This window comes from Rhipicephalus microplus, chromosome 5, assembly GCF_043290135.1.
Source record: "Rhipicephalus microplus isolate Deutch F79 chromosome 5, USDA_Rmic, whole genome shotgun sequence".
NCBI lineage: Eukaryota > Metazoa > Arthropoda > Arachnida > Ixodida > Ixodidae > Rhipicephalus > Rhipicephalus microplus.
The window spans coordinates 6487170-6750545 of record NC_134704.1 but is presented as its reverse complement, the minus strand read 5'-3'; the positions used below and the strand labels follow the sequence as shown (position 1 = coordinate 6750545).

Sequence of the window (263376 nt, the reverse complement as noted above, 5' to 3'; positions counted from 1 at the left end):
GACAAATTCCAACCACGCTTCATCGGCCCATACATTGTTTTAGAACAGACGTCTCCAGTTAATTATCGTGTGACACCGCTCGTCGCCCCAACAGACCGCCGCTACCGCAGCACAGAGATTGTCCACGTTTGTCGCATGAAACCTTTCACGCGACGTTCCCCGTCACTTTGACTTACGGCGGCCAGGATGTCCGCTTCCAAGTGGGGGGAATTAGTGTGGGCATTTGTTACTTGCATTGTCCTCATCCCTGCATGATCGCAATCACCATCATCCGCTTGTCTCTTTGTCCTCATTGCCACTCTGGTTCATCATCATCGTCATCGTCTGTGTACTGGCTCTGCCCGTTCGTTTTGCGAGGTCTTTCCTCAATTAAACGCTGTCGCAACCCAGACTACCAAGACTTCATACGATATATATATATATATATATATATATATATATATATATATATATATTATACACAAAACAGTTTTCCTTGTATAATATGGTACTGCAGAGTACTGCAATCTACCTGCCATACGAGATTAGCGCCGGCAATAGCCGGCGCTAATCTCGTATGGCAGGTAGATTTCGCCCACTCGTTCCCATGGTGTCTTTGCAAGGCACGCCTGCGCGACAATTTATTTCTGAATGTAATATTCGCAGAAAATTCATGCGTAAGCTTTTTTTAGTGTGGAATACACACGTACCAACGATAAAATGGTTTTCACACATTCTGGCTTCAAAGTTCCGTACTCAAAGGCTACCTGTCGCTGTGGCTCTCTTCACAGTAGCGGCCCACCTCATTTTTGTCTTCATTTTATGGCAATTGATACCTGCGTTTGCCTTGCAAGCTCGAGTTGGAGCAGCCAACGGGTGCACAACCGACCGTGGTTTATCAGGACGACGATCCACGGGCGACTGAACGCGCGAATCCCGAATTATGTGAGGCTTGCGGCGAAGTGGTTTGCGTCGTCTGCTCTTCTCGAACCGGAAGCCGGTAGCAGACGGTGCATCCCACAATTCCTCGTTCTTTTGGAACATGGTCGCGGAGCTCGGGGGCAGTAGTGTAGCGCTTTTCCGTGGTCATCAATTTCTTGAAGAAACGAGGCGGCGGCGATGAGCCCGTGCGAAGGTTTGAGATACTGCATATGATACCTTTAGTAGTCCACCCGGTAGCCACCCGGTAGCCCACAAACGCTCAGTGATTCGGTCTTTAGTTCAACGAGCGATTCGCACTTGTTCCGATGAAGGAAGCCTGCAGGAGGAGCTCCGGACCATTGAAGATGACCTGATCAGGAATGGATACCCCAAGATTTTTATTAGAAAAACAACTAAATCCGTCATGCATAAACTGCAGTCAACTAGTCAAGCCATGCACAACACATCGTCTACAAAAAAGCGTGCATCGATTCCTTATATTCGAAATATAAGCGAAGCCCTAGCCCGTCTATTCAGAAAACGTGGTGTGCACATCGCGTATGTTCCAGCAAGCAAGCTTAAAGCTGGGTTGCTAAATGTGAAGGATCCTCTCCCTCGGCAACACTTTCCTGGTGTAGTCTACAAGATACCATGCGCCGATTGCGAATCGGTGTACATTGGCACAAGTGGAAATTACTGCAGACGTCTGATGCAACACAAGAATGACGTCGCCAAGGGCCACACAGTGACAAATGCACTCGCAGAGCATGCCGAGAAGACGGGCCACGAGATAAGCTGGGACAACGCACGCATCATGGCCACGGAGAAGAATTTTACAACCAGACTGAACCTCGAATCACTAATCATTCAGACGACAAGTAACACAATCAATAGATCATCTGGCACACTAAACCACGTGTACTCCCGGACTTTGCGTCATGCGCTCAACGTTACATAAGAACCTGTTGCTTAGCCGTCATCCCATTGTGAACAAGGGATCCGTACGGATCCCGAAACGTCTTTGTTTTTATTTGACATTGGTCAGTGACCTGTTTTTTCAACATCAACCATGATACCTTTAGGTAGCAGAGTTGCGCATACCTTTTCCTTCCAACGCTCGCGCCGCTATTTGGCGAGCGCTGTCACGTGATGCAAAGTGACGTCAAATGTTTCAATTTACGCAGCGAAGCCAACTTTAAGTGCACGATGACGCGGCGCCCACGCTTTCTTTGCCCGCACAGACTTCAGCCTCATCGCGACTGCCATTGGGAGTTTTATCTTGTATGTCTACGATTGGCGTTACCATGTTACCGGATAGAGTCTGCGCATGCGCGGGTCTTTACAGAACGTAAATATTTACAGAACGTAAATTACCCGCCGGGTAAGCTTCACGTTTACGGCGCTGTTTCAGAAACCCGCCTTTGTTCGCAAAAACTCGCGATATCCGCATTGCGGAGACCCCCGGCATCGTGTCGAAATAAGCCGAAGTGCGAGCGCAAATAGCGATTACATTGTTTCAGGCGGATTAACAAAACTAATATGGCTAGAACATGAAAGCCGTAAACGTGTGAGCCCCTAACAGACTGGATAGGCGGCGTCATCTAGCGGTCTCAAAAGAAACCAGGAAATCACAAAATTGTTTTTTGCAGAAACATTGTGCATTGTACGTCTGGAGTATAAACCGCGCTGCGGCGTTATCACGAATGAGTTACGCTTGTTAATCATTTTCAGTTCACTCGTTTAATTGTTGAGTTTGACTTCCTGAAACCACCAAATTTTAAAAGAAGTCATCGTAGTGTATACGGCTCCGGAAATTTCGACCACCTGGGATTCATTATCATGCACCTAAATCTAAGCACACGGGCCTCAACTATTTTCGCTACCATACTCACTAACATTTTCGCTAACATACCGCCTCATTGCAACCATGCAATATTGTTCAGCGCGTTCGAATAAGCCTGAGGCACGCCGCCCACGCCAGACCATCGCGCCGCATTTTTTTTTTTCTGCGTGTGGCTTCACTGCACAGCCGTAGAACGCGGACCTATGCGTAACTCTGTTCCCGTAGGGAGCGGTGGGGCTCGCGTTTGCGTGCGCACCGCGGTATGGGTTGGGTACGCAACGCCGCCCGCCCCCAAGCCCACGGCGCCCCAAGAATTTGCGTACCCAGCACTCAAACTCTCTAGTAGCTTTAGCCGAGGTCACAGCTTTTATTTGGGACGCAGGCGTAGGCGCCGCTGCAGCGTCCAGCCAGGCTAGCCATTCTATAGGTGCCACGAGCTACCGGCGCTCGTCTTCTTTTAAAGACGAGTCTTTCTTGGGGACCTTTGACGCAAAAACTTTGGTCTGTCTGTCTGTACATTTGTCTGTTTGTCCACCCTTAACGGTACCGGGTATTCGAAGGGCAGTATCGCGATAGTATTTCAGAGATACTTTTGAGTATTACTGTATCGAGATACTTTTCAAAAATGTATTGGTATCTCAGTAATGAAACACCTTTACCATGTATCTGTATCATGTGCCCGTATTGTCTCATGTATGTATCCGTACCATATGTCCGTATCATGTGCCGTACCTTTACCATGTGCCCGTATCGCGATACTATCTAGAACAAGGGTATCTCGTTACATTTTTTTTTTGAAACAAGCTGAGACGTGTTTACAATGAAAAAAAAAATTTGCTGTGACCTTGGCAGTCTGCGGCGAGATATGCACCCACTGAGGGCGAAACTGACTCCTACCTTCTTAAAAGTGAGCTACTCGCTTTGCTACCTGTATCCCATTGTGTACCTTCAGACATAACTGAAATGCGTTTGAATGATTGCCTGCTTGAGCTTGCCAATAATGTTATACTGCAATTTTGAATTCCAGCAGTAATATTTTCATTGTGAGAAGCATTGTATACTGCACAGTGGGTGTCAAACAACAGCGTCGTTTTTAAAATGTGTTCCTTCAGTTTGAAAAACCGGAGCTTATCATGGAAGCCACAAACCACCCAAGGAATTTGGTGAGTGGTGCCATGAACTATCAACAATACTTCCTTCTCCAAAGCATTTCTGGAAGACGCCAGCGTGGCCACACGTGGTGATTGGAAGGTCTTTTTGTGTTTCCTTTCACATTCCTTGTTTTGTTCGTTCTTCTTTCTGCTTTTTCTATGTTTCTAGGAAATGCTAAACCTTCAACTGGAAGTAAGCGCTCGTCTTCATTGTTTATGCGTTCCACTCCTGCTTCGTGGTAGGCCACTTTAGCAAAACTGGAAACCAACTAGCCTGAACCGCTATAGTCTACTAAGTAGAAGGTAGTTGGAAGTAAGCACCACCATCACAGCAGCCGCAAGGAATTCAGGAGCGTTACTTTCTTTGTTCAGTCAGACACATGCTGACCATCGTAAAAAAAAAAAAGCCTACCTTTTCTCAATCCGTTCGTTTATGGTTCCAGCACTTCGCTTGAACTACGCTACTTCTAGCATGTATCACTGTTGCCGCCAAGTATCCCGAATTTGGTCTACAATGCGTGTGACTCTTGCTTTCATACAGCATAGTTTTTTATTGCAACAGCTATCAGTAAATATGTCGTTATTAACAATTATGTGAAGTGTAAGCCTCCTTTGTAATGCCCAATGACACTCAGAGTACGGTGATATAATAATGAATCAATTTAATTGCAATTTTCAATGCGCTGCACATTTTAAATATGATGCTGCACATAACAAATGTCTGTACGGAGCATGACTATCCCCGACAATTCAGTATCTGTATTGCGGAATACTTTTTACGTCTTTCTGCAAAAGTATCTCTGAAATATCTCGTTACGTAAATTGCAAATGTATCCTAGTATCTGTATTTTAGGCTTCCAAAGCATGTATTTCGGTATGTGTATTCCGAAATACTTTTCCGGGTATCTCTGCCCAGGCCCATACTTCATCGGTCGTCGAAGAAGCACTACAACGTCAAAAAGAGAGCGAGCGAGACAAAAGCGGGTCTTTATTGCGAACACACGCAACAAAACGCGTGTAGATTATCGCGACCAACAATCCTCCGGATATATTGCACGCTGTCAGCGGGCAGAGTTTTCTCGACGCTTGCGAGTGGCCCGCGCTGGCGAGCGAGTTTGTCACTGCAGGCGACGTTTGGGCCTGACACTTGACGCGGAGGGGAGCTCATCCGAGCGTGTCGAGGGTTGGCAGCTGCTGTTGCCACGCACCGACGCGCTTCGGCAGGGGAGACGACGACAGCTTGTGCCGACTGAGACGGATGGATGGCTCCGTCCCTCTTTGCGCATACAACGGAGGCAAAAATTAGTTTCTTCTCAGGTGTCCTCCTCTCGGCGAAGTCAACAGAGCGAGAGATTGAAACAACGCCTGGCCCTCAAACTTAATATCTGGCAATCGCGGCTGAAAAGAAACAACAACCGTGTATTCGTTACAAGAGGCAAAACCGCTTTGAGGAGGACGAGACTGCGGGTTCCGCCATTTCGCGGCAGCCACGTGACAGAGATTGTACACATTGTGCTTTGCACTCATCCGAGTACAGCAGACGACTTTGGCGCTCCCTTTAGCGTGGTGTCGCGATGAGTTGGTTTCTTCACGACCGTGCTGCCAGGACTTCTGAATGATTTCTTTATTGAGCATGCAACGGGTACGTCACAAATTAGGACAGGAATAGAATATACTTTTACAGCGCAAACATAAAACGATCCACAAAGAAAGCGACGACACACACCAGCGCTGACTAACAACTGACTTTATTTCGGGATATGTCAATGCATAAATACCTCCTGGGCAACCTCACCGCACATGCGCCACACATCTCGACAGATAACAGACACTCAGAGGAACAATCAGAGTTGACAAAAGAAATGAAACCGTGTATTACATACGTGATGAAATGAACTGAAACTCAGATGGGAGCAGCGTCAGAGACGTGTCGCTTATACAAAGCTGAGCCCTTTTTCTGATATGATAGGCTTCCAAAGCCAGCAGCGCATGTTCATTGTTACTCCTGCCAAGGATCGACGTCCCTTCAAAACGTGGCTCACAATTGCAGCAAGAATTAATATGAGCCACAAGATGGGCTCCTTTATCTTCGTTCTTGTTAACTTTTTGAGCGTGTTCCCTGGGCCGCTCGTTGATACATCTTCCAGTTTTTCCGACGTAGAACTTGCCACACGAGAGCGGGATGGCATAAACCACGCCGACGGCACACGGGACATAAGTCACACCGTGTCGGATTTTGCAACCTCCTCTGTTCATACCGCAAGTGCGGGAGCACAGCTTGGAAAGCTTGTTCGGGGCAGACAGCGCCAAAGCGACCCCATGTCTGCCTGCCACTTTCTTGAGCTGATGGGATATCCCATGCATATACGGGACCACCACAGGCCTCGCTTTGTCCTGTACGGCGTCCGCCCGCTTGGCAGTTTTCTTTTTCTGGAAGAGCGTTTCCGCCACTGCAATCAAAAGCGACCTTGGGAACCCCGCAGCCAAAAGTCGGCTGATCTGATTTGCGAAACTATCGTGCATCTTGTGAGTGCATGATTTTCTAAGCGCCGCTTCCATGGCCCCCATCGCAATACCTCTTTTCACAATTTTCGAATGCGCCGACTTAAAAGGTAACAAGTCCTTAGTTGCGCGTGGATGATAGGACCAACACACATGACGTTCACAAAACTCGAGCCTTAATTCTAAAAACTGTAAAACACCATTCTGTGGGAGCTCAAAAGTAAACACCAGACCTCGTCCTTCTCTGTTAAAATCACCTAAAATCTTAGTCACCGAGTCCTGGTAGGAGGAGTCTATAGATAATAAAACCAAAAAATCATCGACGTACCTAAAAACCTTTACAATCTTTCTCGCGCTAAAACCTATGCTTAAAGAGCAATCCACATTTGCTAAAAAAATATCTACAAGCAGAGGCGCCAGACAGGAACCAATACATATGCCATTACGCTGCAAATATGGCTGGTCATTAAAAACGATAAAAGTGACCTTAAGATAAAACTCTAAAAGGCTCAAGAAATTGCTCAAAGAAACACCGGCAAAATTCTGAAAAGGCACAGCCCCATAGGCCTCAATGCACGCTTGCACAGAAGACATAAGCTCATGCTGGGGTACAGAATAAAACAAATCTTCTATGTCAACTGAGAATCCATAACCCACATTGGTATTCCTACTCAAGAAGTGCACTACATCATCTGCATTTTTTGTACGAAAGGGATCATTGTACACCAGTGACTTCAATTTTTCCTGCAAAAACAGGCTGACATTGTGTTGCCAGCACCCCTTTTCACTGACGATGGTTCTAAAGGGTACCTCTGCCTTATGAGTCTTCGCCGTGAAAAACACAGTCAAAGAGTTCCCTCTGCTATTCTGGATGCTCTTCGCAAGCAATGTTAATTCCAGTTTCTTACAAAACTCCACGAATTTTGTTTTCACACGCACCTCCCGCTTCCCAACAGGAGCAAAGATTTTTGACACAGCCTGCAGCGCTTTTTCGCTAAAAATGCCTTTTTCCACAACAACAAAACCACCCTCTTTATCCGCCTGCATGAGGCAAAGGTCGTTAGCCCTCAGAAAGGACACCGCGCGTCGGACACAACGATCTGAATGCCGGGGTGGGCCTTTTGGCACCGACTTTTCTAAACTTACTACGCCCTCAAGTAGGCATTGATCGCGGGAATCTTGCTTCGCGGACTTTGAAAGTTGTAGAAGATTTGTTTTATTCTGTACCCCAGCATGAGCTTATGTCTTCTGTGCAAGCGTGCATTGAGGCCTATGGGGCTGTGCCTTTTCAGAATTTTGCCGGTGTTTCTTTGAGCAATTTCTTGAGCCTTTTAGAGTTTTATCTTAAGGTCACTTTTATCGTTTTTAATGACCAGCCATATTTGCAGCGTAATGGCATATGTATTGGTTCCTGTCTGGCGCCTCTGCTTGTAGATATTTTTTTAGCAAATGTGGATTGCTCTTTAAGCATAGGTTTTAGCGCGAGAAAGATTGTAAAGGTTTTTAGGTACGTCGATGATTTTTTGGTTTTATTATCTATAGACTCCTCCTACCAGGACTCGGTGACTAGGATTTAAGGTGATTTTAACAGAGAAGGACGAGGTCTGGTGTTTACTTTTGAGCTCCCACAGAATGGTGTTTTACAGTTTTTAGAATTAAGGCTCGAGTTTTGTGAACGTCATGTGTGTTGGTCCTATCATCCACGCGCAACTAAGGACTTGTTACCTTTTAAGTCGGCGCATTCGAAAATTGTGAAAAGAGGTATTGCGATGGGGGCCATGGAAGCGGCGCTTAGAAAATCATGCACTCACAAGATGCACGATAGTTTCGCAAATCAGATCAGCCGACTTTTGGCTGCGGGGTTCCCAAGGTCGCTTTTGATTGCAGTGGCGGAAACGCTCTTCCAGAAAAAGAAAACTGCCAAGCGGGCGGACGCCGTACAGGACAAAGCGAGGCCTGTGGTGGTCCCGTATATGCATGGGATATCCCATCAGCTCAAGAAAGTGGCAGGCAGACATGGGGTCGCTTTGGCGCTGTCTGCCCCGAACAAGCTTTCCAAGCTGTGCTCCCGCACTTGCGGTATGAACAGAGGAGGTTGCAAAATCCGACACGGTGTGACTTATGTCCCGTGTGCCGTCGGCGTGGTTTATGCCATCCCGCTCTCGTGTGGCAAGTTCTACGTCGGAAAAACTGGAAGATGTATCAACGAGCGGCTCAGGGAACACGCTCAAAAAGTTAACAAGAACGAAGATAAAGGAGCCCATCTTGTGGCTCATATTAATTCTTGCTGCAATTGTGAGCCACGTTTTGAAGGGACGTCGATCCTTGGCAGGAGTAACAATGAACATGCGCTGCTGGCTTTGGAAGCCTATCATATCAGAAAAAGGGCTCAGCTTTGTATAAGCGACACGTCTCTGACGCTGCTCCCATCTGAGTTTCAGTTCATTTCATCACGTATGTAATACACGGTTTCATTTCTTTTGTCAACTCTGATTGTTCCTCTGAGTGTCTGTTATCTGTCGAGATGTGTGGCGCATGTGCGGTGAGGTTGCCCAGGAGGTATTTATGCATTGACATATCCCGAAATAAAGTCAGTTGTTAGTCAGCGCTGGTGTGTGTCGTCGCTTTCTTTGTGGATCGTTTTATGTTTGCGCTGTAAAAGTATATTCTATGGCTATGAACCAACTAGGCCCAAAAGAAGTTTTACTTAGGACAGGAAGATCGGAACATTTTGTCCATACAACAGTGATGTACATACCCACTGTTTGAAACGGAGATAGAGACATCACTGATAAGGAAGCGTTCGCTATCGTCGGATACAACTTAGCAAGCCCGGAGAGCGCAGAAGACCTAAGAGTGGCAGCCGAATAATCCCGCCTTTCATGGACTTTCCGATATTCCCCGAAAGCGAGGTTCATGATGTCAGTCAGGAGTCTCGGGTGCATTCATCCACCGCGGACTTTGAAAGTTGTATCCGACTACAGACAAGCAAATAACAAAGCATGTGTGGCCATTGGTGTCATTCTAAATCATGTCCAGCTCCTCCAACTATAAGACCTGAGGAAGTGCGTAGCATATGGACGTATCTCGTTCGTATTGTCCACTGCACGATTCACCAGACCGCCGATGACGTCAAGGTCTGGCGTGAGCATGCACGCCACGAGTAGATCTTGTTAGGAAGATAAGCAAACTCGGTGTGCACTTCATTAGCTGCGCTCTATCGACTTTCTGCCGGCAACTGAGGTCGTGTGCAATGAGCTTCCCCCAGGAAACACTCGGCGAGCCTCTCTCTTGCGCGTCGCGGGTGTTAGCCGCAAGTTTACAGTGGGCTTTTAGCAATTTCAAGTTGAGTATTGCGATTACATTTTGGTTATTTTCTCTGTTAATATCGGTTCATTAATTTTATCCCGGCTTTGAGCATCGCCAGCCTTGTATTAGGTCATTTTATTACGAGCGTGGCATCTACGGACGACTAGCCGCTCTCAAATAGCACTCCCCAAACAGATTAACCACCATAGCCAGGTTTCTCATACAGAATGCTTATGAGATAACATTTTCAGCAAGCTGTTTTCTACGTATGCAGAGTGCGTATAAGCTCAAGTCACATCAGCCCACTGACTGTAATGCACCTTAATTTTACGTATTCAGTCAAGCATGTCGAAGGAAGTGAATCATATATACACATCCCTTGCATCGTGGGAATAGTCGGCTAAGCAGCCAGCCAGTCTGTTTATTTTTGCCTTGAGCAAAGCGTTACGAGATGGATCGACGTGCTTTTGTGAGTGCATCGCATAGGGGGCTTACCGGGCACAACCTCAGTTCTTTTGAAACGACGCAGTGAGACGGTGCGAATGCCATACGTAACATTCGCTAGCGTATTCCTCCAGGGTCAAGCAACGCTTGTATGTATAACTTGCTGAGCACTACATGTGTAATGAGCGTATGGTTATAAAAGCCTAGCCGCATCTTGCATGTTCACCGTTACATGGCGCATACGGACGTGTGCCGCACGTGAGTGGTACGCCACAGTGATGTTCGTCATGCCCTCGTACGCCGGCTTGTACCAAGAAGGCGAGCAGCGGCTAAATAGATGCCCGTGCTGACCGTAACCTGTCAGCGGCACGAGTAGAGGCGAACTTTGCTCTCGCACGTGTCGCACGTCACGTAGCAGCACCAGTGGAAGCGGCATCGGCAGCGCTGCAGTCGCCGCAGCGTGCGCGTCTCGAATCCTCGGCCGCAGCAGATGCGGCCGCACGACGTCGGCTCGGCGCACGGCCGTCCCTGGCTGCCGGGCACGCCGGGCTCCGGGCGGCAGAAGTCCGGCGACGGCCGCACGTGCACCAGGTCCGAGGGCCGCGCGCGAGGGTCTCCCGGCCGCCGCAGCCGCACCGAACGCCGGTAGCGGCTGCGCAGAAGGCGCCCCACCGACGCCAGCGGCGACAGCGTGCGCCAGCACGACCGCAGGCCGCACGAGCCCGACACGCCGTGGCTGCATGCGGTGCAAGGACATCCGATATAGAGCAGATCATCGCATCTAGGCCCGGAAATGCACAAAACTCAAGAGTGATTTTCCGCGTTATTTGTGGCAGCAGACATTACGTCGTCTAGTTTGGCATCGTAATTTTCCGCCAGCAAGATATATGGGGAGCGGTGAAACAGAGATTGTAATAAAACATACCTCGATTGAGTTTCGTGCATCCTAGCGAGGTGTGTAAGCACCAGTCGACGCCAAGCAATCAACTGACGTTTCGGTACAATTGAGCACACGCAGTGCGGCAACAGTGGCTTGTGAGTAAAAAAAAATCCCGCGGCGTGAACACGAATCGACGGGTGCCCATGTCAGAGCCTGCGCGTTTAGTCGACAGCGACCGGTATTCGTCCATCTGCGAGAGCTAATCGAAACAGGCGACGACGGCCGCTGCGACGACTTTTGCACTGAGAAGTGCTCCTTGGACTGTTTAAAAAGAAACTCGGTGCGCACTCACCGAAGCATGCCTTCCTCAAGAACGGATATTCATTGGCCATGGTTTTGTCACGTAACACTCCTGCAAATGTTATTAACGATGTGATTATTGCATATGTGTATTTTTATTGTATACCAATTATCAAGTGCCAGAAATCTTGTTGACCCCAAGACTCTTTTTGAATGAAGAACTAGGCGAACGAAAAACGCTATGCAAGGGAGGCACCCAAGGGAGGTCGGAACAGACTCCGCGCGACTGCAAAGCACTTCGCGAGACTTGGTGGCTGAAAACAAAAGAACACTCACCATGATTCCATCGATACTTCTAAACGCGGGTAGTGCACCAATAATGTTCTAAATTCTCAAGGACCTAAGTGAAAATTAATGAGGTTGGGCACTTACATATTTCCACTTCTATGTAGGGGCTTCACTTTTGCTGTTACCCAGTCATCCGGAACTTGACCGCAAAGATTTAGAAAAAAAAATAATTTCTAGATACGTTAACACCACAAAGCGCGTTCAGTGCCGAGCTATAAATAGTTAGCTCTCGTCCTGTGTGTGTTGTTTTCGTGCGTCATTTGTGCGTGAGCAGCGCGCTGCACGTTTCGATCCGTTCTCAGCGTTACATTCCAAGTTGCTGCTATCGCATTCATTGCTTCGCCCTTGCGGCGAAACTGTGAAAATCCTGCTCCAGGCACGCACTACTAACGCGCCGGCCACGGGCACTTGTTGCACCATAGCCACGAGGCGCTGCTGTCTGCTCAACGTTGCACGCCTGCTGTCCCAAACTGAAACGTGGGGAGGGCCCAATCATCTATACAGAGAGCACACCTGCTAACAAAACATTGGCTTCTGCAGGCTCGTGTTCACGTATACTTGCTTTTATAAAAGCAAGTTTCTGGAAGGGACATTGAAAAACAGGTACAGGCTGGTGTCCGGGAGGCTCGGAGGCAAACAAGAGTGCGAATGCCCTTCCTGGAGGGCTCGCGAACATTCCCCGAACATTCCAGGAGGAGGACAACGAACCATTCTTGATAGTGACGCCTGCGTGAAATTATTGCTCACCAGCGAAGCACGAGACAAAAATGCAGCCCCCCACCTCCCCTCCACCCACATATCATTAGAATGGGAGGACGCCGTATCCCTTTACCTAGATTTTAACGTGGGGTCTGTCCAAACTAACAAAAATCAAATGAAAATTTTGCAACTCTGCGCGTGCCCGCCTGTCCTTGGTGTCGCTCAATGACATTTCGTGGAGATGCCGAAACCAAATTCAAATTTTTCTTTTGGTCAGTGTAATCCGTCTTTCGAGCAATGGAAGGCACAGCTCGGCCGCCAATTCCGACACTGTGGTTGCGCTCTGGGGTCATCATCATGACAGGCGGCAATGGCCAACCAAGCACTGGACTTGTTTTGTTAATGGGGATTACCTGAGTTTGATAATCGTTGTGTACATAAATAGGTGAGGCTCCATGATGTAGGAATGCAGAGCGAGAGTGTTGTTCAGAGGCGGGGGAGCGAACCGGAGGCGCAGCTTGATATTTCAGCTCGAAGTTGACAGAGGAGAAGATAAACACTGGAGGAAGCGGAGAATCCCGAAGCAGCGTGCGACTTGCAGGCGATGGTTGAGCCATCTCTAGATCTTTTCTGTAACAGGACTTGTGATGTGGGCGTCACTTCGGAAAGTATTAAATGATAAAGAGCAGTGGTTCTTGCGCTGCCAACGTTCACGAAGCCATCCTAGGTTGAGCAACCTCCTCCTATCTTTAAAAAAAAAAATGCAGTGTTTACCAAGCTGTACTTGGGGTCTCCCCTCCCTGAACGTGTGTGTGCCACATAGATTGATCTACTGGTTTACTAAAAATCCCGGCAAACACCAATTTCTGCACAAGCGTTATAAACCACAACTACCCGACAAAACCTTGCCTCACGAAATAGCTTTTGGAGACAGAAGTAAATGCCTTAACTTCCCTTTGAAGAGATTAATGCGATAGCGATATCCTGTGCGCACTAAGCGCATACTTTTTATTGTAGGGTGTTAATCGAAAAGTTTAAATTGTGGATTACAGCAATCTACTCGATCAAGTTCAAAGTGTCAGTGACGCTTTCTAATATGATTGCATTCTGCGTAATGGGTAGCATGTTTTAAACTACGAGCAATCATGCGAATGAATGTGTTGAAACTTCATTGCTGTGCACCCACTATGTAGTTTTGAGGAAATGGGCGCAGTAACGTGTCGGTCTTTTGTAACGTGTCAACAGTTTTAAACTACCAAGTCGTTATGATATTCCCAAGTTCTGACGATCGATCGCTTGTACCACGCAATGCTACAGCGATAACACATGTTGTACTGCGAAGCCTGTATCCAGGACGCGTGCAAATCACTGCATTTGCAAGCACAGCAAGTGACAATATTTTCAAGAGGAGCTGCGTGGTGAAACACCTGCTTGCCGCGCAAACATCTCTGAGTTGGAAATATTTCTTATTTTTTCACCTGTATAGATTTTTCGCTCACAACCAGCGACGCCATGATTTGTGTGAAAACGAGCTCGTTCAAGCTGTGGCATACCAGCGGCAACGCAGGCGCACTCTGGAGGCCAGCGCGATCCTCCCAGCCCGCAGGTTGTGCAGGTTGGCCGCCTGCCGCAGGGGCTCGCTGCTCCTCGAGGAACGCTCGGCTGCTCGGCCCAGCTGGCGTGACACGCGCAGGCCCGCCTGGGAAAAAAGAAGTTGCGACGTTTATTAGCTAGACCTGGCACAGGCAGTGTGCGCACACTCACAATGACACACGGTGGCGATGAGAACAGATAGACAAACGTATAATGATAATGCATAGGCCATGAAGAAGTACACAACCAATGTTCACACTAAACACCCCCCTCCCCCGTGGGAGCGGACATCCTGGCCCCCGTAAGTCAAAGTGACGAGGAACTTAGAAGTGTGGCAGCTTGGGCTAGTTGGTATGACATAACGATACGTATACCGTGAGAACAGAACGACGACACAGAGACAAGTGTCCTTCGTGTCCTTCTTGTCTCTGTGTAGTCGTTCTGTTCTCGCGCTATAACTATCGTCATAACCAGGAACGTCGCGTGAAGAGTTTTATACGAGAAACGTGGACTGACTCGGTGCTGCGGTAGCGGTGGTCTGTTGAGACGACAAGTGGTGTCACACCATAATTAACTGTCCAAGTCTGTTCCAAAACTATGTATGCCCCAATGAAGCGTGGCTGAAACTTGTCACAGAGACCAGGGTGGCAGATAGGGGTCAATAGCAGCATCTAGTCACGAGGTCGGAAAAATAGAACGCGATGGCATGCGTCATAAATGATCTTCCGCTCTTGTTGTCTCGCTTCAGTGTTTATGCGAGACTGGGACAGTCAGCAAATGTGCTCTTCGCCGGATGAATTAACATCGCTGTTAAAGGAGGATCGTCGAAATAGTAGGGAGAGACGTCCGCGAACGAGGTATACACAGAACGGCGAGTAGCCAGTTGTGCGCTGTAGGCTAACGGGGGGCATTCCAGTGCCTCGTTGGACGGCTATCCTGTGAGCAAGAGTACAAAGAAATCTCTCGGTCATTGTTCTGAACTGTCGGCCGTTACTCTGAACGAGACAGAATTCACTTCGATGGGAGGCTAGGTCATGAGGGTGGACATGAAGAGGTTGGGCTGGTGACTTGCAGGATGCGCAGTATCATTTTTTGGGGAGGAGGGGGGGGGGCACGCGGGCCCTTTGGGGCCCAGGATAGCTAGTAACGAGGAAAACAACCAGGGGGACTCTTTGGCAGGTGGTATAGCCAGATGAGATCCCAAAGTGACACCAATATCTAAGACACGTAGAGTCCGGGGAAGAAATCGACGTAGGCACTAGGGCAGAGCAAATTTAGACCTATAGGGTATATTAACATGCAGGTTGACAGGAATAGGCTGAAGTGGGAAGAGATAGAAGAACAGCTAAGGGAAGAGAGACCGATGGTATATGGTTTCGTAGAAATTGTAGAAATACATCTTAGGGACATGGAACAACCGCCTAACAATCCGGACAATGCTTGGGAATATTGTAATAGAACAGAAGGCAGCAGAAAGGGGGGTGGTATTGGTCATTCATTCATAAAAGTAGACTGGAAAAGGGTCAAGCAGGCATGCATGGAACATTTATGGCTAAAAGAGAAAGTGGCAGGGTAAATGACGCTCCTGGGTTTTGCATACTTGTGAACAGGGGCAAAAGCCAGAGAGGAAAACCAACAAAAAAATGCAACGCATATAAAATGGCATTGACGAACTAGGAGAAGAGCGCGAGGTAATTATATTAGGAGATATGAATGCGCACATAGAAGATATGATTGCATATACTGACCCAACAGGCAGAATGCTAATGGATATTTGTGAAAGGCATGATCTAATCATTTCCAACAGCACCGATAAATGTGAAGGGCAGATAGGTGGGAAGACTGCAGTCGACGATAGATTACGCAATAATGTCACATAGGATGTACGATCGGCTAACGGTGATGAACATATATGAATATGGGCCCAGAAGCTTAAGTAGTGATCACAAACGTATCAAGCTGAGTTTTGGAAGAGAAATGAAATTGGAAAGGTGACATTACGAGCAAGCACACGGTAATAATTATTCTGAAAGGCAAATAGAAATAGCAACTAAAGATATTGAGAAAATAATCACCGAGGATACTAAAACAGAGTGGACGTACCCAAATCTAACTTGATTGTTTGAGTTATAACTTGCTAAGGTACGGGTCAAATGAACCAGGAAAAGCAGACACAAAGCCAAGAGCGGGAGGGATAAGGAAGTTAAGACAGTCATAGTAAGATGTCAGGAAGCCTCCAGCGAACACAGGTATGCTAAACAGAGGGGTGAACCGGAAGAGGATGTCGAAAGAAAATGGGATAACTTTTCGAGCTGCATAAGGGAAGCGTCCGATTCGATCAGTGACAAGATTAGGAGAAAGGGGGCCCAATGGATGGCGGAAGTAAACAAAAAGGATAGAAAGGCAGCCACAAAGTTTTGCAACCATCTCAATTCTCTGAGTAAAGACAAGCATGAAACAGAGGTTTGTAACTATAGTTCAAGGAGTCGGACTAGAAAGGGATGAGGCAATGAAATATTTAAAAACAATGATGACAGAAAAATTTAAACACCAAAAAAACGCTGCGTGCACCATGCCTGATGAGGATGGACCAATTACCTCAGTGGCTCCACTGGGATTATGAGAGTGGGAAAGGGCTTAGAAAAGTGTTCCTAATAGCACATCAACAGGCCCTGACGGCATCCCAATCATGCTAATAAAGGAACTAAGACCAAGCTCTAAGCAAACATTAAGAGAGGCAGTGAGCAAAGAAATAATGAATGGTGAAGCTCCCAACGGGTGGAAACTAAGCAGGATTGGCATGATCTTTAAAGGAAAGGGGGATAAAGCTGATATAAACAACTACCATCCTATAACAGTGGCATCAGTAGTTTACAGGCTGGTGATGCAGATAGTAAAAGAAATACTACAGACATAGGTTGGAAAATGAGGGGGTGCTGGGATAACGACAAAATGGGTTCCGTAAACGAAGGAGGTTGGAGGACAATCTATTTTCATTGATTCAGTATATTGAAATAGTGGAAAAAGATCACAGGCCCCTGTGGCTGGCATTTCTAGATATCAAGGTAGCTTTCGATAGTGTGATTCAAGAAGACTTGTGGGGAATACTGAACACACTAGATGTGGAAGATCGAATAACTAATCGTCTAAAGGATATCTATAAAAGTAACAAGGTCGATACCAGATGGGAAGAATGGGTATCTGAACCTATAGCAATACAACGCGGGTTTCGACAGGGATGTCCCTTGTCGCCTTTGTTATTTATGCTGTATCTCCAAGGACTAGAAGCCAAATTATAGGGTAGTCGACTCGGCTTCAGCTTCTCTTTTGCCAAGCAAGGAAAACACAATGAACAGTCATTACCAGCATTGATGTATGCAGATGATATAGTATTAATAACCGACAACAAGGAAGATCTGCAAGGATTGATAGACATCTGTGGTAATGAGAGGGATAGGTTAAATTTGAAGTTCAGTGGGGAAAAGTCGGCAATCATGATTTTCAATGATAACAAAGGCAGTGAGCATAAGATACAGTAAGTCACGCCAGAAATAGCCGATGAATACAAATACTTGAGCGTATCGATAAATAACGGGGCTGAGTATCTAAGGAAGCACGAATGATACGTAATGACTAAGGGCACCAGGAATGCAGCTGCAATGAAAAATACGGCACTGTGGAACTACAATAGGTATGACGTTGCGAGAGGGATATCGAAAGGTGTAATGGTCCCGAGTTAGACGTTCGGCAATGCGGTCTTGTGCATGAAATAAGTTCAAGCAAGATTGGAAATTAAATGACGTGGAATAGGTAGACTTTCTTTGGGAGCACACGGGAATAGCCCAAATCAGGGGGGTACGGGGTGACATGGGATGGACATAGTTTGAGTGCAAGGAAGCTAGCAGCAAGATGGAATTTGAGGAGCGATTGAGAAAAATGGACGAGGAGCGTTGGGATAAGAAAGTTTTCAGTTACTTGTAAATGATGAATGTCGCTACTAAATGGAGGAAACAAACTCGAAAACTGTCAAGCAAGTATTTAGGAAACAGCAGAATACCAAGCCAAAAGAAAACGTCGGTTAAGAAGAAGGTGAAGGAAACAGGGAGGGACATATGTGGAAGATGGGAATGCTTACGAAATCACCACTGGAGACTTACCGAACTTTTAAGCAGGAAATTGCAAAGGAAAAAATCTACGATGATTCTCGGGGTAGTTCTCTGCTCTTCGAGGCTAGAACGGGAGTATCGCGGACCAAGACGTACCGAGCAAAATACGAATGCACAGACACGATATGTAGTGCATGTGTAGAGGAGGAGGAAACAGCTGTGGTTTAGGGACAGTGAAGGCAAAACAGACTTTAAACGGGCAGAAATAACCAAGCGGAGGCTAACTGATTGGTGGCTACAATCGAGGCGCGAGTGAAAGTGAATCCTTAAACACACAGTGATAGCACTTGACTTTATGGCTATGTGGTGTGAACCCCCACCCGGTCTAAAGGGCACAGCCGGATACATCCATCCATCCATCCATTGGCCGCCATTCTAGTAAAAGCCGGTCACTTGGTACCCCGCTCCTGCCTTCTGCCCGCGCTGTAATCTGATCGCCCTGCCCTTGCAGCGTCACCTCTGACTTGCTCCGAAGGTTTAAAACGAGTGTAAAAGCGTATTCACGGTATGAATCTTATCAGAAGCAAGAGCGATTCATTGACAACATTTGCAGGTCCAAGCAAGTCAAACCGACGTCTTTGAGCGAGTGCTATGTGCATGCCGATGGTGAACAGCCGCCATTCTATGACATTAAAAGTGATGTGCCCACGTGAATTTCACCGGTAAAACGCGCGTTTTCTGCGGCATTTGTGCCTTCCTGGAGCTGTCGGCAAACCGCCACCACGCTTTCCCGTGCGTTTGTATATAGCGTTCGAATTTCTATTACTTGAATGTCAAGTTTGTCACGCAGCTCTAAATGTATGAGGAGGTCAGTGTGAATAGACTAAACTTACGTGTGATCATTTCGATGTGGAGTGTTCCGTTTCATAAGAGTTTCACTTTTGCTGACGTTTTCATCGCATGTTAACAAGGTTGTATCGTGAGTTCAATTACACCTATTTTCTCCAGGTCATTTGAAAGTATAAAAATGCACACAAAAAAGCATTTTATGTCCACTTCGACCATGCATGTTTCCTGCTGTGCATGTTATATTTTCAGATTAATATCCATGCCTGGTCACGCAGCGTGTTCTCTGATTCAAATGTCGATTTGGTTGTTTTGACCACTGACTTGGTATTCGTCATAATATACAATATTCACTAGGATCAAGCATGTTTTTAATTACGCTGAGGTTAGCCCCTGTACCCACGTCTAATTTCGCGAAACTATCGAAAATTTTATATCTGCTTTGGTTCTTTGTTCAACTCGTTTTTATGGCGGCAGCTGTATATCCCTCGCGGCTTGAGCGCATGCAAGGGCGTAAAATATTTTACGTGCCAAAACCATCATATCATTAGGAGGCACGCTGTGGTATGAGACTTCAGATTGATTCCGGCCCCCTGAGTTTTTTTTTAATGTGCACCTAAATATACAGGCGCGACGACAACAGACAGAGGGTATACATACACCAAGGGTCACTTCTGTTTACATTGGGCGTCGTACCACCATACACGTCAAATATGCAACACCAACACGACCTGTCTTTCATTCTTGCACCAAAATCTGAGCGCATTGTTGCCGTGTTTTGCTCCCGTGGAAATGCAGCTGGCGTATGCGAGAATCGAACTCATGTCTTCGATCCTACCATCGCAACCCCTCATCATGCTAACTTATCGGTGAGTGATGCTTGCAAGGCCTACGTTAAACGCTCAGCGCGAACCCACCGCATAAATTTGTTTACACTGAGTGGCGACGAGAGGTCGACAGCCATCAGCTAGATAAAACACTTGCAGGGCTCACAGGATGGTATTTTAACAGTGGTGTATTAAGCTAGCAAGCTCCGCCGCTTTCGCACTACCAATGGTTGTCTCGGAAAGCCAGAGCCCAATTACGTAATATACAGCGGTTACTTGCTGCAGTTTCGGTTTGCTAACGTGCTTTCTTTTAATATGAGTCCGGCCATCGCATGTCCTTCAGTCAATAGTTCGTAGTACTGTGCACGACAAAAATCTTTCAAAGTAACGAGACCGCGGAATATCGGCGAACTGCCATAATCCACTCTTGACGCCTTTGCTTCTCGCACTGCTTGCATTGGAAATGGCAGGACTTGATGGGCTGTTTTCAGGTGTTTGTCATGTTTAAACTTTTGTAGCAGCTAACAAAGCAGCAGCAGTGCATGCCGGCTTTTCAGGATGACGAAGGAGCGGCGCCCATAGAGTGCAAAATGCGAGATAAGCGGCCCAAGGAACACGTTTTCCGTGCGCGCAATGGGAAAACCCAGCAAGCGCGGCCCGTCGGAGCGACCGGTGCTTTGCCCTCTTTCCGCTAGGGCGGCCAATGGCGCTGCGCAAACTTGAGCCTGTCTTCCTTATGTCACTAGCGCTATCTCGGCAGGCATCATCAAATGGCATTTACCTGCTGTGCCCTTCTAGGCGCTGCGCTTCGTGTTGAGTTGACAAGCTGCACCACAGAACACCTACATACACCTACGAAAACCGGTTCTCTGCCTGAAGCTACGATATCACAATGCTCATAGACTATCGCGCCATCTAGCGGAATTCAGGAGCGTCCTCTCAAGGATTATCAGTAGGCAGACGCTCCCTTGTTCGGCGGTGCTAGCCGCAGTGTTAACGCGTTAGAAAAAAACGAAAAGCACTTTGTATGTTTCGTGAATTAGTGAATATACCGGACCAATACTGACACGATAAATCTTATTCGTTCTTGCGAAACGCGAACTTTTCGTGAAAAAACGTGGCAACTTACGCTTTCGATTATAGCCCGCAGAGTACACATACCAGCTTCGCGAGATTTTCTGCAGCCACTTTGGATAGTTAAGTGTTATCGTCTGACCATTCAAGTTAAAACTTGACCTGTTTTACGTGCGTATAGCATTATAGTCAGTTCTTTTGTAGTGCATGAATCTCATAACAATCGTTGTGCGCGAAAAGTAGCGCAGGCTCGCGATTTGCGTTTCTAAACCATGGCCTACGCTGTGCCGCTTGTTTTTTACGTAACTTTTTCTGTAACAATAGTAACAATTTAGTATTTACCATCAACCACTCTTCCACCTATTCAGAAAAGCTTTTTAGTTTGATTTGCGACAAGGCAACGCAGGGAACGCGCTGCCTCAGGGCAAGGCGTTCGAAACGCATTTGGGCTGCCTTGAATGTTTCGATTGTAGTCCAGATCCAAAGTGAAGGTGAGAAAAAAATGCTCATGCGTGAAACAGCAAATGACTTCACACCCTTATCAAACAGAGTTTTCTATGTTGCTGCAAGATAAAAACTGTGTGTATTAAAAAAAAACTTTCATGCACCGGTGGCGTCGGGATATCGTTACCGAACGACGCTTGACTAAAACTGAAAACGTGCGTGTCGCTCCGGTAACGTTCAGCGGAACGGGGAACGGAGCGCAAAATAGGTCAGCTAAAAGTCCCTGTTGGTCGGCAGATAGGGAAAGTGAGTCGGAAAGAAAGAAGCTAAGCTTTGTCATCGGAACGAAACCAAGAGGAGGCAGCGAGCCAAGCGGACACGGATGAAGAACGAGCCTCGAGAAGCGTAATCGTACAGAGCTGAATGATAAGACTAATCGCACCTCTCGCAGCCAGGCGTAACTGAATTAACCAATGGTTTTTGTTACTAATCGCACCTCTCGCAGCCAGGCGTAACTGAATTAACCAATGGTTTTTGTTTTTAAGGGGCGAGGCTCCTTGAGCCAAGGGTCGTGCGTCCGCGATTTATGTCGTCGTAGCAGGGAGCCACCTCCTCCACGGCCGGAGGAGCGGCACACGCGCACTCTTTTGAATTGAGGAGGAGGACCCAGCCACGTTAATTATAAATAAAAATATCGCTGTTTCTCATGAAATAACCTACAGAGACGAGTATCGGTTACTTAATTTCTAATAAAATTTGCCTTGAATTTGATGCTTACTAAAAATGCGGCGATGGCGTAATGGTTAGAGGAAATACGGCGATGGCGAAGTGGTTAGAGCAACCGCCTCGCATGCAAAAGGCCCGTGGTTCAAATCCCGGTGCCGCGCAGTTCCCAACCGGATTTTTAAAAAAAATCCGCGTGGAGATGGAACTGCATTAAGAGGCCTGGGGCGCGGCCTCACCGGTTACCACCGCGGGTAACGCACTCCCTCACCAGAGAAGGATTGGCCACCCTGGTACAGTCTCTCGCCACTACCTCCCACATGCATACGTCATTTGACTCACGGCCCTCAGTCCCCAGCAGCTACGAAGCAACTGACCACGGCGGCGCTCAGATCTGCAACGCAGCAGAGGGTGCTAACAATCTCTGGATCCGGACAGGCCGCCATTGAAACCTGAACTTGGCAACGTTTAATGCTAGAACCTTATCTAGTGAGGTAAGCCTAGCTGTGCTATTCGAAGAGCTAGAGGGTGTTAAATGAGATATAATAGAGCTCAGTGAGTTTAGGAGGACAGATGAGGCCTATACGGTGCTACAGAATGGGCACGTCCTTTGCTATCGGGGCTTGACTGACAGAAGAGAACTGGGAGTGGGGTTCCTAATTCACAGAAACATAGCTGGCAACATAGAGAAATACTATAGCATTAATGAAAGGGTGGTAGGTCTTGTAATTAAACTGAATAAGAGATACAAGATGAAGGTAGTACAGGCTTACGCGCCTACATCCAGCCATGATGACGCTTCAGTTGAAAGCTTCTATGAAGACGTGGAATCGACAATGAGTAAGGTAAAAACACAGTATATTATATTGATGGGATACTTTAATGCAAAAGTATGGAAGAAGCAGGCTGGAGACCAGGCAGTAGGAGATTATGGCAGCGGTACTAGAAACGCCAGAGGAGAGCTACTAGTAGAATTCGCAGAACGCAATAATTTACGGATCTTGAATACCTTCTACCGAAAACGAGGAAACCGCAAGTGGACATGGAGGAGCCCTAATGGCGAAAATAAGAACGAAGAAGACTTTATAATCAGTGCACACACACGCATCGTGCAGGATGTGTAAGTGGTTGGCAAGGTAAGATGCAGTGACCATAGAATGGCACGGTCTCGAATTCGCCTAGACTTGAAGAAGGAACGACAGAAACTGATACACAAGAAGCCAATCAATGAGCTAGCACTGAGAACGAAAGTAGAGGAATTCAGAGTCTCGCTTCAGAACAGGTACTCAGCTCTTAGTAAGGAAACCAACCTTAGCATAGATAAAATGAATGATAATCTGACGAGTATCATTACGGAGTGTGCAGTGAAAGTTGGAGGCAGGGTAGTTAGACAGGACACCGGCAAGCTTTCCCAGGAAATGAAAAATCTCCTTAAGAAGCGTCAAATCATGAAAGTCTCAAGTACAACAGACAAAATAGAACTGGCAGAGCTTTCGAAGTTGATTAATAGGCGTAAGGTGTGCGATGTAAGAAGGTATAATATGGAGAGAATTGAACACGCTCTGAAAAACGGAGGAAGCGTCAAAGCAGTGAAGAGGATACTTGGGATAGGCAAAAATCGGATGTATGCACTAAGGGACAAGAAGGCAAAATAACTACCACTATGGATAGGATAGTTAAAATAGCGGAGGAGTTTTACAGAGATCTGTACAGTAGCTGGGACAACCGCGACCTTAATACTATAAGAACTAGCAGTAACCCAGATGACACACCACCAGTAATAAGAGAAGAAGTCATAAATGCTATGGAGAGCATAAAAAGAGGCAAAGCTGCTGGTGAGGATCAGGTAACATCAGATCTGCTGAAAGGTGGAGGACGGAGTGTGTTAGAAAAACTAGCCACCCTGTTTACGAGGTGTCTCCTGACGGGAAGAGTACCAGAGTCTTGGAAGAATGCTAACATCATTTTAATACATAAGAAAGTAGATGACAAGAACTTGAAGAATTGCCGGCCGATCAGCTTGCTCTCTGTAGTACACAAGCTATTTACAAAGGTAATTGCTAACAGAGTAAAGAAAACATTAGAATTCAATCAACCAAAGCAACAAGCAGGATTTCGAACAGGCTACTCAACAATCCACCACAGTCATACTATCAATCAGGTAAAAGAGAAATGCTCAGAATATAACCTACCACTATACATAGCCTTCATAGATTACGAGAAGGCGTTTGATTCAGTAGAAATATCAACCGTCATGCAGAAACTGCGCAATCAGGGCGTCGATGAAGTATATATAAACATCCTGGAAGAAATCTACAGGGGATCAACTGCTACCATAGTGCTTCATAAAGAAAGCAACAGACTACCAATCAAGAAGGGTGTAAGGCAGGGGGACACAACCTCCTCATTGCTATTTACCGCGTGCTTACAGGAGATTTTCAGAAGCTTAGAATGGGAACAGTTAGGGATAAGAGTTAATGGAGAGTACCTTAGTAACCTGCGCTTCGCCGATGACATTGCATTACTGAGTAACTCAGGGGACGAATTGCAACTCATGATTACGGAGTTAGACAAGGAGAGCAGAAAGGTAGGTCTTAATATTAATCTGCAGAAAATGAAAGTAATGTACAACAATCTCGGAAGAGAGCAGCACTTCGAGATAGGTAAAAGTACACTAGAAGTTGTAAAAAACTAAGTCTATTGAGGACAGGTAATAACCGTGTAGTCGAACCACGATGTTGAAGTAACTGAAAGAGTAAGAATGGGGTGAAACACATTTATCAAGCACTCTCAAATCATGACTGGTAGATTGCCACTATCCCTCAAGAGGAAGGTATATAACAGCTGCAGCTTGCTGGTACTTAGCTACGGAGCAGAAACATGGGGACTTACAAAGAGGGTTCAGCTTAAATTGAGGACGACGCCGCAAGCAATGGAAAGAAAAATGGTAGGCGTAACCTTAAGAGACAAGAAGAGAGCAGAATAGATTAGGGGACAAACGGGAGTTAAGGATATCATAGTTGAAATCAGGAAGAGAAAATGGACATGGGCTGGGCATGTAGCGCGTAGACAGGATAACTGCTGGTCATTCAGGCTAACTAACTGGGTTCCCAGAGAAGGCAAGGGAGTAAGGGGAGACAGAACGTTAAGTGGGCAGATGAGATTAAGAAGTTTGCGGGTATAAATTGGCAGCAGCAAGCACAGGACCAGGTTAACTGGCGGAACATTGGAGAGGCCTTTGTCCTGCAGTGGACGTAGTCAGGCTGATGTTGATGATGATGAAAAAAAAAACTAGAAACAGAAGGACGCACTTTGAGCACTATCTGACCAGAAAAGGTTGCCACGTTAAACTCACTGGGCGTAACCTCCTTGGTTTTGGCAAGATTTAGCGAGGTTGGACCACAGTGCCATGAACTAGTGGCGGTGAAATGTGGGATCTAGACACGATGCGCAGGCCGTAAGAGAGTGCGCACGTGCCGCTCCTCTACTCAGGCCGTACGACCTCTCGTTTAGTCCTTGGAATGTCCACTGGATGGCGGTATTTCTATATGGTGAATATATGATGAAGAGATGCGAGATGTCAGTACTTGAAGTGTTCACTAGATGTACGGACGGACATACATATGCACGGACGGACGGACGGAGGCGTGAACCGACTGATGGATGCTCTGCCCCACTCATAATCATGCACTCCGTGGATATGCTGTCATTTTCTTTTCTTTTTTGCTTCCGTGCTTCCGGTACCTGATCTGTGGAGTCTAGATAAGTCTGATGCGTGATACCGAGTCGTTTCAAACGAAAAGCGTGAACTGAGCAGTCGAAGTGGGTTTATACCGCAGCCACACGGTCACTTTTGATCACGATCGAGCCCGATACGGATCGAATTTCTTGACCACGATTGGTTTTATTCACGCAAGCTTCGGGGGGTTTAGATTTTGGATCCCATTGCAATTTGTGAGTAACACCGGTGTAACTTTGCTCAGCAAAATTATCAACTTACAGCCGCATTCAATAAGGGTGCTGTGCCTCATGCCAGCGTAATCACACTGGTAAGCCTACAACTGTACGCCGCACATGGCTAGAGAAGCTTGACTCCACAGCAGGGGCATAGCCGCGAGCATGGTGTGCCTCCGCCTGGCTACATTCCTGCCCCACAGTCGTGCACCGATGAATACCTAAACTTAAAAAACGTGGTTTATTTTCGCCAAGTATTTTAAATGCAAATGGTTCACAAAAATAAACCTATAGTTGTGACTTCACGCTGTTTCTGTCTTGCGCCACGTCTTTCAAGTAACGATGCATCATCTGGCCCAACATAGCGTACCTGGACGTCGTCGGAGCAGCCGCCCCAGCGCCAGGCACCATGCGAGGCGGCGGGTGCGGTTGACCCGCAGGCACACTCCTTCAGCTGGCCCGTGGCACAGGCGCGGGCCACCGTGTGTGCCACACCAGCGCTATGCAGAGCGTAGAGGAACGCCGTCTCGGGGCTTCCTGCGTGCAAGGTTTGCCATTTGTCAACAGCCGAACACAGGGCAGTGCATCGGGCGGCACTCTCTTCTTCGGATTAACAGTATAATCTCGGTTTGAGCTTTCTTTTGCTTTCGCAGAATGTCTAGACATCAGTATGAACAAACCGGTCCGCAAAGTGGTATTGCTGCGACAAGTTTCAAGTTCCGTGGGCTATTTCCTACCTGGCTGCCTTCTTTCTTTCTGCTTGCCCAGCAACAAGATTTCAACATGGAGCAACTTGTCTGTAAAGAAATATTGCTGCAACAAATTTTGTGAAACCTTCGGGTCAACGGGGACACCTCAAGGGGTGACGATCTCCCCAACGTTTTTCAATGTTTACATGATCAACCTGTGGAGGGTCTTGAACAAGATACTAGACATTGAGCACACGAGTCTACGTGGACGGCAGGGGATAGAAGGGTCGAGAGCGCTCATCGATGTGACTGAGTGCTATCTTATTCCCACCGGCATATACGGTGCTCGCCCACTCATTCTGAGCTCTTACTCTATGAAAGAGGCCCAGAGGTGGTCCTCCTCACCGGTCCTGGAAGCCACATTAGGTTACTCACCGGTAGCGGCTGATTCCAAGAATCCTTGTAGGTTACTCACCCCTCTCAAGTTTATTTCAAGAATCCTTATAGCATGCACCGTGGAATCAGTGAGAAGACTCTGATCTGGATTATCCACGAATTTGTGCAACGCCACCTCGCTTATTCGGCCGCGCCACTGGCTCTTGTCCAAGTGCAACAAGATCAATACCCTAATCCGAAGTCTTCTAGTTGTCCCTTGGCATTCCCGTGTGAACGCACACGGAAGACCTGCTCAAGCTGGGAATGCACAACACATTCGAAGAAATTTTTGAAGCCCAAGACAGTTTGTCAGATGCTGGTACGCGTCGTCATTCCAGATGCTGTCCAATGAGATATGGTCCAGGATTTTAATAAAGTGAATGCCACGCAATATACACCCAACCTACAACGAAGCACGAACACTAGTCAGCTAGTTCTGCCCGCTGCCCCGCCACGGTGGTCTAATGGCTAAGGTACATGACTGCTGACCCGCAGGTCGCGGGATCAAATTCCGGCTGTGGCGGCTGCATTTCCGATGGAGGCGGAAATGTTGTAGGCCCGTGTACCCAGATTTGGGTGCACGTTAAAGAACCCCAGGTGGTCAAAATTTCCGGAGCCCTCCACTACGGCGTCTCTCATAATCATATGGTGGTTTTTGGACGTTAAACCCCACAAATCAATCAATCATTCAGCTAGTTCTGCCCGCTTAGCCAAGAAACAAGCCTGCTTCGTATAGATGCCGCTTCGTATACCGCTTCGTATGCCACTTCCTAGCGTCGTTGGCGGCGATTCGGAAGTAATCAGCTGCGCGACCATCCGCACTTCTAGCTGCAGCGTTGCAGAGCAGGTTTTCATTGCTCTTGCAATAACAGACGGTGTACATGATACAATTTGTTCAGACTCATAGACCACTATCAAGGCATTTCAGATGGGCATGGTGGCTCGCGAAATCCTTCAGATCGTTGAGAAAGCAAAATACCTAAAACATCACCTCCTGCGCACCTTGGAATTATTGCGGGTGCCTCACGAACGAAAACGTGCACTCAGCTACACGACTGACCGTGCAACGCATTATCTCCACCCTAGCATCTGTGCACGTACAGCGAGATATGCAAGTATCATTATCTCTCAAGAAAAAAAAGTGCTGCCCCTAGCACACTCCTCGCTGTATTACTCTCAGACTGCTCTAAACAAGCACCTACTCAAGCCCTGCGGCTCTGCACACAGCATACCCCGAGCAGTTCCTACGCCCCGGACGGCCCACTGTGTGGTGATTATGCCAACTTCCTGTGAAGTTGCGTCCCTGTCCTTTCCAGTGAAAGGAAAGGAAGCTCCAAGATCCAGCCAGGTGACGTCGAGTTATCTCGCGCATACTGTGGACCGAGTAAAGTTGTTTCACTCTGCGGGTGGTGGTAGTGGTGGTGAAGCATTTAATGACCATTAAATGGTTACAGAGAAGTGATTGGGTTGGGGCCTTATTGGCCTCCTACCCTCACAGCACTAGGTGGAACCCCTATTCTGGAGCTCCATTGGCAAGCAACGCCGCCCGTGCCCGTTGAACCAGGGCCTTTTGGGCCTTCAGGTATTGACAGCCGAGCAGGACCGCCTCCCAGTCCTCTCTCGTGGGGTTGGGGTTGGGGGATTGATGGATTAGACTGGCACGCCCAGACGATGTGGAAGGTGTCAGCCACCTCACCACAGAACTGGCATGTGCCATAAAAGGATGAATTGAAATGTTTTGGCACCACCGGGCACAGTACGGTATTGGTAAACAGTTTTAAAAGGAGGCGCTCGTCCGCGCGATCCAGTCCCTTACAAGGGTCTGGATAGCGCCGGTGCTCCTCCTTGTAGTAATTGGTAATATCTTTGAATGAAAGGGCCGAGTTGTCTGAATAGGAGTAGGCTTCCAAAGACAGGGAGATAGCCCGGGAAGGGAGTGCGCGGGTGGCCTGATCGGCCTGTTCGTTACCCCTTAGTCCTTGGTGACCGGGTGCCCAAACCAGATTTCGTGGTTGGATTAACGTATCGGCAGCTAGGTTCCAATATGCGCTAAGCAAGCGGTGAAGCCCACCCTAGCTGATAGTTCTGACAGGCCCCTCGTGAGTCGGTGATGATATGTTCAGAAGAGGGATAGGTGAGAACCAGAGCGATGTCAATCTCCTCCGCATGTGTTGCGCTGTAGGCTTTGAAAGTGAGCCCGTTTACGATGTTTGTGTTGTGTATGACTGCGGCCGTATACCACCCCCCATGGTGCGGGCCAGTAACGTCCACGTAGCACACGTGTTCCTCTTGACCAAAGTGTCGCGGCGACCACTGTGGTTTTCTTTGGACATGTTGAGCGGAAGGGGTTGGACCCGGAGGGCGCGTCTCCAAGGTTCTGGCACTCTCACCCTTTCCTCAATATAGTAATCGTGTTTGATGTGTATTCGGTCCAAGAGGCGGCGACCGGAATGGGTCTGTGCAAGGCGCGTGTATTGGTTAACGAGGTGGGCTTCTCGAAGTTCCCGGTAGGTATTCACCACGCCCGGCTAGAAGTCTCTGGTTGGACGTGGTGATAGGGAGGTCGAGGACCCGCTTGATAACTTCACGGTGGATGACCTCGAGTTGATCATCCTCGTGTTTGCGTAGGTGAAAGTAGGGAGTCGAGTAGGGTATTCTACTCGTTACGAAAGCATGGGCAAGCCGCATTGCATCCCTGCTTCGCAATCCGCCCCGCTTGTTGGAGGCCCGGCGGACAATACAGCCCACCTGGTCTCCCACCGTGCGAAGTTTGGCTATTGTGGTGTCGGCCTTGCGTTGGTGGTGTATGAAGAGGCCAAGGACGCGGATATCCTTGGCCTCACGGATCGGTCCCGAGGGAAGACTGATATGGAGCTGAGTTGTGTCCTGAGGGGAGGGACGTACGTGCACAAATTCTGACTTAGCCGGGGCACACTGGAGTTCGCAGTAGGTTGCGTAGTCGTCGACTACTGTCGCTGCTGCTTGCAGGCACGACTCCATGTGACCCAGGTTACCTCATGTGGCCCAGATCGTGATATCATCCGCGTAAAGAGCGTGATGTATCCCTGGTAGAGAAGTCAATTTGGGGGGAAGATGAAGCATGTCTATATTAAATAGGAGGGGAGAGAGGACCGCGCCTTGAGGAGTTCCCCTCGAGCCGATGACGTAAGACCCATGTTTTTCATCTTGTATGCGTATATAGGCTTGACGATCTGTAAGAAACTGTCTAACATAATTGAATGTTTTATAACCACAGTTGGTCTGACTGAGGTCGTCAAGGATTACCTCATGCTTTACGTTGTCGAATGCCCCTTTAAGATCCAAGGCCAGGACTACCTTGTCACTGTGGGGGCATTCAACAGGATCTAATATGTCATGGTGGCGCTGTAGAAGTATATCCTGGGCTGACTTCTGAGGGCGGAAACCAAAGATGGTGTCCGCAAAAGTGTGCTGTGTTTCTAGAAACTCGGAGAGTCTGTCGCGTACCATCGTTTCCATCAGCTTGCCGACACAAGACGTGAGGGAGATGGGGCGAAGGTTCTCCACGTCAATAGGTTTACCTGCCTTCGGGATGAAGGTCACGAGAGCTGATTTCCATTCAAAAGGGAGAGAAGTTTCTCCGTCCCAAATGCTATTGATGTATTTGAGGAGTGTGGTGTAGGCTGCATCGGGAAGATTGGCCAACAGTTTGACCGTAACCTGGTCACGCCCGGGTGCAGTGCCACGCTTCATCTTGCATAAGGCCGCCTGGAGGTCGTGGAGCTGGAACGGGGTGTCCAATTGCGTGTTATTTTTGCCTGTGTAAGAGTATGCGGCCGTCCGGGGGTCCTTGGTGGTGCACAGGTATCGGTCCCTGAGCATGTGTGCCAGCTGTGCTGTCGTTCCTGTAAAGTTGTGCATGACCTTATGTAAGTGACGTTGAGTTTCCGTGCGTGTTTGCGTTGGATCGATAAGAGCGCGAAACAGGCGCCCCGTGTTGCGACCAGACATCTGGCGTGCAGCCGTGTTGCACCTGTCCACCCAGTTAGTGTCGGCTAGCTGAGCAGCATATTCCACAGCTTGCTCCGTGAGTTCTAGGATGCGTTTCTTGGGGCGTCTGTTATGTTTCTGTTTTTTCCATCGTTTGGTGAGGCTGCAGCGGGCCTGCCAAACATGGAGGAGGTGATTGTCCACGTCCGTTTGAGTTTCCGTGAGCTGTATTAGCAGTTCGTGTTGTTTCAGTGTAGACGTCAGTGATTTAGACCAGGTGTCTTATCCCGACTGGAGAGGGTCTACGATAGGTAGAGAGGTGCGGAAACTTGTCCAGTCTGGGATACGAGCTTGTGTAAGTGGGCGTTTTAAGCGTTTTAAGGGACGCATGTACACGGTTGTGTTTAATACACAATGATCACTACCGAGAGTGTCCTGTGTGTTCAGCCAGTCGGCATGGCGTATGTTGCGTGTAATTGTGAGGTCCGGGCAAGTATCTCGTTGAACAGAGTTGCCTACACGTGTTGGGCTGGCGGGATCAGTGTGGAGTGTGAGTCCAAGTGTAGAAAGAAGTTCCGCAAGCTTCCTTCCACGCGTGCCCTCTCGCGGGTAACCCCATAACCTGCTTGGGGCATTGAAGTCGCCGACGATCAGGAGAGAGTCCCTTCCTGCCACCTGCATAGCTTGTGTAAAAGTTTCGCTGAACGTGACGTTCTTAAGCTTTGGGGAACAGTAAATGTTTAAAATATGAACAGGTGGGTCAGATCGCCTTATGGGCAGCACCGACACCATCGTATATGGGAAAGGTGCTGTTGTGGAGTGTGACTTCCTGGGGTGGTATATTGCTTGTGAACAAGTATACATGTCTCCGGGTTGTGTTGAAATGTAGTGTAATTTGTGAGTTTGGCGTCCGTGCCGGGTTCCTGAAGGGCAACCACGGCAACGAAGAACTCAAAGGTATCAAGATAGAGGCGGAAATGAGCCCACTTCTTGTGGTTCTTGAGACCTCTGCAGTTACTCTGTGTTAGTAACAACGGCTGAGTTGCTCTGGCTTGCGACCTAGGGTTGGGGGCCATGTTCGGAGATGGAGGGTGGGGTTGTGTTGTTAAGATTACTCAGTTCACTAGCACCCTGTGCTGACGTGCTGGAATCTTCAGAAAAGTCAGACTCATTTGGAGTCACTCTGTTAAATTTCGAGGGGCGATTAACGTCCCTAATGGTCCCTACGCGCTTAAGGACGCATTGATTGTCTTGTATCCACTTTTGGATAATGTCAGTTACAGTTTGTGTCACCTGTGCGATGACAGTCTCCATCTGACGTGCGATGGTGTCGTGGATAATTTTGGGGAGGTCAGCCAATTGTGTTTCTATTGCATTCACCTGGGTCTTCAGGGCCGCGACGCGACTGTCTACAGTAGTAGGAATCTCCCTGTCTGTTATAATTTCCTCTTCGTCGCTCAACGAGGGCTGAGTAGTGGGATTGTTTCTGAGCGAGTGAAGTTCGCTGGTTAGTTTTTCGTTCTGAGATCGCAAAAGGGCGAGCTCATGCCTGAGTTTTTGTGTTTCGGTAGTGCTTGTGGGAGAAGAAGGTGGAGGGGAGGGAGAGGAGGCAACCTCCACCCAATTGCCTACCTTGGGTTGGTTGCGTGCAGCGTTGCCAGATGGAGCGCCGAGAGCTGGTGATTCCGCCGCGCCAGGTGGTAGCGTTGCCGTTGCTGCTTTGCCAGGGGTTGGCGCCTTGCCAGTTGACCGGCGCTTCGGTTTTGTTGGGGTCCCCGATGTCCTGGACCCTGGTTGCTGAAGCCTGATGAATTTTTCGGTGCATTTGCGGGAGCTGGTGAAGTGCGGACCCCCGCAAACTATGCACGTTGGGTCGCATTCGTGGGGGCCATCCCCTCAGGACCAGCGCCCACGTTTTGGCCACAAAGACTGCATCTTTCGGTTACCGGGTTGGGACAGATATCCGCCCGGTGCCCCAGTGCGCCACAGCGGTAGCACGCTGGCACTGTCTTCTTGTACTCCCTGACGGGAGTCAGTTCTGCGTTATTCGTGACGGGAGTCAGTTATGCGTGACGGGAGTCGGTTCTGCGTTTCGCGGGAAGGAACGCGGAACGTTCCTTCCCGCGAAAGTCAACACAGCTACGTTGGAGTTCTCCAGCTTGCGCGCGTAGACTAGTTCACCAGCACGCCACTGCACACTATATTTCAGGGACGTACTGGTTTCGAGGTCGTACACAGAAATCACGCCGCGACACACATCACCGGTGAGCTTGAGGTGACCGCGAAGCGGCAGCGGTCCTTTGCTGGTGTTGATTTGAAAGTACGACAGCAGTTTCTGAACCACCTCGTTATTCTGCGTGCCACAGATGATGATGTTTTGCTCCCAATTGGGAGAAAGGGTGATGTCATTTATGTGCTGCCTTCCGATGAGTTGGGAAATGGCAGCGCCGAGCTCACCTTGTTGAAACGCTGTCTTGAGGGCTACTGTGACGCGTGGCTTGAGCAGGATCACGTAGTCGCCAGGATTCATCCTGAACGTTGGTTTCGGCGTCCACTTGGAGACTGGTGAAGTCTTTTGTGGAGCTTTATGCGATGGAGCGCAAGCGTCTCCAGTGGTTGGATTGTTGAGAGGAGTTTTCAGTGCAGACACTCCTTCCCCGCTTCTTCGGCGGCGACGCCGTCCCTCGACGAGTTGAAAAATGTTGGCTTGCTCCGCCGAAATGGTGGATGGGCCATCGTCTGATCGATTTGTCGGGATATATGACTACGACAGAGTCGTAGGGTCGTAGCCACGTTGTTCAGGCAGCGCCATGCTGAGGAGTTGACTGAGGGGCGTCTCCGCATCCAGCAGCGGCGGAGCCGCAGCCGTGAGGCTTAGCTCGTTTGCTACGTCGTGATGCGAAGTTGCTCGAAGTGGCCGAAAATTGGGCGCACCTGGGTAAGATTGGTGTCTCCAGAATCTTGCTGACTTTGCAGATGCAGTCGCACAAGTTTTAGAGCAGCCACATTGAAAGAGCATGGTTCCAGTTGAAAATCGACAGAGCCGGAGCGTCGCGTCCGATCACCGCGTCACGCCGGGCGCGTCTCCCTCACTCCGCGGGCTCTTTTTTACCTGCGCTCTATCCTGTTTCCTTCTGCTTGCGCAGCAAGTATAGATTTCAGCGTGGATCAACCAGTCTGCAAGATATCTTTAGATCTGGAGGATGACCAATATACCTGCACTCTACCCTGTGCTGTCTGTTTATGCAGCAAGTTTTAAATTTCAGCATGGACCAATGCAAAGAAGTGTTGCTGCTAAATATTTCTAGTTCTGTGGGCTCTCTGCTACCTGAGCTCTGTCTCGTCTCCCTTCTTCTTTTCTGCTTGCTCATCAAGTCTAGATTTTAGTGTTTCTTGTAGTAGATGCTTCATGTGTACTGCTCGAAGCAACACTCGAGACACCAAAGCAGCATGCGTCGCAGTGCTCACATTTTTTGCCAATCTCAGGGACACCGTTGCATTTGCTTTTTAGGGGCGAAGCTCCTTAGGGCGTGGTCTGTGCGTCCCCTGTAGCCTGTATGTAGCCACCTCTAGTTTAGTTCTTGCAGTGTTCACTAGATGGCGGTACCGTCCCCTGTATGTAGCCACCTCTAGTTTAGTTCTTGCAGTGTTCACTAGATGGCGGTACCGTCTCCTGTATGTAGCCACCTCTCGTTTAGTTCTTGTAGTGTTTACTAGATGGTGGTACTTGTAGCTGATGATGAAAAGATGCAAGATGTTATAAACTAGAAAGCGGTACTTGTAGTTGATGAAAGACGCGAGATCTTATAAAATAGGAATGATGTCACATATGGCGCGTGTCATTGGTTGAAGGCAATCGTTCGATTTAGTGCGGCGACGTACGCTAGGGGGAGCGATGTAATAAAATCGAGTGGGCAAAATGTACAGAGGATTCATGGTTTACCAGCTTTACCTCCGGAGCTTCGCACACTCATCATCATTCACTTCGTGGATATGGCGGAATTTTTTTTTATTACAGCGACGCGCGTGCACGTGGATCGGTGCGAGCAGATGACTTGATCATCGCCTCGTACGTGTTGCTGCTGAAGAATACAATCGTACTCTAGCAAATTTATCTTTCGGTGCGAGTGTGGACCGAACTGTAGACATTCGTGAATAATGTGCTCGAGAGTAAACCATCGTGCGATTCCCGTGACTAAGCACATGATGAGTAAGTTTCATACTCTCGCAGTCACACCAAGCACTTTGGATCAACGTCAGTTCCGATCGGTGGCAATTTTTATAAAAAGTGACGCAGGCTCAATAATGAGTGTATTGTCGTGATGACACGTGCTGGGAACAAACTACATAAATATGGCCGCGGCTGTGACATGAGACATTATGCAGCTGATCACTTGGAAAGCTTAATGGCACAACTTATGAATCAAGAGCCTTGCCACTGCAGTTTCTGCTTGTCGTGAACCCATTCATCTAGACATCGTTGTAAACACATCTCCCCGCCGCGGCGGTCTATTGGCTAAGGTACTTGGCTGCTGACCCGCAGGTCGAGGGTTCGTATCCCGGCTGCGGCGGCTGCATTTTCGATGGAGGCGGTAATGTTGTAGGCCCGTGTGCTCAGATTTGGGTGCACGTTAAAGAACCCCAGGTGGTCGAAATTTCTGGAGCCCTCCACTACGGCGCCTCTCATAATCATATGGTGGTTTTGGGACGTTAAACCCTACATATCAAAACAGTTCTAAACACATCTGAAGCAACAAACTAAAACCTGAACGCTGCAGGAAAACGCCGCCTGGATTACCGGAAATGCACACCTCAGCTGAGGTCTTCTTTGCCAGTTCGTTTGCCAGTTTGTGTACAACACAACGAAACCATCTATTAGGTCTTTGCGCGCCATACATTGTTGCGGAATGTCATGCCCACCTCTGCGAAGCGTGTGCCCGAAGCTGTGCTGTGAGCAGTTCCACGGTTCGTGGCGGAACAGCCTCTGGCAGTGGGCGAGTGCCAGCCGAGCGCCCACCGCCACCGCTGCCACGGTGCCCGGCTGCTGGCGGCACAGCTGGCGCTGAACGCGCCCTTGCAGCGGAGCCGACTCGCATACCGTGTCCACGCTGCGGCCACCCAGGGTGCCCAGGTACCTGCGAAATGCAATCGCACTTTTCTCAGATATGGCAACCCTTCTGTGCTTATCGAGTTAGTCTCCACCACAGTCATGACATAGAGCTGTTCGTTTGGTCAGTGAAAAACGATACGGTGACATAATGCACTGTATACAGGGTTGATCGGGTGTCGGAGGCGATTGACCATGCCTGCGGCGGTTCTTCAACTACGAACTATAGGCACCCGACAGTGGACCAGGGGACGCGACGAAGCTTTTAGGGCCGCCTCAGAATTTCTGGTACCGACGGCCAGGGATACCAAAGAAATGAATCTCTCGCTGAACACATTGAGACGCTGAAGTGTCAGTGTCCTTTTTGGCGCGTTTTCAAAGAAGGCTTCCTGTGCGCTTACATAATCAGCCATGACCCCCCCCCCCCCTACTCACAACTAGTAGTAGTAGTAGAAAACTTAATTGTATACATAATCCAGACAGGCTTGAACTCCAATGCCCCGAGGAATATACGGGGTGAAGAGCGAAGTCTGTCCAGCAGGGTGGGGCCCCTATTCCAGGGCCCCACTGGCGCGAGCCATCCGTTCAGCTCTGTGGATCAGTCGCCGCTAATCCAATAGGGCTGGGCTAGACAGCAGCGCCTCCCATTCCTCCCATGTGCCAGTGGTGTCGTGTTCTTCGTCGTGCTCTGCACACTCCCACGTGATGTGAAAGAGTGTTGGGGTGGCTCCACACCACGGGCATATATCTCTGTACGCCGTGGGGTATATCAGGTGAAGAGTGTGCAGGGTAAGTGTTGGTCTGTATTCTTCTTAGCGCTGTTGCCTCCGCAGCGCTGAGCTTGCCATGAGGACGTGGATACAGCTGCCTATTTTCCCTGTAGTACTTTAAAAGTGTTGCGAAACAAGGGTCCAGGGGTGTAGGGTCATCACTTGTATTATCTTTAGTGGCTCGGCGATTTGTGAAGCCTCGAGCTGCCTCGTCCGCGCGCAGGTTCCCTGTCACGCCCTCGTGCCCCGGTGCCCAAGTCACAGCCTGTACGTATTTCACTGTGGGGTCCCATCCTGTCCCAACCAATATACGGGGCGCCTGTGCTCCAATTTTGCCTTTAGATAGTTTCTGCAAGCTTTTTGCGAATCTGTAATGATTGTTAATGAAGCGTTTCGCGTCCATTCCTCTTTTATTGCGAGTGCAATGGCAACATCTTCCGCTTGTGTTGTCGACGCCTGATCTATTGAAGCGCAGGCTGTAATTTTCCCTCTATGGTCGGTGATTACACACACATATCTCTTTGCATTGGTCTGATAAGGCGCGGCGTTATTGAATCTGGCCGTGTTTAAAAATTTTGTCATTTTGTCAATGTAGTCAGCCCCTGCCTTTCTTCTTCCAGCATGGAGAGTAGGATCCATGTTGCTTGGTATTGGCAATACGGTGTACCATTCTCTAAGTTCGCTTGGTACTTCCTTAGTTTCTTGGTGTGTTTGTAATAAAGTATCGCGCCCTAGATTTGTTAGGACTGCTCTGCCCGTTGGGGTCTGGAGAAGGCGATTTTCTTGCGCTAGTAACTGGGCCTCGGATAATTCTTCAATTGTGTTATGAAGACCAAGCGCCAGCAGCTTGTCGTTTGAAGTATTCCGCGGTAATCTCAGGGCTGTCTTGTAGGCCATTCTAATTATTTGGTTTGCCTTTTCCTTCTCTTCCCTGTTCATAATTTGATAAGGAAGCGAGTATGTAATGCGACTGATGACGAGACTTTTGACCAATTTTAGGGTATCTTGTTCTCTCATGCCTTTATGGTTGTTTATTATTCGCGAGATCATGCGTGAGATCTGCTGTAGTGATGTTTTGAGTTGATTTAGTGTGTGCAGACATCTCTGATTAGCTTGAAGCCACATTTCTAATATTCGTACGGTAACTTTCTCCGGAATGACATTCCCGTCGAGCTTGACTTCCAGCTTTAGATTCGGGTCGATCCTCCGTGCTTTTCTCTTCGTGAAGCGAATGAGCTCTGACTTTTCGGCTGAGCACTGAAGACCCCGTATCCTTGCGTACTATTTTGTAACCTATCTTCTTTCTCTGCTAGGCTGCCTGTGGTTGTCCATATCGTAATGTCCTCTGCATATATCGCATGTTGTAGACCGGCAATATCTTTGCGATTCCCCGCAAGGCCTGTCATGGCGACATTAAAAAGGTTCGGTGAAATGACCGCTCCTTGGGGTGTTCCTTTGTTTGGAGGTTTGGAGGTTTGTTGGAGGTTTGGAGGTCCAAAAATTTCGACCACCTGGGGTTCTTTAACGTGCACCCAAATCTGAACACGCAGGCCGACAACATTTCCGCCTCCATCGGAAATGCAGCCGCTGCAGCCGGGATTCGATCCCACGACCTGCGGGTCAGCAGCCGAGTACCTTAGCCCTAGACCACCGCGGCGGGGCGACTGGTCACCCACCTATTGAATGGGAGACATCGTAGCCACGTGATGATATCGTTTTTACACTGATAGAATAATCGTGCCGCTCGATGTGAGCACTGCTCCTCGGCAAGGGCGAACGTGGTGGGCGTACCCGATCTTCGCCGCGGGCGTCTGTCAAACTGATTGACGCGTAAACTCAAATACAAACTCATTGATTCTGAGAAGGCCCCAGTTCAAATCGGGACTGTCATGCTGCCGCTGGGACTGTCAAGCGTTCGATGCGGTGAACGCTAATTAGCAGCAGTTCTTTGCATATATAATAATACTTGTGCAAGGCTGGAACCATAAAGGGGAGCTCGTGATAACCACGCTTCTTCCAGCTTTTCAAGTCAGCCGTCTACTCATCTGCTTGGTCAGCTTCGAAGTGAAGACTGGATCAGCTGTCTTAATTTTGAATGTACTAGTTGACTAAGACTTAATTATCATTACACTGAACTATTTTGTCTTCATTCATAAGAGTTTGAATTAAAAGGCAATTATCTCGGGCGCAGTAAACAAGGTCATCATCAGTATGGAGTTATTATACATAATACTGACTATAGCACAATCCTCATTATCATCATAGTAGTACGGGAATTACCATAGCTTTACTTAACGTGCTCATGATTAACGTCGCGTTAATTAGCATGGTTTAGTTATCCCGGTCCAAGCTTTACATGGTCCAAGACGTCGGCCTTACCACGACCTCACGTAAATTGCTTGGTCATAGCATGTCCTGGCCTAACTATAGCCAAGTATACGGCCCAGCCAAATAGCTGATTAGCCGAGTGCACGTGCTCATGTGCTGGCAGACAATGAAAACTATATGAAGAGGGCACGCGCTGGACGAGCAGTGCGCTAGATTGTACAGGCTGACCATGATGGTTAACGCGTGACCTCTGGTTTAGCTGTGGTCGCGATGATGTAAGACGCTCAGCCGGAACTAATCTCAGAAGCTACCGTTCTGTTTATCCTAAAACAGACTTATTGCAGACAATAAAGTCTTTAAAGTAAACTTAGACACCCCGTGCCACTAAAAAAAAAAGCTGCCCGCATCTTCGCACGGGGGGAACTCGAGTTATTGCGTCGCAGAGTGGTGGGGGTATCCGTGAATGTTGCGTAACTAGGGTATGGAAGGTTGTGGATTGGGTATGGCACACGTCAGTCAACGGATGCTCTGAACGGTAGTCGAGGTGAAATGAGCCGCTCTTCCACCGCGCTCATCTCGGGTAGGTATGCGGGTCGAGGCGGGTAACGGTAACCGTAGGTCACGCTCATCGACGGTACGTGCCCACGTACCAACGAGTCCTTACACGATGCGCACACCAAGTACGACTTGAACGCATCCAGCAGTCTCTCGTCGTCATCGTTGTCGCTAACACCGCCGCCCTTCAAATCAACGTTGCCAAACGTTCTCCGAAGAACCCGTAGCACGTTGGTCTGTTTCGCTTTCTTCTTGATGCTCCCGACCAGCGTAAGGTCGTTGTCGAACCACAGTCGGTCGCACACCTTACAGCTGTGTCCGAAGCTGTGGTCTTCGAAGTCGCGTTTGAAACGAGCCGCCGGCTGCGCAAACTGCTTGCTCGTCCCGCCCCTTTCACAGCGCGCTCGCGTTCACGAACATCTTCCGGGGCCACCTCTCGATGACGACATTTGCACGCCGCTTCTCGCTCACGTACCTATATTGCTCACGTGCCCACATTCCCCACTATATGTATAGTGGGGGGTGTGGACGCCGACGACGAGTGACGTGGTGCGACTAAGAATTTCTGACACAGTTTATTGCATAGGTGCACTTTTACACTCAATGGGACGTCAAACAAATGAAATAAGATGTCTGTGGTTTAAAAACACTGCCAAACTTTGTACACTGTCCTTGACGTAATACCGGGTTCCATCGTAATTAACCAATGAAATTCAGTGCGCTCAGGGTTGGATTTCACTTACTCGTACTGTTTGCTCATTCAAAAAAGGGTGTGGCTAGAGCTCGGAACGTTGCCGAGCTGATACCGACTTTCACCAAGCTCGGGCGATCCTGCATAGCGCCCCTGAATTCATCTTCAGTGGCGCTTTTTAACCTTTATTAAAGCTCAAAGAAACACGCCAAAAGTAAAGAAGAAGACAGGCACACGCTAAGACTGCAGCAACAACCTTAATGAAACAACCGCAAATAAAATTTCTAGGAAAGCCAACAACGCATGCATCCCGCAAGAGAAAAAAAAAACATCAAAAAGACGCGCGTGCTTCACAAAGGAGAGAATGACATAAGTAAGCATTTTTTAATGATCTTTCTTGGATAGTGATAACGAAGGTGCATTTGTTGGGACCATGTTTTCGGATTTGATATACGCTTATCACTCACTTTTCGTTTCCTTGCCAATAATTTGCGTACTTCTCAGATCTGGTGAAAAGCCACACACACCCGGCAATGAGCAGGCAGATTTGACCCTCCCCCCACCTGCGACCGCTGATGTTCTTCTTATCCTGCAATCAAACATAAGGCGCGAATTTTGACGAGTTTCTATGAACGTGTCAAATTCGTAATTCAAGCGACTCAAAGAAAATAAACTAATTTTCCACTGTTTTATTGAGTGCGTTTCAATAAATATTTGTCATTAGTACGTTGTTATATAGTTCGTTATCCTGCTGTGAGTGAGGGCTCAGTATGACGTAATAAGAATGAAACCATCAGTTCCGAATGCGTGTGTGCAGTTATTGGCTGCATTCATTTCGAGAAAAGTTAATCCTTTTGAAGTTGTTTCTGGCACGTCCAACAACCCGTAGAACGTATATATGTAACAAAATCATGTTAAATCAAAACGTATTAACGATGCAGAAGGTTATGTTTTGTTACGAGCCACGTATATTGCTCTTTTTTGGTCCCAACTAGTAGAAACGAGGTACTTCCACGTATATTGCTCTCTTTTGGTCCCAACTCACACAAACAAGTTTATTCCACGTATTGGTCCCAATTTGTAGAAACAAGCTACTTCCACGTATATTGCTCTCTTTTGGTCCCGATTAGCAGAAACAAGTTTATTCCACATATAATGCTCACTTTTGGTCCCAATGAGCAACAAGTTATTTCTACGTATATTGCTCTCTTTTGATCCTAAGTAGTAGAAACGAGTTACTTCCACGTATATTGCTCTTTTTTTATTCCAACTAGGAGAAACGAGTTATTTCCACGTATATTGCTCTCTTTTGGTCTCAATTAGCAACAAGTTACTTCCACGTATTTTGCTCACTTTTGGTCCCTGTTAGCAGAAACAAGTTTATTTCATGTATACTGCTCACTTTTGGTCTCAAGTAACAGAAACGAGTTACTTTTATGTATATTGCTTTCTATTGGTCCCAACTAGGAGAAACGAGCTACTTCTACGTATATTGCTCTCTTTTGATCCCAACCAGCAGAAACAAGTTATTTCCACGTATATTGCTCTCTTTTGCTCCCAATTAGCAACAAGTTACTTCCAAGTATATTGCTCTCTTTTGGTCCCAAGTAGCAGAATTGAGTTACTTCCGCGTATATTGCTCTTTTTTGGTTTCAACTAGTAGAAACGAGTTACTTCCACGTATATTGCTCTCTTTTGGTCCCAACTCACACAAACAAGTTTATTCCACGTATTGGTCCCAATTTGTAGAAACAAGCTACTTCCACGTATATTGCTCTCTTTTGGTCCCGATTAGCAGAAACAAGTTTATTCCACATATAATGCTCACTTTTGGTCCCAATGAGCAACAAGTTATTTCTACGTATATTGCTCTCTTTTGATCCTAAGTAGTAGAAACAAGTTACTTCCACGTATATTGCTCTTTTTCTATTCCAACTAGGAGAAACGAGTTATTTCCACGTATATTGCTCTCTTTTGGTCCCAATTGTCAACAACTTACTTCCACGTATTTTGCTCTTTTTAGTCCCAAATAGCAACAAGTTACTTTCCCGTATATTGCTAACTTTTGGTCCCAAGTGGCAGAAACGAGTTACTTCCACGTATATTGCTCTATTTTATCCCAACCAGCAGAAACAAGTTATTTCCACGTGTATTGCTCTCTTTTGGTCCCAATTAGCAACAAGTTCTTTTTACGTACATTGCTCTCTTTTGGTCTGAAGTAGCAGAAACGAGTTACTTCCATGTACATTGCTTTTTTTGGTCCCAACTAGGAGAAACGAGTTACTTCCACGTATATTGCTCTCTTTTGGTCCCAACTAGCACAAACAAGTTTATTCCACGTATATTGCTCTTTTTTGGTCCGAACTGGTAGAAACAAGTTACTTTCACGTAAATTGCTCTATTTAGAACCCAGTTAGCAGAAACAAGTTCATTTCACGTATATTGCTCACTTTTGGTCCCAGGTAGCACAAACGAGTTACTTCCACATATATTGCTCTTTTTTGGTCCCAACTAGCAGAAACAAGTTACTTTCGCGTATATTGCTCTCTTTTGGTCCCAATCGGCAGAAACAAGTTTATTCCACGTACATTGCTCACTTTTGGTCCCAAGTAGCGGAAGCGAGTTACTTCCACGTATATTGCCCTTTTTTATTCCAACTTGCAGAAACGAGTTACTTCCACATATATTGCTCTTTTAATCCCATCTAACAGGAACAAGTTCCTTCCACCATTAAGATAATCATACTGAAGCACTAACCACATCCCGGTCCCGCTCAAAATGTGTCCGCATCAAATGACTCACATCCAGTTGGACGACGCTGGACGAGGCAGGTGAAGCAGCAGCACAGCCAGCACGGCCACCCAGACGTGCACTCCCATCGTGACGACGGCTGAGACTGCGAAACAACGCGCGGGGCAGCCGCGGCTTCTTCCCGAAGCTCCGCCTTCGAGCGTGCTTATTGGAGGTTCCACCAATTTCGACCAAGAGGAGGGGCTTGGGTGCTGGTAACTTATTCGTGGAACAAAAAGGCGTCTCGTATCCTGCTTATTTTTGAGCTGCGCTCTTGAGAGATAAATCATAGGTCATCTCGACTAACAAAGAGAAACACACACGGAGCAGCCACGGCACTAACAAAGAGTTAAATCACAGGTTATCTCAACTTCACTCTTTCATCACCGCGCGAAAACGGTTGTTTTTTATATGTCTCGGGAAGATCGTTTTTCCTAGTTTGAGAAGTACTCCAGAATGCATTTCAGCATACCAAACTTTGCACAGTAAGATGCTCTTTCCAAAAAGATATGTGTTGTAGAGCAACAAAACACTTTAGAATAAATAAACTGTGAAAAATGTGAATTTTTTGGCTGCCGGTTGGTAAAAAGTGCAATAAAAACACTATGTATAAAAAATATTCAAAACAAAGAAATTTCAGAATATACAACATGTAGGTAAATGACCCAGGGACAGTTTAAAATAATGAATGCTGTACGAAATGTTTCTCTTCACATAGACAAAAAATATCATAACTGAGGCGCTGATTCGTTGCTCATGCCATGCGGTGTAGCATTACATGGTTTTCCGTGAGACACAAGTATACTCGTACACATTTCTCCGTAAATTTTTATTGCCTTGCGGTAAGATTCTTCGGGTGTACAAATACAGATATCCGCGACGCAAATACTTCCACTATAACTTAGATGTCCAATGAACTTTGCTATTTAATCTAGCGTCACCCTTTTGCATGAGCCACCTCACGGCGCAGTGGTTGGAGTTCTAATGTATGCATACAAGCATAGCTATTTGCATTTTTCGCATATTATCTTAAAAAAGGATCACGTGCAGTTCTAAAACGTTTTGCACCGCTCCGTAATCGGAGCCAAGATGTGCTCCACGGGCCCTCTTTTCGTTAGGAGAAGCCCTGCAGCCAGCGCCAGCACACCGCGCCCCAGTGAAATGTGGACCTCGCACGTAACCAGAGTGGCTGTAAGATTGTGCTCAAAGGTCTGAAGCTATAAGCTCTTGCGGCGGAGGAAAAAACTTGAGGATGTAGAAAAACAAACCCGTGAACGGCTGCGCATGTCTCAGGCTGACACAAAACATAAAATTTGAAGCTGAGGAGCTGTCATCCTTGAAGCTTGTCCTCACTCAGGTGCAAGAGAGTTTCGAGCAGCGCATGTGTTCAGTAGCGCACCCATGCGCGCATGATGGCAACGTTATGAGAAAAACCAAAGATGCTGGAAACTGTCAGAGGGGGCAACCTCGACACTTTAAACACGCGGCAGACCTTCGTAAATATTTTGTAGAACATGTTTTCCCTGACTCCTAGGAACGTTTTTCTATTCAATAGCGGGCCTAAATATCTGGCAATTATTACGACTCAATATCGTCAAATCGCGAAGCTGACACTTCAATATTTGGTTTGCAAATGTTCTTTTCATTAGAGAACGTCGATGTTACTGTAACATAATCACGGGGGGCACGCACTTCTGTCAAGTTCACCAGCCTAGTGCACTCTTCCAACAATACACGCACATTGGTTCGCCAACCTAAAATCACTATGTTGCCAAAACGGGCAAATTCAAATTGATTCTGAAAGTTGAGTGGCTGTATAATAGCCACTGGAAAATACTGGATGCACGAGAAACAAATTTAACATGCCAAAATAGACGATCCAAAAGCTGCGATCATCGGTGATCGACTTGAATAGTCCTGGTCAGGGACGGATTATCCAAGGTTCAAATGAACCGGACCCTCCGGCTTTAGGAGGCCTCCCAAGGGCCAGAAGAAATGGCCGAATTTGCTGTTTCGTTCTAAAAAGTGCAACACTCCTGCTGGATTCCCCTGATAGAAACAGATTATATGTTTCAATAATCAATATACATGCTTCTAAGAGGTAATAAGGGCAAGCAACGCTACAAGTGGAAGAAACACACACTGTGCTTGGACTGCACTTCTAAGTGTCAGGCATTCCTTCTTTTCGTCTTAACTTCTCGCACAGTTTAGTCTTATTTCAGTATGATCCAACAAACCAGACAAATCTCAATGCTGTCCGTGTGTTTTCGTCTTCTGATATAGGTAACTATTACGATGACAATCTCTCCACATGCTTCGCAAGAAAGAAAATGTCCAGGTGATATTGTACAATACGGAGAGGCTTAGAATAAATATGACTTGTGTTCTTTACAGTTACTTCTAAAAAGTCTCAAGTATGACCAGAAGACAAATCGGGAAAGACAGGCGGCAGAGCGAGGGACCTCTTTATTATTATCATTTTTTTAACCGGGCCCTCCGCACTGTAAACCCGGTCCTGGGCGTGGCAACGAAATAGTTTATATTCACCCTAAAATAATCGCATGGATCACCGGGTTTCTCTCTAGCGAACTCAGTTTACATCTATTAACGATTCTGGCTTATGTGTTGCTGATGTATTTATTGCCTGGAGTTCCTCAGGGCACTGTACTTCGACCTTTACTTTTACCCATTCCCGTGACGTCTCAAATTTGAATATTTGCTAATGATTGTGGGCTTTACCAATGAGTAACATGTCAAAGAGATAGTCAGTTTTTACATACTGATTTAGATTCCATAAAAACATGGTGTTCAGGCTGGTTAATGCCATTGAACATTTCAAAAACTAAGCTGATGTCGTTTATGCAACGCATACCGACCACCTACTTCCTTGATAACAGTACCGTTCAACTTGCCACCAGATACAAATACCTTGACATCAATCTCCAGTCAAACTAATAATGCATCAACCACATTATTATTACCCTAGCATCTGCTGATTGCACACTTGGGCTCCTTAAACATAATTTAAAAGAAACCTCGCTGCATGTTAAAAAACTATAGCGTACACAACGTTGCTTCGTTAGAATGCGCGTCTGTCATCTGGGACCCACAACAAATATATATCATCAATAAGTCCTGCTGAACCGTGCTGTGCGATTATTATTTTTTATTATTCCCATAACAGTAGCGTGACCTCGATAAGAAGAAAGCTGAGTTGGTGAACTTAGCACTTCGCTGAAAAATTCCTTGGTTATCACTGTTCCATAAACTGTATCATTCTCTCCACGATGAATTGTTTCAGTCACCGCTAACTATCTTCCCCCGTCGTGATCATACTTATAAAAACTGCCGCCGACATGAGCTCTCATTGAGTAGTGTCTCGTCCTCGGACTCCTGCGACCGTGTCCATCTTTCCTATCTCCTCTTCCATGTTCGCTGTCCCTGCGCCTCGCTCCCTCCTTCCTCCATCTATTTACCGTTTAACCATATCCCTTTAATCCTTCCTTGCCCCCATCCGTCGTGAGCTACTGTTGAGGTGTCGTACTCTGATGCAGACAGTTACAGCATTTTCTCTTCTTTTTTTCTTTAAAAATAACATAGGACTGCGTCCCGCATGATGAGCTAGTTTCCATACTTGAACATGTCAATGTTGGATCGGTGATTACAGAGGGCATAGTTTTAGCACATAAGAACTGTAAAACGCGACTAATCATTAACAAGATACCGGGGTCTCCCATTAGGCTGGAACGTTCTGTACGCCAGGGCTGTCCGGCAAGCCCACTCTTTTTTGCACTGTACGTAGAAATATTGTGCTTGTCCAAAATAGAAAACGAGAGAGAGAGAGAGAGAGAGAGAGAGAGAGAGAGAGAATAAACTTTTATTATAACAAATGCACACTGAGCCTTCTTTGGGTGGGGCCCTCAGTCCAGGGCTCCATTGCCTTGCGCGACCCTGCGAGCCCGCTGGACCAGCTGCTGCTGTTCCTGTCGGCGTAAGCTGAGCAGTGCAGACTCCCAAGAGGTAGGGGTGGGGTTGGGAATGGGAGGAACGCCCTGTGGGGCAGAGCATTCCCACGTGGAGTGTTGCACAGTCGGTACGGATCCACAGAAGGGGCAGTAGGAGGGGTAGAGAGTCGGATGAAAGCGATTTAGCATATAAAGGCAAGGAAATGAATTGGTCTGTAGTTGCCGCCAAGTGACAGCATCTGCTCTGTTAAGTGAAGGATGAGGGGGGGGGAATACGTATAACGGCTCTGTCGGTAGTACTCCAGCGTAGCGTTGTAGTTTAGTGGTTATGTCGATGCGTCGTCTGGATTGGACAGCTCTTCCAATGGAGCCCGGCCGGTCAGCTCTCGGGCAACCGCATGAACGCGTTCATTACCATGGAAAGAGGCGTGTCTAGGAGTCCAGACGATACGCACAGGACGTAATGCGGACGGTGTGACAGAAGAGAGGATATTGTGTGTATGTGCAGCCACGAGTCCTTGAACGAAAGCACGGCAAGCAGCTTGTGAATCTGTTACAATAGTGACAGGGGGGTCATGTGACGGTGTCGTAGCGTGAACAATTGCCAAAGCAAGAGCTCTCTCCTCTGCCAGACTACTATCTGTAGTGCGAAGTGTGGCAGACGCCACAAGGGCGTCTGTGTCATCTGTCACGGCTAAACACATGGCTGACTTCTCTGGGTAGCGTGCTGCATCAGTGTGAAGAACTTGTAAGTCTGAGGTACCATAACCAAAGACGCGTGTCATAGCCTGAACTCGGGCACGTCGATGATCGGCGTGGCGGGAGGGATTCATATTGCGTGGAATCGGAGGCACTTTGATGAGTGCGCGGACAATAGAAGCAAGTTTATGTCGCTGTACTTGTGCGGGTTTTTTGGGAATCGGGTAGCCAAGACGAGACAGAATGGCGCAGCCCTGACGGGTCTGCCTGAGCCGTTGGAGCTGACTGTTGTGCTGGGCCTCGATGAGTTCGGTTACGATGTTGTGGACTCCTAGTTGAAGGAGACGTTGTGTAGATGCGTGTGCGCAAGCCGAGAGCCGCCTTCACAGCTGTCCGTAGAAGGATGTCCATCTTTTTGATTTGAGCTAGCGTGAGATTGTGAAAAAGAAGATGATAGGTGAGCCGACTAACTATGAGTGCTTATACTAAGCGTAGGACATCCCTCTCACAGAGGCCTCTCCTGCGATTGGTGATGCGTTGGATCATGTGTGTAATTTGAGTTATCTGCTGAGTCAGAAGGTGTGTAGTGTGCGAGGCCTTGCCGTCGGACTGAAGGTAGAGGCCTAAAATGCAAATTCGTGGTACCAGAGGGATGGGACGGCCATCAAGAAACAGCGAAATGTCAGGATAATCAGCGGTTTTGCGGCGCCGCTTGTATACCAATAACAACTCCGGCTTATCCACTGAGCACGTAAGGCTGCCGGCAGCAGCATAGTCTTGTACCACAGACACAGCTTCCTGTAGGGCGTCCTGAATGGTTCCGTCTGATCCTTTCGTTGCCCAAATTGTAATGTCATCTGCATAGATGGCATGCTGGATGTTGGGAACCTGTTGTAATAGGGAAGGGAGTTTAGCCATAGCCACGTTGAACAAAGTGGGCGAGAGAACTGAGCCCTGTGGTGTTCCTCTGCCTGCGAGACGAATGACGTCCGAACGGAGGTCTCCAATCCCAATAGTGACCGTGCGGTCAGAAAGAAAGGACCTGGCGTAATTGTAGATACGGGAGCCACACTGAGATGAAGCGAGATTGTCAAAAGAATAAGGTCGTGGGAGACGTTGTCAAAAGCACCCTTGAGATCCAGGGCCAGAATAGCTCGGACCTGGTTTGAAGTGGGGCTATACAACACGTCCTCCTTAAGCTGTAATAATACGTCCTATGTAGAGATACCAGGACGGCAGCCAAATAGTGTATCAGGAAACAAGTGATTGTCTTCGAGAAATGGTTGTAGTCGAGAGAGGACAACGCGTTCAAAGAGTTTAGCTACACATGAAGTTAAGGATATAGGGCGAAGATTCTGGAGGGATAGCGGCTTGCCAGGCTTTGGAATAAGTATGATTTCTGCGGGTCGCCACTCCTGTGGTAGCATGCCATTGTTTCAAAGTTCGTTGTAAAAAGCGGTTAGATATTCGATGGACTGGTCATCTAAATTGCGCAGAAGTGTGTACGTAACCCCGTCTGTACCGGGTGCTGTGTTACGCTTAAGGCTTTGCAAAGCTGCCCTTACCTCTGCTTCTGTAATGTCCTCATCTCGAGGCGTATCGTGTATGTGTGGATAATCACGGTAGGCGGGACGGGGGCCCGTGGATACATAGTGTTGCTTTAAGGTGTGCAGCAGAGTGGTATCGTCCAGCCCTGATTTGTAGAGAACGGTGCGGATTGCGTTAGCAGTGTGTGATTTTGTCTGCGTGGGATTTAAGAGAGCATGGAGTATACGCCACGTTCGAGGGGTACTTAGTGAGTCGTTGAGTGGATCGCAGAAGTTATGCCAATTGTTGCTAGTAAGGATGTTCGCATAGTCATGTGCCTCATAAGCGAGTTGGGCGATTCGGAGACGAAATTTTCGGTTATGTTTTTGTCGCCGCCACCGCCGTGTCAAGCCTCTGTGGGCATCCCAAAGATGCAGCAGATGCCGGTCCACATCCGGCGTTTCTGTCGTCGCAGCGATGAATTTGGTAGCTCTTTTAAAATCGGACGGAAGTTGTAATATCCAAGCCTCTAGGGAAGGAGAGTCCTGATGGGTAGTTGTACGATTACGCCTAAATGCATCCCAATTTGTTAGTTTTATGATGCGCTCTGGGGCACGCGTGGCTGCTACTTGGAGCTTTGTAGTTAGCATATAGTGATCACTGTCTAGATTCACCATGAGGTTGCACCAGAAATGGTGACTAACCCCCTTGACTATCGTGAGGTCTGGGCATGTGTCCCTGCTCACACTATTACTTAGGCGAGTGGGTTGATCAGGTTCCGTTAGCAGGTTCATGCGATGAATCGCGAGAACCTGTGCGAGTCGTCGACCTTGAGGCGTTCCTTTTGCGTAGCCCCCAGCCGGATGGTCATGCAGCCGGATGGGGGGGGGGGGGGCATTGAAATCTCCTACAATAACTATGTGTTTACCCAGCTTGCATAATTGTGCAAATAGATGTCCGAAGTCATCGTTCCTGGCGCTAGGTGCACTGTAAACGTTAAGCACGTACAGGCTGCTACTGGAACGAGAACACGAGACTAATTCGAGAAGTACGTGTGAGAAGGAGGTGCTTTGAAGGGTGTGTTCTATGACAGTGACATGCTTAGAAACTAATGTAGCTGTGCGATGTGGTGTATTGTTCGTTACGTCCGTGTATGTGGTGTAACCCGGAAGCGTAGGGGTACATTGTACTTCTTGTAACGGTATGACATAGTAATCCGCTGCGTCGCAATGAATTGCATTAGAGCTCCGCGTTTCCTACGATACCCCCTGCAATTCCACTGCCACACACGTAGGAGTTGATGGGTGTCACGCGTTGACCTACGGTTTCTCGCCATGATCATGCAATAGCGGGGCCTCGGTAGTACACGGAGGCATTTCAGACTGTGCTAAATCTTGGTGGAGGGTGGTGGGAAGCGGGACTGCAGCAGCTGCGGCTGTTGGGACGGTTTTTTGAACGGTGATAGGAAACGAGAGGGGCGTATGTAAGGATGCGGTCGCTGTGTTTCAGGTGTCGGAGACGTGGTGCGTTTTGGTGCAGATGGCGCAATATTAAGTTGGCCAAGTGCAGCCGATATCTGCTGTTTAACATCCGTTACAATCTGCTGGACAGCAGGTTGCAGGGCCTGCTGGATCAATTGTTGAAGTGGAGCTGTTAGTTCAGCCATAATTCTATCCTTCATTTTCTGCATTTGTACCTGCATCATAGCTGCGAATTCGATCTTTAAAGAAGTAGCCATTTCGTTCAACGCCTCTCGTGTGCAATAGTCGGATCGTGCCGTAGTTGACGGCATGTCAGGGTGAAGCTGAGTGTCCACTGACATGGGTTGTGATAGTTTAGGTGGCGTTGGTTGTGGTGTTCTTCGCTGCGTTGATGTTTGTGTGAGATAGTGGGACTGGTGTGGAAAAGGAGGAAGAGGAGGGAACTGCCCTGCCCAGCTTACCGTTTGTGCTTTCTTGTGGGAACCGCTTTGCTGGCCATGATGATGCGTTGTCCCGTCCGTGTGCCAGCCTTGAGATCCCTGCTGGCCAGCGAAACCGCTCCGCGATGACGAGTTTCCTCGCTTGGGCCCCGACTTATCCCTTGAACGGCTCCTTCGCCTGGCTGCACTCCCGGACGCACCGCTCTGCCATTCGGGGCTGGGAGATGGTGACTGGGCCTTCCTGGTGGGAGTAGATGACCGGGGTGGTTTGCGTCGGTTGACTGGTGGCAAAAACCGCTTTTGGCATGGTTTGCCAGCCGTCGGGTGGTCGCCACCACAAAGCATGCAAGAATGGCGGCCCTCGAGGTTGTTAGGTGATAGTGAATCCCCACACACTCGACATATCAGTGTGTCAGGAGGCTGTGGGCACACATCCTCGCCGTGTCCTGTTTTGTTGCACATTCTACAGTGGGGAATAGTCCGTTTGTAGAGGTAGCAGCGAAGAGCCTGTCCGTACGCGTTGACGAAGAAAGGGACTCGCTTGCCACAAAATGTGAGCACCATTGCTCCGGAGTCGCCGAGGCTTCCGCACGTAAGGACCTCGTAGCCTGGTACTTCAACTTCTGTAAGGAAGTCGTCTGGTTTGATTTCATGGCCTATTCCGTTGACCACACCTTTGCACGAATTATCAGGCGCAATACCATAAGAGGTGATGTCGTAGGTTGCCGCGTGCACTGTAATTTTTGTTATTTGTCCAAGTGCAGTGGCGATGTGTTCAGATGAGGTGCTTATTGTTAGCACATTTTGATTTTCGTCAACACAAAGCTTGATATCAGGCTTCTCACTGCGTATATTTGCTTCATGAGTTACGGCGAGAAGTAACATCTTGGGGCTAACCTTGCTCAGATTTAATCCACCATGGGGACGGATCGCTAGCTTGTAGTCCTCGGCAGGGAGCGGTGGGAGTCTTGGCAGACGCGTCTTAGGCTGGCTCTGGCGTGGAGCGGGCTCAGACGGCGTGCTGGGCAGCTCTTGAGTCGGTACGGTATGGGGTTGCAGCTGTCGCCGTTTGTTCGCTCTCTTGGTAACAGTGATCCATGGATGTCAGTTGTGCTCATTGCTCGCCTGCGTATCGGCGTCTTGACTGGTCTGTGTATCCATCATGTGGTCCATGGAGCGAGAGGGCAATGAGTGCTTCTCGTCGGCTGCGACGCTCCCAGAGACGCTCGCCATCCGCTGTAGAGCGGGGCGGCGTTCTGTCCAAGCCGCGTCTCCGACTTGTTAGGGTTCGCGAGGTGGACCTCGTTTAAGAACTTTAGAAAGCGTTAAGACGTTTAAAAGCACACTCACAGGTTGAAGTCCGGTATAGGCTTGACAGTGGTGATGCTAGGAACAAGTTCCTATCATTGCAACAGGTCGCCAGGAAGAAATTCTTCTTGAAAATGAACCTGAGCCGGAGCCGATGTGATTCGCGTCCGTCGCATGCTCTCCCCAGCAATTGGCCTCAGAAAACGAGATCATCCGCGGTTTCAGACTGCTTGACACCGAGGTAAAAGTTTTGGCATACGCCGATGATGTAGCAGTGTGTTGTACCATCAAAGAAAGTGTGCAAGAGACAGTTGCCGTTGTCAAAAATTTTGGAGAAATTACAGGAAGTCGGGTGTATTGGGGAAAGCACCTGGGGCTGTGGCGCGGAGGTCGGACAACATCCCCTGATATCTACGCTAACGTTCAATAGCTTGAATCTCCAGTAAAATACCTAGACGTGCCTTTCCAATACTACAAAGGCACTAATGACTACAGGACTGAACAGATAAAAGAAACGCGCGAAAGGACAGCGCAATGAAACGCCAACTGTCTCTCAATGTTTTCCAGAGCCACTGTATGCAACATATTTTTAATGTGTAAATTGTGGCATTTGATGCAGGTTTTGTGTTGCTCGCGAGTGCACGTGCAAAAGCTGCATGAAATATTTGCTGTGTTTGTATTGGGGTCTACTTGGGAAAGATGTAGTAGGACGAATCTGTTCCGAAGAGTTAATTAAACAGGGGGGACTAAGCCTGTCGCATCTGTTCGTGCGACAACTAGTAATCGTTTTATTTTCTTTCGAGATGTTCGACATCCATTCTTGAGAACGGTACGCCAGTTACGCCCTTGTCATGTTTTGCCTAACTTTGTAGTTAGCACCGCAAGCATGCCCGGAGCCACGCGCGGTTTCCTTAAAGGGCCACTCACCAGGCCCCATGCCAAATTTTAGTTAGACAGTGGAAGTTGTTGGGTGTCCGACGAGGAACATTTCGCCACAAAGAGTTTTTGAATCTGTTCATTACGAGTGGAGAAAACTGGTTTTTTGAAGCGGCGCGGAACGAGGATGAGAGTAGGCGAGCTCGAAACCCTTGCTGCTCCTCCGCGTGGCCTTCGCAAGCTAAATCTCTTCCCCACCCTCTCCAGCATCCGACCATGAGGTGACGTGCACATGACGTGCCCGAACAAGTCCAGCCCCCGAGTGCGCGAGCAGCGTTGTTTTGTGGTCTTCTGCCTGTTTCTGCGGGATCGTTTTGAAACGCTGGCTTAGACGCGTTAGAATAGATGAGCACATTAATGAGTGCGCGAACGCGTACGAGCGTTCCACGGCGGTCGTCTGCTCCATGCGCTGACCACGGTGACACGAACGCATTTGAAACACCGACACATTAGCCCCGCATCTCGTTGCAATTCGCGGGAGAAAAATGGAAAAAAGACGCTCACATTCCCTTATTACGTCTCATTATTTACCTATAGTTTTATTGATCTTTTCAAGCAACAAATTACATAAACTACGCATGCCGTGTTAAATAATTTTTGCCACATCACGTGCCACTATCTGCAACGTCAGAGCAGAGTATTCTACGTAGAGGACCAACGTCACTGCATTGCCATGTATGTAGGGCCAATCATACGCGCACGTCATGCCCTCACTCTCTAGGCGTGCGCCGGCAGAGGGGAGGGGGAGCAGCGTTCATCTTGAAATTTGACCAATTTCCGCGGCACGTAGCGTTGCAAATTTTGCCAAACGTGATCATGAACGCCTCGTCTACGCATTGCGCTTGTCAGCTCAAAATTGTCAAACCTGGTGAGTGGCCCTTCAAATTACGCACGGGCACGTTACCGGTTAAGACATTTTTAGAAGATATGCCATGGGGTTCGAACTGTTTGATCTGTCGAAAGCCAGAGACAATAGATCACGTTTTTTTTTGCATTGTTGGGAAGAGGTCTACTTCTGGAATGTTTTACAGAGAACTCTAACAAAGGAACTTTCCTTACATTCACTAGTTATCATGTTTTTAACAGTAGAAAAAGAGGGTGTACTGCCTTTAGATCTTATAATGCTGCTTGGCCTCCATTGTCTATGGCGAGCTAGAATGGCCGGTTTCTACTGTGACCCAGACAGGCGTCCTGCGTGCGTACTTTTCCACGAAAGCATTGCTCTCAATACATTGATATGCTCAAACAACAAGACTTTGTTCCGGAATGGCTCTCTAGGGTTGAACACCTGGCGAACCTAAAGGAATTTTAGCACTGTAACCACTAATAATTCCGCGACTGTCTTGTCATCGCTTCTGGGAGAGAGATGTAGACTTTATTATTTCCGGCAGATTGCTGGGATGGGCTCCCGCCTAGGGGCCAACGGAGAGACCGTGTCTCCCGGCAGCTTGCTTGGCCTGCTGGATCGCCCAAAGTTGCTTGTCCAGGCGGTGAGCTGAGCAGCGCAGTCCCCCAACGCGCCCGAAGGTCTTCATTGGAGGCCGTGACCCCAGAATGTTTTACTAATGCTGGATATTCCCATAGGATATGGTCAAGAGTGGCTCTGGTGGTGCAGTACGGGCACAGATTAGAACTATAGACGTTGGGATATATGTGGTGCATGATGACAGGGTTCGTGTATGTGCGTGTTTGTAGCTGCCACCACTGAACGGACTGGGCCTGATTTAGCTTGGGGTGAGGCGGAGGGTACTCCCGCCTTTGCAGCCGATAGTGTTGAATTATGTCATTAAATTTAGTGAGCTGATCGTCCCATTCCCACACCGGCGCAGAAAGGTCCATTTAGGTGGCCACTTCGTCTAATGTGACACGGAACGTAAGACCTCGAGCCACGTTGTGCGCCACTTCATTCGGACTGTCGTCCGCGTTACCTAGTGGTTTGTGCGCAGGGAACCACAAGGTGTGCACGTATTGGTCCACCTCGTGAATTTTGCCAGTGCTAAGAATCTGCAATGTCTCGGGGGAGATTCTGCCACAGGCGTAGTTTCGAACGGCTGTCTGCGAGTCGCTGATTACACATGAGGCGTTAGTGTGGGCTATGGCCATCGCGATAGTCACTTCATCTGCCGTTTCTACGTTCCGTGTGATGATTGGCGCGCTGCTTTTGCATTGTTGTGTGTGGTCTACGACAGCAGCCACGAAGCGGTGACGTTCCTGATAGCGTGCTGCGTCGATAAAGACTGCCTCATGGTTGCGCCCAAACATCTTTGACATGGCTCTGGCTCTAATGACACGTCTGCTTTTGTTGTGTTCAGGGTGCATTTTTCTTGGTATGGGTGGTACTGTGAGCTTGGCATGGATAGTGGATGGTATGGCGTGTTTGTCTCCGTGTTGAATGTGGTAAAAAATACCGAGATTACATAGAATTTGGCGGCCTGGCTTAGTCTTGGCTAGTCGCTCGAATTGGGAGATTTGTTGCGCTTCAATAAGTTCATCAGGGGTATTGTGTAAACCAAGTTGAAGGTGGAGTTCTGTGCTGTTGTGTATAATATTGTTCACAGCGACCTATATTGATGTTTGTACCACATGCAAAACCAGTAATAAAAAAAGAAAAAAAAACACCGGTGGCTCAGTGATTAACGCCTGGCATTCCCGACGCGGACGTTCCACGTTCGATTCCGCACGCCGGAGTGTTTTCTGTATTTTTTCTTTCTTGCATTTTCATAAATATATAGATACGTATGCATATACAGTGAATGACATTGACGCCCACGTACGCCGGCGGCGAAATCCAGCCGAGAGTGTCGATATAATTGCTATCGCAATAAAATCGGATTCCCCCTTGTAGCGTCTCGTCCAGGGACAGACAGGCCAGGGTTCCAACGAAGAAAACAAAAGCGTTTAGTGCCCGAGCGTACTGGCTGCTGATTACATCACGAATGAGCGGAAAGTGCATTGAGTGTTAACATTTAAGCACTATTGGGCGCATGCGCACTAACGACCGTTTGGTTATCAGGTGTGCTATGGCGAGCACCACACTTCCACCACTTTTATTATGAAGCTAATAGTTCACGTACTTAGTCAGAACTGGTCAGGTGCACGGCGATTCCGTAGTGGGTAGTGACGCTCCTGACTGCCTCGAAAAATGTCTGTAAGTGATGTCGGTGGTGAAGGCGAAACACCCCCTGCAGGCAGTGGAGGTGCTGGCTCCGGTTCATGGTCACTCTGTGGCCACACGGAGAACCCGTCGTCTTGCGCGACGTTTTCGTCAAGTCCTGCCGTGCCTTGAAGTAACTGGTTCTTGTGGCACTGCCACCCGAAGCATCCTGAAGGTTTCGACGCTCATACCCTGAAAGACAGGGGTCCACTTTGGGCAGTCACCACAGCTGGTATCTATTTGGGCATTCCCCGGTAATTTCGTGCAAGTACATGGTCACTAACGCTCACATCGCACACACGACACTGTCGGCTCACTGTCTGTCTGAACTGTTTATAAGCCACCCTTTCCCCCACGGCTGGTTTGAGTAAATCGAGGCGGATGTGCAGACGTCGCCCCAACAAAATTTAGCTGGTGCCACGTGTGTAATGGCATGGGGTGTGTTGCGATAAGCCAGCAGCAACTTGTTAAGCTTTAATTTTATTGGTTGACGCGCGCCATCCTTCTTTAGCGCGTTCTTAAGGGGTTGTACGAAACGCTCTGCGAGTTCATTTGTACTAGGATTTCACGGGGCTGTTTGCTCGTGTCGGCAACTCATCTCCCTGACGAGCTCCTCTGAGGTGAACTAAGGGCCGTTATCAGACACAATTTTTCTCAGGGAACACAAAACGAGAGAACACATCTCGTAAACACTCAATTATTGCATCTGTAGTAGTTGAACACATCACGAAAACTTCTGGCGACTTCGAATGAGCATCGACCACTCTAAGAAACATTGACTGCTGCAATGGTCCCGCAAAATCCATATGTATGCGTTGCCACGGCGCCGAGGGCCACGACCATGAGTGCGACTGAGCTTTATACGGAGCATTGCGCTGTTCTTGGCGAGGTGCATATGGCTGCACTAAGGTCCCCCTTGATGGACGGCCACCAGACGTAACTACACGCGAGCGCGTTTCCTGCGAACTGTACCTGGGTGACCCTCGTGTAACTCATCCAGAACTGCTCTCTGTAGCTTTGCGGGACCCCGCCGCGGTGGTCTAGTGGCTATGGTACTCGGCTGCTGACCCGCAGGTCGCGGGATTGAATCGCTTCTGAGTTATCGGCTGACCTTAAAGAGAAGATCGTATCTGTATGCCGAAAACGTCCCAGCACACCGCTGTAGGCGCGCAGCCGCGATAGGCGGAATACCTGTTGCTGGCACCAAAATTTGCTGTAAATGTTACGGTCAGTTAATAAAGTGAATGCTCGGCCATAAATATTGCAGCGAAACTTATTTATGCCAAATATTATGGTCAAGCTGCCTCTGAAAGCGTGCGCGAAGCAAAAGCAACTGGCCGAGCCTTGCCGTTCTCAAAAACGTGGGAGAGCACAGCACCTACCCCATACTGCGATGTGTCACAGACCAGCTTTGATGGTACTCGCCGCATGTCTTCCCGCACAAACAAAACGGTACCGCTTCGTCTAAATTTGCTCGAAACTTCCGCAGTTCAGCAACATATTCGGGCAGAGACTCGTCTTCATGCTGTGCTCGTTCCCCGATTATGGATGGGTGTGGGGCAAGATGCGCATCTAAGAGGCTCTGCAGTTGCTCAAAACGTTTCTTTTTTTCGACGGCAGTTCCGGTGCAGCCAACAACTTCAACAACCCATGCGTAACGGTCCAATGATGCTGAGGAATGAGTGTACCTTGTCGCTGTCGTGAACCTTGCTGACAATCAAAAAAAGACGTCAATCTCTCTTTGTATGCCGTCCAGTAGCTTGAAGTAACGTCGAATGACTCCATCTGGCCCAGCTGCCCTACAGACTGCATTGTCACCTCTTCACCGACCTGCTCACTACTCTACATTTTTTTTTATCCCATCCTCGTCGCCAGTGTAGCGTCTCGTCCAGGGACAGACAGGCCAGGGTTCCAACGAAGAAAACAAAAGCGTTTTGTGCGCGAGCGTACGGGCTGGTGGTTACATCACGAATGAGCGGACAGTGCATTGAGTGTTGACGTTTAAGCACTATTTGGCGCATGCGCACTAACGGCAGTTTGGTTATCAGGTGTGCTATGGCGAGCACCACACCCTCGGCTCAACAGTTTCTGTGCAACCAAAAGCGATTCCCCGGGCCCTCTTCATACGGAACTTTTTAGGGGCGAAGCTCCTAAAGGTGTAGGCCTGTCCGTTTCTCGTATGTATGTATGTATGTATGTATGTATGTATGTATGTATGTATGTATGTATGTATGTATGTATGTATGTATGTATGTATGTATGTATGTATGTATGTATGTATGTATGTATGTATGTATGTATGTATGTATGTATGTATGTATGTATGTATGTATGTATGTATGTATGTATGTATGTATGTATGTATGTATGTATGTTTAAGGATTGAATTTCACTCGCACCTCGATTGTAGCCACCAATTAGTTAGCCTCCTCCTGGTTATTTCTACCAGTTTAAAGTCTATTTTGCCTTCACTGTCCCTAAACCCTAATGCTTTGAAAAATTCAACGCCATTATCTTCGACTATAGGGTGGAGCCCTTCACAGAACATTATCAAATGTTCAGCTGTTTCCTCCTCCTCTACACACGCACTACATATTGTGTCTGTGCATTCGTATTTTGCTCGGTACGTCTTGGTCCGCAATACTCCCGTTCTAGCCTCTAAGAGCAGAGAACTACCCCGAGAATCATCGTAGATCTTTCCTTTGCAATTTCCTGCTTAAAAGTTCAGTAAGTCTCCAGTGATGATTTCGTAAGCATTCCCATCTTCCACATATGTCCCTCCCTGTTTCCTTCACCTTCTTCTTAACCGACGTTTTCTTTTGGCTTGGTATTCTGCTGTTTCCTAAATACTTGCTTGACAGTTTTCGAGTTCGTTTCCTCCATTTAGTAGCGACATTCATCATTTACAAGTAACTGAAAACTTTCTTATCCCAACGCTCCTCGTACATTTTTCTCAATCGCTCCTCAAATTCCATCTTGCTGCTAGCTTCCTTGCACTCAAACGATGTCCATCCCATGCCTCCCTGTACCCTCTGATTTGGGTATTCCCGTGTGCTCCCAAAACAAGTCTACCTATGCCACATTGTTTAATTTCCAATCTTGCTTGAACTTATGATTTCATGCACAAGACCGCATTGCCGAACGTCTAACTCGGTACCATGACACCTTTCGATATCCCTCTCGCAACGTCATACCTATTGTAGTTCCACAGTGCCGTATTTTTCATTGCAGCTGCATTCCTGGTGCCCTTAGTCATTAAGTATCATTCGTGCTTCCTTACATACTCAGCCCCGTTATTTATCGATACGCTCAAGTATTTGTATTCATCGACTATTTCTAGCGTGACTTACTGTATCTTATGCTCACTGCCTTTGTTATCATTAAAAATCATGATTGCCTACTTTTCTCTTCTGAACTTCAAATTTAACCTATCCCCCTCATTACCACAGGTGTCTATCAATCCTTGCAGATCTTTCTTGTTGTCGGCTATTAATACTATATCATCTGTAAACATCAATGCTGGTAATGACTATTCATTGTGTTTTCCTTGCTTGGCAAAAGAGAAGCTGAAGCCGGGTCGACTACCCCCTAATTTGGCTTCTAGTCCCTGGAGATACAGCATAAATAACAAAGGTGCCAAGGGACACCCCTATCGAAGCCCGCGTTGTATCTCTATAGGTTCAGATACCCATTCTTCCCATCTGGTATCTACCTTGTTACTTTTATAGATATCCTTTAGACGATTAGTTATTCGATCTTCTACATCTAGTGTGTCCAGTATTCCCCACAAGTCTTCTTGAATCACACTATCGAAAGCTACCTTGATATCTAGAAATGCCAGCCACAGGGGCCTGTGTTCTTTTCCCGCTATTTCCAATACACTGCATCAATGAAAACGGATTGTCCGCCAACCTCATTCGTTTACGGAACCCGTTTTGTAGTTCTCCCAGCGCGCCCTCGTTTTGCACCCATGTCTGTAGTACCTTTACTATCTGCATCAACAACCTGTAAACTACTAATTTCACTTTTATAGAATGGTAGTTGTTTATGTCGGCTTTGTCCCCATTTATTTTATAGATCATGCCCCTGCTGCTTAGTTTCCACCCATTGGGGGCCTCACCATTTGTTATTGATTTGCTCGCTGCCTCTCTTAATGTTTGCTTAGAGTTTGATCCTAGTTTCTTTATTAGCATGATTGGGATGCCGTCAGGGCGTGTTGTTGTGCTATTAGGAACTCTTTTCTCTGCCCTTTCCCACTCTCGTCGTCCCAGTGGAGCCACTGAGATAATTGGTTCATCCTCATCTGATACGGTGCATGCAGCGATTTCTTGGTGTTTAAATTTTCTGTCATCATTGTTTTCCTATATTCCATTGTCTCATCCCCTTCTAGTCTGACCCCTTGAACTGTGGTGATAAACACTTGTAGTTATAAACGCTGCGGTGTCCCCGCAGCGATGAAGCAGGTTGAGTACAGCCAGAGGGCGCTAGGGGACGCTGCGAGCCAAAGGAGCACGTGCACGGAGGAAGGAAAAAGGTAAGGAGAGGGCATGCCCAGCCGGCGCAGGGCGTAAAAAATGTGGCGGAAATGACATCATGGCGGCCATATTCAGTAGGCACAATGGCGGCGTTGTTATGGTTACGTGTTGCGCAGTGAAGCTGGTCTAGCAGTGAGCGGCCGCGGCTGGCGGCGGAATGTGTGCCTCCCCAGGTCTCGTGCTGAGCCGTGGCGGACAATATCTGTGCTCTGCGCCGCGTTATTGGTTACGCAGTGTTCGTCTGGCTGTTACATTACTCTTAGCAACGTTTACAAATCTCTTTGTCCATCACGGGGTTTCAACAGTGCGTAGAACAAGTGCATATCCATGTGTCGTGCGGCGGATGACGCGGATCAAGCAGTTAGTGTTCAGCGAAATGGCGTTGGGCACCATGACGAAGCTGAATGACGACGAACGCCTTGCAGGTCAGTGACGGTGGAGCAGTGCTCCTGCTTGTGACAACGGACGACGCTGTTGAGCCCAGCAAGACGCCGTTGAGGACCATGTGCACATACGTAGTTTCGTGTTGTGTGTGTACAGTAACAACTTGCATGTGCGTATTAAAACACCTTTTCTGTTCCGCTTGGTACACTCTTTACCAGCATTGCATGTAATCTCAACGTAACAGCAACCACGTTCAACTGTCACTAGCACCGTGCTCAAAGTCACCACGGTCGCAGAATGCTGACGCAGGTGAGTTTCACGCGGAACACGGACACAGTGGCAGGACGCTGCGTCAGTCGCGTGGCGGAATGCAACCGTAGAAGGCGCACGACCGATCGTGTTGTCTGTACAGTTGCTGAAGTAATGACGTGAAAGCACTCGCCGTTGCCAGTGCATCTAGCGCGCGTTCTTTCGTAGTTGCTTCGTTGTCAGTAAGCTGTTACTCTTTGTTATTACTCGGACGAAGCGATTTCGCTGAAGGTGTCCCGCTGGCTCTGAGTGATGAGCCCAGTTCCATTAGTTTCGGATCGTCACGACACACGCGCTGCGCAGCCCACGTGCTTTCCGAGCCGGAGAGGGAGTCGCGCCTTCTGCTTCGCATTCATATGTAAACAAGAGAGGAGAATTTGCCTACTCAATATGGCCGACTTCTGGCTTCATCGCGGCTTCACAACGAGTGACGTCAGGGCCTCTCCTTACCTTTTCCTTCTCCGTGAGCACGTGTGTCAACGCATGTTGCACTGTCAGTGTGACCGTTAACGCGTGACGAGTTCCTCGTTGGCAGTACTTATCGCATTGAATAACTCTGCTCCTCGCCAGATTGTGCTGTACGTGAGTAAAGTAATTACGGTGGTGTTTTCGATTGTCTACTGGAAGGAGAAAAAAATGGCTGAGAGACGGCGGGACAAGCGAAACGGCTTTACCTTTGTGCCAAACTGTAACACCGACTATACCACTCGTGTTAAGAGGCGCACTCCTTATTTCGGATGCTGTTAAAGCTGGCCGCCGGGAAAAATGGTCGCGTAACATCAAGAGAGATGATCGAGTCCTCAACAAGAGCAGCGCTGTTTGTGAGCGACACTTCGAAGCAAGGTTCATACAGCGAACTTTCAAGACGACTATCAACGTCTTGAACGTGAGATCCCCAGAGACCTACCACTACTTTTAAAAGGTGCCATTCCTACTAATTTCCCTGATGCTGCCAAGTACCTTTCGAAATTGCTGCCAAAAAAACGGAAGGATCGTAACCTTAGCGATCAAGTTCTCCCCAAACCGAAGCGAAGGCGTGTCAGGAGTTGAGTCGAATGACGCGTTGATCAAGACAGCTCAGTCGATGATGTTCCTGAACCGAAATACCAAAGAATGTCGAATGATGTTGGCCGAGGTGGTGCCGCTGATAAAGCTCGTGACCAAGAATTTCAAGGACTGTCATTTTCAAAGCTCACCATTCCAAATGAGTGGTCGGAAATTTTTCTGCCATGTGTAGGGGACTCACGTCTTTATGCCGAGTTGGAAGCCGGTGCAGTTGAACATAGCAAGGTATAGCGTTGCAAAAATTCATTCAGATTAAGAAGCAAGCTGCTGAAAGTTCTGCAACCGCCGAAGTTCTAATAAGAGAAAATAAGTGTAAGAGGAGCTCGTAGCACGGGAAGAAGCGGAGTATATTGCTGATAAACAATATGAGCAAGTTGACTTTGTGTCGCGGCGTGGGAATGGCTGGTAAATGCCCATCGTTTAATGGAGTGTTCTTTTCGAAGAGCTGCACGCTTGTAGTAAATAACCTCAGTGCTTGTGTTCATTGCACATATCAGATAAATCTGATACTCAACCAGCTTTCCAGAAGACTATGTTACAAGATGTGTACGAAACAAAGTCCTCACTATATACGAGATAACCTTCTGAGAACAAAAGCCAAGCTTATCAGCCCAAAAATGAGCTTGACTCAAATGAAAGCAAAAAATAATGAGCATTTATCTGAAGAAACAGTAGCTGAAAGAAATAGAGGCCTTCGATTGAAGCTTCCCGACCGTTTAGTATGCAAAATTGCGAAGCAATATAAATGTTACAAAACACGCATGACCGAACACAGACAACTGTAAGGAAAAAAGAGATATTTAAGATCTATAAGTTACTACGTTGAAATTCACCCAATACTATTTGGAAGTGCATTCTTCAAAAATAAAAAAGCTCGGCTGGCGTAAACGACCGCACCGAATTGTAGTCGGGAGTTTTTGTGTACGCTCGTTACAGCGAGAGAACGGCTAGTGCCTATGCGGAAGGGCTGAATTTCACCATTAGGTGGCATTTATCACATGAAAAGCCGCGACGACAACCCGGAACAATACACAAATTGGCCGCACAGCCCGCTCACAGAGCCATATTTGCAAGATGTTTCAGCGCGCGAACAAAGGAAAAAGGACAGGGTAGACAGAAAGAGCGCTGACTTCCAACTAACTTCATTTCACAGAGTGGCAAGAATATATACTGCTAAAAAGGATGATAACAGAGCATGGAGGTAAAATGCAAGCCTAATCTACACATCAGTAACAAAACACGTGTGACGGGTCCTCTGTTGCCTCAAAGCCCAGCAAGGTAATCACGTTCAGCCTGTGATAAAGCAATCGATGATGTGCTTACACATGTATCTCCTAGCAAGTGTATTTTTTCGGCTTCGATAATTTCTCGGGTGAGCTGGTCCTTGTGCCTTGCCAATATTGAGCACTGATCAAAGAGAGGGGTCCACCCACAATCTCGGCAATGAATGCCAAGATGCCCTTGTACCACATTGTTCACATTGTTTCGGTGTTCTCGGAGGCGGTCATTTATGCACCTGCCGGTTTGCCCGACATAGATGCACCCACACGTCAGTGGAATCAAGTATACGAATCCCACTGCGCATGGGACGTAGCGTGTCCTGTGCGCGACAGAGCACGAGGCAGAATTTGCACGAGGTGCATTGACGCGTTTGCAAAGCCTGTGCAATTTTTTCGATGCAGAAAAAACCACAAGAACGTTGGCGTCTCGAGCAATCTTTTTTAGCCTGTGTGAGACGTCGTGCACGTACGGTAGTACGACAGGCCGGCTCTTTCTGACGCTGTTGCGCTTATCTGGTTTGTTGTCTCGCTTCACGACAGTGACCAGCTTTTCCGCCACTGAAACGAGAACGTGTGCGGGGTAACCGGCTTTGCTGAGGCGCTCCACTTGTAGAGCAAAGCTGCGGTGTACCATGTGGGGGCAAGACTTCTTTAAGGCGTTGACAAGGCAGAGGTTAGCAATGCCCCACTTGACCGATTTAAAGTGAGCTGAGCTGAAAGGCAGAAGTGGCTTGCCGCTTCTTGGTTCATACATGCAGCAAACATGTCGGGATTCTAGCAAAAGCTTCAAATCTAGAAACTTCAGGTTGTTTCAGTGGGTGATTCATGGGTTAGAACTAGTGGTTTCAGGCACTCTCGGAAAACAGTCAACACGTCAGAGGAAATGCTCTGAAAATTTTGACTATCGCATTTCAACAACACTAAATAATCATCAACAAAATGGCAAACTTTAAAAACTACAGAGTCGTCAAGCTTGTTTGACAAGACACGATCATTATGGGCTAGAAATATGTCACTGAGAATGGGTGCCAAACATGAACCAATACATATTCCACTTATTTGTAAGTAGTTTTTGCCTTCCCATGATACAAAAGTGGCCTTCAAATAAAAACTGAGTAATTCTAATAAGCTGCTGTTATGAATTCCAGTACGCGTTTGGAACACTGATGATCCTAACCTAAGTTTTGGAAGAGCAGCGAAAGTGGGAAAGAGACAAGATGAGCAACTACAGGAAAATTTTCATTCAGAAAGGCAAATATAAATCGCTACTAAACAAATTGAGAAAGTAATCACTGATAATCAATAAGAATGTGTGGCCATACACAAATCTAATTAGACTGTTTGGGCTAGAGCTTGCTAAGGCACGTGACAAGTCACCTCGGAAAAGAAGACACAAGCCCAAGAGTTGGTGGGATGAGGAAGTTAAAAGAGCCATAGCAAAACGTCAGGAAGCCTCTAGGGAACACAGACATGCTAAGCAACGGGTTGAACCGACAGATGATGTTGAAAGAAAATGGGAAATCTTTCTAAGCTCTAGAAGGGAAGCATCCCTCCTGATCAATCAAAAGATTAGAAGAAAGAGTGCTCAGTGGCTGACAGAAGTACATAAAAAAGATAGAAAGGCAGCTGAGAAATTTTTGAACCATCTAAACTCCCTAAGAAATGAGACGAGCCAAGAGCAGAGTTTTATAACTACAGCCCAAGGTGCTAGGCTAGAAGGGGACGAAGCTATTGAATATTGCCGCGAACGTAATAACAGACAGCGACGAAACGACGTCTTGCTTGCCCTCAGACCAGGACGCAAAAGCCCTCTTCTTTCTTCACTTCCAAGGGATTCCACCTACAGTTGATGGCTCATACCCATTACCTGTGACATTACTCCCTCTCCTCGAAAAGCATCGGCTCGATGCTGGTAATGAGCGTTGAGAAAAAAAAATGAGAAAGAAAAGATGCTACCATGGAACCCAACAACTCCGTCGTAAGGGAAAAAAATGGGTTGGCGTCATAGAAGTACTCAATAAAGAAAGGAGTAAGTACACAAGACAATAAAAAAACCAAAGTGACAAAGAAATAGTCATTGCATGGTAAGTTAGTCCCCGTTCGATGGATGACGCGAGAAATATGGCTTGAGTCTTGACACGTGCACCACATCACTTTCTGGAAACCGACGGGAACGTCTTGAGGCGCCCTCAGGGAGAACTTCATACGTAACGTCACTGAGTCGGCGCAGAACTTTGTAAGGGCCGAAGTAGCGCCGAAGCAACTTCTCAGAGTGACCACGCTGTCGGATAGGAGTCCACACCCAAACTTCATCGCGTGGTTGGAAGGTAACCTCTCGGTGTGTAAGGTTGTAGCGGTGTGCGTCGGCAGTTTGGCGAGCCTGAATACGGCATCGGGCGAGTTGACGGGCCTCCTCGGCGCGTTGAGTGAACAATGCAGCCTCCGTGTTGAACATGCTCAAGTTGTTGGGAAGGAGCATTGCGTCGAGCATTGTAGTGACCTCTCGGCCATGAACTAAGCGAAATGGGGTGAAACCTGTACTCTCTTGGACTGCTGTATTGTAAGCAAAAGTTACGTAAGGGAGTATATCATCCCAGTTCTTGTGATCAACGGCCACATACATTGACAGCATATCTGCAATGGTCTTGTTCAACCGTTCAATGAGTCCATTTGTTTGGGGTGATAACCCGTGGTTTTCCGATGTTCTGTACCACTTAGTATCAGCACTTCTTGAAGCATGTCTGCGGTGAAAGCTGTACCACGATTAGTAATTATCACAGCTGGCGCTCCGTGACGAAGTACGATGCTGGTGACAAAAAACTGTGCGATTTCGGCAGCGGTAGCTTTGGGCAGGGCCTTTGTTTCGCTGTAACGCGTTAAATAATCGGTGGCAACCACAATCCACCGGTTTCCAGACGAAGAGGTGGGAAATGAGCCGAGCAAGTCTATGCCAATTTGATGGAATGGTGTCTTCGGCGTGGCGATAGGCTGTAGTAGTCCTGCTGGTCGGACAGGTGGAGTCTTACGGCGTTGGCAGTCGCGGCATGTGCGGACGTACTGCTTGACTGTCTTCGCGAGGCGGGGCCAGTAGTATGAGCGGTGAATTCTTTCCAATGTGCGCGTGTAGCCAAGGTGTCCGGATGATGGTTCGTCGTGACAAGCATGTAAAATAACGTCCCGAAGCGAGGTCGGCGCAACCAGTAGGTAAGTAGCCTGGGTATGGTCGAAATTTTTCTTATAGAGGACTCCATCCCTGATGCAGAACGAGGCCAGCGAACGTGCGAAGTTTCGAGGAAGGCTGCGTTTTCGGCCTTCGAGGTAGTCAATCAGCGGGCTTAGCTCCATGTCGTCGCGTTATTGTTGAGCCAGGTCGGTTGCTGATACATAGGAAAGGAATGTATCGTCCTCCAGGAAATTTGTCCCTACTTTTTGCACAACAAATCTGCGTTGACCGAGGTATTGTTCAGCCCAGTAGAAAGCAGGCTTGCCTATTAGTCACGAATTTCAGCGAGGAGTATCGCCATCTTACCAAACACACTGCGATCGCATACCTTGAGGATATTGCCGACGTCCCTGGTCCCTCAACATTATCTGCTCTTTCGTCATGCGACGATTCCGCCATGACATTTGCAAGCACTCTCGACGTAAACCAGGGTCTGCCGTCTGCAATATCCTCAAGGTATGCGATCGCAGTGTGTTTGGTAAGATGGCGATACTCCTCGCTGAAATTCGTGACTAATAGGCAAGCCTGCTTTCTACTGGGCTGAACAATACCTCGGGCAACGCAGATTTGTTGTGCAAAAAGTAGGGACAAATTTCCTTCTGCAATTACAGCATCGGGGACGTCTTGGTCACATTCAACGTTGATAAAAAGGCTGCTGCGGGGATCGAGGCAGAGTAACAGATTCGGAGGATACACGTAGGGCAGCCTTCGATGAGCGAGCGTTTTCCGGTTCAGGATGAAACGGGTCCTCGAACGACACCTGCAAGTCTCGTAGGTCAATAATTGCGCCGTGTTCGCAAAGAAAGTCCAGCCCCAGAATGAGTGGACGGGAGCACACAGGTAATACGAGGAAAGACCCTGTGAACGTCGAAGCACGGACTCGAACACGGGCTGTGCACATTCCAGTCGGCGTGACGAGGTGGCCCCCTGCCGTGCGCAACGGCGGTCCTTGCCAAGGGGTAGTTACCTTCCTCAGTTGGGATGCTAGGGCGCTGCTCATAACTGAATAATCGGCGCCGGTGTCGACGAGGGCAGTGACGACGTGATTATCGACGTGTACGGTGATGTCGGCGGAAACAGTCTTATGACTTTCGGAAACGACTGGAAAGTCAGAACGGTCTTCGTCGGGTCTTTGCGTCGAAGGAGGCTCTTTGACAGTTCGTTGAGACGCGGCTTCACCCCCAGGAGCCGCGGTTTCTAGTTTCCCCTGTGGGGACTCGGTGACCGGCCTCTGAAAGGAGCATAAGATGACGAGGGAATGCTAGGTGACGTGGGGCGGCGAGGTGATGGTGATCGTGATTGGGGGCATTGACCAAGGCGAGGAGCTTGCTGGCCCGTAAGGTACGCTTCGATGTCTCGGGGACGCTCACCGTAACGCGGGCACCGAGCATCAGGGTGAAAGCCACGGAGACCAAATTGGCGGTACTGGCAGTTACGGTAGACGTGACCCGCTTCGCCACAGTAGTAGCAGAGTGGACGGTTATCGGACGTACGCCACACGCTGGCCTTTGTGGCGTTCTGCCGCGATCCAGACGGACGATAAGTTGGTGCACTCGGAAACCTTGAGGCGGGTGGCGGAGTCGAAGAGGTGCCCTGGAATCGATGGCTAGCCTGATCCATTCTCCCCATGATGGGATCAGGGCCATGTGGTGCAGGAGATCGCAGAGCCGCCGCATAAGTCAGCACAGGGGCCTCAGGCCTTGTTGGCGCGAGTGGGGTGACCACCTGTCGGATCTCATTTCGGATTAAGTCTGCGAGAGCACTTACGGGTGGTTGGGGTCCCGCTGCTTGGAGTTGGCGCAGCTCGTCCCGCACGACGCTTCTTATGAACTCAGCGAGGGCATGCCTCTCGCTGTCAGCCCCGATAAAGCATGCAGCAGGGGTCACGTCGTGGCGTTCATACTGTGACGACCTATACTGGAGAGTACCCTCCATTGTGGTTGCCTCATTTATGAACTCTGCCACAGTCGTCGGTGGATTGCACACGAGTCCGGCGAAGAGCTGCTCTTTTACCCCACGCATTAAATGCCGCACCTTCTTTTCCTCGGACATTGCAGGGTCAGCACGCTTGAAGAGTCGAAGCATGTCCTCGACAAACATCGAAACTCTCTCGTCCGCCTGTAGCGGTGTCCTTTGACACGAGCAGTGGCAATCAAACTTTTGCAATATCTCAGCGATAGTCTTACACCTTAGCCCAGCCATATTTTTAGCGAGTGCGGGTGCTATGAACTTCAGTCGCACAGCGCACACTAGGACAACAGGCTACCGGTTCCAAAAAGCAAACACTCTTAGCCAAAAGTGAGTGCAGTGAAATAAATTATAAGATTACAGGGACCATAACGCAAGTGTAGGATACTTGTACCGCATTAGAGCGGTTTTGAAAGCTTAGATGTATTGTCGTGCTTATTCCAAAGCGAGCAGCCGATAATGAAATGAGCGCCGTGTACGCAGCAGATAGAAGGCCGCGGCGGAGGGTCATCTTACTATGAGCCGCAGCGCCACCGCTACGTGTCATGAAACGGCGGATCGCCTTTCGCGCCGCGCTCGCGCCACCTCCCCATCTAGCCACCGTAGCTCCACTGCGCAACACGTAACCATAACAACGCCGCCTTCATGGCCGTCATGATGTCATTTCCTAAACACTTTTCACGTAGCACGCAGGCTGGGCATGCCCTCTCCTACTTTTCCTTCCTCCGTGGTACATATATACTGGAAGTATTACGGCCGCTGCACCTTTTTCCTTCCTCCGTGCGGCCGCTGGATGAAAAAGCGCACGGTACGGCCTGCCGCGTGGAGCAGCTTTGTATGGGAGAGCGCGTGTCAGCAGTAGGGTCTGTTGCGGTCGCTGCAGCGCGACGGGGCGGGGACAGGAAGGACGGGAAAGGGGTGGTGGCGGCTCCCTCGGGGCAGCAGCCGCAGCAAATTAGCTGGTGTTTGTCACAACAGGAACCCACTCAGTTGTTCTAATCAATGTTTTTTTTATCTCATTATCACAGCGATGACATATCGCATATGTAGTAGACTACGAAGCGCCATTTAGTTAAAAAGCCAATTGATTTTTTCTGTGCGTGCCGAGCACCTGACTTTTTTTTTTCAGAACCAGCTTTTTGCTCTGAGGCTGACATAAAAATCCACAATTCATCTAGCTAAATGATATGGCACTGAATGCGTGACAAAGTCATTGTTCTATTTATGACGATGTTGTAAACTAACATATTTTGATTATTGTGACGTTTATTTAGCACTTTCGCGTTTTCTCATCAGCCGGAATGCTTGAAAATTAATTTTTGGACACTTTACAATAAACGTTCACTTTTTTTATAATCTGAAAGCGTATCAAGAAAACATAATTTGAATATGTGTCATGTTATCCGGTACAAAGTAGTATATATATATATATATATATATATATATATATATATATATATATATATATATATATATATATATATATATATATATATATATATATATATAGTGGGAGTAATAATTTAATGGGCCAGTTAGTCTTCGTGAAGGTATGGGATATGGCACAACGGGAGCGTTGTCAACAAGGATAAATATATGTATTTCCCAACAGTTTCGGGAGGGGTCCTCCCCTGGGAGGACCCCTCCCGAAACTGTTGGGAAATAAATATATTTATCCTTGTTGACAACGCTCCCGTTGTGCCATATCCCATACCTTCACTATATATATTGTAACGACGAGAAATAAGAGACAACGCCTTTGCTGCAGGCCGGCTGTTCTTATTCTGACTTCGTCTTCCTCGGCTTCCGTAACCTAGCCTGCGCCCTTGCCTGAGCCCCACTATTTATTATCATTACACTCGGCCCCGACTGCGAGCCTCGTGGGCTACCGACAATGTCTCCGGTGGGCGGCATTGACTATTCCGGGGTGGCCGGGCTCGGCCAAGCTGATATTTCACATGGAAGTTTGTTGAAGGAGATTCCGGAGGACGACACTGGCTGTGACGTGATGGTCGGTGCAGGCGTCGTCCACGATGGGGCCAACGCTGTTGACTTGGACAAGATGCCGCTAGCAGGAGATACAGACTCCTGCAAAGTGGCCGCGTTGGTTTAATCTCGTCGGTTTGAGCATCCTGTCGCAGCCGTGTTACAAATGCTGGAAATAGTCCACGCTGCACCGTCACCTGCTGCACTGAGCGTCGACGCCTGCGTTGCTTGCGGTGTGGCAAGGGGCGTCGGGGTGTCTTTGTAGTCATCTGAGAGCCGAGTTCAGGTTGCAGCTTGAGAGGCAACGCGTGCTCTTGCAGCACTGCCTTTGTCGGACTCATGCTCAAGCTGTTTATTCCTATAGTTTCACGTGCAGTAGAGCCTTCATTGTCAGATGACCTGTCACTAACCGGAAGTATTACCTTCTCTGGTAGGTCTTTGTTGACAGTGACTTTGAAGGAGGCGGCGCTTAGCGTGTGGCAGACGTCCGCACACTCGGCCACAGACTGACGTGATATCAGGAGATGTCGCTTCGAAGTGAGGGTCAACACTGTAGGGTTGTTCGTCCCAGGGTAGGTGGTTAAATTGGCTGTCGGGAAGCTGCAAAATACAGCTGAAGCCGCGAGGGTGGTCTCCTTCTGGGATCTATTCTCGGTAGCGGTCGCGTAAGACTGGGTGGTCGTGGAGAGGTGATGGTGACTCCGTCCAAAAGCAGCTATGAGCTTGTCACTCCAGTCCACCCAGGACGTCTGCCGCACGCCTTCGTATCGATGCCAAGCCGCGGCAGCATTCCGAAGGCGGTCTATGGCCATGCCCCACTTCTTTTGGTCCGTCCACGCTGCGTGATCTCCGACAGCGTTGACGGTTGCCACCCATTCCTTGGCATCGTCCTGGAAGCCGCGAAACTCCGGTAGCTCGAAGGAAATCGGCGATGGCGGGACTGCGGGCAAAACTCCGAGATGTGCCCACGCCAAGCAGTTCACTTGCTCTGATACCTCCGTGAGAGAACGCCCGAGATTGCGACGGTTCTCGGGCGAGCTTACCTCGAAGTTTTGTGAGGCGGCCGCAGCCAACATGGCATTGAGTGCGCACAATGTTGGCAAGATGGCAGGACATAGCTGGGAGCTCGACGCTATGAGGGCGTTGGTCGTGACGCGGAGTTGCGCGATGGTATGCTGCAGCTCCGCTGCGCTGTCGTGTGATCCGCACGAAGAGCCAAGGCCCGCCTCTGCGGAGGATACAGTGACTGCGGTACTCGAGGTGGTACAATTGCTGACCAAGGACGCGTGGACGGCGTCCCTTGGAAATCCAGCTGTGGTAGGAATCGTGGACATGGGTTCCAGGGCGCTGGAAGCGTCAACGACGTTCCCAGGCAAGCGGAACCCGTGTGATGAGTTGTGACCTGGTACTGTGGCGTAGATGAAGCGGTCTTGCGCCGCCGGGTAGGCCTCGACGCCGTACACGGTGGGTGCTTGAAGCGCCGACAGGTTGCCAGGTATGGAGGAGGCATGTACGCCATCCCTAGGTGAGAGAGGCCCGTGCGCATGGTTGCTGCGACGTGTCGCGTCCCAGGACAAGTTTCCCGGAGCCACAACGGAGGCCTGGACGCCATCCGTCGGTGCTGGGATCGATGCTGGCCGCGACGGACGCCTTGCGGGTTCCATCAGCGAAGAAGCGTGACGGCGTTCCTTATCGTGAACTGGTACCGGTAACGGGTGCTGGAGCCGCCGAGGAGGCCTTGACGCCGTCCCCGAACGGTGGTGTCAGTAAACAGCTGCCGAGGAGGCCTTGACGCCGTCCTCAAGCGACGCTTACCGCGGCTGCACGTCGGCGGGCGTTCTGGATGACGAAACCGAGACGTAAGCCGTTTTCTTCGTCGACTGCGCCATTGTAACGACGAGAAATAAGAGACAACGCCTTTGCTGCAGGCCGGCTGTTCTTATTCTGACTTCGTCTTCCTCGGCTTCCGTAACCTAGCCTGCGCCCTTGCCTGAGCCCCACTATTTATTATCATTACACTCGGCCCCGACTGCGAGCCTCGTGGGCTACCGACAATGTCTCCGGTGGGCGGCATTGACTATTCCGGGGTGGCCGGGCTCGGCCAAGCTGATATTTCACATGGAAGTTTGTTGAAGGAGATTCCGGAGGACGACACTGGCTGTGACGTGATGGTCGGTGCAGGCGTCGTCCACGATGGGGCCAACGCTGTTGACTTGGACAAGATGCCGCTAGCAGGAGATACAGACTCCTGCAAAGTGGCCGCGTTGGTTTAATCTCGTCGGTTTGAGCATCCTGTCGCAGCCGTGTTACAAATGCTGGAAATAGTCCACGCTGCAATATATATATATATATATATATATATATATATATATATATATATATATATATATATATATATATATATATATTTATATTGCCGTGAGCAGTTCCTGCTCACGGCAAGTTATTTTTTCACCCAGTTTTCTTTCTTCCTAATTACATTACATTGGTTTTAATAGCTTCCACTATACATTCCTTGGCATTATTGTCTGTTAGATGTTATTATTATTGTGTCAAAACACGGAAAAACGAGCCCTTAGGTATACACTTCTTTCTCTTATATATATATATATATATATATATATATATATATATATATATATATATATATATATATATATATATATATATATATATATATATATATATATATATATATATATATATATATATATATATATATATATATATATATATATATATATATATATATATATATATATATATATATATATATATATATTATAATGAGGCGTTTAAGAGTGGCACTCTTTTATAAAACAGGAGAGCGGTCACGACACGTCAAGTGGTAATGGCGGAACCAGTCTGAGTACCCAGCCAACCAAACGTCATCTTCTTCACCGACTGAGTCATACCCCCTGCCTTTCTGAGTAGCACTCATCTTCTTCACTACATTTTCCTCCCCTCCGGAAAAGAGCCATCCTGGCGACTCATGGGCAGGAGACAATAGAGGGATCATAATACGATTTTAGGCGGTCTATGTGGACGTTCTCCCGTCCACGGCGTCGTTGATCATGGGGCTGCTCTAGCGGCTCGACGATGTAATTGACGGGTGAAGTTTGCTTAACCACACGGTAAGGGCCGTCATACTTGTATGTCAGTTTCGTTGAGAGGCCAGGGCTGCTTGAAGGGATGCGAAGCCAGACAAGGTCATCTGGTGCATAAGAAGCCGGAGGCGTCGGGCTATCGCGGTGGTGTTTCTGTCGTTGCTGTTCAGCACTTGTGAAGGAGCGAACAAGCTGACGACACTCTTCCGCGTATTTAGCAGCTTGTGACATCGTCGTCGACTCAGCAACATCCGGGTGGTAAGGAAGGATGGTGTCTAGCGTGCAAGAGGGCTCGCGACCATAAAGGAGGAAGTATGGAGAGAAACCAGTGGTTGTCTGGACAGCAGTATTATGCGCGTATGTTACAAAAGGGAGAATACTGTCCCAGTTGGTGTGATCGGTTGCGACGTACATTGACAGCATATCTCCTAATGTACGGTTGAATCGTTCTGAAATGCCATTAGTTTGAGGGTGATACGCGGTGGTGGTGCGATGAATGACTTGGCATTGCTTAAGAAGCGATTCAACGGCGTCCGACAAAAACACACGGCCTCGGTCACTCAGGAGTTCACGTGGTGCACCGTGACGTAAAATGATCTGATGCAGTATGAAACGACCGACGTCACTGGCTGATGCAGAAGAGAGTGGCGAAGTTTCTGCATAGCGCGTAAGGTGATCGATAGCGACGATTACCCAGCGATTTCCAGCCGGTGTAATCGGAAGAGGTCCATACAGGTCGATACCAACACGGTCAAACGGTCGGGCAGGACAAGGTAAGGGTTGTAGTGGAGCTGGAGAACTTGGAGTGGGATTCTTCCGGCGTTGGCAAGCGAGACATGAACGTACGTAGCGACGAACGAAGCGATACATTCCACGCCAGTAGTAGTTTTGGGACAGGCGGGTGTAGGTTTTTAACACTCCAGCATGGGCACATTGTGGGTCGGCGTGAAAGGAGGCGCATATGTCTGAGCGGAGACGACTTGGAATGACTAGGAGCCATTGGCGTCTTTCGGAGAGATAATTCCGTCTGTATAACAAACCATCTCTGATAACGAAGTGCTGTATTTGATGGCGCATACCTCTAGGGATATTTTGCGAGGGAGCTCGACTCAGCAAGTTGATAAGTGAAGCGATCCAAGGATCTTTTCGTTGCTCCTGTAGCATGTTGCTGACACTAAGTGCAGATACGTCGGGGGCAGGCGAAGACGGCGACTTGTCACTACATCGTAGAGGTAATCGGGACAAAGCGTCTGCGTAGGAATGTTTTCGGCCAGATCGGTAAACGACGTGAATGTCGTACTCTTGTAGCCGAAGCGCCCAACGGGCGAGCCGGCTGGTGGGATCTTTTAACGAGGAGAGCCAACATAATGCGTGATGATCTGTAACCACGCTGAATGGGCGCCCGTAAAGATAAGGTCGAAACTTGCCTATGGCCCATATGATGGCTAGACACTCTTTTTCGGTGACTGAATAGTTGGCTTCTGCTTTTGTGAGTGCACGGCTGGCGTAAAAGACGACGTACTCATCAAATCCAGGTTTACGCTGGGCGAGCACAGCACCGAGGCCAACTCCGCTAGCATCCGTGTGTATTTCCGTCGGGGCATGAGGATCAAAATGTCGCAGTATACGAGGTGACGTAAGAAAGTGGCGGAGTGTGGCAAATGCATCATCACAAGCTGACGACCAACTAGAAAGGTCGTTGTTGCCGCCAAGAAGGTCAGTCAAGGGCGATATGATGGAGGCGAAGTTGCGAATAAAACGACGAAAATATGAACATAAACCGAGGAAGCTGCGAAGTTCTTTTAAGGTCTTCGGTTTAGGAAATTCGGCAACGGCACGGCGTTTCGTCGGATCCGGAAGAATACCATCTCTAGATACAACATGGCCCAAAATTAGGAGTTTTCGAGCGCTGAAGCAGCACTTCTTCAAGTTGAGCTGTAGACCGGCGGAGGTGAAGCAAGTAAGCACTGTCTCGAGCCGCTGAAGATGCGTTGAAAAGTCGCTTGAAAATATCACGACATCGTCTAAATAACACAGACATGTCTGCCATTTCAGGCCACGGAGGATGTTGTCGATCATGCGCTCGAAAGTGGGAGGCGCATTGCAGAGCCTAAATGGCATGACGTTAAATTCGTATAAGCCATCAGAGGTAACAAAAGCCGTCTTGGGGCGATCAGCCTCAGCCATGGGAACCTGCCAATAACCTGAACGCAGATCTAGTGACGAGAAGAACTCCACGCCTTGTAAGCAGTCAAGGGCATCGTCTATGTGGGGTAGCGGGTAAACATCTTTGCGTGTGATCTTATTCAACCGGCGGTAGTCGACGCAGAATCTTATTGAGCCATCCTTTTTCCTAACTAGAACAACTGGGGATGCCCACGGGCTGTTAGAGGGCTCAATAACACCTCGCTTCAACATGTCATCTTGTTCCGCGATTATGCGACGCTCAGATGCCGATACCCGATACGGACGCTGACATAAAGGAGCGTGAAGGCCAGTGTCGATTTCGTGAGATACTGTGGAAGCACGGCCCAAAGTCAGTTGCTGATGGTCGAAGCTGGCACGGAAGCGCTCGAGGAGGGCGATGATGTCGGTGCGCTGTTGGGCCGTAAGGTCGGTGTCGATGCAGCGCGAAATTGCGTCGGTGAATGATGGGGAAGAGGATGACGCGCAGCAATCAACAGCGTCAATAGGTAGCGTAGTCGAGTGGTCAGGAACTACACGTGCACTCGAGGGATCAATGTCATCGGCAAAGCCCAAGCACTCTCCGTACAGTAACTTGGAAGGCGAGGGAAACGGATTTGAAACACAAATTGCACTTGATGCCTCGTGAACATTCAGAACGGCTAAAGGAATCAGGAAGCACTTACGGCGAACAGCGGTTTCAGATGGCGTAAAAAGAACAGTTGAGCCACTAGAGACATCACAGGAAAGCGAAACTAGGGCGGATGAGAACGGGGGTATCGAAGTGTCAGCGGCAACGAAAACTTTTGCAGGTGGAAGGGACGAGTCGAGTGAAGCAGCGAAGCATAACGGCGCGAATTCCACTTCGGCGCGAGCACAGTCGATGACGGCATGATGAGTGCAGAGAAAGTCCCAGCCTAATATAATGTCATGGGAACACTGCGGGAGCACTACAAACTCGACGACATAAATATCGTCCGCAATAGCGACACGTCCTGTGCATGCAGCAAAAGGGCGAATTCGTTGCTCGCTCGCAGTGCTCAAAACGAAGTCGTGAAGAGGCATTGTGACTTTTTTAGTCGACGGCAAAGTTTTTCAGTCATTACGGACACTGCGGCGCCAGTATCGACCAATGCAAAAACAGGTATACCTTCAACGGAGACAGCAACGACGTTGGACGGCGAAAAACAAGGTCTTGTGGAGTTCGAAAGATCCGCAGTTCTTGCCCCGGAACTGCGGCTCCTAGTTTTCCTCAGGGACAGGGCGAGGTTGACGTAGCATAGGGGAAAGGGAACGGCGTTGAGGTGAAGGTGACCGGTGTCTGTTGAAGTTCCGGCGAGGTGAAAATGTGTCTATGGTCGCAGTCTCGCCAGATACAGCAGGCTCTGGTCGTTGTGGGAACGCATAATTGTTGGGCCTGACGTCGTCACGCAGGAAAAACTCACGCCGTCGACAAAATCGTGCCACGTGCCTCGCAATTCCACAGGTGAAGCATATGGGGCGGTTGTCTTGAGTGCGCCAAGGGTTCTGAAAGTGCGGAGGTGGTGGTCGGGAGAAAGGACGGGCAGCCTGATACATATGCTCAGTCGGTACGACAAAGGGGCGCGAGGACGTAGGCGTTCGTGACAAATAGGCGTGGCCGTTCGCGACAAGTGGACGTCGGGTTCCGTTCAGTGCTTCGGCATAGGTCAATGGAGCAGCCACAGGTGATGCGTGAGCTGCTGGTAGAGCTTCGGACACTTGCTCCTGGACTACTCGCTGTATTGATGGCGCTAAAGTAGATGGGGCACCTTCGGAGGTATAAGGCACGAGGGACAACTGGCGTGCGACCTCCTCTCGTACAAATTGCTTGATCTCGAGAAGCAAAGTGTTGTGGTCTATAGTAGTGCCAGGCGACGTTAAAGCGGAGATTGTTGCACATGGCGCGTTGGCACGACGAGTGGTGTCACGCTGTTTCCAGAGCTCATCATAGCTCTGACAAAGTTGGATCACTTCCGCTACCGTTCGCGGGCTTTTGGCGACAAGCATCTGAAATGCGTCGTCAGTCACGCCTTTCAATATGTGTTTGATCTTCTCGGCTTCTGTCATGGCCGAGTTGACACGCCGGCAAAGGTCGACCACATCTTCGATATAACTGGTGTAATTCTCACCATTCTGCTGAGTCCTAGTACGCAAGCGCTGTTCTGCCCGTAGTTTGCGAAGCGCTGGACGGCCAAACAAGTCCGTGAACGCCGTTCGGAAGGCCGACCAGGTGGGGAGGTCTCTCTCGTGATTGCGGTACCACAGACTGGCTACATCCGTCAAATAAAATTGGACGACGGTAAGCTTGTGCGCATCGTCCCACTTGTTGTGCTTGCTCACCCGGTCGTATTCGTCGAGCCAGTCTTCCACGTCTTTGTCATCGGTTCCACTGAAGGTAGGCGGATCGCGTTGCCGAAAGGAGCCGAGACAGACAGGAGCTGCAGTAGTTGGAGCCGAGGCGGCCGCCTGTTGATAGTCGTTCGTGGACATCGTAGCAACTGGAGGCAACGTACGGTTTCGCAATTCCAGGATTAGGCGTTACCCAGCACTCTCCACCAATTATAATGAGGCGTTTTAGAGTGGCACTCTTTTATAAAACAGGAGAGCGGTCACGACACGTCAAGTGGTAATGGCGGAACCAGTCTGTTTTGTTTTGTTTTGTTTCCCTGGGATGTTGGCTCATACCCACTCAGGGGGATTGGCCAAGAAAGTGTAGTGCAGTTTTTCTGTGATCATTTTAACTATGTGCAATGAATTGGTATTATAATAAGACTAATGTAAAAATAAAAACAACATAAAAAGAGCAAACGAAAAAAAAATCAAGTTGAGCAATTTTGAGATTTGAGGTGTTATGTTTACCACTCAGCTGCGTTTACTTCACTCTGCCCTTGAGAGTAATAATTTTTTTTTGATTGAAGATCACAAAGGTATACGCTTGGTTGCCTGAATATAATCGCAAACGGCATTGAAAGCATCCCTGTGGCAATGTCCCAAAGCTGAGGCGCCAAAGCTTAGCGCCGTTTCCGCCGTCAATCTAAGGCCTATTTTCCGAAATGGCATAACTAGTAACCTTTTTCTAAGTATCTCGTAGCGGCGACAATACAAAAAATAATGATCTAGTGATTCCGTTTCTCCGCAGAATGCGCAGAGGGGTGATGCTGTCTGACCAGCTCTGTGTAGATACAGGTTTAGGGGGGGGGGGGGGGACACGGGATCGAAATTTAGTAATTAAGACTTCGAGCTTTCTGGACTGACTCCAGTGGGGTTGCCATGGAAACATGAGGTGGTTATAGTCTGTCCATGTAATTATTTTTTTTTTCTATCGTATCAGTGGAGATTGCTGATTTTCGATATCTTATAGCCGTGATATATTCTACATCTGGCAGTATGGACAAAACTGGCCCATCAAGTGCGGCTCGTGCTAAGGAATCGGCCAATTCATTTAATCTTAATCCACAGTGACCCGGAACCCATAGTAATCTCAGGAGTCTCAACTGCGGCGGTACTAATGTTTTGAATGTGCTTAGAATTCGAGAGTTCTCTGAAGCTGTCAGAGCTGCACAAACTGAAAGAGAATCCGTCATTATTATTGCATTGTTTTGATTTGATGGAAGTTTTCGAAGAGCTAAAATAATCGCCAAGAGCTCCGCTTCAAAAACTGGAGTAAAATCAGGCAGTCTCACTGAAAAGAACCAGTCAAGCAAATCAGAGGCAATGCCTACACCTGCCTTTTGATTATTTACGGAAGCATCTGTGGCTATTATATTTTTAGTTTTTGCATGCTCCAAGTAATCTAATAATATGTTATATAAAAATTTGAGGGATTGTAATTTGGCGTTTTGGGGGAATATATCATCATACTCAATAATAACATGACAATTCGAGTCATTAGTCTCAATTACATTTCTAATGTTCACATTTATACTTTGTAGATTTTTTGTACAAACATTATCTGAGGTGTGTGAAACCGTGGCCAATGAGCAAGAAAGAAGGCGTCTGGGTTTGCGATAAAAGCATATTGAGATCTTCTTGCCGGTAAGCTATAAAATTTTAAAAATGCTTGTACGGTCAAAATTCGAAATCGACAAAGTAGTGTAGGCAGGCGCGCTTCCTGGTACAGTACGTTGATAGCCACAAATCTAGGGAGTCCCAGACACATTCGCAGTGCTTCTCGCTCCAAGAGAACTAGAGGTTTCGTTTTATAAGCAGGGCCACCCGAGAATAATATGCAGCCGAATTCCATGATGGGGCGCATGTACATCTTGTACAACGTTATCAAGGTGTGCCTCCGTAACCCATATTTCCGGTTACTTAGCTTGTGTAGTAAGCCTGAAGCCCGCTGTGCTTTGGTAGTTATATACGCTATGTGTGGACTCCAGTTAAGTTTGTCATTATAAATGATTCCCAAATATTTTATAGAGTCTACTTGCTGGATGGGTTGAGTACCCAGCCAACCAAACGTCGTCTTCTTCACCGACTGAGTCATACCCCCTGCCTTTCTGAGTAGCACTCATCTTCTTCACTACAATATATATATATATATATATATATATATATATATATATATATATATATATATATATATATATATATATATATATATATATATATATATATATATATATATATATATATATATATATATATATATATATATATATATATATATATATATATATATATATATATATATATATACACACTATGGTTGCACACTCTGTTGCTGTAGGGCAGTCGTCGAGTGCACATGACATGCCTTCGTTTGAGTGAGCACAGGTGCCTATTTGTCGACGATACATAGTAGAACAAATAAACAGTAATGGATGACAGAACCGCAGGACGGAGACTGCCAGAAGACAAGCATGTTGAAGTGTTATCGGGATTCGCCAGTGCCCGTGCAGAGGCTAACATGAAAAAAACCGAACGGATGGTTTATTGTTGATCGACACAGGAGCCAGAAGTTGGGCGCACAAGCTGGAACAATTGTCAAGTCGTTTTATTATGCAAAAGTGTAAAGAAGTAAAAAAATAAAAACGCCAGGATCAGCCCTAAATTGAGAATAAATAAAACATTTTCACACATCTTGTTCCTATGATGTGTTCACTGTTGAATTAGTTGCGTTATCATAAGAAACTCGGGACGGAAAGAGACGGAAACACTCAAAAGCGCAGGAACGCAAGCAGTTGTGTTCACATCTTGCAGCATTTCATCGCTCTTTTCGTCTGATAGTTTTCATATTATTCACTTCATAACTGCTCGCTCAATAGCCACCATTTAAATTACAGTCACTGAAATTTCAGAGGCTCGAGTCCACTGTTATGAGTTCGCACACATGCTGAGGATATTTCGTGGCTGTTGCATCTGATATTGCAGTGTATGAATACTATGGACGTGTTTGGAGGAAGTGAGAAGTCTATCTTAGTTTGTGTTAAAAGAATAGTGGCAACTGCAGTTGCTGAGGTTAAATATTCTAAATGAAGTTATTAAATTTGAAGCAACATTTCCTGAAGCGACATACTCACAGTTACTATATAATTTAGATGCATTAGAAAAGTGTAGCTCTTCCAGATCTATTAGTTGTGATCTTGTAGGATCCGAGTAAAATGTGCTCGCAATTCTCACTTTCGCGAAAACTGATCGGTGTGAAAGTTTCCATCTCGGCTAAGAAATTACCAAAAATTTGCAAGGGCTGCAGGTGTCTAAAAGCAAGGTCGGTAAGTACCTGGTGCGCACATGCCAGACAGAAATTAAACGAAGATTTCGCGGGTCTTACAAAGATACACGCGCTCAATCGTAACTACCGCAAGCGCGCCGCACATGCGATTCAATGGGCACTCGCGAAATCAGTCCCCCTCTGGTGGCGCCGCAGCGGTGGTTCAGGAACTAGACCTGTCACACTGGTTTTGTAACATGCGGTGGGCCGTACCCGTGCGCTCTTTCATCCAGCGGCCGTGGAAGTACACTCTACCAACGCCTCATCTACTTATATGCCTGCCGCGTGAGAATTAGAACAGCTGCCACACCCTTTTCTCCTTCATTTTCAATTGAATAAATGGATAGATTGATGTGGCTGTACCCTTTAAATTTGGCGGTGGCTAACGCTACCTAGCCATGACACTTAGTAAACCAACAATTAGTTTTATCTTTTTTTTCTTTAAATAGTGAAGTATAGAACTGGTAATTTGCAGTGAATGGTTTAATTTTCACTCGTGCCTTGGCTTTAGCCACCAATCAAATAACCTTCTTCTAGTTAAATCTACCCGCTTAAGGTCTATTTTGCCCTCCCTGTCCCTAAACCCCAGTGCTTTGAAAAACTCTACGCCATCATCCTGAACTATAGGGTGAAGCCCTTTACAGAACATTATCAAGTGTTTGGCAGTTTCTTTCTCCTCTCCACATGTACTGCATACCGTGTCTACCCCTTCGTATTTGGCCCGATATCTCTTGTTTCACAATACTCCCGTCCTGGCCTCAAACAGTAAAGAACTACCCCGAGTATTATCATATATCCTTTCCTTGGCAATAGTGTCAGTCTTGAGCGCCACTGCGCGGCGCTTGCTCAAAACTGAAGACAGGACGACTCCGGTGGGTGTTCGTATAGGTGTTCTGTGACTCCGCTGGAAACACGAGCCATTCCTCGGGCATCATAATAAAGAAGGCGTTGACTCTATATATACCATCATTCCCAGCCATGGAGGAAGGACTTCTTCTCAGCCCTCCAACATCGCCCTTTAAGAAAGTTGTATAGATGGTGGCGCCACACATTCCTCTAGGTATTTGTATTGTAAGAAACTCTATGGGTTCGTTAACTTCGTTTCTGCTTCTGTTTGCATGTGCAGTCGCGGTGGTTTCGCCGGCTTGGTTGTACGGCACGGCGACGCTCAACCCATGCATCATTCGTGTGTGCAGAAATGTGTGCGGAATACCTCTGCTAGCCGTCATAAGGCACGTACATGCTGTGACCTCTGTCCCTGCTCTACAAGCGATACTGTTGAGGCCGACGCCGCAGAATTGGGAGCATCAGCATCTAGGGAAATTTCGGTACACCGTCAGGGAAATGCGTTTGCTCCCCGACACTGTGCTGCCGCCATTCTGACCTCCAACGTTGTCCCGACGTCTCTCTTGCAGGTTTGGCGCAATTAAGCCTAGCCATTGTCGGCCAACAGATTGTTAGATCGCCGCATCAGGAATACGGTTTGGGGCGCATACAAACAGAAGGCTGCGTTTCATCGTTTGCGTCCTGCAGGTTTCGCATCCGGCATATCGACGACTCGACGACCATCAGGAAGCGCAGTGGTAGTGTGTATCGTGCTGTTTTGTTTCTACTTTGTTAAGTGAGCTGCTTTTTACACTTGTTCCGAGTGCGTTCAGTGGGCACTGCTGTTTGTTCTCGTTAGATTGTTTGTGTGTGTGTGTGTGTGCGCGTGCTCGCGCGTGTATTCTCGGAAAAACGTGCCGTGGGAAAAATTAGAGGCCGCTTCCGACATTGTGTGCGCGCGCCTGAAGTGCTTGCGCGACAGATGACGCACTGCGTGGCAGCGGAAGCAGCATTAATTGTTACCCAGATGTAATTGGTGTTCGCGTGTCCTACAGCCACGTTCGTTCAAAGCAGTGGTGGTCGTCGCGTTTCAACTGTACTGCTAGGCCTACGCCCTTAAGGTCGCTTCCTGGCATGTGCACGTTACTTGGAATGTGCTGCAGTACTAACAGTGCTTCGTGTCCTAGGGCCCGGTGTACTCGGCCGCTTGGTCATTGGAGTTTGGGTGCCGCCGCCATTGTTGAGTCGGTCAACCAAGATGGCGGTGTCTTGTTGTGTGTTGATTTTGTGCAGTGTCCTGCTGAGACGCGGAGTGAAGTGATCGCAGCGGCCGTGGTGTGTGTGCGTGAGGGATGAAAACGCAAGAAAGCTCACCCAGCAGAGGCAGCAAGCGGTCCATGGCGCGCTACGACGACAGCCCTCGAGGCAACCAAGACCGACGCGACCGGCGCAAGTCGCCCACCGAGCATCGGCGCAGAGTGCGCGACTCGTCGGCCGACCGGGTGCCTCCCTACGACGACTACCGGCGCAGCATGCAATATAAGGTGCTGCTGGCCACGAACTTCAGCAACAAGTACAGCGACACCGAGGTTCGCGACGAGCTGGCCACCGCTTTCCGGCGCTACGGCAACGTCACGATCAAGGTATCTCAGGAGGGCGGCGAGCGCGTCGCCTACCTGCACTTCGCGACGTACGAGGACGCCAAGTCTGCGCTGCACACCAAGAATCGCATGCCCGTCTGCGACCGGCCCCTCCAGCTGGAACCCTTGCCCCGGCACCGGCAGCGCAGCCAGAGCCCGCAGCCCGACTACCACCATCTGTCGCCTCCGGTGCCTCGCCGCATGCGGCTGGAGCACCACCGGTTGCAGCCGCCGCCGCCTCCATTGCCGCCGCCTCCGCCGCCGCCGCCCGTGCAACCGCCGCTCGACATGCGCCCCATCGAGCGGCCTTTTCCGCCCCGCTTCCGGCGGGACGAGACCAAAAAGGAGAAGTTCCCAAACTACCTGCACCACGTGCCCCCAGAGGACGACGACAAGGCGACGCGCACGCTGTTCGTGGGCAACCTCGAGGTGCCCATCACGGAGCCCGACCTGCGTCGCATCTTTTCACGCTACGGGGTTGTCGAGGACATCGACATAAAGCGGCCGCCGCCAGGGCAGGGCAACGCGTATGCGTTCATAAAATTCGTCAACCTCGACATGGCCCACCGCGCCAAGGTGGAGATGTCGGGCCAGTATATCGGCAAGTTCCAGTGCAAGATTGGCTACGGCAAAGCCACGCCGTCGACACGCATTTGGGTGGGCGGTCTGGGCTCCTGGACCTCTATGTCGGTGCTGGAGCGAGAGTTTGACCGATTTGGCCTTATCCGCAAGATTGAGTACGTAAAGGGGGACTCTCATGCCTACATCCAGTTCGACAGCATAGACGCGGCAACGTCCGCCTGTCAGCAGATGCGTGGTGCGCCCCTTGGAGGAGCCGACAAGAGGCTACGGGTGGACTTTGCCCACCCGGACCCAACAGCATATGCGGCCTACCCCGGTGCGGCGGAGCCGTTCCGCGCACCAGCAGACTATGCAGACCCCAATTGGCCGGGTAGGTATGATGACCGGCGCTGGGAGGCATCGTACGTGTCTGTGCCTCCACCTCCAGGGAGCTGGCGGCCCCGAAGCCCACCAAGCCCCTCCTCTGCGTCATCAGTAAAGCGCGAGAACGGCACAGCTCAGAGTGCCACTACATTGCAGGAACTGGCATGTGGGCGCACAGTGTGGCAGGGCCTGCTGGTGCTCAAGAGCAATGCCTTTCCGGCACGCATGGTGCTCTGCACTGCCGAGCCAGCCATCACCATGCTGGGCAGCGACCAGACGCTGCGAATCACACAACGGCTGCGGCTGGATGCTGGCAAACTGGCCGAGGTGGACCGGCGGTTATCGCAGGGCCTGTGCTCCATCCTGGTGGCCCTGGGTCGTGAAAGCCAAGAGGCCAGTCACCCGGTGCTCCAGAACCTGGTCAGCTACCTCAAGCAGAAGAATGCGGCTGGTGTCATTACCGTACCCAAGGGCATTGTGTACGCTTTTCCTCCGTGTGACTTTGCCCTCAAGGTGCTGCACAGGGCTTGTCCAAACATAAAGGGCTTGGATGAGGACCACATCTTGGTGGTTGCTGCACCGAACCCGGACAAGTAGGCCCCTTCTCACCCCTCCCCCATTTTTCTCTGCTAAGCATATAAAATAAACTCGGCCATTTGTGGTGAAAGTGTTGTGTTCTCTGTGCCCCTGCACTTGGCCCCGCAGAGTGTGGTGCCGTGCAACAGTAGTGAAGCATATAAGTAGTGACGTGGTCTTTATTTACAAGAGCAGCGTCACCGGCTTGACGCAAGCACTTGCTGCAAGTCTTCAGGAAGTCCAGATACAATGGCTTGTACGTGCTGCCGAAGCTTGGCCATGGTTTGTGGCGTCACGGGTAGACTTCCCTTCTCGCCGGACACCTGTTGCATGAAAGAAAGCAGCTACAGGGGCTTGTATATATTTTAAATACACAGATCTTGCATGCACCATTCGTACGTAGTGCCACTGGCATGGTTTGCAAAATTCACTTTCACTTCCATTTTATCAATTGGCGTAGCTCTAGTGCTCAAGCAGAATCTGGCTCTTTGTGCAATTCTCATCAAAAGAGGAGTGTACATGTGAACAAGCAAATTTTCACCAATATCAGAGTGAAAAAATAATTGAGAATATCTGAAATGTGAATATTATGGGCAGATACTGTTCGATAATTGAGGTGAATGTGGTGCGTTATTTTCAGCATCGGTGGGACATCCTGGAACAAGCCCGATTATGCAGTAGGACCCTAGTACAATTATTCAGAAGTACTCGAAATGAGCCATGAAAGAACGAACATTTCAGTGCATTACGAGACAATAAAATGCTACTTGTGCATTTGAGTTCGATCCATAAAGAAACTCTTGGGGGGGGGAGAGGAGGTATGTGGCTAGTCCAAAAGTTCCGTTTTGGCTCGGCTGTGCGTGCCATGTTGGCTGTCTGGAAGTAGACGGCAAGCATGGCAAAAGTCCTTAAAGATTGGCGGAGCAAGCTGTGCTAACAATATGTAGAGTGCCCCTAAAAAAAGCTTAATTTTTTTTTTAGCTAAGCATATCATGATACAAAACAAGCACAACATTGTTTCTGCAATGCTCAAGCAACTATTCAATAATAATGCACTCAATCGACAATTTCACAACCAAAGTTGGATTCATGATTCCATGGGCACTGGCCTTGCCAGTTAATGACATAAGCAGTTGCACAATTTTGCAGTACCTTGGTCATGTCTAAGGCAAGTTGGTTGTATGAAAGTTGTTCCTGTCATTACTGGATGAACTGGACACGAAAATAAGCTGCCCAAGCTTTGAGAAACGAAAAAAAAAAAAAAAACACTGCTTAAGGTTGCTTCAGTTGCCTTTTTTATTCTTGCGCAGCACCAGCCATGCTGTCATTTTGGAACAGCATTGAAAATGCTAAAAAGGGTAAGGATGACTACAAGGAAATTCATATGAATTTCTCAATAACAGTGAACGCTTCTTAGTTGTTGAAACATTACGTTTTCATCTGGTGTTTGAACCCAGGACCAACACCTTTTTGCCACCCTGTGGGGTGCCATATAATTGATTTCCAATTATTAAAGTGCAATACTGCACACGGAAACTGCTGGCCAAGCATCAAAGTAGTGCTGACACGGAACTTTACCAAACAACACATATATCAACGGCCATGATACACGCACAACAGCACAAAATCAAGTGCCTTGCGGCAGATATTAATTGGGCGAATAACCACACATGCCTTTGTGTACACACTTATGTGCTCTCAATGACACGCTTTGTGGCCCCGCTTTTCACTAAAATCAAGGCTATGACTAAATGCTATAAAAATATTTAAAAAATAATAGTTGCACAATCAACATCTCCAGTCATTGTAGGTGCTTCAATAGCTTCAAGAAAAATGCAATGTTTGTGTGCCTGAGCTCCCATAAAGCTCCATTCCAGGAACCAGTCGTGATTTTCTTACAACTTGGTTTTCATGGGCCTATTGTGATGCTACTGTGCAGTGGTACTTGCGATAGCAGCAGAACAGATACCACAGTGCTGCAAAAGTGGTCGTGTCAGTACTATTGCGTGAACTCTCTCCCATTTGGATAGCTACAGTTCCAGAATGATATACCTCTTGTCAGTGCTGCACAGGGTTCTAAAGTGGTCTGTAAGGAATTGGTACCTCTGGTAAGGATAAGGTGCACTGTTTAGAGCCTTGCACTTAGGCCTCCTAGTATCCTACCCAACAAGTGATGCATTATAAAGAGGGTTTGGCTTTCCGCAAGCTGCAACAGCATAGCTTAATTGTTGCTGGTCAACAGATGTAGTCTGATAAACGGGCATTACATGCTTAACATGTTAAGGAGACACTTAAGAGCAAAATGATTTTTTGTGTATTAGTAAAGCCAACACCACTCTTGCAGTGACATGATGTTTGGTAAGCGAAAAAAAAAAAAAACGCAGGTGCACACCACCTTGAAGATTTTGAAGCTGTCCTTTGAGTGGCTTCTAATTGATGAAAATGATTGTCATCTGTGGGTGTGTAGACCTAGCATATCAAGTTTCAGAAGCCAATGTCACCAAAAGTACGAAAAATGTACTTTGAAATTCGTTATGTCACATGTAGAGATTTTGGTGTGAAATTTAAAAACTTTGATAAAAGAGTTCTCAGAGTGCACTTGGTCAATCTACATCAAGCCCTTGTTTCTCTCGCAATGTTCAGTTTGAAGCAGAAGAGCAGCGTCGTAAGCTATGTGCAAATACCAATTCTCTAGTGTCTCCCATCAGCTGCCATGCGCAGCCTTGATAAGAGTGCATCACAACACCTCTAAGCACTCGCCTCGGACACTGCAACATTATCCTGGGGAAATCTGAACAGCAGAGAAGATAGCGTGGACCATTTTCATGTTAGCAAGTCAATCCAAGCATGTCCAAAGTTTGCAGAAATGTAATTACACTGCCCCTTTCAAGAGACGCAGCTGACAAAGATATGGGAGTAAGGGAAACACGTGGAGGAAACAGCATTACCAACACTTGATTTAATGGAAGCTTGATGAAGGAAAACATGGCCAGGGAAATGGGATATCAAACATGCCATTTTTAACAATGCACATTTGCTCGGCGACTTCTATAATAGCCTAATACTAAAAGCAAGCATAATTGGATGCCCCGCCGCGGTGGTCTAGTGGCTAAGGTACTCGGCTGCTGACCCGCAGGTTCTGGGATCGAATCTTGGCAGCATTTCCGATGGAGGCAAAAATGCTGTGGGCCGGTGTGCTCAGATTTGGGTGCACATTGAAGAATTCCAGGTGGTCAAAATTTTCGGAGCCCTCCACTACGGCGTATCACATAATGATAGGGTGGTTTCGGGACGTTAAACCCCACATATAAATCAATCAAGAATGGTTGAAGAGGTGCTACTTGGGTTGTGTCTTTCCCTACCGGACCGAAATTGCAGTTTTTCGTAAACAGCTTATTCAGTGCTCACCTAAAAGGACCAGCAACAAAATTTCAAATGATGAGTTCAATGTTCAAATAAAGGTATCCTTAGAATCGGCTGTCCGAACAACAGCGAGGACAGAAATGAGATCAAATTGCTCACCAGTTTATCTTTTAGCCTCAAAACCAGATCAACAACTTCCACTTCCTCCTTGTCTCTTGCCCAGAGAAGCAAATCCTGTGGAGGAATAGCTAGTGAGGTACAAGCCATTGAATGGTGCAAGCACAGCAATGAACCATGCTTTAAAACACGTGTTTTAGTAGAGATGATTGTTAATAGTCAACAAATGTCGCTGCTCTTTAGTTGGCAGAGCAGGAAAATTAAATGAAATGATGCAACTAGCAGCGGCATTATCACTGGTGTAGCCTACACAATCCAACCAACCCAATAATATTTCCACACCCTCCATGGTCTTTGTGCGGCTTGACAAGATGCCTTTGCTCTTTCTAATGGTGGCAGCTGCATATAAGCACTATACCGTTGTCGAAGGTACAAAAAAAAAAAAAACCAAATGCAAAACAATGCTCGTGTCCAAACTTAGATAGCTCCTCTTGCAACTACTTAGTAGTACCTCTCAAGAATGAATTGTTATACAACTCTATCCGTGAATTTTTAGTTTCTTTAGAAACCTGCCCCTCTTGGAGAGAATATGTTTTACCAGTCACCAGTTCCACAAAGCTGACTGTCGTATTAGCCTAATACATCTAGGGATGCTGCATAAAGGTGGTAGGAAGAAAATGAATTATTTTTATGAAGGGATTGCTTTTACAAAAACATATTCTAATACACCTCTGCCTGTTCGTAAACATTGTGACGTCATTGCGAGCACCCCACCCACCATTCCCTCTTGGAGCGGGTGCTGGTTGGCAAGAAAGTTCTACTGGCGGAATATTTTTGCATAGCACTTCATGTGTTTGCATAATTCGGCAGACATTTCTGCGAATTTCCCTAAGATCACAGCTCTTAAAAGGAAGGGTCACTGCCTATAATGCACGATTCTGCTAGGTTAACATGTGGCGATCTGCTCGTCGTAGATGGCAGCCATTAAAAATTCTTTCTCTTCGAAAGTGTGCGTTCTGCATGTTAATGGTGACGAACGCATTGAGAAATAGTTGCATGGCGTGGATGTAAACATACTCAATTTTGTCCCGACATATGCACTGCAGTTTTAAACAAGGTACAGCACTGGCGGCAGCATGGTTTCGAGTTGCAGTGCTACGGATAAGGTTCTCACTCTCCGTGCAAAATTCTAATCGGAGATTAATGAAAAAAAGTGAAAAAGAAACGCACAAGAAAACACTTTTTGCCATGCGTTAGGCTGAGGGTAACAAACCCTCAAGAAAATTAAAGCAAAGTTCTCGCCAACTTGCCTCATAATCCGCTAAAAATTTATGGGAGTGTGAACCCAATAACTTGAAGAGATAGTGACGTGCAATTTTCCACTTAGGTTTTTTTTTCTGCATAAAATGATAGTCCAAGTCCATGAGAGGGAAAAAATAATACCAGTAAGCGTGAGTGCACCCTGAAATATTAATTACAGCATGCTTTTAATAGCTAGTTTCGGTTCATATTGTACCCGACGTCACGATGGATGGATGCTATGAGCGTCCCTTTTTTAACGGGGCGGTCAAACGGGGTTTTTTTTTTGCCACCATGTTGCAAAAAAAAAAAAATAAAACTTTCCTTTCATGTTGGCCTAATGCCTTATCTATTTCGATTAAATCGATCTACTTATAACAAAGAAAATATAAATTTGTGTTTAATCTCTCCACCTCATCAGGCCGAATGACCTCATTTTCCTACTATTTATGTCCTTTATCTTTGCTTTTGTGCCACCAATACTCTAACCGTCTCTTGTATACTTGCTTCTATCGCGGAGGTGTTCAGCTTTTCATGTTTGTCCCTGTAGGCTTGTCCCTGTAGCCATATATTTACTGGTGAGCTTCCTAGTTCGTTTTCTCCACTTTGTGTCCACACTCATTCTATACAAATGCCTGAAGACTTTACCTGCCCATCTACTCTTTTTCATTTTCCTAAGCCTCTCTTCAAATCTTATTTTGCTCTGAGCTTCCCCTACTTCAAAGCCTGTTCATCCCATATCCCTCTTTACAGCCTCAATTGTCATCATCCCGTGAGTTCTCAACACGAGACGTCCCATGGTGGTTTGACTTACATCCTTTCCTGATCGCACCTTTCACCTCGTGCACACCAATGAGTTCCCAAATGTAAGCCCTGGAACCATTACGCCTTTCCACAGATCTCGAAGCATTTCGTACCTATTGTATCCCTATAACGCTCTGTGCTTCATTATTGCAGCATTTGTCTTTCCCTTTACTGCTGACGTTTTTTCCTACACCTCCATATATCAAATCTCCCTTATTTACCCATACTCGGAGGTACTTGTACTCGCTTACCCTCGGTATTTCTTGGCCCTGTATTGAGACCACCTGGTCTTTGTGATCATTGAATACCATCAATCCACATTTGTTTGCGCTAAATCCTAGTCCTAGAGCCTCGCCTTCCTTTCCCCATATATCTGCCAGCTGCTGTATATCGTCGTGACTGTGCGCAGTTAGGACAATGTCGTCTGCATAAAATAGACCTGGAAGCTTCTGCTCAACCATCACGCCAGCCTGTTTGCGAGACAGAATAAACCCAATGTTGCTACCTACTAGCACTTTTGCTATCCTCACCATGTATAGCATGAACAACAGGGGTGAGAAAGGACATCCCTGTCTCAGCTCCTTGTTAATTTTAACGCTTTCATTGCTACTTATTCCTTCCCATTTTATGTGAACTGTGTTTTCTTGGTATATTTCTCCCAAAAGCTGTATACAGTCGTGACCTATGCCCACTTCCTTCAATATGTCCTACAAAATTTCCTGATTAACGTTGTCATATGCCCCAGTAATGTCCAGATAATCCACATATAAGGGCCTGTTTTTTATTTTAGATATTTCTATACACTGAGTAAGAACAAACAGGTTATTATTTACCCGCCTGTCGATTCGGAATCCATTTTGAAGTTCTCCCAAAATGTCATTTACGACGTTGTTTGGACAGCGCCACCACGCAATAGTATACGCATGTGCAAGTTCTCGTGACATATCCTCGTCTGCGCGCCACTTCTTCGATTGTCTGCTTCATCTGCTGCGTGCTGCACGTGTGGCAACTTTCGTGGCAGGGGGCCACAATGTCAATATTCCGAAGCCAGTCTGCAACTGCACGTAGCGCGTGTACATGTGCGGAGTGAAGTGCAGCAAACAGAGTAAGCTCCGCTTGATTGGCATGCAGTCGCCACCTTGGCCGCAGCGCACGAAGTTGACCCACCCTTGTCTCAGCGCTGGATCAGACGGGAATCGGTAGAACTTGCATCTATTGTGTCCGTTTCGCTGTTGTAAAACCTTACAGAGAAAACTATTGGCACCATGACGACAAATTCAAAATCGTACAATTCCTTTGCCCTCTGATAAGCGTACATCTTGTACTCACTCTATTCTAGACTCGAAACTCTGCTAGCTCGCTTCACAGGTGGATGACAGTGAGTGAGCAGACGATCAAGAAGGCGATGTGCAAGCTCCCATTTTTTGTGCAGCATCACAACTAGCCAGACTGCTGCGTGAAGTCACCAGGATTAGTACTGTAGCCTGACGTCAAGTTAATATCTATATCAGTAGGAGCGTCGCGAGAAAATTTACTTTAATATCAAAATAAAATATCTAATCGGTGTTTGCTGAGCATCACACTTGCTCAGAGCAGTCTTTGTATACAGGAGATTTGTATGGCAGAATAAACTTGCCTCCGATAAAGGTGTTGGTATCCCTTTAACAATGTTCACAATCTCTTGCGCAGTTACCCTGCAGCATCTGATGCCTACAATGTATTTGCATGCTTACATTGCTCTACTATATGTGATACACAAACTTGTAATGCTCATTGTGACTTCATAAAGATTGAGCTGTAAAAGTACGAAGCCTACAAGAAACAAGGAAGCCCCGTTATTTACAGTAAGACATATGAGGTCTTTATTGGGCTTGCGTATTCGCTGTGGCGAAGCGTATAAATGCAGATTCTGCAGTGCTAAAACATGCTAATAGCTCATGTGTAGACGTATCTTTCAGCCCAGAGATCATGCACTTTTTCTTTCTGCACACAGCACAAACGCTGAGATACATCCACTCGCAGATGATCACACCAAATGCATTTTTACTTTGACTAAAATTTCGAATCGTGAAGTTCCGTCGACAACCTGTTACTGCCGCCAGCCCACACAATATTCTCAGTTTCACCGCCTGTAATATTGAACCCTTATTGACGATGCCTTTCAACGCATACTGCACGTTTTTGAAGATGATACCGCTGTTCTTGCAGAAGCTTCCACATGTTTTCACTTCTCCAAGCCAGCCAGCGAGGCAAATATTTGCTCACACAGTCTACCACAAACCTCGATTTTCTCTGACTTATGTCACAGTAAGATAAAGTTTAAGCTTTAAGAAGAAAGAAAAAAACTTGCCCTATGCACCGCACGACTGTACAACTCTGAGCCACTAGCGGGGCTGTTTTGCCAACCGCCGCCTAGCACGTGCACTGATGACGTCATGCAAAATGATGAAGCAATGCTCGGCACACATGTCCATCCTTTGTCATTCTTTTTTGGTCTCGCACCCACTCCCTTGAATTCTATGAATGCACTTCATGTCAAAATAAAAATACTAGTCAGCGCTTTTTACCTCTACTGACTCTTCCTTTTCCTAATCGTTCTATAGGCAGTTGAAAGGACACTAAAGCCAAATAACAATTTACGTCAGAGTGAAAGCCCAATGTATGACATCTAAAACGACAATATTATTAACAGTGGTGCCCTACCTACCAAGAAATTAAAATAAATGCACAAGAATACGTGCACCGCAGTTAGACATTCTCAAAATGATACCGATGACGTCAGACAAACCGTCTACAATTAATCACTAGTAATCAATCCAGCTGCAATAAATAAAGACCCTTTGTGCATCAAGAAATGCAATAAAATGGTGCTTGTTTGTTTGTGTTTGATTAATGGAAAAAAGAACTGCCGCACGTTACTATCGGGAATGGCACGAGTGGTTCAAAAGTTCAATTTTCGCGTGGTCATGTCGAGCCATCTAGGGAACCCAATTGAGCCAACACACGTCTGCAATCTCAGAGCCAGTGGCAGGAAATCGATCAATGGTCTTTTTTGTTGCTGTGGCTCTATCTGCTTTACTTCTGTCTACTAGTGTCGGCGACCGTGCAGTAAAGCTGGGCAACGTTGTGCATGGCAACAGTGACGTGAGTCAAACCGGTTCGTGAGGCAGATAATTTGAAAAGCACTTACCCGATGCGGGACATTAAAACTTGATTTTATTCCTAAATAAGCCCTTCCTTGGCTCAAAAGTAACACTACGAGGTTTCTGGACCGCTATTTCAACAACCAACGTCGACTTTATACTTCTCTTTAGTGTCCCTTCAACACTTTTTGAAATGAATTCCCGCCAACTTACCCAAGCGTCAACCCTTTCAGATTCTATATCTACTTGCATAATTAGAACGCACTTTTCTTCTCGAAAAAATCGAAGCACATTTGGGGGTGCGTTTATTACGCAGGGAAAATTTTATAACATTTTCGGGATGAGCAAAAAATGGGTTAATGCCAAAAAAAGTTAGGTCGCTTAGCCTTTCGCAATTGGCATATGCGTACACTGCTTGGAAAAAGCTTTGTTGCACTTCATTCGTCTTCGGTGGTTGGATGGCGCCATCTTTGGCAAGCTGTACCTGCGCAACCCATAAATGCATTTCACGGTTACTGTTCCCACAATCGTTAACCTGCAACAGTTTTATCTGGTGTGATCTTCGGACCACCCAGTGTGCGCGCTACGACGCACTTTGCCAACTTCGTGGCAACCTCGCATGCACAACCGCGATGACACCATTTGACATTGTAGCAAGCAACCACCGAAGCATCAAAACAAACCGTCAATAACAAGATTAACGGCAAAATACAGCCACTACCTTGCTGTCCACAGGAGAAGTGCTTTCCTTGAAGTACAAGTGGATAACAAGCATGAAGAGTAAATTTCAACTGAAGCGAGAATTAGGGGTGCTATCATATTGCGGAAATAGTGACGATCGTTTCTGGGCAATAAGCGATTTTTATCTGGTTTTCCAAAAACCTGCGACGCTAAGGCCACGAATGCCCTTCACGACAGCCATGATGACAACAAATCTTGTCGTCGTCGCTTGAAAATCGCGTGCATGTAGTTGGGCCTTGTTTAATACATGCAGGAAGCAACCCTCGGTTGGCGCGAGCAGTTTCGTGACCTTTACTCTCTGTGTGCTTATCAGCTGCGATGTCACACACTCTTACCGTTTGTGAACCCCACTGTGGCACACACATAATTAATAAAGACCGCGGACGTGCCACGCTGATAGAAAGAAAAACAATACGGCACGCAGCAGCGGGGGAAGGGGGAGAGGGAGCGAGCCGAGCTGGCCAAGGGGGGTCAGCTTAATAATAAAAAACAGAAGAGATCTAATGGGCAGGGAGGTGCAAGGTGTCGATTAGCGGGACTGTAGCAGCTGATGAATGTAGGGAGTGCATTTATTACGTGGGGGGGGGGGATGCAAATTTAGAAGTTGGGGGTGTGTTTATTATGCAAGTTGCAAGTGTTTGTTACGCGAGTAAATATGGCATTGCAGTCATGCACGGCAAGGAAAGTTTGGCAGTAAAGCATGTAGTTGCACTGCAATAAACATTCGTCTCACCTGCAAAGATACCCTGTGCACACCTATCTTGCAGAAGCAAAAACCCTTTCGAGGCTAGTATCCTGCCTGCCCTGTTGTCTTTCTCTGTCTAAATATTTCTTACAAAGTGCATAACTTCTTAGTGTAGCAGCCTTTGTGCTTCACAGATGGTGTGAAGGCATACATTGATAATGAAGTACTTACAGCATCTGAAATGGCCTCAGCATGCAGTGCCTGCAGCTTCTGAGATGCTTCTTTCCGGCGCCCCTGGTACCAGCCTATAAAATTGCAGCTCTTGAAAAACTTCCTGCAAAAAATGTTCACAGAAGGCAGCGAATAAAACCTCACTTAGCCACAAGTTTAGTAAAGAAGTTTTTGATCACAAGAGACAAAAAAATTAAGCAAAAGCTGCACAGAGCTTGCAACATATGTAAGTACCCAAGACACCTTAAAAAACACAGCATACACAGGTCTTGCTTCCTTTGGATCACATGAAGTGTGTCACAACATCAGCAGGAAAATTGCTAGGTGCACAAGCGACCTCTCTAACAGCTTAGAAGAAAATGAAATAGGGTTCCTACAATGACATGGCCCAGCAGATAACGTGCAGCTTTAGGTCTGTTACTGGCCGTTATGCCAGGGATCACTGAGATGGTGTCATATAAATGTGCAGCCTAAATAAAAAGTTGTCCTTTCCCCCTCTCTTTCGTTTCTGCACCTATTCAAGAACGAATTCAAACCAACTCCCACAACTTTCAGCCATACTAAAAATGCACACAACTACGTCAAAGGATGACAGGTGAATGCGGATGCCCTTGCCTGTACAGTGCTGCCCAGTCACCCTTAATGCCAGTTGTCAGCTGAGGACCAGCGGTGTCAAGGCTCCTAAGAAAATCGTCCTGGTTGAAAGGTTTCAGCGATGGTGTGCCCTGAAACAGAGTGTAGAACATTAGTCACCTGTGCAAACTGTGGGGAATGCACACTCTCTGTAAAGTTGTTTGCGCCTCGTGGTGCACATGTCTCGCATAGAAGCCGCATTCAGGGGTCGCAACTATCCCACAGTAGGTGGCATTATGTTTGCGAGCGTAGATCACCGCTATCATCATCATGGTTGGTGTTGAGGAAAGGACGAGTCCTCGCGCCCACGACGAAGCCCACCCGCCGACCTCCTCTTTATTCCGAATGCTGCTCTAATCCCCTAATGATGATAGCGACTATCTTCGTCGTTCACACAATATTTAACATCCGCCGCACCCCCATAATGACGCATGATGACGAAGAACACTAAACGCACACCCAGGTTATTAGTACACAATACTAGTCAGTAGTTAATTGAGTTCCAAGTCAGCCCATATGGGACAATCCAAGTTTTCTCCTGTGCCGGCTCTTCCAGCAGTGTTTCCGATGCTTGTTCCAAATGCGTGCTTTTGAACGTGTTTCCCATGGTGGACTTTCGATGAACACTTTAAGTTCATATGAACAATGAAGATGCAGTCTCTTCCACGATGTTTTACTGTCGCTCGCTTTGGACAGTTTTCTTGATTTTCTCGTCTTGCCTTTGTTTACCTCAGAAGCACCAGACGTCTCTTTCTGCTTTGGTCTGCTCTGTCTTATATTATACACGGCTGTGATGCTATTTCAACATTCTTTGCTGAAATAAGATGGGTCCTCTGTATTACCGTCAACCTTGACGTTTGTAGCTTCCTAAAAGAGGAGAACCTAAATGCAGTACAAGGGACTTGCATCTGTGTTCTCGCGGTATTCTTTGTTTCCACTCGCTTTAAGAAGTGGTCTTGTCTTGCTTCCGCCAGGCGCTTCTAAGCATATTGGTGGTGACATTATTTGGTCTGGAGTTGTCGTCTTCGGCGTGCATTCACCTTTAAGACGTGGCGGTTTACCGTTGTGATCTTCAAAGGCTTTCCAGTTTCCTATCAAAGAAGTGTCTTCCACCATGATCAGCTGAGTTGTTGTAGATAGTCTGTCATTACCTTCGTAGGTACAGTCCGTTGGCGTGAATTCTAAAGTCGTGGAAGGTGTCTTCAGACTTGGAGGTTGTTTTTCGGTGTTGGGTTCTTGGTTTGCCTTTTCTGTCGTGGGAACCCTGGTTTGTATGCTGCTGTTATATTTCCCCTTTTGTCCTGAGGCCGACTCATCTAGCTTCTGTGCAACAATTGCTATTCGGCACGTAATGGCTAGATGGTGGTGACTGAGACGAAGAGAGTATTTTCCTTTCTGCTTCTGCTCTCATCCGTTGTTTTATCGCTTCCATGTGGCTTTGCCTAGCTTTTTGAGCATCTTCAATCTTATACTTTGCTCTCACCCTCACTAGAATAATTTGGCGTTCATAAACTTCGGCTTCTTCCATTTACGCTTCCAAATGATCGATGTCAACTGTGTTTGCAATCTCCTCATCGATTCCTCTGAGAAGCTCGTACTGTTCAGTCAAAATCTGGTGAAACTTCTTCAACTCACATATTGATGGGTAGTTCATATGCCAAAGGTGTCCGATATCTGCGATCACCTGCGTGACGGCCTTGTGTGTTTGACTCCGCCTTTCGTAGAGGGCCTCCATGATCTGGTCCAACGTGATTGATTGATATGTGGGGTTTAACGTCCCAAAACCACCATATGATTATGAGAGACGCCGTAGTGGAGGGCTCCGGAAATTTCGACCACCTGGGGTTCTTTAACGTGCACCCAAATCTGAGCACACGGGCCTACAACATTTCCGCCTCCATCGGAAATGCAGCCGCCGCAGCCGGGATTCGAACCCGCGACCTGCGGGTCAGTAGCCGAGTACCTTAGCCACTAGACCACCGCGGCGGGGCCTGGTCCAACGTGAGAAACAGGAGATATCACTGGCCGGCCGTGTCACGAGGCGAAGTCGGAGTCAACACAGCGTACGTCGCAGAAGGTTCGCACAACTAATATCCGCAAGCTGTCGAGCTGTCGTTCTTCATGACCTTGCGAATATCGAGCCGTGTCATGAAGGGCGAGTTAGGACTGAGCCGAAGAAGACGTGAGGGCTCCCATCTCATGAGCCTCCAGAGGATGCCTGCACTCACGTTGATGCACCTTCAGGATGTACCTAGTCGACCTCCATGGACTGTCTTGCCTTGCGATTATCGGGCCGTCGTCATGAAGGGTGAGTCAGGACGGAGCCGAAGTAAACGTGAGGGCTCCCGTCTCGCGAGCCTCCAGACGATGCCTGCACTCACGTCAGTCCACGGGTTCTCCTAGTAGCCTTAGTGGCAACTAGAGTCGAGCCCCCAGGTCACAGCGGTGATTAGGCATCGCACATCAGCTTTAGCCACGGCGGCTTCAAAAAAGTCCTTGAGGCCGCAACTGCGCTCGAAATTCGTGAAGGCCGCTCCGTCTCACCTCCGAAGGTCCTTCCTCCCAGGTTTCACGGCACCAAAATGTTGAGGAAAGGACGAGTCGCGGCGCCCAAGACAAACTCCACCCGCCGACCTCCTCTTTATTCTGAACGCTACTCTAATCCTCTAATGATGATAGCGACCATCTTCGTCGTTCACACAATATTTAACAGTTGGTAGAGGGGTAGCGCAGGTGGTGACCCCTGGCGGAAGGCAAGCCTTGATGGTGGGTGAGGAAGTTGAGCGAGTCTCTTTTGGCGTGGGGCGGTGGCGCGGGCGGTTGCCTCCAACCGTGGATCTGCCGTGGACGAAACTGCGGGATGTCAGCGGTGGGCCTACGTATTGAGTCAGACGTTAGCGACACCGCCTTGTTTGTCGTGTTGTTTACTATTGTGTAAGAATGTCCTAGCGTGCTGATCACGATTGATGTTATAATAATTCGGCGGTTGATATCGTCATTCTAAAATTAGTTAAATAAACGTATGTTGTTGTTTGGTTTGTGCCGACCGCGTCTGCTGTGTCCGTTCACTCCAAGAGCATAGCCCTTGCCTCTTCGAAACCCCACACTGGCTGCCCAACATGGAGCATCGGATGACAGTTTTCGCGATTCGGTACAAGCTTTTGTTGAGCCAGGGTATAGTAGGCCTCGGGTGACTTCTTTGCTAGCGTTGGCGATGTGCTTTGTTGAGGGCGAGGAGATCGGTATTTGTGACGAGTTTGAACTTGTCGGCACTCGAGCTTTTATATTTTTTTTCTTCGCAAGTGCTTTTGTTGTTGTTGTGGTTGGTTCTTCAAAACGTTGTTCAGTTGAGTACGAGAGCCAAGTGGTCAGCATTTTGGGGTGAGCAAGGCTTGGAGCTTGTGGATTGTAGGCCAAGCCCGAAGCGAGTGAGTACGGAAGCCTTGTAGGTGGTCCGATTTTCCGTAAATAGCTTCTATCTCTTTGGACTCAGGGAGTCGGGCGGCGTTGCTGTCTGGCATTATGGCTCGACGCCAGGGCGTCATGACACCGTCCGAGATGGTGGACGCCGATCGCTCGGTAAGCTGCTGTGTGCGGCGAACGATAGGGCCACCTTACAGAGTGGATGTCTCCTTGAGGTTGCCTCTTCTGCGCCTAGGCTGGGTGCTGGATGAATGCCAGTTGTTGTCAACCGACTCATTAGGTCTAAGGCTCTGCACAGCCGCCTGTCACACGTGGCGCAACTAGGTGGATTGTGGCGTTGAGGCGTTACACTATGCATCACTCTCTTTTTTTGTCTTGTGATGCACGGGTTCGGAAAAGTGATTTTTGTTTTATTTTGATGGGCGTCTCGGCCGCCGCCAATGTAATTATTAGCTAGCAGTACTGACCATCGTACCATGTGGGCGAGGAGCCTGAAGCTCCCTTCCCTTTGCCCTACTGCATTGCTCTTTTGAGTGTTTTGGAACGTACGCAGCGATGGTGATGTAACCCACGGCTGGCTGTCTTCTGCACATCGTCAGCGCCGCTGGCCAGGAATGAGGTCGTGAGATTGGGTGATGGAGATGCCTTGCCTGCAGTCCAGCGCCCTCGTGAGTCCTGGTCGCAACCGGAAGACGTGTCGGCACGAGCGATGGTTCGGCGTGCCGACGGAAACGTTGCTGTTGCGGAGTCGGTACTGAGGTGAAGTCGTCGAGCCGGACAGTGCAGCAGTGTCGACCAGCGGCGGTGTCGTCGTGCACGGACATTATGTAGGGACATGGGTTGTCATGTTTTGTTAGAGCTTGAGTAGCGGATTTCTTCTCTTTTTCGAAGATGGTTTGAATTAAGGTTAGGGAGATGTGGGGGTGCTGACACCCCCTGTAAAGTAGTTTGCGCCTCGTGGCACACATATCTTGCACAGAAGCCGCATTCAGAGGTCGCAACTATCCTGCGGTAGGTGGCGTTGTGTTCGTGAGCGTAGATCTCCACAATCATCATCGTAGTTGGTAGAGTGGCAGCGCCAGAGGTGACCCCTGGTAAAAGGCAAGCTTGGTGGCGGGCAAGAGAGTTGAGCGAGTCTCCTTTAGCGTGCAACATTGGCGCGAACGATTGCCTCCAGCGGTGGGTCTGCCGTGGACGGAACCGCGGGCTGTCTGCGGTGAACCCGCGTAGTGACTTAGGTGTTAGCGACACCGCCTTGTTTGTCATGATGTTGAGTGTTGTTTACTATTGTGTAAGGATGTCCTAGCGTGTTGATCACGATTGATGTTATAATAATTCGGTGGATGATATCATCGTTATAAAAGTAGTTAAATAAATGTATGTTGTTTGGTTTGTACCGACCACGTCTGCTGTGTTTGTTAACTCCAAGAGCGTGGCGCTCGCCTCTTCGAGACCCCGCAAAGCATATGAGACTCGGCACAGTTAGTTTGACACATCTTTTTTTACCGATTCAGCGCATTCTTTACCTAAGCTGAAAACAGTCAGACCTTTGCACACACATGCAAGGAACTCAACATCAATCAATCAATCAATCAATCATTTTATTTCCTTTAGATAAGGTGGAGAACAGGACTAAAAGCTCAAGAGCTTGACAAGGTCCTGACCCCGTTCACATGAGAGGTGCGAGTAAAAAAAAAGGTGAAGCACTGCACATGGAAGCCGCAGCGTTGTGATTTCATGAAAATGGTGAACCTTGAAAGAGTTAAAATGACAAAAAAACTGTACAAAGGCTATTTCTGGCTTCAGGTTTCGAGATCTACACTCTAAAAGACTGTTTAACAAAGGCAAACTGTACGCAAATAAAAATTCACACAACACATATGCCGTTTTACCCTTGCTAGTTCACACATTTTAGACATGCAAATAGTCTAACAACATGCACAAACATTAACCTTGCTTAACTTTAGCCCACTCTGATCCATGGCTCTAGGTTTAGCAGTAACACGGCCGCTGGATGAAAACCAAGGTGCGGTTTGCTGCGTCGCGTCACCATCAATGGCAAAGCGCGCCTGGGCATAGTTGACAGTTTCGCCCGCTTTTTGGGGGAGGGTGCTGATGCTCTGCTTATTAAAGCAGATGGCACTTCATGTTTCAATGTGGTTGCGTGAGGATTTGTGCATGTCCGTGTGCTCTTTCTGGTGCTTTCTCGTGCTTACGGGTGGAGGGCAGTTTGCCTCATGTTTCCTGTAATCGAGTAAGATTCTTTGGTGCACGTGTGGGTGGCAGACAGTTTTTTAGTGACGTGACGCATCGAAGCTGTTGTGTGCCGCTGAGCAGCTAGAACGAGAAAAAAGATGCTACATTTAAACACAATGTATTCCCCTGTGATCCACAATTTCAAGAAGCATATAAGAATGCGTGTTATTCGTAACTGAGCACTTATTTTTGTCACAAACGAGCTCTGAAGCAGACGCGCGCTGCCGCCTCCCAACGACAGCATCAAATTACCCTGTGAAACGTTCTCTTCACGGGCGTGCACAACAAAAAAAGACAACAAGCATAAAAGGCGCCGAGGGCGTGCCCTTACGCTCTGCACCCGCGAAAGCCAACCAGCACAGATGAGCAGAAATCGAGACATCGAAATGGGGCCTCTTCTGGGGGCGATCGTTTTGGCAGACGAACAGGCAAGACAAAACCCTTTTCCCTGGCGGCCGTCCTGGTACATGCTACGCACAGTATAATTACTTGGAATGTTTACGATATCGAGAGGGATCCAAACTAGAGGTGTCGGAGGGTAGGACAGATGGTGAACGTCGGCCAAGAAGTTGTGATGTTTGAGCAGTCTGAGTGAGTCGTGTAGTGCAGTCAGCAGATGTTAAAGAATCGAGTCATGACGCTGCTGAAATACTTTGTAGAAGAGCGTCACCGAGACGACGACCAGTGCTGGAGTTCGTTTCAGTGTTTTCTTAAAGAGCAATTTTTGAGACACAATCGAAGAATCGTGAAATACACACTTAAGGTAAATATTTAGGGCCGCTAAGTGTTCTTGCGCAGTTTATAAAGCGTGAGATTCTATTTGTAGCGTGGTAAGCTTGTTCCCGTTGTTTTAAATACCTTTTAAGTGATTTAGCGAGTTGTAATTGATAGCTGCCGAGAGTGCAAGTTTATGTGGTGCCTTTGCTGAGAATAAATATTTTGTTTGCATCGTAAACTCTTGCTTTTCAACTCTGTCTTTGGAGCGCAACCGGCATCGTTAATGCACTAAAAATAACCAACATTGTGCGTGCTTTTGTGGTGCTTTTCGGTGGGCCGATACGCCTGCCTATGGATTTTGCCCAGCTATTACCTCCCCATGAACGCAATCAGTGACCCTTTCAGGCGAGTCACCGAGCAGCATTCATGGAGAGTGTTGAGGCCTATACTCTACGAATGATTGGCCCTCCTTGGGGAAATTGTTTACATATGTGTAACAGGTACTCCAAATGACGATTCAGAATCGAACCTGTGATGTGCAGCTACAAAACGTGTTATTTTCGGCCTACTGTCCCGCATAGAAATGCGTGTGAAAACTTTCTTCCTGGGAAGAGCGGTGGTGCCAGAGCGGACGCAAGGTAGACTAGGCCTGTCCCGCCGCTTCGCCAGCACGCAACAGGCCGCACCTTGTTTTTTATCTTGCGGTCATGGCAGTACAGACAAGTTTACCAAAAATATTGCAGAGAAATTGCCCATGAGATGTGGCTGGGAAGGCGATAAACATGCTACAAACGTGTAGAATGACTGGTCCTTGCTTCCCGGCAGTGGACACACCAGAAAATAGTGTAAGAAGCATGCACACAAAAACTAAGAGGAGTTATATTTACTGCAAACAAGTACCTTGTATGGGGAGATGTTCCTCTGGAGAGGCATGAGACTCGCCATGTAGCGTTCCTGCAAAAAGTGATGCAGCTCAATGAACTTTTCTTGTGCACCATATGACTATGCACAGAATGCAACTACAGCAAAACTTTCCAGGGAAGGCTAAAGTAAGCTAAATCTGTGCAAAAAAACAAGGACCCTTCTAAACTGAAGCACACCATCACAGTAAACAATTTCAAAGAATGTACCATGGAAGTCTAGCATAGACAAAGAGAGGCTAACATGTCTTTAGAACTTCAATATCATCAAAGGGTATTCGTGGAAGTTGTGTTTTGAATCCTTCGTGAAGTACCACACATTACAGTGACAGCCTGTAAAACACGTCACATTCATGCACAGAACACATCTATAGAGTCAATCATTTGCACACACATCCGGCTGCTGCACTGTTTAATCTCAAAGTATTCAACGTCACTATAATTAAATAGACAACCTAATGTCTCAACCTTTATTAACTTCTACCATAAAATGCCGAGCAAGCACACCCCCTAGTATTTCAGATCTCCCGAAAGAGGAAGGGGGATGCTGGCTCGGGTAAGGGTGCTTGCTAGGCATTTTACGTTAGTTTATAGAGCACAATGTATTTTTTAAGGGGGCCCTGCAACACTTTACGAAGTGTCAAAAGTGATGAACTGTGCAAACAGGACGATGCCTAAAAGAAGAGATGACGACCCATATTGTGCTCTGTGTGTCGTCTCTTCCTTCAGTCACTGTTTTTGTGATTCCACACTTTTCATCATGAACCAACATGCTCAACCATCAGCCATTCTGATTTTCCAAGTAATGATCAAATGGTTTCATCAAAGGCGTTTGTTGCTTCTTGAATCTACTGTCGCAAAAATCCATCAAGTACGAGTGAAACCACAGTGATTTGCAGCGTGCTTTAAACACGCTCCCTTCGAACCAGCAAGCGTGCTCCCTTCATCAGTGCGCGTCATGACCATGAACGCTTCCTTTTTCTACTTTTTTTTTTCTGAATGCACGGCTTACATGCTTGAAACCACGTGCATGGGCACATGGCACCATCTGACGGCAGTCACAGAAATGATGCCCAAATCGGCTGATGGTCATAGACTGACAATATTTGTCGAACAAAGAGAGAGCAATCTTGAAAAATCAATAGTGAATTTTAAGTTGCATGCTGTGCTATAATATTTGGCGCCAATCGACAGCATTTCCGGTCTGCTCAAAAAGTGTTGCAAGGCCCCTTTGACTTGAGCACATTAAAACTTCTTTTTAAGTACAACTAACAACAAGAGTCCCAAACAAAACTGTGGCAATAATACTGCACAAACCAGGATGAAATAATATGTGGCTTTCTGTCTTCAAAATCACATGTTGTGCCACTGCAGTGCTTTTTTCATCAGCAGCAAAAGACAGCTGGCTATAAAGGGGAAACTTGGTCTTTAAAAATTCGGCACATGCTATGAAGTGTCAATGACGATAAACACGTGTACAAATGCTATATGCACAGATGTTGAAAAGTCACATGTGTCAACCAGTTGCTTACAATGATGCTAAGAACAATACGAGTAAAGAAGCGGTAAACTAAACTGTAGCACTTATGCTTGCGAGGATGATAGCCCTGGATAGCGCTACATAGACAAACTTCAGTGACGGAACTTAACCCCTTGTGATGCCTGTATCACTGGAGTACATATGCAATGTTATGCAATGTCTATAAAATTAGGTGGGCAACTACAATGTCACCAACTGTATCAAGACCTGGTGTGGCTCTGTGATATAATACCCGATTGCCACGCAGAATGCTTGGGTTTGACTTCTGCTGGGGTCATAACATATATTTTTTGCATTTGCCAGGTCAACCCTGCCGTTTATGGTCATGCATTTTTGGTCATTTTGAGGTACCATTTTCTCGGTGACTAAAAAAAACATTCACATAATCCATACACCATTTTCTTACAAGTTTTCTGCTTTTTCAACTGAAACAAACTTACTAAAATCCGACTAATATTAGAATTTTCGAAAATTTTTAATCACAATAACGTAAATATTGAGTTAATTTGCACCTAGGAAAATCTGTAACACAAAATGTGCAAGATCCTAATTTCAATTCTGCTTCAGTAGCTGTAGCTGTATCCATTTATGCAGATTACAAGGCAAAATAATCAACTGGTTATCTAGGAATGCATGAGAAATAATTGTACCAAAGTAATGAAAAACATGGTTTTGAGATAATTCAGCTCAAAACTGAAAAACAGTTAAAAAGTTATCACACTTTGTCTCAAACACCTTTCAATTATTTATTTAGTAGCTACAAGCTTGGTTATCATTTCCAAAATTATTTTGCCACTTTGGAACCTCTTGTAATGCTTGCCTTGCTTTTTTTGTGAGCTGTCATGCAACTCTATCCGCAATGTATCGTCAAGTGAGGTAAACGTTTTCCAGCTAATTGACAGTAGTTTGGCCGGGCTTCAATCCTAACTATTTCAGAATTTTGAATTGTGTGATACCACCATCATTAAATACAAGAACAATATCCAATGTCAAAATCCTCCAAGACTTTGAACCTAAACAAAGGCAACAAGTGATGCAATTCCCATTAACTCAACACTTATACATGGCGAATTGCCTCAAAAATGATAATCATGTCCGTTACAGCATACCCGTTGCCATCCTTAATCACCTCGAAAAAGGCTGAGAGGTTCAAATGATGAAGAGCTTACTGGCTGTGCGTTCATCACGTCATTATGTCACTGACATTTATTCACATTTGCAAGAGAACTGTATGGGTCGCCACAAAATTCACACTTGCTTTAACAAAGTGCTTGATTGGGCTGGTTGGTGCTGCATGGTAGACGAAGAAAGTGCTTAATGGCGCAAATGACAGGAGGGGATAGAAGAGACGAAAACAGAGCACTGAACTAAGAACCAAAGTTTATTGCAAGCCAACTGCAATATACAGGAAAACGGAATCGGCGCATAACCATGCAACATAAGCAAAATCGCACATACATGCGCCAAACGGCCTACCTTATCAAGAGCCAGTCATATCAGTGGACCCCAAATAACTAATTTTGCAGTCGTGAAGAAAAATCAAGGGTACGCTAACACAGGAAGCACCGAGTTGTTGAATATGGAAGGCTTCGCTAATCTCGCACTCAGGCTGATATTTACATCGCCCCATGATCACACACTTGTCAAAAATTGGCCGATAACCACACTTTTTACAACAGTCCACCACGTGGCTAGGAACGAAGCCTTTTAGAGAGTAAGCGTGCTCCCTCAACCGATTATTTATGCATCGGCCTGTTTGGCTGATGTAACAGAGCCCACGAGGAGCTTGCCCTAGAATGTGGAAAATACGCACAAAAGGACAAATTTTCCAAATTGCAAAGAAAAAAAAATATATGTATTTTCGAATTGTCTATGTCCGTCGTTGCCATTCTTCGGCAGATATAAACTGTCCAGAGGTGCATACCTATATAACCCTCCATGCTCATTTTGGTTCACCCCAAGTTACGGAGGTAAGGCGTCTGGATGTGATCACCTGCCAAGACATGAAATGATAAACTAAAGGTGTCTGCAGTATGCAAAGAAACGCTTCGTATTTAACAGCATTGGGTGAGGTAAAAGGAAATCCACACATGAAGTGTTTTACCTGCTCTGAAGCACTGCAAATAAAGATGCATACTGAAGGGGAACAGGCTTAAGCAAACAAGGTGATGCACCTTCACTTTTGTGCCTCTATTTGCAGTGCTTTGCTTGTTTCGTCCCCTTGTACTGTTACTTGTTCACTTGCCATGACTGCCAACATGCACTGCCAGATCATGGATGACAAGTGAGGCCCTTTTTGGCAACTAACGGTTAGCGCAGTGACTGTGGAACAATATCATGCTTTCCAGATTCCAGCTGTGCTCACAAACACTAACAGTAGAGCAGTAGATGCATAATTTTTGTTTTTCTTCACTGTACATAAGAAGGCCCCTTAGTCACACTGTAAGCAGCAAATAAGAAGAAGGCTATTATGTAGGAAAAGGGCTGGAGGCAATTATAGGGCATGATTGATGTTCTGAAATTCCAGGTTAAGCTTTGAACTTCAGAATGCTTGGGTTCGAATCTGTGATGATGAGTGGTTGTGCGGGTTCAGATACGCAAGAACAACACAGTACGCCGTGCGGTGGAGACTCAGTGACGACTAGTGTGACTTTTTGAATTTGTGCGCCGTGTGGTGGCAAAGAGGACGGCGATCTGGTGAGTATGGTGGCTCGAGAAAGCGTGCCAGTGCGTGAGCTGTGCCTGTGCTTCAGATGGTTCCAGGGCTGTCTCCTTCGTTTGGCGTCCAGTCCACGGGAGAACCAGCAGGCCTGTCGCCTTGGTGTAATAAAAGCGCTCCCGCCTATTCCACCACGAGAGGAAGATCGAGCCAGGAACCAAGCACGAGGGGGGCCAAGCCTTGCCGCTTTGTAGTGACGGGTGCACTGAGGGTTCGGCCACGAGCACGCGGGGTCGAGTACGTCTTCGTGGAGCACTTTTCATGGGCCCGGAACTGCGGGATCAATGGCCGCACCTCTCTGAGGCCAAGGTGCTCACCAAGCTATGGTATCGAACGCTCGACAACTTCGACTCGGTGATATTGTCGGCTACCTCGTCGACTCTGAACAGTACAAGCATGTTTTCACTCTCGCGCGTAGCAGACAAGATATGAGCTTTAACTGTATTCGTCTACTTTTTCAAGTTGTTCGCTTGTGCCGATATATTCGACGTGCATGCTGCATCGTTCTTTCTGGGGTGAATCCTTGGCCCAAACATAACATCACAGACCCCTGCTGGAATGATACTACACAACATATATTGTACCATTTCAAAAGCTTGCCATAAGGCTTAAAGCATTCCAATATGCTCACACCAACAGTGGATATATTCAAAGTCTTACCAAGGGAATCATGAAGCTGTGTGTGAGTTCAAGTAGGTAGCGCTTGAGCAGGGCACTCTGAACTTCACAAGGTCGCCTGGTCTGCACGCCCTGTGGCAGAGAGGCAGTCAGGGCTTACTGTTTTTGCAGCTGTGACAGCAACAAACTAACCATGTCTTCCGTTTTCTTTTGTAATAATGAAAATAACCTAGACATTGAATTCACAGAGAAAATCAACATTAATGAGTAGTCAATCTCCTCAATAAAGGTTCTAAATATGGCCTTGAGCCTCAGGTTGCAGCACAGGAGCTCCTTGGTGAAATCAGCAAATAGCAAGGAAGGCGCGTCGCGAACGTTGCCTGCTGGAAGATGTTGACAGTCTACACAAGGTTGATAGCGTTGCAACGTGTAGAGGCGATGAACTCAATGCAGCCTGATAAGGAAGGTTGGTTTGGGGCTTTGTCTAGGCACTCATTTACTGAAAGAGCAAGAGAAGCAATCAACAACTACTTCAAGCCTATAAAAGTGAGTCTAATGTTAAGAAAACTGTGGTCTCTTTGTGTGAAGAAATTGGGTGCGAAACTTTAGCTAAACAGATGAGCAGGTGCAAAAAAAGATTCCCTTACTGCTTTCTTTAGTGCCAAGATGCATAAAGCCGACGTACCTTTCCGCACAATCATTAGTTGCAATATCAGGTTAGTGGTTTATTGCTCAAAGCCCTCAAACTTCTTGAATTTCATGACCCTTTCTTGAGAAAAAATCCCCATGAAGTATTTCAGTTTTCCATGATATAGGCTACCTTTCTTGTGTTGATGTAATTGAACTTTTTTACTCGGTTCCACATCCGAAGCTATTTTGAGCGGTTAGACAGTGTATGTGACTACAATGGAGATGTCTGCGAACTTTGTTACCCTCTTAGAAGCCTACCTAAATCACACTTATGTTTCTTCTGAATACGCATGATTTTACAGAGAAAAAGGGCGTTTGCATTGGGTCATGAGTAGCACCCCTTCTATGTGACATCTTTTTATTATCGTTTTTTGACCATGCACTACAAAGTGTTTTTAATTCATTTCATTCGAATGTTTTTAAGATGTTTAGATAAGATATCTTGATTTTTCAGTTGTTATTGACAATAGATGCCCTTTTCCTTGCCCTGTGATAGTTTAGCAGATTATAGATGTTTTTAGAGCAAATTCTAGGGGCTCATGTTCACCAATGAACTACCAAAAGATAGCTCATTGCAGTTTTTGTACCTTAACCTGACGATATTGGGTGGTGATGTATGCTGTGCATACCTCCCATGTAGTAAGAAAGATTTGTGACTGTACAACTCAGCGCATTCAAAGACTGTGAAGCGCGGAACTGCACTGCTTTGCTTGGAGTTAGCTTTATGCCGATCATGTGAGCATGTTATGCAGGCGAGCTTTTTGATTCAGCTTCAAAGGCTTTCCATCATCTTCTCTTAAACAACTGTTGTACAAAATACTTATTCGTTCTAAATTAGAATACGCCCCGTGCATTTGGGATCCTTATTGTAACAATCTCATAAACTCACTTGAAATGGTACTAAACAATTCTGCCCGTTTCATCCTGTCTAACTATAACCGAACTGCCAGCGTAAAAACAATGAAATCTACGCTTAACCTTCAATCCTTAGCAGTTGGACGTAAAATTTCCAGACTTTCGTTGTCCCACAAAATATTTTATCACCAACATCTGCGTGAAGCACTCATTTTGGCTCCATTGTACGTTTCTTCTCGCCTTGATCATGCTCACAAAGTCGGTATTGCATCAACACAACGGCCGCTTTTTCTAAACCATTTATTCCCCGTACGTCATTAGAATGGAATCGCCTTCCCTCTCCTACAGCAACCATTGTAAATCACACGCTTTTCAAAAATGCCATATTCAACATTTTGTAATTCTTGCTTGTTGTGTACAGTTATGCTTGTTTGCTGTGTTTCTTTTTGTTTTGCCTAATTTTGTATAAGATATTTGTGTGATATATTTTTCTCTCGCTGCTTTTTTTGTTGTTGTTCTTATGATTGTACCCACTCCCCTCTATAATGCTATTGGCCCTGAGGGTATTGCTAATAAAAAATAATAACAAAACAATGCAATGCGAATAGCATAATGAGTGGGCCGTCCAATGCTCTGACCCATGACAAAAGCTTGTTCTTGTTCCCCTATTAACTGTGGCGCATACCCACTTCAGCCATAATTCCTTATCGTCCTCAGCCACTGCATGAACAATTGGCACAAACTTCCTTGCAAGTGTTTAGCGGATACCACACTTCTCAGAAGAGTGACGAAAAATAGCCTAGCGAATGCCAGCCTACTACTCAAAAAAATTTATTATTAATGCCCTAGTGAGTATCAAGCAAGTGTGCTTGCAGTAGTTACCCATTGAGTGTTTTGAAAAGGTTCTGAAAGGCTGCTCTTACAGCTTTTGCTGTGATTGTGCTGCGCCTTCCGCGCAGGCCTGGCGTTTTTTTCCTGTGCGCTTTTCAAACCGCCATTAAACGGTTGGTAGCTAGCAGTGTTCTTTCTTCTCTTCTGCTCTCCCCGTCTCACGAAATGTTTTTTGTACCTCAGCCATCTGCACCTCTCTACCTGCACTTATTTATTTATTTATACTGGCATATCATTCGGGGATCTTAACAGCAGCATTTCATTGAAATGCAGCACCTCTAAATATATTTCATTGCTTCGAACCCCAGAACGGCAAATTGTACTGGCTGCGGTTGGGACATAGTTGCCGAGTGGCCTGGCACTCGAAGAACACATAGCCATTACAGAGTTGCTGCTGCAGTACAACACTGCAAATCAACTAACAGGCAGAAGAGAACATGCACACAGCATGTGCTTTAAAATGCAACCAATCCAGTCAGGCATCTTTAACAGGTTCACACAAAATGTCTACTAGGCTCAGTCTTCCTTCCTTTTCAGACCACTTTGTATCATTCATCTCAGTGGCTGCCTGCCCTCCTTTTTTAATACGTTGTGTATTTTTTTTTCTCACAATCACAGCTGCACACAAAGGTTTAATCAAGGAAATTAAGATGCTATTTTTCTAATCAATACCACATCGTGGCCACAACAATCCTGAGGTGCCCACAAGAGCACGTAAGCAAGTGGCATTGTTTAAAAATATTGTTATCACAGAAATTTTTGGTTGCATTAGCAGTTGGTATACATTCCACAGGGTAGGTAGGACCCATGGTAGAAAAGTACTATGTAGTGGTGCGTCTGCGGAACTACAAGTCACCCACCTTTGAGAGCTTCTTGAAGAGAACTTTGTCTCTCTGCAGGAATGGTTTGTGCTGGGTGTAGAGGCCTGCATTGACCAAATGTGACAGAGTCAGTAATATGGCAACAGCAGGAAATCATTGGACAGGGAGAATATCCGAGCACACAGGTGCTTGTGAAAGCACATCCCGAAACAGCATTTGGGTCTTGAATTTAGCAAGCCTGTTAAGTTAAAGAACTTGGAGGACGCTTCAGCTACGTCTTCAGGAGAATAACACAATAGACCGGATGGGCCCTGTTAGCACCGCCTTCCACCGTGCCGCAAGTAGAGGAACATTTGTGCACGTGACATTGGCTGTTTGAAATTACACTAGGATGCGTACAGCAAGCTGGCAGCGCAGGAACACAAAAAAGACACAGAACTTTGCAGCTCTTTCTCGGTCTTTTGTGTGTTCCAGTGCTAACAGTTCTCTTTCCATTTTTTTGCCTACTGCAGGTACAGCTGCCAAGTGCCTACTACGCCATAGTTCTTTTACAAATCAGCAAAGTAACACTACGCACCCATAAGATGCCACGTACACCTACCTACACACATTGTAATGGGTGGGCAGCTTTAGACAACCCACTCATGGCATGTGTTTTGACTTCCAGTGAGATTCTACAGCCATGCCACGCAATATTACACACACCTACACGACATTCCTGTAGCGTATTTTCGAAGAACATGTTTCAGCCCCTGGTAGAACACCTGCTTGCCAAGCAGAAGGCATGGGTTCAGTTTTCATTCAAACTGAACATTTTTATTATTTATTTATCTATCTCGAAACTTTATCGCTATTTTTCACTCAGGACCGATGTTGGTGCCAACACTGCCACTATAATTAAAAAGCTTAAAGAGACCCTGAAACAATTTTCCAAAGTTGTGTCAGCATTTAGACCACAGCATCATCAAACCATTCGCACCACAAATATAGCGACACGCTGTGTACCAAGGCCATTATGGACAATCATATCATACACTCCTTCCCACCTCTACCTTTCCTCCTCAACTCGAGAGACACGCTAGCAAAGTTGGCGATGGCAGAGCTCTCATGAGCCCACAACGGTTTGAGCTTCGCCAGTCTAGACTTCCGAGACAGCTCACTATCAGGCTGTGCAAAGTCTCGGAGGTCATCACACAGTAAACACAGCAGCACACACGCCAAGACCAAGACTGCAGAGTGGTTGGTATCTGCTCCAACAGGTGCCGCCAACCTACCAGTTGATCTTACCTCCTCGCAATCTAGAGCCGATCAAATCAGCAAGCAGCCTTGTTGAAGTGATGTTATCAGAGTGTGTCGTTCTGTGAATGGGCGGGTGAAAATGCGTTTGGCTGAGTTGCAGTGATCTGCAGAGATTCACAGCTCTAAAGCATTGTAATGAATTACACAGTTACAGAGGGCTCAAATCCGCTTGTAAATGACCATTAGGGCTTGGTCTAACGGCACAATGTATTTCTACATACAAAATCGTCAAAACCATATCAAGGCCTCTTTAAAGCAGGAGCGACGGCTCAAAACCAAACTCATCCCAATCTCTAAATAATTGATGGTCTTATAAAAAAATAAAAAAGTGTATAAGCTATCCCACTCTCCCATCACACATATTAGCCCCAGAATTGGTGTGGCGCCACATGACGGAAGGCTTGGGTGACGTCACGGCACGAACTCTTCAGTACCTGCTGCGGCACACCAACATAATAATGCACTCGCTTCATGCGCTGTTCTGCTGTTTGCGTTCACTTTGTGCTTGTTTCAAGCTGCAGCTGAATGTGATCAAAAGAGAATTGGTAATGTTCCTGGTAAAACAATAAAAAGTTTATTTTTGCTTCTGCATAATCACGCGCTCGGTCGTCGGCAATGTGAAAAGGTCTGTGTTGCGCTGCTAACTCCTATGATAAATTCTATCACCGCTCACAGCAGCCGTATTCGAAAGGGTGTGAAAGCAAGAACATGCTTCTGCTTGAATACAACACATTCATTGGCGCATAATCATATTTGCATTATTAGATTGAGTTGTGCATATGTAATTCCTTTAAGAAATATGAGGGTTTCCCCTTCTCCAGTGTTATTTGTATCAGAGGAATTCACCCACCTACAGACAGTGCATTCAAAGGTGTATCAAGCCCCATGCTCGCGTGCAGTATCGAATCTTGCAAAGCATCTTGAATGCACTTGCCTAGAATACAGCCGTTGTGTCTGTTGTTCTTGTGTACTTGCCCACTCAACACGTTGTTTAGTTTCATGTTTCTCTCGCAATAATTTTGAGGCTTCATTTCACCCAAATTATTGAGGTCAAGTTCAGTTGAGGTTGTGTGCGGAAATTCTTCTTGCTGTCAGATTATGTCTTCGTGCACAATCGTAGCAACGGTGCTGTTGCGTTTGTAACTACTACCAGTTTAGATAGCCACCTCATAAATTAATTTTCCTTGCAGTTGATTATGTGGACATGACGTGCGAGACCAGTCGTCGACTCATCAAGGCAAAGGTTGTTTAATTATTACTTGGGTCACGTCACTGAGTGCAGAATTGAAAATGTTCATTGCGACTTTCCGGCGTTTGTGTTCTAATCATATCTATGCGGTGCTTCAATACGGAGTGAACATTATCATTTATGACGCGCTGGTAGATCACTCCAGCATTTCACGTAAATCAGGGTATACGACTACATGATCCCCGGTGACTGTTGAGAAGAAACTTGCACATATGATAAAAAAAGCGAACGTATCTCAACATTTACGAAATGTCTGTGTGTGCGGCAGTATTATTTTGCTAGTTTTGTGAATACGTTAGGTGAGGGCTTATGACAGTCAGATTCGTGTAAAGTCTCCCGTGTAAAGTCTCCTGTTGAACAAAAGGCAATTCTGTCAAATCAATTACAGCAGACTTTCAGTAAACAAAAATCTCTTAAACAGAACTACTGCTTAAATGGAACTGTTGCTTCTGCAATGCTTATTTTCAGGCTTGTATTCTGTACCCATGTTTACTTCTCAGTAAATGGAACTCCTGCTAAATAGAACATACTTTTCCGGTGCCTTCAGATTTCGTTTACTGAGAGTCTACTGTGGATTTTTTCTCAGATGCAAGTGTAACTTGCTTGGAAAGTGCAATGTATTTAGTGAATCAAAAACTTATAATTTCGTTTGTGATACTTCGGTGCAGGTATGGTTTGAACTCTGAGTCTATGCTTAGTTATAGTCTAGTCACGTTAGCAACACTCAGCATAATTTCTTAGCACCAATTCCTTGGTGTACACAACGAAAACGACTGTCTTGTTGTCCTGAAACACCATTTTCACAATAAATCTTCTGATCAGACGGGAGTCTACCTACCCTAAGTTATTATGAAAAGTTTTTATAGCTTCGACAAGTTTCACTAGTTATGAAGCCTTCCACCATGTACATTGAGAGATTTGCGTCACAAAATTGACGAGTAATTGGCGTTTCGCAAAAGAGCGAGTACGCGGCAGGCATAGAAAAAAGAGACAAGCGGCGGCGAAGGTGAGTCCTTCCCGTGACATCAAATCGCCGTGGCTGCACCGACGCCAGTGTTCGTTCTCGGGACTAATACAACATAAACCGATAAAAATATAGCGATAAAGACAGGCCACTTTTCCTAAAAAAAAAAAAACAGCCCAGGACTTCAAGGGCCATTTTGGACATGAGGGCTCAAAAGTTTAACGCAGCCAGTGACTTTAAGTTGGATTGCCTCGTCTAATGACAGCAGGCAATGTGGACTCACATAATCAATGGTAATTACCATCAAATTCACTACCTCTACACCCTTCCAACCCAACAAAAATTTTAAGGGATAAATGTACCTACGCGAACTCCAGTACCAGCTTTCAGTTATTAGCAATCGTAGTCTGCTTTTCTGGCTGCAGTGGCTATGCGATTGCTAGACACAAGTAATGAGCATGAGACCCTATTTGTACATCCTTAATGTTGGTACTAATACACAGAAAACACTCTGGGATTCCAAATTATTGACAGGGTTGCCACTGGTGGCTACTTTTCGCCACATTGGCGAATTTTGAAGGCCCGTGGCCACTTAAAATTGTGGATAGCAACATGGCGAATTTTTGGCTTAGATTTCGACCGACGCTCATTTGTAGGGAAGGCAATAAGCACATTATGCTCATTGTCTTCCCAACAAATTAGCGACATATTTATTGTTTTTCTTAGATTGGGACTCACTGCCGCAAGGTGCAGCTTAAGCGTAATCCAGCACGTCCATCCTGTTTCTCGTGCGTATCGCCTCCTTAATTAATGTAGAGTCTGGAGGTACTGATGCCTCCCCAGCAATCTCCCAGCAAAATGTAAGTCAGCGGACTGCTTGACATGCCGCTAGGCAGTGGTATTAGACCAAGTTCTCTACATGCATTAAGATTTTCTGAACTTCAACTTCTAAAGTGACTGGACGATGGATAGGCCACGTGTTTCGACCATAGGTCCAAGTGTCATGAACAGCCCGGCAACTTCGTCACTGGTGTGATACCTCCTAATTCGGTATACAGAGTTTATTTTTGTTATTACCATACTTTTCGGGTAGACCAAGAAGTCAGCCTCTCTGAACGTATGGGACCGGCACGCATTTTGGGGGGCTGCCAATTAAGGCTGATTGAGGTTTTCGTATCCTCTGTTGCTCAGCGCAGTGGGTGGAGGCTCGAATGAAGTTTTTTGGGTATCCGTTTTTTTTTTTGAGGTCGGCAATTACGCGGGCCTCTTTTTTCTTTTGCTTTGTGTCATTGGAGCATAAGTTCTTAGCTCTCTGGAGTAGCGTGGTCACAACCAAGGCCTTGTGGCAGGCGGGGTGGGAAGAATCAAATTGAAGGTAGCAGCCAGAGTGCGTTGGCTTCCTGTGAACGGAGAACTCCAGTCCATCGCGCTTTCTTGCCACCTGGACATCGAGAAAGGGCAGGCAGCGGTCGCTTGCACATTCGGTCATCAATTGTAAGGCTGGGTGCACGGAATTTAGGTGCTGTCTGAAGTTTTCAACTTCCGATGCTTTCATGATGCAAAAGCAATCGTTCATATAACAGAGAAAAAGCTTGGGTCGTGGCGAGAAGGAGCTGAGTGCTTTCTTTTCTATGTACTCCACGGTCACGTTTGCCATCGTGATGGAGATGGAAGCTCTCATCGTGGTTCCACTGTTCTGCCTAAAAATAGTTACTTTGTAGGAGAAGTACGTACTGGACAGACAGAACTCCAGTAGACGGCCGAGCTCGTCGACCACCAAAGGAGTCTTTTCAGTCAGGCTTGCATCCCCCTCAAGTGCAGAACGGGCAGAAGAGAGAGCTAAGGGCACTGGCACATTGGTGAACAATGAAACGACATCAAATGAGACCAGGCTCTCGTCAACGTCGATGTTCACATCTGACGTTGCTGAAGTCACGGACATGAGTTGGTGTCTTCTGGGTTAAAGGGGCGAAGATTTGGTGTAGAAAATTCGAAAAGGGTCGGCATGGGGAGGAAGTGAAGTCTACAATCGGTCGGAGGGAGACGTCAGGCTTGTGAATTTTTAGTAGTCCATTGAAACTCTGTGCAGATCCTTTATGACAAATTAGTCGCTGGTAAAGTGTTCTGAGATCCAAGTAATGCTTGAAAATTTCCGCGAGTAGCTTGTTTAGCTGTGTTTGGGTTTACTTCGTTGAGTCCTTTACTAGGTACGTGTGTGTGTCCCCTTTTAAATGAGCTAAAATCTTCCGATTGTAGTCCCCGCTGTCCAACACCACCGTCGAATCGCCCTTGTCGGCGGGCAAGATGACAATGCTCCGATCCCGTCGAAGTGCTCGAAGTGCCTGGTTCTCCTCTGTGGTCAAGTTCTTTTTCTTTCGTAACGGTAATTTCTAAAGGATCCCAATTGATTTAAGCCTAATTTCTTCTCTGGCACCCACCCTCATGCTCTGGACAGCTTCCTCTACCGCCGCGACAAGTTTCGGTAGACGAGCCGTCGTTGACATAATATAGCCGTGTCCCTTTGCCAGAACAGAAGTTTCCCGATCAGTGAGTGGACGAGATGAAAGATTGGTGACAAACCTGGAATTTTGGATGCTTTGGGTGGAACTCCGGTCCAACAGGTAGGAGAGTTTCTTATCTTGAGTGGTCCGGTGCTTTTTTGCCGTTGATGCCACAACAGAGTCCGCGAACGCGTCAACCGCAGACATCAACTCAGAAATGCGGCGCTCAAGTTGACGCTTGGCGAAAAACAGGTCTAATTCTTTTTTTCCATAGATAGGCGTTAATTTCAAGAAGGCAGGCATTGATCAGTCGTTGTTTGGTTCTCGTAACGACTTCCAAGCCTACAGGGGTCGAGACAGGTCGTTTTAGGCGCAGGCTTTGAGGAACGACTTTCTTTTCTTTGCAGGTGCGGCTAAAGTCGAGATGAGTCTTGAAGACTAAGATGCCTTCCTTAATACGTATGTTTCCTTAATGCGTATGTCCTTTGGCGGTTGACGAGCTCTGCCGTCTATAGAAGTTCTGCCAGTCTGCCACCGAGCCGCCACCCGCCGCGCTGAGCAACAGAGGATACGAAAACCCCAATCAGCCTTAATTGGCAGCCCCCCAAAAACGCGAGCCGGTTCCATACGTTTAGAAAACCATCGAAATGTTGGCGCGGATCTTCAAGAAGGAAGGGGTTTGCATCGCGCACGTCCCTTCAGGTGCGCTGGGCCGCCTCCTTCCCCACCCGAAAGACCGGCCAACAATGGACAGGACCCCTGGTGTCGATTACAAAATTCCGTGCACCGAGTGCCCTTCTTCGTATATCGGCGAGACGAAAAACCAACCGGAACGTCTGAATCAACACGCCAACAACATGCGGAAGCTCTACAAAGAGCGCAGAGCAGTCGCCGAACATGTCAAGACATTGAATCACCGGACAAATTTCGAAGCAAAGGCCATCCTTCAAAGCGAGCCGAACTGGAGGAGAAGGTTATTACTCGAGTCGCGGCACATACAGAGGACAGCCCATAACATCAACCGCTCTCTCGGAACCGTCCCCCAGTGTATACACATGGACTGCGCTTCTTGGCAAAACGAGAGAGAGGGGGGGTCATTATTCGTCCAGCAGTCACCTCTGAGGAAGGAAGCAAGTCGGTTTCGAAACGTCAGGTTTCTTCAAAACTTTTGGTTGGAGTCTAACTCATCTCCCATGCTTAGTGACCTACAAAAAGACTCCTACCATCGATGGTACACATCTTTTTGTATTTCAGTAAGCATGTTACAGCATGCATCCCTGGAATGGAACACTACAAATATCTGTGTCACAATTCATCAGCGGCTGAGTTTTCTTTATGGCCAGGCTAAGCAGGGCATTTGAAAGCTGCCCACCGAATACAGGCTACACAGCAATTCATCACCACCAGGAGTGCTTGCCTATGTCACCTTTGTTTTTTCCCAAAAATTTTGAGCCAAAACCCAGCCTAGCCACACTTTTTTTTTGTGGCCCTACAAACACGGGCACCATCATAGCTTTGACAGCATAGAACACAATCTTCGCTGACCACAATCTAAGCATGGTCACCGGTGCACTGTGAGTTTAGACCCAACGAATTGTTCCAGTATGTATCAAAATATTCTCTGCAACATACTTCTTGGATCCACTGACATTACGGTGATAGATGTGTGCTGCACCATAAACTACCGTAGTAATTTATACACTCTATACTTTGGGAAAGAGGAGCTTCGGGCGAGCTCTAGGCTTCTCTAGTTCAATGTCCCTCTTTGCTTGGGCAACGCATATGTGAACCCAGAGTGAGACAGTTTCAGAAACTCCACAAGAAAATTATAACAGGAGCACATATTAAAAAAAGTAAGCAAGCATGGGTGGCTTATCCTGAAATTTTGGGTAAGTGCCCCCTCCAATTTCCCTACTAATTTTGAAATTTCTGCGCCGGTCTGAAAAATCATTTCCCTACCCACTAAGAACTCCTCCACGCCCTAAATGCACTATCCGTCCAGGCAGCACTGACCTGCTTAAACCCAACACCATCCTATTCGGCAACATGATCTCAAAGTGCCTGTGCCCTAAATTTGCTATTGAAATTGCATTTGTTCTCCTTTTCCTCATATTGATTGCATTTTGAATTTTGTTCACAACTCCTGTGATGATTTTCAGATTCTTATAAGCAATAGTATGGCCTCAGGGATATGTCTGCTGACCAGAGTTGTGTTGGCTCACCATCAGAAGTTCCATGGCCAAATCACACTGCCTTTGTGAGTCATCGAGAGAAAGTCCACATCAACTCCATCTTTCTAGCCAGCAAACTTTGCTGCTAGAAAATTTTGGAATCACTCTGAACCCCCCACTTTGCCAGGACTTGATGAAAAAGTAATAAGAGACAGTGCCTTTTTCACATATATAGATTTAATTCTCACTGGTCAATCAAATTACTAAGACCTTCCACTGCACAGTATTGTTCTTGCCGAGGCAGATAAACATGACCATACCTGGTTTGCTGTCTAATGTCCGCAACTGGCCTCCTTTCTTGAGCTTCTGAGGTGAATCTGTGAAAAATTTTGGTCTTTTCTGAGATGAAACCACAGAATCCTAGTAATGCACTTAGAAATTTGTATGCACAACTACGCCACCACAGATGAAAAGCCTCAATTCCGAAATTTCACTCAAGATAATTTCACTCTACTGAAAACCCACAGTTACATTTTGCCAACAGGCACAATATTAACAGAATCCATCTTCAAACTGTAAATAAATTCTTCTGAAATATCAGCACCAGACATCATCGCAATTACTTCAAGCTGCCTGTGTATGAACACACGCAGCTCATTGTATGCTCTTCCCCCTCTGTCTACTTCACAAAATTTATTGTCATATTTCAACTCTTCACCAGTCACTTATTTTTCAGCCTTCTCACTTATCAACTAGAATTGACCATCCTAATAAAGTTGGTGTTATGTCATGTCTAACCAAAACATGCAATAATTCATTTATTCCCAGAACATCAGTAGACTAGAACTGCCTTCCCAAATCTATGGCCATCTTGACCGATCATCACGTTTCGTTCTGCACTAGCTAGCTTTGTACAAACGCACACACCTACTTACCTGTTCTCTTTGTACACAATGTTTATATTTTGTTCTCTTTTTTATTATTTAACATTGTATGAGTAAAGAAAATTATGTTTCATCCTCCTCCATAATGCCTTTGGCCCGGAGGGTATTACGAAATAAATAAATAATAAAACACCTTTCAGAGTTTGAAAGCATTTGTGTAAATTAAAGATATGCTGTTCAGATGACACTTTTTAGATGAGCCCAACAGTGCCCTCCCAATTCCCAAAAAGGGGTAGCACAAATATTCATAGAGTGCCCCAGCTTATGCAGGCCAAGCTAATTAAGAAGATTGTGGGGATATGCAAAGATGTAATTATCAACTTCTCTTAGGAGCATACCACTAGTTCTTCATTACTACTTAGTATTTGCCTAAAAAATGTAAGACAGAATATTTGAAATCACATGTAACAAGAAGGCGACCCACATGCTCTCATAATGTGGTCACTCTCATAATGTGGGCACAAAAGTCTTCAGAAAGAGCATATAAAAACATGCCTTGTTCAAGGCTCAGCTCATGCAATACCACCCTTGACATTGCTATAAGGCAATAAAACTTTCTTCAATTGTACGATTGCCTGTGAAACAAAACAAAACTTCCAGAAACTCATTCTTTCATAGGCAAAGTTGTATGTGAATCATTTTTGCAAAATATTACACACTCCAGATCAAAAAAAGAAGCCAGGAAATTCCACATGTACACGCATGTTATCACACAGGGTACTAGATATGGTTTACAGCATTCTATTAAAGTGACTCTAAAGACAATTATTAGGTCCAAGTTGATTGCTGAAATAGCGTCCCAGAAACGTCCTGCTACTTTTGTGCCAAGGAAATGCTTATTTTAAAATAAAATCGTGTATTAATGGTCTGCATCGCGCTTCAAATATTTCGCCTAAAAGCGGACTGTTTGACGCCACAGCTTCCATGCCCAATATCGTCTGCCTTCACTGCGCGGCCACCATAGCATAGTGAAAGTAGCAGGAGTCGCAGCAGCAACAATGGGCATTGAAAAATTTTCTGCTCGCTTGGTTTAAGTTGGCCCTCCTAGATGGCATCACATATCTAGCCTAACCAGGCAAGAACAAAAATTTGAAACCACTCATGTTATTTTCCATAGTAAAGCCAGGCAGTTCCTTTTTCTATGAATCAAACAGAAACAGACAAGCCGTAGTTTATTACATGTTATGCACAAAAGGTTCCTTTTTTTTTGCTGTAGCTGGCTTGATTACCAGTGAGTAACTGGTTGGGCCCTCGGACATCATTGGGATTACTTGAAAAATGTCTCACTCCTGGCACATACGGTGTCATACATTTATCTTAATTTCTTTATTAGTACAGCATTGCTATTGATAATTTTGACATTTTAGACATTCCCAAACATCCCCTTTCACTCTGACGTAAATTGTTATTTGCCTGTAGTGTCCCTTTAAAGCAGTGTTGACACAATTTTGAAAATGGCATTATTCTTTGCAATGATCTCCACGTGGCCCGCTGCGGTGGTCTAGTGGTTATGGTGCTCAGCCCGAAGGCCATGAGATCGGATCCCGGCTGCACTTTTGATGGAGGCGAAAATGCTTTGAGTTGGGCCCACGTGAAGGAATTACAGGTAGTCAAAATTTCGGGAGCCCTCCACAACAGCATCTCTCATAATCATATCATGGTTTTAGAATCTCCACACACTGAAGCCAAACAACACACATAAAATGTTTCAGTGCTTTTCTTCACTCAGCATCTGCAAGCCGCAATGAACATTTTATGGCAAATTCCTGCATGCAGCATAAAAATCACTGTCCTGGACGATGCATTGTTGTTAATGTGAACCATGAGACAGAGCCGGGGCTAGTATTTCACGAGTCGCTCTCTTCCCGTGACATCAAATTTGTGTTGACTGCGAAAAAAAACTAAAAGAGCTTTTTTATTATGGCAATATTAAAGTATATTTGATACATTCCCATGCATGATGACAATGTTTGCAGGGTTTTTGACACCCATGTTTTCATTGCTGAAAATATGTGAATTTTGTGTCAGCTCTCCTTTGACTCTTTTGTTTCCGCGCGAAAATGGCCATTTTTTACACGTCTCGGGAAAATAGTTTTTGTCAGTTTCAAAAGTACTTCAGCCCACTTTGGAGCACACAAAAAGTTTCTCCAAGGAAATGTTCTTTCCAAAAAATATGTGTTTTGAATGAATAAAAATGTGCAAAGTGTGAAATTTTTGGTTCACAGCAGGTAAACAGTGTAAATAAAACACTGTATAAATGCAAAAATATTCAGAAAAGAACATTCACAATATACATTTTAGAAATATTGTCACGTGCATCCTGCAAGAAAGGCGAAGGCGACAGTGCATACGCGCATCTGCATGCTTTTATGCAGAAAGCAACAACGGGAAAGGCGAGGAACTGTCTGGCGCACAGTAAATAAAAAGACCGACCCGCTGCTGCTTTCTCAGCTTCTTCAAATACAACCTCCGTCTTCACGTCCGACAGTGGTGGAGGTGCCGGGGGTCTGCAACCTGATCCAGGAAAGCGTTGTTCAGGACCATACACCCAGTGCGGAGCCTCAACATTTTGTTACGACTCAAGTACACCGATTCAGCCGGCGCCTACTAGGCCTAAGCCTGCAACTATTGACTGCATCTCCTCTTACCAACAAGGCGGCCCCTTCAACGTCTGCGAATGTTCCTCCTGCCCAGACAACTCTTCCTTCCCAGGTAACTTTTGAGCATCCTCGTGTTCCCGAAGTCTTCCGTGGAGAAGCGTATGAGGATGTCAAAGACTAGCTCGACCATTTCGAGCGGACTGCTGTGGTAAATCGCTGAAGCGCACAAGAGAAATTTGGCCATGACTACTTCGCAATAGAAAACAGCGCTCGCACATGGTACGAGAACAGGGGGGAGCCTAGTTTCCGAACCTGGGACAATTTCCGCCAAAAGCTTTTCGAGACGTTCCCGAGTGCAGACCGACGGGATCTCGCACAACAGATGATTGAAGCCTGTGTGCAAAAGCCAAACGAAAGGGTCGCCATATTCGCTGAGGATATAACCCGTCTATTTCGTCGCGCTCACCCTGACATGCCCGAGGCAAGGAAAGTTCGTCACATGATGTGGGGAGTTAAGGAACCGCTTTTCGTCGGCCTTGTACGAAATCTGCCAACAACAGTGGATGAATTTATCAAAGAGGCGACTGTCATAGAGCGGGCGCTCCTGCAATGATGCCGCCACTTTGACCTCCTGCCCGACCAAACGCCTGTTCGTGCCGCCTCTCAAAACGCTGCCATTTTCTAAAGCTCTCTACGGCAAATGATTAGGCAAATCCTGCGGGATGAGCTGCGGACCCTCGGCCTTCCGTCTACCGAGCCTCCAGTTGCTTCTGTTGGGGAAATTGTGCGCCACAAACTACGGCAAGCCATTCCATAACCAGCGCCACCATCTGAACCACGTTCGTTGACCTATGCTGATGCCGTCCGCCGTTATCTGCCTGCCCCATAAGAAGCACCCTTTCAGCAATGGCCCGTTACCTTGCCTTAGTGGCAGCAAGAACCTGTGCGGCGACCGCCAGCACGCCGGACCGACTTGTGGCGCACTGCCAACCGTAGACCCCTTTGTTGTCACTGCGGCGAACCAGGCCACATCGCACGCTACTGCCGTCATCGAGAAGCCCAATTTGGAAACTTTTCTCGTCCCGCTTCATTTTATTTTGAACACCCTCGTGACCATGGTGCTGATCACCTGCCGGCCAACCAAGCTTTTTCACTACGTCGTCGCTGGCGGTCTCCCTCACCTGCACGAGGTCACACTCCCCCGAATCGCCAAAGTTACGCTAACGCCGTCAGAAACTGCTCCCTAAGCCCGTGCCAGGAAAACTAACTGCCGCGACCTCCGGGAGCGGTTGCCAATTGCTGCGACGCCAAAAAGACCCCCTTGCCTCTACAAAAAGACGACATGACGACGGTGATAACGAAGACAACGACAACCACAAGTGCTAATGGCGATGAATTTTTACGTGCCGACCTTAGCGTTGTTTAGACGAACACAACGTAACAGCACTGGTTCACATCGGCGCTGACTTCTCTATTATGGGACAAGAGCTCGCCGACCACCTTAAGAGGGTCGAGACGCCATGGATTGGGCCGAGCATAAGGAGTGCTGGTCGACAGCTAATGACGCCAACCGGTGAATGCACCGCTCGGCTCGTAATCGATGATTCGAGCTTCTATGCCGCTTTTGTCATTTTACCGGACTGTTGTAAAGAGCTGATTTTTGGTATGGATTTTCTGCGAGAGTACTGTGTTGTCATCAGCATTCCAGAACGTATCGTCACCTTTTCCGCCCATCCTTACGTCGACGCCGCGACTGAAGAACAATTGCAACATTTAAGTGTAGCCGATGATGTGATGCTCCCGCCGAAATCTCGCTGCCTTGTGTCGGTGTTATGTGAACGGCCGTGCCCTAACGAGGTGATAGCGGAGCGAATAGGCATGCTATTGCTTACAGAAGGTGTTTCTATAGCGAAAGGCATTCTGCCACTAACTGATGGGCGGGCAGAAGTGCTCCTCACCAACTTCAGCAACGAGCGCTGTCACATCCAGAAGGGCACCGCCATTACCTACTTCGACGATGTGAACCAAGCCAGAGGTTGCATCGCTTTGCAACCGGACACCTTTGTCTGTTGACATTTGCTCTACCCTGTCACCCTCGGATAAACAGCGCCTACTAGAGCTGATACACCCATTCCAAAATTGTTTTTCGTGCATGTCGAAGGTCAAGCAAACACCACTTACCCAGCACCGAATCATTGTTGAAGAAAATACGAGACCGATCTGGCAAAACCCATACCATTCGGCTCCGAAAGAACACGAGAAGGTCCAAAAGCAAGTTCAGAAGATGCTCTAAGATGACGTAATACAGCCTTCCGAAAGTCCCTGGGCATACCCCGTGGTATTGATTAAAAAAAAAAAGACTGCAGCTTGCGTTTATGTATAGATTACAGCAAGTTAAACCAAGTCACGAAGAAAGACGTCTACGCACTGCCACGCATAGATGACTCTCTTGAGCGGCTGCGGCATGCATGCTATTTCTCATCAATGGGCTTGCGAAGTGGCTATTGACAAATAGAGGTCGACGAGAGGGACCGTGAGAAAACTGCCTTCGTGACGCCCGACGGTCTTTATGAATTTAAAGTACTTCTATTCGGTTTATGCTCAACGCCAGTCACTTTTCAACGTTTAATGGACACTGTGCTATCAGAACTGAAGTGGCAGACATACTTAGTCTATCTAGACGATGTTATTGTCTTCTCAGCTACAAGTCGTTTATTCGCAGTTCTACAAGCTATACATTCGGCTGGCTTGACTTTAAAACCAGAGAAGTGCCATTTTGGTTTCAGAGAACTTTGCTTCTTAGGCAACTGAATGAAGCAAAACTGCAAATAATCCCACAGACCACATTTTTTCTGAAGTGATTAACTAGTGGGCAATACGATGGCTGTGAACACATCTTCATGACTGGCTAAGCAACACACACACAAACAATGAAAGAAAAGAACACTACGGGCACAAACCCACAACTGCTTCATTAGAAAATACAACATGCATTTTTACCTTCATTATGACAGGTGAACCCTGGCAATGGATTCAAATACATATGAAAAATAAAGGATATAAACATGCATCATACAAAAAAAGCAGTATCACGTAAACGCAAACAGATCAAAGCTGACGTCGCACTGGGTGTTCTACATTTTCTCCAGAAAAGAAGCTTGTTTGACATCGCGATAGATTCATACGATTCTTTCCCATATTTCTAATGTGGACATCATCGATGAATTCTCAGCTTAATTTATGCCTATTTGCTGCAAGAGTTTTTCCATCTGCAAAGACTAGGGTGCAGCTGCGAATTGTGCCCCCAAATTCAAGAGATGGGGAAATTCTCCAGGACGCAGAGTACGCATATGTGCCATATAAAGCACAACCGTTATGTAAAAGAGAAGTGTTGTACTACATTCCTTTCAGCTGTAGCTGATCTTGTGTTGGGTAATCTGAAAAAATGCATCAACACTAGGCTAGGAGAGCATGACGGCACATTCTGAAGTTCAGCGCATCTGGCAGACAATTTCAGTTTATGTGGCTCCACCCAATTCTTCACAGAAACAAAGATTCTTTCATGAAATGTGCAAAAATTAAGCCTTCTGCATTAGAATATCGGACAGAATTGTGATGAGAAATTGAGCTAGTTAAGCACATATCATGATATCACACAAAAAATTCATATTCTTGTGGAGAAGGTATAGAACTTCCATTACAGGTGTGCGACATCAACCCCAAGATTCATATCAGTTTTCGATCTGTTCGCGTTTTCATAAGGCAGGTTTGTTCAATCGGCTATTATTAGGCTTGTGGGCATACATGAGCACTTCAAACCTTTGAACTCACATCAATTTGAATTTAAATTATTGAAATTTCAAAGCATTCAAAACAAATAGATAAGTGTATACTAATTAGCATGTGCCCACCCTGTAAAAGTGGTCTCACTGCAATAAAAGAGTGCTGTACCGTGAATACACCCATCCAGGGCGAATCCACACTGCCCCACTTCAAGGTTAAATGAACATACTAACCTCACATCAATTCATCACTTCTCAAGTTCAAAAGATTGTTATACCAGCATATATGCTCTATGTATAGCAAATTTTAAAAAGCATATTTTACGGGGTATCACTTGCATTCTACCGAAATCCTCAATGTGGCTTCCACTTCCAAAAAGAATGGCACATTTCAATTTTAATAAGCAGGTTACATCCAATTTTTTTTATGAAACTTTTTTCCATAATATGTGCTATTCGTATTCAATTTGACCAAGTCACTGTACAATTTAAACTTGCTTTGAACCTAGAATTTACCACTCACACAAGCCTAGTTTTTATCTTCGTAGTTGAACCTTAGGGTTCGTTTGCGTTAATGAAGACAAAAAAGCTTTTTGTCATTTCTAATAAGGCAGTTGCAAGTTTGTGCCCAAATTTTCCTTTTCTTCTTTTAATCCGTTGGTTGTGCAACCAGTGGTGGATCAGTACCAACTCACACCATTGTTCGAAAGAGAAATGTGGACAAATCGGTGTGGAATAAAGGTGCAAACTGAAGGGACAAAAGCAAAGGCACAAACAAAGAATGCGCTTATTGCTTGTTAGTGCCCTTGTTCACAGGATAATTCGCTGTGGACGCTGAGTGTGAAGGTTGTCAAGCAAAGCAGATGCACACACCAGGCACAGGGTCATCACCAAGTCGCAGCACGTGAGGCCAGTGCTGGAGCGTCTTGGCAAAGAATGGGTTGGTCACACCTAGAATCACAGAGGGCCTGCAGAATCCAATAAAATCGGCACTAAGCATTAGAAGAGGAAGCATTGTTTTACATGGTTCTGAATCACTGGGTGGTCCAGCAGAGAGAAAAAAAAAACACCCTCTCTCTTTCTCCCCCCCTTTTTTTTAGCAGAAGTAAACGTGGTCAGGAGCAGGTTTGAAGCAGAAAATATTTCACTGCGAAGCATGTATGGAGCAGACAAAATGGGGTCTAAGGTCACTTGGAGTAGTAAAACAGTAAGCCTACAACTCTTCACTGCCTATTCTGATCAATGTGCAAACATGAAATTCTGCTGTAATGTAAACGCGAACAATAATGGTCAGAGATTGGTGATCAATGAATGAGGCATGCAGGCTTCACTGCAAGGCGTGCTGAAGAACTAGAGACAGGGTGAGCATGCCATTTCTATGAGCGACAGATGCCAAAACATCTTTCAAGAAGGGGATGAGAGCCCCTCCCTTCTGGCATTGTCCCCTATTGCTGGAAGGGTGTTCTCAAAATGGCTTCCGCGAAGAAGGTATTTTAGTTCTAGTAGTGCTGAAACTACAGTTGACTCTCGTGAATTCAAACTTTAAGGTACCTCAGAATTTGTTTGAATTATCAAGAAGTTTGAATTGTCAGAAGTTCTCAGATATATGACTGTGGGTGAAGTGACACCACACTTTACGATTAGGCATTGATTTTACTACATTTAAAATGTTTGTAAGCAATTTCAAACCCTAATTGCATGAAATGAACAGAAAGCAGAGCTGTAGGGTCCACAAGTTTATCAGCCATTTACTCCCGATCAGACTTCTTAGAGAAATTGTGAATTTCCAACTGATTCTTTGCTCCATGTGCCTTAAGCACAACGCTCTATATATCAGTTGAGAAGCATCACAGTTTCCCATGCATGTGCTTCGTTTCAAACACTTGTTTACTTGCAGAGCCTTTTTTAGAAGCCCTCAGGTGCTAATTTTTCATTTTTAGACTGTTCGGATTATATAAGCATGCAAATCTTTAAATATTAGTGGGAAAGCAGCAGATATTTTTCGGTATGAAACTGCAAAAAGTATGAATTGACCGAATGATGGAGTTTGAATTAAGAGGCTTTTAAATACATTGAAAAATAGAGGGCCAACCAAAAAATTGAATTTTGTTTGAATTGACCAAAAGTATGAATGATCACGAGTCTACTGTATAATTTTTCTACATGCCATTTCTTTCCCTTTATTTCACAGTCTCATGGAAATAATACTGCACTGCACTTTAGATTGAACAAAGCCACCACAAGCAGAATCTGCACTTGAGTGTTTTGTCAGTAGCGAGCAATTGCACTCAATCACTGTGGACACGCAGTGGCCGCACTCAACAAGTGTAGATTGTAACAATTGCATGGCTTGAAATCGATAGGAAAATTTTGCAGGCCAAAAGCGACTGCTCGGGACTTTCTCAGCAGTTGATAGTAATATTGACAATCAGGAGCGCTGTCAAATCTATTTGTGACTTGAGGTATTTCAGTGGCTCAATTCCTATGTGGGCTGGATTGCCTCCACATTATGTCAGTTTTTCAATGAAGATGCATGACAAACCCTTTTGACATGTCCAACTGGCACAGCCATCACTTTATGCTCAACGCGTACTAGCACATTTAGGCTGCGCTATATAATCAGAATGGCAAAGCACCCACAGCAGTGCGAGGAACCTAGAACACTTGTTATTTTGCAAAATACAGAACTATTGCATGTCCAAATGTCTATTAACGTAAAGATGCCTCAATGTTTTTGCATGGATCACCCCAGAAATCACAATTGCCATGCACATTTTAATATTATTTCATTTTTGCTATATTCAGTTTACGCTAACAAAGACTGTCAGCAATGCTCAGCTCAAAATCGTGCCTCAGTGTTTGAGAAGCCTCGACATTGTAGCAGATTGTTTAAGATTGCGTGCCAACTTGTGCGATGACTGGTGATAAGGCTGGAAAATTTGATGAGTCTTGTGCATAAGATGACATGTTCCAACGATGAGAAGTTTTTTTGACAGCCTCTGTTTGTCGATGTCAGTGTACAGCATGCATTACCTGCTATAGTTTTGAGTTTGTTTGCTAACCATAGGTTCGTCCAAATGAACAGTTTCATCTTAGATATGTCGCCTGCTGCCTTCACTCGCGTCACGACCACGTGACATTAGGTGAAGGTGCTGTTCGTTTATGTACCGAATGCCCCCATCAAGCCATGAACCCAATGTCAGTCGTGAAGAAGACATCTACGCTAACCTCGAGCAGCGAACAAGCCACCGGCAATAAAGTCTACCTCCAGAGTACAAGCCTCTACCCAAAAAGACCCGCCAAAGCAAGACCCCCAACCACGGCAACCGTGACGACCCCTGTGCCACAGATTCTGCTCCGGCAACCCAAGGAGCCATAAACTTCTCGCGGTTTATCACTCAAAAACTTGAAAACCTGGCTTGAAACATATGATTGTGTCGCCACCTTTAACAACTGGAGTACCAAAGACAAGCTGCATCACGTCTACTTCTACCTGAAAAGTGCTACAAAACCTGGTTTGAAAACCGGGAGTCATCGCTTCAAACCTAGGCTCGTTCCCGCAGAGAATTTCTGCACACTTTCGCAAGCGTCGTCCGCAAGAAAGGAGTCGTTCCTTCGCTGGTGAACTAGGTACACTTACCGATCACCACGTTCACGGAAGAGATCACTCAACTTTCCCGGCTGACCGATACTGCTATGTCTGACGACCAAAAAGTTTGTATTGTTAGGGCGTTTATTAGGCAGCACACAGAGAACATACACAATGGCGACACTAACGGCCAAGCACGGACTCCCAGCGCGAGCGGCATTCTTTTTGGGTACACTCACTAGAAAGCACTTGAGAGTTCGACCCATTTCAATGTTCGGAGGCTTCTCTACAATTACCCCGGGGTCAAAGAGGAAGCCGCCTGGCGACTTAACAGCTTGTCACTATGAGCGGGTCATAAAAAGCCTTCAGGCGCTACACGTTAGCTATGTCGCGCCCGCGACGGCGCATGTCCGAAGATTCTTCAATTGGTTCGATCAGATAGTTGACCGGAGATGTGCGCTCGATCACACGGTAGGGACCTTCGTATTTTGGGAGTAGCTTGGAAAAAAGGCCAGCTACAGAGGTCGGGATTGAGAGCCATACAAGGGAACCAGGAAGGAACGTGGGCTCAAGTGGCGGAGCCATCACGAATACTCTTCTGCCCCTCTTGCTCATGCGTCGTAAAAGTCTTGGCAAGCTCGCGACACTCTTCAGCAAGCCTGGCTGTCTCAAAAATAGGTGCACACTCAGATGAATCCGGCATGTACGGGAGTATCGTATCGATGGTGTGTGACGGGTGCCTTCCATACAGCAAGAAGAAAGGTGAAAAACCGGTCGTGCTGTGAGAGGCAGTGTTGTAGGCGTAGGTGACGAAGGGCAGTATGGTATCCCAATTCGTGTGGTTGGCGGCGACGTACATCGAAACCATGTCGCCGAGGGTGTGATTAAAGCGTTCGGTGAGACCATTTGTCTGCGGGTGGTAAGCAGTAGTTTTGCGGTAAACAGAATGGCACTCAATGAGAATGGCTTCGACGACTTACGACAAGAAGACACGGCCTCGATCGCTGAGAAGCTCCTGGGGTGGACCGTGGCGCAGTATGAATCGATGCGGTAGGAAGGATGCAACACCACGTGCAGTAGCCACAGGAAGAGCGGCGGTTTCGGCGTATTGTGTTAAATGATCTACGGCGACGATGGCCCAGCGGTTACCAGCCGACATCAGAGGAAGTGGTCCATACAAATCGATACCTATGCGCCCAAACGGACGGTCAGGGCAAGGTGACGGTTGCAGACTGGCTGGCGACATGTGTTCTGATGGTTTGCGGCGTTGGCAAGTGAGGCAGGAGCGAACAAACTGCTGCACGTAGCGGTACATCCCGCGCCAGAAGTAGCGTTGTCGAATGCGATGGTAGGTTTTGAATACCCCAGAGTGCGCGCATTGCGGATCAGAATGAAAGGAATCACATATCTCCGACCGCAGACTGCGGGGTATCACGAGTAACCACTGCCGGCTATCGGCATCGTAATTGCTTTGGTGTAAAAGGCCGTCACGAATGGCGAAATGGTGAGCTCGACGATACAAGGCACGTGTGAATGGCGTTGCGAATGGATCAGAGAGCAAGTCGATCAGCAATGCGATCCAATTATCCTTTTGCTGTTTGGTAGCAATGATGTCAACATCAATGGCAGAAACAGCAACCAAGGATACTGAGCAGAGCACATCATCTTCATGCAGAGGGGAGTGCGAGAGGGCATCAGCGTCAGCACGCTGGCGTCCATCGCGGTACAGCACGCGGATGTCATAGTCTTGTAAGCGAAGAGCCCAACGGGTGAGACGGCCTGAGGGATCCTTCAATGATGACAGCCAGCATAGTGCATAATGGCTGGTGACGACATTGAATGGACGACCATACAAATAAGGTCGAAACTTTTTAAGGGCCCAGACGATGGCCAGGCACTCTTCCTCCGTGACGGTGTAGTTTGTCTCGGCTCTCCTGAGCGTACGGCTTGCATATGCCACGACATATCCAGATTTGCGCTGCGCCATGACTGCGCCAAGGCCTACACCGCTGGCGTTCGTGTGCACCTCCGTTGGGGCCGTAAGGTCGTAGTGGCATAGAACGGGAGGAGACGTCAACAAATGGCGGAGCTTGCGAAGGCGTCGTCGCACTTGGACGACCACAAATTGAGGGGCCCGTTACTTTCAAGGAGCTTCCTCAGCGGTAATATGATCGTGGCAAAGTTTTGTATGAAGCGTCGGAAGTATGAGCACAGGCCCACAAAACTACGCAGTTCTTTGACGGACGCAGGTTTGGGGAATTCGGCCATGGCCCGAAGCTTGGCTGGGTCAGGAAGAATGCCATCCTTGGACACGACGTACCCTAGGATGGTGAGGTGCCGTGCTGCAAAGCGGCACTTCTTCAGATTTAGTTGCAAGCCGACATTGCTCACACGTGCGAAAACTTCTTTCAGACGTTGGAGATGCGTGGAGAAATCTGGAGCGAAGACAACAACTTCGTCGAGGTAATACAAGCACGTGTGCCATTTCAAGTAGCACAGAACGGTGTCCACTATGCGCTCAAAGGTCGCAGGTGCATTACACAGACCAAACGGCATGACGTTGAATTCGTACAAGCCGTCGGATGTGATGAAGGCAGTCTTCGGTTGAGCATCATCAGCCATGGGTACTTGCCAGTACCCCGAGCTCAGACCGAGAGAAGAAAAAAAAAATTCGGCTCCGTGAAGGCTATCAATTGCGTCATCGATATTTGGCAGGAGGTAAACATCCTTGCGAGTGATCTTATTGAGCTGTCTGTAGTCCACACAGAGCCGCACAGAACCATCTTTCTTCGCAACAAGGACAACAGGAGACACCCATGGACTGTCCGAGGGCCAAATAACGTTGCGTCGGAGCATATCGTCAACCTGCTCTTTAACTTCCAGACATTCAGCAGGCGACACGCGGTATGGACGTTGCCGTAATGGTGGATGGGCACCAGTGTCGATACGATGCGTAACAGTGGACGTGCGACCGAGAGAACTTTGTCCGACATCGAAAGAAGAATGGTATTCTTACAGCAGGTTCAGAAGCTGGGAACGCTGTACCGACGTTTGTCATCAATGTAGGGGCCAAATACATCAGGAGATGATAGATCAGAAGTGGAAACAGCACTGATGGTACGTGAATTGGGACAATGCGAGTGATCAGGTACGTCCAAAACTTGTGTGTCATTGACTGGTTTCACTCTGCCGAGACATTCCCCTCGAACCAAGGTAACAGTGCACGGGGATGGGTTGGTCACAAAAATAGCGGCGTTGCCCTGGGTGATTTGCACGGTCGCGAAAGGTACTAGCAACCTTTTCCTTCTGGAAGCACGGTTGAATGGCGAAACGAGCGCAATTGTGTCGGAGAGACCGGTGCAGTAGACCGATACACCCATCGCCGAGCTTGGAGGCACTATGGTATCTATCGTCTTTTACGAGAATCTTGCTCTGTGTCGAGGGACTGTCTTCTGGCGTCAAATGCGAGAAGGGTGAGAGTTCAATTTCGGCGGTGGCACAATGGATGACGCCGTCGTTGCGGGAGAGAAAATACTATCCCAGGATGACGTCAGGAGAGCATGCAGGAATGATGATGAATTGGGCGACATACAGAACGTCCTGAACGACAACGCGAGCTGTGCACCCTGCTGTAGGATGAATACGATGTGAACTAGCGGTACGAAGGGAGAACCCAGAAATTGGCGTCGTCCCTTTTCAAAGCAAGCAGCAAAGGTTTTCGTCCATAACTGATACGGCAGCTCCAGTGTCAATGAGAGGAAATGCATGAACACCGTCCACAAGCACGTCAATGACATTAGATAGGCAACTTTGAGGGCTTTTACAATGCGATAGCGTTGCAGCCCTTGCCTCGTGGACTGCTACGACTAGTTTTCCTTCTCGTGAGCAGCTGAACTTGGCCGCATGGGGGACGGGGAACGACGTCGTGGAGACGGTAATCTTCGAGGAGATGGAGCTAGGCGAGACTGTGGTGGCATAGACGGCGGTTCGTCGTGATAGGAGCGGCTGATCTGGGCACCAACAAGTGATGAGATATTGGGCGTCTGTAGGCGAGGGCAATAACGTGCTACGTGGCCAGCGTAACCGCAAGCAAAGCAGATGGGCCGGTTGTCGGGTGTGCGCCATCAGTTCGCCGGGGTAGGTCTTGTCCATGTGGCAAAAGCCGGCAGACGGAACGGTGGCTGGAAAGGCTGCAGGGTGGGCTGGAGCCGAGTCTGAGGGGTCGCGTCAACATACGCAGCCGGCATAGACGCTGCAAAGGACGGAGGTCATGCGGCAGCTGCGGCGTAAGTCAATGGGATGGGCGCTTGAACGACTGGAGGCGGCCTGGCGACCACTTAGACGTAACTTGGGGGCCCAGGGGCCGGAAGTTGTTGTGGGTGGTGTGCAGGCATGACCTCCGCTATTTCCTGCTCAATCGCTCAGCGAAAGGGTGGAAGAATGGTAGTGGCTAATTGTTGAACAGCCGGTGGGTGGGCAAAGGGCAGAAGAGAGAAATGACGCGTGATTTCCTCACGTATGAAGGACTTGAGGTCTGCCAGCAGCGCCACCTGATCAAATCTTGCCTCCAAGCCAGCAAGCACTGCATGTCGTGGTGTGGAGTGACGGGTCATCGAACGCTGATGGCAGAGCTCCTCGTAGCTCTGGCACAGCGTGATGACCTCAGCCACTGTGCCTGGGTTTTTGGCAAGCAGCATCGTGAAGGCATCATCATCAATGCCTTTCATGACGTTCTGTATCTTGTCTGATTCAGACATGTTGTTGTTGGATTTCTTGCACAAATCCAGGACATCTTCAATGTAACTGGTGAATGATTCACCGGCCTGCTGAGCGCGTTCGCGTAAGCGCTGCTCAGCTTGCAGCTTACGAACGGCAGGGCGGCCAAAAACGTTGGTGATAGTGGTCTTAAAATCGAACCAGGTTGCGAAATCGGACGCGTGGTTGTTGTACCACAAACTTGCAATGCCCGAAAAGTAGAACACCAAGTTTGCCAACTTGCCGTCCTCGTCCCATTTGTTGAGGACGCTCACGCACTCGTAAATGGCGAGCCAGTCCTCCACGTCAGTGCCATCGGCGCCCATAAAGATGGGTGGATCGGGGATCCTGGTGACACCGGAACAAGGGGGTGGCATAGGAGGAGGCGTTTGCTGAGAGACGTCGTGGGACATGGTAGATGGCAGGGTACGTGATCATAGTTCCAAGGGCATCGAAAGGGATCGTAGCACTCTCCACCAATGCGTTAGGGCATTTATTAGCCGGCACACAGCAAACATACACAATGGCGACAGTAACGCCCAAGCACGGACTCTCAGCGCGAGCGGCGTTCTTTTTGGGTAGAACCACTAGAAAGCACTTGAGAGTTCTACCCATTTCAGTGTTCGGAGGCTTCTCTACAGTATGCTTATGCGGGGTGTTAAACAAGAAATGTTCACAGGGCTCGTCTGCAACCCATCCACGACGGCCAACATATTCCTCGCCGAGGCTGCAACTATTAAAAAGACACTTGACAAGCAAACGAAACAGTACAATCACTTTCCACTGTCCGCGGCCTATTCCATAGTGAACTCCCTGGTCACCGATGATTCACGCGAAACCATTCGAACGATTGTAAGAGAGGAGCTGCGCAGGCTTATCTTCACCGCAGCCTCAAGTGGATTCGATTGCAGACATTGCTTGGAATTCCTGAAGCACCACAGCCCAAGTTGGAAGCTGTATTTCGCTGTACCTCTCGGTGACATCAGGGCACAGCATCACCACAGTTCGACCGCCCGACACTGACACCGCCGACACCCCCACTGACGCCGTACCACCCACCTGCCAGTCAGCGCGACGCTCTGAGGAAGACCACCGTTTACTGCACCCCTGACCACCGTCCACTTTGCTAATACATGGAGAAGCCGGCCACATCTGCTGCTTCCAGTACCGCCAGATGGGACTTCGTGGTTTCCCCATCGACACACCACGTTGTTGCAGCATGACGTGACTTGTTCAAAAGACCAAATATATCACAATATCGCTGTGTATCACGCCAAGCAGCAGATCGATGTTCGCTAGTAAGGGCCGGGGCCAGCAACGTACCCGAGCTTTTCAAAGTAGGACGGTCAAAGCATGTGCGCGTTTTCCTTCGCCCTGTCGCACAGAATAAATCGAACGACGCAGACAAGCTCCGATGTGATGGCAAGCTGCAAGCGGAGCCTGGCTTGATGTTCTTAAATATAGCGGTTGCTCCCTTTGCAAGCAAGAAATGACGTCACGTGCTACCCACATACTGCTCTCTCTATGCGAAAAAGTGAAAGCAACTTGTGTATGCCAGGCCATGCCGGCATTACAGTCTGGTCACTTGTTCACCTAATCTGAAAATGCACATTGCAATGACATGTCCAGATGAGAGCATTCTTCAGAGCTATGGTGGCAACAGCACGCTTGACAAGTAATGAGTAGCCTGACACCAATTCAATGGACTAAACTTTGCTATTCTAATAGGCTGTTTCTGCAAAATTTGTACTGCATTTAAAAATGTTATGGGAGCGTTTCCTCAACAAGCAATGCGCTTGTTAATGCACGAGTGAATAAATGAAGAATGTAAAGATATTAAAGTCTGATGTTTAAATACATTTTGTGCTATTACCAGGATCATAATTTTGTGGGCGATGTCCTATTATTAATTATGCGGTCAAAAAATTTGAGATTTCTGTCTAGTTAGACACAGATAATTGTAGGGAACACTTGAAAGAATAGGATTAACACCAAGAAAAATGTGAGGCTGTGCACTATATTGTTAGGTTTGGTGTTGGTTATTAAGACTGGTACAAACAAATGACAGCTGGGGTTTACTCACAGGCAACGTGAACCTGCTGTATACTCCTTGAACTCACTGTCATGGATGGTGAAAAAAGGCCTGTAGTCAGCACAATACCGCAAAGGCCACACTAGGCCCACCAATGCAAGCACGGTATCCGAGCACACGGCAGGTGACGGAGCCATAACAACTATGGGCTGCAACAACACAAGTGTGTCACAAACACTTTTCTGTTATTACACACAATATTGATAATGCCAAAGACGTCATTAGTAGTAATGTTATTGCTACTGCCAGCTTGTAATACACAGCATTCCACACTTGCCATTATAGCTACTGGCGACGCTCTCCCACATGCCCATACATAATGTTAACGCCGATGGGCACCAGGGTAGCTCAGTTGATAGAGCATTCCCTGCCAGTGGCAAGTAATCTTTTCGTTCAATTTTCTTTCTTTACGTCCACATTACCATTATGTAAACCAAAAAAATGAAGTCTTAAATTTACACTTCTTTCCTACAAACAATTCTTGCATCATCTGCAACATCATGCAAAATTCAAAGAGCATGGTGAATCACATAATTGAAACATTGTTTGATTGCTATGTACCTGAAGAATCTACCATAAACCTGATCCACAGAAAGAAGGACTTCGAAGAGCCCAACTAAAACTGCATTACGGAGGCTGCACAAGTTCAGACTTGATATGCGCTGCAAAAGCAATGATGGTGGTGGTGATAGTCATTTATTTTACTTATTTTCGATACCACCTTTCTGAGACCACAACAGGTGGGCATACAGATGGTACATGCACAACAAACAAAAACAGCATTAATGAAAACTAACAGCCGAGGAAAGTATGGGGGATGTTATTAGTAGTAATAGTAATGTGAGTGTTGTGGAGTCTTGAAATGAGGCACACTCTCAGAACGAACACAGCAGACGCTATTTAACTGCTTTTACATTAACGATGTCATCAGCCAAATCAATACATCACTAGTGATCAACAGGCTAATTACACAATATTCCAAAACACTCAACCCCCGACTCGCCACCAGGGCCCACGGCCCGCTGTCGTCGCCACTAACCCACCACGGGAGATGAGCCAGCCACCCCGCGCCAAAGACACTCGCCGATGTATCGTGTGCCGCCACCCAGACTTGTCGTAAGGTGTCACTGCTGGCATCACCGCACTAACCGTGACGATGATAATGGTGATAAACACTCAGGAGCACAATGCTGCTCAGCGGATGCTAACCCTGACTGCGGCCCACTCGCGAGCCATGTGTGCACCACGAGGCGCAAATGACTTCACAAGGGGTGACAGCAGCCCCACAGTGTGAAGAAAAAAAGTGGATGATAAGATAACATGCTGCCAGCAGGGACTGATCCTGCAGCCTTCAAGCAATGCGTCCGATGCTCTACCAACTGAGCTACAGGGGCAGTCATCCCCTTGTATACTTTATGAAATATATACGTACATTTTAACTTGGAAGTGCAAGTCAGTGTCCCTGAGGGTGAGCATGGAACACTCTTTTTTAGCCTGCCATGTAGCGCATAATTTTTTTTTACAAGCTGGTAGCTGCTAGTCAGGCATTCATGACTACTGACAGCGCTGACTAACACTTGCACATTTAAATGCACATATAAACACCCCATAAAGTGGAAAGGGGTACGACTGCTAATGTGGCTTAGTTGGTAGAGCACCGGACGCGCCATTCAAAGGTCGCAGGTTCGGTCACTGCCATGGAATCATTGTGTATTAGCTCTCATTAATACTAACGCAGCATGAAAGTGTTTCTTGGCAGTTGTTACCCACAAAAGCCATGTCTAGCAAGCACGTGACCTAAACTGATGCAAGAAGTGCCAAGACTGGCGTTGTTTTCATGCTCATTAGCAGCCAGTGCGGCATATCTAACGCAAAAGTTGCCTTGATTGGAAGGGGAAAATTCATAACAGCCTACGGTGTAAGCATGCTGACGTAACATTTACAAATGGGAAACGTCCTTGTCTGCCATATCAGTAGACCTTAACACAACTCAGCAACAACCGATGTGCAGTGCCCCACTAAAGCAACAATTTGTTTAATCATGCTTGTTCGTTGGTATAGCCAACATCAGAAGTGATTCGCTGCATCTTCTGCTGGCCTCCCACAACCCCACTGCATTTCAACCAAACCATTCTTTGATGTTGGTCTAGATATTGTTGGTTTTTTTCCCAGAGTCAAAATATAGCACTGAATCAGCTACCTTAGCTATAGACGAAGGGTTCATAAGGTTCCACCAATGCCTCCTAGAAAAATTATGCCTGGAACGTGAGCCGCGAACGCGCCGCCCTACCCTCGGATTTCACCCTCCTCTTCCGGTACGAAGGCGAACCCCTTTGGCGGTCGCCCCCAGCAAGCACAGCAATGCTTTCATAGTTGCCTCCGAGCAGCTGTGATGTCACGTGAGAGAGCAGTGCGGTAATGTCACGTGACTGAGCGGTACAAAGGCGAGCGGTTCCACGCAGCGGACGGTCGCAACATGCGGCAGGAGGCGTGGTCTCCGAGATTTTGTGCTGGCAGGAAGCTCCCAATTGAAAAAAGAGTGAAGTTCCAGGCATAGTTTTTCTAGGAGGCGTCAGGTTCCACGATACCCCAGGGTCCGGCGAATAACATTTTTAGAGAAAAAGCCACCTACTTCCATTTTACCTTCATTAGCACCTAATTTATTCCCCAAAACAAAGCAATCAACATTGCATTTTGCATTCAGCAAAGCCACTGCATGCCAATCCACACATTAGGAGTTTGTGAGTAGTGAGAGATCCATGATGCACTAAGGACTTCTTGTCAATGTGCATAGTACTATGAAATTTGTGCAATTTGTTAGCACTGGTAATCTATGCTCACGTGTGTAGCTTGTAGCATGTAGGTGGGAATTTATTTGGTAATAGTGTACGTCGAGAGAAGCATGATAGTAGTGGCTATTCAAATGGACGTGCATGTGGGTCGCACTGTTTATGACTCACAGGGCATTGGTGTTCATGTAGCACAGTTATTATAAGCACAAATTTACCACTGCACTGCAATCAAAACGCACAATGAGTGCTTTGATTTGTGCAAAAAGCACTGCTTAAAGTTAGCTGTAGACTAAGTGAGCATTTACGAGCTAAGACCGATGGATCAATGATTCTTTAGCAGTGCAACTTGTTTTTTTTATTGTTGTTGTTTCTTGGCAAAAAAATAAAATGGGCCTTTTCAAAATCTCCCCTTCCCACCACTGCCGAATTTCTATGCACAAAATCTACACGACTGTAAGAACGAAAAGTTGAGGGTTCTGCGGCCCTCTGAAGAGGTCATTGGGTCCCAAAGGCCAGAAATATTGGGAGCCCCCTCTATAAATTATGCAACCAGGTACACAATGAATCATTAACTTCCCACCAACATTGCTACTGCTAGTTTTTTTTTTTTGCGTTATGAAATTATTCTTCCCCATGGTGCCCCTTACCAACTGCTCACAAGCTTCAAATTTCTGCCCCAAGTTATCAACGCCCTTTTCTCCTTTTCCCCAACGTAGCGCAAGCTGCCATTTTGTATAATCCGGTTGTAAGCGATTGTAAGTGCTGCGGCAGCCATATGCCGCGCAGTAACTTGGCAACGCATGTCCACTTCAACCTTGCACAAACACAACTAGTGAATGCCGGATGGCAAAAATCTTTAGTCAGGAGAAGGGAACGGAGCAATGTCAAGAAATCCCTACGAACTGGCAGAACTGATGCTTCACCAGGTAACATATCGCAGCAGAAACAAGGCACAACTGCAAAGTAAACAAGCTGAGATGACTGGCGACGCAGACGGCCTCGCGCTAATTTGCCCACCGGGCGGCGGCTCGACCCTGATGGTGATGTCACCTCCCCACGTGTCTATCTCTACCATGCTCTGCCGCTGCATGCACGCCGGAGGGGGGAGGGGCGTTTCCTCGGTCAAAGTTTGCTCGCTTATAGCACCGTTGTTTAATAGAACCTCACGAAAGAAATCTCCATAGACATGTTTCAAGAGGTCGCGAATACCCAATTCGCAATAAATTGGCGAATTTAAAACCTCTTCAGTGTGCCTTTAAAGGGATACCGAAGGCAAATTTTTTACATCAAAGTGAAAGATCAATGTTTCAGAACATCTAAAACGTCAATATTATTAACATCAGTGTTCTACTAATCGAGAAATTAGGGTAAATGTATTACTTCATATATGTCACGAGTAGGACATCTTGAAATGATCTCAGTGACGTCAACCAGTTGCGATAAAAAAAAGAACCTTCCGTGCATTACAACACATAATAAAATGCTGCTAGTCTGTTTCTGTTTAATTCATGCAAAAAAAGAACTGCTTTGTGTTACTATGGGGAATGGTGCAAGTTTGCGCCTGCTTAGTGTGGACAGATGGTGCCATCTAGTGGGGTCCAGTTGAACCGGGCAAGGTCAAAATTAGTACAGAAATATCATGCAATCAATTTCTGGTGTGCATGCCTTGCAGTGGAGTAATTACGAATGAGTTGCCTTTTAAATCTTTTTTTTTTTTCAAAATTGCCAGGCAAGTACAAACGTGTCTATTGCTAACAAGATGTCGATGCCATCGCCTGGCAACCCTTCATTCCTACATATGTTTGTGTACGCCGAGATACTGTATGCACTAAAAACCTTCCTTATAATTTTGCCGTAGTAATGATTCAATCTTATCTAAATTAAATATAGTTTAAGGGCAGTCATCACCACTGAGTGGTTTGCACAAATGTAATGGTGTATGTTTGGGTACATATGTAGACATTTATGCATGGGGCACCAAAAATTCTAGGCCTGCGTGGAAGGCGCAGCACAGTCGCAATAAAAGCTAAAAGATAGGCCTCTAAGAGCCTTTCCTAAACACTCAATCGGTAACTGCTGCAAGCACACTTGCTGAGTATCAACTATGGCATTAATAATAATAATAATAATAATAATTTCTAGCTAGTAGGCCGGCATTTGCTATGCTATCCTTCGTCAGTCTTCTGAGAAGTGTGGTATCCGCTAAACACATGCAAGGAATTTCGTACCAATTGTTGATGCAGTGGCTGACGACGATGAGGAATTATGCCTGAAGTGGGTATGCGCCACAGTCAATAGGTGATCAAGAACAAGCTTTTGTAATGGGTTGGAGCATCGGGCGAGCCACTCGTTACGCTATTCGCAATGTGTGATGCCTAGTTGTTCTTTTGCAGTTCTAAAGCGCTTTATTACTCATATTAACGTAATTTCTTTCCCAACATCAAGCCTGCCTAAGGCAAGTTTGCAAACAAGTCCCAAGCACTGGCGTGGCCCAGGGGTAGAATACTGGGCTAGCACGCAGCAGACCCAGGTTCAAGCTGTGATGTACACATATCCCGAAGGAGTATGGCCACCAGCGTGGGTCCGGTTTTAGCGAGCCACAGGGCACGCGTTAACCATCGCCGTGGCGAGAACACGATACTGCTCAAAGTCGCAACACTTTATTGTCTGTGGCAACACCAAACGCAGCACAGCCCGTTGCAAAGGCGCGGCGGGAAAGCAAATAGGCTTATCTACGCCACGGGCATAAATGTATTACACAGGGTGCCACGAGCACGTCTCCGCGGTAAAGGTGATCCACGGAGACATCGGGACCAAGGCCTGGTTGCTCGAGCGAGGGCAAAGGCGCTCGCGTTGGCTTCGGAGAGAGACGGGTCGGCATAGCTAGGCCACGCACTAGGACACCGTACCACCCTTCGGCCGTGCGTACGCAGTGGGGCAACAAAGGTGAGCGTTTGCCTCGGGCGCGAGGCACCGTCAGCGAAGTCCGACGAGCCCTGAGCAACGGGAGTCGACGGACGGAAAAAATTGCGTGGCTCACCATTTGCAGTCCCGGAGAGTATCTATCTCCTGTTCCCAACGCAGCGCGCAAAAACTCCTCGGGAGACTCCGGGCGCGGCGCCACAGTCAAAATCCGCTACCGGGTGAGGGGGTTAAACGTCACTCCGCTCTCACAGCGCGGCAGACAACAAAGAAGGGGAGACATGTCGGGACATGAGAACGGCAGCTAGCCTCAATTCCCACAAAGCCCTACTAGTACTCGGCACTAAGTCTTTTTTTTTTTTTTTTTTTTTTGGCTAATTTCGCGTGATGTGGTTACAGACACCTGTGAAGGCGGCGGACTACTACAGCGTCGCGTGCGACCCAAGTTGTGATCTCATAACAGCTTTTGCTGTAAAACAATGCAAACTTGTAATATGATAAACAAACCTTGGTATTCTGGTAAACACGGAAACGATAAAATGTATATTACAAGCTAAAAGCCTTAAATGCTGTGTCCATGTGATGGTGTACACCACTTGAGTTGCAGAAAAGGAACCTACACTGCACCATGCTCAGTACGAACTAGCGCAGCTGAATGCAATAAGCTGTAAATTACAGAGCATTGAAGATTTGTGAAAAGTAAACCCTAATAAACACACAATTTATATTAAGCAACACAACAAAAGACTACAAAAATATGCAGCCGCGACCCAGCATTTCGAATGGACACCTTACCTCCAGACTACTACAGAGCCATCTTGCAAATACGCACATGATGCCATCGCTAGCGACGACCACGCGCACCAGATCACCTGCTCTGGCCTGTCGGCTTTGCAAGCAACCCACAAGAGCCTCTACGACGGCTAGCACCAAGATGTTCACCTCACACCCTGCTCCTCAAGTTCTCCTGTGGAGTCCGAAGCAATAATCTCAAAGCTCAGTGCCTTACCATCTTATCTTTGGTCACGAACTTGTACCAGATCGTGCTTGTCTCTTACACTACACCATCAGCAAATCCTCAAGGTGACAAAGCAGGCCAAAAGCCAACCACCCTCCTTATAAGTGCACCAAGACTGTGCTTCTACTGCCAGAGCTAGAAAGCTAGCACATTGCAAGATCTTGCGATAAGATCATGAAACTGGCACGCATCCTCTTAGTCGTTTCCTGTCTTACAAAGAGGACAGGCTTGTCAGGCGTGCACTTTGCTGTGCACGTTGATAAGCTTGTAAACAGTCACACCCCCATGTCATTTTATGCTATAATCTTGCCAACTAACTTATCAGTATATATTGAGTATGTTGCAATAAAAACTCACCTCTGCCACAAGAACTAGTTCCCACAGGAGCTGTATGTGAGACAGCAATGGCATCAGGCACCTGCACCGACACATGGTTCCTAGTCACCACAGACAGGACCCACTGAGCTGCTAAGGCAAGTCATCAACAGGCCAATTTAGGCAGTCTGCAGAAATTTATCATAAGGTATTAAAGATATGCATCAACACAGTTCACAGACTACCATCACCTGTTTTTTTCAGCTGCCTCAGTATTTCGGACACTGCATTGTCTGGAATTTCATTCATGAACCCAACCCAATCATCATCTTAGCACAAGAACAGCAAGCAGTCTAACGACAAAATCTGGTGCAATAGTTGATTCTGACTAAGGATTGCAGCTCAAATTGTGGAATAGCGCCCGAGTTGGCCTGTTCTGTCAACCAAACAAGCACGGATCGACTGCACCCTGACACATGGCAAAGGTTAGGCAAAAAAAGCGAGGCAAAAAATTACCTTGAAAAGAGGGGAATTGCTAGGCTTGTGCGAATAGTAAATTTTAGGTTCCAAGTGAATTTGAAGCAAATAGTGATTCGGTCAAATAATTTCTAATTGAATTCAAATAGTATATATTAAATATAGTGAATCAAAATAAGCACATTTGACATGATTCACACAACAATACTTCTTAAAATTGAAACAAGGCATGAGCAAATGTCATTCTTTGTGGTTCAAAGACAGTGGAAGCAAGTTTGAATTGTAGCAGGATTTGTCTTTCGGCAAAATGCAAGTGACAACCTGCAGAATACAATGTTTTAAAGTTTATTATACTTAGAAGATATAAGCCAGTATATTAGGCTTTTTTAACTTAAAAAAGTCACAGGTTCACCGAAAGGTAGAAGCAATGAATGCAATAGCAAGAAATTGTCATGTTATACAAAGTGAGGCTGGAGGCTAACTCTTCTGTATCCAATCTTACCAACTCCACAAAATGTTGGTTTAAGAAAATACGGCCGTTCCAGGGCCACTTTTTGCACATTTTCTTTGCGTTGAGAGCAAAGTACATAGAAGGACCAGCTGCTGGCTGCTGCCGAGATAACGATACGACAACGCTCATAGGAGGACCACACAGTTGGGAGGATCTTATCACATGTGCCTCAGGGCGATGGGGATGAGCAGGTTCATTTGATCGTCTTTTACAGTACAAGGAAACTATATCTGCGCATCCGTGAGTGTTGGCTTAATGTATAAATGTGTGTGATCTCGATTCAAATATATCATTTGTTTAAATTAGCACCTGCCTGTTTCTTTGTCATCTTGTCCCGTTTTAAAAAAATCTGCGCTAAATCACTTGAAATGTTTTGTACCAACAAGGCCAATAGCTAGTCCTTGTTATTTACTCTAGTTTCAGCATACCCAAGCAAGTTTAAACTAAACTGCCAAAGAGAGGAAAGGGTAGTATACTGGAAAGATGATGCAAAAGCTTTCCCACCAGGAAAAAAAAAATGTCCTCAAGAGTCTATTGTTCGTGACACAGCATATTTAACGTCAAACAGCTGCATCCATAAACTCTCAAAGGCAATGTGATCCAATCAGCTCATGCCAATAAATACAACAGCGCTGGGCAACCTTATTTGAGCAGGAAGGCAGCTTCATCCCAGTAACCTGAAGGAAGTGCAGAGCCTCTTCTTAAAAATCAAAAGTGCATTGTATTTCTGTCATGGATATGACAGTGTAAAATTAACCCTGCCAAATGAGAAAGAAAAAACATCCAGAAAATGTTTCAACTTCTCAACTCACACCTCTGGCCTGTGACAAAAAGCGCCCGGTGTTCTACCGACAAGGTTCCGACCAAACATGCTTTATATCTCTCACATGGCAGAGCTCCCTGTTGGCGAGGCAGGGTGGTCTGAGAGCGGTGAAGAAAAGTAATGCGGCACGACCCTTGGTAGCGCCAATAAAGAGAGATTCGTCGACAACGCAGTTTAAGCATGACATCAGAAACTGCATGCCAGCAATAAATTTTGGAGGCCATGGTTAGAGCTTTCCGATGGCACTGAAAAACCCTGAGTGCACTGACATCAGAATGTTGCTGCATGTTCTTTGCCTTTTGCTTTGTGTTAGCATGTCACTGCTCATTGTCGGAGTCTTACAGCTTCCACATGCACCAATGGTGTTTTGCCACCAACTACTACAAGTGCGATAGCATCGACTAATAAAACTGCAGCAGTTAGCATTGCAGCAAGGCAGTGCGATATTGATGGGCGTGAAACGCCTCCAAGCTTTCGTGCCCAAGCAACACACAACTGCCTCTTGCGTTGCTGAAGCGCAGTGTAGTGCTGTATGCATAAGCGCACGTTATCTAATTGCTCAAAAGCGTACACTATGCCGTTTCTCTCCTTAACTGACATTTGAAAGATGCACATATTTAGTACCAGTGTTAAGTATGTACTTGCTGATCTCATCTTTTCATGGGATTCCTGATACACTGTCAAACAAAAATAGACATTGTGCAAGCCCCAATATATAACTACGCAATAAGCAATACTTCTATCAAAACACGTTTCAGTTCCGCCTTATACCGATTCCTATGACCAAAGAGATGAGCCATGTTTCTTTTTTTCTTTATATCAATTTACTGTTTCCTTTAATGTTTCCAATTTACTGTTCCTGTTTCCTTATTTATTTGCCTTCCTATTTTTCACCCTTTTTCTTTCTTTTTATTTTTCTTTATATTTTGCACTTGCTTTCTTTTCTTTTTCATCTTATGCATAGTTTTGCCTGCGTTACACCAAGCAATGACAGCATACAGGCTCCCGAAGTGCTTATCATCATCAAGGTGTTCGAAGAGCAGGAGACTTCTCCTTCATGCGAGCACGCACTCAACATACTACAGGTGGCTAAGCTATTCGTGGCTTTGCCCGCATTATGCCAAGTGACGATGACAGCGTACGACGGCCCGGCGCCCTCAAGTGCTTTTTAAGTGCTTGTAAGGGTACACTTATCTTTGACGATTTCCAAATAATGGCACGCTACAGGGAAAAAAGCATAAGAAATACACAAAGCCATTTTGATTCACGAAGCAAGAGTGCCAGTTAACCTATTCAATAATGAAGATCAGTATCTTTTGAGCTGAAGCGTGCTTTTCAACATGTTTGCAAGCAGTTTCGCACATGTGTTTTTTTGCTTTCCACTTCGTGCTTCCTCCCTTTGCCCACGTTATTGTGCCAGCCATCTGAGCAATAAACTTAGTTGCAAGTGTGGGTTTTACACTATCTTTACCTTTCCTCAAACACCCTGTGCACGGAAACACGTTAGTCCTAGTAAAATATGCATTACCAAGCAGGCACCTTCTCACTTTTGCTAACTGCACGTTTTATCGGTACATCCTAGATGCCATCAAAGGCTGTGCTCTAGTTCATGAAAACATGCAAAACGTCATCATCTGTTCTGCAGAAATTGGGGGTTGGGCTCAAGTAGAGCTGTTCCCTCAAAATTTTATTGTACATAATTTCAAAAAGGTGCCTAGTAGACCTTTTGGTAAACCAAGCCAAGACTCCTTCTTATCCAATTCATGAACAGCACCTTAAGTCTGCGCAAGTAAGCAGGCTCACTCTTTTTTTACACCCCGCAAACAAGCTCGCCAACTCGTACAGTAGGCCTCGGTGATCACATTTTCCAAATATTACAGCACTGCACGCAACACAGACCCTCGATTTTGAAAAACAATCGCACGCCTCTTTTCTTCACCTGACCACTCTTCCTCACATGTGCACAGTTATGAAAGCTTGCCCACGGGCAACTTTACGTACCACTGAGCTCTTCGATTGATCATGTGCCCTATAAAACCGCACCTTGGCACTGTGGTGATGCAGTTTCAGCCACGCAGTCCACATTTTTGTTTTCCTGTGTTGCCCTCTGCCATTCCGTAGCACCCGAGACTGCCAGGAGAAGCGGTATTGACAGAACGAAAGCCTCTGAGAGAAGGAGGCGTCTTGTTACTTTACCGCTAGGGGAGGGGCGCTCCTCAAAATGTGTTTCCTCCTTGCGCCACTATGACACGTACTCATGTTTAGGATGCCCTGCTCGGTTGTTGGCTGTGCACTGATGAGGCATCGCTGATGTCATGTCACATTGTCGAAGTGGATGGAGTCATGACGACAAGCTACACGATTCCCCTTCCTAAGGCAGAGAAGGGTGGCGAGGCCATGCGGAAATTAGAAACTCACTGAAACATGTGTTCTAACTCCTGTAACTTCCTTATTATAGCACACATTCACAAATCTTTTGTGACAGCATGTTCACATAACAAAAATGAGCATATTTCTCTTTTTAACAATTTTAGGGCCTCGAGGTTGTTTACTGGCCCTTTGAAGTACATTATTCTGCCTCAACATACAGTGTCCCTTGCAAGTAAAAAAAAATTAGCCGGCTTTTACTTTATGGGCAGTTTATATTCTGCAAGCGAGTCAAGTGAACAGATTCAGACTACTGCTAAATGCCACAGTGGAATTAGATTTACTGATTGTCAGCCACTGAGGCAACAAATCAAAAACCAGATCAAAATGGGACCAAGGAGCAACTTCTAAAATTTTCCAAGGCATGATAATTTTAAGTGGTACAAAGGTGACAGTAATCTGGAGTGCACATTTTGAAACACGTAAGACATATTTATTCCAATTCACGCACCACTTTTAATGCCCTTTAGGTGTGGCATCGCCAAGCGTAAAGGTGCAGTAGCCCCATTTCAATGGTGGCCTAATGCAAGAAAACTTGGATTCAGGTTGCATGGATCGAGCACCTCCTTTGTGCCTAACAAAAAAAGAAGGTAAATCAATAGAGTGGCTCGTTTTTTGTCATACACGATGAGAAGAAGCCACAGAAGACATAGCAGACACTGTAGTAATTAGGACAGAAAAAGATGTGAATTAAAGTGGACAACTAGTTGTTTTGTCTCATGTCATGACCGTGGCAGTTCAGTTAAAATCTACAACTAATGGCGCCTATATCTTCCTTAGCTTACAGCTTCCAAGCAGCACTCTTGTGAACTGCCAATGCACACAGAACATGCCATGAATCATTGAGACTAGCCCTAGTGAGGCGCACCGAAACAGGTCCACCTCGTGCACAGATGGCACTGGGTCTAGGCCGGGCTGAACCGAAGGCGAACCGAGGGTGCTGCCCAGCCCCTGCAGGGGTGGGATTCGAGCCTCCAGGGACACTCCGTGCAGGGGCAGACTCAGGGCGATTCCAGGCAGCGGGGCAGGCCAGCTCTCCAAGTTCCGCAGTGCTGCGTTGTGCATTCAGCATCAGAAAGAAAACTCCCATCGCAATGGCACTCATACGCACCGGCCTCCAGGCTAGGCAGACTTGTGCGAAAGTACTCCCGAGCTACGAGGCAGAGCACACGGCTAAACAGACCAGCCAGCGGCAGTCGTGTGAGCACCACCAGGGACTGAAATCAAATACATCATCTCTTAGGCCGACTGCCTAAAGGTACCTCTAAAGGTAGGCCATGAAGGGACCTTGCCCCACTTTTTGAGCATAGTCAGTCGCTCTTTTTCCATCAAATGATGCCATAATCGAAAATGACCCCATCGTAAGCACAACTATTGGCTTGATATCATGAGCTGCATAGGTACCACAGCCGCCCTTCTTTCAGTGCTGGTACGAAAGGAGAGAAAACGGAGGCCCGCAACTCGGCTCATACTTGAGAAATTCTAAGCATTTTCGCTGCAGTCAACTTCGTTAATAGAATGGCTAGACTGCATCCAGTTTGCTACCCTACACGTGGGAAGAGGGGAATGAGGGAGTGATGCACACGCAGTTCACAGGTGATTTCTCAGTGCCTTGTAGCAGGGCTCGTGTGGAGCCATGCAAACTTTTTTTGCGAAAAAAAAAAAAGAAAAGCATTGTTCGCAGTTTCAGGTTCCTCAATTCTTCAAGATTAAGCCACATTTGATTGGCAGAAAAGCAACATTTTTACTTGTGACAAAAAACTCGGCAGTCCCATATACATTCGCCCATGAAAACTCAAAGACAGCACTTTCAAGGCATGAGTAAGCCAAAAAAATGCGACAAGTGATGATGAGGTTCTCGCACCAACTCTCCATGATGCCACAGATTTTGAGAGCCTACATAATCATTTACGAGTCACAATGTGCTCTAAATAAACTAGATACATGGCATGAAAAGATTAAGAAACTGTAGCCAAAAGATGAAAGGACATTTTGAAATCTTTAACATTTCGCTGAATTGCTGAGATTGACGATGAAAATTCCAAAATGAAATTTTCCCCTGCCTTTTCTTTGCTAGCAATAAAGATATGATGGCAAACTGAATGGCTGTAAATTTCTTGAACAACTTGACCTATCTGTCCAAACACATCAACTGTTGGAAGATAAAAAGATGTTCTCATCAGTGCATGCCAGGCACCAGTAGCTGGTGAGAGTGCGCACACAGACATAGCTTGCCTTCTGAAAATATCCCCTACGCACGTTGGAGTCCTTGACCTGTCGAAAATACACAAAGCCATGGAAATAGGCTGGGTCAGCCTGCAGGGCTGGTGCCACTGCTGCATTGTATGCCTGCAGGGCCGGGCAGAGTGGTCTCTGTGGCAGGGCGCACTGCCGGATGCGGAACTGGAACTGCGTGTCCCCCATGCAACCGGAGTTCGAGTCCGGGAAGGCCAGGTAGCAAATGCTGCTCTTCTGCAAAGAATCCGCTCATCAGCTGCTAAGAAATTGGCACAGATATAAGCAAACAAAGGTTTCTTGCACACAATGCACAGAATGCACACACACAAAGTCCTAATTCTGTTTACTTCGGGTACCATCACGCCTTATGCTTCAAATATGCTAAACCAATTGTTACACCCGAATCTAAGCACACTGGTGTTGCTACACTTCACTCCCATGAAAGTGAGGCTGCCATATGCGGGAATCGAACTCACGACTTCCATCTTATCATCATGACACCTCAGCCTGCTAACTAATCAGTGAGTGTTGCTTGCAAGCATACAAATGCTCAGAAAAAACACGCAGCTTGAATCTGTTTACAATGAGCGGCTACGAGAAGTCTACCAACAAGAAGTTGAATAAAACACTTGCAGAGCTCACGGAATGGTGCTTAAACTGTGGTGCATTAAGCTAACAAGCTCATCCGCTGTCGCATTAAAAGTGGTTGTTTCAGAAAGCCAGCGCGCAATCTCAAAAATTATTGCAGTGGTCTATTTGCTGTAGCTTCACTTTACAAATGCACTTTCTTTTCATACGAGTTCGGCCATTGCATTTCTCCCAATTAATAGTTGGAGCAGAACAAAAAATTCTTCAAAGTGGCAAGATCATGGAAGTATTGGCAAACTGCCATAATACACTCTTAAGGCCTCTGCTCCTCGCACTACATGCATTACAAACTATGAGCTTGACGGGCAGCTCTCAAACCTTTTGTATCAGCTCACAATGCAGCAGGAGTGCGTGCTTGCTTTCCAGGATGAGGATGGAGCAGCTAGCAAAATGCGAGATAAAAGCCCCAAGGAACATGTTTTCCATGCGCACAATAGGAAAACCAAGCAAGCTACAGAGATTTTCCCTCTCTCCGTTAGGGCAGGAAACGCCGCTGCACATGCACGTGCCTGTCTTCCCTATAGGCCGCATTCAGATTGAACAACCACTAAGCGGTAGGTGGTGCAGTGCTCATGCAAGTTCCCCATCATCATCATCATGGTTAGCGTGGTAGCGGTGTCACAGTGGCAAGGCTTGATGAGCACATGAGAAAAAGAGTGGATCTCTCTTTGGTCTTTTGTAGCTGGCATACAGTGTTGCCAAGTTAGTCATTTTCTCGCTAAACCTAGAGGTATTTACTATGTTTAGCGGGTGAAATAGTGGCATAGCGAGGGGGAATTTCTGGTGGTAATGTAGCCCTGCTAGCTTTTTTTCTGGCAACTTTCTTTTTTCTTCCAGAAAACTATCCCTATGCCCACATGACTTCACTGAAGTGAACGTGACTGAAAACAGAAAAGTAAAAAACGTTAAGCCGAGCTCCAACAGAAGGGCAGTCTCATTGCATGCAGATTGCTAGCCAAAAAATTATATGCGAAAGATCCTTCCGTCAACAAAAAAAAAATTCTCAGAAAAAACTGTCAAAAAAGTGTCAACCTGAAAAAAAGTGTCAACCTGCTAATGTGCCCAAAAACAAATATTTCGATTTCTTCGCCAGTCAAGTCGCTAGCAAGATTTTAAAGAAAGAAGGCCATTTCTAACAAACCAACGAATGCCAGAAACTATGCGTATAAAGGATATCCCAATTATTACACAGTGCGATTTAAAAAAAGAATAATGGCATTACGCAAAGCAAGCCTGGTGCATGTTATTCCCACTATACTGTAGGGAGCACTACTACCTTTTCGTTAATGGCAACTAATAGCTAGCCATAATTATAATTGTAACTTTGAAAGCACTCACTCAATTATCGAAATGCCAATGAGGCAGATGTGTGCATGCTGAAACTACATATGTCTGTGCTACTTTCAACAGCATACTTATTGCGAGCTCATTTTTCTCTCAAGATAAGGAAAGCCAACAAAATATGAAAAGTAACGCATGACAGCGCTCCCACCCACAGAAGCAAGCAGCGCCCTAAAATGAGCTTACTACAAGCAACTGCTTTGCCTCTTTTCTGTTTCCAGGGACAGCGTTCCGCACAATGGCAAGGGTACAGGTTGTGCGCCAATAACATGTTACACAATCTCACAGGGATTTCTACCGCTTCATTATACGTCACTATCATTATCCATATCTCATGGCTAACTGCTCTTGTTCACAATGCCGCGGAGAACTGTTCTGATTACAACCCGACTGTTTAACACCACAGTGGTTCACTTCTTCGGCTGGCAGATAGCGTGATTTGTATTTTTTTTTCTTTCATAAATACTAAAAGTGAGCCTGTTAGAGGGCACTGCTTACTCATGCATGCAGAATTCTGTTGACGTGTCATTTTTCATACTTCAAGGGCTTTATTTATTAACCAAAAAAATAAGCATAAAATTACTATGTGGTTAAAAGTAGTACAGACAAATGTCATTACAATATGTGCACATCTGCTTCATTTACATTTTGATGATTAGGGAAGCTTTTTTCAGTTACAAATATAAATATTATTTAATTGTCACTAATGAAAAAAATAGTAGTGGTTACTATAGAATACTGGGGACAATATGAACTAGGTTTGTTTCACGTAATGCCATTCATCTTTTTTTAAATCGTGATAATTGGGACACCCTGTATATATTCGTCAAAAGCCAAGGACCTTGTGCAGTGAGATATGGAGCCCAAGGTGCCTTGTTTTTCTCCTATTCACTGTGGCTAGTACTCACATGGGGGATGTGACGAAGAACTTCACAATCTTGCTTATATGAACAAACAGCTTTGATCTCAGATATCCTCTTATGTTCAACCTATTTTTTAGTTATTTCACTGTATAGATTAGGATAAATCATTTTGTTATATTAGGCCAGGCAAGTTTGAGTCAATTATTTTTATTTCTTACTGAACTTTTTTTTAATTCTGTGCGAGTTGAGCACATATGTTGAATTTAGCAGTTTTTAGCAGGTTTTAAGGGCTCCTGCTGTGGGGAGAGTTATTTTTTACTCGGCAACACTGCGAGAGATAGGACGTGGATACCCTCATGGTGACTTGGTCGGCAGCGGTAACACCTTCGTGGTGTTTGTATGCTATGTTGATTGGGTGTATTGGAATAATGTATAAGATTTTTTTAGCATATCACTAGTGACTTTTCTGGTTTGCCTGATGATACCATCATTTGTAAAAATAGTTGAGCGAGTTTTTGGTTGGCCCAACCTTATCTACTGTATCTGTTCAATCTGAGAGCATGGTGCCTCATCCACAGACCCAACAATGTAAGCCAGCGAATCAACTTAACCTGCTTTGTGTGTGGTGTACTCCAATGCCACATTGATAGTCTGCAAAAATTGCAATGGCCCCCCCCACCAGTGAACGTCTCATGAAATCGCAACACCATTTAACGCCCAGTCAAAACATTACTACAACTGAATTATTATATCACCACATTCGTCAATTTCAAGCTCTAAAAACAAGGCCTGCCAATATTGATACTCAGCTATAATAATTTCATGTTACTTCATACGTTGAAACATTTCTTAACTCCCTCAGCTTGCCTATAGACCATTTCCTCCATCTCATCCTCTCAAGACGTTTTGCCACATTCAGTAACAGAACGTGTACAATATAGCAACCCAGGTTCACAAATTTCTAAACAGTAGAGAAATTCGACTGGACACAACAACCATCTTTTGAGATGACTGTTTTCTAGAATGCATCTTAGCCCCAACATTGGTCACCAAAATCCCCAGTACATTTGTGTGTGTGTGTGTGTGTGTGTGTGTGTGTGTGTGTGTGTGTGTGTGTGTGTGTGTGTGTGTGTGTGTGTGTGTGTGTGTGTGTGTGTGTGTGTGTGTGCGTGCGTGCGTGCGTGTGTGTGTGTGTGTGTGTGTGTGTGTGTGTGTGTGTGTGTGAGACATCACTACAAAATCTCTACGCTATTCTTTTGCAAAAAAAATGGGCAACAGAGGTAATTGGAATAAATTTAACCAGTAACACAACACCTCATCTTACTGAAAAAATTAATGTAAGTAGCTACCATGGAGTAAGATAAGAGAGGAGCACCGTCCCAGCTTCCGCCTAATGTTTTTGTGCTGAACAAATCGTGCAACACAGATGCGACGGTCTAACCGATTCCTTTGCTCTCCTCCTACAGTGCTCTTTCCACTTTTGCACATGCTTTCTCCTCTCTCGGAGCATATCGCAATGCATAGCGCCATTTTACGGCCGCATAGAAACCAATCAACACCTGCACTCATGAGTTCATGCGCACACTGGCGGAAAATGGCAGCGGCAGCAGAGAGCGGCAGGCACGGAGTGTGTCGACTGCTAAAAACTGTTTGCTTGGCTGCCTCAATATCACAAGCAAACGAAACGTATATATGCATAATAATTGATAATTAAACAGAAAATAAAGACATCGTACTGCTTTATTACTCATATTCAAAACACTGTTACAAATTTTTAGAGAAAGCAGACGAAAAATTGTGCTGAAAAAAAAAAACAGCAGAGCAGATGTACACTTGTTTTCCACGCCAGGACCAGGGCTGCCACTGGTGGCTACTTTTTGCGATATTGGCAAATTTGAGAGGCCCGTGGCGAGCTAAAATCATGATTGATGACATAGCGATTTTCTACTTGGGTCTCAACTGAGTTATGCATTCTATTCTCAGTATTTTCAAAATGAACGGACAACAACACTTTTTCTATTATTTTGTAGTTTCAGACTCACCAGTAGGAGGTGCACTTTACGTGCGATTCAGTACATCAATCTTTTTCTCCTCGTGTGTATCTCCTCAATTCACCAAGATCCTGGAGGCACTGGCACACTGGTGCATCCACCAGTGATACAAGCCATGATTACATCAAGGAATGGGCCATAAAGGCGACGAAGATGACAATTGAACAAAATCTCATGTTGTGCTTGCCACTCCGCCATCTTGGTTCAAGGACACTGTGTACTCTGTGTACAATCTGTAAATATATTTCTACGCTCTGCCTACTCTCAGCCCGTGACATTTTGGTGGAGGTGCGGGGTAACAAGACGGAGCTATGCAGGAGCCGACGCTTGGTTTCTTCCACGATGGCACAAGAGGGTCCGGCTACAGCTCCCGCAGCGGCCACCGCAACGACGACAGTTGTTCTGCCTCAGCTGAAAGACCCTGGCACGTTTTGCGAGACCGACAACGTCGACATTAAAGAATGGCTGCCGCTGTACGAGCGAACAAGCAGGAATTATCACTGGGACGAAACGCTCATGCTAGCGAACATCCTAAGTTACCTGAAGGGGACAGCCAAAGTGTGGTTTGAGAACCACGAAGTGGAAATTGGCAGCTGGGATGCGTGCAAAAAAAAAGATGCATCCACTGTTTGGCAAATCAACTGGCAGGAAGACCACAGCCAAGAAGGAGCTGGCATCTTGCGCTCAAACGTCATCGGAGTAGTAGCTGTCTTACATGCAGGATGTGCTCACCCTTTGCCGCAAAACAGATGACGGCATGGAGGAGTCTGAAAAGATAGCGCACATATTAAAAGGCACTGCCGATGACGCGTTCAATTTGCTAATTTGCAAGCACTGTGACACAATAGATGCCATTATCCGATAGTGCCAGTGTTTTGAAGCCGCCAAAAGCCGACGTATTTCCCATCAGTTCGCTTGACTTCCCAACACCGCAGTAACATGGTCGTGCGAAGACACGCCTGTACCACAGGCACCGCTGACTGCAGAGCACGTCACGAAGATCTACAGTCGAGAACTTGAAGCTATGTCTCTCGCTTCAACTTTCTCTTGTGCCTGTGAGTCTAGCTCCCAAATGGTGCCTTTAGTGCATGCCATCGTTCGCCAAGAGCTTTCGAACATTGGCCTGGAATCTGTGTGCACCGCCGCCCCCTCCCGACTGACCGTCGTCCGCCAGTTTCTTACGACCAAGGACAGAGGCTCCCAGTGCGCTCTCGCAATCCCGCTGAATGGAGGACTGCCGATGACCGGCCCATTTGATTTAACTGCCACCGTATTGTTCACGTGGCCCGCTACTGCAATAGCAGGTGGTATTACCGTCAGCCTTCTTATGGCTACAACCGTCGCGCAGAGGCAGATGATGGCCACTTCGGAACTCGCCACGGGTCGCCTCTGCCAGCCGGTGGTGACGGTTCCTCGATGGTGCATTGTTGGCCACCAGTCCCGCTCAGCGCTGTCTCGTCGCCCATCGTCGCGCTCACCCCAATTTCGCCATCCTCCTTCGCCGACTGCACATCTGGCTCGGAAAAACTAGACGATGCAGCTCCCAAAGATGATGCTGCATCGACGATTCGCGAGCCAAATCCTCTGACTATGCCGACACGACGCAACCTCATAGACGTTAAAGTAGACGATGCACTGGTTGTTGCCCTTGTAGACACAGGGTCCCACATTTCGGTGATGAACTTGGAGCTTTGCTGCCGCCTTAAAAAGGTTTAAACATGGCCCACAGTGCCGCTCATCCAAGTCGCCAACGATGGAACTTTTCCTGTGCTTGGGATGTGCTCCACACATGTTAGAGTTGCTTGACCGCTCCACAACTGTGCTTTTTGCCGTGTTCGAGAAGTGCTCTTATGAACTCATCCTGGGCATGGACTTTCTTGCCGCGCACTCTGCCTTAATTGACTGTGGAATAGGCTTGCTTCAGCTTGACCTACCTTATTGCTTGACACTTAAACTACACCTCAACCCCGTTTGTGTTTTGTCTAGTACGTTTGCCTAGCGCCCCAAGCCGTTACCTATGTAACCATGAGGTCTTTTCCTTTGGTACCCGACGGCAATTATGTGCTGGCACCGATTTTGTATGTGTTATTAGACAAAAATGTTGCCTTTCTTCATACTCTGTTGACGATTACGAATAATGCGGCATCGCTACCGATAATGAACTTCAGCTGGTGCGCTCAAATTGTTCTAGCCAACGTCTCTTGCATCAATGAACATTCTGTTTCTGCATTTATTGCAGACACTCCTTTGCCCGCTACTGCATCATCTTCACAGAGCTCCACTGATGCCGACTTTGACAAGATGATCGCACCAGACCTCGTTCCAGCACAGGCAGCCGATCTCCGGGATATCTTGGCATCCTTCGGGGACATCTTTAACTTTGGCGACAGCCCTTTAGGTCAGACATCAGTTGTTACTCACAGGATCAACACTGGAGACGCCAGCCCAATTCGTCGACGTCCTTATCGCCTCTAAGCAAAATTTAGGTCAGCAGACATTTCGCGTGCCGCGATGTGGTGGTGTGTACTAAGTTCTTTGGGGGCTTCAAAAGCTTTAGGCTTCTCTAAAGTTTGGCTTCTGAAGTGGCCGGGTGACGATTAGGACATGTGTTCCGACCACAACTGCAACTGTTGTAAATAGCTTGTCGACTTCTTCCCTGCTGTAGTATCCTTTAATTGATTATGTAGAGTTTAAATTTTTTATTAACATTGTTCTCGGGCCAACCAAGAAGTCAGCTACTTCGAACAGTCTTCAGAAATTGCACTGATGCGAATGTTCAGCGTAAGATTGACCGCATAGAAAATGTTGTGCTTGCATTGCAACCGTTACGCACTAATTTCAAATTTCCTACCTTTGTTTGTGTAATCAATTCGTTCGACTATCAAACACATGATTCCACTCAATGAAATTCTCAAAATTGCAAGAAGGCTATGCATGCCATCTTTCTCTTGTAACGACTGCTTCATCTTGCAGTCGCCACAACTAAACTATCACCAACTTCTCTTACTAGGCGCTAGCATTCAGGGATACTGATGGTGCATGCATGCCCTTTCTGAGTGCGACCATAATGAAGCGGGTGATGCAACTGGCATTAAAAACGTCAATATAATTAAGTGGCTACGGAAGGTATTGTCCTTCATGGGGCTATACATAATTATGAATCTTTATTACTAGGCACACCACACATATGTAGAGTGGCGACATTTTTGGCGAAATTTGAAGAAAAATGGCGACTTTTCACTCGTCGTTTGGCGAATTTCACTCGATAGTCAGTGGAAACTTTGGTCAGGACACCTGTGCGGCAGTGTTGCTCGGACATTTTCATGTTAAATGCAGTATGCTTATTTATACACGAAGAGACGAGGTATCTTGGTACTTGCGTGTGAAAATGGTTGATTGGGCGAGTTGGTGATACATGACTAATTATGAAATGGAAGCGCACAACGTAGAAGCAGACGGAAAGACAGGGACAAGCGCTTGTCCCTGTCTTTCCGTCTGCTTCTACGTTGTGCGCTTCCATTTCATAATTAGTTGCGTGTGAAAATGTGGGGCAACCGATCAAGGCGCAATGAAGTGTTTTCTTTCCAGCTGTTAATCCAGTTATGGCAAAGGGTGGGACAAGATAACACTATTCACAACCCCATCTGATCCACAGCTACAGAGTCAGAGGCATCAAAATGTATTTGTGAGCTGTGGGGTCTCGAAATGGCGAGCGCCACACCCCGCTCTTAAAGTGAACAGACACAGCAAACGCGGTCGGAACAAACCAAACAACACAGATTTAATTAATTTAGAGTGACGATATCATCTGTCAAATCGATACATCAATCCTGATCAACCCGCTAAGACATCTTTACACAATATTAAACAACGCTCAACAACATGACAAACAAGGCGGTGTCGTCAACGCCTGACTCACCAGGTGGGGCCACCGCAGACAGCCCGCAACTGCGTCCACGGCAGACCCATCGCTGGGGGCAACTATCCGCGCCACCGCCCCACGCCAAAAGAGACTCGCTCAACTCTCTCGCCCACCACCAAGGCTTGCCCTCCGCCAGGGATCATTGCGAGAGCTACCGCTTTACCAACCATGATGATGATAGCAGTGATCGCTCGCGAACACAACACCACCTATAGCTCAATAGTTGTCACCCCGGAAATACGGCTTCTGTGCGAGAAACCTGCACGGCGCAAATAACTTTACAGGGGGTGTCAGCACCCCCCCAAAGTGACTCCTGAAATCGAAGGACAATCAATAAGTGCTCTAGAGTTTGAAAAACGCACTGCCGTTGAAACCGCACAATTCTTCGTAGAAAATATCGTCCTGAGGCACGGTGCTCCAACAATCATAATAACGGATCGAGGTGCCGCTTTCACGGCCGCGCTCCTGAAGACAGTGCGTGAGCTCTGTGGAACAGCCCATCGGAAAACCACTTCCTATCATCCACAAACCAACGGCTTAACAGAACGCCTCAACAAGACTCTTGCCGACATGTTGAGTATGTACGTTGACGTGGATCACAAGAACTGGGACGACATTCTACCGTACATCACGTTCGCCTATAATACAGCGCAGCAAGAAACTACACGAAGAACGCCGTTCAGTCTCCTTCATGGCCGTGAAGTGACGACGATGCTTGACGCCATGTTACTGCATGACTGCAATGACATCGATTTGGACGCTGCATACCCAATGAGCAGAAGAAGCGAGGCAGCTTGCGCGCGTCCGAATCACCCAGCAGCAAAATTATGACGCCCAACGTTATACATCTACTCCACCGTCTTTTGTAGAAGAGCATAGGGACGCTGCTCTCTGGAGAGGGGCAAATGCCACATTGAATATGCAGCGCCAAGAGAACAACGAAGAACACGCGCAGCGAGAGAAGAAGACGAGGTTCTCTTCCGATCAGTTTGCCAGTGTTCTGGTACAATTAAAGTGAGTTTCCTGGATTCGACTGCTGCTGTTTCTGCATTGTGACAATATGTCTAACTAACTATCCCTCCAACACATGCTTTGTTCGCGTCGGGAATGTGAAGAGTATACTGCATAGTTGTTTCATTGCAGGATATGAAATTTCGCTAAAAGTCTGACTGTTTACGTGCAAGAGTGCACTTGCTTTGCAGCCTTTAAAGAGAACATTTCCAGTCTCACTGCCACCAAAATACGCAGTCGATTAATTTATCCAAACATGCATCTGTACAGACTGTTGCACTGGACCGAGAACTACTTTTCTTCTTATGCAAAGTCGAGTAATGTTTATGAGGCAATGATTGACACACAGCCTTGTGAAGCTCACAAAGAAGACGTTCTAGCAGGAATTCTGCAATACTACACTCTCATGAAAATGCGGCAAGTTTGCTCGCAAAAAAATCGAACGGTGCAGGAAGCATTGAGAGAAATAAAGAAGCAAGTGAGGCATCTTCGCAATTAATGAATGCTGAGGAAAGAAGTGACGAACACCTTTTCTTTATTACAAGCTTCTTTCCTTGTAATACATTACGGTCCCCTTTCTTAGTTTTTCTTGCCATATTAGTTTATGTACTAAGAAGCTATGTTTGTCAATGTACTGAAACTTTTCATGAGATAGCTTTAAAAAGCTGCTTTCGCAGAAATTCCGGCATCAGTGTTGATAGTTGTGAGCGAAAAATCGTCACCTTGTGTGTGACCGAAAAATCGAGAAATACACAAATAAAATAAATAATAAGAAACTCTGGGTCTCAGTGAGGTTCGCACCTGGGTCATTTGCATGGCAAGCAAGTGTTGTTCTACAGAGCCATGCGTCTGCTTGGAAGTGCAGTGAAAATAACTACCTCTAATTGTAACTGCTACGAAAGTAACTTGCTTTGCCAACACACATCCTATTATCATGCTTCATAATGCAACATGTAATATCACAGTAGTAATGCGTGGTACAAGCATACATTGGGATAGGACATAAGAACATGCGTTGATCGTGAATTTGTGGTTTAAAGCAGACCGCCCACTACAAAAGGCACACTTGTTACTGCCCCTTTGCCCTTAAGGTCACCATAGTAGGTGCATTGCAAGTTCAGAAAATTTCACGCTCACAATTGCCTGGGGGTTAAAGCATGCTACCCATTACAAGGAACACAGCCTTACGCGAACACAGCCTTCACATACACAAACCATTTTGAACTCAGAACTCACTTGGAAAAGGATATAGCTATTGCGTTGAACTTTTAAAGGCGAAGCTTAAGGATCCCCCAAATTTTTTGTTACGCTGCTTTACGTACCATGTTTCTGCCATGTTACTTCATGTATTAAGTTTATGTATATGTTATGTTTATGTATGTTGTTGTGCCATTGTATACTTCTGTGTGGTCGATCTTAAGATATCAGGTATTTGGCCTGTTTCAAATAATTAAGTAAAATGACACATTGTGTTATTTCTTGTCATAACGTCAATCTGCAAATTACGAATTCTTTTCTCTACAGAAAAGAGTTCGTAGCAGACGTCGGGCATGTGCGGAGCAGACGACAAAACGGACAGGTGAGCAATCCCACGAATGGGGCCAAGCACGCATCCATGTCGTTGCTATAGCAACGACAGGCAGAGCCTCTGCCCGGGGCTCTGCTCGAGGACAGCGCCTTCCCTCTGCCGCTTTTCTCCATTCGTAGCGCCATCTGGGAAACGCGCAGCAAAGCATGGAGTGGCGTTGCAAAGTGTATCCTTTCCAGACGAGCAGAGTCGACGCTCCTCTCTTATATTACTCCAAGGTAGCTACTCATTTCAGTTCTGAAACACTGATGAGTACATTACTAAGTTAGCAAAAAAATTAACATGTTGCCCCTAATGCCATTATCAGCAACACGTTACTGCCAACACTGCATGGCACTAGTGCAAGAGTCATTTGACTTCATTATGTGAAACACTTCAATCAGTTCTAATAGTTGCTCCTGCCAAGAGTCTTAATCTCATCAAACTACAGCTCACAATTCAAGATACTTGCAGAGCACACGGAAAGGCAAAAGTTGATGTTCTCTGCCATTTATTCGTTAAGATCATAGGTCAGAAAAACAAGCGCGGCTCACTCAGACTCAGACCTATGGTTAAGGCAGCGATCAACACGGGAATTAAATTACGTAAAATAGAAATTGATGCATGATTTATGTACAACATCTGGCATAAACAGTGGCATGCTCTTCAACTCTGCATCTCTCACAATTATATAAAACATTTACCAGTACAAGAGTGGTCAGGGTCTCTTTCTACTGTGGCAGGGGCAGTCGGTACATGCGAAAATTTCTGTTTTCACTGACTTTCATACCTTTCTATTTCATGTATTTGTTATTATACTGCTACTAAAATGTACTAGTACATCTCCTATACCTTTCTTGGTGTTATTGTGTGCTGGTTTAAGCTTCATTAGATTGTGTCTAACAAAACAAACAAGCCCTAGATTAATACCTCCCTTTTTAAGATGTGAACTTCATCCAAAGTTTCTTTATCCTATTTCTTTATGGGGTGGGTTCAATCACCCTTACTGTATGTTAGTGAATGTGTTTGTATATGTGGGTTGCACAAAGGTGAGGCCCCTCGAGATGGCGCCAGTGTCAGAATGGCAGTGCATCTATTTTTCTGGTTTCTACACAGACACTAAACCACATTCTACCTATTCATAGTGTTCATGTGATGTCACTTCTGCCGTTGTCGCCCTTTCCCGCCATGCCTGGGTACCTCCCTGGGTATACCTACAGCAGTTCGCGTGCTGCAGCGCGGTTTGTTGGGGCTCGTCACTTGTTTCTGTGTACGATGTTGAAAGGGAAGCATTGTGGTTTTTTGTTGTCCTACTTTAACGAGCTCATCGGATCAGGAAGGCCTCGCTTGTGCACTCAATACAAGAGCTGAAAATCAAGATGTGCGACACATATACCAGCCACCGCGTACACCGGCTGCCCGCCACGACCTACGAGGGCCCATTATCTCGCTTTCACTACAAACACTACAAATTGCGTGGCCCAAAAACAAGTGAAAGCCCAAAGTCTCTCGAGCCACAATTTTAAGAGTGGATGAGCAAAGCGCAGCAGCTCCCATCGAAAACGAGTCGTGCAAAGCTAGGCAAGTTTACAAGAGATATAATAATATTATTATATTGCTGCCGCCCACACCACCATAGTAGCAGTGCCCCCTCCCCTCCCTCCCCAAGTGTTTTAAACAGTGCTGATGTTGAGCCTCTTTGATTGGAATTGGTGGAAATAGCCGAGAAATATACTATGCGTGGCAGATAGAGACTTCGCGTGGTGTATGCTACGGTAATACGGTGTATGCTGCGGTAATACTGGTGCATGCTGCGGTAATGCGTGGCGCATGCTGCGGTAAGTTTATTCAAGTACTTTTATTAATTTGCGCCAGCCAAAAAAGCCGGTACTTTTCAGAAAATTGCAATGTGCATTCTCAATTTTAGGTAATAACTTTCGGTGAAGAAACACCTCGAAGCTCGCTCCTTCTTCGTGGACTACCAAATCAACTTGCCTCACTAGCAGCTGATAATCCCTCAAATTCGCATCGTGAGGCAAAACTAAACTAGCGCAATCACAAGGCAACAACACGGCAGCGGTAGGCGATGGAGTCGGCAGGCACCTGGGCATGTCGGTGGCGCATTTCGGAAATGACGAAGGGGCGCTGCGTGACGCACGTGCACACTATGTTTACACATTGCAGCCTCATGCACACTGTCACGCACATAGGATCTCGTGGCCAATCACCGTTGTGCCACCAGAGAACATCTGCACCAATATGGACCACAGAGAGGATGCCATCAATTTTTATGCATACGAAATTGAAGAACCCTCCAGGAGGGGGGAATAGAGATTTACATTTCTGCATGTGTATATGTTTTTTTTTTAATTTTGTATATCAGTGGTGTATATGGAAGAGGACAGTTCCACCTCCCCCTCGCCCCTTCCGTTGGCTAGTGTGCTGTGCGTGGGATGAAGACACAATAAATTATCCGTTATTAGTTGGCTATCAATTAAATATACAAGAAGCGTTTTAAAACCGCTCAAGAAAATGAAGTGAGTTTTTCAGCATCTGATATTTTCTCTTGAAGCACGTGCCTTAGAGTACCTTTGCTATGCCAGTTGCAAATATTTTATTACATTTCAGGTACTTAACCTTTAGTGGATCTGAGGTATTTCTTTAACAACACTTAATAATTTTCTAGTGAAAACGCCGCCTTCCATCAACCCTACTCATGGCTATATTCCTAAAGTATTCACTTAAAATATCAGACGTAAACTAGCAACACACTCACATGCACACACACGACTGCTGCACAAAAAACATGGCCAGAGAACATTCTTCGGCGGGATTTCTAATCTTTTTGGTAAGAAAGCGAAGACGAAAGCTGTCGCGCAGCAGGAGTGCATCGAAAACAGTCTGCCAAACGTCTTTCATCACACTGTAGCACGTTCTGGTGCTATTATTAAACACCGATATGCTTACCTCTTTTTCGGAAAGTTGCGCATCGCTCGGCAGCACCACCTGAAACCAAGGGCACACCATCACCACCGTCACAAGCATGAAGTACGGCAGTACTCGTCCGATGGAAAAGAAAAAAAATTAAGCGGAGGCATGCAAGAAAGCCGTGGACTACCTCCATCGCCTGGCCCAACTCCAGGTCGAAGGCGACAACACATATGCAGTGGATCCAGTTCGAGAGGCTCTCGCACGCAGCGAGTCGCGATGAACTGTCATCTCGTCTCGGCGAACTGCTCGCTTCCTTGGCGTCCATCTTTCCCCACCATGGCAACTGCATCAGCGTTGGCCGATGCGCCTCAAGGTTTCTCCAAACAGGATAACAAAACCGGATTTAACGAAGAGATTCGAATTCCTTCTGCCATGCCTACAGGCTCAATGCCTTTATAAATTTGAATTACCAAAACAAACTTTAATGCCACACCTAATTTCACAAAGCATTAAAAATATATGCATAAAAAATTGTTTTTGTTTTCGAATCTATGGCGTATGCTGCAGCCAGCCAGTGTATTAGCAGTACAATCGGCGGCGCCTTTACATTCCAGCAACCACGGAGGAAGGAAAGGAGGAAAGGTACAAAGGTACCTTTCCTTCCTCCGTGCCAGCAGTGGTGCCAGCAACGTTGCAGGTTGCAGCCGGTGACTGCAGCGCCACGGTGAGTCATGGCGCAAACTAGTACGAGTGGCTGAGAGCTAGGTGCTTTTCTGACGCCCACGGGCGGCCTAGGTACTAAAAGATGCAATGGTAGAGTGAGCTAGAATAGGGTAGTAGGCTTGCTGAGGTCCCCTGCTTGACGCCGGGTATGTCACACGTGTGGTGGCGCTACCAGCGACATCAATGTAGGGCACTGCCTAACGGAGGCATTGGTGCTCAACGGAAATCATGCTTTTTGTGCGCTGTTACCCCATGCACTGGACGGAAATGTGCGCGAATTTTGGCAGTGTAAACGGTGATGCAGATGTCACTAAGACAATAAAAATAAAAAAAGAAAACTAGCGTGGAGCTAGGTGCGTAGGCCGTTGGCCTACATGTGCGCGTAGGTAACCATCTAGAACACTGTAGCATGGTGTATGCAGCTAAACTGTTAGCTCGTTATTTGATGTTAAATGAAACACACCAAATACCGTCAGTACGCGTGCGAATAAAGCTTTAGAAAACATTCTTTTCATAAACTCTGTCCGCGTAACTCGTGCGATTAAACTGCATGCAGAACTCGATGCATGCAAGGGATGCTGTGCAAACATGAGATGCATTTAAACTATCTTACAAGTGATAAGCAGTGATGGCGAACTTTCTAAAGCTTACGTTGCGCGGCTATCAATTGTAAACTGGATTCTTTGCATTTCTTGGACCCTACTTTTGTCACGCACGCCTTTTACGAGCGTGTGAAATTATTAGTGATGCTGACCTTGGCACACACTCGGGAGTTTACCACGAGCTCTTAATGTTATACATTCCACAGCATTTTAAAATTTTCAGCTGCTCATTCTTTCTGCAGATCTCCATTATCTTGGCTCTGTAATTTGGCCATTTCTGCACTGAATATTTCTATGCAAAGACTGTAAAAAATCCACAGATAACAAAAACAGGAAGCCACTCTCCCCAAGTACTGGGCACAAGTACATGAAAATTTATTCATCAGATATACATTGGGCACAGTTGCTTACTGGATATTTCTTCTACAGGAGCAGCGGCTCAACTTAAGATGCTTTGCCTTTTCGCGGTTCTATCAGAATTAATACCTTTCACAAAACCGCGTAACAATATAAAAGCTGATTACGTCTTTTGAGAGGCCGTGGCATGTTGTGCGCACCCAACTTCTTGGGAAAACATTTCTTTCGCGATTGTCAATACATCCAATATGCTGTCTGAATGCAACTTGTAGCAAGAAAAGCACTCTGTAGAGATATTTTCTAGCTTGCTTACAAAACTGTACAGGTGGCTAGATGGATACAACAGTCCACCTTTGTCACGAAAGGTGGTTAGACGAGTGAGCTGAAAATCTTCTCCTTGAGCTGGCATCGTGAGTAGTGTAATGCAAACTTCGCAGTTTGTTTTAATGACACACTTTCGCGCAATATAGCCAGCAACATAAAAGATCAGCCTGGAATCACTTCTAGCAATATGCTGGTTGTGGTCAATAGGTGCTTGCACTGCCAACTGAATCGTCTTGTGGCAGTGTGTCAGTAGCAGCATTGATCTCCAGCAATGATGCTAGCTCGCCTTGGTCACAATTCCCCTGGCTAACTGTTTTCACGAGACCATAGAATGACAGACAGGTAATGGTTAGCAAAAACTGAGTTGGCGTGGGGTGGTCGTTGCTGCCGGATGACCGACGTATAATACCAAATAAATTTTCTAATGTGTCTTGGCTGGTATTTCATGTCATTATGTTTTTAAATGCCACTTTCCCTGTCAAATAAGAAAGCATTTCTAGCACACTGGTTATAGTCACACGCAGTCCAGTCACGTAGATTATATGCACGTAGTCCCGTAGCACATACTTCGGCTGAAAATGAAGGTCACACACGCCAGACGTGTTGTCCAGGGCTTCGTCCGCTCGATGCAAATTTCTTTCCCATTGCTTCTTCGGGGCTGCATCCTTCGGAACGCCGAACAAAGACGGCTTCTTGCTGCCCTTCACGTGGACGTAACCTGTACGACAGCTTGGCGCAAAACAGTGGTTTTGCGGCCGCGGAAGCATTTTAACCTCGTTTGAGGGTCACTGCTTGTCAGGCCACATCACTGTTCGCCGAAGAACCTAGGGGATTGAGGATGCAAAGCGCGACGAGTTCTCAAAGTAACAAAACTCGGCCACACCGACCGCCACTCCAAACAGGCAGCAACTGCCCCAGCGCCAACGCTCGCTACATTTAATGCGGCGGTGGCGCTAGGCCGCGGAGGCGCGCCGAAGCACGTTTGTGTAATTGGCGGCGTCAACGCAATGCATGGCGCCGGCCGGCGACTGCGAGTGAGCCCACTACTATGGTTATGGTGGCTAGAAGATTCTAGCCACCATACCACGGAGGAAGGAAAAAGGTTCCTTCCTCCGTGGTATGGTGGAAAAAGGTTCCATGAACCTTTTCCTTCCTCCGTGCACCATACTATGGTGACTCAAGGTCCGTTCGATTCGCCTGCACCACGTGAACCAGTTCACGAGGTGCTGCACCTTGCCATTCGTTTCAGCGGTGCAGCATTGACGACCGCTGAACCCTGCCATTCGTTTCGAAAGGTGCAGGATAGGTGCAGCACCGGTTCATGATTTTCCTGCACCTCCATCGCTGACGGTGCCGGCTTGGTGCAGGCGCGCGTGCAGCTGAGCAGACGACGCAGCACTTAGACGTAGGTGGCTTAGGCGCCGTACCCGCCTCTACAAATGCGGTGTGTTTTGCCAAGATGTTTGCGCCTCATAAACTGTCCGCATGTTCGACTTGCCATCGGTCAGTGTTTGCTGAATGGTGTAAATTAAGCGAAAAGAAATGAGGCCTGCACCTTGTCGGCACATCGTCATTCGTTTCGGGTGTCGTGCTGTGCCTGCACCGCTGAACTCACGCTGCACAATTTCTGAACTTCGCGTGCACAGCCGTGAATTGGTTCCGACCGGTGCAGGTGAATCGAACGGACCTTCACTCGCCGTGGTTCACTTCTAGTATGGTGGCTAGAAGGGGAAGTGTGACGGGTGCCGTATTCGCCCCGCGAGAAAGGAGGGCGCAAAACGCGATGAAAAAAATTTTGCACCGCTAGGGGCGCTGCAGTGGACTAAGGTGCCTAAGGTGCCATATGTCAACAAAGAGCGTTAAGGGAAAAGTCAGGGAGGCGGAGAGGATTTACTGGATGGCAGCTATGGAGAAAAAACCGGCTTTGAGTAACTACCGAAAGGGCAAAAATGAAATAAGGAGGGAGGCATTTTACGATAATTCAAGGGGAAGCGCTTTACTGTTTGAAGCGAGATCGGGTTGCCTTAGAACGCGTAGTTATAAAGCAAGATTCAGTAAAGAAGAAGAACAATGCACATGCTGCGGGAAAGATAAGGAAACGGCGGAGCATGTTCTGATTGAATGTGGAGATATCCACCCAGGTGTACGGTTGGGCACGAGCCTACAGGAAGCCTTGGGTTTTAGGGACAACAATGGAAAGCTGAACACACCCGCGATTGAAATAAGTAAGAGACGGTTAGAGTATTGGTGGCAGAAAATTAGAGAGAAAGGACAAAAATAAATATTGGAAAAATAAAATATGGACAGTGTGCCGTAAATGGCAGAGAACTTAAGCTGAAAATTTACCTTTTTTTCCCATTAAGATAGAATTTATCGAAGTAGAGGCATTAGGCCAACATAAAAAAAGAAAAAAGTTTTTTTTTTTTTTTTGTCGAGCCTAGTGGCATACTTGTCACCACCCCGTCATAAAGGGGACGCTCATAGCATCCATCCATCCATGCCGGCGCTCGCCTCCCCGAACACTGCGTGCGCCATCGGTACGCGTGCTCTCCGTGTTCTGTGGTGCGCTTGCTTCGTTTTGATCTGTCAGTCACCTAGTTCGCCGAACGAGATCGTCGCTGGAGGATGTAGCCACGCAATGCCGTCGTCCAGGTCAAGTACGTGCTTTGTACCCGGCTGCAAAACCGGGTATAGGTCGTGCGTGGACAAGGTGTCGGTGTTTAGAGCTCCGAAGGACGCCTCAAGAAGGGATCAATGGGCCCGAAATATCAAACACATTTGGCATAGTCAGGCAGTATTGTGGCACGAATGACCACTCAAGTCCTGGGCAATTCCTTGTCGTCGTGAACTGTTTGGGTCTCTATAACCTGGCTAGACCACCTAAACACGGAAACTCTCCTGCAAACCTTGTGAATGCTCTCCTTGATGCGCCATCACCAACCACCAGCAGTGCCATTTTTGCCATTCGAGACATTGTTGAAGTCATGCTGGAAGTTGGAGACATTGATGGAGCTAGCTCTGTGCTCCAGTCACTGAGTACTGACCACAGTGGCTATGTAGTCGAGAAGAGCGATAGCCGCCTTATTTTTTATATTGCTGGCTATGTTGCTAGGAAATTTAACAAGAAAAGCTGCCGCCAAGAATGCATTTCATCCCTTGCCGCAGACAAACGAGAGAGCAAAGGGAAACAAGCTAGTCAGCTTGTTCGCCACTTTGATAGAGGAGGGCTGCTGTATCCGTGTGATAACTTGGCTAACTTGGTAAGCACGCTAGAGGAGGCCTTCACTTTCTTTTTTTCTACTGAACAGCTGCACGCTTTCAGTGTGCATGATTTCATGCAGTACTTGGCAGGCTTCAAACTGCAGCGAGTTGCTGTGAGGTGCACAGCAAGGAACTGACGGCAAAAGTTGTCCAGTTTTTTGTGCTTACGCGGCTTCACTTCTTCACGAAGTCCTTAAACATAGACAAGGTAGCTCAAAGAAATCGACAAAAACATCTAAAACTGAGAAGGTGCCAGTAAACTGAAGTGATTGTACAGAAAAGAAAATTGTAAATAAATGTCGTGTACTGTCTCATGTGCCTCAAAATAGTTGTGTGGAGTGTTTATGCCAAGACACGCAGTTGCAAACAACTGACGATCAATTTTGAATTAAAGGGGATATGCCTGCATGCATGCACACATAATAAAACTGAAGAAAAACCGAGGGCAAAATAGCTGGACTTCCATTACTGCTGCCTTGTATGATGCATTCGCGCAAATGCCCTTAAAATAACTAAGTGAAATGTCCCAGATCTGCTTTTCCGAAAGCAGCCGCGAGGATCCCTTGAATATTGCGCGTTTCTCATTCTTTCGTTCCCTATGAACTGTGACTTCCATGAGCCATGCGTTGCAAAATGGAAAGGAAATAAATCCGCAGACAAGTTCGTCTGTTGGCGAAGCGCGCGCGGGCGGCGCGTACATGTGTACGTAATTAGGAAGCGGTACGGCATTACAAAGCGTACTCCCCCCCCCTTTTTTTTTTGTAAATATGCAAAAGAACTTACAGCTGCCCGTAGGCAGGTGAGAGGTGAGTTTAGCATCTTAAAAAAAAAAGGCTGCGAAACAAGGGAAAAGCGACGTCAAACACTTCTCGCACGTTTTCTCCGCTGTCTTCTTTCACGCCTTACCGACATTACTGCATGCATTGTAGTGTAATAGAAAAAAGGGCGCATCAGTACTGCATATTGGTACGCGGGCGAGTTCAGCCGTTCAGACAATCTGCCGCTCCACAACTTAGAGCGGTTTCGGAGAGCGACGGGGCGAACCCACTGAGCGACGGCACCTCACAGAGAGGCAGCGCCACCTAGAACGCCCGGCGTTTTCCATCGCTATTTTGTGCGCTCCTCAGCTCCCGTCCATCACACTTCCCCTTCTAGCCACCATACCACTACCGTATTCTAGCTCACTTTAGCAATGGCCTCCGTGCTTCCCAGCGTCTCTTCACGCTCTGGACCATACAGTTTCCTAAAATACACTAGATTGAAATCTGGCGCTAGTGTCTACGGGAGTTGCCATAGAGTTTCTTAAAATTAACTAGAGGGAACTCTGGCGTTGCGATCGTAAAGCGACCATGGGATAGATGGGCAGTACACACATTTGCCATACTGGCGGGCGGCGAATCGTACCTGCGGCTTTGTTTATTGCTGTGTTTCGGTTTTGTTTTGAAAGAAGATTGAACCCTTTTAAACTTCGTGAGCCAATTTAGAAAGTAAGTCTAAAAAAATAAAATGGTAAAGCGCAACCGCTTAAAATTTGCTGATACTTGTTTCGTAAGAAAACAGCTCCAAGCCACACGAACACACACGGAGCCAAAAGCAGGCCGAAGTACGAATATTAGACAAATGTGTATACTAACCATCATTCCCATGCTCGCTGAAGCGCCGTGCGTTGCAGCTCCCGTAGACACTAGCGCCAGAGTTCCATCTAGTAAATATTGCAGGAAACTCTATGGGAGCTGCAACGCACGGCGCCACAGAACACCTACAGGTGTGGGGAATTGTGGGGAATACTGGACACACTAGGCGTGGAAGATGTAGTCACTAATCTTTTAGAGGATATCTATAAAGGTAACAAGGTAATTATAAAGTGGGAAAAACAGGTATCCAAGCCTGCAGAGGTAAAACGGGGGCTTAGGCAGGGGTGTCCCCTGTCACCCTTATTATTTATGATGTACCTGCAAGGATTGGAGGCCAAATTAGAGGGAAGTGGACTGGGTTTCAACCCAACGTTACTGGTTCAAGTAACGTTGCTTCAACCTCTCTTCAAACAAGGAAAACTCATTGAACAGGCACTACCAGCATTGATGTATGCAGATGATATAGTGCTAATGATCGACAACAAGGATGATTTGCAGAGATCGATGGACAGCTGCGGTAATGAAGGAGATAGGTTAGATTTCAGATTCAGTAAGGAAAAATCAGCAGTCATGATTTTTAATGATAATGAAGGTAGTGAGCTTAGAATACAGGAGGTCACGCTAGAGATAACAGATATACAAATATCTGGGCGCATGGATAGGCAATGGGGCCGAATACCTAAGGGAACACGAAATATACGTGTCGACTAAAGGTAACAGGAATGCAGCGGTCATTAAAAACAGGGCACTGTGCAATTACAATAGGTATGATGTTGTGAGAGGAATATGGAAAGGGGTCATGGTTCCCGGTCTGACGTTCGGCAATGCGGTCTTGTGCACGAGATCAGAAGTTCAAGCAAGATTAGAAATTAAGCAACGTGGAATAGGTAGGCTTGCCTTAGAAGCTCACTGTCATACACCAAATCAGAGAGTACAAGGTGATATGGGATGGACATCATTTTAGGGAGGGGAAGCTAGCAGCAAGATTAAATTTGAGAAGCGATTGAGAGAAATGTGGGAGGAGCGTTGGGCTAAAAAGGTTTTCAGCTCCTTGTACATGAAGAATGTCGTTACAAAATGGAGGAAGTGAACGAGAAAATTGACTGGTAAGTACTTAGAAAACAGCAGTGGGCCAAACCAAAAAAAAAAAAAAATTATCGGTTAAGAAGAAGGTGAAGGAAGCTCAGACCGATTTGTAGAGAATTGGCATGATTAAGGAGTCCGAAGTAGAGATCTATCGAACTTTTAAGCAGGAAATCGCCAAGGAAAGGATCTATGATAATACTCGGGGTAGTTCTCTACTGTTTGAGGCCAGGACAGGAGTATGGCGAACCAAGACATATCGGACCAAATACGAAGGAGTAGACACGGTATGCAGTGCGTGTGGAGTGGAAGAAGAAACTGCCCAACACTTGATAATGTTCTGTAAAGGGCTTCACCCTATGGTTCAGGATGGTGGCGCAGAGTTTTTCAAAGCACTGGGGCTTAGGAACAGGGAGGGCAAAATAGACTTTATGCGGGTAGACTTGACTAGAAGGAGGTTATTTGATTGGTGGCTAAAGTCAAGGCACGAGTGAAAATTAAGCCCTTCACTGCAAAGTACGAATTCTCAACCTTACTATTTAAAGTAAAGAAAAAAGATAAATTTAATAGTTCACTAAGTATTACGGCTAGGTGGCGTTAGCTGCCGCCCGGTCTAAAGGGTAGACACATCCATCCATCCAACCATAGAATTTATGATAATACTCGGGGTAGTTCTCTACGAAGTTTCGAATCATCACGACACGCGCGCGGCGCAGCTCACGTGCTTTCCGAGCCGGCGAAGAGAGTCGTGCTATGGTGGCTAGGATAGTCGTGCCTTCTGCTTTACATTCGGATGTAAACAAGAGAGGAAAATTTGCCCAGTCAATATGGCCGACTTCCGGCTTCATAAAGAGTGACTTCAGGGTCTCTCCTACCTTTTCTTTCTCCGTGTTGTGACCCGAAAAAGTTTTCATATTACATTCAATGGGCGTTAATGTCCCTAGTAAGATGGCCGTCGATGCCGCCATTTCGCCAGAGGCACGGTTTTATTTTTAGGCTATGATTTTCACTCCAGCAATTTTTTATCTTCTTAGGTTTTTTTTTCAGAGTAAATGGTTTTCTTAAGTAGATAGCGCCACCTTTCTTGTAACTGGTAGAAGTTCTGTGATGCGGCCGATAGCGCCGACCAGCTCGCACGCCGGGCAAGTCGGTGTCCGTTTTTTTTTTGTTGCCGTGCGCCAGAAACCTGATTTTATATGACAGCCCCTTACGGCGATGTTACAGATTTACGAAACAGAGAAAATGCCGGGTGTATTCGCAGCATGCAGTGGCGACTGCGAGTGAACGTCACACCCTTCCTCCGTGCATCACCAGAAAGCCGAGTATCGTTCCATGATGGCGGCACTCAAACGGTTCTGGGTTTTAATGCATGAACCCTATAGGGAGCTTTTCCTCTAGAGTCTGTATATTAACTCTATGGCTTTGCCGCCTAGTTCACGACACCAGAAAAACTTTTATAGCCACTATAACCCCTTCAGGCGCAACGTCCACATTTGTGGACGCCAAGTTCACACCTAGGTGTTTCGAAAATAGGTCTTGAATCTCGCGCGCGAACAAGGCTCCCGCAACCTTTGCATCTTGCTGCAAGGACGTGTGGCGCCATCTCTTGCATCTGGTTCAAAATAACATCGTAAACAAAAGTCAAAATGGACGCCTCCACTTTCTATGGCGGGACGCGTAAGTGGCTCTGATGTTTTTATTGTTTACTTCGTACCTTTTTAGCTGGCGTGAAATTTTGCATTTGTCAGTAATAACTAAGATATCCCGCATGCCTTTTAACAATATTTTGGCAATAGGAAATCATTTGTAATGACGGAAAGATTCAGCTAAATTTCGCGTCCACGAACGTGGACACTGCGCTTCAGTGCCTCCTTTGTTAAAAGGCTGCTATTTCTCTGTGTTTCACTTCCGGCAGCATCAAATGATGTTTACGTTAATAACTTTTGTCACCAGGAGTTCAAGATCATGCATCGAGACGACAAAAAGTCGACGATGAAACAGCAGAAGACGTCCTTAATAAAATAGCCAATGGAGATGTTTCCGATGGAGACTTTTCGGACGACGAAAAGGAGGAAGAGAATGAAGAGAACACAAAATTACGTTTTGTTTGAAAAACCATTAGCCTTTTAGTTAAGATCCTGCCACCCGGTTCTAGGCCGATCCCCCTTTGTGGGTGTGCGCCAGACTATCAAGAATCATCATCATCAAGTTGGCATTACACTGCCAAACTGTAGTATTTCTTGCACAAATATCTAAAGGTACATTGTTTCTATGTTGAAAAAAAGATAGTATCAATGAGCAGATGGTGCCATTTACGGGGCGTATTGCTGCAAAGCAATTTGTAAAGGGAAAACCAAGCCCTGAAGGGGTAAAGGTTTTCGTGCGGTGCAGCTTTGATGGGCTAGCACATGACTTTGAGCTTTACCAAGGGAAGGGAACAGGGGCGAGTAAAGAGCATTCTCACCTTGGACTTGGTGGTTCTGTCGTAATGCACCTTGTTGAACACATCCCGAAGGCACAGAACATCAAGTGCTACATGGATAACTATTTCACATCAGTGAAACTGCTTCTGGAGTTGAAAGAGATCGGTATTTTGGATAGTGGCACAATTAGAGGAAACCGCTTGGCAGGTGCGTTCTGAAAACCGACAAAGAAATGAAAAAGGAAGGACGTGGAAGCTACGATGAAAGGGTTTCTGTGAACGGCGACGTTGCTCTTGTCCGTTGGCAAGACAATGGCGTGGTCAACATGGCCTCTACTCACCTAGGAGTCGGAAACGTTGGCGCGGTAAGAAGATGGAGCGAAGCTTCAAAGGCCCACGTCGACATCGAATGTCCTGAGGTAATTCTAGACTACAACAAATACATGGGTGGAGTGGACAAACTAGACTTCATCATGTCCCTCTACCCAATGAGGACACGAACCAGCAAGTGGCCTGTGAGAGCCTGTGAGAGTGATATCCCATTTTGCTTCTTTTGCCCTCTGTAACAGTTGGCTAGAGTACATCAGAGATGCCAATGCAGAAGGGTTGCTAAAAAAGACACAATGGATATGATGGCATTTCAAAGAGATGTCGCAAGTTGCCTGCTGAGCGTCAACAAGCCCCAGAAAAAGCGTGGGCGACCAAGCAGTGAGAACCCCCAGGTGATGAAAAGGAAGGCACCCAATGCGTCACCCCTGCCAGTGAGCACTCTTCGCTATGGCGGCATCCAGCACTGGCCACAGCAAATGAACATACCCAACGCACAACGCTGCAGGAGGGAGGGATGCTCATCCAAGAGCCGCGTCCGCTGCAGGAAGTGTGACATTTTTCTTTGCCTGACATCGCAGAATGACTGCTTCTACCTCTTTCACACTAAATAGACTTTTTCTGGTAACTTCTCCCAACATTACTTTGAAAGAAGTTATTTTGAATTTAAATGAAAAGCGTGTTTTCTTCTCTGTCGCCTTTCACTAATATTACTGGTCTGTGGCGCAATGTCCACAAATGTGGACGCTGAGCAAAACTTGAACCACTAAACATATTTTGCATTTCTTTCGAGTTTCTTACTTTAAAAGGCTTAAATATTGAAATTATGAACAAAAAAATTTTTCACGTTGCCAGATTTAATTCGCGCCTGAAGGGGATAAACATACCGTCATTCCCAGAGCTTTAAGAAATTCGCATAGTCGGTGGCGCCATATTTCTCTCTAGGTATCGGTGAGAAACTCTATGTGAAAAATTACCCAATTTTTGTCGGCCTAATCTGGCAACACGCAGAAAGATAGAACTCGCTGCACAAGAGTGAATAAAGAGGAAGTTGCGCCAGAATAAAAGGGGTCATCAATCAATCTTTTTTTATTGTGAAATAACCAATGTTATCAAAACTATCTATTTGCCATTTTGAAATTAGGAACAAGTCGAGTTTTCCAGTGTGGCTGCAGCGCGAGAACACAATGCCGGGTTGTACATCAGCGTGGTTGCCGCGTCCCGTGCTCAAGTTGCGCAGGGATGAAGGAAGACTCGGTATTCCTGACCTCTGCATTGTGACAACAGCGCTACACGTTAGATGGACACGGGTAGCTCTCAATTCGGATATGCTCCACAGTAGAAGCTTTGCGTCGTATTTCCTGAGCACGCCGCTGAGGCTGTTCTCGCCTGGGTATTTTCACGTTCGGTGCCTCAGTGGGAACGCTGCCTGCCTTCTATGCAGGGGCCGCTTCTACTTTGGTCCGTCTGCAAGAGGTCAACCCCGAGATAGATATAGCCTCGATCGAACTCCGCCAGCTAGTCGGTAGATTCACTCCAGAGTTACTTGCACACTGTAAAGAATATGACCTGTCCAACCGTAGTCCTCACTGGCGGTTCATTAGAGCTCTCAATGTGCACTACCAGCCATCCTCCATCGAAGGATAGCCAGCTTGTTTGGTCATCCCGGTGTTCCTTTCGACACCGTTCGGTTTTTGCATACCCTGTTGGAACGAGCGGTTAAGCAGTAAGTGCTTCTGCTCGTTCAGTGCTCCTACCAAGTGTGGGTGGCACGGTGCTGTGCCGTCTTCGATGGGAAACGACCCGGGCTTCACGAAGAACTTGCCAAAGTACGGAAAGAGGTGTGGTTCGTCCTCCATCGAGAGTGGCAGCGCCTTGGTACAAATGAGTTCTAAGAAACATGGCACCGTCCGGCACTGATTTTCAGTGAGTCAGGAGGGCAGATAGCCATCAATTTTTAATGATGGCGCTCTTCACAGTTCTACGACTCGGCCTAGTGAGCCGGTCGCCCCTGAGTTTAGCCCGTGTGCTGGTTCGCCTGGTTTTCGCATGCGCTGCGGTGATCTTGTCGCCTTGCCGGGCTTTACCCGCAAGGTCCGTGATGGCCCCTTCTCCGTGCTCGACGACTCTACTCGCCGAGGCGGAGGATGGCTCCCTTCCTCGTGAAGGGCTAAGCCGGCTTTTAGCCATGCCGGTTCACCAGGGTACGCTGGGTTTGCATGCAGCAGCATTCTCTTCTGCACCAAACAGTAGTCCCGTAGTCCCCAAGGGACGAATTGTGTCTCGCTGTGCCCTAGCGGTCGGGAGACGGGCTGTGGCCGCAGCACGCACCACGCACTGCGTTAGCCCACCTAGCCAGGGTACGTCCGCTTTTTGTGTCGCGATTGAATTACCGCACCGAAGGGTAGCCCATATGTTGGGTCTCCCTGGCTTGTACGCTGGGAGGCAGGCAGCGTCTGTTTGGCGCCGAGCAGCGGCCCCCTTGCCAGGGTATGGCTGTCTGCCCGAAACAAAAACTTCTCCCTCACACAACCCTGGGGGGAGGACATGCCGGGACAGACGATGATGGGTTTATGAGTTACGCGAGACTCTAAGACAAAGCGCCTCCGGGCGCCGCGTCTCCTATTTGACAACGGCATGTCTAGCGGAGAAAAAAAACGCAATAATAGGTTGTGGTCAGTCAAAATGGAACGCGAAGCCAGTCTCCCTGCCCGCGTCACTGGGCAGATTGCAGCAGGGATGCACAGAAACGCGTTCGTTTTCTGCGTGCCCCTAACGGCCTACATCAGCGAACTTAGGATGGGCTAGTGCTTAAGGTCCCTAGATGAAATAAAGGACCTTACTAGTGCCAGCAGTGCAGCTCCTTCTGGTCAGCGGACGGCGCCTCTAGCAAGGCACCACTTGTTCAATGGCCGATCCCCCATGGTGGGTTGCGCCAGGATAAAGAGGCAACACCTACGGGGCAATTAATCAATCCATAAAGATGAGAGAAGAGATGGGAAAGACGATGCAATTCTCTTATTGCTAAATTGTGGGCTCACTAGATATTTTCAAATTTGTAATTGGCACTTCAAATGATAATTAACTATCGTTCCTAGGAATGAAGCAATGCGTAAAGTATCGGGAAAATTCAACCTATAATCAGCCGATCCCCTCCACTGGGTACGAGCCATGTGCAGAGAAAAACAACCCATGGTAAAAGGAAGCAACTCATTCCCTCCTCGGCGAGGGACACCGATCGGAGAAAGCTACACGGCGTCAGGAGGTTGCGGACGACACATCCGTTCAGCACGGAATCCACCAAGCGAGTCACAGGGTAGTGCACAAACCAGCGGATTGAGGCGTGGGCAGTGGGTTGTTCGAGCACAGTGGAACGAAGCGTTGCATCTAGGAACTACCAGAAGAAGCTCTGGTCTTTCGGTGCTTGTGTTGCATCAGTAGAGAGTTCCAACACGGAGCATGAACAAGCGAAGGGAAGGATCCGAGTGGTGAGAAGCTAGACGGCATATGATAACCTGCAAATTAGCATCACTGAGTTGTTCACTACGTATGTCCGTGAAATCAGATATAGCGAAGGCACAGGCATCGGAATCGTGCGGTGACAGGTCAGGGGGATCCATGGGATGGCGAGATAGTCGGCATCCTGGTGCATTCGGTCAGACCTGTAAGTCACGTCAAAGCTATATTCGCTTCCAAGCCCAACGACCCCAGCGTTTAGAAAGAACTTCAAAGGAGGACAAACAGCACAGTGCGGGTAATCTGTGATTACCGAAAAGCGGAGGCCGAACAAGTACGGTCGGAATTTTCCAACAGCCCATACAAGAGCGAGGCACTCGGGCTCAGTTATAAGAAAACTTGCACTCGAATGGGGAGAGGAGGCGGCTTGCGTAGGCGATTACACGATTTTGACCTTGTTGCGGCTGAGCGAGGACGGCGCCAATACCATATCCGCTGGCATCAGTGCGAATTTCAGTGGGCGCTGAAGGATCAAAATGAGCCAAGATGGGCGGGGAAGTGAGCAGCGCAGCAAGTCTGCGAAACGCATTGGCTTGCTGGAGACCCCAAGAAAACGGCGTATTCTTCTTCAGTAGCTGTGTCAAGGGATGGGCAATGTCGGCGGAATTGTGTACGAAAAGCCGGAAATAGCAACAGAGGCCAACAAAGCTCCGCACATCTTTCATGGAACGTGGTGTGGAACGTAGTGTTGACGCAAATTTTGTCGGGATCAGGTTGCACGCCTTCAACGCTGACAACATGGGCTAACACAGTGATCGTTCGGCGGCCGGAACGGCGTTTGGAGGAGTTGAGCTATAGGCCTGCCCTTTTGAAAACTTTCAGAACAGCTGACAGACGGCTAAGGTGACTTTCGGATGACGGTGAGAACACAATGATGTCACTGAGATAATAGAGGCACATCGACCATTTGTAACCCTGTAGCAGGCGGGTTGCACGCCTTTATAGCGCTGACAACATGGCCTAGCACAGTGATCGTTCGGCGGCCGAAACGGCATTTGGAGGAGTTGAGCTGTAGGCCTGCCCTTCTGCAAACTTCCAGAACAGCTGACAGACGGCTAAGGTGACTTTCGGATGACGGTGAGAACACGATGACGTCACTGAGATAATAGAGGCACATTGACCATCTGCAACCCCATAGCAGGGAGTCTATCATTCTCTCAAATGTAGCAGGAGAAAAGTCCATCCGGTGTAACAAATGCGCTCTTTTCACGGTCTAAGTCGTCGACAGAAATCTTCATGAGTGCAGGTCGATAGAGGAGAAGTAGGCAGACCTGGACAGGCAGTCGAGCGCATCATAAATCCGTGGCAGTGAGTAGAAGTCCTTGCGCGTGACCTTGTTTAAGTGACTGTAGTCGACGCAGAAGCGCCAGCTGCCATCCTTCTTTTTTACTAGGACGACTGGTCAGGCCCGTGGACTGCAAGATGTTTCAATGACCTCTTTTGTGAGCATTTTATCAACTTCATGCTTGATGACTTGTCGCTCTGCATGTTACATGCGTTAAGGATGTCGTCAAATAGGGCTGGCATCTCCAGTGTTAATATTGTGAGTAAGAACTGATGTCTGACCTAAAGGGCTGTCGCCGAAATCGAAGAAATCCCTGAAGGATGCCAAGATACGTCGGATATCGTCTGCCTGTGCTCGAACGAGGTCTGGCACGATCATCTTGTCAAAGTCGGCATCGATGGGGCTCTGTGAAAAGGATGCAGCAGTGGGCAAAAGAGCGTCTGCAATAAATGCAGAAACAGAATGTTCACAGATGGAAGATACATGGGCAAGAGTCATGCCATCTGGAACAACTTGAGAACACGTCGACAATCGACGTGTTCTCAAGTCGACAATCGGGGCCAGCACATAATCACTGTCGGGTACAGGAGGAAAAGACCTCAGTTATATGGTAACGGCTTGAGGCGCTAGGCAAACGTACTCGACAGAACACAAACGTGGTTGAGGTGTGGTTGGAGTGTCACAATAATAAGGTACGTCAAGCTGAAGTAAGCCTGTTCCACAGTCAATTAAGGCAGAGTGGGCGACAAGAAAGTCCATGCCCAGGATGAGTTCATGAGAGCACTGCTCGAGCACGGCAAAAAGCACAGTTGTGGAGCGGTCAGCAACATTAACACATGCGGAGCACATCCTAAGCACAGGAAAAGTTCTACTGTCGGCGACTTGGATTAGCCGCACCGTGGGAGGTTTTAGAACCTTCTTAACGCGGCGGCGAAGCTCCGAGTTCATCACCGAAATGTGCACCCTTGTGTCTACAAGGGCAACAACAAGTGCATCGTCTACTTTACCGTCAATGAGGTTGCGTCGTGTCAGCAGTGTGGCCAGAGGATTTGGCTGGTGAGTCGTCGATGCAGCATCATCTTTGGGAGCTGCACCGTCTTGTTTTCCCGAGCCAGGTGTGCAGTTGGCGGAGGAGGACGGCGAAGTTTGGGTGAGCACTACGATGGGCGACGAGACAGCGCTGAGCGGGACTGATCGCAGTGAGGGTTTGGTGACTAACAATACAGCATCGACAAACTGTCACCACCGGCTGGCCGAGGCGACTCGTGGTAAGTTTTGAAGTGGCCTGCGGCTTTCACTCAGCAGCCTCCCATGTCTGCTGGATGGCCCACATTTGATCTCGCCAATCTGAGCTGATCAGCGTAGCTTTCTCTGTGTCCCAAGCTGTTCTGAGGAGACTGCATTTTCGTCCTATATTTGTGCGCATTCGCATAAAATATGGTCTAGGGTGGCGTGTCTCATCTGTATAGCTTACACCGGTCAGATTTAGGTGCTCCGGGTTGCGAAATGTCCTGGTTAGAAGTCTCCTCAAGTCAACCTTCTATGAACTGCCCAATTTTGAGCTAGGTCAGCGAACACCAATTAGCGCACACGAAAAAAAAAATTTGAGGCTGGCTAGGCGTTTTGGCGCAGTGTGGCGCAATTTCAGCAAATTTCACGGATTTGGCGGAGCTCGGCGCAACAATAGGGAATTGTATCAAATTGGCGCAGCTGTTGCACCCCTGCTCATACCGACACAGTACTGCTAGCCACGCCGGTCTCTTTGAAGCGCACAAGACGTAAATGAAAGACTTCACTGAAAACGCACAAGCCACACAGGATACAAAACGCCACACAGGCTAAACTCTCTCGAACACCACTCAGTCACGTCGATGTCTTCTTTCTCATTGTCTACAAAAGGGCACGTGGATTCGGCCATCTTCCAACGCTTAACGTCCTCGTTAAGGCTGTCCCGAGAATGTTCGTGACTGACTTACCATGCAAATTTTCGCATACTCTTACATGAAATGACACACGAAAGAAACAAGATAAAGAAGAAACAGAAATAACACAAAAATAGCTATACCTATACACTGGCACGTTAAGTTCTTTATGGCACATAGAAGTTCGCCTGTTCGTTGCGTGATACTTTCAAGGCAACGTCGTGTTTCCCGGCTATCTTGACTGGCTTGACCTTGTGGAAAGCCGCAATACGCACAATGTCAGTGTCCTCTTTACCAGACATCAACTTTGATGCTTGGTCGGCCGGCTTGGGCTCGGGCTTTTGACCCGGGCGGTTCTTTTTATGTATTTGCTCCAGCATTTATAATGTTTTTGTTGTCTTGTTCTCTTGGGTTATGCTCATCATATTACTTCGGCTTGGTCCGGCGTTATTCTTTCTCCTTTCTTTTCCGTCTGTTCTCGGGCACTTTTTACCGATTCTTTCATTAGCTTATCTTTGGTTTTGTCATCTTGGCTTGGCTGGCTGTTCGGCATTTCGTCTTCTACACCTCTCTGTCCTCCTTCTGATCCTTATCTGTCGCCTTTTGTCCATTGGCTGCGTCTTCATCTTCTTCCTTGTTTTTCCCTTCTTTGCTGCCTTTTCCCGCTGTTTCTTTCGTCATTACGGGTTTTTCATCGCTGTCTTTTTTTCGTAGCACCGGTTTGGAAGTTTGTCTGCTTTTCTTTGCCCTCGGCTTCGCCTTCGTTCCTGTCTTTCGGCTTTCCGTTGGCTCCGGCATACGTCTTGGACGTTTGCTCTTCACCTATCTTCGCAGTCAATGCCTTGCTATCTCCGGAGTTCTCGGCGTGTGACGGGGTTCGTTAGAAAAACAGGTTCAGGTGTTTTCCGGTGGTTGCAGCAGGCGCGAATACTGGTTCTTGCAGACTCGAGGCGTCATCCGCTTCCGCTGGGATGCTTCTTGTTGAGAGAAGACGACGGCCTGTCACGTAGACGTCGGTCTCTGGTGTGACGTGTTGGACGATGGGCAGCAATGGCTGGCGTCGTTCCATTCCTTGGTTCGCGTCTGTTGCCGATTCTCTTGTCGTGGTAGTGAACAGGCAACATTCCAAACCTGACGGTGGAACGAGACTTCGATTGCGTGTGCCGAAAATTCCTTGTCGTTCCAGATCGACGCGCTCGAGCTCCAAGATGTCGTGCAGCAGGTCCTCGTCATCTTCATGCGTCCTAACCAAGAGCATGATGCACAGTTCGCGCGACCACAACCTCGGGAAAACCTTCTCTCGCATATCGATAAAGTCCAGGTTGACTTCGTGGCAAAGACCCACCTTGGCATGAAAGTAGGCAGTCGCGCTCTCGTTACACTGCTGCACGCACTCTTGCATTTTACAGCATCATTTTGCAATGGGAGTCTGGCTGATGAAGGTATGACGGAATTGCACCTCAAAATCTTCCCATGACGTGATTTGGAACCTTCTTGAACAGCACCAGTCTTTGGCAGCTCCTACCAATTTGGCCTCGGCTGTTTCCAGCGTGTAAGCAGCTGGCCACCCGTGAAGATTCGACGTTTGACGAATGCTTTCAATCCATTCACGCGCTGAAGGAGCGTCTTTAGAGCCGCCAAAGGGACTGATGTTGCGGCTAAAGTCAGTTATCAGCTGAAACGTTTCCGTTGGTTGAGGCTGCACCGACACAGTCAGTGGTTCCAGCAGGGTCAATGATAGACGGTCCTTTTCTAGGATAGCTTTGAGTAAGTCGCGAGCTGTGATAGTGTCTCCATTGCCAAAGTCCGTACCTCCTCCACTGTACCTCCTCCACTGCAAGTTGGGTTGTCTCTTTCGTCGGTGCGCTCCATTTGGGTTACATTAACCAGCTTCGACTGACAAAACTCATATTTACTCTCAGTGACGACTGGATGGCGGCAACCCACTTCTGAAATGTTAGCAACGCCACTCTCTTTGAAGCGCACAAGACGTAAAAAGAAGGATAGTACACTGAAAACGCACAGGCTACAAAACGCTACACAGGCTAAACTCTCACGAACGTCACTCTATCACATCGACATCTTATTTCTCACAGTCTACAAAAGGGCACGTGCACTTCTAACAGTACATCAGTTTATTTTTATTTTTTTAGAATTTCACTCCCTCTATAGCTGTATCATCCTTAGCATGAACCAAATGCATAAGAATACAGGGTCCCGAGAGACTAGATCTAAACAGGAATAACTAGGCAAATTATCAGAGTAAGTAGTGTTCTTGCAACTTACAGCACCCAACAATGTAACGGTATGTTGACATAATTTGCACCATACGCCCAACACAACCCATTTTATTACGCACCAACATTATTAAATTACAAAGTGAAGTGAAATGAAACATGTCTTACAACACAAGCTCTATTTATTGGCAATGTGGACATAGGACAATGCAATGAAATTTTCATGCTTACAAGATTAAATGTGTGGATGCTTCAAAAGACCATTGGGTGCTTCTCCATTACTGCCCAACAGGCGTGCCAGCCAGTTTTCGAGAGACTACGATCAGAGAAGCTGGCCGCAGCCAGGGCAGTGCACCGAACTTTTCGTTTACTAGTAACGACGTGCGCGCTTGGCTTCCATGTCATAATCACCGCGGTCCAGAACATCTCTGCGCATCATCATGTCCCGAAGTGCGGCAGGTGCATTTCGGCTGCCGTTCATGACCCCCATTGACTGCTGCGGAGGTTGCTGGCTGGGACTGCCTTGGCCGCCTTGGTCAAACCGGGACTGCCGCTGCTCAACAAAATATCCATGTGACACAACACCATGAGTTAGGGCTCTCAATAAATGCTGCCTGCACAAAACTTCTCTAAATATCACAATTAGGAACAATGTTGGTCAACACGGGCATCAAAGGTTGCCATAAACACAAAACAAAAAGTGCTCATTCAGGGGAGACAGTCAGCTAGTGCAAGTTATTTGTACTCTGCTTTTTGGGACAGGGGCATTTTGTTTTCCTATAAGAAGTCGTCACAGGCTCACACAGCAAGCGTTCAATACCAAGCAGTCATGTGGGCATTTCAAGTCTTCAACAGAAAGCACATCAATGAAGCAATCATGCACAACACATTTAAAGACAGTCCTTCTACACACTCATGGTGGTCGTGCAAGTACACACACTAAGGGCCAGCACATATCTTTGCTAAACAGAGCGCTACTTTCTTGATAACTTTTACAGAATGGCTATTTGTCATAACAATTACAGTTCAGTTCCTCGAGTATTCAAAAAATGTAATTGATTTCCAATTCAATATGAGCATCATGGTCCACAGTCAGAGTTTAATGCAAGGGATGCTATTCCACACCTGCTGTGCCACTAGGACACCAAGCATTATACAGGATGAAAAATTAGAGACATCCTTTGGTTATGAGAATGTTATTATAGCAAACTGGGCTTACTTGGAATGGAACCTGATGAAGCGCCATGAGAATATTTTGGCCTATTTAGCACCAAGTGTCTCACCTTCACATGTATATCTGGCTTCCCCCAATTACTTAATGTGGCAAACCAATGCAGTGATCAAGGTTTCATATTACACAGCATTAGCTTTAATTTTCCTTATTCGGATTGCGATTAGTTTCATAGCAGCAGCTGTGTTATACATTCTGCATTAACATTTGAAGAGGGACACCAACCAATGTATCAGATTAAAATAAAAACATATTTACTTTGATATAATTTTACAGGGGGGGGGGGATCACATTGTTTTGACCAACGTGCCATAGTTTCAGAAGTGTTCACATTTCTAGGTGTTGCCTGAATTATACCACGACTCCACAAAAAAGCTGCTTGTAGAAACTGTGTTCAAGTGGATGGCAAGGAAGTTGCCAAAGGTGATGCAGTGATCCTTGACCTCACTGTGCTCAGCCACTGCACTCCTTTTTCGGTCAAACTTGTGGACATGTCGTTCCCGTGCCATTGCTGCCTTTATAGTTTTTTTGTCTTCCCCATGTATGTCACGTCATAATCCGCACAATGAATAGAGTATACCACTCCATGTGCTTTTTTTTAGGTACCGTATTTACTCGATTCTACCGCGCCCTTGATTGTAACGCGCACCCGGTTTCGACGACGAAAAAAAAAATGTAAGACATCGATTGCAACGCGCACCCATTTTTCTCGTTGGCCCGCACGATCACACCACTCGAAAAAACGACTCCTTTCAGGAGCGTCTTCCATTTAAATATGAGGTACGGGGGAAGCTTGTGCCCATCTGACGTGTAACAGAGCATTGCGGTCACTGTAGTTTTACCGTGGACCGCTGTCAGCACGCGAACTTGCTTCGCCCCCTTCTCGACGGTTGTGGTGCCAGGCATGTCTAAGTAAAGAGGCATCTGATCGGCATTCCCGATTTGCCCAAGCGGATAGCCGTTGTTGTGCCGCAAGTTTAGGACAAACCTCTGAAAACTGTGAAGCTTTTCATCGTACTCCTCTCAAAACTTTCCGCATATGCCCGTTCGCCTTCGGAGGGAAAGCTTTTCCTCTTCATAAAGTTAGTTAGCTAGCACCTGCTCGCTTTAAACTGGCTCCGCATTAGCCCTTTTTTCTATTCTAAGGCTAACTGCATAGCCCGCACTTGGAGCAGTTCTGTCGTCACGGGCCGCTGTGCCGCTCGCTGCTCAAGCACATACTCGCCGAGCAGCTCTTCAATTTGCGGAAACCGACACTGCTGTGGTCCACTGAAGCCTTTGCGTGAAGCTTTGCTGTCGATAATCTTCTGCTTTTGTTTCCGCCAGTCCCGCACGCACGTTTCGGGAACTCCAAACAACCGCGATGCGGCCAATTTCCGTCCGTTTCTACACACGCAATGACTTTTCTTTTAAAAGCGGAATCGTGGTGCACTCGAGTTTTTGGAGTCGGTCCTTCTATACCGTCGACGCTAATGCACTACAAGATGACAAACTCCTCAGCACACGTACGAAGTGCCGCACATGGGAAACATATAGACAGAAATGGCCGACGCACGTAGGGGGCAGCCATTTTGGATATACTGATGGCAATAGAATGACCGTATTCAGTTTTTTTTTCGTACTCGATTTTAACGCGCATGTAATTTACGAACTCGCTTAACCGGAAAAAAGGTGCGCGTTAGATTCGAGTAATTACGGTAAGCGGCCAATTCGGCTTATGCACCAATTTTATTCCTTGCTTCGAGAGAACACCGTGAGAGTGCTTCGCTGATGCCCGGCATGTAGTGAATGCAGGCGCAGACTTGCTTTGGAAACAATGGGGTTGAGGTGAGGGGCCTGGCAACATGTTTTGAGTGGCCATTGTTTAGATCTGAATCCTCTGAAGCACAGATGATACCATAGCTGCCTAATGGTAATTGGAGCTAGCTTCGAGGTAGTGACCGGTCTGGACTATGACAAAACAGGCATGACTTCCCGACTTGAAGACAAGGCATTATAAACTCCCTTGCTCCCTGGTGCCCCACAGTCACCCCTAATAAACCCAAAACGTGAAAATTCCTCATATTTAAAGTAAATGCAAGTTTTTAGTTTATTTGAAAACATTGGTTAATGTCTCTCTTCAAACGTTATTTGTTTCCCAACCAAACAGAAGTCTGTCAAATGTTCAGCTTTAAATATTCTTCATTGTTTACTTCGTTGTCTTGCTGTAGAATTCAGAATGAGTCAACCAAGTGCTGCCACAAAGTGGATATCTCTTACACACTTTCTAAATAAAGTGCAAACTTTCACGATACTCTTTTGCCTAAGTTGTTAAAAAACAGGTCACTGACCAATGTCAAATGAAACAAATGATGTTTCGAGATCGGTACGGATCCCTTGTTCACAATGGAATGATGGCTTAGCTACAGGTTTTTATGTAGCGTTGAGCGCATGACGCAAAGTCCGGGAGTACACGTGGTTTAGTGTGCCACATGATCCATTGATTGTGTTACTTGTCTGAATCAGATTCAGTATCATTGTGAAATTCGTCTCTGTGGCCACAATGTGTGTGCTGTTCCAGCTTATCTCATGGACAGTCTTCTCGGCATGCTCTGTGAGTGCATTTTTCACTGCGTGGCCCTTGAAGACGCCATTCTTTGCCGCATCAGATGTCTGCAGTAATCCACTCGTGCCAATGTACACCGACTCGCAATCGGCGCATGGTATCTTGTTGACCACACTAGCCCTTTCGGCCCTGGCGGTGTCAATTGACACCACCGCACAATTTTTCCCCTAGCATTTCGAAAACATAACTAACACTGCTCATTCTTGGGGGCATGGTTCTTCAATAATTCCCACTGCAATTGACATCAATATTGTGGCACGTTTGTGGAGGTAGCAGCCACAAAGAAGAAGAAGCGCGACCGAAGTCTTCGGTGAAGCCGTGGTGCGTAAAGTGAAGCGGGTAAGCGTCATTTTTAGGATGTCATACCGGAGCTGTTTCAACGAGTATTATACCCCTGTCACACGGCCACCACAAAACTGCGTTGAACACCGTCAAAGTAAATCTCCCCTAGGGGTTTCTACGGAGAAGGAGTTGTGGCAGTGTCACACGGCAATGACAAGGTTGTAACAGTTGCCACGAGGGGGCTCAGCTAGCGCTGTTTGATTTTCGGAAAAGTATTCTAATTTCATCTCTATTGATTTTTTTTAGAATCCTCGTTATGCTGTTCTTACAAAAAGCACTATTAAGTAGGTATGCAACTAACAAACCATTAAAAATAATTTCAAATAAAAACGCATTTGCTAAATGTAACGATGCTGCTAGTGACGCTGCCCACATTGTGGTTTTAGTTGTTTTGTTGCCTGTGTACATGCCCGGTACGAAATTTCTTATGCTTCCTTGCCTCGTGAGTGCACATTTTGTGTTCTTCAGCCATGAGTGACACAGCGGACGACGTGAGGAAGTGGTGCGATATTGCGCTGGTAATGACGTTGATCGGCTGGCGACGGCCGGCCCGACTCGCGAGGCACGATGTGTAGGGCATCGGTGTTGAGAGTAAGCGAACACTGGCGGGCATAAATATATGTAAACAAACACCCGTTGTGAATGAGTACTACAAGGAAAGAACGTTTAATATTGCCAAAATGTATTATTCTTTCACTGTGGCCACTTAGTGCTCGAAATTTTTTTCTGACCTCTAGACTGCTGGAGACGAGAGTACCTCGTTTCGCTGCGAAGGGAGATCGTTGAACGTCCTTTGCGAAATGCTTCATTTACCTTCGTTTGCGTAAGGGTGGCCGTGTGACACGGACCGCATCTTCGTTGTCGTAAGGACGAGGGAGTTAAACGGTCTTCGCGGGTGCCCGTGTGACAGGGGTATTAGGCTGACAAGTCAGATGTTGGTTCCTATTTTGTGTACACTAATGATTAGAAGGAATCAAGGAACCATTTTTCTCATTTCCTAATCACTGAGCCCTAATGACCTAATTTAATGTCACACTAATTAATCAAAAAATGCTTGCACCATTGGCTCAATCTTTCTTTCATGGTCTTCTGAGGCCCTAACTATGAGAAAAACACGGCACAAAAATGTATCCGACCAAAATAAAAAATCCAGGGCTGAAAGGGCTAGGAAAGTGTTGCTGAGGAAGAGATCCTTCACATTTAGCAAGCCAGCCTTAAGCTCGCTTGCTGGAACATGCGCGATCTGTACACCACATTTTCTGATTGATTGATTGATTGGTGGGGTTTAATGTCCCAAAACCACTATTTGATTATGAGAGACGCCGTAGTGGAGGGCTCCGGAAATTTTGACCACCTGGGACCACATTTTCTGAATAGACGGGCTAAGGTTTCGCTTACATTTCAAATATAAGAAATCGCTGCAAGCTTTTGCATAGACGATGTGCTATGCATGGCTTGACTGTTTGGCTGCTGTTTATACATGACGAATTCAGTTGTTTTCCTAATAAAATTCTTGGGGTATCCATTTCTGACCAGGTCATCTTCAATGGTCTGAAGCTCCTTTTGCAGGGTGCGAATCGCTCTCTGAACTAAAGACCGAATCACTGAGCGTTTGTGGGCCACTGGATGGACCGACTCTTAGTCGAGGTATCTACAGGAGTGCGTTGGCTTTCGGTACACAGCGAAGGCAAGGCCCGTAGGGGTATGTTTCACAACTGCATCCAAGAAAGGAAGGAAACTGACTTTCTTTTCTTCCACAGTAAACTTTATGGAAGCGTTGACGCCATTGGAAGTCTCGACAATAAGTTTCCACCTGTACAATATAGCAAAGCCTGTTTTATAGTGACCATGGTGCACAGAAATGCTAGCTACAGAGTCAGCTTTGCCATAGTGAAAAGCTCTATGGAACAATCATACAAATAACCTTTAGCAAAGCACATGCAGAAACAGGCACAGTAGGCAACAAACATAAAGGCCCAAAGCACTCAAGCACAGAAAGCCAATTGGTTTGATTTGATTTAAGAGGACATTAATCTTTTATTGAAAAAATATTGTGCTAAGTCCGTTAACCCCTTAATTGCTCATCTTTTAAAAAAATTTGTTGGTCAAAAAGTGCCATTTTTTCTATTGCCAATTTTGAGTTTGATTGTACTAAAAAGCAGCTAATCGATATTGAAAAAAATATTTCCACCACATACTTAGTCAAATCAATAGAATAAAGTTTATTTCTGAACAATGCATAAGAACCCAGCTGCTAATAAAATCAAACGCCTCATAAACAAAACGGAAACCACATCTTTTTCCACTTGTGTAAGCTAAGCACTTTTGGGCTATTTCCCTCGGGAAGCTTCACAGGCAAGCACTTGCAACGTTCGTGTCCGAGCTGTGTTTATACTCAAATCACCGTCATCGCTGCCTTCACTTATAGACTCAAGAATCATAATCACTTCAAGAAGATGGCAAAAATGAATAGCTTCTTTTTCGTGTTCACAAGCCAGCTATGCATGGGTCGCCACTACCCCGCGCAGTCTTTCCAAACAAAAACTGCACTCATGCCGAAGAGAAAACTAAATTCTTGAGCAAATGCTGCCATATAGTGGATGACATACAATGTAAGCCTTAAATGTGCACTTCGTCTGTACGCTGGAAAGGGAGAACCTAATCAGCTAGGACAAGTTCTGCTCGTCCAAATTAGTTTGGTAACAGTTCGGGCCGGACGAGCTCTGCTCCTCCAAAGCACATAAGGGGTTAAGCACACCCGAGACATGTTCATAAAGTGACAAAGCTTTGCTTAGTAGAAGCACAAATCTTGATTAAAAGGTATGAAACCTGAATGTTCTAGGTAGCGTCCTCAGCAATCACACGACTCTCCCAGCACTTCCTGCCATGGTTAAAAACATTTCTGGGATGCATTTTTTTTTTGGGGGGGGGGGGGAGAGAGATTAGCTAGCCCTTTCTCATTCCGCATTATGTCTCCTCTTAACTGGTATTGGTTTCCTTCCAGCAGAATTTTCAGCTTGGGAAATAGCCAAAAGTAACAAGAAGCCATGACAGGGGTCAGGGAGCCTAACAAATCATAGGGCTGTGGTGTTTTGTGTAGAATGTCTGAATACCAAGCGGAGAATGGGTGTATTGTCACGGGGTCCTGACGTGGACAAAGGGAGCAGACCGTAGGTCCAAGATGAAACTGTTTATTTGGTCAAACTTGTGGCTGGTAAACAGAAGGTGTGTTTCCTGTGTTCTTTTTTGAAGCATCGGGGCAATGCTTTTTGAGAGGGGAGCCATGGCACGCGCGTTCCTTATTTTCACTTTTGTTTTATTTGGCTTTTGCCCACAAAGCTTGTTAAAGAGTGCTCAGCGCAAACTGCACCTAATTGTTTGAGAAGGTTAGAGTTTATTGTATATCGTTCCATTAAAATTGTGTGCAAGATGCAAATATTCGAGTTTATTCCAGAGCTTGCGCGAAGACCAGTGACAAGGCTGTAATATTTAACGGCACATGTATCTCAGTTTATCGACGGCCGACGCTCTGTTTGCCACTATTGGTGCCAGTGTGTATTGCTGTAATCGGACCTTCGTTTACCGGAAGCTCGACACCAGAGCTCGATAAATAAACTTTTGAAAGCACGGAGTTCAGCGTCAGCTTAGCAATATATCTGTTGTTTAAATCGCAACCCCCGCCACGCTCATCGCGGAGTCCATGAAGAAGCAATGTACATCTCTCTAAGGTGATGTTTCTGCACAGTACCTATGGTGGTACTAAAGCAAACAATGCCACATTTAAGATATTGTAAAAAATAATGGAATCATTCCTCTGCGGTATTACCAAATAAAACAGGGGCATTATTCACATTTTATAGAGTCGTTTGAAATGATTTGTTGCTTTACGAAACTGTTGCTGCCAAGTTTCCTCGCTGTCTTCTATAGCTATGGCAACTATGACTCAAAGCAAAGAATCGAGAAGCGATCTGAGATTGACTTCACAAATTTTTATTCTTGTGCTGCCTGAAATACCAAATGTACTTCTCACGTCACTGTGCTCGTTATCGTGTTTGAGGTAAATGCCAATGCTTCATTGGACGTCTTGTTTCATCGAAGTAAAAGCACGTAGTGGACATTGTGTTTAAAAAGGGGGGGGTCATTGCATGCATTGTCGTTATTGCCTAGGTGATGTGCACGGTTAAGGTGGCGGGGACTAAAAGAGCTGCAGGTGATTTTTTTTTTCTTGCTTCGGCAACTTGCACTTCATGGTGTTGCCATAACTTCGTAAGCCCTTGTATATTCAACTTTTTCAAAGCGGGACCCAGTTTTACTGCAACAGGGGCCACTATCTCTATGAATGTATCTGTGCGAAGGCACTAGGCAAGAGGATTTTCTCTCTCCAGTGAATTTGAGTTAATAGCTTGCCAGACGTTGCTTGGTGGGTATCGGATGACATCACGGGACTCCGTCGCCAATGACGTCACAAGATCTGCTACACCCCACCACGGCTAACCAAGGTGTAAACATAGCACCAAAAGCAAGTTGGCGATGTCATCCGACTCGAAATCGAGCTGTGATAGCTCGTCTGAACTTTTCAGTGGCAAGTTCAACGATGATTCCAGCTGCTATCTGAGCGCGGAAGTATTGCTTTTTGCGATCGACCCACCGGCTCGTGAAGCATCTGACTTGTCTCTAATCGATTTCCCCATTGTAAGTAAGACTTTGTAATACAATATCGCAAAGTATAATTTTTTTTTTGCCGCTCAATAATAGTTTTAGCAGCGTCGCTTCAGTAATGATTACAATCAATGTAGTGATATTATATAGCTCATGTCGTTTCACAGTTTGAAGAACCTCGTACGGTGTTTTTCATGCAAGGTGTTCGTGCATCGAGTGTGAGACAAGCGCTTACGCAACAGGCACTTCAACCTGGAACATAATTCTAAGCCGGTCAAAATCTATTCTGTTGAGATGACGCAGCTGCCCCAATAGACACACTTCATAATAATCCCACACACACACAGGATTACCACAATTCACTTTAAAAAGCACACAACATTGCTTATTGTCCCCACTTGGTTTGTTTACCTTCGTACTGTGCCACGCTAGCAGGTTCTGTTGGTTGCGTTTTTCTTGCACCTCATCACTATATGAGGGCGCAACACAGCGCATAACGCAAAAGACCACGATTCCTACGTTGCAACACCCAAGTAATACACTCACTCACGCACATGTGGCAACGCCGATGCCATGGCTTTTGCGGGCGGTTAATCACAGACGCGCACATTTAACAAAACACACACGTACACATTCAGACTTCACCTTCGCCTCACTGCACACGAAGACTGCGACAATCGTCAATACTGGTCAACCTCACGCAATATGTTTGGTGCATCAAACCACGATCAAATCCGAGTGACGCACACAAAACAGATGTCAAGTTGCTGCTTCACGCTGCGGAAATGACGGAACGTGATGAAGCTGTGCCACTTCGGTGCACTTCAAACGCTGCAAAATTACAACCATCAGCATGGATTAACAGCCAGCGAGGACGACGGGAAGTGCAAGTGGATGAAATAGCTTTTTGTTGACGAAGAAAACACAGCAAAAAAACCAAATGAACGCCTGCTGATCTCTGCGTAGCGGCACATCGCCTCTCGTCACAAACGGTGCCATGCTGAATTCGTCATTGGTTCATCGTGACTGTTACATTATAGTAAAGAGCAGCCGCAGTTAAATGCGCATAATACAAATGGACAGCAATGCACTTTACTTTTTGTTCTTAGCTTGTCACCAACTATAGGACGTTTTTGTATGCTCCACGAGGCAATGAATAGACCTACACGACTGCCCTAGGTCAAGAAGATAGGGCGGCATTGTTTTGCTTAGCAGGCATCTGCTGTCATGAGTACCACAGCTGCTGCTCCGTTTCATCATCCGTGAGTTAGCATGTTAACACGATGAACACTGCTAGCGCTAAGCAGAGTTTCCCATGCAAACTGCCCTTACCTTGCTTATTCCTGTTGGTGCCGAGTGGGTCGGGTCACCACGCTAGCATACCTCATCAGGACCACTCTCAACTCTCTTCTGGATGGCACTCTTTCCCAGGCCTACAATGGGCTGGCTAGTGGTGCCTTTGCACGTGGCTTCTCGTTCACGCCGCAAAATGGCAAGTTGGGCCAGTTGGATTATGTTCATCATTAAAAATTTTGCTGAAGCGCACCAAAACTGAAGTTTTATAAGACAGAAAAAAGATATTGAAAACGGTTTTTTAACAGGGCAGTTATATACTGAGCATCAACCCATCGCGGTCTGTTGTCTGGCCCTGTCCCACAATGCAACACAATCACTGCAGTTCTGAGTTTTGGCACCACTGGGCAAGTTCTTTTGCAATTGATTCACGCGTGCATTTTTTTTTTACATCACCTGTTTTGTGTACAAGTAACTGAGTAACTGAAATTATTTTACTGTAGCTTTTACTCTAGTCACCATCAACAATCCCAATGGCGACATGGCACAGTCGCCAATGAATGCTCCTGTAGGCCGCTGGATAAAAAACACGATGCGGCCTGTTGTATCATGTCACCGTCAATATACGGGCGCGTCTGGGCAGAGTTGACAGTGTCAGCGCTTTTTTGGGGAAGGCGCTGACGCTCCACCCATCACAGCGGTTGATACTTCGTGTTTCAATGTGCTTGAGTGAGGATCTGTGCGTGTCCGTGTGGTTTTTTTGGTCTGGCCTCGTCATTCCTGGCCTCGTGGTTCCTGCGATCGAGTACAATGCTTTGGTGCGCGCGTGTGTGGCAAACGGTTTTTTAGTGGTGTGACGCCACGAAGGTTTTGTGCGCCGCTGAGCAGGTCGAACGCGAAAAAAGACGCTACATTTAAGCACAACGTATTCCCCTGCGATCTAGAGCTTCAAGAAGGGTATCACGATGTGTATTACTCGTAACAGAGCACTTATTTTTGTCACAAACGAGCGATGTAGCAGACGCACACCGCCGCCTCCAGACAAGAGCATCAAATCACCATTCCAATTGTTTTTTTCACAAGCACAAGCAACAAAACAAGAAAACAAGCATCAAAAAGCGTTCAGGGTGTCCCTTACCCTCTACACACGCGACAGCCAACCAGCACAGATAAGCAGAAATCGAGACATGAAAATGAGGCCTCTTTTGGGGGCGACCGCTTTGGCAGACGAACCGGCAAGACGAAACCTTTTTCCCTGGCTGCTGCCCTGGTACATGCTACACGCAGTACAATTATTTGTAATGTTTGCGAAACCGGGGAGGATCCAAACTAGAGGTGTTGGAGGGCATGATGGGTGGCGAACACCGGCCAAGAAGTTGTGATGTTTGAGCGGTGTGAGTGAGTCGTGTAGTGCAATCAGCAGATGTTAAATAATCGAGTTATGACGCCACTGGAGTACTTTGTTGAGTGTCGCCGGGAAGACGACCAGGGCTGGAGTTCGTTTCAGTGTTTCCTTGAAAGCATTTTTCGAGACACAATCGAAGAATTGTGGAGTACACGTGTATGGTGAATATTTGGGGCCGCTAAGTGTTCTTGCGCAGTTTATAATGCGTGAGATCGCATTTGTAGCGCAACAAGCTTGTTCCCGTAGTTTTAAATACCTTCAAAGTGATTTTGTGAGTTGTAATCAGTGCCTGCCGAGTGTGCAAGTTTGTGTGCTGCCTTTACTAAGAATACATATTTTGTTTGCGTCTTAAACTCTTGGTTTTTAACTCAGTTTTTGGACCACAGCTGGCTTTTTGGCGCACTATAAAACCTACTTTGGATTGTAGATGCTTTCGCGGTGCGTTTCAGCGGGCCGATACGTCAGCTCTTGGGATCTTCCCAGTGATTGCCTCCCCATGAACGGAATCACTGACCATTTTTATTGCAGGTGAGTCAAAAGGGGAGCATTCATGGAGAGTATTGGGGCCTATACTCTGAGAATGAATACCTATTATTAGGAGTATCTATTATATTATTAGATGTACCTATTACACCACATATGTGAACCGTTTGCCCTCCTAGGGCAAACTGCTCACATATGTGGTGTAGTAGGCACTCCTAATAACGATTCAGAATCCAGGGTGTCTACCAACTTGCTTTTTTATAATTCCCCAACTTTTCCAGGTTTTCTATGATGATTTGAAGCAAATTCCGTGACCCTCACCTCTGCTTGGAAAACTCTGTGCACTGGGAACCGTCCCTCGAGTAATAGAAAAAAAAAATCAGGCGCTCCTATAAAATAAGTAAATAAATGTACCACAAGTGCTCAGAATGTTCTGAGCATGTGTGATAAATATGGAAAAAGATGTATAATATCTGGCCAAAATTAAACCTCCGAGTCAGAGAATAAGCAAATTGGCTGTTTAATGTTTGGAAGAACCAGAAAGCAAACACACAATTTAAAATTAACTGCAGCTAAAAGTTTCAAGAAGCCCACGACAGTTGTACAATGCAGCCAAAGCTGCTAGAATACGTAGAAGTGGCACAATCTCGAGGCATCTGCGTAAAAGGAGCATGCCGGAGTCCGGTCAATTCCGCCACTGGAATATATTCTAGTTCATTATAACGGTTACAGCCCCAGCTACTTAGGATGTGGATTCGATTAGATAGACCTGTGTTTACTGATTTAACTATTTAGAATGTAGATTGGATCTGATGCAACACGGATTGCTGTATTTACTATACATTTGCATCCCCACCTAAATTGCACACCTCTATTATATACTTAGTTTTCAGGGAAAAAAAAAAAAAAAAAACACTACTACTCATGTATTCTGTGCACCTTGCATTGAACAATGACTAACAATGTCGCAAGAATGGAGTCATACTGCATAATTTTCTTTCTTCCGTTCTTATCTTTTCCATGATGAGCACATGTATTTTGATGTTGATTTCTCTGGGTTTTGATGCTTAGAGTTAAACAAAATCCTCAGGTACATACAATCAAATCTCGGGGTAGCGTTCAAAGTGATGACAGGAAAGAATCTGTGAGGGCGCAGCAGCTCCTTCGATTCCATAAATTTATCACAGATGCCAGCGGGTTACCTTCGTTTGTGTACTCTTCTATGAATATAAGGCTGAAAAGTAATCACAGATTTAATATTACCATCTCAAGAAACTCAAATGAGAAATTTAGATTAAATTACCCAACTCTACCATTGTAGTAAGGGTTGCAGCGCAAGTAGAAAGTACTGGAAAAAAGGCAAACAGAAGGCGAGGAATGGAAGCCTTCCATTCCTCGCCTTCTGTTTGCCTTTTTCCCAGCACTTTCCTGCTTGCACTGCAACCCTTACTACAATGGAATTTAACCAACTAGGCCAAATAGCCGTTCTTCTCCAACACTGCCCTTGAAATGCCAGCTACCAGCAATAAGTGTGTAGCTGAGGACATTAGCCATTGCATTGCCAATAATAATAATAATAATAATAATAACAATAATAAAAAAGGCATGACATAGCCCGATAAGCCGATGCTAATGGTAGTCCTAGCCAAACCAGAAAGCTTTCAAGCCGAGCCCAATCGCAGTCAAGACAAATATGCACAAATTTAATGACATGTGTTGTGGTTGGAAAGTCGAACATGGCGCATGATATGTAGAAGCAACAGACACCAACATAGTGTATGTACGAATATGGAAGCTAGGTAACGCTTTAGACAACGTGAAGGACAAGTTGCCAAGCGAAAATGTCCACTGTTTTTTTTTTTTACTTTAGGCTGCCACAATTCTAACAACCAATACATCAATGAGACCACTAATTTCAAGAAAAAGGTTACCATCCCACCCCCCACCACCCCTGATACATTATCATCGAGAATCGACCATCTACAAAAAGTTTGTCGCTGCTCAACAAAACGCGAATATGATGTCAGGAAACTACGTGACCTCATATGTCCTCGCTAAACATGTGGATTCTACAGGCCACAAAACTGCCTGGTCAAGTGTGCTATTATGGCCAAAGGAAAGCTTGCATCATGCATGCACCTGGAATACGAGCACGTGCAGACAACCGCACATATGCTGAACAGGAGGTATGGGACACTTCCTATAATGTAATTCCGGTGCTTATGTCATGTACTTAGGCTTACTCCATTTCTTTTTTTTTTTCATTTCATTTTATTGTTTTGAAGAAAAAAAAAAGACGAACAAATATACAGGCGAGGGTCTCAAAGTAAAAAAACTCTAGTGAGACGCTGTGCCTTTCTTATGGCTATTTTTCTGAACAAGGCTCCGTAGCAGGTGCCATAATGTCAGTAAACTTTGTATTCTTTTGGTAGGTGTATCTTTTCGCTGCTTCACTAAAAAGCAACAGTTCTGCACTGCTATTTTTTCACACAACTTTTAGCTGTTCACTGTAGTTAGAGCCGAAGGAGTGGCTTTTTACGCTTTGATCTATGGCAATGCTTATTTTTGTGATGGTCGCACAAGCTACAGACAGTTTCTATGACCAGGTTGCATTTTTCGAGATTCCCCGACTTTTCCAGAAGGGTGCAAATTCCCTGACTTTTCCAGGTTGGTAGACACCCTGAGAATCGAACCTGTGTTGTGCAGCTACGAAACCAGTTATTTGTGGCTTACTGTTTCACGTAGAAATGCGGGTGCAAGCGTGTTTCCTGGAAGGAGTGGTGGCGCAAGGACGGGTTTGGGGAGAACCAGTACCGTTCCACTGCTTCGGCAGCATGCAACAGGTTGCACTTAATTTTTTTATCTAGCAGCCATGGCTCCAGTATGCCTCACCCCCCCACCACCCTACCACGATAAGCATCAAATACCTGGTTGATTCTGCCATTGAAAACAAGCTGTATGCATTTACATAGTAGTGCCAACATTCACTACTTCCTCCTTGTGCAGAACCGCCTGGGGTGAAGCAGAGTGCAAGTCGCAGAGAGCCCAACAAGATTCCCTTGCCCACCTGTGCAAAGCCGAGTGCAGCACTGGTATGAAGGAACCTCAATGCATGCACAGACACACCCAGGGTAAACGCACATATTGTACAGTAAGTTTCCCAGCACAGTGATGGCGTGACCTCGGTAGGCAAGCCCAATGAACACATAGCAGGAGTCTCAAACTCCCGGCCATGGCTTAAAATGTAATAAGGTGTTGTGACACAGCTGAAGTGCATTATTTCTTCTTGCCTATGGCAATTTATAACGTTTTTTTTTCGGGTAAGCCATGTAAATGACGCTGCTATCAAGCATTTAATTTTTTTTTTCGTGAGCCCCCCCCACGCAATCAGTGTAAGTTAGAACATTACCATGAAACAGAAACTCAGTATTTCCGCATAATCATCCAGATTTAAGTCATTGAATAAATCTGTATGGATTTGTTTTTCGAAACCTGATGTCAAATCCCCATCAAAGATGACCCACATATGGAACATGGGAAAGGCCTTCTTTCAAACAGCAACATTGGGTGACATGTTCAAATTCTCCCTCTCTCCATCTTTCACTTTCCCTGCCCTTGTTGTACGACTAAAAGGCCTCAATGCAGCCCGCTGGCTGAGGTGGGTTTTAGACCCCTAAGCTATAGGGACGATTGGCTCCACACAGCAGCAAATACTGTGTTTCATTCTATTGCATGCAAATCATAGCTATAGTACAAACAGACCCCCATCACCAGAGCAAAGCTAGACAAGTCGTTAAACTAAAGATACTGATGTTCGCAATGGTAGTAGTCGGGCGATGGAAATCTTGTACTGCATGTATTTTATTAACTACAAAATATAATGGTATGTATCACATGTCTCTAATGTTTCTAGTCTGATTCTTTCCTGAGTGATTGTTATTTAAGTATGTTATGTAGTAAGTATATTACAGGATTCGTACAGTCAGTCAGATTCAATGTAACATGATATCTTTGGCAGCTATCTTTTCTCTGCTGCTTTTTTTGTTCATGAAGGACTGATGCCACGAAAGCTGTTTTTTTATTTTTTTTTTGTACGAACTGTGTACAAGGGTGTTGGGTCCTCTGTCAGGCTATATGCCTTTAGCCCCAACATCCTTTTGTTTCTTGTGTCTTGTACAAGAAAACAATATAACAAATTTTGAAACTGAAAAAATTGAAAAAAATAATTGAAGTAAACCATGATGCGTGCCTGCACACGTTTGTCGTGCAGCGAGTCAATCAATTTCGCACGCAGCTTGCAAACCATTTCTACTTCGGCTTCAGCACTCTCCTGGCAAGAGAAGTTGCGCCTGAAAATGTCCAGCGCCGACACTTCCTAAAGCAACGAGAACAACAACTGTGTAGCGCAGCAGAGCCTCTCTGCTACGCAGCCCCAGCATGGCCAGCACGTGACAAGAAAAGAGGAGCGTCTCCACGCGGAGAGAAGCAGATCGGCATTTGAGAAAACACCAACACTCCATGGCAGTTTTTTTTTTTTTTTTGCTCTCTTCGCACGTGTCGTTGAAAGGAGAAGAGTTACGTGGCAGGGACAGGAAAGGGGGAAGCATGGCACCAGCGCCTGAGAGAACCCCCTCTCAAGGCGCAGAGCCGTGCTCCGACAAAGGGCACCGGCTGCAGAAGATAGTGCCTTTCTCCTTTCCTTCAACCACACATTCATTCAACCCAGGGGCAGCTTTTTTTTTTGTTTCCTCTTTCTTTCTGGAAGGAGAATGGTCTTTACGTGGCGGGGTCGAAAAAGGGAGAAGCGTGACACAGGCGCGTCGCAGATCAGCATTTGAGAGAAAGCAAACATTCCATCGCAGCCTTTTCTTTCCTTTTCATTTCCTTCCCAGGCAGCGTTGAGGTGTCGCAGGTGCCGCCGTGGGATTGGGCGGGGTGCTGAGAGCATTTTCGAAGCGCGGTATGTTCGAATTAACAGTCGAAAGTGCTTGCGCGTTCGAACTACCGGATGCTTTCGCCCATTGGAATACACATAGCTTTGACGGGACCTCATCGTGAGTTCGAATTAAGCGTGCGTGAATTAACGAGATTCGACTGTACTATTCTTTCTTTCTTTTCTCAGTCAGTATGGCCTGGGGGAGGGGTACATATATATTTTTCAAATTCCACCACACAAGAATGGATGTAAAGTCTCAGAGTCATGCAGCAGGCTTGAAGCAAGGCACAATGAGAAGCATACATACAATGCAAACTAAAGCAGTTGTTTTGCCTCTTGTGCTAAGCATAAGTAAGCAAACTTACAATATGAACAAAATCTATTAGAGGCAGCATGATGCACATGCACATTCCAGCAGCAACAGCAAGCTCAGATACTTTTTTCCGAAAGCTCTAGTGTTTGCAAGTGATGCGGTTGTGATCTGGTGCTTGTGAAGCTTTGTGTTTGCTTGCTCCCAGCAACATCTGTCAACATCGGCACTAATCTAGCTGTACTTAGTTTTGAATTACCTATTTCAAAAGCTCTTGAAAAAAAAAAAAAGACCGTAAGACATTAGGCCCATCCAGTCTATTAATGCAGCTAATAACAGCAGTATGTCTACATATATGTACACAATCAGTTCAGCAACGAACTGAGAAAGACAGGACCTACGATGAAATAAGGTGAGAGTGACAAAGCTTTATTCCAAGCAGTGGCAGAGTGTGAAAACGATGTGTGTCAAAACCAATCTGTCATGTTGCAGTCGTCGTTAGAGCTTTGTACCAAGCTTCAAGATACTGATTGTGGTTATACCCATCCGCATTAGTAGTCTGCAAAAGTGAAGCTAGTTTTAGTGGCAGCACAAAGAAAAAGGTGAATGTGTCAAAGTTTTTGAAATATTATGGTAAACAGTGGCAAACTTTAATACCCCGGTCACACAGGCACCTGTAAATGTCGAGGGAGAAGCACTCCATGCGACATGGTCTCCCATATATCAAGGAAATTAAATGTAGCTTCTCATGAAACGAGTTCTAGTGAATGGCACTTTCTGCCAAAGGAGTCACGGTGGAAAGGATTACTTCTTGTTCCCAGTGGTCTATTGTGGAAAATGGTTGCTTATACAGAAAAAACTAAGTGGACAAAAGCAACAACACAAGAGCCAGCTTAAAAAAAACTGAAACACCAAATTGCCACAGCCAGAACATTAACACATAGTAGCGGTATTTTTCACATAAACATTCACAATGTGCATCGCTTTGAAACAATGCACCGACGCTCTATACCATGCCTCTCGGAAAGTCTTCATCTTATTCCACAGCCATCAAAATACTCTTTATTGCACTTCAACACTGTCGGAAGTCATAGCCCACTGGCAATACATGCAAGCAGAAAATGGTTCTTATACCGGTGTCACATGGGCACTTCTTATCACAATAGGGGCCACACCGGATTGGATTTCTTGCTCACAACGCAGTTGCCGCTGTGGCACCTTTCAACGTAGTCCGGATTAAGTTAGGCAAAGTCATAACTGAAATCGCAATCTGGCAGGCAGACCACAATCTGTGTCAATCCCAATCAGGCCTGATCGAAATTGAAAGTGACCACATAGCAGCGCCTCATCCGGATCGGCTCTGGTTGTATCAAAACTGCCAGTGTGACACCAATATTACTTGCCTGAACGTAAAGCCCGTGCCCATCCGAAAGAACAACTCGACTAGTAATGCAATTTTAGAGAATCAATGAAAACTTGCAGTGTGTTTGCCCCCCAGCACATATAGTCCAGAAAAGGCATACCAAAACAAAAGTGAATTTTCTGTCATGGCAACTCAGTCCACATCACTGCCAATAAGCTCACAGGTACATACGTTTGTGATGAAAACTGAAACAATTTGTTTTCATTGTAATTTCATTATAAATAAACGATTTACAATGCTTATGGTAGCATGATTAGGCATAAAATCTTGCATTTGAATAAAGCGCGTAGCAGTGCCCATTGTGGCTTCTGCCCAAAGGTAATTAAAGTGTTGTGGCACAATCTTTGATGGACAATATGAAGTTTATTAAAATTCACCAGTGCCTGTGGAACAGGGGTATTAAAATGATTAAAGAACAGCTGCCCTTCCAAGGCAACTATTCTTGCTTTTTTTTAAAAAGTTCACAAAGAGACACTCTACAACAATGTTACATTGAGTTCGCATACAAAAAAATTATTGATATGTGTGGTTTAACATCCCAAAAACACCATATGGTAATGAGAGACGCCGTAGTTAAGGGCTTGGGTAATTTCAACCACTTGGGGTTCTTTAACGTGCTCCCGAAGCTCAACACACGGGTGTACAGCATTTTCGCTTCCATCGAAAATGCAGCGGAGTAACTTAGCCACTAGACCACCACGGCAGGGCACACACACAAAAAAGAAGAACGTAGGAGTACAATAAAAACTTAAAGATCTGTCACTTTATTTTTCTTTTACTTGGTAAGTGATATCACAGCTAGACGCGCACATTACAAAGTTGAGCGAGTAGTCTTCATGTTGAGCAAGCACATATGCCAACTACTCGTTCTGCAAGCCATTCCTTGCACAGGTTTTCTAAAAGTGCAGAAGCGTTTACGGTTCAGTAACATCTTTTATTAAAAGAAATTGCTTGTGTTCTTGTTTTCTCATCAAATGCAGACAAATTCATTGCTACCAAGCAAATAGCAAGCAGGATAACATAGCAGAGGAACTGAGTTCAAGGCCATGGCGTGCCACAAGGGAATGTGACTTACCACAGCAGCAGTTCCCCCTGGTGGTGCCCCGTCACGATATCCACTTTCATAGGCAGCTGCAACACGAGAGGACACGAATGGAATCTCAGCAGTAATAGCCGTGGTCCCTGTTTATAAAATTCCTTGAATTTATGCAATTGCTATCGAAGTGCAGCCGCCGCACCCGAGATTGACCCCACATCTTTCGGGTCAGCATCCAAGCATCACAACCACTGTGCCACGGCGGCGCACAATCATCTTAGCATTAATGTCAGCTTGCTAAGAATTTTCAGTCGGTTCCAGCTGAAGTGTTGGTGCTGGCACAGCCCTGTGTATATCTGTGGGAAAAAACTTCTGATAATTCAAATGCATAGATATCCACAATGGTTAATTCAAACTCGGAACCCGTGGTTTTCATTGCTCCTTGCAGAAGTCGGCCCTAAGTGTGTTGCAAAACGAAACCAAGTTTACTACAGTCAATCTCTACCGCAACGAGCGCTGCTTCAATCAACTATTCTCTGTTCTCCATCAGCAGTCCATAAGAGTCAATGCACAAATATTCTCACCACAACAAAACTTTTTTCTTCTGCCATTCCACTTCAAAGAAAATTGATGATGCAATTCAATTCTCGGATATTTATTGTTGTGCATTAAAGACAATCTTGAACATTTTAATGCATTTTCAGAACCTAAAAATAGATCTTTGAGGTCTAAAATCTGCGTTGGCAGCTCCAGGAACACCACGGTTTACCATGTCTAAGGGCCACCATTACTTTATAGCGATGGCAATGAGACTGCCCTGCTTTTGCAATGGTTTGCTTTTGAGCCGCAGACAATCTAAAACTGACCTGCTGAAGCTCAGTCGCTCAGTTCATAAACTACAGGCTGCTGCTGAATGCAATCGCAGACCAATGTCTTTTCCAATGCAAATGCTTTTGATTCTTTTTGCGCTTGGCCAGAGTGGTCACTGGTCACAGTGGCTCTTCATCTGCGTTATCGCCAAAATCAGCCAGCTGCAACTAGTGCATGATAAGAATAGCATAGAATAAGACGTAAGTAACCACTTCATGATACCACACCTTTATCTCGGCATTGTCAGATATCTTTTGACAGCGGACAGCTGCTGGTGTTGGAGCGTTAGTGCAACTGCAAGGTTCGTTCAAGAAAGCCATTGTGGCCACTCTTTAAGTGTGCTTTTCACTATGGGGTCGCTATGCATGTGTGAGAATCACATCATGACGCTGCTGGGAATGAAAAAGAAGTAGCCGACACTTTATGAGTTTTGAGAATAAAAGTTCCTTGCTAAGCGACTTCTTTTTTTTCGATTTCACTACAACGAAATTTTTTCTGTGCCCTATAAGCTTCGTTATAGTAGGATTCGACTGTACTACAAAACCACAGCAATTCTCCACAGACGAAAATTCAGACGCTGTACTGGAGCCCTTCAGCAAGCTGCAAACTGTGGTCATGGATTCGTGTCAGAAGAAATGCAGGCATATGCAAATTACTAATTATTTTTATTAGGAGTGCGTAAACATAAGAATATACAAACACGAATCGAATTTCAACTTCTCGAATAGTTCGATTCACAAGTCGAATCTGAAGTATTCAATTACTCAAATACAGTAAAAGCTCGTTAATTCAGATTTCACGGGACCGGAAAAACTGTCCGAATTAACCGAATGCCGAATTAACGAATGAACAGGGAAAACAACATTTAAAATCAAGCTGCAGAAGCATACCTTTATTTTTTGAAGTATTTTGTAATTGTTGTCTGCGTTTTCGCGCAGATTCCGGCTGACATCACAAATTTTCTTAACTGTTCCAAATGGCCAACAGCACGCAAGCTGTCGGGAGTGTTCAGGCAAGCGTCCTCTAATATTAACAGCGCCTCCGAGACTTCCCGTGAGGTGCGATGAGGTCGCGGCTGTATCTCCTCGCATGATTCTTTGTCGGAATCGTGGTCTTCATGGGCGCCGGTGACATCTTAAATAATCTCTTGATCGGTCAGGAGACCACTCGAGGCGACACCATGATCAATCGCGATGTAGTCCTGAAAGGTCACATCTGTGAGAAGGACAGCTTTGAAATTTCAGTTGGGCAGTCATCGTCGGTGGACTCGGCTGACACCTCCTCAATGCCATCGTCAGCTACTGCTGCATGCTAGGGCCCCACAAAACCGCTGTGCCGAAAACAGTTGGCGATGACTTGCGGCAGAGTGTTTTTCCACACGTGGGCGATGATGTGCACTGCGCCGAGTAAGTCCACTTGATACAACCAGAGTCCTTCAATGCTTTTCTGGTCACGAAACTCCGCCCGAAGGTTGATATAGGGACAAAATCTGTCGCTAGAGGCGCCACCCGTCGTATGGGGGCCACAAGCCGCCGCCACTGCTGGGCTTGTATGCGCACTGCGGCCGACGTTTCGACGCGATTATGTGTGTGCTGTTCTTCCTGTTACCTTTTTTTAAACGGCTCTGAACGCATCAACGCCACCAGATAAATAAGTTGAAACGGAATCCAGTGTCGACGACGAATGAGAGCTGTTTACTTTGGAACGCACGCGTAGTTTACTTGGAAGTGCGGGCCCACCTTATAAACAGCAGTGCAAAAAAAGTGTTCTCACACCGCGCGATTACGCATTGTGTCAATAATTGTCTCATAGCCCAATTATATGCATACTTACGATGCCTCGAAGCGGTACTTGCGAGCTATAGCTCGCAAGTGTTGAAAGACGATGCTTATGCTCCATGCTCTTGATGCGAGCAGCTACTGATTGATCTGCTCGACAACATGTTTGTATTTGCGCCCGGCCAAAGGGCGATTATGTTTATGCGGTAGGTGAGCTTTATATTCTGGTAGGGCTGCTAATAGGGGGAGGAAGGTGAACGAAATGAAACACGACTGGGTAGTACAGGAGCAATCACATTGTTTTATATCCGGCTCGCCTCTCGCGCGCTACTACCCAAGTATTCAAATGAACTGAATAGTTGAGCCAGAAGTTTTATTCCAGACCTTTCAATTGAGTTTATACCCAAATGCATCGTTGTTTTTGACACACGTTTGTGAGCGCCGATCGCTTTTTTGACGCGGGAACTTTCGATGCCGAGGGCTTTCGCGACCGCTCTAAACGTGCCCAACATTTGATTGATCACTTCTTTCCACGCAGTTTACACGGGACACCCGCCGCTTGACGTTTCCTCGTGTTTACTGTTTAGGGCATTATTATTTACCGGCCGACAACCCATGATTTCTCCGGGAACGGAAGTACAGCAGCCTAATTTGGAAGTTCCTTTTGATGCCAGTGCTAGCCGCTTGGCCGCCTCTGCCACTACCGAGGTACCTCATCACACATTTGTTTTTATTTTTTGGGTGGGAGGGGGGGAAGGGCGGTTATGATTTAAGGCATGCAATAAATCTTAAATTTGGTGCTAATGATACGCCGCTTAGTAGGCAGGTGTGTACTTATGAATGGGAGATTAACATATGGTGCATGTAATGGGGAGAAAGTTGAAAAACATTTATTTACACAAAATACACTGAGAACAACACTTTGGAGAAGAAAAGCACTAGAAACTATTGCAGCTGTTCTGAGCAATGTTACACAATCTGTGACTCTACTGTACAATGTGTATTTCGTTTCATTAACAGCTGCACTCTGCCTTAGCTCACTGCCTAAAATAAACTGTATTTGAATATACACTATTTACACTATATGCAGATAAATATGAATAGTACGAAAATATTACAGTGTAATGTATACAAGATATACAACACTATATACAAATGGGAAGGCGTGCTCACATACACAGCCATTGTGCTTAACACTGTGGCTTCCACCCACCAATTGCAGGGCATGAACTGCGCACAGTTGCCCGCGAGGCTTTGTTTTTTTCTCGAGTGAAGAAATGTAATCTACATCCCAAAAAAAAAGTGTACAACCTCAGCTGTTGTCCCTAAAAAGTGCAACAGACAACCTACTTTTGCTGACGCTGTGCGGCTGTCGAGCAAAATGCCTTCAACAATCCTCGCGTACACGTCACCGCATGCAATGTTTTGCACCGTGTACGTCTCTACATGTTCTTCAACAATTTTCAGGAGAGCAAGAAGACGGCTGCTAGGTACTTTGAAATAGCCCCTCGATTTTGTTTGTGGCTTTGTCAGGTACGCCGGGAGCCCGTCAAAAATTCTTGGAACGGCGTTCCTGCGAAGCCTCGGTCTCTCTCGCTGAAGCGACACGACCACCCCGTTCACGATGTGCTCGTCGGTTCTCACAACGTCGCTAGCATCAAAATGCTTTTCGCACACCCGAACGTTCTTACTTTCGAAGCTGAAACCGCCAGCTTCCAACCGCGGTATAGCTCGCTTCCATTTCTCTCGGAGTTCGGCGCTACTTGGGAAACGGAAGAGCGACGCCTTTTCTTTGTTGCTTCGGTATCCGGAGCTGCAACCCGTCACACAGCACGTCTTAGGCATTGTTCATTCGAATTTTCATGCCGTCCACCTTGAGCACGGTGCACTGGCACATGAAGTTCGCGTTTCGCTGATGCAGAAACCGCGAGCTGCCACCACACAACGCCTTCGGGATGCCGCCGCGGCCAGTGCGTTCCGCCGGGCGCAGCGGGGCGATGGCCCTCCTAGGACGGCTTGCGCCGCGTAGCGGCCGCTCTTGGCACCATATCAAGCTCTCCCATAGAGTGACGGAGAAGTTTCGTGACCAGAACGGTATTAAGGGACTGTGATACAACTTTGCAGCTTCTGAGCATAGGATCATTCGCTCTAGCAGGTGCTTGCGGTACTTCGACTTCACGTAGTGAATGATACCTGGTCCATCGGCTGAAGAGCAGACGTAGTGTTGGGCGGCAAAAAAACTACTTTGATGCTCTTCAGTTCGACTGTACAGTTATGGGCACTGCAGTTGTCAACAACCATAATTATCTTGCGGTCCTTCGACGTGAAGTGCCGGTCCAACTGCTGCAACCAGCCGCGAAAAATGTCCGATGTCATCCATGCCTTCCTGTTCTCTGTGTACTCGACAGGAAGGCTTTTGACGTTCTTAAAACAACGTGGCTTAAGCGCCTTCCCGACGACAAGTAGTGGCAAGCGCTCCGTGCCAGTCATATTGGCGGCAAGAAGCACAGTTATCCTTTGCTTGCACTTCTTGCCACCAATGCACGCGTCCCCTTTGAAAGTCACCGTCTTGTCGCGCAGAGCTCTGAAAAATAGAGCAGTTTCATCTGCATTGAACACGTCACGTGGTTCATATGCGGCGATGTGCTCCAGCAGCTTCACATTTCTCCACTCGGTGGTCACGCTTTCGTCAACACTGGCCTTTTCGTCGCACACACACCTGAAGACAAGTTCGTGTCTCTCTCGAAACCTCGCAAACCACCCTTCTGACGCTTTGAACGATTCAATGTTCATCATCGCAGCGTACTTCTCACCTTGCGCCATGATGAGAGGTCCGCTCAAAGGCAGATGCGCGTTGCGACAGTCAGTAATCCACCGGAGCAAAGCTTCTTCGAGCTGGGGATGAGCTGCGGCTCGCAACCGCTTTCTAGAGGCATGAAACTTCTCGCTTTCGAAGGCTTGTCGAATCTGTTGTTCATTTTTCACGTACGTTCCCAACGTGCTCCGCTTCACGTTGTACTTGGTCATAACCTGCTGTCGCGATTCGCCTTTCTTCAGTGCTTCCGAAATTTCCACTTTAGTCGCCAAGTTCTTCGCGTCATAGTTCTGCCGCTTTTTCGGCGTTGCCATCACTGTAGCGATGGTGGTGGCATGCAAATACGGTCACAATGGAAGAAAAAGAGAACTCCGCAAGAAGAGATGGTTCCGACACGACAATACAAGGGAAAATGGCGTCGGAGGCGCTGAGTGGAGAAGAAAGAAGGACGCTGCGATCGCCCCCACTAGTTGATGATGATGGCGATGCCACTCAGGTTTTGGTTTCACTCCAGTGGTGCCAGCGCTGCTTTATCACACTTTTGTGTAGCAGCAGCCGTCAGCATTTGTCCGAATTAAGCGGTGCAGAGCCGAATTCCGCACGAAATAACGAAGGTTTGGTCCCATAAATTAACATGCACTTTGGCCGGGACCAATAGAGCCGTCCGAATTATCCGAATTTCCGAATTAACGGGTGTCGAATTAACGAGCTTTTACTGTATTCGATATATTCGGCGAGCCTGGTTGGCGGGTAATATGCTAAACACAGTCTCTGCACTAGGCCATAATGGTCTAGTGCACGACTCCAGGTACACAAATGCCACAAGCCTGAAAGCATGCAGATTACATTGTGATCGTGATACACGGTCGGGTCACGAAACTCCACTAAGGCAGCTTTTTGATCGCGCTGCTCACACAGGCTGCACTTCGCCTCACTTCCAACGCATGCAAAATACACTTGAGAGGAATCACAGACTGCAATTCGCGAGCACAAACCGAAAGCGCGCCGTTACGAACTGCTAAACAGAAAACATCGGGTGGCGGCTAGGGCCACTTAGCCCCACTGCGGTGCTCAGAATGCCTGCTTTGTGTTAAAATAGAGTAGGAATACCTAATTTACTTACTGGAGTTAAGAACAAAATGAATTCCCAACATCGGGAAAAAAAAACCTGGCTGCGGAATTCCTCCATTCCCATAATTTTGCCCGGCCACACAGATTTCTGTCTGGGTAAGTCTGCCTTTAAAAAAATTAAATGAACCAGTGAAGGATTTCATTTTCACTCATTCCTTCTTCGTAGCCTCCACGCGCAGCCGGCATTCGTGCCACGTTTCGGCCGCACAACCAATAAATGTCTCTAACTTTCGCAAATGGGATAGAGGTGGCACTTCTCCGTTTACCGCGCTACCCCGCACGCTCCGCGTTGCAGCGGTTGACGTCATTTCGCCGAGCAATCTGAAACCACAAAGTCCCTCACTATCGGAAACCATGCCGACATGTCCTGCTACCGAATTGTATCTGTGCGAGCTGTCTGAAAACGTAGTCCCGACAGTTCTGCTGGTCAGGGGCAACTTGAGTGAATGAAAAGTGCCATTTAGAAACATTTCGTAAAGAACGCGACCGAGGAAGCAACGTGCAAAAGCTGTGACATGAAACTCCAAACTTCATCACATACGACGACGCCACTTGCGAACCATCTCAAGAACAAGCATTTTTTTTGCACAGTGTGCTCTTGAAAGATAGTGCGAAGCAAGGACGACTAGATGGAGCACAGCCGCACATAAAAGTGCGCTGAAGTCGGGGAAAACCTACCACAGCGCGAGAGAATGGCGATGACCACAAGGATTGCCCGAATGCTGGCACTCGACCTCCAGCTTTACAGCTGTCCCAAATCGGGGTTTCACAAAGCCGATGAACCTCATGGAGCCGTTGTACAAGATACCTAGCCGCACTACCTTTTCAAGGACAATCATTCCAGAGTTGTACCGAGACACAGTCACGGCAGTCAAGGAGCAAATGCACGCAGCTTTCCAGGAAGGCGTAGAGTCGATCTTGTTGATAAGTGACATGTGGGTGTCAAGGTCTATACTCTGTTCCAGAAGTTCTGTGCAGCAAAGTCAAGGTTACGTGACCCTCAAACGCAGGTTGTTGCGAAGCGAGATGTAGTGCACCGTTATACGTAGCTCGTTGCTTGTCCTCGTGACTTTTGCAAGCGGTCTCGTCGGAGGATTTTTACTTGAAGGCTTCTCTGCGTGTTGATTTATTGATATGTGGGGTTCAATGTCCCAAAACCACCATATTGTTACAAGACTACACACGCTGTCTGTCTTGCTTCTTCAGCGGATGTGGTCTTGTAACATGGTGTGCCCTCCCGTAACAATATGATTATGAGAGACGCCGTAGTGGAGGGCTCTGGAAATTTCGACTACGTGGGGTTCTTTAGCGTGCACCCAAATTTGAGCACACGGGCCTACAACAGTTCCGCCTCCATCGGAAATGCAGCCGCCGAAGCCGGCATTCGATACCGCGACATGCCGGTCAGCAGCCGAGTACCTTAGCCACTAGACCATGCGGGTCAGCAGCCGAGTACCTTAGCCACTAGACCACCGCGGCGGGGCATTCTCTGCTTGTTGTAGCTGTGATTTGTATGATGATTTTGTCGCATTTTCTGTAGAAAACAATTTTTGTAGCTCTATGATACTGAAGAAAGAGTTCTTGCTTGAACGTGTTATAATGTCCAAATGACTAAAGAAATAACGCTGTTGTGGCACGTGTGTGTTATGTTTTTACTTATAAAGTACGAAAGGATGGTACAACAATGTCTAAACTTTTATGTGTAGTCGCACAGCCTGAGCGTCCACAGTGCCGTGGAGCACCCAGTCTTGGTTGCGATTAGTCCGCGGTGGCAGGTTTGGTCACTCCTGTAAAAATGGCGGTGCCTGGTTCACCTGTGCGATATTGTTCCCAGATCAGCTTTCACGAAAAGGGAGCGAAGCAGTTGGCTCTAAATGTGTTCGGGACACTGCGTAAGGAGGGCGGCAGAAATGCAAGCATGAGCTCTCTCATTAAGAGAACGGCTTTACCAACGTCAGCAAGCGGGCGCTGTACAAGTGGGTAGGCGGAGCACGATAAGCACGGCGAGGCACCGGGAATAGAGCCATCATTTCGTATCAAACGCGAGCAGTACCTCGCATGCCCATATGCATATACGAAATCTGATGAAGCGTCGTGCTTTCATATTCAATTCGGCTAGTGCGGCGCTTTCCATCGAAACACGAGCCACTGAACCCGATCCCTCAAATGTCTACGAGCAAGTATCTCAAATACGCGTGCTTTTACGGTGCTGAGGAGAATATTTAACCTCTTTAACAATTACAGCTCATCTCACTGCGCAGTTGCACAGTGTCCCGAGACGCTCTTGCTGCTTTCACTGCAGTGCACGTCGCTAGCAGACGACGGGGCGTGGAAAGATACACTTAGATGTGCTCGCCCTCCTGATTGGTTGAGAAGGCCCGTAGTTTCCACAGTGCTGCACGGAACTTCTGGAACAGAGTATTAACATGGCTATATCAACCTCAGCTACCACTATGTAACCTCAAACTTCGATCAGAAGCCTTGCATTGGAAAACCCTAGCGTGACCAAGAGCCACACTACTGCTTGCAACATTCTAGAGCACGTATAAGCCATGATGGATAACTGGGAACTGCCACTGCAGAGAGTGCCAGTCTATCTGGTGACTGACAATGCAAGAAACTTCTGCGCGGCCCTTAGGGGTATTTCTTAGATCCCAACGCAGCGTATGGGCCATACATTGAAATTAGTGATAAAAGATGCTAAGAATGAAACAGCTGGAGTGCCTGCCATTCTCAAGAAGTGTCGCGCCATTGTTGGCCATTGTTGGCTGCAGTGCCCAAGCTGCGGCAAGACTGCAGGACTGCTAGAGACAATTGGAGCTCCCAGTTCTGGAACTCATTCAAGACGTAGAAACAAGGTGGGATAGTGAGCACGATATGCTTTCACATCTTGTGCAGCTGAAGGAAGTCATCTGCTTTGAGCTGGGCACCTTTGAGGCAAGTGTACTCAACCTGACAGCATAGGAGTGAAAAGCTGTGGCTGGGCTCGTCAAAGCTCTTGAGCCAATCGTATCGGCAACCAAAGATCTTAGTGGCCACAAGTATGCAACTTTGTCATCAGTAGTACCGTTTTTGTATGGAACGCAGATGGTTCTAAAAGACTGCATTGCAGCCATCGATGACACTTGAGTTTGCTAGAAACTTGTTTAAAAGCATGAGATCCAGGTTTCCAAGGCAGGATGAGCAAAAGGAGTATGTGCTGGCAACCGTCTGTGGCCCAAGGTTTAAGAACCTTCTCTGTGCAGAACCTTTCCAGGAAACAAGGCTCTTGGAACTTGCGAGAACCGAGTTGCAGCTCCCTTCAGAAAATGAATCAAGTGACTGTGCCAAAGCGATAACATCTACAGCTGAGAAAGAGCGCGTCGGCAGTATCTGGGACAGCATTGAGAAGCTAGCAGCGTCATCAGAAAGAAGACACTCCACTCATACAGCCAACATCCAGGAGTTTAAAGCGGTACCTTCGAGAGCCTACTTGCAGCATGGACCAAGATCCTCTAGCATTCTGGAAAGAAACAGGCAAGCAGCGTTTCCCAGGATTGTGCAACATGGCCATAAAACACATGGGCATTCCAGCAACGAGTGTACCAAGTGAGAAGTTGTTTTTAACAGCTGACATTGTTACGGCCCGGAGGGAGAAGTTGACCCCAGATCATTTACAACAGTTGCTTTTTCTTGCATAATAATTTGTAAACATTGAAGTTGCTTTTTATTAAATTTGTTATTTGATATTCGATTCGATATTCCGCTTTCTTTTTCTTTATTCGATTCGAGACTTACCATAATTACTCGAATCTAACGCGTACCTTTTTTCCGGTTAAGCGAGTTCATAAATTGCATGCGCGTTAGAATTGAGTATGAAAAAAAAAAAAATGCCAGCCTGATCAAAAAATACAGCCTGATCCCGACAAAGTGTGTGCAGTCCTTGAGTTTCCAACTCGTACCCCTTCTGATGTCTGAAGTTTCCTGGGGCTGTGTTCCTCTCAATGACAATTTATTGAGAACTTTGCTGAAATCGCAAGTCCTCTCACCGATATTCTTAAAAAGGACAGCCATTTCAGTTGGGGACCTGAGCAAGCTCAAGCATTTTCCCCGCTTATGAGTTGCCTTGTAAATCCACCTGTTCTGGGTCATTTTCATGCATCTGCACACGCGGAAGTCCGTACGAATGCAAGTGGCCATGGTATTGGTGCTATTTTGTCCCAGTGACAAGGAGAGCTCAATCAAGTGATCACTTGTGCTAGCCGCTTTCTTTCCACCTCAGAGCGCAATCACTCGATCACAGAACGTGAATGCCTAGCCCTTATGTGGGCAATGGCGAAGTTTTGCCCAAACCGTATTTACTCAATTCTACCGGGCCCTCGATTGGAACGCGCACCCAGTTTCCATGACGAAAAAAAAGTAAGACGGCGATTACAACGCGCACTCATTTTTCTCGCTGGCCCGCACGATTACACCACTCGAAAAAAACGACTCCTTTCAGGAGCGTCTTCCATTTAAATATGAGGTACGGGGGAAGTTTGTGCCCATCTGACGTGTAACAGAGCATTGCGGTCACTGTAGTTTTGCCATGGACCGATATCAGCACGCGAACTTCCTTCGCCCCCTTCTCGACGGTTGTGGTGCCAGGCATGTCGAAGTAAAGAGGCGTCTGATCGGCATTCCCGATTTGCCCAAGCAGGTAGCCGTCGTTGTGCTGCAAGTTTAGGACGAACCTCTGAAAACTGTGAAGCTTTTCATCGTACTCCTCCGCAAAACTTTTCGCATATGCCCGTTCGCCTTCGGAGGGAAAAGCCTTTCCTCTCCATAAAGTGAGTTGGCCAGCACCTGCTCGCTTTAAACCGGCTCCGCGTTAGACCTTTTTCTAAGGTTAATTGCATAGCCCGCACTTGGAGCAGTTCTGTCGTCACAGGCCGCTCGCTGCTCAAGGACGTACTCGCCGAGCAGTTCTTCAATTTGCGGAAACCGACCCTGCTGTGGTCCACTGAAGCCTTTGCGTGAAGCTTTGCTGTCGACAATCTTCTGCTTTTGTTTCTGCCAGTCCCGCACGCACGTTTCGAGAACTCCGAACGACTGCGATGCGGCCCGATTTCCGTCCGTTTCAGCACACGCGATGACTTTTTTCTTAAAAGCGGCAGCGTGGTGCACTCATCGAGTTTTTAAAGTCGGCCCTTCCATGCCGTCGATGCTAATGCACTACAAGATGACGAACTCTTCAGCACACGTACGAAGTGCCGCTCATGGGGAACACATAGGCAGAAATGGCCGACGCGCCATGCCGAAGCACGTAGGGGGCGGCCATTTTGGAAATGCCGATGGCAATAAGATGACCGTATTTATTTATTTTTCGTACTCGATTTTAACGCGCAAGCGATTTATGAACTCGCTTAACCGGAAAAAAGGTGCGCTTTAGATTCGAGTAATTACGGTACTTAATTCGAACGTCCGATTAATTAGAACTGACGCTGTGGTCCCGTCAAAGCTATGTGTATTCCAATGGGCAAAAACACCCAGTAATTCAAACGCGCAAGCACTTGCGACGGTTAATTCGAACATACCACGCTCCGAAAATGCTCTCAGCAGCACGCCCGATCTCACGGCGACACCTCCGACACCTCAACACTGCGCGTGAAGGAAAAGAAAAAAAGGAAACGCTGGGGCAGAATGTTTGCTCTCTCTCAAATGCATATCTGCCAACCTGGCAACAGCGAAATTCGTAAAGCCCCGGAGCGGGAAATGGGGTGGGGGTTATCAACTTTTTAAAAAATTTGTAGCTGTGATAGATTTGCCTTTAGCGACAAGCATAATCACGTTTTGCTACCCTAAGTCAAATCGGCGCGGTGAATTATTTTCTCCCATCTTTGGCACTAAAAGAAAAAAAAACATTGCGAAGAACTATGGGGGGGGGGGGGGTCCCAAACGCAAGCGCAAACATCGGCGCTGCGGTCTCATAATGGCTTGGAGTAGCCCATGTCCACCACATGAGGATATAGTTTTCTACTAAGGTGAAAGTCTAAAAGGGGGCGCGTGAATGCTTCCGGCCGAAACTTCGCGTCATCAAAACAACTAGCAAAATATAATTCTGTCAAAACAGCTCGCATATGTCTTCCTAGGACACGCGTCAACCAACGCGACGGCACAGCTGGCTGCCGCGAAAGCGCGGGTCATAGCTTTGGCTTTGCTCGCTAGCAGATTCTTTGGACAGGAACGGCAAAACGCTCCTAGCCTTTTTTACGTCTTTTATCTATATTGCCTTTCATCCTACCGCTGTGTCAGCCACGTGTCCTCGAGGCTTGTAGATCGCTATAGCATCGCCACGACTGCGGTTTCGTGCACAGTGTTTTGCGGCAAATGGTAGTTTTGTTTTCAATCCACATGCCTTCAAAACAGTCATTTTATGCTATCTATGGTCACAACTGCCGTGGTTTTCTACACAGAACTTGTGGAATGCAGCGTTGCTTTCAGTGGTCGAACGTTGGACGCGCGGACACTTTAGAAGTTCTATCAGTAACGTCGTCGTCATACATGATCATGTCGAACAACCGATGTTTTGTCTACAGCGGTTGTGGCAACGACAACCTCACGCAATGTACAAGACAGTGCGTGGGCTGGTCGCACGCGTACTTCTGTAGCTTCAAGCACGCTGCTATCGATCGCCTTCGTTCGACGGTTTCGTTACTAAAGTTCATATCACACGCCGCAATTAGGAAAACTGTTCGAAACATTCAAATTTTGGCCTAATAGACACGTGAGTTTGGCTAAGGAATTTCACGAATTTGTATGTTGCTGTTTCGCATCAGAGACTCTACTGTAAGTTTAGATGAACGCCTCTCAAATTCATTTATAATGCATTGGGCTCGCAAAAAGCCTGGAACAGACTGGCCTGAATTTTTGGCAATGCGGCCGAATTTTATACACACATTTCAATTTTCGGGAGATTTTCATGGCAACCCCACGCACAGAAGAAACAATCGCAATCCGGGAGTATCCCGGACAATGCGGGAGACTTCGCAAGTATGTGATGATAACACCAATACATATAGTTCCCTCCTGGTGATGGAATACAGCACAACGCCGTTTTTGAGGCCCACGACTATGCTTTGAGCCAACTGCGGAGGCGATGCTATTTTACTCATTTTATTTTGATCATCGGAAATGAAATATTTTTCGTAAATTTCAGGCAAGATTCGTAAAATCGTACGTGCAATGGAAATTCGTACATTTTACGGGGAAATCGGTAGAGTTGACATGGGACGTGTCGGCATCACGCTTCTCCCTTTCCCGTCCCAGCCACACAGAAACCCTTCTCCTTTCAACGCCATGCGCAAAGATAGCAAAAAAAAAGAAGTTGTCGTGGAGTGTTGGTTATCTCTTAAACGCCGATCTGCTTCTATCCGGGTGGAAACGCTCCTTCTTCCTCGTCACGTGCTGGCTATGCACGCAGAGGGTAGCAGCGGAGACGCAGTCGTCGTAGTCTTAACCCCTAGTATACAGTCGAGCCCACATATCACGGCCCCACTTAAAATGAACAATATTCGCGTGACCGTGAAAATATACATTGGTTCAATGGCCCAAAATCGCACTTACAACGAACGTCTCCGAGCGTCGCTGATCGATTACGGCGAACGGAGTCGACGGTCTGCTGACTTCCCGGGAAACCAACAGCTGCCACCGATCAAACATTGGCGAGGTGCCCATACATTTTTATTGTTAAAGGGAGATGCTACTCGAAAAATGATTTTCTTTAATAAGAGTCTGAATTTAACACAAATTGGCATGCTAATAGAGTTTTTTCTCCTCTTTTCAAATATGTCATTTATTTTCATGTAGATTGCTTGGTTTTCTTTCTGCAGGTTAGATACTGCAAAATTATGGCCATTGTTATGCAACAATTCTGACCTATAAAAATTTGAGATAAAGCATGCAGATATAGCTGACTATGATCCTTTGGAACTGTAGAGTGCAAAAAACTATATAAATTTTGTGTGTAAAAAGGTGAAATACAATAATAAAATAGAAAATTTACTATGGCTCTAGTTGCCAAGCGCTTTCAATGTTATGTAATTTTTGAAAAACATAATCAAGCAGCACTGACAATCTGAATAGATACTTGCACTCTATGGGCCTTCATCATGCTATGTGCAAAATTTCATAGAGGTATGACAATTCTAAGTATACGAACTAGCGTGTATAAGAAGCACAGATCACACAAAACTGCAAAAGGAGAAAAACGCATTTGAAGGTTTGAAACCTTTTTTTTTTATCACAGAGTTGTTAGAAATGCATAATCTTTGGCCATAATGTTCAACAGAACTTTGAAAAGCACTGCAAGTTACTAGAACTGTCCTGCAGCATAGGTTGTGCCCTCACGGTCCTTGCGAGCACTCTCTTCTAGCCGTGCCCTTTTCACTCCACGACGACGGTGGGCCCTTGCTTCTGCTGTCAGACGCTCGGACATTCTCTTGATGCGCCTCGCATCTCGGGAATCACTGAAAGTAACTAGATCTCTAGATGGCAGTATGTTGAGCTCTTCCAGGATGTGCTCGAAAGTAGCATGACCCTTGTTGAACCACAGGATTGCCATAGCTGCGGCAGTCTCGACAACCGTTCGGGAGACAAACTTAGTCTTGGGGCAAAGTAGCCAAATTTTGCTGTTCAGGGATTCCGATGCGTTCTGGGTTTTCCCTTTGATGCATGGAGCAAGAAGCTTTTCATCCGTTAGCCACTTATAAATGGGCAAAACAGCCAATCCCTGTGCTTTTGTCAGGAGAGGTGTGTGGCGTGGTGCAGGTTCACCAAGTGCTTCAGCGCGTTGATGTTTGCACCATGACTCTGTTCCTGCAGGGCAAAACTTGTGGCTGCCAGCATTGTCAGTAGAGCATGAGTGGAAGTACGAAGCCCATACTGCAGTGTACATATCCCGTACACTCCCCCTGTTGCTTGTTATGGCAATCTGATAGTATGTTTGGAGCTTCTGAATGGCTGGCTCTTTCATTTTCTGCCTTCGTGGTAATGGCACATGCAGCGTCCGTAGCGCGGTGCCAAGTCTCTTGGCCACATAATTAGTTCAGTCTTCTTTTTCTATATTGACAGCACCATAGACTTTTGACTCTGCAACTGCACTATATGCTTTGCTGTCACCGTCACTCAAGAATGTCATGAAATGCAGTGGGGTGTCATAAGTCAATGTTCTCTGCCAAATGCGCATTGCAGCCTCCGTTTCCATGGCATGGGAGGAACAGTCTGCATTTTTTTCACAGACTGGGCCATGGAATGCCTGCTACACTTCTTTGTCTGGGCCCATATCCTTGTGCCTACTGCATGTCAGGCAGTAATTTGATATGACCTCGAAGTCTAAGCAGAGGCCAGTATCTAAGGAGATAACTGCGCCAATCTCGTTGTGGCTTTTGTGGCCCCTCTTCTGCCAAGTGCCGTCGAACATAACAGCCACATCAGTTTCGCCTGCTACTTCTTTCGTCAACTCTCTGGATCGGCGCAAGTTTTCACTCACAGCTGCCATGGCAGCGGTGTGCACCTTCTTTGCTATCGAAAAAAATCCTCGGTGGCGCATTGGCTTTGGGAGTCCAATAATGGAGCAAAATCTCGACAATTGCTCATGCACAATGCCGACAGCGCGTGCAGCCACCACCGCCTTCACATTTACAGCGAAACTATCTCGGGAGCTACCACTGTCGTACCGTTGGCTCACTCGGCTGCTGCCGTCCGCCGTAACACGCAGTGACGTATAGGAGCACGAAAGAACAGTCGCTGAGCATTCGCTGTTTTCGCAATAAAGTTCGAGGAGCGACGAAAGTCCCTTGCGCTTTTCTGCCGGCTCCCGAACGGCAAGTTTTTGAATACCGGAAACAGGGCATGCCGCACCTGCCACAAGTGCCGTCAGCAAGAAAGTGTCGCACAAAACTGTCGTTGCACAAACCTCATCGCGCTGTCTTTCGTCTTTTTCGAAGAAGCCGAGCTTCTTCTCCGAAGCACTGACGAAAGAAAGCGCAGCGTCAATCCCTTCATCGCAGCCACTGTCGCTCGCGCACTCGTCGATGCCGCCGTCAGGCCTAGCACACGTAGGCGCGTTCTCGTTCGTCGCCGTCGTTCGGGGCGCTTTACGCCGCCTTCCCTTGAACTTGTGCTTCGTTCGAAACTTCTGCGGTCTCACGTTGCACTTTTTCGGGCTTGTCATCGCGGAAATATGCGTAGACGCGCAGAAAAGCAGACAGACCAAATGCCGATGGCCGCCACCAACACAGCTGACAATGACTCGGTAGCCAATGGCGATGCGGCTTAGGGTGCCGCGCGTTTCAAACCGCTCAAACCACGTGATAAAAAGGCCTCGTTTTTTATTTTATTTTTTTGCTCACGTACGAAACTGGCGGTCGTCGGAGCTGTAAGAAGAAGGCCGGACGCAACTTTCCCAACCGATCGCGATGGCGGGCGGCACTGCGACGGGGAGCAGCGCGCAGTCAAAGATGGCCAATATCAGCGCAAATTCACGAAATTTTGAGCCACCGCGATGCCTTCATACACATTTTTTTGCATTTTGCGGTTCGAATTTAGTTTTCAAATTTTCACAGATGAAAGAAGAAGGTTTGAAGATTACAATGCAATAAAAATCAGACTATTTGCCAACATCGTCTGCCACCGACTGTGTCCGATAGTCTGCATCTAGTGCACGCGTGTATGCTATCCCACCGACTCTGATAATCTGCGATTCGTTTCGTTGTTAGGACTTGTTCTCGCTCACTTCGCACTCGAATCATCATGCCTTCTGCGCGCGTGTGGAAGCGCGAAAACGGCTGTTAGTTTGCGCGGAACGAATCGTGAAATACCGAAGTTCGTGAGGCCACGCAAACTCGCCGACGCAACAAAACGATTTTTTGACCACGGCCACCGATTCTTCGAACGCCGCCGGGCACACCGATTCAGGCGGCCATGCACTCTAAGTTTTTCTACGTGAGAGTTTCGCGGACCTTTCAAGCAAGCTACCCAACCTGCCTTCTTCCCATGTGTTTTGGTTTTCAAGGTCGCCCTTCTACCGCATCCTCCCCTCTCTTTATCGAAACTCCTTGCCCTTCGCTCGCAAGTCTGCTCTCCTGTCTTGATCACAACCCCTTCGCCCGTCTCCACCGCTCTGCGACGCCCACCACACTGGCTCTAATTAGTTTCGTTTTCTGACTGAAAACGGGCCCAGAGCTGTTTTACGCATTCTGGCATGTCTGTCGCGTGTGCGTGTCTTGCTCGCTCTTGGTGTGCGTGTGTGGTCATGATGGCTAACGGGAGGACTATCGCGCTTTTTCCTGCCACTCATCAAAACGTCGAAAATGTGACCGCTTGGCTTGAGCGTAATCCGCCCGTTAGGTGCCGCGTTGCGGAGCGCTTGCTCATAGCTGTTGACCACCTGGCAGCCAACTTGCCGCTTCGGGCGTCGCAGTATTCAGCTGTGGAGATGGTAAATATTTCGTGGGTGGCGATGACTGCTACATGCGCGTGAAGCTGTTTTTGCGAGGCCGACTTCGTCGATGTCGGGCCTGATGCCGAGCCTGAAGCTTCCGAACAGGATCACTCCGGCAGCGATTTGTGGCAGCGCGTCATCGACTCCGACCTGGACAGCGGGTGGGACATCTGTTGCAATGGTTTAATTACGGGCAAAGATGATGCCGACACTACGGGACCGTGCACGGATTGGGGCATTGCGAATGAAGTGCGTGGCGAGAGCGATTTGAGGAATCGGATTGCGAGAACCACAAAACTTTGGAGCCAGCGCCTTATGCAGCTTATGCCACGGACCTCGGGGAACGAGCACCCTGTCGTTTTAAATTAACTCGAGACCGCCCTTATCACTTCTGTTCTTGGAAACACGTGCATCACGGACTTTTTGGGGCAAAAAAAGTTTGTTTCACTCGCAACATTTTTTAAAGGCTGCGTTTCATTTACTACGAACTTCGGGATACAGGGAACGGATGCCGTGTCACGCTCAAGTTCGTTATAAGCGGGCTCGACTGTATAGGTGTTATAGGCCTGTTTGCAGGAAGGCAAAGAATTCTCTCATTAGACTCGATTGCTGTCTCCAGTAATTAAAACATTAATTATAGTTATTTATATACTGCCACAATTACAGTGTCTAGCCATTTTATGATTTTTGACGTCATGCTGGGAGCCGCATAAAACTTCCCAGCAAGCCGCATGCGGCCCGCAGGCCACAGGTTGTCGAACTCCGAGATTGATGGCTTGGCGGAATTTTGGTCGATTTTATCAGGTTGGCATAGCAAATCTCGTTTGGCACACTTTGGTGCAGTTGGCGCAGAAGTGGGATCCCTGAGACAGAAAGTCTACAATCTCGCAAGCACGACCTCTTATGGCGGCCAGTGCCACTCACCCATGGCCAACAATCCCGGAGGTGGGGGTGGCGGGGGCACCCCTCCTCGAAATTCCTCTTCCCGTCGTCTAGAGCGCAGCTCTTCTTCTTGCCGCTGCTGCTGGAAGAGGGCCTCTTCACGGCGACGCCGCTCTTCTTCGCGTCTGCGCTCCTCTTCCCGCCTGAAAAGACACTTAGGTTACAAGGCGCCACTTTTTCAACATAATCAGAAAATGCTGCCATTCAGACCTCTGAGCATTTAAATAACACAGCACTACGTACAATACAAATTCAAACAAATATTAAAAGTACAAAGTGAAGAAAGAAATGTACACATGTAACCCTCCAGTAACCAGGAAAAATCTGCACTGCTGCACAGCCCCACTTCGAGGTTGAGTGAAAATACTATTCTCCCATTAATGCATAATTTGTTTTAACTTAAACAGGTTGTTATACCGGCTTATATACTCCAAGCATAGGAAATTTTAGAACATATTTTACAGGTTAACACTGGCATTCTACCGGAAGCCAAGTCCTGCAACAATTCAGTTGCTCTTACTTCCTTTGCACCAAAAACAATTACTTTTACTTGCTTCAATATAAAAAAATACATAAATAAATAACAAATGGTGCAGGTTAGTTGGGTTATGACAAATATACCCATTATTTGACCAAAGCACAAAGGTCAGATCCCCTGAAGCCTTTTTATAAACCTTTCCTCTCGCACAAAATGACACTACCTCAAACATAACTGTGCTACATCATATGTTCGGAGGTACCACCTAAAACAAATAGAGGTCTGGCTAGATCAGCTGAAGCAAGTCACAAATGCGTGATGCAGAGGTTTATTAGAGATGTCACGCTGTTTATTTAAGCACAGACCTACTGGAAGGCCGAGGAACGCCAGAAGAGCGAGGAAGGTCAACAGGCCGAAAAAACAAAACAAGCGCAAGCTCGGGTCGCGCATGTGCACCAACACTGTGGCTTGCCATTTCTTGCTGCTTCGTCGTTCGCATAGTTCCCTACATTGGCCCCCGGTGAATAGCGTAGCCAACCTGGCGACTTAAGGCATAGTCACTACAGCGGGGTCGTAATACGGCTTCAGGCGACTCACATGCACAATTTCTCAACCACGACGGGGTAAGTCATAAGACTGTGTCAAAGGCTCAATCTCATAATTGACCGGTGACGTAAGGGCGAGAATGCGGTAGGGCCTGTGGTATCATGCCAGTAATTTCGACGAAAGGCCAGGAGTGCTCGGTGGAATCCAGAGCCAAACGAGAGCACCAGTCGTGAAAGTAGAGAGATGTCGGTCGGTGTCATGCCGTAGCTTCTGGTGGCCTTGGTCCTCGGTTGTCAGTGAACGGGCCAATCGTCTGCCATTTTCTGCGTACCTGGCAACATCAGAAATTGCAGTGTACTCAGAGGAGTCGGGCGTGTATGGGAGGATAGTGTCCAGCGTGCACGATGGTTCGCGTCCGTACAACAGAAAGAAAGGGGAAAACCCTGTTTTCGCGTGCGTAGCGGTGTTATACGCATACGTGACGAATGGAAGGACAGTGTCCCAATCGGTCTGGTCTGAAGCCGTGTACATCGTCAACATATCACCGAGAGTGCGAATAAATCATTCTGTGAAGCCATTCGTCTACGGGTGATATGCTGTCGTCATGCGATGAACCATGTTGCACTGAGCGAACAAGGCTTGAATGGCGTCAGACAAGAGGTCCGTTCGATTCGCCTACACCACGTGAACCAGTTCACGAGGTGTTGCACCTTACCATTCGTTTCAGCGGTGCAGCATTGACGACCGCTGAACCTTGCCATTCGTTTCGAAAGGTGCAGAAGAGGTGCAGCACCGGTTCACAATTTTCCTGCACCTCCTTTGCTGACGGTGCCGGCTTGGTGCAGGTGCGCGTGCAGCTGAGCAGACGACGCAGCACTTAGACGTAGGTGGCTTAGGCGCCGTACCCCCTCTACAAATGGGGTGTGTTTTGCCAAGATGTTTGCGCCTCCTAAACTGTCCGCATGTGCATTTCGCCATAGGTCGGTGTTTGCTGAATGGTGTAAATTAACCGAAAAAAAATAAGGCCAACACCTTGTCCTCACATTGTCATTTGTTTCGGGTGTCGTGCTGTGCCTGCACCGCTGAACTCACGCTGCACAATTTCTGAACTTCGCGTGCACAGCCGTGAACCGGTTCCAACCGGTGCAGGTGAATCGAACGGACCTAAAAAAACACGTCCCCGGTCGCTCAAAAGTTCGCAGGGAGCACCATGGCGAAGAACAAAGTTGCGTAAGATGAAAAACGCAACTTCCCTCGCGGTTGCTGTGGGTAGTGCTGCCGTCTCTGCATAACGCGTAAGGTGGTCCACGCCGACAATTATCCACCTGTTTCCAGAAGACGACGTGGGAAGTGGTCCGTATAAGTCGATACCGACGCGGTCAAATGGACGCGCTGGACAAGGCAGAGGCTGAAGTGTACCGGCAGGGCGTTGAGGTGGGGCTTTACGTCGCTGGCATGCAGTACAAGCACGTACGTACTTGCGAACAAATGCGTACATGCCGCGCCAGTAGTACCGCTGTCGTAGACAGTTGTACGTTTTGAGAGCGCCGGTGTGAGCGCTTTGCGGGTCGTTGTGGAAAGTAGTACAGATTTCCGAGCGCATGTAGTTGGGTATCACTAACAGCCACCTCCGACCTTCAGACGTGTAATTCCGCCGATAGAGTAGGTCGTCTCGAATAGCGAAATGTGTGGCTTGACGGCGGATAGTTCTTGAGACCAAATTAGCTAACAGATCAGTCAGAAAGGCGAGGAGTTGGGAAATCCACACATCTTTGCGTTGTTCCGATGCCATGTCTGTGAAGTCGATTAGTGTTATGACAGCTGAAGAAGGTGAGGAGGAGGTTGGGTCAGCCGGTAGCGGGGAGCGGCATAGCGCATAAGCTTCGGAGTGCTTGCGGCCGAATCGGTATAAAACACGAATGTCGTATTCCTGTAGGCGAAGCGCCCAACGACCAAGGTGCCCAGACGGGTCTTTGCGCGATGATAGCCAGCATAGAGCGTGGTGGTCCCTGACGACTTCCAAAGGACGGCCATAAAGGTATGGGCGGAACTTCGTCAAAGCCCCCAGACAATTGCGAGGCACTCTTTTTCCGTGACGGAATAATTACACTCGGCTTTCTTGAGGGTCCGACTCGCGTAAGCGACTGCGTATTCTTGGTATCCTACTTTTCGTTGAGTCAATACAGCACCAAGACCGACACCACTGGCGTCAGTATGGACCTCCGTAGGCGCATCGGGGTCAAAATGACGTAGTATTGGAGGTGATAATAATAACCGCCGAAGCGCGGTGAAGGATTTGTCGCACTCTTTTGACCAAGCAGAAATGCCTTTGGAAGTTGTCAACAGGTTGGTAAGAGGCGCGATGATGGAAGAGAAGTTGCGCACAAATCGATGAAAGTTTGAGCACAGGCCGATAAAACTTCGAAGCGTCTTGATGGAATTGTGCTTCGGATAGTTGGCCACGGCGCGGAGTTTCGCCGGATCCGGGAGAACACCCTCTTTGCTGATGACGTGATCCAGTATAGTGAGCTGACGTGCGGCAAAATGGCACTTCTTGATGTTAAGGTGAAGGCCAGCAGAGGTGAGACACGTGAAAATAGCACGAGGACGAACAAGGTGAGTTGAAATGTCGCGAGAAAAACGACGATGTCGTCTAGGTAGCAGAGGCCCGTGTTCCACTTGTAGCCGCGAAGGATGGTGTCCATCATCCGTTCGAAGGTAGCTTGGGCGTTGCAGAGTCCAAACGGCATGACGTTAAACTCATACAGCCCATCAGGTGTTACAAATGCAGTCTTCGATCGGTCAGGATAAGCCATTGGAACCTGCCAATGTCCTGAGCGTAAATCTAAAGAGGAGAAATATTCTGCTCCTTGCAAGAAATCGAGAGCATCGTCGATGCGTGGCAACGGGTACACATCCTTCCGAGTTATCTTATTGAGCCGGCAATAGCCGACACAGAATCGGATAGACCCATCCTTTTTGCGCACAAGTACAACAGGGGACGACCAAGGGCTCTGCGATGGCTGGATGACACCACGCTTGAGCATATCGTCGACTTGTTCGTTGATAATACGGCGCTCTTCCGCTGAAACTCGATATGGTCGTTGGCGTAAGGTAGCATGAGTACCGGTGTCAATGTGGTGCGTGACGTTCGCTGTGCGACCCAAAGATGGTTGAGCGCAATCGAAGGCAGAACGGAACTCTCGAAAAAGGGACAAGAGTTCGCGTCTTTGTGTCGGCGATAGCTCAGCGGCAACAGAGGGCTGGAATGAGTCTGGCGCGGGCAGTGTGGCCACAGGTGGCATCATAGCATTGAGCTGGAGGTGAGGTGGGTGTTCGGTAAGCTCCAGAGGGCCAAGAGGTCAACGTCTTGTATGTTACCCAAACATTCTCCGCGAAGTAAGGTAACTGGCGACGATAGCGAGTTCGCAACGAGCATGGCGGTAGCACCGGATTCCATGGTGAGTATGGCAAAGGGCAGGTGTAGACTACGGCGGCGGGTAAATACGTCAGACGGAGTGAACAAAACATTTCCGGCAGGAGCGGCCGTACAGGTCAGGGCTACAAGGGTGGATGTTCTCTGTGCTATTTCCGTGTCTGCAACAATGACAAGTTTATAAGCTTCAGAAAGCGAATCTACCAAACAAGAGGTTGGCAGCGGTGTAAGGGCAACTTCTGCACGCGAGCAATCTATGATGGCCAGATGACTCGAAAGAAAGTCCCATCCAAGAATGACTTCGTGGGAGCGTGATGCCAGCACAAAAAATTCAATGGCGTAAAGTCGACCTTGGATAATGACACGTGCAGTGCATCCAGCTGTAGATTCTATACACTGTGAGTTGGCCGTGCGGAGCATCAGGCCCGAGAGAGGCGTCGTCACCTTTTTCAACTTGCGGCATAAGGTCTCACAGATTATGGAAAGGGCGGCCCCTGTGTCGATAAGAGCTTGTGCGGCGGTCCCCTCAACATTGACGTCGATAACGTTTTGCGGCGAGAAAGATGGAGGCCTTAAGCAGTTCGAATTGTATGCAGCTGTTGCCTCCAGAGCTGCAGCGATCAGTTTCCCTCTTCCGTAGCAGGTCGGCCGAAGCATAGGTGACAGGGAGCGTCGTCGGGGCGATGGTGACCGATGGTTTGCGTAGGGTCGATGACCGTCAGTGGTGTACCTTGATGCCATCCTAGACGACGACGCAAACAAAACTGTGCTACATCATATTTTCGAAGGTGCGACCTAAAACGAAGAGAGGCTCTGGCTTGATCAGCTGAAGCAAGTCACAAATGCGTGACGCAGGGGTTTATTAGAGATGTCACGTAGTTTATTTACGCACAGACCTACTGGAAGGCTGAGGAACGCCAGAAGAGCTAGCAACGTCAACAGGCCGAAAATACATAACAAGCGCAAGCTCGGGTCGCGCGTGTGCACCAACACTGTGGCTTGCCGTTTCTTGCTGCTTCGTCGTCGTTCGCATAGTTCCCTACAGAGATAACACGTACTCATGGTGCCCATACCGAGCACTAATTGATCATCCCATGTGTCACCACCTTCAAGAATGCAATTTAAAAAAAACATTGATTTTATGGGATTTGATATTTTCTAGCTTCCCGTCCATTCATGAATGGTCAGCAAAAAAATCATGTTGCGATCTTGAGCCATTCAAATGATATGACAATTTGACCGACCCCCCACTGGGCGGCTTTCTGTTCCACAAGACCTCCAACTCATCATAAATGTTTTTTCGTATACATATAGACAATTCCACCGGACTTGCATCACAAAAATGTGGTGGCCCTGCCTTGGTAGGCAAAAGACGCTTTGCCTACCCCAGTTTGCTAGGTTTTCAATGGTGCATGTGGTGTTCTCATCAAGCAACGAGAAAAAAAAAACGGTATGCCGACGAGCTGTGTCGCAGTTGGATGTGAGTCGTGTCTCGCAACTTACTTTTGTTTGTTGGCGCACATTGCAGCCTTCAGGGCTTATGGATTTTACAACGCTTATGGCGTCTCACAACGTCGTTTTGTTGGCGCACATCACAGCCCTCAGTGCTTATGGCGGAAGTTACGTGCGGACATCACTATAATTTTACCCATAATGTCGACATCGGCCTACCTGTGTTTACAAACATGGAATGGGTCTATTACGTAAGACTAAGGTGTCTAAGTACATTCCAAAGTCTGTGGTAGGCGACATTTTCAATGTATTTTAATATTAATACTACTTGGCTGTAGCAGTCGCTTGGTCAAGTTATGTGCGTCTTTGTTTGGCCGTCAGTGTTGTTTTGTGTGCCGTTTCGAGCTCTTGGACTTAGTTCTGGCTTTTAAAGGAGAAAGTTATGGAAAAGAAGCGTAAACGCAACTTAGGGATTCAATATACCAACTGTGGATCCACTGTGGATCGCGGGGATGAGAGTCAGCTAGGAACACAAAACAATCTGGGAAAAAATACATGCTTCGTCTCGCTTAAAAGAGGCTCGTGCCACTTTAAAAGAGGTTCCAAAAGATAAGAGGGGCTAATTTCAGGCATATCAAATGCTTCTTTGTTACATGGACATACGGGTCAGATCTTTAAAGCCATTTTTCTCAAAAACTGTTTTTTTGCATCCTACAGTTACGCGAGCAATCATAGCTTTCCTTTTGACCAATATTTTCATTATATTTATCGTGCTTTTTCTAAATAGCTGGAACTGTGAATTCAAGCAGAATTATTGAAAACAAGTGGCAACTTTTTGTCCTATGGCCAACTGCATGCAAAATAAACTTGCCAAATATCAACACCTTCAGTCTTTTTATAACACACGCAAGCCTTGAGATATGACGATCGTGGAGGTTAGATGCCCAGAACGTTGTCTGGGCATCTTACCCAGACAACGTTCTTTTAGTTTTAGAAGTTTTAGAAGCTTAGTTTTAGTTTTAGAAGTTTTTTAGTCATGACTGCTGGCATAACATGCGCATTTTGAAACACTTTTATTTTTATAATTGTTTTGCATTTTCAGTTATTTCTTCATCTTAAACTGAAAATATACCTATGCACTACAATCTAAGACCATAATTATAACTTTGGGACTAAAATTACAAAACTTTTTATCGAAGATAGTGACCTACCTTAAGCGATAGCTGCGAGCATGTATATCCTCGAACTCTTTTGGGGGCACAATCAGTTTCGCAAAATTTCACGGCGTGTTGTACAGCCATTGGCACACATACTTTGCCGAGGCAAGTTTTTCAAGCCAATAGTGGTAAGGCAGCTCACCTGGAATCACTGTCGAGGCGCCGTGCACCAGCTAGTTGTTTTGTTCACGAATCGGGCGAGTCAAATATAATCGAATTCTAAATTTACAGGCTTGAGAATATCTCCAGCTCCTCAGCTTACCTAGCCGCATTTTGTAGGCAAGCAATGAACAAAAAGCCTGATGCTCAAGCAGGGAAAAATTTTGTTTGCTGCTATGGTGGTAGCCCAGTGAAAATAGTGTAAAAAGACGGCACAAGAAAGTACACGAGACCACGATACTGACTAACAACCAAATGCATTTATTCTTTCAGTCAGCATATATATACTTTGTAGAGAGGAAGAACATTATCAACAATGGGAAATTTAAGATTCAGCCTGCGCAGAGGCAATAAAGCGATCAATGGGACATGCAGTCTATTTTCTTCGGAATCGAGGCGAGGTTTATGTATCTGATTTGCGTCGGACGAAAATGACAGGAAAGTGGTATCTTTAAAAGATGGGTGGGGACTGAAGTTGAAATTCAGTTTTGGTTTCGGCATAGCACGGTGCTATCATCATCACGCGCTTGCGCGCTTCTGCGCTAGGTGCTAGGTAGTATTAACAGCGGTAGAAGGTTATAGTCTTACAGGCCCACATGTGCAACAGTGGTCAGTGGCCTTTGCTTCAACTTGGCGCCCATAACGACGGCCACGATTTTGCTCCTGTTATTTTACGCCATGTCAACACTGTGCAGGCAGTACTCGGCTGCTTTTAAAAGGGAAGTTATCGCTGCTGCTGAAACCATTTCGAAGGCAGTTCGGAGTCAATGAGCGGAGTATTCGCGATTGGCAGAAGCAGAAGGACGCCCTCTGCTTGCAGCGGACAGTGAAAAAGTTTCTGCGGACCAAACAATGGAGCGTTTCCTGACGTGAAACGCGAACTTGCAGACTTCGTGCAGGAGCAGCGAAGGCAAGGGAGATCGCCCAAGACAAAGGCATTTAGCCGGAAGATATCAAAGCGAGCAAGCATTGGGTGTCTCTCTTCATGCGCCATGCTGGGTTCTCCTTACGTCGGCGTACGTCGATCTCGCTGAAGCCACTGTATAGCTATGAAGAGGATCTTGTGAAGTTTTCGAAATTGTGCAGTTGCGTTGCAAAAGGCTGTCCCCCTTCAGTTGGGCCAAATTGGCAATGGGGATCAAACGCTGGTCTACCTGGATATCCCCTTGGCCCTGACGGTGCATCCGAAAGGCTCCAGGGAAGTTATCATGCGATCGACTGGGAACGAAAAAACGTGAGTGACTGTAATGTTGACCTGCACTGCAGGCGATCGCATGCTACCACCCTACATGGTGCTCAAACGAAAGACGCTGCCGAAGGGGAGAGAGAAGTTCCCAAAACATGTCGTTGTCCACTGCCACGACAAGGGGTGGATTGACGTATCGCTAGTGCTTGACTGGATAAAGTTCGTGTGGTGCTGACGGCCCGGAGCACTGCTGGTGCTCCCTTCGATGCTTGTGCTCGACGAGTTCTGGTGTCACCTGACCGGCTCCGTAAAGCGACTGCGGCGCAACTTTCGCACCTAGTGATCACAGCTGCAGCCCCTTGATGTGTGCCTTAATAAGCCATTTAAGGGCCATGTCAAGAGGCTTTAAGCAGAGTGGATGAGGTCCGGAGAACCAGAAGTGAACCCTGCCGGACGGCTGAAACGGGCCTCACCAGCGATACTGTGCTCGTGGACAGTCAAGGCTTGAGCCTGCATACCGGAGGCGTTAAGATATTTCAATAATACTCGTTGTTGGGCTAGTTGGTGCATTGCTTCAGATGAAAAACTTCCGGCCAATAAAATAACGCACACAGGAAACGAAGAAGGAGACAGGAAAGAGGCCAGTTTTTTTTTTTTTTTTTTTTTTTTTTTTTTTTTTTTTTTTTTCCTGAGCGTAAATCCGAGTTATCCGAGGCCTGTCTCCTTCTCCGAGAAACGAAGAAGGAGACAGGCCTCTTTCCTGTCTCCTTCTTCGTTTCCTGTGTGCGTTATTTTATTGGCCGGAAGTTTTTCATCTGAGGCGTTAAGAAATGGTTCATCTCGAACGCGCTTGATGGCACCGAGACGATGTTCTGTGGGAGAACATTTCCGACAAGGGAGCTTCAGAAGAGAGTGCGTTCGACAACAACGATGACTGAAGTGTGTCAATAAATGCATTTTTCCGTTTTACTTTGGCTAAATTCGGATTAAAGCCTTTTTTCTTATGTTTGCTATCCCCAAATTACACCTCCGAGCTATATGCGGGTTTTCACGATAGATTTTTTGTTCTCTACCTCTCCATTGACTTGCTGGCGCAGGCTTGTTATGTAAACTATAGCAATATGCAGCAAACTGAGGTGGTTATCCCTTATGCACACAAGGTAGCATGCAATCTCTGTTAGCAGAGAAGGCTGTTGTTTTCTGCCCGGAACAAGCCTGTGCCAGATAGTCAAGCCTTCAGCAAGTGTAATGCATGAAAAGCACGCACCTCATCTCTCGCTCTCGGGCCATCATGTTGCTCTGCTCCTCCATTCTCCGCAGCTCTGAAAAACAACACCAAGTCATTCACTCGTTTAGCCTGTCATGTTCACTGTATCTACAGTGAGATGAACTGGAACATTTGCTAACCGGGTGAACGTTACAAACTCACGCTAGTAAAAATAGCTTTTACAGGGCATAAGATACTTCCTATTCAGCATATTTTCTTATAATTTAGTGCATGCAACTAAAACGTCACAATCCTTTTTCGGTCACATGCTGCTTTTTCCCAGGCCGCCATACATTAAGGGTGCCAAACTGCTAACATAACTTGAGTTGACTTCCTTTACACATGTACACAATCCTGAAAAAGTAAACAAACAAATGTACCACAGAGATAAGAAAAAAGTGAGTTATTATTACTATTTTGTTTAGGCAAGAAGGAAAAGTGTCATGAGCTTAGTGCCATAGAGTCCCAGGTCCTCTGTTTCAGCACAATTCTCGTAAAAGTTTTTTTTTTTTTTTCCATACTGCCCCGTTACTTTAACATCTTCCTGAAGGGAACCCTGATGAGATGCGAAGCAGCAGCGGTGGGCACGTCGTTCACCAAGTTGAAACGGCCGTTGACGCGGTTGAAGGAAGAATAGTCTGAAGCAAAAATCGTTGTAGCCTTTACTGAAGTAAACATTTGTTTGAAACAAAAAGACACGGGAGGCTGGTTTACTTTCAAGTAAAATTTATCGCAGATAAACGAGCCAAAAGAGTAGACGGATTAAGTTGCGCGTCTGTAGCAGCCGCACGGGGTGCAGCCTGCCAGCCATTTTCAATGACAGGCCGCGTTCCTATGGCTGCTGCAGACACAGCACTAAATCCATCTAGTGTTTCCACTCAATGTGAGGTCGAGCGTTGCGGGCAGTGGAAAGGGTGAAGCGAGAGAGAAGTGTGTTGCGAGCAGGCAGAAGGGCCGGCAGCTGCTGTGGCGCGCTCTTTTAGGAAACGAGGCCTGCCCAGCGAGCGAAGCCGACCTTTGTGGCCCAAGCAACTAACGCAATAATTTCAGTGAAAGGCCAAGACACACACGATTCTCTCTGCCGGAAAATAAGCGCGAGCACACAAGCACCTAACCCTCTCATGCGTGGGTCAAATTACACTCAAGAAATAAGCGCCCGTTGGTGCATCACGACGAGCTGGGTGCCGAGCGCCGGGCGGCTTTTTTTCTTTCTTGAGTTTTCCTATAAGTAGGTACATATACATATAAACCGCATGACGGCAGCTTAGGCAACGGTAAAAACCTTCCGAAACTGTCCATATAATTGCTGTCGCAAACATCGTCAAAAGCAAAAGGGGGGGGGGGGGGGGGTCCCAACACAAGCGCAAACATTGCCGTTGCGGTCCTATAATGGCTTGAAGTGGCCGAACACAGGTTTTCCCACTAAGGTGTGAATCTCAAAGTGGGAGCGCAAATACTTCAGAAATTTCATATCATCAAAACAATTATCAAAATATATTTCCCTCAAAACAAATCGCATGTGTCTTCCTGGGACACTCGTGAACGGACGGGACGGCACAGCTGGCTGCCACGAAAGTGAGGGTCAAAGCTTTCCTAGCTACCAGATTCTTTGGACAGAAACGCCAAAATGCTTCTAGCCTTTTTTACGTCTTCATTGCCTTCAATCTACTGCTGCGTTAGCCGCGTGCCCTCAGAGCTTGTAGATCACTATCGCGTCGCCGAGACCGCGGTTTTGAGCGCGGCAGTTGTGGCAAACTGTAGTTTTGTTTTTAACCAAGTGCACTGGCTGCGCACGTGCGTTCAAAACAAGGTGGTTTTATGCTATCTATGATCGTACCTGCCACAGTTTCGTCCATAGAGTTTCGCATTGCTTTGACTGATCAAGCGCTGAACACGTGCACACTTTCAGAGTTCTGTCACCTACGTCGTCACCATACATAGTCCTGTTAAGGACGACCGCGGATTTGTCGACAACGGTTGTGGCACCGTCAACCACACGCTGTAGAAGACTGTACGTACACTGGTCGCACACATGCTTCTGCAACTTCGAGCACACTGCTCTCGGCTTTCGTACGTCGATTTTGGTACATACCAGCTGCTGCAATTCATACCAGCTGCTGCAATTAGGAAAAGTGTTAAGAACACTCGAATTTTAGTCCAATTAACACAGTGTAATTTGGCTGGGGAATCACATATTCTCATCTGCAGCGGTTTCGCATGACTGAGATTCTACTGTATGTTTAGACGAACTCCTTCTAAATTCGTTTATAATAAATAAAGGTCCGGGGTGGATTGACTTGCATTTTTGTCAATGCGGCCAGATCACGTACAGAAATTTCTATTTCCAGGAGATTTTCATGACAACAGTACAAAAGGAAAAAACGGTCGAAACCTGGAGTCTCCCGGATCATCCGGGAGACTTCACAGTTATGAAATGAGCAATTTTTCCTTGTTTTCCAAAAACCTGTGATGCGATGGCAACGAATGGCTCTTCGCAACAGCCATGGTGACAGCAAATCCTATCATCACTACTCGAAAGTCGCATGCATGTGGTTGGTTCTTCAAGTTTCGTATTTGCAGGAAGCGACCGCCGGGTGGCGTGGGCAGTTTTGTGACCTTCACTTGTTCACAGCAAGTTGACAAATCATGTCTCTACACTCGCATCGTTCGCAAACTTCGCTGTGGAGCACGGATACTTAAAAAAGACAAGAGACGTGCCGCACACAGATAGAAAGAAAAACAAAACTGAGAGCGGCAGCGGCCGGAGGAGGGGCAGGAAAGGGAGCGAGTTGAGGTGGCCGAGGGGGTGCTGCATAATAATAATAAAAAAAAAGATCCAATGGTCAAGGAGGCACCAGGCATCGGTTTGTGCAATTGCAGTGTATGAATGTAGGGGGTGCATTTATTACGTGACAGAGAAAAAAATCCATTGACAACTGAAATCGGAGTTGGTTTATTATGCGACTGAGTTTATTAGGTGAGCAAACATCATACTTTTTTTTTTCAAGGATTTCGCATTCCATTACGTTTTGGCACTAACACCCAACCACCAGAATTAATCGTTATAACCTATAATTCACCATGCCGGCATTGCTTTAAGCGGGTTATTTCACCATAGAAAGCATACGAAAGTTGAGGATGTAGCAGTTTTTCATTGTTATAACAGAGCGACTCCACGAGAGATCGAACATGCGTGGCCGAACGATATTTTTCTTTGTCTGGTGTATCTGTTATGTGAGTATATTTGAGGTGCACAAAACCGAAAATTTTATTTCCAGAAACTGATCCCAGTGCGCCCAAAAAATGTTTGGAGTTGGCGGCGCGTTCGTCTATCTATTGCTTGATGAACATTTCCTGATTTCACAGGCGAACTAAATGTGCACAGTAAACGTGGCGAAATTTATTTCTTGTTACAATACGCATCACAGTGAATTACGCCCATGCTTTTCTTAGGCTGTCTGCAAAACCAAAAAAATTCTGAAAAAAAAAAAAAACGCAAACTCAGTCAAAATAAATGTTTGGTACTTTTGATGCACATTGCCACATTTTTTAACTCTCGCAAAAATTTCGAAGAAAGTGCCAATATACAGCAATATCTTATCAACATTATTGCTAAAGATTGACTTTGAATCTAAACGTTCGACAGAAGTCTGTCTGGTGGGTATGAAACTGGGAAATGATTTAGACTCCACGGCAAAACGAGAGAGAGAGAGGGGTCATTATTCGCCCCACGAGTGCTTTGAAGACGCCGCTGCTACGTAGTCCCGCAGTCACCCTTCAGGAAGGAACCAAGTCGGTTTCGAAATGTTTGGTTTCTTCAAAACTTTTGGTTGGAGTCTAAATCATCTCCCTTGCTAAAGATTTTTTTCCTAGATGCAGCGTGACAGAAAAAAAAATTGTTGGAAAAGCAAGTTTTTCAAAAAGCTCATTTTCTGAAAAGAAAATAAAAAATATTTCATCACATGTCATTTTTTTTTTTTTTGTTCACAAAACACAGCGGGCCCAATTCTAATTTTTTGCAGTAACAGAAGAACTTCATTCCGATAGCTTGCGTTGAACAAAATTATATCGAAATTTTATTTTGTCAAGCGCGCCAGACCCGAGGACGGCCGCCCTCTGAAGTGATAATGCGTGCCAAGTTTGCAGCCTACAACATTAACTTACACCAACATTGTTTTGTTGTCAAGACCATGCGAACCACCCTTGCCAAAACCAGCTAGGCGCGCACAGTCCAGCTTATGTGATTGGTGCCAAGGAAGCCTTATCCATAACTGCCCTAATGAGCAGGTGTGCCGTTATGGAGGTGTTTTCTCACTGCCCGTTTCCCTTTCACCCTGAGCAGTAGATACGGGAACCTTCAAACACGTAGTGCAATGCAAAACATATATAAATAACCTTTGGAGACGTTACCTCAGCCATCTACCAAGCCATTAATTTTGTTTCCCGTTATCACCTCTCGGATAACTTCTTTCTGTATTACCTTGACCTTTACCCCGGCGTTTCGGCTGTTTGAAAACGTGAAGGTGACCATTTGTGCGGCGCTGGCCAGCACAAATGTCTCGACATGGTTTTAGTCAAGACGTTTACACTGCAGAGCGCCGCACTCATTCACTATAAGCGATGCATGGGGCTCATTGCTCAGACCGAGTATTCTGTGCCGATTATTTAAGCGTTCACAAGAATATTGCTAGGAAAAAATTTTGTTGCATAAACGTTTTGAATGTTGCATCTCTACTAAAGCTACTGCCACAAGCTCAAGCTATTCGCGGCATCGACGAGGTTTGCCAGCACTGTTTTATGCACCTGAAGGAAATCTAGCGAGAAACACAATCAAATGAAACCTTTCAGGTGGTCATTCTAAATAAACTTGTTCAAGCGGCACGAGAAGTGTCCGAATCTGTTTCGAATCTGAAAATACAAAGCAGGAAACACGTTCTTCGTCAATGCCATAATAAAAAATTGATTGATATGTGGGTCCCAAAACCACCATATGATTATGAGAGACGCCGTAGTGGAGGGCTCCGGAAATTTCGACCACCTGGGGTTCTTTAACGTGCACCCAAATATGAGCACACGGGCCTACAACATTTCCGCCTCCATCGGAAATGCAACTGCAAAACTAAGATTCAATCCCGCGACCTGTGGGTCAGTAGCCGATTACCTTGGGCACTAGACCACCGCGGCGGGGCTGCCATAATAAGAAATGGACGTAAATGTTTCTTAGTTTGTACTAACCGTTGCCTGCTATTTTCCTTCTTTTTTTCAAGAAACAGTAAAAGTGTTCACAAGCCGAAAGGTGTCATTACAGTACTGAAGGCCAGCAAGGGCCACTGTATTTCATAAACAAAGCAAATGAGGACATATAATATTGAAACTATTGTATTAAGCTCTTCGTTACACTATGTACAGTGGCGATCAATAGACCACGGGAGCACGTGGCGAATAGTGAAGCAGCGCCGTCTCACGGATACCAGAGAAGCTCATGTGTCGCACTGCACAAGAGCGTCCTTTTCTAACTGCCAGCCGGCGCTTTCGCTCCATTCCATAGCGTGCCAGTGTACATATTGAGTGACCTAAGTGGACTTCAATAAGAAATTTTTATTAAAATCTGTGGGGGTGCTAACATTCGTTGTACAGCTGTTTGCGCCTCAAGGCGCATGTGTCTCGCGCATAAGCCGCATTTAGGGGTAGTAACAACTAACGAGCGGTAGGTGGCAAAGTGCTCGCAAGCGTGTATTATTACCACCACCATCATGATTAGAACGTTAGCGCCAGTGGTGACGCCTACCAGAAAGCCCAAGTGGCAGCCCACGAGAAAGAAGCGGGTTTCTTTGTCGGGTGGCAAGAACGGTTGTCTCTAGCGGTGGGTCGCCGGTGCATCCCCGCAGGTTTTGTTACGTTTGTTGAGTGTTGTGTAATATTGTGTAAGGTTGTCTTAACTTGATCACAATATGTAAAATTATTTGGCTGACGATATCGTCATTCTTAATGTAGTTAAATAAATGTGTGTTGTTTGGTTCGGTACGACCGTGTCTACTGTGTCCGTGTTCCAAGAGCGTGGTGCTTTCCATATCGTGATCCCACAAATTGGGCCCGGAATTTTTTTTCTTTTCGAAAATAAGCTTTTTTTGAAAAAATCGCATCTTTAACTATTTTCTTCTATAACGCTGCATCTATAGAAACAATCTTTTGCAAGAATGATTGATTGATTGATTTGTGGGTTTTAATGTCCCAAAACCACCATATGATTATGAGAGACGCCGTAGTGGAGGGCTCCGGAGATTTTCGACCACTTCGGGTTTTTTAACGTGCACCCAAATCTGAGTACACGGGCCTATAACATTTCCGCCTCCATCGGAAATGCAGCCGCCACAGCCGGGATATGATCCCGCGACCTGCAGGTCAGCAGCAGAGTACCTTAGCTACTAGACCGCTGTGGCGGGGCCTTTTGCAAGAATGTTTAAAAGATGTTGCTCCACATTGGCACTTTTTTCATAATTTTTACCATGAAGTAAGAAATGCACCAAAGCACATCAAAAATACCAACTTTTTTTTTTAATTTTGACCAAGTTTGCCTTCTTTTTTTTTTCAGAACTTTTATGGTTCTGCAGACAGCTTAAAGGGCCAGTAAACAGCCTTGTGGTCCAAAAGTTTTTAAAAAGAGATATATGTGCAGTTTTTCTTTGTGAATATGCTGCCGCAAGAATTTTGCGAATATGTGCTATATTAAGGAAGTTACAGGGGTTAGAGCATCGGTCTAAGCTGGTTTCAAGTTTTCCCGCAGCCTCACTCCCCTTCTCCCTTTCGTGAAGGGGAAGACGTAGCCTATCGTCGGGACTCCGCCCGCTTCAGCAACGTGACACTGCGTCAGCGATTGACGTCATTGGTGAATTCGATTAGTCGCAAAGCACTTCCGCTTGCTGCGAAGCGTGGTTGTTTGTTTACCGTTTGTCCCACTAGCCGCAGGTCAACCGTGTAAGCGTCAGGTACGAAGTGTCGATCACAAACTATCAGGTCCCCGACGTAGGTCACTAGATGGCCGATTCGCTTCAGCACCTGCCATGCAGTGCACAGGGCCCCATCATGAGGCACCCGGGGCTGATGCTTCTACGCTGCCCAGTCGCTCGATTTGCAGCCGACGACAGAGCAACGCTTTTTATCCTTGTTGCTCATGTCAAGCGTGAAGTACGTTCATATGTGTGCCAGGAGCTGTAATTGATTGATATGTGGGGTTTAATGTCCCAAAACCACCATATGATTATGAGAGACGCCGTAGTGGAGGGCTCCGGAAATTTCGACCACCTGGGGTTCTTTAGCGTGCACCCAAATCTGAGCACACGGGCCTACAACATTTCCGCCTCCATCGGAAATGCAGCTGCCGCAGCCGGGATTCGAACCCGCGACCTGCGGGTCAGCAGCCGAGTACCTTAGCCACTAGACCACCACGGCGGGGCGCGGCAGGAGCTGTAGCTGAGTGAGGAGTGTACATGTGCACGCGACAGCTGCGAGGCTGGTTCTTTCACTGCAGTGCCAAGAAACAAAAGGCAGTTTCGTAGCTGTGGATGGGAACAGGAAGTTACATTGACTTCACTCCTGTTTTTTCACACCTGATTTAGACCAAACGGCGAGCTGCGTGCTAGGTCACGTCGCCGATCGCCGAGTTGACGTCACTGCCCATGCAAGGGGGTCGGGTCAGGCGTTAGAAAGATGTGCGAGAATAGTTTTTCGAAATGGAGGCTCTGCGCGGCACTGTAATATTCAGAAAACGTGATCATTGCGGTCTAATCTACGAATTGCTGAGCTTGTATGGGGGGTGTAAAAAAAAAAGTCGGAGCCTGTTTACTGGCCCTTTAAAGAAAACATGAATATATAATCCACTGTGATGCATAGTAAAACAAGGAGAAAAAAATGCTTACAGTTCAAACTTAATTCACCTGCGAAATTTGTAAATGTTGCAGCAAGCAATAGCGAAACGTGCACGCCACTTCTTTCAAACTTTTTTTGCTGAGATGAGATTTTTTGAATAAAATTTTCACATCCGTGCAGTTTAAATATACCCACAGAACATATGAAAAACCAGACAAAACAAAGATATCACCCGGACACGCATGCTCGATCTCTCGTGGAATAACACAACCGCTATTTAGTTAAAACCGGCTTCATAATAAATGGGTTCAACTGTAATGCGTCTGATGCTGGCACTGGCCTGTTATTCGAAGGTCGCAGGTTCGGTTCCTGCCAGCGGCAAGTTATCTCTTCATTCACTTCTTACAAGCACTGCTAACAACATCCCCTATACTCTCCTTTGCATCATTGTTGGTTGGTTCTCACTAATATTGAACACTTCTTGTGATGTGGCACTTACTCTCGCGCAGCATGTTGGCCTCGTGCTCGTATAGGAGGGCCTCCATCTGGTCCTCGAGCGAGCGACGGCACGACAGGATATCCTGCTCCAGCTGCTCACGACGGGCTCGTTCATCCTCGTACAGCTTCTTCCAGCGCATGGCAAACTCGTATTCAAATGAGCCCACCTCGGCCAGCCGGGGACCCGCCTCACGCTCCTTCTGGAACTGCTTGTTGTTTGGCTGGAAGTTCATCTCGGGAAGGCCATCGTCTTCATCGCGCTGCTCCAGTGGTTCAACCACCACGGGACGAGGGGTGCTGGCCACCATGGGAGGAGGGACAACGTCAGCAGCCACTCGGCAAGCTTGTCAGGCAATTGTGAACAACGTACCCAAATGTCAAGCCTACATTAACTATACATTTTCCGTTTTTTACTTTATACGATCGCGCCTGTTCTGTGCAACCTGTTGATGGCAAAAGAAGACTATTCTTAAAGGGGCACTGAAACTGTTTATTCAGGTTTTGGTTTTCAAGGCTAAAGCACAAGTTTAGCGACACTCCGTGTACTAAGGGCGCTACAGACAATTTCATCGTACTGTAGCAAATGTAATGACATCACCATACACAAAATAGCCCAGAGCCTTGCGCAGCCAGTGTCGATAGTTGTTGAGGCTGTGGAGCCCGTGGCCCCAGCCGAGCGTAACCTGGACACCAGCATGTCATCATTGTGCGGCACATCGACTTCACGAGAATGCTACCGCGACGGACTCTATGCCCCGATGCTGCAGTCATTGCAACGGCAGTGTGCGTCAGTGCTGTCGCCAATAACTCAGTAGAGCAGGAGTGAACCGTGCTGACCATTTTTGGCATTTTGTTTAAGTTGTAATACCTAGCAAATTTTGCAGGATTTCATGACTTATAGTTAACGAGGAATTAGTACAGTAGTATCACTGCTGATACTACTGTCAGAACTTGTGCTCTCACTATCCTTGAGAGCAAGAGCTAAGCCAGCAGCTCATCCAGCAGTCAAACTATGCCGTTTTAGGAATGTAAACAAGTGTGCATACTGATCACACAGCGCTTTAAAAAATGCTCAAGACAACTGAATTGCACGTCTGTAAATGAAGTGATGGCACCGCTTAGCCAGAGTTCCAGTGAAATCCTCCTCTGCAAATTGAAAAAATGTGGAACACTTCACGGCAAAGTGGGTCACTTTAAATCTGCACGTAAGAAACAGCAACTTGCTTCAAATCAACTAGTAGAACGCAGATTCTCAGCTAAACTTGCTCTCGCTCAACCAGTAGAACTGCCCATTAGCTGTCGCTAATGAGAACGGTGTCCACTTCTGAAAATTGTTGCCTTGCAAAGGATGCCACAAATCGTGATGCATCTCAGAATGTTGTTTTCATCACTTGTTGTTTACAGCAATGATGGCGATGCTGGTGACGAGATGGCCGACGAAATATCAGCTGAATATTGCGTCACCTCTTTCAACAATCACCGTCTTTTGGTGAGCGCGCTACTAATGGGGAGTGAATTGTGCTTGATACTGGTTATACCAATAAATGTAATTCAATTCTCGTCAGCATTTTCAGTGATGGATCGCTAATAGGGGGTCAATAACTACTCATGGTTGCAAAAATATCGACATGCGTAAACTTGGTGTCAGTTCTCCTTTAACACCCATACTCTCAACTGACTGTGCCAGTTCTGAACAAGTGTATGGCCACAAAGCAGTGGCACAGCTGACTACGCAGCACACGTGTAATGTCAAGAAATGCAGCTTCAATGCACTGGGGTGATAAAGTTTTAAGTGAAGCTATTCTGCTGCAGGAACATGTCAAGTGTGGACCGGTACAATGCGATGACACCAATGCATCAAGCCAAAACACTAGCACTCCCCTATAAAACAGAAGAGCTGTTCTCTCATTTGAATCCTCCCTTCAAGGAGTACTGACAGGAATTTTAAACATTTTGGAATTGTTGTTCTAAATAAGAACATGGATTTTGCCAACTTTAAAAAGAGTACTGTGCTGCCTTGGAATGCATCGAATACATTTTTAATACTTACAAAGACACTTTCGGTTTGGGTATTGAGTGGGCGACTCCTCATAGCAGTGTGATGTCATGGGGAAACATCAATTCGTCACATAGAGGTAGATCTGCCATCTGCTAATGGTATAAGTGAATTGTCATCCACCGACCCCAACAGTGATTTCTGTGCTGCATGCAGGATGCAGAATTGCACACAGGGTTGACTTATCAGGATAATGTACATTGTGGTAGGGCTAGCTTGCTGATGCTCAGCTACCAAAACTTTAACATCAAAGAAAATATTTTATACTTGTTGGCTGACCCCGGTGTGTGTCAATACTGCATACCAAGGAAATAGAAATTTCCATTTTAGAACATCTCAAAATTGAGTCGGTACACTTTCACAAAGAGGGACATTGCAATCTTTTTTTTTTTTCCATACCACAAATGCACAGGAGGGTTGCTGCTCTAAGGGTTACTAACCTTGTCAAGATAAAGCACTCCTCCGAACAGCGTTTCAGAGCCTGCTGGGCTGCCTGTTTGCGTGAGAACTCAACAATGCCTTCGCCCACGGAGCGACCACGATCATCCACAATGACCACCGCTCTTTCCACCTCTCCAAAGATGGAGAAGGCCAGCTCGAGGAGCTCATTGGTCACCCACTGACTGAAGTTCTTCACCTTGAGGGCAGCCCCGTGGGTGGCAAAGCGTACACGCAGTGGTTTCTGCTGCATTGGCATGAAGTCAAGGGCCGCCTTAGCTGCTTCAGCATTCTGCCGAGTATCCTGTATGCAAAGGTAGCCATCAGCTGGGATGTCTCGATACGAAACATGTTTTAACATAAGGAGATGCCGATTTACTCCCCCCCTTATTAAAAACCAAAGAATGCGCGAACTTATTGAGGCCGCGCATATTCACAAGATTTCCGAGTTGTGCGTCAGTGTTCCCTCTGTGGCCATACATGATAAGTTGAGCTTTCTAGGTTTTGTATGACCTGCGTACTATTCTTGATGTGGCCTAGGTTTTGTTGATTTGGTCCCTTGTGCTTTTTTTTCTCCTCCCCCTTCGCCCTCCCTTGCTTTTTATCCTTCCCTTTATATATTGCCTCGGTCTTGCAATAAAGCTTCAGTTTATAGTCTGCGCTTGTCTGTCCTTTTTCTCTACTTCGTGTTTCCGTCCGTTTTTTTGCACAATACATTATGGATGGGTTGCGGTCTTATCAACCATACAAAGGCAGGGTTTCTCCACTATAATAGAAGGTGCGGTTCGCAAAGGGGGTGTACAAATATTTTTACCTCCTGAAATTTCAAGTGATTAAAATAACTAGCAAAATATATTTGTGTCAAAATGATTGATATGTGGGGTTTGACGTCTCAAAACCACCATATGATTATGAGAGACACCATAGTGAAGGGCTCCGAGAACTTTGACCACCTGGGGTTCTTTAAAGAGACACTAAGGTCAACTATTAAGACGACGTTGATTGTTAATATGGTGGTCCAGAAACCTCTTTGTGTTACTTTTGTGCCAAGGGAGGGCCTATTCTGAAATAAAATCACGTTTTAGTGGTCCGCATCGGGCTAGAGCACTTCAAATTACCCGCCTAAAGGAGCGGACCGACCATACCGACTCCCGTCACTGCTGCCGTGCACACACAGCCCGGCTTTACTGCGCTAGTAGCAGCAGACCGAAAGCAGCGGGAGCCACAGCAGCAACAATGGCCATTGATCAATTTCCCGCCATTGGCTTCAAGATCGCAGACACTTTTGTTTAAACTGTGCCCCGCTAGATGGCACCACCACACGAAAATTTAATTTTTGAACCACTTGCACCATTCCCCATAATAACATTCGGCGGTTCTTTTTTCTATGAATCAAAAAGATACGAACAAGTAGATTTTTATTGCGTCTCTTGATGCTGGAATGATTCTTTATTTAGTGCAGTTAGATCGATTTTAGTAATTACTTATAGGTGGTCCGTCTGATGTCGAGATAATTTTTAAAATTTCCTACTGTAACGCTCGTGTTCTTGTGCATTTACCTTAATTTCTTGGTAAGTAGGGCACTGTTGTTGATAATATTGTCGTTTTAGATGTTGTCATACATTGAGCTTTCACTCTGACGTAAAGTGTTACTCGACTTTAGTGTCCCTTTAAAGTGCACCCAAATCTGAGCGCACGGGCCTACAGCATTTTCGCCTCCATCGAAAATGCAGCCGCCACAGGCGGGATTCGATCCCACGACCTGCCCGTCAGCAGCCGAGTACCTTAGCCACTAGACCACCGCGGCGGGGCTATTTGTGTCAAAAGAACTTGCGCGTGTCTTCCTGGGACACGTGAACAGGCAGGACGAAGCAGCCGGCGGCTGGGAAAACGCAGGTCGAGGCTTTGCGTAAGGCCAACTAACACTGAATGCCAAAGTATAGCCAAAGTACACAGATCGGCATGAAAAACATTACTAGATTCTTTGGACAGGAACACCAAAACGCTTGTATGGTCAACTTAAACCGAAGAATAAATGCGCTCTGCCCCCCGTACTGTAGCGCGCCTGTCATTCACCCTTTGCAACAGAGCAATGAGTGGCGATTCCCATACGAACTATAAGCTTTTTTTCACTGTAATGCAAATACTAAGCATACTATGATGCATACTTTTATGATGCATACTAAGCATGCTTCTTGTTAAAATGTTACATTTGAGTGAGCAGTGAAGCCATAATTTTTTCATGAAATTTGCCAAGAAGTACAATTTTTTGACCGAAAATTATCGAAATGAACACGTGCCTCTAGGGCCAAGTCATGTACCTGACGTCACGTAAGTCCTGATGTCAGGTAAATAAGCAATCGCATTTAGAGGGACATTTGTGAAAATTCCGCCTGGTTGAGACAGTGACCACTGTGGGCAAAGCATACATTTATTCTTGGGCTGTAATCGACTATAGCCTTTTTTTATGTCGTTGCTGCCTCTGATCTGCCGCTGCATTAGCCGCGTACCCTTGGCTAGTAGTCGCTATAAATGACCGCGGTTTTGCGTGCAGTGGTTGTGGAAAACGGTACGTCAACGGCTGCACGCCGATGACTTATCGCTGACATTGTATAGCGTTGCCCAAGTGTGAAGTCACAACGACCGGCATTGCATTCCCTTTCCCATGGCAGAGAAGTGTGGCGAGGGCACGGAAAAATTTGAAACCATTGCTGAAGCATGTTCAAACCCTTGTAACTACATTATAGTACCCTACTGCGGTAAAGACACTCTACTGCGAACCCAAAAGTCTTGGATCGAATCCCAGCCGTAGCGGCTGCATTTTCGATGCAGGCAAAAATTTAGCAATGTGCTAATTATGGTTTAGCATAATCATCACGATTTTGGGATGTTAAACCCTAGGTTATTAATAGCCTGTATTCCCCAATTCCTTGTGGCAGCATTTTCCCGTAGCAAACGTGTGCATATTTCTTCTCATAATTTTTAGATCTAGAGGTTGTTTACTGGCCCTGAAAGCAAACGGCTTCGCCCCGCACCCCAGAAAATAATCCCTGGCAACGGGCCTGGACTGGCAGTGGCGGGGATCCCCCTCTCAATGCTTGGTGTCAGCACCCCACCCCTTTCTTCAGCGCATGTCGTGTGTGTGCGAAAAGTTATTGGTATTTTAAATCGCTATCGAAATACATTACCCTACAAAATTAAGCGCCTCATTTATCATGCTCTCTTTCACTCACACCTCACTTATTGCTCACTCATATGGGAAAACACCACCACACAAAATATTCAGATGATGGAAACACTTCAAAACAAGGCAGTTCGAGCTATTGCGAATGTTTCTTTCTCCGAACATACGGAAGAGCTTTTTCGGCAAATTAAAGAAATAAAATCTGGTGATATTTCGAAACTGAAAACTCTACAATGCTACAAGAGTGCTATGCTAGGAAAGCTAGATTCATTTTTAACCCTCGCTGATCTACAAGAAAATGTACATATTCATTTTGCCGTCAGGCCCCATGACAAATTCCTTTTTCTCGTACAAATTATGGACAACAGCACCTTTGTCATACACTGCCCTCCCTACTTGACCATTTCAACAGACAAAGTGTTGATGTGTTACCGCTAAACAAAACTAAAATGTTGGACCTGTTCCTGTAACGGCTCATTAACATAGGATTAGAAAAAAAATCCCACCGGTTGTTGATAGCATGCTGCTGTTATAGTAATTTTCTATGTAATAAAGAAAAAAGTGTTTCTCAGTTGTACTTTGTAGTTGCTGTATAATTGTTTTTAATTTATACATTTCTCTTCCTTCATCGCAATGTTTATTTTATATTCAGTTGAAATGTTATTATTGCTTTAATGCTTTATACTTTGTAACATGCTTTCTTCTATTTTTTTTTTTTTGAAACAAACTTCACCACTGTCTGCCTGGGGGACCCGAGCTTTGTCAAGCCGAATAACTATCGGCTTTTTCTCCAGTTCTCCCTTTTTCACCTTTGTATGAAATGGTGAAAATAAAAGATTTTTGATTGATTGACCTCCTCTCACCAATTGGAACAAATGAGTGGGACCACTGTGAGCACACATTAACAGTATATATACTATGGTGGGGCTGTTGTGCTACGAAAACCAAGTCAGGACCACGGCCCCCCTCCTCCGGTGTTGCCTCAAGTGACCGTCCTCCACTAAAATGAGTCGCTGGACCCGCCCCTGTGGACTAGAGACTATTAATGGTGCAGGAAGCTTTAATTACGCCCGTGAATTCAATTTGACACAGCCAATAATGATTCTCACATAATAGAAAATCCCAATTTCTAGCACTGTGGAGCCTCTGTGAGGTTAGAGTTACGAAGTTTCCCATCCCACTAAGCGTAGCATTTCGGTCACTGGTGCCAGTTGGCAGTAAATCCTTTTGCTGAATCCCGCGAGCTGCGGGTCAGCAGCCGAGTACCTAGGCCAGTAGACCACCACGACGGGGCTCTCGGCATTTTATAGGCAGTCATTTCGAATGGTACCAATTTGTAGATAACGAAGAAATTACTCCCTGGCGAGCAGGTTTGTGTGAAATAAATCATTCCCAAATTCATTGCGTAGGGATGGCTTTGTGTACACAATAGCATTCTTGTATTCTGAAAACCATTCGCCCCGTGGCTCGAAGCTGGCTTGTCACAGCTTAAAGGGTCGCTACAGTAGTTCATTAACACAACATACTTCGCACACACAAATCCATTTGAGGGGCCTTTTTAACTCAATGTCTGACATGTCACCGGTCCATGAGCCCAATTTTAAATACCTGAAAAAAAAAATCAAGTGGGTATATATGGGCTATGAAATAGCTGCCAGACAGGATGGCCAAAAGCCCGTTTTCAATGTACGAGGACCTACGCCAAGCTCTTAAAGCATATCCCGAGCCAGCACCAAGGGAGCTTCGCCCCCCATAAAGCCGTCCGAAGGGGGCCTGAGCCCTCTCCTGGGTTGGAACACTCAATGAGCCACTCGTTACACAATTTACATTGTGTGATGCCTGGTTGTTACATTACTCTCCTAAAACATTTCCTTACACATGTTAACGCGATTTCTTACCCAACATGAAGCCTGCATAGGGTCAATTCGCAACAAATTTACGCACCAGTCTAGCAGAGGAAAAGTACTGGGCCATCACGCAGAGGACTTGGGTTCAATTCCCATTCTGTCCTAGGTATATTCTAATCTTTTTTTATAAATTTTGCACCGTAATGGCTTCATGAGACACTAATCTTCTGATATTCGGAACCATTTCACAGAAACCTAATCCACTGAAGGTCTCTTTCAATGATTCCCATTTGACCCTATTCTCTGCAATCAGATTCCATTTTAGGCCAGCAAACGATTTCATAACTCCACCTAACTCTGTTTTCCTCTACCGCATTTCCCACCCCTTGGTAATCATGCTGCGGCATATATCTAACCGAGTTTCTCACTAAATTTAGCATTGGTTTTCATTGTTTTTATATTGAAACTCGCACAAACAATGGGTTTGCAGGCACGCAAAAAAACTCGCGCAGCGTCAAGATAGCGACTGAACGAAAAAGTTGCCAACGTTGAAATATAGGTTAGTGTGAGTGGCTGCTCGCGCGGTTAGGCCGACGAAATGAATGGTCGCACATTGAATTTTTCGTTTCCACCTCATAGTGGACGGTTAGATGTGAAAGTGATGGGCATGTGTCAGCTCAAAGAAGCCCGCGCTCTTTAAACGCAGCTGTCACTACCCGCGCATGCTTCACCGCGGACGCACAGCACTGGTGTGCCGGCCGTAACACTCTGTATATCGGAATCGTTTTAAGAGACGCGTCATCGAGAGAACCTCCTGCCGGCACGGAGTCGTTGGACGCCATTTTAAACATACCAACTTGACGAAGCCGAAGCCTTTGGCGGTGTTGAGAAAAATCTCGGCCACTTCACCGTAGTCTTCGAAGAGTTTTCGGAACTGCTCCTCGGTGAAGTTGTTGGGCAAGTTTCCGACAAACAGGCGGCACCGGCCGGTGAACTTCTTGGGCTCCACGGTGGCGCGCGTCTCGAGCCCGCTGGTGGGGCCGCGCAGGTACGAGAGCTGCTCCATCACCGGGTCCACGGGAGCGGGTCCGCGTGGTCGCTCCCAACGACCCCCCTTGGCAGGCTGCGGACTGTCGCGGGCGGGCCTGTTGGACTCGCCGGCATTCGCGCCCCAGGCCATTGTCGACTGAGTGGGCGCCATGTTCATCCTGCCGTCGTTCATGGCTCGACCGGTTCACGCGACCGCACAAAGGACGGCAAGATGGCAAGATCCGCACGCCGGCCACCGCACCGGATTCCGTGCTCCGATCACGTGGCCACTTTGCGTTGCCCGCTTTCGCCTTCCGCGCTGCCAAAGAAACACGCGTAAAAATCAAACAACGCAGCAAGCATACCACATTCACCTTCACTGTGCTTAGCTATAGATAACTGCAAGTTAACTATGTTCAAAGAAGCTACTCGCTGTTTATGTGTCAGCACTTTATTTATAGCGCGTAAATTCAAATTGCTGTTGATGCAATCTACCCGCAAAAACCACGATCTAATGGGGAGGGGAGATTGCATGCGATCCGCAGTGGGGGCTGCGTGAAAGATTTTTCTAGCGGGGTCTTTGAACTCTTTTGAACCAACCCTATTTTTCTCCTGAGAAGTGGAGTTATATGTTTTTATTCCTACTATATCTCCTTCCCACTTTTTTTTTTTTTTTTTACTATGTACGCGAAATTACCCGGGCTTCAAATGGTCAGGTCGGGGACGCTGCCTTGATGACTGCTGCGGCACCAGTGAAGCGGCGAGCGAGAGCAAACCGTATGATATTCTAAAAGAGCATCAACACTCAAATTGTGCATCTCAGTCTTTCTGTTGTTAATGGCTTAGTGACGCACTTACCACAACTTTGCTCGCTTCCTGAGCGCACGGCGGTTAGATATTCCGCAGTTTCTGTTAATAGAGCACCGAGGAGGCTGGACAAAACGTTGGGCTAGACGCAGAGTGTTTTTCCAGGTTGAACAACTGATCTGACGTCACAGCCAGCGGGTACCCAGGCATGGCAGCCACAGTGGCGTCAATGCACACCACGAAAGAAAAGGAAGGCATTCTTGCAAAATAAACTATAGCTGTATTTCATCTACCACTTTCTGCAACTGTCTCATAGCAAAGCAGCATTTACTTCCACAAGGTAAATTAGAAGGTTATTCTGTACTATTTTTCGGCGCCATCGCAAGCATGCACTTTGGTTCTGTAGTTTTCTGAGTGCTGCCAAGAAAACTTGTCACTGAGCATAGGACTTCTGCTACCCCTGTTTATTCCCTGTCCCATGCAGCCACCCACTCAACACAGTCTCTTAATGCTACTCCTAACAGTTTACATTCCACTACACCTTGCGTGGTCCTCAATATTTTTGTGTGTGTGTGGTTGGCTTGTCGACCTATATAATTCGGCCTCATATGTTAGAAGTGGCAGAATTCAGTTATTGTTTTAATGACACTGGCAGATTTCCTGAAAAGTTTTGTGCCTACCGAATGCGCTACAGAGACAGGTACTGAACTAAGTGGACTGATGCATCCCTTGCTTGCAGCGTTTTTCAGTTAAGTGAGTTTATAATTTTAATGGAGCACGAGGAAGTAAGTCCAGAGTAGGCAGCATATGATATCTAACTGAGTTTCACACTAAATTTAGCATTAATTTTCAATATTTTTATATTAAAACTCGCGCTATCGATGATTTTGCAGGCACGCAAAGAAACTCTCGCAGCGTCAAGATAGCGACTAAACGAAAAAGTTGCCAACGTTGAAATATAGGTTAGTGTGAGTGGCTGCTCGCGCGATTAGGTCGACGAAATGAATGGTCGCACATTGAATTTTCCGTTTCTATCTTATAGTGGACGGTTAGATGTTAAAGTGATGGGTATGTGTCAGCTCAAAGAAGTCCGCGCTCTTTAAACGCAGCTGTCACTACCCGCGCGTGCTATTCTGGACACTAATTCCGCCATATTGTCATATTTCGTAATGGCGGCATTTTAACTCAATCAGAGAGGTCATAGCAGCTCACTTGGCCAATTAGCATCAATTAACGGCAAAATTTGACAGACGGACAGACAAACTTTATTAAAAAAAAAACCCTGCAGGGTTACCGGCCCGGGCTCAGGCCACCCCGACGTTTTGTGCGGTGAGGCATAGCCTTTCCACCGCTGTCCGGGCCCGCTGGATTGCCCACAGTTGGTTGTGCAGATCTGAGCTCGTCAGCGCACTTAGTAAACGCTCCTCGAGAAGGTCCGGTTTTATATTGTCCTCTCGGTATATTACTGTGACCTGTGTGCATTGCCATAGAATATGTGCCACATCTGCGTGTTCGTGCTTACAGAGGGTACAGCTTGTTTGTGGGTATTTTCTCGAATTTACTCTGTTCAGGTGTACTGGATTTGAAAAGGTTCTGGTTTGCAATCTTCGTCAATCTGTTCCTTGAGATCTGTCTAGCTGTTTGTGTGGTGGCGGATATTCTTCTCGTTGTCGCTTATAATGTGTCAATATGTCATGATACGTGACTCGTCTGTCTCTGTCGTCTCGTATCGCATATTCATTATTGTCATCACCTCCATCGTCCCCATCGTCTCCACCAGAGTCGCCCCCCCCCCCCCCCCCTTCTATGGTCGGTGCGGGGGGCCGGGCCATCGCTGTCCGAGCCGTGGCGGGTTAGTTCTCGCGCGGTTTGGTGGGCCTTCTCGTTGAGGTTTTGAGGGATGGTCGTGTCTTCGATGTTTTAATTCCCCCATGTGTACCGGGATACACTTGAGGTATTTGGGTACAATTTTGCAGTTCCGGAAGTCTTCTGCTCTGCGGTTCAAGATTTTGGCTGCTTCGGTGGAGACCCATCCCTTTGTGAAATTCCTAATGGCCATCTTGGAGTCACTGATTATTAATCTGTCGTGTTTTCGACCATTAACTATGGCCAGTGCAATGGCCATTTCTTCCGCTGCCTCCGACGATCTGGTCCCTATGGAGCCCGCGGTCAAGGTCTTCCCTTTTGTGTCTACGACTGCCATTGCGAAGAAGGAGCCATGCACAACCCTATTACTGATAGTATTATTTCGGGAATACCGGGCGGTGTCTACAAAAAGCACACCCTCCCGCGTGCCGCGGTTTTTAAGGATCATTTTCGTGCGGCATTTTCGTCTGTCAATGTGTGCAGGGTGCATATTTTTGGGGATGTTTTCCGTAATTATCGCGAACCGGACATCCGGGTGAATCTGCGTCTTGGGACCTTTCATTCCGTGGTAATTAATGGAGATCTTTTCCATAATTTCTCTACCCGCCATGATTCCAGACAATCGTTCGAGTTGCGCTATCCTTTGTGCTTCAGTGATCTTGTATAGCGTGTTATGTACTCCGAGTTGTAGCAGCCTTTCGTTCTTTGTGTATTGTGGTAGCAAAATTTGACAAGGCGGAATTTGACAATGTCCAGAATGTGAGAAGGTGTTCTGCGACCGCACAAAGGGTGTGTTCCAATACTCACCGTAGATGGTTAGACAGCTAAATAGACGATGGCCATCTTAGGTCTCATTCCGATTCTCACGTAGCCGGCAAAATAGACAGCTCCGAGAAGACCGCATCGTAGACAAATAGGATGCAGGCTACTTTTCTGTCTAAACAAGATGGCGGCTCAGCAAATTGCTCAGATCACAGAGGAAGGAAAAATAGGAGAGGGCATGCCCAGCCAGCGCGCTACGTGAAAAGTGTGGAGGAAATGACATCATGGCGGCAATATTCACTGGGCGAAATGGCGGCATTACTATGGTTACGTGTTGCGCAGTATAGCTGGTCTCCCGCTAACACCCCCCCCCCGCCCCCAGACTTGAATGCATCTGCATGCATTGTTATGTTTGGGATGAGATCGATTGATTACTAAATTGATCGAGGATATTCCTATTTCCTAGGTGAACATGTCAAACGGAACTTCATCCAGATTTTTCTGCACGCTTGGTTTTTCTAACATTTATTCTTGTTAAAACGCAAGATCACCAAAAAAGAAAAGCAGGTGGACTGAGTTTAGGATTATTTCCGAGATTTTTTCAGTCTTTGCCATTTTTTTAGACGTTTAGTGATCGGTCCGAGAGCGATCGGCGCAGAGAGGGCCCTGTTGAGACGCGTCGCTCGGCAGAGCTGCGCAAGTGAACAATTAACTCGCGTCCCAAACAACAACTGACTTATTATCACCCTTCCTCTCGAAGATAACTTTCTTGTGCGGGCGCATGCGCTCTCTGCACCACACACAGAAGCACCGCTTTGCGTCGCCACAGTACTCCCCCCCCCCCCCCCTAGTGAGTGCGCGCACAACGGCCGCACTTGGACGACCCACTGCGGTTCATAAGTTCATGCGCACCGGGGGTCTCGTACACCGTCCACTCCGGGTAAACCGTTTGAGGACTTGTTGGGGCTGCGCTACGTGGTCTGCCGGGGGTGCCTGCGAAGATGGAGCTCGAGGTGGTGCAGGTGCTTCGCTGTCGCAGTCCACGTGTGCTGATTTTACGCGGTCTAGAGAAACCACGTCGTGACGACCACCTCTGTCGATTGTAATGTGCTTGTCTGCCCGTCGCAGCACCTTGAAAGGCCCGTCGTACGGGGGCCGGAGTGGAGTCTGTACGGCGTCGTGCCTCACAAACACGTGAGAGCAGGAGGAGAGTTCCCGGTCCACGTAGACTGGCCGGGCTGCGGGCGGACGCGGAGGAACAGCGCGTAGCTTGCTCATGATGTCTCGCAGTCGCACGGCGTAGTCCGCGTTCGCGTATACGTTTTCGTCCTTACTGGTAGTGAAAAACTCCCCTGGGAGGCGAAGCGTTGTTCCGTACACCAGTTCAGCGGAGCAGCATCCAATATCTGCCTTCAGAGCCGTCCCAACGCCCAACAGAACAAACGGCAGTGCCTCTACCCAACTGTGACTCGCAGTAGCCGTCAGGCTCGTCTTCAGATGGCGATGGAACCTTTCCACTATACCGTTGCTAATCGGATGGTAGGCAGTTGTTCTGATGCGGTGAGTACCCAAGAGCCGGGTGACGCTTGCGAACAGGGCGGACTCAAACTGTGTTCCGCGATCCGTAGTCACGGTTGCCGGCACTCCGAAGCGGGCCACCCAGTGGAAGATAAATGCGCGGGCGATTGTATCAGCAGTCATGTCTGGAATGGGCACGGCCTCAGGCCATCGCGTGAAGCGATCGATGCAGGTTAGCAAGTAGCTTTGCCCCTGGCCCAACGGCAGTGGTCCCACAATGTCAACATGCACATGGGCAAATCGTCAGTCCGGCAGAGGGAAGGATCCCAAGGGGGTCACAGTATGTCGCTGAACTTTGGAGCGCTGGCATGCGATGCACTTTCGTGTCCAGTATCGGACGTCCCGGTTTATTCCTGGCCACACGAACCTCGCTGTGCATAGCCGTTGCGTGGCTCGAATCCCGGGATGCGCCAAGCTGTGCAGCAAGTCAAAAATGCTGCGACGGAGGTTCAAGGGGACGAACGGTCGGGCCTTGCCTGTAAACATGTCGCAGCATACGGATCCTGTGGGTTCTGCCAACCATTGCAGCTTCAAAGCGCTGAATGCAGACGTCAGTAGACGCTTCAATTCTCCATCACTGCGTTGAGCCGTCGTAAGTGTGGTGAAGTCTACACCGCTCGGCAGGCTGATGGCATTCACTGGACCGCGCGAAAGAGCGTCAGCAGCAGCATTATCCGTGCCACTAACATGGCGTATGTCTGTCGTGAATTCTGCGATGTACGACATTTGGCGGAGCTCCCGTGCCACGTGCGCACCAGAATCGGAGTTCGCGCGCAATGCGTAGGTGAGTGACTTGTGATCCGTGAGCACAAAAATTCTTGTCCTTCCACATAATGTCGGAAATGCCGGATGGCCGCGTATATGGCCAGGAGTTCCCTACCGAAGGTGCTGTACCTTCGTTCGGATGGGCTCAGTTTTCTGGAGAAGAAGGAAATTGGTCGCCACACTCCGCTCACCCTCTGCTGCAACACGGCTCCAATCGCTGCATCGGAGGCGTCCACCATGACGCACTGAGGAACACCCAGCTGCGGGTACGTGAGTATTGGTAGCATTTGCAAGAGCTTCCTTTATCATCCGGAATGCTTGTGTGGATTGGTCGTTCCACTGAATGGCAGTTGCCTTAGATCCAGATGCCGCAAGTAGGCTGTGGAGAGGGTGAAGGATGTTGGCGCATTTCGGGATAAACCTACGGTAGAAATTCACGAGTTCCAGGAACTCTCGAAGCTGGCGGAGGTTTTTCGGCTGTGGAAACTGCCGTACTGCTTCCACCTTGTCCTTCTGGGGCTGTACTCCGGCACTTGAAATGCTGGCCCAAAAATGATAGTGTCGGTACCCCAAACACGCACTTTGCCGTACTGATTGATTGATTGATTTGTGGGGTTTAACGTCCCAAAACCACGATATGGTTATGAGAGACGCCGTAGTGGAGGGCTCCGGAAATTTTGACCACCTGGGGTTGCCGTATTGATAACGATGCCGTTCTCTGTCAGTCGCTGAAGTACGTAGCGCAGATGCCGCTCGTGCTCTTCAGGAGTGCTGCTAGCGATCAGAAGATCATCATCGAGGTATACCTTGCAAAAGTCGAGGCCACGGACAAAGCCATCCATAAACCGTTGAAAAGTTTGGCCGGCGTTGCGTAAGCCGAAAGGCACGCGTAGGAACTCGAACATTCCGAACGGCGTTGTTATTGCGGTCTTGGGGATATCCTCCGGTGCTACGGGTATCTGATGATATGCTCGCACTAGATCTATTTTAGAGAAAATGGTAGCACCATGCAGGAAGGAGGTCATGTCATGAATGTGCGGGACTGGGTAACGGTCTAGCACGGTTACCCGGTTCAGCGCTCGATAGTCCCCGCAAGGGCGCCAATCACCGTCTGTTGATTTTGGGACCATGTGAAGAGGTGACGCATATGGGCTGGATGAAGGACGTACTATCCTGAGTTCCATCATGTGGGCAAACGCCTGTCGAGCCAACCGCAGCTTCTCGGGTGACAGGCGCCGTGGTCGCGCATAGACCGGTGGGCCTGTGGTTTCGATGTGATGCAGGACGCCGTGCTTTACTTCTGGAAATGGCTGTGGCTGTCGTGTCAGCTCTGGGAACTCTTGTAGTATTGCGGTGAAGTACGCTTCTCCAGCCGGACTAAGCAAGGCCGGGCTGATAGGGGGGTGCCAACACGGCGTGCCTTGTACCGCTCCCCGAGAAACGCTGTTTGTTGCGGACGTCGACCAACAGACCGAAGAACTGGAGAAAGTCTGCGCCTAGTATGGCGAATTTGACATCAGCAGCTATGAACACCCAGCTAAACGTTCTGCCGAAACCGAAGTTCAGCGACAGTGAACGATGGCCATATGTTGTTATCACCGTGTTATTGACAGCTTGCAAGGGCGATGTACTAGGTTTCTTTCTTTCAGCTTGTGACGCCGGTATAACGCTCACCTCGGCGCCTGTGTCCACTAAGAAACGTACTCCGTTGTTGCGGTCGGTAATAAAAAATACTGAGGGACGACTTGGAGGCAACGTAGTAGCACTGGTCGGCCTCAGTGCCTGCCGCGGCTGTTCCCCGAGTGCGCGCACGGTGGGACACATTTACGCGCACTACTTCCGAACCTCCGATGATACCAGCAGATATTCTCGTGCTGCTCTTGCGATAGCGGCGTGTTAGGCTCGGTTATCGTTTGCGCCCTCCTGCTAGCGTGCAAAGCTGCTACTGTTTCGGCAAGTCGAGCAATCTCCTCACGCATCTCTTGAAGTTCGTTTAGAGGCTGTTGCGCTTGCACGGCAGCCATGGGTGTGGGCGGTGTCATTGCTACCAGTTTGTCAGCAAGTTCGGCGGCTGCGGTTAAATCCTTGTGCTCTGAGGCCGTGATGACCATGCGGACGCCTGCAGGTAACTTTTGCAAAAAAAGTTCTCGGAGCAATACTCCATCTATCGTGTTTCATGTTCCGCCAAGCAACTGTTGCATGTGCCGCAAAAGCTGACTAGGAGTACGGTCGCAGAGTTCCGGGCCGCGAAGCAATTGCTGCAGTCGTTGTGGTTCGCAGGGCGTAACTCGGCGAATGAGGGTTTCTTTTAGCGTTGCGTATGCGTTTTCGACAGGTGGTGCGAGCAACAGATCCCTGATTTCACTGGCTATGGCGGGCGGCAGACTGCTGACTACGTAGTGGTATTTCGTAAGGTCTGCGGTGATTCGTCTGGCTGCGAACTGAGATTCCACTTGTATGAACCAAAGTGCGGGGTCCGCAGTCCAAAAAGGGGGCAGCTTACCGTCGACTGAGGAGACTGTCGGAGGGGCGTCGGTCGTGGACGTTGAATCCATATTGCGGCTGGTTCGACACTCCGGTCGCTGTGTCTGTATTCCGAGTCCGGGTCACCAATGTTGAGACTCGTCGCTCGGCAGAGCTGCGCAAGTGAACAACTCGCGTCCCAAACAACAACTGACTTTTATTATCACCCTTCCTCTCGAAGATAACTTTCTTGTGCGGGCGCATGCGCTCTCTGCACCGCACACAGAAGCACCGCTTTGCGTCGCCACAGCCCTTTCGGCGGATCTCGCCGCCGCCGAACCGGATTCGGAGCACTTTCGGCGGCCGGAATGCTCAGTGTGAAGGCCGCGTTCACACTGAGTTCACACGCCGCAGAATCGGTCCCCGCGGACCAATAGAAGCGCTAGTCAAGGAATTTTGAAAAATGGCGGCCAAGCCCTACTCACTTGTTATGGCGCAGTGCACGTAACTGAATGTTGAAACCAACGGGAGTTTAACCTACTCTGTGCCTACTTCGCGTCTGTATTTCGTGAAAGTGACCGAGCTCGCTGTTGGCGTGACCGAGTTTGTTGCGGTATTGCAGAGCAAAACGAACCCACCAACGCCGCTGGTCAGTGTGAACTAGGCTTAACAGTGAGCGGCCGCGGCTGGCGGCGGTGGAGTGACATGAACTTTATTTGGTCCTGAAGAATTGGTCAGACACCCCTCTAAGAGGGGTCTGTTGCAGTTACTGGCCGCGTCCACGCCGGGACGCGTATTTGAAACTGCTGGTCCCGCATCGCGCGAAATAGAGAAAAAAAAAAGAGCGCGAGGGGGACGCCAGCGCCAGCATTGCTCGCGCGCGCTGGTGACGCAGCGACACGGACTAACCTTGCACACCTGCACCTCATTTTCAGCCATGCTCCCAGCTCTGCCATTGTCCCTCTCCGACTAAGCGGCGCAGCCCCCGCCATAATCTATGGTAACGAGGGACGGGATTGGGGATACACAATATGGTAGCGAAGAAAATACTTCCGTTGGGGCTCGAGCTGCCTATTCAGACGCCGCGGAAGCCTCGGGGAGGGCATTGTTAACTCCCCCAAGATTACCTGCTTCGTGTTCGTTTGAAGCAAAGACGTCGGCGAATTTTCGCTCAGCCGCCGATCTCCCGAAGACACACCGACAGTAGCCCCGTGTACATGGACGCGACGGGGGCGGGCTGAGTTGAGTGGCGGGTTCAGCTTACCCCGACGCGCCCGAGTTTATATGAACTCGCACGGACGAGTTGAGGTGAGCGGTGATCGCAGCGACGCTTTGCGTCGAGGCGAGCCGAAAGCCCGTTTTCCGGTACTGGTTTCCGCTCCTCCAAGCCTGCGCTCTCGCCACGGAGGAAGGAAAAAGGAACCTTTTCCTTCCTCCGTGGCTCTCGCCGCTGTGGGCTGCGGTTGTTTACGCAGTTGTCGCTCCGCCACCGAGATGGCTATCTCAGCTACCGTCTTGGTATTTTTTCTCAGTTTGCACCAGCTGTACTTTATGGTTGTGTTGGTGTCTTGGCTAACACTGCACAACGCGATGGCAGCAGTGGTTCTGTTGCCATCTGCAATTATAAGTATTGGATTAGTGCATTTGCCATAGGTCTTCATTGTAATCAGGGACGGGAATATTGACAGTACAACCATGTGCATGGTCAATTCGTTGGTCAAAGAACGAAGTTACGAAATAAATACATGGCTCATTCCACGCTAAACGTTCCAGGCAGTACGCTCGACCATCTCCGATAAAAATATAAAAATTCATGGTCGATCGTTTGACTACACTATTCGCTTCCATTTTTGTTTTGAGACAAGTTTTCGGAGGAAATTTTTTCTAACTCTCAGAGCAATTTAAATATCGTGGCAGCACCCAATGACTAGGTTGTGAAAAAAACTCGTGGGTAGGAAGAACACAGCGTTTCCTTGGCACATCGCGTTCACAGCTACTAGGTTGTCTCAAGATGTTCTTTGAGGGAAAACAATGCGTTGTTCTTGGGCGATATTTAAACATTTTTTACAGCTATTAAAGTTTTTATGAGATAATGCAGCTGCATAATTTGTTGCTATTACTGGCGGTAAGCGCGCGTACCGGCCGACAGGGAAAGAGCAACGTCGGAGTGATGGGGACAGGGGAAGCGGAGACCGCGACGGGCGGGAGAGGTCACGAGCCGTCAACTCAGCGCGACCGGTTATACATGCCCTTTCTGAGCGCGGCGAGTTTGGTGAACCTACCCCCTGTCTCCGGGTCGACGGGACTCGCCGCGACGACTCTCCGCCCCGACGCGTCCGCTTATATATGGGGAGGGCGAGTCAAGAAAGCCTGTTTATTTCGACTCAACGCGCCCTCGTCGGGTAAACACAGAGAAGTGTTTACGACTGTTCTGTCGTGTGGAAGCACCCTCGCCCCTTCGGTGCCTTGGATGGATCGCTACCGTGCGGCGAGGGTGCGAGCGAGTGGGTTTCGATAAGATGGCACTAGAGCCCCGTGTACATGGACGCGACGGGGGCGGGCTGAGTTGAGTGGCGGGTTCGGCTTACCTCGACGCGCCCGAGTTTATATGAACTCGCACGGACGAGTTGAGGTGAGGGGTGATCGCAGCAACGCTTTGCGTCGAGGCGAGCCGAAAGCCCGTCTTCCGGTACCGGTTTCCGCTCCTCCAAGCCTGCGCTCTCGCCGCTGTGGGCTGCGGTTGTTTACGCAGTTGTCGCTCCGCCACCGCAATGGCTATCTCAGCTCCCGTCTTGGTATTTTTTCTCAGTTTGCACCAGCTGTACTTTATGGTTGTGTTGGTGTTTTGGCTAACACTGCACAACGCGATGGCAGCAACGCGTTCACAGCTACTAGGTTGTCTCAAGATGTTCTTTGAGGGGAAGCAATGCGTTGTTCTTGGGCGATATTTAAACATTTTTACAGCTCTTACAACTTTTTATGAGATAATGCAGCTGCATAATTTGTTTCTATTACTGGCGGTAAGCGCAGGAAAATGGAGCACGAATCAACAAGCCGGCTTTGGTGCATTTAGGAGGCTGCCGAGGAACCCTCGGTGCAGTGAAGTGCGCTTACGGTCCGCTGTTGACAGCCTTGGGGGCAGCTCAATATAAATAATATTTCCTCGCGTAAAACAAAGATCCGTATTAAACTTACAGAAATAAATATCGTTTCTGCACCCTTTAAAATGATCCAAAGTGTATATTT

General features: G+C 46.9%; 4 protein-coding genes across 13 annotated transcripts; 1 reads left to right on the top strand and 3 right to left on the bottom strand.

The window, feature by feature from the left end:
• Positions 1–10381: 10381 nt before the first annotated feature.
• LOC119174034 (protein Wnt-16-like) lies at positions 10382–43366 on the bottom strand. Its single transcript, XM_037424812.2, has 5 exons — positions 43290–43366; positions 35957–36171; positions 26314–26480; positions 13930–14075; positions 10382–10885 (listed from the first exon to the last, which is right to left on the bottom strand). Exons 1-5 carry the CDS (start codon positions 43364–43366, stop codon positions 10510–10512), a joined length of 981 nt encoding a protein of 326 aa, XP_037280709.2. The 3' UTR covers positions 10382–10509.
• Positions 43367–83443: 40077 nt separating this feature from the next.
• Positions 83444–86639, top strand: nito (RNA-binding protein spenito). Of its 6 annotated transcripts, none has more exons than XM_037426298.2 (2): positions 83444–83622; positions 84681–86639. In XM_037426298.2, exon 2 carries the CDS (start codon positions 84740–84742, stop codon positions 86567–86569), a length of 1830 nt encoding a protein of 609 aa, XP_037282195.1. In that variant the 5' UTR covers positions 83444–83622; positions 84681–84739; the 3' UTR covers positions 86570–86639. The 6 variants fall into 6 exon arrangements, with proteins under 6 accessions (XP_037282195.1, XP_037282192.1, XP_075750867.1 ...); XM_037426295.2 differs by having other exon boundaries at positions 83445–83622; positions 83759–86639; XM_075894752.1 differs by having other exon boundaries at positions 83445–83622; positions 83689–86639.
• Positions 86640–86709: 70 nt separating this feature from the next.
• On the bottom strand, positions 86710–167425 carry LOC119175081 (protein DENND6B). 4 transcript variants are annotated; one of them, XM_037426299.2, is made up of 16 exons: positions 167005–167425; positions 166854–166892; positions 152481–152717; positions 151357–151462; positions 151114–151297; positions 146050–146110; positions 138952–139109; positions 129398–129492; positions 121519–121575; positions 113054–113118; positions 109800–109889; positions 104861–104914; positions 97547–97656; positions 96932–97034; positions 90071–90145; positions 86710–86871 (listed from the first exon to the last, which is right to left on the bottom strand). In XM_037426299.2, the coding sequence occupies exons 1-16, from the start codon at positions 167164–167166 to the stop codon at positions 86746–86748; spliced, it is 1722 nt and encodes a 573-aa protein (XP_037282196.1). In that variant the 5' UTR covers positions 167167–167425; the 3' UTR covers positions 86710–86745. The 4 variants fall into 4 exon arrangements, with proteins under 4 accessions (XP_037282196.1, XP_075750869.1, XP_075750871.1 ...); XM_075894754.1 differs by lacking the exons at positions 166854–166892; positions 167005–167425 and adding an exon at positions 153450–153857; XM_075894756.1 differs by lacking the exons at positions 109800–109889; positions 166854–166892; positions 167005–167425 and adding an exon at positions 153450–154045.
• A 19249-nt stretch (positions 167426–186674) lies between these two features.
• LOC119175082 (splicing factor, proline- and glutamine-rich) lies at positions 186675–252257 on the bottom strand. 2 transcript variants are annotated; one of them, XM_037426302.2, is made up of 7 exons: positions 251714–252257; positions 245832–246133; positions 243337–243632; positions 234972–235026; positions 225213–225373; positions 206273–206328; positions 186675–187063 (listed from the first exon to the last, which is right to left on the bottom strand). In XM_037426302.2, exons 1-7 carry the CDS (start codon positions 252080–252082, stop codon positions 186881–186883), a joined length of 1422 nt encoding a protein of 473 aa, XP_037282199.1. In that variant the 5' UTR covers positions 252083–252257; the 3' UTR covers positions 186675–186880. The 2 variants fall into 2 exon arrangements, with proteins under 2 accessions (XP_037282199.1, XP_037282200.1); XM_037426303.2 differs by lacking the exon at positions 186675–187063 and adding an exon at positions 204183–204333.
• Between the last annotated feature and the right edge of the window lie 11119 nt (positions 252258–263376).

Coding starts and splice junctions, on each gene's coding strand:
- LOC119175081 (XM_075894754.1), bottom strand. CDS start 153,662: ATGCGGCCTATAGGGAAGACAGGCACGTGCATGTGCAGCGGCGTTTCC. Junction 113,119..121,518: donor GACATTAGACAGCAAACCAG/GTATGGTCATGT, acceptor TGGTCAATGCAG/GCCTCTACACCCAGCACAAA. Junction 90,146..96,931: donor CTGAGGCCATTTCAGATGCT/GTAAGTACTTCA, acceptor ATTCCTCCACAG/GATTTGCTTCTCTGGGCAAG.
- LOC119174034 (XM_037424812.2), bottom strand. CDS start 43,366: ATGGGAGTGCACGTCTGGGTGGCCGTGCTGGCTGTGCTGCTGCTTCAC. Junction 14,076..26,313: donor GCTGCTCCGACGACGTCCAG/GTACGCTATGTT, acceptor CTTTTTTCCCAG/GCGGGCCTGCGCGTGTCACG. Junction 10,886..13,929: donor GTGCGCCTGCGTTGCCGCTG/GTATGCCACAGC, acceptor CACCGCATGCAG/CCACGGCGTGTCGGGCTCGT.
- nito (XM_037426298.2), top strand. CDS start 84,740: ATGAAAACGCAAGAAAGCTCACCCAGCAGAGGCAGCAAGCGGTCCATG.
- LOC119175082 (XM_037426302.2), bottom strand. CDS start 252,082: ATGAACGACGGCAGGATGAACATGGCGCCCACTCAGTCGACAATGGCC. Junction 246,134..251,713: donor GCTTCGGCTTCGTCAAGTTG/GTATGTTTAAAA, acceptor CTTTGCATACAG/GATACTCGGCAGAATGCTGA. Junction 235,027..243,336: donor GGCCAACATGCTGCGCGAGA/GTAAGTGCCACA, acceptor GTTGTTTTTCAG/AGCTGCGGAGAATGGAGGAG.